Source organism: Thamnophis sirtalis, unplaced genomic scaffold, assembly GCF_051295495.1.
Source record: "Thamnophis sirtalis isolate CommonGarterSnake01/CBP01778 unplaced genomic scaffold, rThaSir2_p1.2 scaffold_3, whole genome shotgun sequence".
Classification (NCBI taxonomy): Eukaryota; Metazoa; Chordata; class Lepidosauria; order Squamata; family Natricidae; genus Thamnophis; species Thamnophis sirtalis.
This window is the reverse complement of record NW_028261383.1, coordinates 97245294-97483769: the sequence shown is the minus strand read 5'-3', so window position 1 is coordinate 97483769 and position 238476 is coordinate 97245294. Positions and strand designations below refer to the sequence as shown.

The window sequence follows — 238476 nt, the reverse complement described above, 5'->3', positions numbered from 1 at the left end:
CCTGGACCCGACCAGCCACAATTTCTTGGCTGACCGGATTCACAAGATCCCCCTTTTTGTTAGCACAAATGGGGTGGGCCAATCCCATTGGTGAGATATGGTTCCTCAGATATCCTGGACCTATGTCATAAAGGGCTTTAAAGGTGATAACCAACAGCTTGAATTGGCTCTGGAATCAAACTGGAAACCAGTGCAGTTTACACAACATAGTTGTTACACGGGCCATCTAAACTGTTCGCACTGCTTCGTTTTGTGCCAACTGAAGCTTCTGAATATTCTTCAAGAGTAGTCTCATGTAGAGCACGTTGCAGTACTCCAAGCGCGAGATGACCAGGGCATTAAAGTGACTGAACGCAGGACTCAAAATCCAGGAAGGGGTGCAAAACAAAGTTGAGTAAAGGCTCTCCTACCTATGACTGCCACCTGCTCTTTGAGCAGGAGTGGTGTGCCTAGAAGAACCCCCAGATTGTGCATAGGATGTGTCTGGGGAAGTATGACCCCATCTAGAACTAAAGTTGTTAAACTAGGTCTCAAGGCTCCATATACCCATATCCACTCAGTCCTTCCAGGGTTTAAGTGATGTCTATTGTCCCTCATAGCCTCCAGACACTGTGAAACGGAAATGACAGCAACACCTCTGTCACACAGGTTGGAGATATAAAATTGAGTATCAGCAGTGTACTAATGATACCTCATCTCACTGTGTTGGATGATCTCCAGACACTGTGAAACGGAAATGACAGCAACACCTCTGTCACACAGGTTGGAGATATAAAATTGAGTATCAGCAGTGTACTAATGATACCTCATCTCACTGTGTTGGATGATCTCACCTATTCTAGCAACAGCAATATCACTTAGACTTATATACCGCTTCGTAGTGCTTTTACAGCCCTCTCTAAGTGGTTTACAGAGTCAGCATCTTGTCCTCAACAATCTGGGTCCTCATTTTACCCACCTCGGAAGGATGGAAGGCTGAGTCAACCTTGAGCCAGTGAGATCTGACCTGCTGAACTGTCAGCTGAAGTAGCCTGCAGTACTGCACTCTTAACAACTGTGCCACCTTGGCTCTGTTATATTTTTATATGACTCTGTTACGTTTTATATATTCTGTTATATTTTCACCTCATTTATTTATTACATTTATTTGCCACTTATCTCACTGTAGGGCTATTCTAAGCAACTTGTAATAATAAAAAGGAAGAAAAATGAAAGGGGCATAAATAGAACAGGAGTACAATAGAATAAAGTAAACAATGACAAAGGAACACAACAAAAATAAATACATCAACAGGATAACCAAAAAGATGGATGGTTGGAGGGCAGAGAGCAAGGGGAGAGGAGGGGAGGTGGAGGCTGCCATCAATCTAGCAGCCACTTCCAATCTGGAACTCCCCTATTTGATCCCCAGACCAACCAGCAGAGTCAGGTCCTTAGGCTCTTTTGCGGAAGGACAGGAGGCTGGAGACAGCTTTTACCTTAGGCCAGTGTTTCTCAAGCTTGTCAACTTGAAGGTGTCTGGACTTCAACTCCCAGAATTCACCAGCCAGCATTCGCTGGCTGGGGAATTCTGGGAGTTGAAGTCCAGACATCTTCAAGTTGACAAGCTTGAGAAACACTGCCTTAGACAATAAAGTCTTCCAAAAGGCCAGGTGCAATTGATATCTCTGATATAATTTTATTTTCTGAATAATCAGAGAAATGTATGCAAGCTTTTGCGAGAAGCAAAAATAATAATAATCCATGCTGTCTACTAAGAGTCAAAGAAATATAGCACTTACTTTCTATTAAAAGAGGGAGGAATTTTTTTTCTGACTATGCTATAAATTTTCATGAATTGATCATTAATTATGCTCATATTAACATTTATTAAAATTAGCAAGGCTTCCCCTTCCTAAATCTGGTTTACTTGGAAATTATTTTATCTATCAAGGATATGTGTGAAAGCAGGTGAAAAATATAGGCCAGGAAAGAGGTGGGTGGGTCTGTCTGTCTCACAAATTATTAGTCTTGCCTAACTTTCTAATTTCCCTAAACTACTTACATATTTCATATGCTATTAATTCAAAAGTTCCTGCAAAAATATCCTTAGATTGTTAACTTAAGAGGCTTCAAAAGCTGGACACACCAACTCTTTGGAACAGTAGAACAGAGAGCCAAATGACCAAAGTCGTAAAGATAAAATGGCACAGAAAAAGGAACCATTTGGATCTGACTTGGGTCACAAATAGTATCCATTCACTGCTGCGACCCCACCCACTCACGCATGCACCCACCCACCCACGAAATACTTACTACAGGGATCCTCTAAGCTTTGTCGGTGTTAACAAAAACAATCGGGTACGTGCCACCAAACCATTTCCGACTTCTAGAGACCCCATATAGATAAATATTTTCTCCCGAGCAAAAAGAATAGCCGTGCGATAAAAGAGCGCCTTTGCTGGAAGAAACTTTGGAACCCACCCAATGAGGCGAGCTGCCTATTCGTGGTTTTTAAAAAGCAAGCGCGGAGCCTGTTGAAAAGGCCGAGGCATTTCCCTTGATATGAACAGGGCGAGCTCAAAGGCGTCCAAAGCGCAGGAGCACCTTCCAGTTCTCGCTATAGGGGTGCTAGCGATCGGCTGACGTCACAGAACCTCAAGAGCGGAAAGCAACAAGATCACCGCGATGCACAACGCGCTTCCAGCGCCGCCCTCCCCTTTGCCGACTCGGCTCCCCTTCCACTCCATCCCGCTTCTTTGCTATAACCCCCTACCCGCACCCTCGAATCCTTCCCCGCTGACCAGGACCCCCGCTACCGAGGCACTCCTCCTCCTCCTCCGCTTGCAAAGCCTGGTTTCCGCGACCAGTTCCGTCACGGATTGCGAGAGCTACGGGAGGGAAAAAAAACGCTAGGAAGGGAAAGCGAGGGCGGCGTTTTACTCTAGCGGGGTCATGTGTGTCCGCCGGTTTCCGGTTCGTTTTGCGAAGCTTTAGTGAGACGGTTCGGGGGAGCCGAGGAGTGGGGCCGCCAGTGGTCGCACGAGTGGAAGGGAAGGAGCGCTGTTTGCCAAAACCACGTTTGGTTCCCCTTAGGGATGGGTGGCGCTAGAATCGGTTGAGCTGAACTTTTCCTGGGTTTGCCTTTAGTTGCGATTTGAAAAAGAAGGCGCGGAAGAGCAGGCTTTAAGGAGCCACAACGTTTAACAGATTAACAGAGTTTGAAGGGACCTTGTAGGTCATCTAGTCCAACCCCACCCTGCCCAAGCAGGAGTCTGTACACCATTTCTGACAAATGGCAGCCCAGTCTCTTCTCGAAAGCCTCCAGTGACGAAGCTCCCACAACTTCTGTTCCATGGGTTGATTGTTCTGTCAGGAAATTTAGATGTTGCAACGGTCAGTCACTTTTTTCAGTGTCGTTGTAACTTTGAACTGTCACTAAACAAACTATTGTAAGAACAAGGACTAATGGTAGTGTAAAGATCACATCCTTTTGCTAGTTCTCACATTCCCACCTCCTAGGTTCCTAGAGCCACAGTGTCATTTCTCTTCCGCAGAGAAGCACAAGGTTTACATCATACGTTCTTCCATGCTTTCCTCATAGGTTCTTCGATGCTTTCCGTTTGCGACAAGCTAAATGACTGCCTTTGCAAACTGCCGCCTGAAATCATTTTGAGGCAAATAGACTCAATAAAGAACAAATTTACTTGGAAGGGCCTTGGAAGAGCTGCTTAATATGTGATTCTTGTGTTGCCTCTTTGTATCTTGACAATATGTGCTATTGCATTTAATATTTCTTAAGCTGCTATAGTTGTCAGAAAATTGATGTGCTCATTATCCCTTAGTCCCCAAATAATGTGTAATGGAACAATTATGTTAGATTAAATTATGTAAGGTTACTAGTGTTTGGCTGCAAAAAGATAATACTATGGAAGCAAAGAGAGATCTCTGCGCTCATAGGATTATCAATCTGCATTCCAAAATGTATCCGCTTTTTAATTGTCATGACAGACCAGTGACGTGCGGTGAAGCTCCGTAGCTCTGACCTTGAATAGCAAGGACTTGAATAAGACAGGTCTGATAAGCCGTGAAAAAGCGGGCCAATCAGGGGTCAGGCCCTCATTGTCCGATTAATTCCTGCTCCCCCAAATCCTCCTCGCTACGTATAGATTTTAATAGAAAAGGAGGATCCCGTAGGGGAGCTGGAGATGGCCTTGACTGGACCAAGGAAGCTCTAGCCCTACACTAGATCTCAGAATCTACTCCCTGGGAAATGGCAATGGAAATCAGATCCCTGATTTCCCTAGGGAGACATAAAAGTTGGCTGTTCTCCGAGCCCCACTGCCGTGTGAGTAAATGTAGCCTCGGGCATGGAATACCTGGCTTCTGACACAGGGCCGAAACTCAATGCATAAATACTGGGAGAAGAACTGGGTCTAGGCCTACATCCTCTGCAGACAGGCCCTGAAAGTAAACATTATCAGGACAAATCCCTGGACACCCCAAGGCCGGGGGAGAGACCTGGACTGAGAGGTAGGACAACACCTCCAAAGGCAACGTAGGAGGGGACCTGGTAGTTTCCACTTCTCTTGCATCCTTGGAGAATTACTTCTCCAAAGCTCTGCTTACACTTGGCATCTTTTTCAGCAGCAGCAGATTTGGACTTGGCCCGCAATCTGCTGCTAGTTCCCTTAGTAGTAGGCTACCCACTCTGGAGTTGATGCCGCTGTGGGTGGTAGGCTCCCAGGAGAAACCTCCGCTCTAACTACACTGGAACAAGCCCAATTAGCCATGGTATGAGTACTAGGGACAATCCCAGGGTCGAATCAGGCTCCCTGCAAGTCGGGAAACCAGTTGGCCAATAGTCACAAGACCGCCCACTCATTGTCGAGGCTCTGTGAACACAAGGTGTAACAAAAGGCTTCGATAGGAGGCATAGCACTGAATCACAAGTCCGAAATTTCTAACGAAGTCACAAAGTTGATGAAAGAACGGAGCTGGAGCCTAACGCTGTCTCCTTCGTAGCTGATAAGCTTGAGACTGCAATCCTGCCCAACAAAAATGGCTACTGATCAACAAATGGCTCTTACCGCGAAATTCAAACAGTATCCAGCAAACAGGCGTGAGAGCGGTGTACCAGCTCCCCCACACCAAATAACACCCCTGTGGCCAATTAAGCATCACGAAGATGGCGAGCCAGTCTTCCAAATGCCAGAAAAATACAAGCTGCAGATTTAGCAATCCGGAGGAAACTCTGAGATCAGTGCACCAATCTCCCAGTTCGTCAATTGAATGCCTATCAGCTGGGGGCTAGCCTAAGTGATCAGGCAATGATGGCCCAGCTGCGAATCAACGTGGTGGCAGTTCTAGCCAGCTGGCCGGGAAAACCAGCAGGCACACAAGCAGCCAACTAACAATTACAATTAGATCTAGCTGACCTAACTTGTATCCTGCAAAAAACTTCCAAACTGATAAATTTTCTTGCCAACTGAGCAAGAGAAATATTATGTGTCTCGTAGGCAGACTGAATTGAGTAACTGAGCTCCACCAAGTAGAGGGGGCGTGGTCAAGATTTCTTCTAATTCAGTCTCTAGGCAAGCAGACCAAAATTAACATATGCTTGGATTCTCCAAGTAGAATGAAAAGAAGGGCACATACGGTAACTAAAACAGAATACCAGCAAATAACCCAAATTTGCAAGGAGGGAATCAGGAAAGCGAAGGACGCTAATGAGCTAAGACTGGCAACTAATGCCAAATATAAGCGTCTTTCAATATGTAAGATGCAAGAAGTAGAAGAAATGATAGCTGCACTAATGGGAGCATATGGCAAAATGACAAGCAACAGAGAGAAGGCAAAACTGCTTAATTCTTTCTTTGCATCCGTTTTTACAAAAAAGGAATAGACGGACCTATCAAAAGTATCACCAAGGCAAATAGAACAGTGTACAAGTCAAATTAGGCAAGGGGAATATGAAGGCTAAATTCTATGATGAATGGTTGTGGGAGGTATGTCTAGCCTATTGAAGAGGATTAGGGATCAGAGTTATAGGTGGTGCATCGCAGGCAGTTTCAAGAACAGACCGGACAACCATTTAATTGGGATGTTTTAAGGCCTCCTGTCTTGAGCATGGGGTCAGGCTAGAAGACTTCCAAGTCTCTTCCAGCCCTATCTACATTCATTACAATCATCATCCTGTGGGGAAGGTTGGGTTGAGAGCCTGGTCCAAAGTCATCCAGGCAACTTTCATGCCTAAGGGAGGCTTAGCACTGTCCCCATCCAAGTATCCTTCCCTTCTTTACACACTATTCAATCTGACTTCTTGCCCTTATGAGAATTCTCAGTAAGAACCCATTATTTGTTTTTTTCAAAGAAATGTATATGGCTGTCACATAGTGTGGTTCCAGGCAGCATACAGCAATGAACAGTCAGTTTAAAATCTCAAACTTCTGCCCTCTTTAATTCTAAAGTTAAGAAAAAAAGCTGATGTATAGTTTAGTTTATCAAAATTTATATGCTGCTCACCTTGTGATGCAAGGCATTTAATATTAACACAGCACACAGCCTCGTCTTTAGCACTTTGTAGTTTTTCATCTTTCTTGAGTGCTATTTAAAGAAAAGCAGTGAATATTTTCAAAGAAATAAAAGCTTACGTGACAATGGGATATGTAAAAATAAAGGTTGTACTGTATGTCATCAGGTTTTCAACTGCCATGAATAGATCAAACATGCAGAAAATAGCAATAGTTGAAGATAAATTACTTTTAAATATTTTATATACACATTAATAATTTCTAAGTTCAAAGAAGAAAAATAAAAATACTATTGTATTTTTATAATACTATTGTATGTAAACATAATACTTTTATTTTTCTTCTTTGAAATTCTGGCACTGACAATGCTCTGAATTTCAAGTATGAACTAGGACACTGTTTAAAACTATATAAACCTCATGATTGTAAAACATGGCTTTCAAAGTCCAATATATTTTCAAGGAGTACTTTAACAGTTGGTTTTAAAGAGATGTACCAGTAATTCATGTTACTTATTTTCTAATCTTAAAGAGTTTCATGTAGTTTTCTTATAATCAACAGTTTAAAAAAAATCAGAATCCAGTGCATTTATTTCTTGTAATGTGTATGGAAGCTTTCATTTGATTTCAACACATACAAGTTAATGACAATTATCAATACTAGAAGAATAACACAGCCAAAGTGTAAATGAACACAAGAGTAAACTGCCAGATTCCTTCTTTAGCTGGAAGATAAAACAATCATTTTCAAGTGTAGGAAAACAACTACTATCTTCTATGTTAGCTTCTAATCAGAGTAACCAGAGGCAGCTAGCAGTACTCTCCCTTTTCCCCTACAACTAAGCTAGAGACAGAAATTTACACAGCATTTCTTATAGCTGGGGAGAAATTTATCATGAGGATACATATTGGATCTAATAGCATATTTTAGATAAATGCTATTCTGCATATCAGATAAACAATTTGATACAACACCTAGGACATAATGAATATTAATAGAGTGTGAACATGAACCAGGGAAAAACACTCCAGCTACTTCATTTCTTTACATTTAACCTGAATAAGTCATCTGAGCCATGTTGCCTTTTCTCACATAACCATAAAATGGTACAATAAAAATGTATTAAACTTGCAGATATAAAACATGCTATTATTGCTTCCATAATTCCAAAGGGATCACAATCTAATATCTTTATTATGCTCTTTTTCTGTTAGAACCAAAGCTTTAAATACTTCTGGTAATTTTCCATCAACTAATGTTGCTTCAATCCACAATAGTAATTTAATTGTAGATTAAAAACAAACTACCAAACTGTTCTAGTTGTTCTTACACACTTTAAATAATGGGATTCACAACATGAACAGGATTAAACTGAAAGAGCAGATGTGCAAATCTAATAGCTATCAAGAATTTCTGGCATCATATGGCAAGATTGAACTTATCCAGCTTAAGATTTAACTAACCTAGAGTTTGTCTCTCCCTACCAACTAATCCCATTCAAAAATGTACCGTGAGAAAATAACAGTTCTCAATTGGCTCCCATTTATATTCAGATCATAAAGTAGACAACATAAAGCTTTATTATAGTATGTAATATAAAGAACTGGAATTCAATCAATATCCATTTCTGGAAGTTTCTTTTCTGTAGATGTTGGAGCTGTTGAATCTGTATGCTGTTCAGCAGTCTGAGAAGACTTGGTGGCATCACCCTGGCCTTCTACTGGCCCATTCTGTTCTGCTGGTTTTTGATCCTCTTTTGGCAGTTCCACTTTGGGTTTGGGTTTGGTAACAATAGGATTACAGATGTTTATCAGTTCCTGAAATGAAAGAGTTGGAAGCACTGAAGCACTGAATGACAAATTATACCAAAGCTGCCTCCCAAAATGTATAAAAGTTAACACACAATTGCCAATGATATTCTTAATTGGGCTAAATGTCAACAATGTAAATAAGATATATTTAGTAATGTTGAAAGAATTTTCCTTGGCAACCACATTGAAACATTTATCTAGGTTCCTATCCATATGTCTCTCATTGTTCGTTCAATCCCAAATTGTTTTTTTTTCTTTGTAGTAAGATCTTTTACACCATAAAACATCCCTTTTAAGTTCTCAAGAAAATTTTTTTAAAAATCCTTTTTTGTTTGAAGGAGGATATCTAGCTAAATCTAAATTTAACTCCGCAGGTTTGTCAGAATAAATTTACTTGAAATCATAGTAGCCACTATAATGTTTGGTCTAATTATTGCTCTATTTGTTGTCTAATCTATCCTTGGAATAGATGCCGAATCTTTATAAAAATTGATATAATACCTTTTCTTTCCATCTAATAATTGTACTCTTTTAACTTGATACTAAAACCAAAGAAGACCATTGGGAAGACAACCACTATTTTTGTTTTAAAAAGTCCACTCACTGCTTTGTTAAAGCTTTCAAAACAAGTGGAACAATGCGAGCTCTGCTACTTTAAAGTATCAGAGTTAAAAGTATATAAGTATCAAGCTTTAAAGTATCAAAGTATGGTACTTCCTGTCTCGGTTTTCTAAGATGTGCATAAACACTTTTATTAATTCTTGGCTTAAAGGATTTAAATCAAATCATTTTTGTTTGTTCTTTTGCCAGCCTGAGATAATTTCATCTGTAGAATCTACAGAAAAAGTCTAAAACAAATCATACCACCAAGGCATTAAGTTTAAAAACTTATTTACTTTCGTTTTTGCTTCAATTTCCTTTGCTGTAATAACAGGGTCCAAAGTAAGACTTCGCTTATGCTGAAGATTAAGCTTATTGTTCATCCATTCCATTGCTTCATTTGCACTCTTCTCCACTTTCGCCATTTCGCCAGGGTCTAAGTGGTCGTACTGTTCATCCTAGTTGGGGGGAGGGGGGACATTCTTATAGTTTAGTGCTGAAAAAAGAATGGAGATTTTTGAAATCTATTTTGAAGGTTAAGAAAGATATAAAAAGACACCTTTTCTTTAAATGCATGAACAGCTTTCATATACTGTTGAACATGTTTTCCAAGCTCTTCAAAAGCTTTTGGTCTTTCTTCAGATTCTTGAAATCGTGCCTGAATGGGCTGTCCCACAGCCTGAATTAAGAGAAAAATTTATCAAGAAGTTAGTATCCTGTGAGATGAATTAAAAACTGCTTTAAATTCCTGAAAGTATTTCAAATTAAACATGCTATAACTTGTAGCCCTTTAAAATCTTGGGTATAGCCTCCAGACTCTCTCCAAAAGAAATGCAACTATAATGTGACATAATTGAACACTGTTACATAAACAAGCACTAATATTAACAAATGCCCTCTAGAATTAACTGTGACCTAAAAAACAAATGAAACACATAATTTAAATTAAACAAATCAAATATAATTTTGCTCCTAGCCTCATCTGTTTGTGAAGTGTGACTTCTAGCATACCTAAGGCCAAAGCTGAATAAACGTTAGCTTATTCCTAATGCATGAACCTGGCCAACATATTCAAATGTTTCCTAAGAATTACATGTAAAATTCTTTTTACAAAAAAAAAAAGCTCACTAAAGTACTTAGTTTAAAAGTGTCCAAACACTACTTGTTAAAGAATCCTAAAGGCAGAACATTACATATGGTGTTTTTATGAAAAAAGAAAAAGAAACATTATAGCTAAGTGCTATTAGGATCAAATGGATTACCATATTTTTCAGAGTATTAGATGCACCATTTTCCCTCAAAAGAGGCTGAAAATCTGGCTGCATCTTATACACTGAAGACAGCATTTTTGGCCTCCCGAAACCCTGTCCCCTTCACCAAAATGGCCGTGCATAGCTTTTAGGAGGTTTTTAGTGTTCCTGGGGGCTTGGGAGAGCAGACTTGAGCAAAAAAACTGGCCGTTTTTTGCTTGATTTTGCCGCCCCCGCGAGCACTCTATAAGCCACCTAAAGGCTATGCATGCCTTTTTTTTTATTTTTGGTAAAAAAACATATTTTCGCAAAAAATGGGCCATTTTTTTGCTCATTTTAGGGGGGACACCCCCCCCCCCGAGCATTCTACAAGCCTCCTAAAGACTATTTATGCCCTTTTGGGAGGGGGGAAACAGGCCCGTTTTCACAAAAAAATGAGCCATTTTTGGTAGGTCTGCAGAGTGCAAAAACTTTTTGTTTAAATTTGCCTCTTCAAAATCTTGGTGACTCTTATACTCTGATGCGTCTTATACTCCGAAAAATATGGTAGTTTAATTTCATTGTTTTTTTTTTTTGTTGCTAAATAAATAAAATATATATTATAGCCTAAGAAAATCTGGCAGTTTTCAGGTCCACTTACTTTCATTTCAACAAGTTTATCAATATAAACTTGTTTGGGTTGATCTTCACCCTCTTCATACAGCCAGTTCTCTGTGTCTTCCAACTTCAAAGTGAAGCTATTACGATCCTGGAAATAATTCAAATAAATTAAAGTGTTATTCTTCAGTGAAGAACTGAATTCCCAGCTTCCTAATTTTGAGAATCAAACATTGTACCAGGTTATAAAATGCACAGACAGTCCTCAATGACCATAACAGGACCAGAATTTGATTGCTAAGTGGCATGGTCTGAAGTGAAAAATCACAGGACCATGCTGACTTATGACAACAGTTTCATCAGTGGTGATCATATGACCGCAGAATTCTGGGACTACTGTACTGCAATTCTGCACCAGTTGCCAAATCCTGAATCGTGATCACATGATTGCAGCGACATTGCAATGGCTGCAACTTCAAGGACAGTCTGCAAGTCTCCTCATTCAGCATTGTTTTAACGTCAAACAGTTACTGAAAAAATGGTCACTAAGCAAGGACTATTTGTATTGTAAATATTTGTGGAATTAAAAAGAGATCAGTGGGTCAAAGATATCAAGAGATTTACAACTTAACAGTTAGAAAACAAATTCATAAAAAGGATGTGACAATGTAAATTCCACAGAAATTTACATTGCCTAAAATGTGCTACCTCATTACATTAAGCATTTCCGTGGAAATGCTTGAAAATTTAGTCACTGGACCCTAGCAACACTGATATTAGATTATTCTGAGCAGATCTGTTCCTATTTTTCCTAGTTGCACATCATTAAATACCTACCTCATCACTAACAAATTTTTCATACACGCCACAGAGTTTATCTCTCATTTCATAAACATATTCCTCTACTGCATTCTTGGCATCATTCCGCTCCTTCTCCAGTTTATCCTGCATAATCATTTTACCCTGCAGAAAACATAAAATGGTCACCTGAAGCATCTCCCATGGAAACAAGCTTGACTTCTGATAAATTCAGAGATCTCTATGCAGCGTTCTTGACAACTAATTGGATACTGCCTTCTTCCAAAGTGTCTTTCAATTTTCCAATTTAGCATGTGTCCTGATAATCTTTGTTAGTATCTCATGCAAATACTGCTTACCTTTCTAGCCCAAACAAGCCAGCCCACTGTTATCACTTCTAAGGTGAGCAATAAATATTAACCACTGATAGTTCATCACACCTTCCTTTACTGCAGGATGACAGAGTGAGATTACAAGGCTACATTGCACCTTTTGTTTTCAATTCTGGCCGAAATCCTGTGTTAAGTGTTTTAAACTAACTTACCTCATTCTCAATAAACAAGTTCAACATATCCTTTCCTATCTGCCACACCAAATGATTCTCAATTGGAAGATCAACTGTCGTTGTCTTTACTTTAGCTTTCTTAGCTTGAGGGGGCTGGTCCGTTTTCTTTTCTTTCGATCCGGCCTGAGATGTCTGCATTAAAACAGTATTTTAAAAGACTTCAGAACAGAAACATGCAACAGATTCTGGGTTTTAGGCTATTCAATTTCATGAATAAGTGTGCCCTAAATTGTTCCATTAACTGGGACGTATGTCTTTAAGAAACATGTACTGAAAAAAGTACCAAATTATTTTACAAATAGGCTGTCTAATAATTTTATCTTAGCTCATCCTTAGAGCAGAAAAGCAATCTGCCATTTTCTTTATATTATTCCACTAATTTTAAAGCATGTTTTATTTTCAGACATAGCTTTTACCTCCATTTCCTCAGACTCAGTCTTATTTTCAGCTTGTGTTTGCTGTTGTTGTTCCTCATTTTTCTGTTGCTCTTCCTGGTCTATTTGCATCTTCTGAAATTAGAAAGCAAAATGTTGGGTTACATGAAACTCCCATGTTATTGAATATGGGAAACTGAAAGTCCTCCTCTGAATTCAACACCCCATACCCACCCACTTGTAGTACTAATCACTGAAGGGATTGTTATAACCTTGAATTTCAGATACCAAAAAGAACTCAAATGTCTGGATCCCATCCCATTCCATCACTTTATTTTTTAGAGGGAAAGCACATTATGATGAATTGTTATTTAAGGCAGGTAACTGACAGTAGCCCACTTGCACTAATTGCTAAGCAACCCTTTGTTTTAATAACATATATGATACACTCCAGCTCTTATGTGTTTACTTTCATGAATCTAAGTTCTTTAACCACTTATTTAGAAGTAAACATTCTCCATAGAAGTGGATACTGTTAATGGTTAGCAAAATCAATGCACCCTGTGGATGCAGTTTTTATATAATCTTGTAACACTTAGGCTTGGATCTGCATAATCCTGTATTTGAAAGTTTAATGATAAAGAAAGCTGTTAGCAGAATTGACTTATTGTTAAATTAGCATAGCAACATTTACCAAAAAAATAATCCCCACCCATTACCTCTTCATCTTTTGCATGTTGATCTGTTTCCATGGGCTCTTCATTTTCCTCTGATTTATGAACCTCCACAAGGGATGCACTTGAAACACTGAAAATGCCATGGATGTTTACTCTGACTTTAACTTTCACTTTGGAACTGGATCCATCTTTTTGGGGTATTACTTTCTGAACTAAAAATTGAGCTAAATGGAAAATATAAAATATTTTCATTAATGTAAAAAATTAAATTGGAATTGCTAACAGAAAATAATTGAAATCTCTACTGCTTCCATTATTTTCTTTATTGTGTTTTAATAAATACAGTACAAAATTTGTTATTTTAAAAGATCATGGAATTTTCCAAATACATAAAACCAAAGATACTGTATAGCAGCAAATATTTCATTTTCCCTTATTGATCAAGTTAATTTACTAAACGTTTATCCTGCATTTTCACTATTTAAAACAACCAAAATGGCAATTTAAATTATTATAACCTGATTAATTAAATAGCGTATTGGTTAAAACAATTGCTAGACAGTATTTAATCATCATGTCTCTAAATTTCTAAAAGAGATGTAGACCGATTGTTTCAGTTTCTTGGAAGTACTACTCTGTTCAAAGGTAAACAGGTTCCTTCCCCAAGTATACATTCTTCTCTTGGGTATCTGGCAGTTCTAGATAACAGACAGTGAGGAGCAAATAAACAGAATGTTGAAGCGCTTCTATATCTATCTAGGATATTTGTTTAATTCAATGGTTAAGTGCCAATAAGGGTTCACTCAAATGAGGATAACATTTCCTCTGAAACGGAGTCATTTCGCTACATATTCCACAGCTCAAGGATAGTTGCAGACAGACCGATCGAAGTTCCCAACCCCTTAATATAAGTGAATTATTTTAAATTATGGGGACACTGCCATTTTAAAGACTTGGTTGCACAATCTGCTCTATGGATGTGAAAGTAGATCTCTCACTTGATTCTTTCATTTGGGAAAAGCATCTTAGGTTGCCTTGCATTGGGTAGAACCTGCCAACTTATTGCCACCTGCACTGTTAAAATATGTCATTTCCCTTGACACTCTTATCTTTAAAAAAAAAATTCTTTTTGTCTCCATCTCTTCAATTTTGGTCTAGTTTTCTTTACCCCTCTCTACCGATCTTGTTCTTTTTTCTACCTTAATCATTTTTCATCCCCAGTTCAGAGGTGGGTTGCTTCCGGTTCGGCCTGGATTGGCCGAACCAGTAGTGGTGGCAGTGGGAGGCTCCGACCACCTGTCCGGATGCTTCTGCGCATGCAGAGAAACGTTGCATGCACACAAACAATAAAACCAGTAGTAAAAATAATAGAAACCCACCACTGCCCCAGTTGCATCCTTTCTTCCTACCCGTGCTATGAATAGCTTCTATGCTATTCTTTCTAGCTTCTATGCAGCATGTACTGTTACCCAAAAAGGATTTATGATGGCCCCCAACAATCTCACACATAACCTATAAGAAAATACAGTATTTCCTACAATCTCACAAACTAGGCTTTGTCTTACATTTTAGCATAGATGTTAACACTAATGCAAGATCTCATGACAAAATAGCTTACAGGTATGTTCCTAGAGTGTGATACATATATTAAATACACAGAAACAAACAATATCTCTTATGCTACATACCTATTGCAGTGTTTGGATATGGCAATTCTTTAGGAGAACTGTAATAAGCTTCCAAAGTAAAGGGTTCCTTTCTGTAAAATGTAAGGACTTTGGAGAAAGGTGCAGCATGATTCTTTGGGAATACTTCACAATCACTATAAAAAGAATACATCCTTGTTCACTCAAATAAATAGTTTCTGAGAAGGCTTAACACTATAAAAATTATGTCAATAGTTCAAATATATGAAAAACTGTTAATGCTATGTTTATGTGCATATTCATTATATCATGATATATAAATCAGCTTTGTTAGGAGTTACCTTATCCCCTCTTCAGCCGGGGAGTTCCATTTTAAAGAAATGGGGTACGGCACCAAGTCTGTGATAGAAAATTCTCTCACTTTAAAAGCTGGTGATAGAATAGCACACTGTAAGGGGAAAAAAAGTTTGGTAGCATCAAATTATGTATAACATCAAATCATATACGTATCATCATGTATTAACACCAAAAGGCTGATAGGTTTCCATTTCAAAAACTCTTTGTTTATTCAATTAATGTATGATCATAGATCAAATTCTGATGTAAAGAGTACGAAACTGCAGTGGTTTATCATTTTGTCTGTCCTATCTCTTTGCATTTGTCAGACTTCATCCCATCATCTCAATTTAATTTTTAATAATTAAAGCTATGAAAATATAATTCAGTTATAGATGGAAAAGTTTATTTCTTTGCTGCCTCAATTGGTTGCCACGCACTTGCAGAATCTTGCACTTCCCTTTTGTTTTTTGCAGCCATTAAAAAAAATGACTATTTTCAATTGGAAACAAGCTACAATTCCCCATTAAGCTTTAGTCAAGAAGCCAGCTTTGTATATCTTTAATTAAATAGTATTTAGACAAATAATTAGGAATGAACAAATTATCCACACTTGTTTACTAAACATAACGGATAATGGTGGCCTCCCAGCTCCGGCGGTCCTTGGAGGAAACCGATTATCTAGACTCCTTTCAATCCGGATTCAGGCCTGGCTACAGCACGGAAACTGCTTTGGTCGCACTGACCGATGATCTCTGGAGAGCCAGGGACGGGGGCCACCCCTCCGTCCTAGTGCTCCTTGACTTCTCAGCGGCCTTCGATACCATCGACATGGTATCCTTCTGTGACGGTTGCGAGAGGTGGGGGTGGGAGGCACCGTTCTTCGGTGGTTCTCCTCCTACCTCTCGGACAGGTCGCAGTTGGTGTTGGTTGGAGGGCAGAGGTCGACCCCTAGGCCCCTTAATTATGGGGTGCCGCAGGGTTCGCTCCTGTCCCCCCTCCTGTTTAACATCTACATGAAGCCGCTGGATGAGATCATTCGACGACACGGGATAAAATACCACCAGTATGCGGACGATACTCAACTGTTGTCAGCCTCTGCTTTGCTGTTGCTTCGGCTGCCATGAAACGGGGAGGGAGGGCATGGTATTTGGGAGGGGTTACTAGTTGTGCTGGAGGAAGGTTCTGGAGCTCAGCTGCCTGTCGGACTACGCATGCGTAGGAGATTCCCGCCAGGACTAACGGCACCGACATTCCATCTTCGTGATGCCTTTTGAAGTTATCTCACACCTGACACTTGGGAGAATTATGATTGGACTGTAACTGTGATGCCAAGGGGTGGGGAATGGGTTATTCTATATATCAATCGCTTTCGCGCCTAAATAATCAGTCTTCGCTTCGCTATGCCTTTAATCATTTATAATTAGTAAAAGTACACTTGATTTCTACTCATGGAGTCTCGTGGTCTTCTTTCCTAATTATCTAATGGAGAGGTTCTGACAACTGTATCTGTCCGCCCCGTGCCCGCTCAGTGAAGCGGTTGACGTGATGTGTCAGTGCCTGGAGGATGTTAGGGTCTGGATGGGGGTAAACAAACTGGCTCTCAATCCTGACAAGACCGAGTGGCTGCTGTTTTTCCCTCCCAAAAATTGGCTATGTATTCCAACTCTCAGGCTGGGGGTGAAATTATACGCCCCTCAGACAGGGTTCGCAATTTGGGAATCCTCCTGGATCCGCAGCTGACTTTAGATCACCATTTGTCGGCTGTGACCAGGGGGGCATTTGCCCAGGTACACCTGGTGCACCAATTGCATCCCTACCTGAACTGGGAGGCTCTTACAACAGTCACTCATGCCCTTGTGACCTCAAGACTGCACTACTGCAATGCGCTCTACATGGGGCAGCCCTTGAAGAGTGTTCGGAGACTTCAGCTTGTCCAGAATGCAGCCGTGTGAGCGATTGTGGGTGCGCCTCGGTACACCCACGTTACATCTATCCTCCGCAAGCTGCACTGGCTGCCTATTGGTCTCCGGATACGCTTCAAGGTGCTAGTCGTCACTTATAAAGCCCTACATGGTATTGGACCTGGGTACTTGAGAGACCGCCTTCTGCCAATTACCTCCCATAGACCCATTAGATCCCACAGATTAGGCCTCCTCCGAATTCCATCTGCAGGCCAATGCCGGTTGTCGACCACCCGGAGGAGGGCCTTCTCTATGGCTGCTCCGGCCCTCTGGAACGATCTCCCCGTGGAGATTCGGACCCTCACCACCCTTCAGGCTTTCCGAAAAGCCGTTAAGACCTGGCTGTTCCAGCAGGCCTGGGGCTCCTGAGTTCCACCCCGACTCGAATTGTGCGTGTTGTGACTTTTTAAATTGTTTTGTATTGTTGTTCGTTTTTTTCTTTTTTACTTTTTTGTATTGTGTCCCTTCCCTTCTGGTTTGTCAGCCGCCCTGAGTCCCTCTGGGAATAGGGCGGCATACAAGTCGAATAAACCAAACAAAACCAAGCCAATTGCAAATATTTGAATATATGCTTATTTCTCTTTTTTCTGGAGTTGCTCACACATCTGAAAGGAAGACCCCAAAATGTGCTAGATATTTGGGCAGGAAGGGACTGCAGAGGAGGGGAAAGGAGAAAAATGTTACACTGTACATATCCTAGTTCGTGCAACTGTTTTTGGGTTTTGGACTATATAAATTTGCATTAAAAAACTCATTTGACTACTGCAGGAGCAAAATGCATTTCCTAACAAATACTCAATATTTCTTTCCAATTCAACCATAACATTTATTTCTAGCTCCTTTCAAACTAAAGGTTAACCAGTGTTTAATTAAAAACTACATTTGTAGCAGAAAACATTTTTTTCAGCATACCACTATTCTTACCTGTAATGCACAGCCTCGTGTGACAGCTTCATCCGCATTCAGAGTTGTACTGAGTTCTTTACCAAAAAATTTACTGATCCGCTCTTTCACAGCAGGTATTCTTGTAGACCCTCCTACTATTTCAACTGCACTGATATCCTCCTTCTTTAGTTCTGTGAAGAAAAAAATAGTAAGAGTCATTCTAAATCTAAATTCATCTGCATGAGTAGAATCCCACAGGTTTCAATATATGCTACAATGGCATTTTAAGCAATGCAAGCAACATTGGCACATCGGTCTGGGAATACACATACACATACAATAAATTCAAACTAAAAGAAATGTTTTTGAAGTATTCCATTTGGATTTGAATGAGGAAATATCTTGTAATTTTAAACAGTATCTATCTACTTTCTCAAGTATATTTTTCTCAAGTAGAAAAGGAAGTTTTTAAAACTGGTCAATCATCTGTCTGAAATGGTATAGGGCTGTAATGGCGAACCTATGGCATGTGTGCCAGAGATGGCATACAGAGCCCTCTGTGGGCACGCGCCCCATCGCCAGTTGCTTCTGAGTCCCGTCATGCACATACGCACTGGCCAGCTGCTCTCTTCCGGGTTCTTCGCACGAAGACTAGCTGGCTGGTGTGCATGCACACCGGACCAGCTGCTCTCTTCCGGGTTCTGGTGCTTGGTGCCGAAAAGGTTAACCACCACTGGTATAGGGTTTCCTGCCTGAGCAGGAGGTTGGAGTAAAAAACTTTCAAAGTCCCTTCCAACTCTGTTATTCTGCTAAATCTTCTCTGATGTAAAAATTATGGAATATACTGCCCTCAAAGCAATCCTTCAGGCCTGTCTACCAGATGTTTAGGAGAGCGTTTTTCTTTTTAAATATGTCTTTGATCTTGATTGGATGATACTGAATATTCATATATCTTGAAGGCCCGTTTATTGGGAAGGGAAATATTTGAGGGTTGGTATTACGTACATACAAAGAGTGTGTAACTGGGCAACATAATATGTGAGTAATAATGTGGCTAGTATTTTCTAGACATGAAAACAGAGCTAAATTTCCAGTCAAAGAACACAGTCCTTATAAATAACAGTATTTTTTTTCTACTTAAAGTCCAGGCTGTTTTATATTTAGCATTCTAAATATATGAAAACAAAAGTATTTGTATTCTGGAATCAATATAATGAATATGAATGAATGAATGAATGAATGAATGAATGAATGAATGAATGAATAATTAGCAATACAAACTTCAGAAGATACACTTGTGCTCTGATGGAGAATTGTGACACTTCCAAATAATATCTTTTGTTTTTTGGATTTCAATGCCATCTTTTGCCAAACATTCTTAATACTTTAAAATTTATTCTCAACCTTGTAAAGTTATTGGACTGAGTGATAGAAAGTAACCAAAGTCACCCAGATAACTTAATGGTTGATTGAGTGTTTGAATCTGAACCTTCCTAATCCTAACTTCTGCATCATTGACTATTAGTGATGCTCATTTTATTTAACCCAGAAGTAACTAAATATAAATTGCTCTATTATGCACTTCAGTGTTTCTGTAGTTATATTTATTAGTCCTGTACTGTACTACAAATAACAAAATGTATACTTACTAGCTTGATCTAAGACGCTGCGAAGAGGTGGCTCTATTCTGGCCAAAAGATCATCACACATCTCTAAGAATTTACCTCTATGGGTGGAAATGGAAAATTATTTTTTATGAAAAAAAGCCTAAAGATTAATAAAAGTCTCTTAAATAATCCCCCAAGTTGACAACATTCACAAAGCTGCATTTAGTAAGTTATATTTAGATAATAAACCAAAACTCAGACAGTTCAGTCTGCTGTATTCCTCAGGGTTTTTTTTTGTTTAGGTAAGATGCTTCTTTATTTCATTCCCACAATCCATAAAAACAAATTTCCACACAGCATGCCACACAGAAATTTAGTTTCTTCATATTAAGATATTAAGCATTCCTCTCTTTCTCATTCCAACTTACAGTAAAATTGTCACTTATGTTTTCAAGGTTATAGAGCACAAATCAAGGATTAAATACACAGCAGATATATATATATATATATAGATATATATAGACAGACACGCACATACATACATACATACATACATAGGCAGGCAGACACAGACATGGATAGATGGATAAATATAAATATATAGATACACACACACACACACCGGAATTATGGTCATAGGTTTTGAATTAATGATTAAAACATTTTGTATTAGTTTTGGATGTGCTATTGCCAATAGTACAGCATTTGCAGACTAATTTATTTAAAGAAATATACATTTATAAATACAATGACTATTTGTAATTGGGGTACATAACCTGCTTTCTCTGAGTTATACAGTCTCCCCCCCTCCATCCACCACCTATGCCAGAGAAAACAAGCTAAGCTGAACTTAATTAAACATTATGTATTATGCAATTATTCCTTATATATTTAATACTCTTCTCCCTTTTCCATGTTAAAACTGTAATTTGGCAGCAAATTGGAGATTACATCTACACCTACACATCACTCCAAGATGATAGAAACAGCATTCCTAATTAATTCACATTATCAAAACCTCAGATCCACCTCTGGGAGAATTGAGATAAAAAAAAACCATAGTAGAAACTGTTAGTAATTTTCCTAATTCTAATATATAATTGTCCACTTTTCCATTCCCTTTATTATAGGTAGTTTTCATTTACCAAACACTTATTCAACAATAGTTTGAACTTACAGTGATGCTGAACAAAGAGTAGTTATGACCAATCCTTGTACTTAGGACCGCCACACAATCATGATCTGTGACCTTCCCTGTTGGTTTTTGACAAGAAAAGTCAATGGGGAAGCTGGCAGGAAGTCACAAGAGGTGGTCAAGTGAGGTCCTTGCTTAACACACTCCTCACTTAAAAATGGCAACTGAAAACTGCTAGAACTGACGTGGTTAAATGGTGCAATCATGAGGTATTTTTCAACTAACAATTATGTCACTTAACAATGGAGTTTTCAGTCCCCAATTAGCATTCTTAAGCAAAACCTACCTATACCATTTAGCCAAACAATTAAAATAAAGATGTAAGCAAGGAAGTGTGCTCACATACTTAAAACGCTGATTTAAGAAAAAAAGTTTTTAGAACTTCATTACTGAGGTATATTAATCTGCAATACCTGTTCATAGTCCCAGAGACATCAATATCATTCATGAAGCATTCTATGTTCAGGGGCAGGTCAGAAGCATTTGCACTCATCAGTTTCTTCAGCTTCTCACATTCCTGAGATAATCTTAAAAGGGCCCGAATTTTGGACTTTATGTCTAGTTTGTATTTTTTCCCAAATTCTTCACAAAAATAATTTACTAATACTTCATCAAATTTCCTGCCACCGAGCATTGTGTCAAATGCTGTTGCAAGTACCTTCACAATAAAAAGAAAAAGTATATTATCTATTAAACAAATGGCAAGTTATTAATCAGCCGATTAATTCAATCACCAATAATGAATCCAGTTTAGGGTCATATAAAGTACTAATCTAACAAATTACAGCAGCCACATAGTATGCATGTTTATTCACTAACACACACACACACACACACCAATCCTACTTAAATATCAATAAAGAGACACTTCCAAGCTGAAAGAAGTTACCAGAATGTAGAAAACATTGTACCAGACTATGTCCTTAGCAACTGTCAATTACAGGATCATTTATGCAGAGAGAATGCTTTTTCATAATATACTGAGCCATGCTAGTTATACTTAGTAAATTATTCAGAGGCATATGGTTGTAGTATAACTAAACCACCTGGTACACTCAGAGCTTCCTGTATTATCTTAATGTAAATTAATGGCTACAGTACCATATAGTTAAGCAGCTATTAACCTGTCTGGAGAGTGTAGCGAATTTACTCCAATTTCATTTCCATTTACTACATTCTAATGAGCATATATAGCTTATTTAAATAAACTAACTGAGAGAAGGACTAGCCACTCCCATCCTGCACACAGATAGTACGTGCTACCATCAGCTCCTCTCAGTTTTTGTCACTTTGTCCATGCTTGTCACTTTTCCAGGGGGAATAAACAGTCACAGTCAATGCTAAACTTCTAATTTGTTGTCCCTTTGTTTCATATTGTTCATGAAATGAAACATTCATTAAATGAAATGTTACTTTGATTCTTTATTGGATCCCTGAAATGGGGCCACACATATTTAGAAATTAGAAAAGAACTGTGAACTTTATATTGTTCATGGTGTATGGGTTACAATGTTGGAGACTGTTTTTAATGTTCTAATTTTCAAATTTTGCAGTAAAGACACTCTACTCTGCAGTAATTGTCCTTTTTGCCACATCTATTTTCACTTCTGATCAATCTTTCACATCAACGCAAATTTAACTGCAAGTGTGATTTAATGGTAAATAATTTCAGGATGTTTGCCTATGTATAGATCATATTCTGCATGTCTTCTTTTCAAAAAGATAATTTGTTTTGTAATGTTGAAATCGCAAATGAAACCCACTCTTTCAATTAACCATCTGGAAATCTATGTTCTAGATGGGTACATACTCACTCAACAAACCACAAAACAGTGCTATTATTTATTTTAGTTCCAATACAGGCAATCAATATTTGTTTTTATTCAGGGTTAAAGTGAGCAATACAGGTAGTCCTCGACTTACGACCACAATTGAGCCCTAAATTTCTGTTGCTGAGTGAAATGGTTGTTAAGTGAGTTTTGCCCCATTTTACCACCATTCCTGCTACAGTTGTGAATTTGTCTTCCCCATTGATTTTGTTTGTCATAAGATTGCACTCACTGGAGAAGAGCCTAATGCTGGGAAAGATTGAGGGCAAAAGAAGAAGGGGACGATAGAGAATGAGGTGGCTGGATGGAGTCACTGAAGCAGTAGGCGTGAGCTTAAATGGACTCTAGAGGATGGTGAAAGACAGGAAGGCCTAGAGGAAAATTGTCCATGGGGTCACCATGAGTCAGACATGACTTCGCAACTAACAACAAGATTGCAAAAGGAGATCACATGATCCCAGAACACTGCAACCATCATAAATATGAATGTTGCTCAGCAACTGAATTTTAATAATGTGATCATGGAAATGATGTTAACAGTTGTAAGTATGAAAAATTATCATGTTACTTTTTCAGTGTCATTGTAACTTTAAACGGTCACTAAATGAACTGTTATAAGTCGAGGAATACATGTATATGAAATAAACAGCTGTGAGGAAACATAATCTGTAATGCAGCACGCAATAACATTTATGTACCTGGCAACCTGATCAAAATATAGCGCACAAAAAACACAGGGACAATTACATTATCGTACAACCTGTGCACTTAATTTCCTTATAGCAAATAAATAAAAAACAACTACTAGTCAGGCAATATTGCATATAACTGGTTCTCTCACACACGTCTGGCAGAGACAGAATGTGCACTTGCTGTTCAATATGTTTTATATCAGCCTAGGAGCCTTTTCTTTACTGTAATTGGGTTAAAACAGAAAGATTTCAAATATTTTTTCAAATCTCTATTGTTTTAAAATGGTTTTAGTATTTTAATTATATTCTTAAATTACTGTATAAGCTACCCAGAGCCACTGATTGAGACTGGCAGCTATAGAAATTGAATGAATGAATCGATCGATCTAGGAATATTTGGCATTACAAACACTAAAGAATATAATAGATGTTAAGTATTACCTCCTCTGCTACTTGATCCTCTCATAGTCACACATAAAGCAAACGCTGCAGTTTAGTTCATTATATTGCTTTTTATAAGGAGGCAGTTTCCAAGTTGATATATTACATTAAGTCATGGTTTGCTCAATTACTAATACTATACTGAATAATGCAAAACACTCAGCCATAAACACAAAAATGTTTAATGTGCCATAACATTAAACTACTATGCCATAACAATACAAATAACATTGTAAGTTATGGCAGTGGCTTACTGCAATGTGCAAACCCTGTTACTGTGATGTTTCTACTACAACTTTCCTTTAAATAAAATAATCTACAAGAAAGTTAATACCATTAGCTTTATGTCTCAAAGGTGTTTTTTTCAAAAGGCAACGGGACTGGGTTTTTTTTCTTTTCTTTTTTAAGAAGTTTCATCAGTTCTGGCAGGAAGGTCGGGGCGATGGAAGGATTAGATCTGAGAGCATTCGGAAGGTGGTGGTGGAAGGATCGTACTTCTTTGCGGTCATCTGATTAGCTTTATTTTTAATTGCTAGCTTTATTTATCAAATGCATCAACACATCCACATTTTTCAGCTATAATACTTAAAATGGTAGCAATAATATCATAATTAACATGAATAGACTTTATACTTGCCTTCAACTTCCCCTTGTTGAATGCACATACAGATACTTGATAAGCTGAATGCCCTATATCAACAAATACCACATTTCTTGGTTTTTCTTCTAATGCAGGCAGGTCTTGTTTATAGATCCCATAGGCTAGAGCAACTAGACAGAAACATACAAAAATTTCATGATCCTCTATTTAAGAATTCTTTTAATTTTTGGTTAAGAATGCCACTTAAAACATTTAGTGCACAATTGCAATCATCTATCAGAAAACAAATATTCTTAATATGGATTAAGGTCTACATGATAAATTACCTTTTTATTATAGACAGAACTTTCCTAACACTCTGTAAATCTCAAACTATAAAACAATTTATACAATAAATTGTACCAACTAAGTATATATGTAGAGAACATTTCTAGAAACATTGAAGCCATATAGAAAAGCCATTCTCCCTTTTCAGGATTTATCTCCAGAATACTTTGGCTGAAATCCAATTTTAATAATTTCTACAAGTTATTTACTGAAATGCTGTATCTCTAAGCTGCTTCCTGTTTAAAAAAAACCTAAACCTCAAAACAGTTTGTAATAATGGTTCTTTTCCCTCATCTTCTTCAATCTTTCTACTGCCAAAATATACTGTATTTTAAAATTTTCTGAGGATGTAGAGAGGCTATGTCCTATTTCAATTGCAACAAAAAGTTATTCCATTAGAGAAAAAGGGGAACTAACATTTTTTTTTTAATTTGTAGATTAATTTGCTTTGTGAATTTCTGTGCTTTCACATTTAAAAGTAATCAAAATGTGAAAATATTACTCTATCCATGTACAAATCTGAATGACTGTAACAGAAAAAAAGTTTAGTGAATTGAAATAAATCTTGAATTATTTCTCCTTTATTCAATGTAATGAAATTAAGACTAAAACAAAACTTAACTTGGGTGCAAGACTTGCAAATGTATACTTCAGTATTCTTTGCAGTTATCTACCTACCTGCGGTAGTTTCATTAATTAACTTCAAGCAGTTTAATCCAGCAATCTGCGTAGCATCCATGACAGATCTCCGCTCTGCATCTGTATAAAAGCAAGGAACCTACAAGACATTTAAAAGTTGATTTTTAAAAAGAATCCTTTCAAATAAAATATTTTTAATAATTGGATTTTTATCCATATTTATTAATTTTTCCACATACGTAGCATAGGGAAGTAAAAGTTAAATGATCTGGTTAGTAAAATTGTTAACAGATAATAGTTGACAAATGACACAGACACAATATTTACAAGCCAAAATACTATCTTTCCTTTAGTTTCTGTAAATAAAGAATAACAGTCTGGCCTGAGAGGCTTAGAATATGATAAACCATCATTAAGGAAGCTAGGCAACAAGCTGTAATCAATTTCATTCATTTTCATTCATAAGATTTAGAAAAGTTAAATTTAGAAAATATAAAAAAGATACAGATTTATTACTTACAGATACAACACAGTCAACTACAGGTTTTTTAAGAGCATTCTCTGAAGTTTCTTTGAGTTTAGAGAGAAGCATTCCTGTAATCTGCTCAACTGTGAAGTTTCGTTCTTCTTCCATATATTTAACCTTAGTTAGAAACAAAATGATATTTTAATTGTTAATTTTCCAGAGTAATTTTCTCAACTAAAACTTTAATAGCATGTTTAAAGTTTAAATAGATTTCTCCCTTCGTGTCACAAATAAGCACAAAAGAGCAATCAACAGTACGCTTTATTTTTCATATTTTTAAGGAAAAAAATTCTGATACTTATTTTATCTCACATAATGTATCTTAGTGAACCGCAAAAGATAACTTTACTAGGAACAGCTTGTATCCCATATTATTTAACTTTAATATTAATAAACAACATCTGCCTATCTCAAGTCCTTGGGAAGTATACAGAAATCCAGTCTAAACATCTGGCTGACTCCCTGACCAACAATAATTTATAAGCCATGTAACTCCCATCTCTTTAAGGAAGACAATTAAATTCTTAATATTTGAATAATATCTGTATTTCTCTGCTTTTATTTTTTTCTCTTTTTTCAAATAGCCAAACTATTCTAATTTTGTAAGCAAGCAATAAATAATATGTGCACATTCAAGGTCATACCTTAATGCCAACTGAGAGCGAGGGCAGCTGGACAAGCTCATAAGCAAGTTTAGCTTTTTCATCTTGAACAAAAGGATCCGAAAATGCACGACCATGAAATCTTTTAAAGCCTTGTACTGTATTCTTTGCATTTGAAATTACCTAGAAGAGAACAGAATTTAGCCTCATGTAACAGAACATTAATACTTTTGCAGTAAGCTGTAAAAACAATTTGAGGAAAAAGTACAATGCTTTTATAGAATTTCACATTTTTTTTCATGATATGATGTCAACTCTCTGTGTTGACGTTCCATGCAGAGCGTCATCAGCGGAGCCGGATCTCAGATTACAGTAGCTGGGTTGAGATGAATGAAACTATTGGATAACGTGATTTATTGACAAAGACTGAAGGGAGGGAAGAACAGGGCAAAGTTCAAAAGCAGATAAAGAAAGCAAAAAAGATGGCTGCGAATAAGAAATGCCTAAAGAAGAATGCCTAATGAATCTGTTAATAAATCACTGCTTTTTGTATTACAATATCGAGTTACTTATTATGAAGCAGGCATCGTTAGGGTACTTTACAGACAGCCATCTTTTGCTTTTAAATATCAGAGATGCCGAGGGGGGACTCAGAAGACCATGGCAAAAGGCCAGCTATCCGAACAGAGCTGGATAGCAGACATCAGACATCAAAGCCGAGATGAGCAAATTAAGAAGAGATAAGTAATCAACCCCTAAAAACAGTTAAAGCTGAGCTTCCCCCACCCACCCCTAAGCCCAGAAAAAGGGAAAGGCCCTAAGCGAGCTGGGAAGAGTGGAGGGGATGCTGGACTGGAATCAAGCCAGGCCCCCAAAGCCCCCAATGGAGCCCCTGGGAAGTTCAGGAGGAATTTGACTGGGTCACCCTCCGTGAAGAAAGGCCATTATGCGTGCCAAAAGAGAGGGAGGAAGCAGTGGAACCTCTTGAGGTGATGAGAAGCACATGGAAACACGTGGCGAGCCAAGGTGGCGCAGTGGTTAAATGCAGCACTGCAGGCTACTTCAGCTGACTGTAATTCTACAGTTCGGCTGTTCAAATCTCACCGGCTCAGGGTTGACTCAGCCTTCCATCCTTCCGAGGTGGGTAAAATGAGGACCCGGATTGTTGTTGGGGGCAATATGCTGACTCTGTAAACCGCTTAGAGAGGGCTGAAAGCCCTATGAAGCGGTATATAAGTCTAACTGCTAACTGCTAACACAGCCCCACTTCTCCACCCATTGGAAGGAAGATGAAGCCAGTGCCTCTCCCACGTAGCAGGCAGGCTGCTCAGGGCAGACAATCTCCACCCTCCCTCTGAACTAGAACTGAGGAGTATCTTCAGACATATCAAACACTATACAGAGGCCGAAAGGAGGAGGGAAGGGCACTGCTGATTGAACTACTCCAATTCAGAGGAAAGTTTGATGGGAACTCAGACCAGTTAGCCCTATTCCTTGATTCAGCTGAGGTCCACTTGGAATAGTATGGACACCTCTACTCATCCCCCAGAGCCATAGTGAATATTATCATAGAGGGATAGAGGGAGAAGCAAGGGAATGGCTAGCAGCCCTCCACAAGAGGAGAGCCCCCCAACTGCAAGGCGTATATAACTTCCTATGACTGCTAGAGGCCAGGTGTGAGGAGGTGGAGGAGGACCTGTATGCGGAAGATGAGCCCAGCGAACTAAAGCAAAGGGGGCTCCCTATTAAAGACCACATCCGCAAATTTAGGAGAGTCATTGGAAGGCTACCCCCTTTACCAGAGAGTCTGTTAGTGTATTTTTTCAGAACAAGTCTGGACCAGCAGATTGCCCAAGTAACTGCCTACCGTGACATTCCAAACAGACTCTCTGGGTGGTTCTGAGTAGCAATAAAAGTCGACAGTAGGCTGCATGCCAACGACATGAGGGAAAGCAACCGGACACAATGGTGATCACATGACCTCAGAATGCTGCTACCATTGTAAATATATGCCAGTTGCCAAGCATCTGAATTTTGATCACATGATCATTGGGATATTGTGATGTTGTAAGCATGAGGATCGGTCACAGGTCACATATTTTCAGAGCCATTATAACTTTAAATGGCCCCTAAACAAATGGTTAATAAGACAAGGACTACCCATATGTGCAAATGAGATTAGAAGAAATTCAGCCACTTAAATTGTGCAACAGTTTATTGCACAAGAAAATTAAGTAATAGGATTCCCTTCAACAATCCCAGCTCCATCTGAAAGTGGCACCCCAATTTTCTTGCTATAACTAATTCACTAACTCAACTACAAGCAATTTTTCAATGCATTCCTTTCTGGTAGGAGCGATGCAACCTTAATGAAATAAAAACAAGTGGTGGTATCTAATATTTCTTTGGTAAAGGCTTAATAATGCAAATACAGCAACATACTGTTACATCAGAATTTAAGGTGGAAGGATATTGTGGATGAATAAGATTATGACACAGAGTAAAGATCTTTATCTAGAAGATAAAAAAGTAATTACAATGTCCTTTATTAAGGCATATTTAAGGCATTGTAAAGATTAAACAATTTTTTGTTATGCTCTATTTGTTAGCAACCACTTGATCTGAGAGTTGCAAGTCAAGCCTCTCATCGATCACATATTATAATGCAGGCCATGTCATTATTTCCATTTTTAAAACATAATGACCCTAACACAGAAAATGAATCATAGCTGCATTAAGAATTTGCACATTTTCTGTTTTAACATATAATACCGGTATATGAAAATACAAAGATTTCCTCAAATTGAGCACAGCTCCAGGTACCTGGTATCCTTACCATTTTCTTGGCACTTTTATAAAAGTTATTTCCTACTACCTTTGTGGGGGGATAGTTTATTATGTAATTTTCCACTCTAGGTTTACATCCTTGGAATTTCCAATGATGTCCACTTAAATACTCATGGCAGCTGACCCTATTCAACAATAATTAGCTAAAGCACAATAGTCTTATAATTGTGTTTAAATATTAAAGCAAAAAATAGTTGTAATTGATAATCATAGGTAAATCATGCCTCTTCTAAATTTTTGCCAGAACTATAAAATAAAGAACATATAAGGGGGGTATCACAACCCACTTGTAATTTCATGTTGGAACAATTCAGCTCTGGATTTTCTCTTCATCCTCTATAGAATGGGCCAATAGAAATTTTACAGGTGTGGTTTGTATATTTCTGGAAGTCTTTGATTCAGAATCAGGAATGGATTCTTTGACGGTGGGGGTTTGGCCTTATTTTAACAACTAAATCCCTCCTTAAATTCAATTGCCGAGAAAAGTGAAACAGCAGAACAGGAAAGAAATACACAAGAGAGACGTATTGGCATTAGTTAACTTCTGTATAAAATTTCCTATTTGGATTCCAGAATGCACTTCAAATTATTCACCAAGTCAAGATACTTTTTATAAGATAAGCAAACATAGTATAGAAAACATAAATGTTTCAAGAATTCAACATCATTAAGCCTGAATATGAAATATTTAACACAACTGTTTTAACACACACACAAAATGATATTTCAATGTTTTCATTTTTCTAGCAATTATGTAATTATTAAAAAATTAAAATAAAATTCTCACCTGGCTCTTGGCTGCAGCTCCAATTGAACGGTTCTTGGGTCCAAATGATACACATGACCTAACATAAAATAAAAAAGTAGTTTTAAAAGTTAGATCACAGTAGTAGTTCAGTTTCAATATAGGTTTCAAAAATAAAACAATGAGTAAGCTTAAATGATATGAAACTTAATGAGGTGCCCTCAATGAATTTATTATAAAGATCATTTTTTTAATTAGAACACATTTCCTAATAGACTTGTGTCATCTTATTGTGGGGAAAATAGGAGGAGGAAAGGAATACTGTGTATGTTTCCTGTTTAAGTTACTTATAAAATATGAAAGGTGAGGCATAAATCTAATAAATAAATAAATCTTGGTAAATTAAAGTTGCTTCTATGGAGCACAAATCTTTTTTAGTTATCCATTCAACACAGTCCAACTAATTTTCTCCAAAAAGTTAGCTTTTTTGGTGGATGAACTTTTTATAGATAAATTTATAGGCAAATGATTTTAGGATTATTATTCATCATGTTACTGACTTGGATTCTCCTATTTTTAAGAAACAGATTTTCAAGAGAGCCTGAAGAGATACATATATAGTACTTTATCTTTTCAGAGTCATCTTCAGAGTTGCCTTGAACCAAGAGAAAGGCAGCACATAAAATTTGATGATAATAATAATCCTTGGGACAGACTTGATAGATGGACAAAAATGCCAAATCCAGTCTAAACATTTAGTTGACTATGCGACACTATAATATCAATACTTAAAAAACCTCTCTGTCTGATTAAGATGCTATTTCATCCCACAGAAGATATGTGCTATGAAATTCACTCAAAAACTGAAAACCACAAGTATGCTTCATGAAAAATGTGGTACACTGAAAAAGGTGCTTGTTTTATTGCTGCAGTCAATACGCATTAATTACAGATAGAACAATATACAGTACAGAATAACTAATTTTAAAGCAGTGTGCATGGCTGCCCAAACTCACATTGCCTAACACTGAAAAATAATTTATTTATCCTGCCTTTATAAGTAATTCAACATGATAAGCCGAGGTGGCGCAGTGGTTAGAGTGCAGTACTGCAGCCACTTCAGCTGATTGCTAAGCTGCAGTTCGGCGGTTCAAATCTCATCGGCTCAAGGTTGACTCAGCCTTCCAGCCTTCCGAGGTGGGTAAAATGACGACCCAGACTGTGGGGGCAATTGACTTTGTAAACCGCTTAGAGAGGGCTGAAAGCCCTATGAAGCGGTATATAAGTCTAACTGCTATTGCTATTCCTCAGAACAATAACTGTGTGAGGTGGGTTGGGTTGAATGTCCAGCCCAAAGTCACCCAGCTAGTTTTCATGCCTAAAAAGGGACTAGAATTGCACAGATCAAAATAATGACATAAAGGAAGGATGAAGGACATGCATGTCCATGATTAATAATCTGAAAAAAAAATCAGAAATGTAAATACTGTGCAGCTATAACAATTTATTTACAAAATGGAACATATGTAAATTCAGAATTTAAAATAAATCCAGAATGCAATATTACCTTTTCTAAAATGTAGGATTTAACAATGATTCTATTTCCAAGGTTTATAAAATATAAAATTTCTCAAACCAAAATTCTAGATCAGAGTTCTTTAATGTGGAGTTTAAAAAAGGGTTTCTAGTATCTTTAAGGAAAATAAAGCATCGAATGATAAGTTAACTAAGTGGATAGCTAGAGTATACTATGACTGTTTCCATTAACCTGTCAAGAGTTAATTTTCTTGATGTAATCAAAGCTTTTATGGCAGAATTCTGGCTTTCTGTATATTGCTAGACTACAATGTTTATCAATGTTGGGCTGATTAAGAATTAGGGGCACTAAAGTTTCCCCACTACTACACTGAGGGATATACTTGACTGTAGTGAACCTGATTTCAGAAACACTTAACTAGTTTCTCATTGAACAGTTAACCATGTGACAAATCACATTAAACTCAATTTATCTCCGTGAAGACAAATAACCTCTTCCCAAGAAAGTACAGATTTGCAAGAGGTAATTTACGTAAAATAATGGAATCCAACTTCATGTTCAGTGTAGAAAGAAACACATCCAGTAAAGGAAAAGCCCACCACCTCTTCTCATTGATTCTTCTGTCAACTATTCTTTTGTAAACTTAAAAATAACATTCAAGCACCAGCTTTTTTCTTGCAATTAATACAACAATGCTTTATCTGTCACTGCCTTTTTTTGTATGGTATTCTTTCAAATACAAGAGAATGGCTCTCACATCCCTCCTCAACTTTCTCTTCAAAAGTAAAGATACCACGTTCCCAGTCTCTGATTATTTTTGATGCACTTCTTTGGATCTCTTCCAATTTACATTCTTTGTTTAAATAAAATTAAACAGAATGGAGTTTTTCAATTCAATATTAAATATTAAAACTAGCGGAAGGGAAAGAGCAGCACTGGAAAGAAAATACAACTATTGGCAGAAGCATAGAAAAATTGTAAATTAGAATTGCATACAAATAATATCAAAGTACAATGAAGGATTGGAGGAAAAGAGAGATTTTGTTGATGCTAATATTAAACAATAAATACATTTTACAACATTACTGCAAATCACCCACTGATGATCCAAAGCCCAGTCCTATGCTAACCATATTTCTTCATCAGAGTATATGCATTGCTGCGTTGCACTGCACATATTTTACAAGTTGGCTTTACTTACCTACTATACAGGACGTTATCTTTAAAATAGCATTTCTTTAAAATAGTATTAAGTAGGATCTTTCTAGAACAGCATTGAAGTTACACTAGAGGCAAACTGATAACCTCATGAATTTCCCTTCAGACTGGATGAAACCTACACCCCCTCTCCTCCCAAGGACGCCTACTTTCAATTATGTGAACACTACGCCTTCTCCTTCTCTGCCCAACGGAATAAAAGATAAAAATACAAACTTAATAACCATATTGGTTTATGTAAACTGTAAAAGCTCCTGCGTGGATTAGCTTTTTTTTAAAAACAATTTCGGTTAGGATGATATTTCAAATCATAGCGGCCATCCCTTGAGGCATGCCGCAGTTTTAGGAAGGCAGCTTCAGAAACATTTAAACCGGGTTACTTCCCCCTTCCTCTGCCCAAGCAGTCGGCTCCTCCACTGGCCGGTTCCGAACCCATTCCCCTTCCCTTTTTTCAGGAACATCTCCATGTGGGGCGGAGGGCAGAGAGAGCAGGAGGAGGGAGGGAGGGGAAAAAAAGTATTCCTCCTAGGCGCAGCGGCACCTCGCATTACTCACGAATTATTAAGGGCGCCCTTTTTTCTCTCGTTCCCTCTGCTTTGAAAGCCCAAAGGTGTGGCCGCTCCGGGTGATAATCACCTCTTACCTCTTTCCAATTCTAGCGAGAAGGTAGAGCTTAAGTGAGGATGGCGGCGTTTTCTAGGCCACCGGCGCTCGGGGGTTACCGCACCTGACAAGTTTGCGGCGTTTCCTGTCCCCGTTGCGGCGTTTTCTCCGCCACCCCCCCCCCCCTTCCTCCATATCCCGGAGCTTTCGCCATAAATTGGATCCCCGGCTTCCCGCCGGAGGAGTTACTCACGGGGTGCAGCGGTCGCTGTACTCGTTGGCGATCGTTTCGATCCCCCCCGCGCGGGCCACGGCCACATAGCAGCTCTGGAAGCCCAGATCGATTCCCAGCACGGACATGGTGCCTTCGGGGACGAGGGAAAGAAATGCCCGAGAGAGGCCCGAGAGGCCTACTTCAAAAGAAGATCGCAAGGGGCCGGCTGGCCGGGCAGACGAAGAAACTAGAACCGAGCGGAGGAAGAGAAGAAGAACCCTGAGCGGCCGCCGCCTGAGGGGGAAGAAAGCAGTTCACCGCCGCGGGAGCCTTTTGCAGTTCACCCGGAGCAGCCGCTCCGACTGTTTAAATGGGTTGCCGCAGCACGCGACTCCGGCTGCCTCCTCGCGCTGGTGGGGGCGGGGGGAAAGGGACAGGCGAAGCGGCAGCGTAGAGAAATCTCGAAGAATCCTGACCCGTCTAAAGGAAGGGGTGGGGGGAAAGCGGGAAATTATCTCGCGAGATTCCGGGCCGCGATGCGGGCTCCCCCTCCCTTTCGCTCTGACGAACGAGCGAGCGAACGAACGAGAGCGCGCGCGCGCCCACTCACACTCGCGGATCTTGTTAAAATCTGGCTACGGTTATCCTCGCGCCTGGAATGCCGATGAGGAAATGAAGACGGCGAATCGGGATGGGAGATATGGGATTTTGCACTCAGGAAGGGCTCCAAAGCGCATGCTCGAGTCATTGCAATTTCACAGCTCGGGCTTTTCCACCGCTTTCTCCGATGCACGCCAAGAACGTGCCCGGGCAACTTTTTTTGCCGTGCCCTCATGACATTGTTTTGATCTCGTCTCCAAAAACATGTACTGTATGAAGCAGGCAACAACCCGCAGCAGTTTAGGCTTTTGTGCAATTTGACACATCCGTCAACCCCGGTATTAAGACTCAGGTAAAACCTCCCCCTTCCCAGGATAGAATCATCCCTGCCCTATTCATCACTTTAGGCTGGCGCAGGCGTACCCCCACCTTTCGTGTCTGTCAGCCTTGTTTTCCAGGGCCCTTCTGCTTTTGACAACAGGAGAGTCTCCTTCAAACCTGTCCTGGCTGCATCTTCCAAGTTCGGAGACCTGAATCAACCTGAAACAGCAGAGTGGGGATGGACTCCATACTGAAATAGGAGACGACCGTTTCTTTCTTTGCGGCTGCTTCATGATGCAACTTGCCTAGCTACTGTTGATGTTGTTGTTGTTCAGACTTTTTGAACGTGGATGTAGCGCTCACCTGAATGAAGTTAAACTAGTGTCAAAAAGGAATCTCATAGTTTTGCTACAAGAGTTCTGTTCTTTTGGACAGCAGCTTAATGCTATCCCAGAATCAGATTATCTTGGACAAACTGTCAGGATTAGTAGTGCAAGGCCCCTGGTCCAAAGGAGCCTGATCATCAGCTTTGAGCATGTCTAAGTATTCTGTGCCAAACCAGAGCGGGTTTTGATAAATGGGTAAGGTTGCTAGTCCAGCAATTTGTAAAAAAAAACTTATCCCAGATTCATCCCATTGCACCTCTGAGTACACCTCAGAGTATTTGGTATACATTTTCCTGCCAACTGATGACGTTTGGTGGAAAGGGAAGGAAACAAAGCCATGGGACCAGGCATGTCCTTAACATGCCCTGTATAAAGTACGCCTGCCATAAATGTAAATGGCACATAGCATCATGTCCGCAGCAGGGGGTGGTGGTGTCACAAGGGGCAGCATATTTTATTTTGTTGAGATTTTCTGCTGCCTCAAGGACTGATGGATGGCGCTATGCCATGAAGAAGAGCCCCGTGTATACAGATTAGTGTTAAGCACCCACTAGCAATAGCAGACTTACATATCACTTTACAGCCCTCTCTAAGTAGTTTACAGAGTCAGCATATTGCTCCAACAACTGGGTCATCATTTTACCAGAAGAAGGGAAGGCTGAGTCAACCTTGGGCCGGTGAGAATCAAACTGCTGGTAGCCGGCAGTCAGCAGAAATAGCCTGCAGTACTGCATATCACTTAAGGCCAGATTCTACCTCTTCTTTTTCTCTTCTGACTAGATTGCTTGTGAGAATGCAACTACACATAGTTGAAAAGAGGTTAGTGATATATTTTTCTGAAGAGATACACATACATATATGTGTGTGTGTATTTAATAAAGACACTATCAGTTATAGATGGCACTTTAGAAAATTTTTAAATAAACATGTTCTCTAATTATGAAATAAATATGCATTAACACATCTAAGGTAATGCTAAAGGCAATGGCAATTTACACTGCTGATTAACCCAATACATCTTGCAATACAGTATCTCTTTCCAGCTAAACCTTGTTTGAGTAAATTATTCTAATCTTCCAATACATTTGTACACGAAGGATTTTCTTTTTACCTTTTAATACAGACCGAAACTTCAGAAACCTTCCAAATTTGACTACTAAACTGTAAATTTAAGTCCCACAAAAAGCAAAATAAATAATAAAATGACAATAGTTTGCAGTTTATTGCAATTGGTTAAGCCAAATATTTGGTTTGAATGATGATCTTGGGGGGGGAAAAGCAATACTGTATTGTTTCTATATTTTCCAGTGCATGTTGTTGATGTCATCACTCATAAACTACCACAAGACGGTATCCAGTTCAACATATGGCCATGTAAATAATAAATTCTAGGAGCAACACAGAGGTCAAGTCAATGGTATAAAGGCCACATCATGAAGTTTGGCCGCATCGTGAAGTCTTTAAAAAACCTATTTTGTGGTAATTGGTTCAACTTTAATGTAATCCACGACTTACAACCATTTGAAATTATAATAGTGCTAAACAAAGTAACTTGTGGCCAGTCCTTGTATTTGCGACAGTACCCCAAGGTCATGTGATCAAAATTAGGGTACTTGGCAACTCGGATATAACAATTGCAGTGTCCCAGAGTCATGTGATTGACAAGCCAAATTTACATAATTCTGTAATTCACTTAACAACTGCAGTGTTTTGCTTAACAACCACAGTGTTTTGCTTAACAACCATAGCAAAAGTCATAAGATTGGGCATGACTCATTTTACAGCTTAACAGTAGAAATTATTCAATTGTGATCCAAACTCAAGGACTACCTACACTGAAAATAAGTAGTAGTTTTTTTTTATATCTAGCAATGGACAAGCTGCCAAAGTACTTTGTTTTGGTTATGTTACAATAAGCCAAGAAGTGATTGTTTTAAGAGAGAGAGAAGTTGTGAAGCAAGGCGAGGAGTGAGCTTCTGCCAATGGGAATATTATCTTCCTCTACACTGGAAGGTTTATGATTTTTGCTACAATACATCTGAAGGAAAAGCCAATTAATTCACACGCCCAAGTAATGACTATGTGGGAACAGGAACCCTCATTTACTATTGGCTGATGCAGCTGGAAATCAGCATTCTGAACTAGACAATTATAATTATGTTTGATGTGTAAAATTATAAGCTCAGAGTAATGTTAACTTCCTAACAGACAGGAAGCAGCATGTGAAACTAGGCAAAATCACACCAGATATTTGTACAATTAGCACAGGAGCCCCCCAGGGATGTGTGCTCTTTCCACTTTTCTATATAACATATTTTTCAGAGTATAAGACACACCCTTTTCCCTCAAAAAATAGGGTGATAATCTGGGTGCATCTTATACACTGAATGTAACATTTTTGCCTCCTGAAACCCCGCCCCCTTCACTAAAATGGCCATGCAAATGAAATGAGTGAAAAACAGGCCATTTTTTGCTCAATTCCCCACCACCACCACCAAGCCCTCGGGAGCACTCTATAAGCCTCCTAAAGGCTATTCGTGCCCTTTTTTTGACCAAAAACGGGCCTGTTTTCACAAAAACGGGACTGCGTCTAAAATGTTCCATCTGTTAAATTACTGAAGTTTGCAGATGACACAACAGTGATTGGTCTCATTTGAGACAATGATGAAACCGCATACAGATGGGAGGTGGAACAACTAGCCTCATGGTGTGACCGGAACAATCTGGAACTGAACACACTCAAAACCGTAGACTTTAGGAGAAACCTACCATACTACCACCTGTTACAATACTAGACAACACAGTATCAACAGTAGAGACTTTCAAATTTCTAGGTTCTATCATACGTATCTCAATATGTAAAATAGACTAACATCAAAAACCTCATCAAAAAAGCATAACAAAGAATGTTCTTTCTGTGCCAACTCAGGAAGCTCAAACTGCCCAAGGAGCTGCTGATTCAGTTCTACAGATGAATTATTGAGTCTGTCATCTGCACCTCTATAACTGTCTGGTTTGGTTCTACAACTCCACAAGACAGACACAGACTTCAGAGGATAATTAGAACTGCAGAAAAAACAATTACTACCAACCTGCCTTCCATTGATGACCTGAACACTGCACAAGTCAAAAAGAGGGCCTTGAAAATATTTACAGACACCTCGCATCCTGGACAAAAACTGTTTCAACTCCTACCCTTGAAACGGCGCTATAGAGCACTGCACACCAAAACAAGTCACAAGAACAGTTTTTCCCTGAATGCCATCACTCTGCTAAACAAATAATTCCCTCACCACTGTCAAACTATTCACTAAGGCTGCATTACTATTACTATTAGTCTTCTCATCGTTCCTATCACCCATCTCCTCCTACTTATGACTGGAGGACTATAATTTTGTTGCTTGTATCCTTAAGATTTATACTGATATTGATTATTTCCTGATTGCTTATTTGTACCCTATGACTATCATTAAGTGTTGTACCTTATGATTCTTGATGAATGTATCTTGTCTTATTAGGTACACTAAGAGGATATGCACCAAAGACAAATTCTTTGTGTCCAATCACACTTGGCCAATAAAGAATTCTTTTCTATTTCCTTCATTCACTTTGTTGTATGACACAAAATATTATAGAAATTTAAAAAATAGAAATATATATATACAGTATATGCCCTGCCTGTCCATTAAATCCCTTTCTATGTCTACATATTCTGCTTTGTTTATTGTGATCATAATAAAAGCTACAGCTAATACTAATCCCAAGCAATTCTGATGTCACTGTGCATAATCTAAACATGTCATGAAGCACATTGCTCATTCTCTATTCTGGGATCATCATGCACATATGGTACTCAGGAATATCATGTTTCTCAGATGCCAAATTCAAATTACACTGCAGATAATATTACATGGTTCTTAGAACTCAGTTGAATTAAAATTTATATTGAGCTATTATCTCACACAGTTACAATATTAAGACTTTTTCAGCTATTCCATTTCTTTTCCAGAAATGATTTCCATTTCTAGAAATTTATATTATAAATATAATGGTTATGTAATTTAGTTATTTTAACACCTTATTTTTTTTTACAGATATTAAATCCATGAAAGGAAGAACAGATTTGTCTCTGAATATGAATATTTTTATTTGTTCATACTTCATAATAGGAACTTGCATAATTGCTATGCTCAAATCCATTATATTATTAATCCTAAGAATACACTATTAAGGGTAGTGATGACGAATCTTTTGATCTCAACTTGTCAAAAAATTCAGAAAATGCCAAATCTGCTGGCATGTCATACATACTGCCCCCTGAACAAAAGTGAAACAATTCTTTACATATCCATTTATTTATTTGTTTATTTATTCCAATCGTGTGATTCCCAGGATTTGCCACATACCTTCAGGCAGTAATCTCTTTCTGCTGACAGGCCTCTGCAGCTACCCAAGATTGCTCTAGTTCATGTAAGACCATTCTTGAAGCAGCTTTGGGGAATATTCTTCAGCAGCTTCTGTGGCCTTCAAAAATCCATGTGAAAGCATGCCCCATTCTCATGCAATTTTCGGAAGCAGTAGAAGTTGCATGAATTGGGTATGTGTAGTTAGTGAAAACAAAGGCTACGGGTGACATGATAGTGTTCCAATATTTGAAGGGTTGCCACAAGGAAGAAGTCATCCTATTTTCCAAAACACCATAGCCAAGACAAGATACAATGGATGGAAACTAATTAAGGAGAGAAGCAATCTAGAACTAAGGAGAAATTGCCTAATGGTGAGAACAATTAGCCACATCTTACCTTCAGAAACTCTGGGTGCTCCATCACTTTTAAGAAGAGACTGGACAATCACTTTTCTTGATGGGGTGTCCTGCTTGATCAGGGGGTTGAACTAAAAGACTTTCAAGGTCCCTTCCAACTCTGTTCAAAACACTGTGCAATAGACTATACACATTGAGAATTCAAAGTGCATGCATGCAGAAACAGAAACATAATTCACTAATGACCTGAAAGAAGCTAAGCTAGAATAGGGTGTGATCTTGCACAACCTCTGGAGCCTCAAAGAGTTGCATGAGAGGCTAGTACTCCACAACACCCTACAAAAAATCTCATGAGAACAGGGTGTGCTTTCAAAAATAGTTGTTGGGTGTTGGGAAACTACAGTAATGCTGAGTCACCAAAACTTTGACATGCGTGTCATAGGTTCACCATCACCGTCCTAGCCTATATATTGTGTGAATTCAGTTCATGTAGTTAATTTATGCTTCAACATATCAGAGAAAAAGGAGTTAGTTGAACAAACAATGGTTCAGCTAATCATGAGTAAGCACATAATGCAAACTGGCATTTTCTCAGAAGATCACTTTAATGCCCTTTTAAATTCTATGGGAAACTTGTCCCTATAATGTTAGAGAAGTGCCTTAAGAAAGGTCATAGAGAAATACAACATTCTGTGAGAGATGGTGCCCATGAAGGGAGAGCTAGCATGATGGACTATAGGAAAGAGGGAGCACATTTCAGAAAGGGGAGGGAGACAAGAAGCAGCCCAGTTCAGAGCTGGATAGGAGACAGGAAGAAAATGACACGCACACTCTAGAATCTCCCAAGGAGATCCATTAGTGTGAAAGTAGTAAAGATTTAGTCTGGCAAGAACCTGTCTATAGGTACTGTTGATTTACAACAGTAATTGAACCCAGTCCTAAGTCCAGCTAGTCATTAAGCAGATCATCCCTGGAACCACACCCAATTTTACAATTTTTTTTTTGTGGCAGGTGTTAACTGATCATTAAGCAAGCCCATGGTTCACAGTGGGATTTTCTTTGCTGGAAGCCAAAAGTAAACACTGGTTTCTGGCAAAAAAATAAAAAGTTGTAAATCATGGTGATGTGACTCCAAAGTATTACAAAGTATTACAAATGGCTGTAAATATAGGCAGGCTGTAACTGAGTGCCCAAAATGTGATCTATCTTCACACAAGGGATTGGAGTAAGAATTGCACTCAGATTAATTTTGTTCTTCCAAGAGGATTTTTCAATACTCCTGCAGTGTTCTGGGAGGTTCGAATTCTGCTAGGACAACATGGATAGGCACTAGGTATAGATGACAAAAGATGAAATTGGAAAGATCAAAGCCTCTATATTTCCTCAGTGAATGCCAGATCTCAATTTTCTCCACTTATAGAAGGAATGTTCAGCTTAATATGTTTGGATAAAATTCTGTTTAGTTATGTTATATTTCTTTTCTATATTTATATAAATATCAATATAAATTCCTTTGTTACTTACAATACAGTACATGTCTATTATTTCAAAATTCAAAATCTCCATGGATGCCCCGGTCTCTCAAGTACCCAGGTCCAATACCATTAAGGGCTTTATAAGTAATGACTAGCGCCTTGAAGCGTATCCAGAGACCAATAGGCAGCCAGTGCAGCTCGCGGAGGATAGGTGTTACGTGGGTGAACCAAGGTACACCCACAATCGCTCATCCAGTCCCTAACAGCCTCGAGGCACTGGCACATCACGACAACCGCTTCATTGAGTTGGCACGGGGCGGACAGATACAGCTGTTAACTGTAATACAATTGTTAACTCTGAGATATTATGTTGCAGGTACCATATACACACACACTTTTATGCCTCACAATGGTATTGGACTTGGGTACTTGAGAGACCGCCTGCTGCCAATTACCTCCACTAGACCGATTAGATCCCACAGATTAGGCCTCCTCCGAATCCCATCCGCCGGCCAGTGTCGACTGGCGACTACCCGGAGGAGAGCCTTCTCTGTGGCTGCTCCGACCCTCTGGAACGAACTCCCCGTGGAGATTCGAACCCTCACCACCCTCCAGACCTTCTGCAAAGCCCTCAAAACCTGGTTGTTCCGACAGGCCTGGGGCTAAAGAGCTGTTGCCCCCGTCTCGAATGGTATGACTGTTGTGAGTTTTTAAATTATATATTGTTATGTTGTTGTTTTTAAATCTTTTGTCTGTATTCCCCTCCCCGGTTCGAGTTGTGAGCCGCCCTGAGTCCCCTTCGGGGGGAAAAGGGCGGCATATAAATTTAATAAATTGAATTGAATTGAATTGAATTGTCAATAAGAAAGACAAAAAAGTCTGGATAGTAGACTTGACAGTGCCTGGAAACAGCAAAAAAGAACTTGAGATAATCACAAAATACAAACACCTGAAAATAAAAGCACAATGACCATTTACCGTATTTTCACGACCAAAAGCCGCACCGCATTATAAGCCGCAGTATCAATTAACGTTAATTTTTCAAACTTTTTCCACATATAAAGCGCACCGGGTTATAAGCCGCACATTTCCCGACACTTCTGGACATCTGTTGCAGTCGCGAGGAGCGGCACGAGGGTTCTTGGCGCTCCGGGGGGCGCCGAGGGCGGCTGGGAGGGGCGCGCGGCTTGGTTTCTCCTCCCTGGACGTCGCAGCGGCGGCCCCGGGCGCACCGATCTCTGTGTTTTTCGCATCGGGGCATGCTCTTGCAGCGCGCCCCGATGCGAAAGGCACTGGGATCGGTGAGTTTGGGGCTGCTGCTGCGGCGTCCAGGGAGGGGAGGCCGGGCCGCGCGCTTCTCCCAGCTGCTTTCGGTGTTTCCTGGAGCGCCGGGAGCCTTCGTGCCGCTCCTCGCGACTGCAACAGATGTCCAGAAGCGGCTTTTGGGGCTGGTGGGGATTGGATTTCCGGCTCGGTGGCCCCTGTCGCTTCTGGACGTCTGTTGCGGTTGTGGGGAGCCGAGGAGAGTGTGGAGGGGAGCGCGCGACGGTTCTTGGCGCTCCGGGAGGCGGGAGAGGCGCGCGGTTTGATTTCTCCTCCCTGGACGTCGCGGCGGCGGCCCCGGGCGCACCGATCTCTGTGTTTTTCGCATCGGGGCGTGCTGCAAGAGCATGCCCCGATGCGAAGGGCGCGGGGATCGGTGCGCTTGGGGCTGCTGCTGCGGCGTCCAGGGAGGAGAGGCCGGGCCGCGCGCCTCTCCCGCTTCCCGGAGCGCCGGGGGCCGTTGCGCGCTCTTCTCCGCGCTCTCCTCGGCTCCTCACAGCTGCGGTGGACGTCCAGAGGCGACAGGGGCTGTCGAGCTGGGGGTCCGGTCCCCATTGGCCCCAGGGGCCGCTTCTGGACATCTGTTGCAGTCGCGAGGAGCAAAGCAGCTGGGAGATCTTTTTCCACATATAAAGCGCACCGGGTTATAAGCCGCACTGCCGATTTTGGATCAAATTTTAGGATTTTCAGTGCGGCTTATGGTCGTGAAAATACGGTACATCAAACATCCACAACTACCTATCCCAGGTTGACAATGTCTTGCTAGGTGGATAAAAATGCCAAATCTGGTGAACATCTGCCTGATTGTGTGATGAACTACAACACTTCCATGTATGTAAAAAATAACAAGGGAAGAGTGGTACAATATTATTTTTTTAAAAATTATGACTTCTTCCTCTTGAGTACAGAACATTCACAAACTGTAGCACATACAGTCCCAAGTAATAATCTATTTTTATCACCTATGGATTTTAGAACCTCATTATATGAAGTTATGACTGGCAGTGTTATCTGAAATTGCAGAAGGATATGTATACTTTTGATTTTTGAATGTTCTTCCTCAAAGAAATAAGGGGGGAGGGTGTTTCATATCAGAGACCAGCATCTCCCCCGCCTCCTTTTTATAGCTAATGATCTCTTTTAAGAAAGAATTTGCAGTTCGAAATGGTTTATTCCATTCTGGTTGGACATCAAAAGTACTTAAATAAACACCGCCCTATTTCGGTTGAACCCTCAAGAAAAAAGGGTTACTAATAGCTCGGGGAAAGGCTAAAGGAGGCGAGAGATGCTTGAAAGAAAAAGAGTACGGGCAAGAAAAAGAGAGCAAAGACGCCCACCTACGATGACCAATGGTACAGTCCGAGCCTTCCCTTCCCCGTTCTCTTCACGGGCTGCCGAAATACGTCATCCGATAGAACAGGAAAAGGGAGGGTGGAATTCCCGGCATGCCTCTTGAGTCCGTGCCCGGCCGATGGCTAAGATGGCGACTCCCATGCATCGTTTGATTGCTCGGAGACAAGCGTGAGTGTGTATGGAGGGCAGAGAAGGGCTTGGAGAAGAAAGCTAACACCCCGGACTTCTCGAGAGAGCGGGGTGTTAAGCGACCTGGAGGCAGTCCTGCGGGCGAAGCGCGGGGAATCCAAACCACTCGCTCCCCAGCTGTTAGGGAAGGACAGCAATAAGAGAGAAGAATTGGGAGGACCTTTTTAAAAGGCCGAGAAATAGTTGTATGTGTACAATTGGTCTTTTAAGGAGGCTGGATTCGCATATACGAGTCGAAGGGGCAGGTGCTGAAGTACCTTAAAACCCCGCTGCTTCTGCAGGGGTCAGGAACTAGAGAGGTGCGAAAGATGTCCTAGCCCCCCTGATAGTAACCTCGGGAGGTTTTGGTCCTCTTTTGGTCCATTGTGTGTTGCGGCGTGTTTTTTTTAGCATCGCTTACTGTGGAAAAACCTGCAGAATAAGCGGTTTAATGGGTATCTGGACAGTTACAGTCGTAACTTCTTCTTTATTTTGCTTTGCTTAGTGGGGTGCACCTGCAAGTACTCCATAACTATTTCACGAAATGTTATTTGTTCAAACATTGTTAGAAATAAAGTGTAATTATTTCCTGTACAGCATTGCTAAAATGTTACCTGCGATGTGATTCTAGAATAGAATAGAATAGAATCAGTGGCCAAAGGTGTACAGTACTGAGCTGAGATATGGTTTGTTTGGTGTGTTTTAGCGTACTGTGTGAACAGATCAAACTATGGTTTTATAAATTAATGATTAAATACATGCTTACACTTTAAAGACTTCAGTAATGCTGTTTAGATATATTACATCAAATGTAATGCATGTCTTCTAATTAGCTCTTAATTTTGTGTTAGACATATTATAGTGAGCTTTCATTAATAGTTCTGGCACTCGGTATTTCCTCTCTGTAAATCTAAATATTTTGCAATGCTGCAATTAGTTAAGAAGTTCTTAACTTCTTAGAATTAAATGAATATTATGAAAGAGTCCTAAATCTTCAACCCTGTCCCAATTATTATGTATACAATATTTTAATATCTTCAGAAAACCTGGTAAATATACAGTCACAACAGTAAATATAAATACTATATATTTTTATATAATATAATATGTAGTATTATATGGTATGAAAATGAATATATATAGTCTGATATATATATATATGTGTGTATGTATGTATGTATGTATATAATTTTCAGACTATGTCATCTAATGTCACAATTGCTGGTATTCTTGTTAGCAATAATCAGAATTTGAAAATATCAAGCAGACAATGGCAGCTGCTCTGGGACTGGATAACATTTATAGCTTTAAGGAAGCAATAAGCCATGGTTAAATGAGCCACGTAAAATGGGAGCCCAGAAGTTGTTTGTCTTAATTTTCTAAAATTGATCATGTTCTGTAAACATTGCTTAGATGTAAAATCAAGATGATAAGAGAATAATATCACAGGATATTAATTTGCAGTAAGATTTATGTGTTTTTGAGTAGACTGTTTTATGTATACACATTCTCTCTCTGACGCTTTGCTGCATTTCATCTGAACTGGTCTTCAGACAATCTGTTGCCATTTTCCACTACCTCATCAGGAGAAGCTTATTGCAAATATATGATGAAATGTCTGCATAAATGTTTGGATGGCCCATTCAGACATTATCTATGTTATAGCTGTATTTTAATTCTTCAATCCACACTTTTCAATCTACAGTTTAATTGTTTAGGGCTTTCTGGCTCTCTTACAGTTGCTGAAGAATAATTTTCAACATTCTTCACCATCAGCTAGTTGAGTTGTAGAGTTATTTTTCAGACGCCTAAAAATCACCCTGTCAAGAGAGATAATCTATTTAATTCTGTATACAATCTTATTCTAATCCACTTAATTGGAAAGATATGAATCTAAGAAGTGAACAGCCCAGCCCATATGTTATATGTCTTTATAGGATTGAAAAAAGCTGCTAAATTGCTTTAATGAATGTAGTATTAAATACTGACAACAAAATATTTTATTTAAAAACCTAGAATGTTATTAAAGAACAAATTTTCCATAACCATATACAAAACAGCAATGTTTAATATTATCAAATCAGTTCAGTTAGAAATAGAATTTAAAGGATTTTAAGCATTCAATCTTCATTTTTATCCTTTTCTACCATAATCTTTTCAGCAAAATCCTATCTTTGTTCTGAATTTTCAGTCCTGATCCTATATTATTTCAGTTCTATTTGTACTCTTTCAAGCAGCAAGTAATAATGGCAATTTCAGTTGCAGCAACTCTATACCTGAATATGACTGCATAAAGAAGATACTGAAAAGAAAAATGATAATGTATTCATAAAATGATGAAATACATTTAGCAACAACCAATTTTTTTTGGTAGTATCATGATATAATTTAAGAAACTATATGTTTCCAATTGCAATCTTTTTTGCAGTCTCCCAAACCCTAGTTTTGTATTATTTGGAATGGGAGTGGAGGGTGAATGGGAAAATAGGTTATTTAAGCCTTGCAAAAGTCTAAACACATTAATTTTATCCTTGAAATTTGGTGTGGAGCTAGTTGGCCCCCTACAGTGCATCCGGAATAAGCAGAGGAGCTCTAATAATACAAAATTTTCAGAACCTAAACTCTTAACTTTTTTTTTAACTTGCATCCTGATATCACATGAAAGTATCTAAGTGAAAAAAATTGTATCACAACACACCATAAATCTTCCTCTAAATTATGCTGTTAATTCTGAAAGAAATAGCTAATATTGAGATAAAAATGACTTTATGGACTAGAAAAAAAGTCCTTAGATAAAAATTCCAAGGAAGCAAACATTGTATTTGAATCAGTACAATGCATACTTTTGAATGAATATTGAGTTACATTGAGTTGGTTTGTATTAAAAAAATGATAAAATTCAAGTGTCTTAGGTCAAGTAATCTTTGTATCAATTATATAAATTCCAATTAGGTCAGTGATTCACAGCAATATTTTAGCAAAATTTGAATAGCAAAGTAACCAGTTATTGTGACTATTTATCTACCATACTAAGCCATGAGTTGTTAAATTTATAAATTGCTGCATTTGCAGAACTTCCTGAACCATTAACTGTGACTTATAAACTGCAGTGACTGAATTTGAATAGCATGCTGAACGCAACATAAATAAAGTATGTTTAGCTTGTTTTCGTGAACCCAGCCATTGTGGGCTCAGTCTAGCAGCTTTCTATACTTATCATATATTATTTATTAAATATGCTCTGAAGCTGGTTTTAAATGCTTTGAAACGATAGCATTCCAAACAATGAATTTCTGAATTGTACAGATGAATTACTGATAATCCTTAAAATACAGAGACAGCCATAAGTGGTTTTTAAAAAAATGAAATGAGTCAGCTATCGTGATATTTAAATATAAGGCATTTAATAATGACATCTTTTGAATTTGACTGCTGTTTAAATAACGTAAAATGTTCCTTGTTTATGAACATGCATTTAAAAAGTGACAGCTCGTAACAACCATCGACAGATTATAGGAGGGGAGCCATTTTAGGTCAGTTGATTGGTGTTCTAGCCACAACAATTCAAATCAGATGTTGGGGCCATTAGCACAACACAGTGATAAGGATGAAGGAAAAGGTGCTGTAGAATCTTGGCAAATGGTCTGGATATTCTGCTGGATATGGCTGCAACAGATTGTCTCTGATGGTAAGAGTTGATTGGCAGTAGAAGCAGGAATTGAAGGCTGGTGATGGGATCAACCAGCCTGGGCCTTATGATTGCTAAACAGCTTCTGGTTTGGTATGACAGCTATCTGGCCTTTGCCATGCAGGAATTGGATTATGGGAAATGGGCCTCACTCAGGGACTGTATTTCTGGTGTGCTGTACCATTGCTGTGTTTCAGCCTCCTGCTCTCTACCACACTTCTTAATCATTGAATATTCAGAGGCCCAGGCTTTTGGATGCTGCTTCTAAATGGCAGATCAATCCATAATAAAACCTTCATCACTTGTGATAAGGATGAGAGGGCTGCCTTAGCATGTATTATTATTGAAAGTTGAATGAGCATAGAAGATCTGCCTCTCTGGGTCTCAGCTGTAATATCAAGTTAAGGCCAGGAGATGGAAGCAGGAACTAGCTTTGCTAATGTAGGACGTTCTGGTGACATTCATAGGTGCTATTCCAAAAATGACTGGACATGAGCTTTTGTAAAGTCGGGCTTTAGGGATCATGTGAAATACAAATAAATATAATTATTGCTACGAAAGTGCCATGCAGTTTCTGTCTTGGTGTTTGGAGATTGCAGGGATCTGGAGGGGGGAAGAATAGATTCAACTCTAACAAAACTTGAGTGGCTGTGGGTGCTAGAACCCTCTAATGCCCATGATTTATCATACTTAATTCTGGATGGGCATATTTTATAGACAAAATCAATGTGCTATTTGGGGGTCCTTCTAGACTCATGGCTTCTGTTTGAGGAACAAGTGGCAACCATGGCTAGGAATAGCTTTATGTTGCGTGCTGGTTATGCCCTTTCCTGGACATCCACAGAAAACACTGTTCATGGTAACTTGTTCTGTGGTTATCTTCCATTGGGGTACTGAAATGGACTCTACTACATTGGCTGATTTGAAGGATATCAGGCAAATAGTTGTTGCAGAATCTGATAGGCATAGATAGAATTCTGGCTACATCTGATATGCCCATGTTAACCTTTGTTACTCAAGCCATCCTGGCTCTCAATAGGCTTCCGAGTGCAATTTAAGTTGTGAGTTATACCTATAAATCCTTCGAGTTACGGGGAACTGATTATTTGTGGGATCACATTTCTTTAGTTATCTTTATCTATTCTATCCCATTGTATCTATCAGGAGGATCATACTGAAGTTCTTTGATTAATGAAAACCATCTTGCAAGTCTCAGAAAATATGATTCTTCTATTGGAATACCTGCCCTCTGAAACACCATCCAAGCCCGCATTAGGTTATCCCCAACCTAGTTGGCTTTACAGAAAGCTCTTAAAACTTGGCAATTTTCTCAGATATGAAGCTGATTGCTGATTTCTTTGGTTTTTAAATTATCAACCCAGAGTCATTTGCAAGATAGATGGCAATATAAATTGATTAAATAAATGAAATTTATTGAACTGTGAGGATTTGAGTAATCATCAAGTTATAAATAATGCAACTACAGCAGGAGTTAATTTAAAACTGCAGCCTAATTTCAAGCAAAGTAGACCAACTTCTGTTCTATCTGACTTTTTAAATTAAAAAAACCAACTGATTTCAATCACATTTATGTATTTCCACAGGGAGGCAAATAAACAACATGTAAGGTGTCAGAAATGTTTGGAATTTGGACACTGGACATATGAATGTACAGGGAAAAGAAAATATCTCCATAGACCATCACGAACAGCAGAATTTAAAAAAGCACTTAAAGAAAAAGAGAACCAGCTACTACAACAAAGGTATGATTTACTATGTAAAAGATTACATGTCATTTATAGAAATACTTATATCTATAAGGAAAAGCTCAACATTAAGAAAACTAAGATCATAGCATCCTGACCTCTGAATTCCTGGCAAATAGATGGGGAAGAAATGGAGGTAATGACAGATCTTATTTTCCTGGGCTCCAAGATCACCGCAGATGGAGACTGTAGCCAAGAAATTAAAAGATGCTCACTCCTTGGGAGGAAAGCTGTGGCAAATCTAGACAGCATACTAAAAAGCAGAGACATCATCTTGCCAACAAAAGGGCCTATAGTCAAGGCTATGGTTTTCCCAGTTGCAATGTATGGCTGTGAAGGTTGGACCATAAGAAAGGCTGAACACCAAAGAATTGAGGCTTTTGAACTATGGTGCTAGTGAAGACTCCTGCAAATCCCTTGGACTGCAAGATGATCAAACCGGTCAGTCCTAGTGGAAATCAACCCTGACTGCTTTTCAGAAAGCCAGATCCTGAAGATGAAACTCAAATACTTTGGCCACCTAATGAGAAGGAAGGACTCGCTGGAGAAGAGTCTAATGCTGAAAAAGATTGAGGGCAAAAGAAGAAGGTGACAACAGAGAATGAGGTGGCTGGATAGAGTCACTGAAGCAGTAGGCATGAGCTTAAATGGACTCCAGAGGATGGTAGAGGAGAGGAAGGCCTGGAGGAATGTTGTCCATGGGTCGCAATGAGTCAGATACGAGTTCGCAACTAACAACAACAACAAGAAAAGACCCTGAAAAGCTTCTAACAAGTTCTGTACTATGTAACTGGCCATTGGAGAGGAATGAATCAGAATGTCATGTATAACACTATAACCTAAATAATCCTGAAAGCTAAGCTATAGAGGGTTCATTTTAGCTTGAGAGAACCCTGGGTGAGGTTATCAGGAGTTAAATGAACAGCCTCGTCAATAGAGGTATTGACAGTATTGACAAGGTCAATAAAACATTAATTCACTCTCTACTTCTAAAACAGAGATGAAATGTACTGGCAAAAATGCTGCTTTTCTTTTTTAACATCTATCTGGCAGGGTTACATGAAGGGCTAGAAAAGTTAGAAAATAGTGAAAGTGGGTAAGCTTCTTGTTAAGTCCCATGACACAAGCAAACTCAGGAAACAAGACCATTTGGATTTTTGAAAAGATCTTTATTGCTTTCAAGGTAACTACAGAATCTTGAAAACCCACTAACAGTAAAGCAGTTTTTCAGATCAAGTCTAATTAAGCAAAGTTCAGCCTCAGTGGAGGCAGAACTTACCAGAAGCATTCTGATATTGAAATGGGGCTGTTTACTGTGATACTGAAGCAGTCCATTTCAAATTTAAACCATCCAGGAGTTCATAAAGTCCTGTGACAAGGATAAAGAGTTAGTGTCTTGGGATCAAGTCTCATCTGAATAGGGCAAATCATAGAGAAGGATTGGAGGCGAACTTTTGTCCAGATGTAAAACCACTGGCTATGAGAAGCTGCTAGAACACAACAGGAGAGGGGAGGGGGGAAGTGAAATTAAATTTGCTCATCTTCTTCCAGGCACAGCTAGTTACTCTGAAACCTGAATTGTCTCTGCCCTCTAACATTTGGGGGGGGGAGGGATTCTAGGACCCTACAGATGCAATCTTGACATTGATATAGTTCCAATAGTGGTCACGTTAATGCTCATCATTAGTAACATCTTACACAATGTAAATTATAATTTGACAGAGATGCTAATGATTACACAAGAAGAATGGGGGGGGGAGATTCTGCCACATTTTTGGAATGGGTTCTAGCAAAGCTGATGTTTGAGAACAGAACTGCCTGTTTTGAAATTGAAATGCTTCAAATTGGAAATGTTTGACACACCTCATGAAGACTGAAAATTGTGCATGGGAAAAGAGAATATTATTTCACTGCCTCTTTTCTTTAATTACAGGGAAACCATTAAAATAGACATAAGTTTGTAAGGATGCTTGTTTGGACATAAATTAGAATATGCCAAGCAAGCCTTTGTCAACTTTACAAATCAGGATGTAAAACAATTGCAGTGGGGGCTCTTTTTAATATCTATCTGTCTATTATGATCAACAGAACTCTGGCAGTAGCCATTTAAGTCAGCAGTAAATACCTTCCTCCAGTTCAGTTTTGAATAATTTTCTTTCATGAAACTATTGTGTGGTCGCTTTTTTTTCTTCCTTGTTTGTTATCTTTATTCTGCTACTAGTTCAGTTCTCCCTTCACTCCATTTCTGTTTCTAGCGTTATTTTCCTGCCCACTCCCTCACTATTTACCCTCATAGTTAAAAGTATTTGTGTAATTTAGGCTTATGCATTATTAAATGGAGATGGAATGTTCTGTTTCCCTTCGGACTGTGCCAAATTCCAGGGAGGCAGTTTGGACCATGCTATTCTGGGTGGAGATTCAGCCTTTTCCAGAATTAAATTATTTGAATCAACAGTAGTCCAATGTGTTCTGGACGCAGTATTCCAGATGAAACAGTCAAATAGTCCCTGATATGATACACTATATTGCCAAAAGTATTCGCTCACCCATCCAAATAATCAGAATCAGGTGTTCCAATCCCTTCCATGGCCACAGGTGTATAAAATCAAGTACCTAGGCATACAGACTGTTTTTACAAACATTTGTGAAAGAATGGGTCGCTCTCAGGAGCTCAGTGAATTCTAGTGTGGAACTGTATAGGATACCATCTGTGCAACAAATCCAGTCGTGAAATTTCCTCGCTCCTAAATATTCCACAGTCAACTGTCAGCTGTATTATAAGAACGTGGAAGTGTTTGGGAACGACAGCAACTCAGCCACGAAGTGGTAGGCCACGTAAACTCGTCCAACATCAGTGTGTGACCTCACAAATACGCTTCTGGAAGAATGGTCAAAAATTCCCATAAACACACTCCTGAACCTTGTGGACAGCCTTCCCAGAAGAGTTGATGCTGTTATAGCTGCAAATGGTGGACCAACATCATATTGAACCCTATGGATTGGGAATGGGATGTCACTTACAGTAAGTTCATATGCGAGTAAAGGCAGGTGAGCGAATACTTTTGGCAATATAGTGTATATCTAGGAGTTCAGATGATCCAAAGAGAAATGCAGTTTTATAGAATTCTCTGAAATGATCCCTTTCTGCCTCAATGAACCTTGCTCATAATTTAATGAGATGTTATTCAAAGTGGACATATTATAAATGTATTTTTTTTTTGCTACCATGATTTTTATTTTAATTTTAAATAAGAGACTAATTTTTACTAACACTTGCATTTTGGTGACATTATAACTTCCCCCCACCCCTATATAATGCTCCTCAAGAGAACATTGCTGGACATTTCAGTCCAGCAAATAAGTCAGGGTTGTTGCTCTTTTTTAAAAATATGTTGAAGGGAATAATAGCTATTCTAGACTAACCAAAGAACTACTAAATCTGTATTCCTATTAATATGGCTAAGATCTTTTCTTCAAAATTTGAAAATTTTATTGGCCATTTAAATACCATAATTTATAGTTTATTCTGCATTCTGTTATTTTGTTGCTGCTAAAAATGTTTTAAATATTATCCTTTAATCTTAACTATTTTTTTTCTATAATCTTAGTTTAAACCTATCTGCCTACTACATGCATGAAGGTCAAAACCTATGCATTCTCAACTCTTAACAAATTAGTAGGCAGATAGATTTAAACTAAGATTATAGAAAAGAATTAGTTAAGATTAAGGATAATTCTTAAAACATCTTTCTTTTTTAAAAAAAAAGTTCAGTGTACTTGCTTTATGGTATCTGAAATATTACTCCAGTAGAGCTAATACTTTCTTAAGTTGGACTTAGTAAAAAAAAAAAAAAAACCAAAATATTTTGTTCATATAGAAATGATATTTATATGCTATTTGATTATGAAATTTTGTGGATGATTTATTAATAACTTTTATTTAAAGTTTAAATATGCAGTTCTATTTATTTAGTACTTTTTATTGTTTTGTTTATTTTTTATATCTTAGATTTTCAACTTTGCCTTTATGTTTTCTCATTTATTAAGAAACTGATTTTGATCTTAGTGCAGGTTTTCTGATTGAACTCTTAAAAAAAAGACATGTTAATTGAAGTAATTTCTTCCTTCCACCTGATTCCCTCCCCTTCCAATCAGCTCTGGCGAATGTACTACAGACAGGAAGAACAAGAAAAAAAGGTATGTGAGGAAATATTTTTTTTTAATTAAATAGATTTCATCGCATTAATAGTTTCATAGTATTATTATCTTATACTTGGACTCATACTGACATGCCCTCCACTTCCGATCCTTTCTTAACTTGAAAGAAGATATTCTTTTAAATATGATTATTCATTTTTGACTTCTATCCTTTCTTTCTGTTCTTAAAGAACTCAAGGAAACTAACAATAATAAAAATGCCAGTACAGAAATATAATAAAATGGTTTAAATGTCAAAACTTTTCCACATTGAAAAAGGCTGGCTAAAAAAGAACATGAGAATAACTTGATAAATCAGGCCTAAGCCCACACTAGCCCTGCATTCTGTTTCTCACATTGGCAAGCCAAATATTTCATAAACAGTGGTTGGAGACCGTATCTCTCCTGTCATTGTTGCTCTCTAACTGGTATTTGGAGGCACCCTTCCAACTCAAGAGAAACATTTGAGTCTTCAAGACTTAAGCTCTCAATCTTGATCCGCTACATACTCATTTAATCCTCTTTTAAAGATATATCTAGGTCATCACCACATTTGGTAACGAATTTCACATGCTAGTTACATTCTCTGTGAAGATTTTTTTTTTTAATGATTCTGAATTTCCTTTCAGCCATTTTCACTGGATGAAAATCTGATTCTATACTTTTGGGAAGGAAATGTACCTCAAGAATGTTTCCCTCCCCCATCCCCAATTGTCAGGTTTTATTCAGGCTCCCGGCAATTCTTGGCTCTTTGAATTTCTTGGCCCCCTTTTTTTCAGAAATTGGTCTACTTAGTAGACACAACTCAGCTTGGTTAGTCTTTTTTTACACCAGACAAGCATGAAGCCACATATACCTAGAAAATGTGTGCCCTGCACTATACATAAATCAAACCCCTTCTGTTTATGTTTCCAAGTCAGTAAATACCTGGATGTTCTAATGTATGCCTTGAAAGGCACCTGACCTGTGTTGACATAACAGTGCTCTCTAACCTGGTTCTACTGGTTTCCAACTCAACAATTTTCATTCCTTGCATTACTTTTTCTTAATGTCTCCTAGTTATATTAGTGACTGCTGTATTTGTCTCAGCTACCGTGTATTCTAATGTTTGTAGTTGTGATTGTACTTCTTTTACCTTTATTTTAAATATTGTTAGGCTGCCTTAGACGCATTTGGTGTGATTTCTTGTTGAGAGTAAATAAATAAAATGTGAAGAGGGAAAACTTTGAGTTCGTAAAATATTTTTGTCTTCAGTATCTTCAATAGTTTTCCATCTCTATGATATTCCCTCCCCCTCCATGTAACTGGCATACTGTTTACAGTATTATGGGTGTGGATATACTATAGATTTTTATAGGGCCATTATAATGATGACAATTTTATTTTTAGTCTATTTCCTAGCATGGATTTTCAAAGCTGCTGCACAACGACGCAGTACTTTCTCCAGCCTATCCCTGGGAACCCCCCAAGAGCCCAAGACCTTTCCTGGGTATTTAAAGCAAAAAAAAACCCCACAGATCAAACTCCATTTCTGATGCAGTACATTCTGTAGCTTGAGAAAAATATAGAAGGCCATTCTGTTTGGTGGCCAAACTGACCTTAAAATGTGAGAGCTTCTTTAAAAGGGCCTTACCTGCTGTACAAGCTCTATTGAGTTAAACCCAGTGGTGTAATGGAGTCAGCTTGCGAGAACCAATTGTTAAATGTTCTGGAATGTTGTGAGCCAGTTCAAACCAGAGCAGAGCTGAACTGCAACAGTTGACATGCCTGTCACCTATTTGGCAGTGCAGCAGTATAAATGGAACTGGCATAGCCAGTTGTTATATATTTATCAGCACACCCTTGCATAAAGGGTTGTGAGATAGCAAGGTTCTAAGCCGTTTAGGGTCTTAAGCACTGAAAAAGAACCTTAAACATTGCCTGGAACACCTTACAATCAATTCAAATAATTGAACATGGATGCATTCTTATATAATGCACTGTAGAAACCTTGCTGCAGAAAACCAGACTTTATTTAAATATCTGTAAACACTTCCTGCCTTATTATCATCAGAAAGAAGGAGGCCGAGGAAGACACATGAACTGTAAATCATTGACACAGTAGGAAATGATGTTCTAATAATTTCTTTATCATTTCATGGGCTGATATCTATGCCTTGAATCAATTAAATGGGTTGATTTAAAAAAACAAAGCTTTTTGTGATGTTTGTTGTTCTTTTATGATTGTCGATGACTACATGGTAAGTCTGTGCAAATCATTCGATACGTGTCCCTTCCCATTGTGTTCCTCCCCCAGGCAAGGATTTGCTTTTTGACATGCCAGTCTCAGGAGAACCTTGAAGCGGTTAACAGACTCTTCTGCTTTGAGAGACTGTATGCTGAGGCAAAATCTCACAGAATGGTTTGCATAGGCTTACTGCAAAGGAAAGTGAAATGTCAGCCCTTGAGTGAATGTCAGAATATTTGGGGAGAAGATGCAAGCTGTTGCCTAATACTTGGTTGTGCTTTTCCTACTAAAAATCTAAAATCTTGCAGTAAAATTGCTAAATAATTCTGCTGGTCTTTTTAAAACTTCTGTCCAGGTCTAAAAGTGTGACAAGTTCCAGCAGCAGCAGCAGCGTCACCTCCGCTAGTGAGTCTTCATCAGAGAGTGATGACTCCTCCTCCTCTTCTTCAGATGACAGTGATAGTGATGAAAGCACATCCAGTTCTTCATCTTCTCCATCATCCAGTAGTTCTTCTAGTTCTTCTGACTTTGAAACAGAGTCAAGTTCTTCCAGCAGCAGCAGCAGCAGCAGCACAGACAGCAGCACAGATGATGAACCACCAAAGAAAAAGAAGAAGAACAATTTAGTGCGATGCTAGGACTATGGTGGCATTAAACAATAGCTCACATCGGAAATGCATAATGGCCAAACTAAACTAACCGGTTGTCTGTTTTTACAGTTGTAAAACGGTATGTGTTTTTACATAGTAGTTGATAGGCCATAATCTGTTAAATGGCAAGTAATACTTACTGAAAGAGTATTTTTGTGGATTACTGTTTAATAGGGAATGCTACCTTTTTTCTTAATTTTTAAAGAAATCTAATATTTATATGAATTAAGGTCCAGTCATCCTGATGTTTACATGCCGGAAAGCAGAATATATTTTCTGAATCATCCTGTGTTATAGTCATACAGCAACCTTGTGTTTACATCAGTTTTATAGTCTAAGTAAGATGGAAAGAGAATATGAAGTTTGATTTCAGATGGCTAAGATACCCAAAGCCATATTTAATGTCTCTCCTCAGTTACAGATAAAACAACATTGCATTTTGTACAGGAAAAGCAAGCTTGTTTGAAAAAGTAAAAAAAAATAGTTCAATATTGTAGCCAATTAATAGTTTAGTATCAAATTTACATTAATTGGATTCTTTTGTGATCAGTATCCTATATACTGATCTTATTACCATCTCAGTCCAGTAGGATTGTTGAGCCTATTGAAACCAGACTCTCTGTCTCAATTGCCCTTCTAGACTTGCAAAAATGATGCCAGGTAGAGATCTTCACATTGTGCTGAGGAATATGTATCTTACTACAATTAAGCTGATTCTCTCTAAAGTCTTATAGCAAGCACTCCTGTAACATTAGGTTTTGATTGACCGCCATGTACAATTTCCTTTTGCTCTTTCATTAGAATAATTGCTGGCTAGTTCCTTCTACTTACACAGTACACAAATTTGTGGAAGAGGATATGATAGTGGGGGGAAGAGAAAGGTAAGATCTATTCCCTCATTCACTCTTCCAGGCAAAGAAAACTCCATTACAATATTGTGTTTCCAATAGAAATAGATATTAATACTATAAGCAAGGTGTCCAAAAGGAATAAAAATAGTTTATGCTATAGTTTCAAAATTAAAAATTAATTATTTCCAGTTTAGAGGAGGTTAGAGAAAGCAAGAGTTTGGGTACTTCCTGACTCCTTCTAGTCTTATAATTTAGTTTCATATTTTTCTTCCTTTCAGAGAAAGGGATGTGTTTAAATTTACTCTCGTGTAAAGCATTCGCTTGGCAACTGGTCAATAGATAAACATTTCAGCCCAGAAATTCTCTTTCAAGCTATGTTTTACATTTGGCAAAAGTTTAAAATATTGCCACCTAACCATAGGTTAGCAGTGTTTCTATTCTTTTAAGCCTCTGTTTTTAACTTTTGCCATTTATTAATTCTCTCTCCCCCCCCCCCAAAAAAAATCCTTGAGGAGTTATGGTTGTAATTTAGTGGAATGTAAGTCATTGATAATCAGAGTGAATACTTTTCCAGATCATTTTAAGTTGTCTTTTTAAATGCCTATTCCCTGTTTATGATGACATGTAATGATTTCAGAATAAATTCTTAATGTTATATTACAGGTTTAAAAAAGAGCATACTTCTGTTTGTTACAGATTGGAAAGGGAACACAATGAACACTGAAAAACAGAGTAAAGAAATATCCAAAAAGTAGCATTTTCTAAAATAGAAGGTTATAACATTTCACTCAAAAAGCAATTAATAATCTGGGCATTCCCTTGAAAAAAACATGTAAGCCAGAGATGAGAAACTTATTTCATTCAAGGCAACACTGATTTCAGTTGACGATGCTGCAAGTGAAAGGGGATAGGGCCATTTCACTTCAAGTTTGCTGCCTCCAAATTACTTTTCTGGAAGCAGATCAACACATCCTTTCCCCGCTGTAATAATTAAGGTTTTAAACTGACTTTGTTAATATCAAAACTGTTTTTAAATTGTGCACATTTTAAGTTAGTCTTATTTCTGATCAGTGCTTGGCAGAGGTGGATGTTTTTTCCCTGCTTCTTCCAGCTCTCTTGAAGGAGGGAGATCTTGGATTGAACCTGAAGGCCATGTTGGACCTTCATCCCTCTGAATATGGCTTGGATGGAGATTTTCTATGTTCAAATTTAAACACAGGATGAATAGCAAATTGCTCCTTAAATAAGAGGAAAATCTTGAGGGAGCAGCCTGCTGTATGAGAACATATGGCAGCAACAGTACTATTATTATTATTATTATTTTTAGCGACACTTGTTTCTGCACTTTTGTCATTCTTTAAATAGTGGCTTAACATTTCTTGTAACAGCGATTTTTCTTCTCATCCAAATCTAAGTGGTTTAGTGTACCCAATGGTTTATCTATAAGGCTAGGATACTCCTTTTTACATAGTTTGGAACAGAACTGTGATCCTCTGTCCACTGAAAGAGAAACAGCATTATCCAGTACTAACAAAGACCACCTTCAGTTTTGTAATAAAAATCCTTGCAGGCAGCTACATACATGTCTCTCTCTCTCCCCACCATGCATCAGAATCTTTGAAACAAGGCCAAATGCTTTGATCTTTTTAATCAGACCTGTTCAAGCTTAAAGACTTCCCTTTAAGCTGTTTTTGCACTGTGCATGGAGAGTAGTCTTCAGTGCTGCAACTGAAACGTTTCATCTTTGTGCCTTTCCCTAATATTAAATATGCCCTGAAAGCATTGTAAAATGGAAGAGTTTGAGGTGTTTGCTTTGTTGTCTGCACGCTATTTTGGGCACCTAGAAAAAAATATTATACAAATACTTACAATGAGAAAAATATTTATTTTCAGTGGAGCTGGATAAAAAAAAAAGATGTCTTTAAATATTCCTCCTTGTGATATTTTTGCATAAAAATTATTAGCCTATAACCTGCATTTGATTAATCTGGTCATATTCTAATTTAGTGTCACTTATTTTAAAATGTTTATCTTTTGCAAAGCACAAGTTATATATAGTGAATTTGAATGGAAAATGCATATTATGAAAGATTGCAGTGCATTTCTTGTAGGTTACAGAAAAGAAATAACAGGTTTATTGTGATGAATTATAGCTGTTGACAGTAATCATTAATTGATACAGTTTATTTTTAATTTCTTTTTTGATGGGAGTCTTTTTATGAGGAATATGTGGGAGGGGGCATCTTAAATATACTAGTCTAGTTAAAGTATGAATCAATGATTGAACTATTTTTTTATATTTTTATGAAAATGTGTGTAGACTTTTGAATACAAATGTTCTATTTAAATGTTTATGTAAGTTGTGCATTTTAGTCTGTAACCATTTCTATGTTTTGCAAAATTTAGACACTATAATTCTAAAATTACCAGAAAATTATTTGAATCATGCTATAGAATGTATAATTTAAGAAATTAATAAATTATTAAATGCAAATTAAGAATTTAAACTTTTTATTTTTACAGATTTGTAAATTTAGTTTGAATACTGTAGATTCTTTTCATGATGACTAATAACTACCATCAAAGATAATGAAGTAATTAAGCAGAATGGGAAGAACAAATACGGAGATTTAAGGCCACAAAGAAAAGGCAGTAAAAGTGATAATGACTCCTACAAATATGTAACAAGATTGCATGGCCCAGATATTGGAAAACATGGGTGATACCTAAACAAAGAAGAGAGTTACAGGACAAAGCAAATTATCACACTTTTGCACAAATTGCAATTGCAAATGAAATTTTGCTTTACATGTAAGAATAAAGTCATACATGAAAAAGGAAATGCCAAATGAGCAGACACATTTCAGAAAAGGCAGAAGACCCAAGATAAGACAGATAACGTTAATCAGATAAAGAGAAACAGCACTCCCCCCCCACAAGAATGAGGTTTATTTTTGCTTGATCAGATATAGCAGAGTCTTTTTGCAGATCATGCCCAAATGTGCAATATAGTAAGACTACCAAAGGTTGCTAGAATATCTGATCATTCTTCTGAAAAATCTTTTATAAGAACATATTGTAGGAACTGAGCTTGGAGATGTAGAATGGTTCAGAGTGAGACAAGGATGTATAAGATTCCCATTTTTTTGTGTATTGTCATAAAAATGATAAAGTTGGAAGAGATGACAACAGAAGTCAAAAACAGGAAGCTATACTTAACAAATTGAGATACATACCATTTTGTTTATTGAAAATGTAGAGTTAGTGGGCAAGAGGGAGTGATGCAAGGAAAGATGCAAAATATGTTCATTACCACATTTATGTATTTAACCATATTTAAGAACTGCCCATCCCCCTCACATATTCAAGATCTTGTGGTGCTACCTTGCTTTTCATACTCTTGCCAAAAGCAGCAAGAGATTGCAACACTCCCGCCTCATTATGAAAGCAAAAATGGATTACTCATGTTGAAACAGTGATATGACAAATAGAGTGTCAGCTTGCATGCCTATACTATATTATTGACTATACTATTGTTGACAAAGAAATGAAGGTGGCAAGTAGTTTTGATTTGCTCATTTGAAGAATAAAGCTGGATAGTGTGGTAGAGAAATAGAAAGGTCTGGTTTTAAGGAGGAAGATGGCAATAGAGAAAATTGTGAAAAATAAAAATATTTTTCTGGTAACAAAGATCAGAATAGTTCAAGCAAATGTTTTTCCCCAGAGGTAATATATGATAGATGCTTTTCAAGAAGCTTATGAAAGTTACTCTGGACTATAGAAAACCAATCAACTAACCCTAGGCCAAATGAAGCCTGTGTGTTCCCTTCAAGGGATGATGAATAAGCAAAACTTCATGTGATTTGGACATATGACATGAATGGATGATGAACTAAAAAAATATGCTTGGGAGGTTCAGAGAATAGGAAGGGAAGACACATGTTCAAATATGTAGATGGGTCAAACTGCAGGGCATTTGTCCTAATAGTTGAGACGGACAATGGTACCTAACTCACTGCTTTTGCAGAATATGGTGACCCACTTACAATTGTTAGATGGCTAGTAACTTGGAAACACTATGCCATTGCCTGGGTTCACACATTGGCATAGGGCAATTTGAGTTTAGGCTAATTTTGTGAGTTTGCTTATGTACAATATTCCATTTACTGAAATAATAACATATTAGCATTTACATTGTGTATCATCTAGCCATCTCCTCCCTTAAAACATTCAGAAAAGATTTAGATATTTTTCAAGTAAGGATACTGAGCAGGATGCAGAACATCTGCATTAGATGCCAAATGTACTTAGAATTATTCTGGCTCATGAAAATTGAGGCCAAGTCATTAAGGAATTGTTGATAATAATCTGATGTGCATCTCTTACAGCTTTTTTTGGCTTTCAAACCTAGGAGTGCAAAAATATTATGCAATGAGTTAAGATAATTAATTACAGACAGGACAAAGAGCGAGCTAAAATATCACAGAAAGAATGAGGGCAATGCTTAAGCTGAAATACTTATTTCTTGGTACTGGTATGTACAAAAACAACATAATGCAGTGTCTGTCTGTCTGTTTTTTGTTTAACAAATTTATATGGCTGCTCACATGAGTGACTGTGAGTGCCTTACAAAATTAAAAATCCAAAATATAGAAACCCATAACCTCCCTGACCATCTATAGCAGTATCAAACACAATCAAACTAATTACTTGATTGGCTCTGTGTCAACCTGGGGTCTCCCTGCCTGCTGTTGGAACCACATCTTCAGCGCCTTCCAGAAAAGTATCGAAGTAGGATTAATGTTATATTTAGGGAAACAATATTCCATAGGAAGGAAGCCACCATAGAGAGGACCCTTTTTCTTGGTCCCACTAGATGCGCTTCTCTGACAGATGGGACCCACAACATACTCTGCCTTCCAGTTCCGGTGGGCTGAGTATATGTAACTGGGGAGAGGTGGTCCTTCAAATATCCTGGCTCCAAGCCATGTAGGGCTTTAAAGGTAATTGTCAGCACCTAGAATTGAACTCAGAATAAACTGGCAACCAATGTCACTCCCACAAAAGTGGCGATGCATGTGCAAATCTAGACTTGTGTAAAACTTCAGGCTGCTGCAGTTTGAACCAACTGAAGCTTCTGGATATTCTTCAATATTCGTTCCATGTACAGCGCATTACAGTACTCCAAGTGGGAGGTATTAGGGCATTGGCGATTATGAGAAGGGCGTACAGGAATGGGGATAACTTATGCATAACTCGCAGTTGTACAAAAGCCTTCTGGCCACAACTGCCATCTGTTCCTCGAGCAGGAGTTGCAAGTCCAGGAGAATCCTCAGATTACATACCATGTATGGGGCAGTGCCAGCCCATCCACAACCATCAAAGATGTTAATTCTCCAAGAATCAAGAAGCCCCAAACCAAAAACCACTTCCTGTTGCTAGCGTTCAGTTTCATCTATTCCTTCCTATCCTGTGAAGGTCCAAAAACCAAGAAAAACATGCTGAGCTTCTTCTAAGCAGTTTCATTTATTGTTCCTTGTGCATAGACAAAAATCCTGCTTAACTAAAGTAAACTACTTACACCAGGAGTGAAATTCAGCAGGTTCTGACAATAGCAGGAGAACCAGTAGTGGAGAACCAGTAGCAGAAATTTTGAGTAGTTCGGAGAACTGGCAAATACCACCTCTGGCTGGCCCCAGAGTGTGGTGGGAATGGAGATTTTGCAATATCCTTCCCCCAGGAGTAGGGAGGGAATGGGGATTTTGCAGTATCCTTCCCCTGCCATGCCCACCAAGCCCACAGTAAAAAAAAATGAATTTCACCACTGACTTACACCATTAAACAATACTCTGAGAGCTCCCAGGGAGGAGCTATTCTGACTATCCTCCCACTAAAATTACTTAAACTCTGCTGTCTTTTGCTTCTCTGGAATGCACTTCCTCTCTTCTGGGAATCTGGACTACATTCCACTGCCTCTCCAGACCTCAACAGCCTCCAGGCACTAAGAAAGGGCAGTTATGGCATCACTTAACTCACCATAGGCAGAGATATAAAGTTGAGTATCATCGGCATACTGATGATACCTCACTCAACCTCACCTCCCCCCCCCCCGTGACAGATAATCTCCTCCAGGTCATTAAAGTTTCACCAAGTTAAACAAGACTGGAGAAAGCACCAGACCCTGCAAAATACTACAAAGCAGGGGCTGCAAGTTGGATCTCTTGTTCTCATTCAAGCCAACTCAAAATGGATTTTAGTGGAGAAAATGAACCAGGACAACACAGTTCCATCCCCACTTTCAAGCTCCAAAGTTGTCTCAGAATGATATATAGTTGATGATATCAAAAGCTACAGAGAATCAAGTTATGCAAGGACAGATTTACTACTGTGTTTCCCTGAAAATAAGACAGTTCAGGAGGCGACGAGCATGACCACCTCATGGCTGCTGCTGTGTTGCGCATTGCTGGGCCTGCCACTCTTTTTGCGGTGGCCATTAGCGTGACAGAAAGGGCACAGTGGCTACAGTTGCAGGAGTGGCTGTTAAGGGCATGTGGTATGTATGGGGCATGTTCCCCCCTGCCTTCCCCCTCCCTCTGACCTTGCCTCCTCACCTCGTGATGTTTGCACAGCAAGCAACCAGAGGGAATGGCGAGGACCAGATGTATATGCACTTAAATATTTTCAGGGAGGGCTTATCTTTTGGGGAGGGCTTATTTTAGTGCATGTGTTCAAAAGCCCAATTGGGCTTATTATCCTGGGAGGTCTTATTTTTGGGGAAACAGAGTAACCTCATTCCGTTCCTGCCAGAGGTCATCAAAAGTACAACCAATGTTTCCATTCTGTATCCAGACCAGAAATTTGACTGAATGGGATCCAGATTTTTTTTCATGCAGGATCCTATGGAGTTGCAGCAAACCATCTTCTCAACAATGTTCCCCAAAAAGGGAAGGTTTTAGTTAGGACAAAAATTGTCCATCATGGTGAGATCCACTGTTGGCTCCTTAAGAAGACAGCAAAACCATTATCTTCTTTAAAGTGCTGGAGCATCACTCCCTCATCCAAAGATGCATTGACTATACCCCCAGTACCCAACTGCATGTCGCCTCTTGGGAAGCTTTTGCCAAACAGAGGGAACATGGATCTAAAACATAAGCTGCCAAGCTCATGTTTCCTAAGATCTTGCCAACTTCCTCAAGAGCAACAGGATCAAACCATTCCTAGATAACTGGCTAAGAATCTACCTCAGGCTTCTCTACTGGACCAATATCCATGTCAATATCCAACTGGGAACAAATCTGAATTATGTGCCAGGAAATAATCAAATTCCTCAGCAGGCCCCTGGTCACTTTACGGAGGGCAGCTGGATGATTATCTACAGAAGCAATTGTTTGAACAAGTATTTCCATTTCACTTCTTGAATCGATGGTAGGCTTTAATTGCAGTTTTATCCATGTTTGATTGAGTTCATTCTATGTCTTCTATCAGCGGTGCTCTAGATCAGTGTTTTTCAACCACTGTGCCGCGGCACACTAGTGTGCCGTGACATAGTGTAAGGTGTGCCGTGGGAAAAACACTTTATATATAGTCAATATAGGCAGAGAGTTAAATTTTTTTAACATTTTCTAATGGTGGTGTGCCTCGTGATTTTTTTCATGAAAAAAGTGTGCCTTTGCACAAAAAAGGTTGAAAAACACTGCTCTAGATGTCTCTTGATCCATTTCATCCCTCTCAACCCCATTCACAACTACTTTTCAGGTATAACTGTCCAACCAACTTTGCATCCATCTTATAGCTGTGTCACCTAGCCTATATTTTGGCAACATCTGTTAAGATCTCATGGAGCCTCTGGTGTACTTAAATTATATTAAGGACACTGAATTCATATAATCGAGGGCATGATGGCTCAGCAATTAAAAAAAACTCAGCTTGTCAGCTGGAAAGCTGACATCCTAGGTTCAAGATTTGAATGTCACACAATGAGGTGAGCTCCATTACTTGCCCCAGCTCCTGACCACCTAGCAGTTGCAAAGCATGCAAAATGACAATAGATTAATAGCTACCACTTCAGTGGGGAGGTAACTGGGTTCTATTGACATACAGTATAGCCTTTGACATACAGTATAGCCATGCTGGCCAGATGACCATGGAAAATGTCTTTGGATAATGCTGGCTCTCTTGGCCAAGAAACGGAGATGAGCGCCACACCCTAGAGTCGGACACAACTGGACAAAGAAACTTTTACCTTTATTTTATTTCTATAATTAACAAAACGTATTACTCTACCAAAAAAGATCAATGCCTTATTCTTGATAAATCCATGCTGTCCCAATATGCAATCTTCTAAAGTTCCCAATTTTCTTAATTTGTTCGAGTTTTACCCAGTATCAATATAAAATTAATAATCTGTAGTTGGGTGGGTGGTCCTTGCTTCCCACTTGAAGGTAGGAATATTTGCCCTTCCTCAATCCTCTGGCTAAATTATGGTTATCATAATTTCTCAGAGGTCATAGAAATAGGTTTCCAATACAGCATTCACAAGACCTTTCATTATGGATGTAACAGGTCTCATCTTGGAGGCAAAACCATTCATAGTAGCCAGATGCTCCATAATAATCCTTTCCTTACCCTGTATCAATTATTCTGTTCAAATTCATTTCAACACAATTCCCACTGAAACAAAGTAGGAGTTGAGGAGTTTGGTAATTACCCCATCGTCTGTTAATATTCATCCATCTTCTCCAAAATGAGACAACCCCATCTTTTTTTTTTCTTTTACTATTGACACCATCAATGACTTTGTGGTCTACGCTTTTTATGTTGATTGGGCTGGATTCTTATACAACCTTATGAACAGAACTGCCCAGTAGTGTGTTTGTGCCATGAAAGATGCCTTGCACACAGGGCCGGATTTAGATGAAAAGAGGCCCTAGGCTATTCCACTTATGAGGCCCTTTCACCTCCCATTTTTAAGTTTGTAAATTACATGAGTGACAATAAAATACATCATTACTGTGATATATATCAATATATATCAATATATATAGCTGGCCTCCCGACGGAGGGCGGCTCTGCTCTGCGGCAAAGGCAGCGAGGCCAGCTGCCTCCCCTGCTGCGCTCAGCTGCCCGGCTAGGCCCCCTCGCCCTCACTTGCCTGGCCGCTGGTGTGCTCCATGTCAACGGGGTGGCTACTGGGAGTGGCCGCTCCTCTCGCCTGACCGCTGGTGCCGGGAACGTGGGCGGGCTCCCCAACTGCTGTGGCGCTGGAACAATCTTAACCAATACATTTTTATGTTTGTTTATTAGTCATATGCGTAGAATTTCTCCTTATTTTCGGTTCAGTGTTTTAGTGTTCACTGTTTTTAGAATAGTATAATTTTAATTTTGCTAACAATTTGAATGTAGGCACCTCTTGATCTTGAGGCCCTAGGCTGAAGCCTAGTTAGCCTATAGGAAAAGCCCTGCTTGCACATCAGTTACAAAAACATCTGATTGTGTCCTCAAACTCTTTTATTCAACAAGGTTAATGTTTCGGTGTTTTCTTTTCTATCCTTGCTCCTCCGTTCTAACATAACTCAAATGCTGACTCTGGTTCTAGCAGTGTGAATGAAAATGTGCAGAATATAGTTTGTGGTTCCACTGCTGATTTTTATTTTATTTTACCGAATTTGAGTTTACAGTTCTGATCAAATATCGCTTGTTACTTTTAATTATTATTTCCGCACCTGTTAATTAAGTACTTGAAAAGGCATCCCAATACTATATTATTCTTTTGGGATGAAACCAAAATCACTTTGATCAAGGTAAGCCAGGAGGGCAGAGTAACAATGGAAGATTTTCGCTGCAGCCGCCTGGCCAGGCTGATAGTTCCATCGACGACTGTCTTCGCTCGCAGGGCGTCCTCCCATCCGAGACCTCTCGGCCTAAGAAAGCGGGTCAAGGTGCCCGTTTGGGCGATCGCATCTGCCTAGTGACCTTTTCGCGAGTTCACAATCCCCAAACGAGGAAACCCGGCAAGCCTTCATCCCGAAAGAGGGACGGCGCTCGAGACTCGGCAAGGCCTTTCCGGGAGAGAATCACGTGGTCGCCTATTTGGTCCCGCCCCCCCTCAGTCGCCGGATGAGGCGCGGGGAGGAGGGGGAGGAGGCTGCCCGTTGACGCGGGGGTTGCTGGGAAGTCCTCTCCGGGGGAGGGAGAGGGAGGGGGAGGGGCAGAGACAGAGAGAGGGAGGGCGAGGAGGTGGAGGAAGAAGGAAGGAGAAAGCAGCAGGGACCGCCCGGGCCTTGACATCGCCGCCCACCCGCTTCGGTCCCGTCTCAGGCTCGCAGCTGTCGAAATGGAGTGGCGCCGGAGATGGTACTCTGCCGCCGTGCCTTCCTTTGGGCGGTGATCCGCCGTGGCCCGCCTTTCCCCTTCTCTCGTCAACGGCTCCTGCCGTTGCCGTTCCTGGGGGCCTTTCCGGCCTTTTGTGCCTCGCGCGGCAGCAGTCCCCCCCCCCCCCGAGAAATGTTCGGGGCGGTAGCGGAGTAGTCCGTGGAGGTGAGTGATGGGCGGCTCGGGAAGGTGGGCCCGTCGACAGGGCCTTTGGGCTGGGCGGGGCGGGGCGAGGTTAGGCGCAGTTAAGCAATTCAGAGCCAGATAGGCCCCGTGTCTCTTTCTCCCTCCCCCCCCCGGCTTGTGGGTGGGTGGGGGAGGCCCGGGGGCGGACCGCTCGCCCCATCCTCCGGGTAGCCCCAACCCCTCCTTGTCTAGCGAGATGCCTTTGTATTGCTTGTCCTCCATCGGCTGCTGCGGGAGGGGGTGCTCTGTACTCTTCCGATCCCAAGTTGGATTTGGCTTTCCTTCTCCCCCCACCCTTGTCCCACGCCCTGAATTTCCTATGACTTTGCTATCCGGTATCTTCTTTTCCCCGGATCCCACCTCCCTTATTCGTCCCACGCCGAGCTCGGTATATTTTGGGGAGGGTGGGGGAGACGTTGTCTTTGAAGGTTTGAGCGTGCCGAGATCTAGAGGCTCGTGTTACAAAATGGACAGACACGGGTTATATATATGAGTCATGTGTGTCTGAGTGTGTGTCCAGGTAATAAATGCATATATACATATATACACACCCCGGGCAAGTTTTAGGTGTTTTCTTCTGCCTTCCTTCCTTCCTTTCTTCCTTCCTTTCTTCCTTCCTTCCTTTCTTTCTTTCTTTCTTTTTCTTCCCTTTCCTTTTCGGAAGTGTCAGCAAAGTCGAGGCAGATGAAAGAGACAAGATAAGCTTTTGACGGAGGGCCCAGTCATCTCTTGCACAAGTTGGGTTTAATCAGAATCCGGCCTTTGACGTCATTGCTTTGTTCCTTCTACTTTTGCTATCTGTGTTTTAAAGCACTGGGCATCCGAAATCTATTTCAAATGTATTGTGCTTCCAACAACCCTCCATCCCCCTTCTCATAATAAAAGCACCCTCACGCTGTTTCAACACATCCAGTTGAGTCCGAAGCAAAATCAAAGAAATCTGTGCTGATAGGGTTGTTTATTACACAAAAATGCTTGGTGGAAAAGAAATGACTTCCCTTGGAGCTAAAGTAAAACAGTGGTGTCACCAGCCTCCTTTCCAAAGGAAAGGATGTTCTAACAAACTCAAGTTCCCTGGACTGATTAAGATTTATTGCAAGTTTGGTAGGTCCAGATCATTTATGCTGGGCTTTTCCAAATGACTGATTTTTCTAGCCGTGGCATAACGCCTGCTTGCGTCATTTTTGGGATGAGATTGTGGAGAAAGGATCCCAGAAACGTTTGTATTCAGGTTTTGGTTTTTGCCTCTGTCCTATAAACTGTGCCTTTTCCTCAGTCATCCACTACATGTCCTCAGTCACCAATAGGTTTTATGACGTTTCACTTTGCTGTTGGGGAAGGTCATCCCAGGACACCTTAATTTATCATCATACCATGAATTAATTACATTTGATTTATTCTCTGCTATTCTACTTTGCTGAATACTTGAAATAGTTAACAATTTTTTAAAAACCAACACAGAAAAGAGACTTTAAAGTTAAAAACATAAACTTCAATACTATTAACTGTTAAAATTTGGTAAAATCTGTAAAAAAAATTACAGATTTTCCAAAAACAAATGTTTAGGCGAATATATTTTTGTTATTGCCTTGCCAGTCCAAAGTGTATTATTTTTGTATATTTTCGCCACACCCTATTAGTCCTTGTCATATCATGCTTGGAGCAAGTGCTCAGGAAATCAACAGCTAGCAAACTTCCAAAGGACTTGTGTTTACAGAACTTGTGAAGGATGTGTATATAAGGGATTTCTTGTGAACTTCCAGACTTGCATATCTCAGAATAGAATGGGGATAGTCTCTACAGACAAACAACAAAAACAATTATTGACTGGTCTGCAAAAGGATTCACTGTCAGTTGCAATTGTGTGTACCATTGCATTATACAGGGATTGCGAGGACAAAATTCAAACATCCTAAAACTATTCCAGGTATATATAATTTCACATCTTTAAGGCAAAAGAATACAGGAATAGTTCAGAGCTATTTAGACCAGGGTTCTGCACATGATACCAGCACATTGAGTTGGGCTTGGTGCCAGATAATTAACCAACACTCTTCAAGGATCAATTTTATATGGCCTCATGTTGCCAAACCAGTTTCCACCCTCACAGCTGCATTTTGCGCAAGCTGCTCTCTCAATTCAATTTCAAGGCATCTCCATGTGAAAGTGTTTTGTTCTCTTTTTATAAAGCTATATAATATTACAACCAAGAAATTAGCAAAAAATCATGCTTGAAAGTATTGATAATTGAAATAATAGTTGGAATTGAAATAGGTGTTTTGTACTACTAAAAGTTTGGGCAACTCAAGTGACAAGTAAATTACACATGAATTATGATAAATTATATTTTGAACAAATTCATTTAGACTAAACTATTTTCTTGATTTATGGACTTGGACACTATCAATCTACAGTTCCTCTATTTTGCTTATTGATTGTCATCCAGTCTATTATTGATCAAGCATCTTCATTTGTAGTACAGGTAGTCCTTGACTTACAATAGTTCATTTAATGACTGTTTGAAGTTATAATGGCACTGAAAAAAGTGACTTATAACCATTTTTCACACTTACGACCATTGCAATATCAATCATGGTCACATTATTTACATTAAGATGCTTGACAACTGTTTCATATTCATGACGGTTTCAGTATCCTTGAGTTATGTGATCCCTTTTGCAACCTTCTGATCAGCAAAGTCAGTGGGGAAGCCAGATTCATTTACAAACCGTGTTACTTTACACCTGCAATGATTCATTTAACATGTGTGGCAAGAAAAGTAATAAAATGGGGCAAAATTCACTTAACAAATTTCTTACTTAGCAACATAAATTTTGGGCTAATTGTGATTGTAAGTTGAGGACAATCTGTATAGTCAATTCATAATTAGGAAACAAACACCAGTATAAAATATTGTTTAGTATACTAAATTCAGGTGTCAGAATTTACTTTTGATGCTGTGATTTGAAACAAACTTACAAATGTGAAGAACCAGAGGAACCAAAGTTGTTTAATTAAAAACTGATTAAAAAATAAATAAAATCTTAGTCTATATACATCTTTTGATTAATTGCTGTTCTTAGATTTGGGCTTAGTTAATCTGAGATGCATAACTAGCCTGGATTTCCTTTTTTCAGTTTATCACAGAAGTTGACTTAGAAAAACATTCATTGGCTGGATTCTATGAAATCATACATCAATCATAGGTTATATCAATGGCTAATGCTATTAATATAGCACTAATGGTTTGAATTATTGTTATGACTTGCATGAATTTTGGTGGTAGGCAATATTGTGGATTCCAGATGTTTTGAATTACAACTTTTATAAGTATCAGTTAGCATGAACAATACTTTCAAGTAGAATTCTTCTAATGTCAAACATCCAAGAATACTACATAATTCTGTTTGGCAATCTCACTAATTATCAAGTGCAATGATAACTTTCTAAGCTTTAAGATAAGATTACCTCCAATGCTAATGTGCTATACTTGAAATTTATTGTTGATCATGTATTTGTTTGCTTTTCTTCCAATTTTGGGGCCAAAGATGTGTTCTGTCTACACATTTATTTGTTATGGAAATGGATGGAATCACTAACTCCCAATCTATGTATTGGCAAGGTGGAGAGATTGTTAAGAGGTGAAATCATGACACACATAGCAACCCTTAAAAGTAACCTCCTTTGCAAATCAGGGGAGGATAAGAAAGTGTAGTTGAAATTGAAAAGAGTTACCTACATATGCTATAGCCTGTCTTTCAAAGAAAGATAATACTGGCTATATTCTGATAGCATATGGGTAGGTAGTCCTTGACTTAAAACCACATTTGAGCCTAAATTTTCTGTTCCTAAGCAAGAGAGTTGTTAAGTGAGTTTTGCCTCATTTTATGGCTTTTCTTCCCACGATTGTTAAGTTAAAAACATGGTGGTTAAGTAAATCTGACTTCCCCATTGATTTTGTAAAAGGGGGGGAGGAATCACATGACCCCCCTCTATTCTGAAACTGTCATAAATTCATGCCAATTGACAGACTGGATTTTGATCAGGTGATCTTCTACAATGGTTGTAATATTAAAAATGGTCACAAGTCACTTTTTTCAGTGCCATTGTAACTTCAAATGGTCACTAAATGAATGGTTGTAAATTGAGATTATCTGTATTTGACCACACTGGTCAAATACACATAATCTCGATTTACAATCATTCATAGCTCCGGAATAAAAATCAAAACTGATAGTTCTATATAAATCTTATTTGTTTATAATGCTTAGACAATAGACTAAAATTCTAATTTCTATTTCTTTAACTTTTAATGGGCTCTTATCCAATAAGCTTTTGATTTAATTTTAAAATGTAGATACATTAATTATCTTTTCTTAATGTACGCATTTATTTGCATTCTTTTCCCAATAAATATATTATCTGTTTATTTTCCTTGTATGGTGTGTTTAGAATTTGCCATCTCCAAATAAAGGTGTTTTTTTTTAAATTGTCAACTGCATTAAAATATTTGAGGAAGTATGATTTTTTATTACATAAGTATGCTCGTTCTCTAACCAGGAATTAGGAAGTGTGTTTGCTGGAAATTTTGTCCACGTGTTATAGATGCTCATAAAACACCTGCTTTATGATGCATGATGTTCTATGACTGGCATGATGCCAGTCAGGCATGATGCCAGTCATAGAACACTCACTTATCAGGAGTCAGCTGAAGGAAGTTAGCACCCACCCCTCTACTAGAAAAATGAAATATCCTAAGAAATATTAAAAAAGCAGAATATTATATTTCCCTGGACGAGAAATGGAGAAACATGTTTTTAGACAGGAAACAGACTCACTCTTAGTAGCCCTACCCCCACTACCTTTGTCAATGGGCCATTAAGGCCTGAGCCAATCTATTGTACATAACCCCTTCAGGCAGAGCCATTTCATTGCCCGTCATTGCACCACCCAACCAAATTTAGCACACAGATAACCTACAAATATAGCTATGACCTCTGACAGCAACCAATCAGGATACTCTTCCTGTGCCCCAGGAAGTTAAAAGCCCAGAGGGGGCATAAAACCCAGGGACTCTCAGCATCTCTTCCCTTTTCACCCAGGAGCTCCAAGGCATGTGATCTTGTCCACCATTAAACCATCTTTCCAAAGAGTTTCCATGTTTCCAGTGTTTTCCCCCACTTGGAACTGAACCCAGATAGACATTTCTTCCAATACACCTGTTGACATTGCTTCTATCCAGAGTGCTCATTTCACCCAACTTAACTTTTCTTTGTGAGTGGGTGGGAGTGTTTGTAGTAAGTATGTATTCTGCAATCCAAAGTGCTACATTGTACTAAAGCCAAAATCTTGCAGTGACATTACTTACAAGGTTTTGCAAAAGGAATTGTATTTCATAAGTATATATTGTTATTTTCTTACTCTACTATTAATTTGCACATAAAACTAAATCTTGGGTAATTTACAAACATTTTTCATGTAATGAAAGTCATTGCTAAAGACAATGACATTGCTATACAATAGTATTAATAACATTTTGATAAACCATACCAATAAATATTGAAGTAATCCCCATAAATAAAATGCATTTTAACAAGAACAAGTTAAGACATAAAAATGGATGTATAGAACTGAATAAGGATGTTGCCATATTTTTTTAAAACTGTAAACCACTTTTATAGCATTAAGAAAATTCAAATTCTCTTTTATGTGTGATAGCATGTGTACAAAAACACCAAATAAGAATAGCTAGTTTTAAATATATTGTACAAAATTCTGCATATTGTATTAATGTAGAATTTTCCTACCTCCAGATAAGTTTGCAGTGTTGTAAATAAAAAAGATCAACATAATGCTGAAGTGGAACGGTTTTCTTTTCCATACCTAAGACATACCTATGTAAGTTGTGCTTCTTTTTTTCTTTGACAATGTAATGATGTTTTTGTCAAGTTCATAATGCCTACCTAATTGCCAGTTTTGTTTTGCCTATAAACTGTTGCTGGAATGATAATTGATTAGATGTTCTCTGCTTGTATAATTGAATTTATGTAAGCCAGAAAAGTTTTCTTTAGCACAATTTTTAAATGCAATGCCTTCTGAATTATAGGCTTAGAAATATCCATGTTCTGTTGTTCATCCCTGAGTATATAAAAACATTGATGTGAAGGGTTGGAGAGGTGATATCCAGGGCAATGTGAGCATTTCTCCTCTCCTTATCTGGAGAGATATAAAAAGTCTATCTATCAGTCTCTTTTAGAGACATGCTAGTCCCTTCCCTCCTTCCCCACCCAGAAGTCTCCTCAGGGTAAGCATAGTTATGCAAATTATAGAAAAGGAACTAGTAAACCAACAAAATTAAAGGCATGACATTTTTAAAAAAGGAAACATGTAAAACTAGTTTATACCAACTCAATCACATACCTCTCGTTCTTTCAAAACACCTTAGCTACCATGAAACATACGTTTACCACTTTGGTTGTTGCTTTTCATTGTTTAAACTTCTCACTTAATTTCTCACCTCTGGTTTTGAGGATCTCGTCAACTCTATCCAACCACAGCTTTTCTCTCAACTCAGGCGTCCTTCCACATTCATTCAGCATCCATTTATTTATGGCTATCTCTTCTTGTTTTAAAATCCTCCATTCTCCAGTGCACTGCTTGGAGTGTCCAAGCAAGGGTTAAATTCTGTCCCACTGCCTAAGGACTGGATTGAAAATCTTTGGCCATGTCCTCTGGCTCCTTCCATCCTCAGTTTTTCAATTCAGTCCAAAGCCCATCGGATGTATTTAACAGCCTTAGCTGATAGAAATTCAATTGCTACCTTTCCTTAGCTTAGATTTTTATTGTTTTACCTTCCCTTTTCAGTTAGCTAGCCTTCCTTACTGTAGCAGTATCGTTTGCCTTGCCCTGAGAAGCCGGATTCGCTTGGATGGAGCGGTGCGCTTCTCAGCCTCCCGGGCGGCTCGTCACCTCTGCGGTGCAGCCGCCCAGCTGATCTTCACTGGCGGGACTGTCTGAAGCTTTGGCAGCCCGTCCGGCATTCGGGAGGCACTTCCATCGACTCCAGAGGCTGCACGACGAGGGATCGACCAGGAGCGGCCATTCTTCTGCCAGAGCCGCACCACATGTTCCCACTGGGCGTCGCCATCTTGGTGGCGGTGGCCATTTTGGAGGCGGTCTTTTTTCCACCGAAAAGCTGACTTGCCGCCCATTGCTGCCAGAGCTCCAGGACCCACCGGATGCATCTCCCTGCAGCAGTTTTGGGCAAGTGCTTGGGCATTCGGAGGCCTTGGCAGCTGCCATCCTCCATGGCCCTTTTCCCCTGCCAGTAGCAAGTTCCACCTGTGGCGCAACAGAGCCCTGCCCCTTCTCCTGACCACAGTGCCTCAGCCTGAGCAAGTGCATGGGTAGAATCACCATCTGCCTCCAGGCCCAAGTTTTCCTCAGGCTCAGCTGTGGATATCTCAGGCAGCATGGACACGGATCCCATTGTTGAAGCTCCTGAACAAGGGCCCTCCACCGGGATAGATAGGCTCTATAACAGAAGGGCAGCCAGGGGAGCCAGGGCCTTTCCCAACCTGCCCCTCCCCCATCCTGTGGGGGGGGGGAATCACAGGAGTTCTCCTCAGACCAATCTTATAGAGGCTCCAGGTCCCCTTCACCTTCTATTGGTGGGGGTGCAGATCTGTTTGACTGTGAGGTAGGAGAAGAAGAGGAGGATTCTCCCCCTTCCCCTCTTCTGTGCCCTGTAGGCCAGCCTCAAGTTCTACTTCCAGGACGGGCACCTGCCCAGTGGAGGACCGGGAACCGTCTCTCCCAGCTGAAATGATGTAGGTGATTGCTTCCGCGATACCCCAGGGTATTGCCTAGGGCCTTAGGGAACGTGCTGAAAAAATCAGGGCAGGGTCACAAGATCAAGTCTAAGACTCCCAGGTCTTCCTCGCCTCCACCCTCCGTGGTTAGTGCTGAATCAGTCTCGGAGGAGAGGATCTGGCTGAACCAGATCTATCTGAGGATGAGGGTTTGGTAACTGATAAGCCCGCTTTTACTGGCCTGCTCAAGCCTTCTTTATTTAAGTCTATATTATATAAGGTCATTACTCACCAGGAGGCGACATCCCCCCCCCACCGTTACTCAGGAGTCTACAGACCCTGCTGACCCCAGTGGGGGGGTTGCTTGATGAGACCATCCAAGCTTAGGACCTGGCGCCTAAGTAATTCAAGGACGTTGTGCAATGTCAGTGGGTTCAGCCAGGGACCTGGGCGACCCCGGGGGGGTAATGACAAACGGCTTTATGCCATAGAGTCTGGCATGGAAGATCTTCTTAAATTGCCGGAGGTCGATGCTCTGGTGGCAGCCCTAACTTCTAATTCTATTCTTCCCCCAGATCTCTTGGAAGGGCTCAAAGCGGAGGAGAATGGAAAGGGCCTATCATAAGATCCACCAGGCTGCGACATGGCCATTAGGGCTTCCACCTTGGCCTCTTTCTTTAGCAGGGCTTCAATTGCCTGGTTACGCCAACTGCTCACCCGTATTCCCCAGGGGGATACAGGCTCTGCTAAGATGTTAACAAAATAATGGCGGCAGCTGAATACATTGAAAATACATGTCCTAACACAGCAAAGTTTGCTTCCAGAGCCATGGCGGCTAACATCACCTCTCACTGGCTCTTATGGCTCTGCCATTGAAACACGGACATGAGATCTAAATGGAAGCTCGCGTCTGCTCCCTTCAAGGGTGGCAAGTTGTTTGGGGATGCCTTAGACTCTGTCCTTAATGAGAATAAGGACAGGTGGAAGGTTATGCCTTCCATTTCGCGTAAACTGGACCACAGAAACTCTTCCTTTCGGAAGCAGTCCTTTCTGGCCACTGACTTGCAACCTAATTCCTCCTCCACTTCCACCTCCTTCCAATGCCCTTATGCCCAGGGCTCTGAACGAAACCAGGACAGGCAGCCCATTAGGGACAGGACCTATCACCAGTCCTTCTCTAGATGCCCATTTCAAGACAGATCGGCTAACAAGATGTTCCGCCGTAAATGACCACCAGTCACATACTCTTATAGGGGGTCGGTTTCAACTGTTTGCAGAAAGTTGAGAAGCGACCATGTCAGATGCGTGGCAGTGAGGCTCGGCCTCACCCTAAAGTTCATTTCCATTCTCCCCGTCATTTCATTCATTGTCCCACACCCAGGTATGCCATCAAGAGGGGCTCATGGAGACAGAGATCCGTCATCTGACAGAAATAAGGGCCATAGAACTGGTTCCCCTGGGCAGGAGAGGAGGGGGTTCTACTTTATCCTCTTCCTGGTCCCAAAAAACTCAGGAGGGTGGAGGGCCATCTTGGACTTGAAGAAGCTCAACTATCATCTTGCCTACAAAAAGTTCAAGATGCAGCCCCTCCAGTCAATCCTGGGCAGCCTTCGATTAGGGAATCTGATGACTTCCATTGACTTACAGGAGGCCTACCTCCATGTTCCGATAAGACTGGCCCACAGGTGATTCCTGCAGTTTTATTATGCTGGCCGGCATTACCAGTATTGGGCCCTTCCCTTCGGCCTGTCATCGGCCCCAAGGGTCTTCACAAAGATACTGGCCGCAGTGGCGGCGGACGTCCAAAAGTGCCCCATTTGTCTGCAATGTTATCTGGATGACATTTTGATCCAGTTGTTGTCCCACATGCAAGTGCTGCAGGACCTGAAAGTCACCATGGACTCCCTGCAGTACCACGGGTTTTCCATCAACCACAAGAAGAGTCATCTCACTCACTCCATGAGAGTGGTACACTTGGGAGTGGTGATCGACACTTCGTCACGCCTTGTATCCCTGTCTCCAGATCGGATCCGCAGTCTCCAAGACCTGGTACAGCAGGTTCAATGGTCTCATTTTCCCATGGTCCTGCTGTCGCAATTGCTGGGCAAGATGATTTCCTGTCTGGCAATTGTTCCCTGGGCAAGGCTGTACACAAGAGACTTGCAATGGTTCCTCCTTCCATTGCAAAGAGCCAATGTTCCACTTGTACATAAGCAACTTCAGGGCCCGCGTTCGCCCATCGCCGAAAGTACTTCGCTCCCTCAGGTGGTGGCAAACACCAGCATTGATGAAGAGCTCGTTGTTCTGAGAACCCAAGCGTGTGATCCTCACGTTGGATGCCAGCCTCTTCGGGTGGGGAGCTCACCTTTGCAACAAGGTAGTGCAGGACAGGTGGTCCGCCAGCGAGCTCACCCACAACATCAACTGGCTAGAGTTGAGGGCGGTCAGTCTTGCTCTGTGCAAGTTCCAATCAGACATGCAGGGGCGTCACGTGCTTGTTCGCACGGACAATGTGGCGGCAAAAGTGCACATCAATCGCGAAGGCGGCACCAGATTTGGCGCATTGATGGTGGAGCAGATGCACTCTGATGATGGGCAGAGCGTCATGTAAGTTCCATAAGAGCAGAACACATGTCGGGGATAAACAATGTTCAGGTAGATTGGTTAAGCAGATCCATTCTGGACCAGTCAGAGTGGCACCTGCATCTGAACCTGTTTCGTCATCTGTGTCTCAGGTTCGGCACTCCTCTAGTTGATCTTTTCGCCACCCCAGAGAACGCCCAACTTCCCTGCTTTTACACCAGGTACAGCCGCCTCAGGCGGAAGGGGTAGACACGCTCAACTGCCCTTGGCCCAAGGGCCTGCTTTACGCCTTCCCGCCATTGCCTCTACTTCCTCGACTCATCAGGAAGATTCTGCTGGAACAAGTGGAAATGCTGCTGGTGGCCCCTTACTGGCCTCGAAGGATTTGGTTTGCCGACCTCACCAACCTCTCGGTCAGCCAGCCTTGGAGAATTCCCCAGGATTGGTCTCCCTCAGCCAGGGGGTCATAGAACACCCAGAGCCACAGTGGCTCAATCTTACCACCTGGCACTTGAGGGGGATCTCCTAGCTCAAGCCAACTTCTCGAGGCAGGTCATTCATACCATCCAGGCGCCCCTGCGTCCCTCCACCATCAGAATCTACAGGGCCCCGTGGTCTGCCTTCTTCACCTAGTGCGGCTCACATTACCTAGAGCCAATTTCTGCATCTCTTTCTCAAATACTGGACTTCCTCCACGAGGATTTCGATAAAGGACTAGCTCCAAACACCTTACGACACCAAGTCGCTGTATTGGCCACTGTAATATCTGTTGACTTTTCCCAACCGCTCAGCCATCACCCCAGTGTATGGGCCTTAAGGGCGCATCGAACCTGCGGCTGCAGGTGATCCATCAATACCTGTCCTGGGACCTTGCTGTTGTTCTCAGTGCTCTATCAGATCCACCCTTCGAACCTCTCCGCTCTTCTTCTATAAGGCACCTTGCCTTCAAAATGGCTTTCCTCATCACCATTACCTCGGCAATGAGAGTGTCTGAACTGGCAGCCCTGTCAGTCAGGGAGGATTTGTGCCTCATCCATAGAGGCAAGGTCATTCCCCGGCTGAACCCGTCGTTTATCCCGAAGATCAATCCCTACTTTCACAGGGCCGAGGAGCTCGTTTTCCCAAACTTTTGCCTGAGGCCCTCACATCCTAGGGAACGCCTTTGGCATACCCTCGACGTGCGGAGAGCATTGAAGCCGTACATTATGCGTACGTCCTCCCTCTGACGCTCAGAGGCCTTAGTTGTATCATTTCAACCGGTGGCCATGGGCCAGAAGGTTTCATCCGCCACCATCAGTCGCTGGGTTAAGGCTCATATTGCCCTCACCTATGAACACCAGACTGACAGCGCACTCAATCCGAAGCGCAGCGACTACCGCAGCCTGGGCTACCCAGGCCTCGATTGAGGAAATCTACAAATTGTTCTCGGTGCACTGCAGGAATCCAACCCCACCCTGGGGTATTATTTCCAGAATGTCCTGCTTTTCCTTGTGAGGATACTTTGCCTGACAGACATCCATCTCAGATGGACCATGCCTTCATTGAAAAACTGAGGATGGTAGGAGCCAGAGGGTGTGGCTAAAGATTTTCAGTCCAGTCCTTGGGCAGTGGGACAGAATTTAACCCTTGCTTGGACACTCCTGCAGTGCACCGACAACGACCCCTCAGGTAAGCCAATGGTCATTCCAACTGTATTTAGTTTTTGTTTTGCCTGATATACAGGTAATCCCCGAGTTACAAACATTCCCTTACAGAACGTTCACAGTTATGCTATAAGCATCCCTTGCGTTTACAAACAAATCCCAAAATTACGAATGTTGCAGCACCTCAGCAGTTGTTCGCCCTTGCAAACAACCACAGAGGCTCTGCAACATTCACTCTGTCTATTCCCTCACCTCACCAGGTCGTCACAGGCACTCTGTCTATAGAGGCTCACTTACCTTGTGAAACTCTCCTCTCTATCCTGGTTTCTTTGCCTGATTCATTGCTTCAGGCTTTTGGTGCATTTGCAGAGAACAGAAGCCTAACATACTGTGAGATCATGCAAGATCAGTAGCGTGAGATCTCGTGCTACTGTTCTCACATGATTTTGCATTTTGGGCCTCTATTCTCTGCGAATTGAGGCCTGGACATTTGCAAATGGAGGGAAGGCTTCATTCCTTCAGGCTTTCCCTCTGTTTGTCATTTCCTTGCTGAAGCCTACAGGGAGATTGTATCCCTGTAGGCTTCAGCAAAAAGCCTTTGCAAAAAGCCTTTGTCGGCCCTAGCAGAGCTTGGGAGAGGCGGCGCATCCCTCTGAAGCTCTGTTCCTACCAGCAAAGGCTTGTTGCAAAGGGCTGCTGAAGCCTATAGGGAAGCAATCCTCAAGCACTTCTGCGGCGAGAAAGGAGGCCCGGAAGGGTGCAGGCATTCCTCTGGGCTTCCTTTTTTGTCACTGAAGGCTTTATCAAGCGGTTTGGTTGCGAGAAAGGAAGCCTGGAGAAGCGCAGGCATCCCACTGCACCTCGTTTTTTGTCACCGAAACCCTTTGCGGATGAGAAAGGAGGGAGCAGGCAAAGAAACAGAGAGGCTGGAGAGGAGACAGATCTTCATAAAGTAAGTGACCCAGTGGGGCAGAATGGGGGAGAGCAATTGTGGGGACCCTAGTGGGGAAGGAGAGTTAGGTATCTCAGTGGGTCAGGGGAAGCCTTGGGAGGTCTGAAGTAGGTGCCCTGTTCCATTGCTAGTCCCACCCCATGACTCCCCCCCCCCCCCCCGAGATACCTCATGTGAACTTAACAAGCCACCCATTCAATTAGCAAATCTGGGGGTAAAAGGAGGAGTGATCAGATTCAAGTTACACAATTCACTCCTACGAATCCTTGGGCTACGAATGGAATGGGCAGGCTCCATTGCATTTGTAATTCGGGAAGTACCTGTACTTAATTTTCACTTCTGTATATAACAAGTAGGGCAGAAGCATGTTTTATATGCAGCCATTTTGTACTTTTTTTAAAATGAACATTCATTTCTTGCAATAGACCACAACCTTTGTACTATATTAGTATTTGCATGCCTTAAAATTTCTCCATCCATTTTTCCATTTTTTAATAAAAAAGGTAACAAAATGTCTTCAACATGTCTCACAGTTTATAATTTCTGTTTATTCAATGCACTCTCCATTTCAAACCCAACTACCTGTCCTTTGAAAGCTTGATTTTCAGATCCATAGTCATCAAATGAATACAATAGCAGAGTTGGAAGGGACCTTGGAGGTCTTCTAGTCCAACCCCCTGCCTAGGCAGGAAACCCTATACCGTTCCAGACAAATGGCTATCCAACATCTTCTTAAAGACTTCCAGTGTTGGGGCATTCACAACTTCTGGAGGCAAGCTGTTCCACTGATTAATTGTTCTAACTGTCAGGAAATTTCTCCTCAGTTCTAAGTTGCTTCTCTCCTTGATTAGTTTCCACCCATTGCTTCTTGTTCTACCCTCAGGTGCCTTGGAGAATAGTTTGATTCCCTCTTCTTTGTGGCAACCCCTGAGATATTGAAACACTGCTATCATGTCTCCCATAGTCCTTCTTTTCATTAAACTAGATATACCCAGTTCCTGCAACCGTTCTTCATATGTTTTAGTCTCCAGTCCCCTAATCATCTTTGTTGCTCTTCTCTGCACTCTTTCTAGAGTCTCCACATCTTTTTTACATTATGGCGACCAAAACTGAATGCAGTATTCCAAGTGTGGCCTTACCAAGGCATTATAAAGTGGTATTAACCCTTCACGTGATCTTGATTCTATCCTTCTGTTTATGTAGCCTAGAACTGTGTTGGCTTTGGCAGCTGCTGCACACTGCTGGCTCATATTTAAATGGTTGTCCACTAGGACTCCAAGATCCCTCCCACAGTTACTACTATTGAGCAAGGTACCACCTATACTGTATTTTGTTGCCTAAATGTAGAACCTTATTCTTTTCACCATTGAATTTCTTTTTATTAGATAGTGCCCAATGTTCAAGTTTGTCAAGATCCTTCTGTATCTTAAACCTGTCTTCTGGAGTGTTGGCTATTCTTGCCAACTTGGTGTCATCTGCAAATTTAATGAGTTCCCCATTTATTCCCTCATCCAAATCATTGATGAAGATGTTGAAGAGTACTGTGCCTTAAACAGAGCCTTGGGGTAGTCCACTGCATACTCCCCTCCATGTGAATGCAATTCCATTGAGGACTACATGTTGAGTGCGTTTGGTCAGCCAGTTACGAATCCATCTGGTGGTGATGCTGTCCAACCCACATTCTTCTACTTTATCTAGTAGTAGGTTATGTTCTACCTTATCAAATGCCTTACTGAAGTCCAAGTAAACTATATTGACAGAATTCCTCTGCTCCACTAATTTTGTCACTTTGTCAAAGAATGCAATAAAATTAGTCTGGCATGATCTGTTTTTGACAAACCCATGTTGGCTTTTGGCTATTAATTTGTTTACTTCTAGGTGTTTGCCAATTTATTGCTTGACTATCTTTTCCAGAATCTTTCCTGGTATTGAGGTCAGGCTGATAAGTCTATAGTTTCCTGGATCTATTATTTCCCCTTTTTTGAAGATGAGAACCACATCAGCTCTTTTCCAGTCCTCTGGCAGTTCCCCGATGCTCCAGGATCTCTGAAAGATATAGTTCAGTGGTTCTGAGATCTCATCTGCCTGTTCCTTCAGAACCCTGGGGTGTAATCCGTCCGGATCTGGTGATTTGAACTCGTCTAGGGTAGACATGTGCTCATTTTCCATTTTCTTCCCTATTTCAATTTGTGTTCCTAATCTGATTTTTGTGGTGCTGTTTTTGATAGGTTGGACTGTTTTATCCCTTTGTGTAAAGACAGATGCAAAAAATGAGTTAAATAGTTCTGCTTTCTCCCTGTTGCTTATCACCTTCTTGCCACTTTCTCCCAGCAATGGACCAATTGTTTAACTTTTTTCTTGTTTTTAACATGTTGGAAGAAGCTTTTTAAATTATTTTTTTTACTTTTGTGGCAAGCCTTTCTTCATTGTGAGCCTTAGTTTTCCTTACTTCATCTTTACAGACTCGGGCTATTTGCTGATATTCTGCCTTAGTAATGTCCCCCTCTTTCTACTTTTTATACTTAACTTTTTTGTCTTTCAATTTGTCAGAGAGTTCTTTATGCAGCCATGCTGGTTTCTTTTGGGAGCTGTTATTTTTCTTCTTCGTTGGTATTGTGCTAGACTGAGCTTTTTTAATCTCATTTTTCAAAATTTCCCAAGCTTCTTGAGTTGTTTTCCCTTTGAGGATTCTCATTCATGGAATTCTTCCCAAGCTCTCTCTAAGTTTATTGAAATTAGCTCTCTTAAAATCCAAGACTCTAGTTTGACTTTGTTTTACTACTTGTGTTTGCATAATGTTGAATTCCAATATTGCATGGTCACTTGCCCCCAGGGTTCCTATGGCTTCAACACCTTCTATCATTTCCTCTCTGTTAGTGAGAATTAAGTCTAATATGGCCAATCCCCTTGTTCCCTTCTCTACTTTTTGGGAAACAAAGTTATCTGCTAGGTTCGTTAGGAACCTGTTGGATCTTCCACTTGGTGCAGAGTTTGTTTCCCAGTTGATGTCAGGGTAGTTAAAATCCCCCATTACTATTGTGGTGTGCTTCCTACATACCTTAGCTCAGTGGTCCCCAACCTTTTTATCGCCGCGGACCAGTCAGCCTTTGATAATTTTACCGTGGCCCGCTGAGCGCGCGCAGGGGTGGGGAGGCGTTGTTCTGCAGCGATCATGGCCCCCAGCCATTAATGTCTAAACTGCTGCAAGATATACTTAAATATTGATAAAATGTGAGGGGGTGTACTCACTTCGGTGATATCTATCCATCCATGTCTGTCTCTGTCTCTGTCTCTCTCTGTGTATGTATGTGTGTATGCGTGTATGTGTATATATCCTCTATCTATCTATCTATCTATCATCTATCTATCTATTTATCTATTTATCCATCCATCCATCCCTCTCTATCTATCAATCACCTATCCACCATCTATCTATCTATTCTAGCTGGCTGGGCAATTTGGGGAGTTGAAGTCCAAAAGTGTTAAAGTTGCTGAGATTGAGAAATGAGGACGAAACAAAAGGGAAGAGAATGAAACAAGGTCGTAGAGAGAGATTGCAAAATGAAAGGGCAACTTCTCTTTTTATTTCCTTCCACCCCCACCACCCCCACCACCCCCACCGTGCCTCTCTGGCAATTGGCTGCCCAGGAGGTGGGGAGGGGAAGATGTTTCACAGACAGCTGCCACCCACCCATCTCTCTCTCTCTCTCTCTCTCTCTCCGCCTCCCCATCTGACCTCGGCTGCTCCACGGCGGAGACCCCAGAAGGCAAGCAAAAAAAAAAAAAAAGGGGCTCAGGAGTGGGGGAAGAAAACAAACCCCATCACGTTCCTATCTGTGAAAGCTCCCCGCTCCCTTCCTGGGCAGCCAATTGCCAGAGAGGCAGTGTGTGTACGTGTGTGTGTGGGGGGGGTGGCAGCCCACGGCGCACCTAGTCCGCTGTGGAACGCACTGCCACCCGCCCAGCGCTCGCTCTCTCGCTCTTTCGCTCTCTCTCCCCCCCCTCCAATCTCCCGCTTCTGCTTCGACCGGCCAGCAACTTGTCCCCGCTTGCCCGGGGACTGGCCTCTGATTGGCTGGCGGGGAGAAAGCCTCGCCAGGGAAGGAGGCGAGGACTCCGCGGTGACGTCATGGGGACGGCGCCCCCAGGTAGCGGCGAACCGAACGCGCTCCGTCTCCACGGGCTACCAAGGCGGCCGGGCGGGCAGCCGGGGTGGGAGTGGGGTTTGGACCGGAGAGGCGGCTCTCAGGTTCGAGTCCCGGGGTTGATCTCAGGCTGCGCGTGTGGGTGAAGAGGCAGCAGGGATCATGGCCCCCGGCCGCTGCAGCGATCATGGCCCCCGGCCGCTGCGCGGCCCGGTGCCAGGTACTCCACGGCCCGGCACCGGTCCGCGGACCGGGGGTTGGGGACCACTGCCTTAGCTGACTAGCAAAAAGTTCATCTACTTCCTCTGCTTGGTTGGGTGGCCTGTAGTATAGACCTATGGCAATGTCATTCCCCCCTCCCCAACCTTTAATATTGACCCAAATGCATTCAAAATGTTTCTCTTCTTTATTGTGCTCTATTTCTGTAGAGATGTAGTTATTTCTTGTATATAGTGCAACTCCACCTCCTCTTTTATTTGGTCTATTTCTTTTAAATAATTTAAATCCTTCTAGCTGTATGTTCCATTTGTGAGTTTCATCTCACCAAGTTTCTGTAATGGCAACAATATCGTATCTGCCCTCATTTACTTGAATTTCTAATTCGCCCTGTTTATTCCTCATACTCTGTGCATTGGTGTATAGAGTGTATATTTGAGTCCATTTTGATTGACCCTGTGTTTACTGTCTACATAACCTGTGTTGATTGCCTGCCCCTATTTTCTTGCCACTTGTATGATTCATGCACATGGTATGGCACTCATTATTAAATGGTTGGTTTTGCTTGACAGCAGGAGTGATAATCTTACCCGCACAAACATCTATGTTACATGCACTGATAACCCTATGAGTTTTAGATTGCTGGGGACAGAAATGTTCTGTATCAATTAATTTTCTGTCCCCGTTGTTCACTTTAAATGTTTATCCAGAAAATATGCAAATTTAATGCCAAGTAACTCAGTCCCTTTCTTGGATGGGTGCAAACCATCTCTTTTGTACAGTTTCATTGGACCAGCTGCAGGCATCATGACTAATAAAACCAAAGCGTTCTCTTTTACACCACTCCTTTAGCCACACATTAAACTCTGCTACACTCTGGCTCTTCCCTTTTTGTTCCTTATATACTGGTAAAACCTCTGAAAAGATAAGCCTACAACCTACACTACTAAGTTCATACCCCAAGCTCTGGAAATCATGCTTCACAGAAAGTACATCTTTTTGGGACAGATCATTTGTGTAGATGTATAATAGCATCAACGTCACAGTCCTTACTTGCATTCTTGACTATCTTAAGAATATGCCTCTTGTGTCTGCTGGCAGTAGCACCTGGCAGACACCTGATCTCTTTTAAAACCTCAATATCCTTTCCTAAATTTACATTCCTTACGATTGAATCACCAACCAGAAAGTGATTTCTCTTTTTACATACCTTGAACTTGAACTTCTTGTGCGACTGATGTATGATACCTGGGTCCCCTTTTCGCCTTTCCAAAGAAAGTTCTTCATTTTGGACCACGATCCCCTGCTTATTTGAGTTATCACAACTACCTTGACCTGTCTCTTTAGTGTCCCCATTAAGGTCAGCAAGGGCACTATATCTGTTATGCTGGGTCACAGCAAAAGCTTTGTGTTTATGGTTCACAGCTCTCACCCTGCCAGATCCCACGGTTGTCCAGACTACTCTTCTCCTGTGGGATCTTTGCGGTGGGGGGGCTGATAGCGTGGCATGGCCGAATTGGACACCTAATTTCTGCTTGGAGAGCACAGATTAGAGATTCTAGATAGGTAATCTGTCTATGTAGACTAGTAATTTGTTTACAAAGGGGACAATATCCAAATTTGAAAAGAATACTGTGAAAAACAGCTATTATATTGAACTAAGCCGGTCATTTTGAAATAAAATAAAATCACAATCTCAATGCATTATTGCTACTTTGGTTTATAGATATATGATTTGTGCACCATTAGGTGTTTGGGCTACTACCTAGTCCTCTTTGTCTCTCTGACTCTCCCCTTGTAGCCAGCAGCTCCAATCACCAGCCTCAGGGAAATTCAAATGAAATGGAGTTAAAGGGCCCCTACCTAGTCCTCTTTGTCTCTCTGACTCCCCCCTTGTAGAAAACAGCTCCAATCACCAGCCTCAGGGAAGTTCAAATGAAAGTTTAATCATGCAGCATACAGTCTAACATTCCCTGAAGTTCATTCAGATTCTCAGCCAACAGCATGGAGTCATCTGCGTAGAAAAATACACATACATTCAAATTCCCAGCCAACACATCTTGACCAAACATTTTGTATATTTATCCATAGTTACAATAAGCAATCAAAGAGACATAACACACTCTTGTCTTATACCTTGATCCTTGCTGAACCATTTGCTAAATAATAAATTTTCATACATTCTTTACATCCATCATACAGTATATTGCCATTGACAGCTAAACCAAAACATTCACATTTATTCAGTTTATCATACACTTTTCCTAAACAGATAACTTTGTTTCTCAGATTCTTTTATTTCATAAGAGTTGTGTTGTGAACAAAACTTGATATGTGTACCATCTCAAACTTTGCTGGTTTTGATTTCTTGTATCCTTTTGATCAGAATTCTGCCATACACTTTTCCAAAAACACCTAGCAAGCAAATGCCTTTTAATTTTTGTGTGCACTTTTGTTATTTTTTACATTAATGGGGATCAGTGCTAGTATTATTAGACACATGCATTACAGTAACTGCATAGTTCCTACTCAAACAACTGACATCTATATTTTAACATTTCTCCAGTTGCACTTATCTATGTTTTCAATCTTAGAATTTACAAGTTTTTTATGGGTAGCCCTTGACTTAACAACCACAATAGAGCCCCAAATTTCCTTTGTCAAGCAAGGCGGTTGTTGTGAGTTGTGTCCTATTTTATGACTTTTTTTGCAACAGTTGTTAAGTTGCAACTGCACTACAGTTAAGTGGATCATTGATAGTTAAGCAAATCTGACTTTTCCCATTGACTTTGCCATTGTCAGAAGCTGGCTAGGAAAGTCACAAAGAGGGATCACAAGATCCCAGGACAATGCAACTTTCATAAATACATGCCAGTTGCCAAGCACCTGAATTTTGATCATGTGACTAGGGGATGCTGCAGCAAACATCATAAGTTGAAAAACATACATAAGTCACTTTTTTTCAGTGCCATTGTAAGTTTGAACAGTCACTAAATGGTTTTAAACCAAGGACTACCTTATATAATTTTCAATTTCATTTTCACCCATTTTTTTCTTGGTTTATTTATACCATTCTTTTAAAATGCATTTATATATATATTACTGTCATTTTCATAGAAATCAATAAATACTTCTTTCCAGCTTTCTCTTTTAGTGGAAATCATTTCCCCATATTTATTTTTAGTTTACTTCACTCTGTTGGAGTTTCCTTTTTTTTTGCCATCTTGGCTCATTTTCAAAACAACTTTGTATTTCCTTTAAAATTATTCTGCATTTTCTTTGTATATTTGCTAACAGGAAACAGTAAGTAGCACACATAGTTTTTTCTGAATAGTAGTGCCTTGAGTAATGGTTTGTTTCTATCAGCATTCCTGCATGAATGGAGGAAGGGTCAAGCTAGTTAGTAATCGAAATAGGGAGCAAGTACTCTTAGAGATTGTAGTAGTGAAAGTATTATTAAGATTGCATTAAATCTATTCAGTGTTTACTTCTGCTCTTTCAGAGATCAGAAGTAAACAATTCTATGAGTTGTTATCTTTTCTATTAGAATGCCTTCAAATGGATAGTTGCGACCATTAGGCTTTACTCTGAACTGGCCAAATGTTGTTTTCTTGATTCTTACTACATAACAGTGATGACAGCCTCCTCCTTCTATAGGAATTTATTTGTGTACAGGATCTTAGCTGAGCCACTAAATGGTCTCACATTCATTCAGTACTTTACTCCAAGTGCTCTGCTAGAGAGATACAACTTTTTGTAAGGACTAGCCTCAATTTAGTTATTTTCAAGTAAGAAACTTGTGTGAATCTCAGAGACTATGATGAGAAAAAATTGTTGACATGCCTAGGCAGATATATTCCCTTAGTTTTCAGAGATTATGGGAAATAATTCGGATAATGTTATCCATGCTAATGTGCAGCTTTTATCAGTTTCAAGTTTATTTTTAAACTTATCCCTAGACATAAATTACATAGAAAATTTAAGAACCCTACTGCAGTGCACACATAGAGAATATTGTCCAAAATGCACCAGAACAATCCAACAGTCGCTTTATTATAATTATTACATTATTATTGCATTAGAGATGCATTGTTCAAATTTGCCTCAACTAAAAGTATTATCATTTGTTCAGAGCCGAAATGGAACTGTGAACTGTGTTCACATTTTAAAGAGGGTACAGTTAAACTCTTAAGGAACATATTTCAAGCCCCACAATGAGTTGCTAATGTAGTGTTGTGCCATGAGCTGAGCTTGAACAAAATTAAAACTCATATTTAATTTGCATATTCTCTTATTGGCTAAAGTTAGTTTTGTTCCACTGTGGAGTTAACACACTAATTTTAAGTAACAACTTTGTTTTATCTTGCGGTAAGGACATTACATTAGAAGTTGAAGAACTGCGGTTTAGTGCAATCCTGATAATGGGATATCAGTGGGTAGAGGCAATCTTTAAAACAGCAGGCCAAGAATTTGGATGATGTATCACACCCAGAGATACGTTTCTGGACAGTCATTCACTTTTTCTCCCAAGCTTCCCCAAGCCAAGTAATAATTCCCACAGTCAAAAGATCCCTATCGCAATTTTAATGTCCTCCAAACAGATGTTCATGGGGGGAAATTATGTGGTAGCACACTTGAATACAGAGTTTGCTCCTATAACGGAGTTCCTGAATATTAATGCATGTTCTGTATTGCTTCTATTACAAAGATGCCTGGTTGCAGCTACAGTAATAACATGCCATCAACTTGTATTTCCAAATCACCCAGATCTATTTTATTTATAATTGTTATTGCCAATGTGATTTTATTTCTCATAACATTGTTAAGGTTCTTGTGTCAAAGCTTGAGCACACCAGTTTTATAATTGGGTTTTACTGTTGTTTTTCTTGCTTCTCACAATTTTGTTTTTTGATTATTTTTGAGCTGGAGTTTGGCTGTGATAAAAGTATCTAATAAAATTACATTTTTATTTTTTTCATACTTTTGAGACATAATTTCTCAACATTATAGTACATGATTTATATGGTAGACATAAATACTTTATTGAATCTGTTCTAAAATCAGTAATTTGGGAGCTGGCCATCCTAAATGAATATGTTTAGATGGGTATACAAATAACTAGTTATTTATAGTAACACAGAAGCTTATTTATCTTTCATAACTAAATATTGGCAAGCAGGAGTAAAATTGTGTCATGTTTTGCTCACTGGCAACATCTGCTAAGAGCTATTTCTTCTTTGTATTTTTATGTTGCATAGAACACCCCAGTTAGTTAAAAGTTAGAAATAAAAATAATTGAAATTAACATTATTAATCTTTAAAAGTCTATCTAAAATTTTCTTAATTGTTTTCATCATATTAGAACTAGTAGGAGCTAAACATCTCCCGAACAGTTGCATTATTCTAAATTTTAAAATAAGCTATTTTTTTTCAGTGCAGGTAGTGTTTAGTGCAGGTAGTCCCAACATACGACCATAATTGAGCCTGGAATTGCAGTTATAAGAAATTGCGGTCATTAGGTGAGACATCACTTGACTGGATCCAATTTTTGACATTTCTTGCAGTGATCAGTAAGTGCATATGGTGGTTGATAAGTGAATGCTGCAGTTAAGCAAATTCATTTCCCCCAATGAGCATTTTTTGCCTGAAACCAAAAGTAAACACCAAAAACCATCAAGAAAGCTGAAAATCTCAATCAAACAGTTGTAAAGGTGAATAAATTGCCAAGTGCCCAAAATGTGATCACATGTGGGGATGCCGCTGTCATAATTTTGAAAACATCGTAATAGCTCTGGGGAGATCCATCATAACTTCAGCCAGTCAAGTGACCAGTTGCAAGTCAAGGACTACCTGTATTGTATTATTCTCTGAGCTTGGGTGACTGATATTGATTTAAAAAATGAATCTAACTTTATTTTTAACTTTTTAGAGAATGACCTCCTTTGATATTTATTCTTTTCTCTTGAAATATGTTTGATTATCCAAGGGAACTTTAATATTCTTCTTACATATTTTTGTTTCAATATTTGTTTTAGCTGAATATAGCTATTTTGTACCTACTGTAGCTATTAGCCTTTTGTCTACATGTTAATTGAAGTATTAAGTGAGCTTCATGCCTTCTAGTCACATTTTACGTGTTGTTTAATATGAACAGTGAAGTTTGAGTGATCTTATTTTGCAAATGCATAATCTTATCAATAAACACAGTACTACTTGGATTGTTTTGGATAAAATGCAGTTTCTGGTTGTTACAAACCAAAGAGGAACTAACATTTCAAACAGAATTTCTTACATTTTCCAAAGAAATACCTATATCATATAGTCACAGTAAAAATTATTTCATCAAAAGCTAGTTGACAGTACATACAATTGAATTCAAAACTAAAAGTATGGATTTAAAGTACAAACAAATCCTTTTTAGAAACATATAAAGAGTAGATTAGAGACATTAGAGGCATTTTCAATAGACTGACAGAGAAAGTTAGGGGGACTGCAGGTTTTGTATATAAGAATGAAGAAACATAGCACTTGCTGATAAGAATTTTGAGTAAAATACACGCAGTCTTTACAACAGCAAATGGGGCTGGAATTGCCATTACTAAGTAACACAGTTGTAGAGCACAATGTCATGTAACCATGCTGCTTAGCAACAGTTGTTTAGATAGTCCCAGTTGCCATCATTAAGAAAGGATCTTATGTGGCTTCTGACTTACTGATGGCTTCTCCATTGACTTTGCTTCTGGGAAGCCAGCAGGGAAAGTTGTAAATTATGATCATGGAGACACTGCAACAGCTGGAAATCTGAGGACTAGTCATAAGTACCACTGATCAGCATTGTCGCAAGTTTGAAAGGTCGCTGAATAAATGGATATAAGCCAGGGACTACCTGTACTTTATTCAAAAGTCCTCAATTATTTTTTTGAAAAACTGTTTAAATGTTAAATTAGACAATACATTTACTTATACAATAAAAATAATATTTAGAATTGATTGGATTCCATTATGTTTGCATAGAAAAGGGCTGTCAAAACCGGAATTTTGTTGGAAGTGTAATAAGGATAATGCTTCTTTAAAACACATGTTTTTACAATGATCTCATTTCCCAAGATTTGGGAGAAAGTATGATTGTGCAACAAAAGCTAAAATTCTCAGAGAGCATTATTGTCTTAAGCTGCACACCTAGTACGTGGAAGTTGATAACTGGACAAACAATGTAAATGGATTATCTCTTTACTATGGTCAAAACACTGATATTGCAGCATGGAAAATATAAATTTATGGCTCCCTTTCAATGAATTGAAGACTTGATTGCCCTTGTCACCTATGAGTGGATTGTCTATAGATGTAGACTCTGTAAGGACAAGCATAATGAAATACAGGACTCATTTATACAGAGTACTTTATGTTGTATAAATGTATTAGAAATATTTACATATTTGAATATTTGCATTAGACAAGTATATATATAATTGTTTATTGTTATAATGATATATGTGTCATATTTTTTCACTTTTTGTTTTATTGACTTATTTTGACAATATCGTTATCATTCTTATGTTTTGTTAATTTAAAAGCAATAAAAATTACAGTGGTATCTCAGTACTTGTCATTAATTGGTCCCGGGAGGTGAAACGAGTACTAAAAAATGAGTACCAAACAAACCACATGACTAATGCGTGACCCTTTGTTTCAGCTGAAAGGGTAGCAAGTCACGAGGCAATTGACATCAACAAGTTCTAGCTTGCGGGTCGAGTACCCAACAAACGACGAGTACCAGGACAAACTTTTTGCGTCACAATGCATCGATTACCAAATTCAATGAGTTTCAAAGCAGTCGAGTACCGAGGTAACACTGTAATTTTTAAAAAATTAAGACAATACATTTAATAGTTTATTTAAAGAATGCAGCATAATTTTTCTTATGAAAGTAAACGGCTAGGTTTTGTCAGTATGTATGCATAAGACAATTTCTGATGTTTAGGCACTTATAGATTTTTTAAAAATGTGCATTAGAATACTTTTTTGTAAAAAAAAAAAAAAAAGCAAAGCTGCAGATTGTCAAGGTGTAAAAAGCAGAATCACTTACTTTCATACCCTGTCATATAATTGCATTGTTTTTCTTTATAGCAACATGAACCGTGAAGATCGGAATGCGCTGCGTATTAAAGAAAAAGAGAGACGTAATCAAGAAATTCAACAGGGTGAAGAAGCCTTCCCACCTAATTCTCCTCTTTTTGCTGAACCATATAAAGTTGTAAGTTCATGAGGTTTGTTATTTTTCTTAATGATCACACCACAGATATTTTTTTCTGTAAATTCAGTACTGTGATGAACTTTCTAAGTAGATGTAGTGTATACCATAATATAATCAGTATTCTAGAAACATGAAAATAAGAATTTGAACCTTACACTCTAAATGCAAATACAGAGGGAAAAAAGATATTTTATAAACTTACATTATTATTTTTTAAAGTTTATGTTGATAGACCTATTAATGAAATATTAATATTGTTAGGAATAATACAAGCTCATTCATGTCAACATTCTTTTCTTAATGTCCCAGCACTGACAGGTCAAACCATTTGACCATCGAACTGTCTAAATATGAAATGGTAAATAGAAAGTACTTACAGAGATAATTGTTACAATGTACTCTTGCCTTGTAGCAAAAGAGTGATTCAAGACAGTAGCATTACTGAGATTGCGGAGAATGTTTTCTATAGATGAAAGGTAATTGTTAGGGCTTGATATTTCTAGTACCTGGCTGTTTGTACATAAGAGATTCACTTTGATGCTGCAAAATGTGTTTCTTTCATGCAGTTGAGTTATTTTCCTGATCATGACGGCATACATTATTTAAGCATAAACTGTTATTTTTATTTGTGCTTTCATTTTAAGACTAAAAGAGGGGAGTAGACAATGTGTTGTTGCTTTTCTTGTCCCCTTATTTAAAGGTACTATGTGTATTTCAATATTAAATAGTATTTAAATATTTTTTAAAAATAGAGAGAAATAATTAAGAAGAAGGGGGGAAAAGTTTTCCCACTTGTTTTTCAGTCATCTTTGATTTCAATAACATTCTCAATACAGGAAGGTAAATACGTGTGGTGAAAATTAAGAGTAGTTAACATCTGCATTAAACAGTCCAGTGAACTTTGTTTATTCAAATTTGTTATAGTTGGACAACTCCACTGACTAGATGGCATATGAAACAATAAAATAAAATAAAAACATATAAGAATAAACCAATCTTAAAAGTAACATAAATCAAACAGAATGAAGGCTGCCAAAGTACAATAAAAATAATAAATGAGGGAAATAAATAAAATAATCTACCGTGTTTTGTTTGACCCCCCCCCCAAATTTTGCTTGGACCTTATTATCGAGGGCGGGGGTTATTGGTTTGGGGTTGCCGGGTGGCTGCTATCTTGCAAACGGGCACCCGAAGAGCTGGGCACAGCCTCAGGGGCAAACGGCTGTGTTGCACTGTTGCAGCAGCGCAACAAAGCCGCCATGAGATGACCACGCTCATGAGCAGCTGCCCGGCAACGCCCTTTCCCAGCCGGGCAGAGTGCCACTCACCAACCCAGTAATATCCCAAAGGTGCTAAGCCATGTGGCACTCTGCCCGGCTGGAAAGAGAGGTTGTGCGAGCACTTGTTCTGCTTCCAGCTCGCGTGACTTCCTGCTTCACCATTGCCAACATTCCCTGCAGGGCTGGCCATGGCACCACTGCCACCCCGCTGCTGCCGCCACGCCATGCTCCGAGCATAACCGGCTTCTAAACTCTGGAGATCCGCTGCCAAGTCTTCCATAGAGCGTAGTCCCAGAGCAGCCGCTACCGGAAGACTTGGCAGCGGATCTCCGGAATTTGGAAGCCGGTTATGCTCAGAGAATGGCAGTGGCAGCGGGGCAGAGGCAGCTCCCTGGCCCATCCCTGCAGGGAGAATTGGGCATGGTGAGGCAGGGAGGCATGCGAGCTGGAGGCACCTTTGGGATATTACTGGGTCGGTGAGTGGCGCTTTGCCCGGCTGGAAAGGGGCGTTGCCAGGCAGCTGCTTGTGAGAGCAGCTGCCCGGCAACCTCCACTCCAGCTGGGCACACACCACTCATTGACCCAGTAATATCCCAAAGGCATCAAGCAATATGAGCGCCTTTGCCCCCCTTTCCCTGGCTCCTGCAGCTTTGTGCCTTTGGGATATTGCTAGGTTGGTGAATGGTGCTCTGCCTGGGTGGAGGGGAGGTTGTCCAGGGGGTTTATTATGGGGGGAAGGCATATATTTTTGCTCACAGGAAAAATATGGCATGGTCTTATTATTAGGACATGTCGTAATTTCAGGGAAACACGGTATTAACTCCAGGCCTGGGACCAAGCTAGAAGAGAGGATACACTCCTTATTTTTGGAGAGTGCGAGTGCTGTTCTAGGGGATGGGGCCACAACAGAGAAAGCAAAACTCCTCAATTCCACAAGATGGTAATATTTGATAGACGGGTGCTCATTACACTCCGCTGGAGTGTACTGAATAGAAAGGAACAATTTTAGACAATTGGCAATGCACATATAAATGTATTTGGGGTTGAATTTTTAGCGTAAAAAGCGTTATTTACTTGCTGGCTAGCTTTATTTGTTTATTTCGTAACTCTATGGGTGATGATTTAGTTTTAGAAATTTTTGTATTTCTGTCCTTTGAGAGAAGTTCTATTTCTTTATATATTTATTTTATTCAGTTAACTTATGCTGGTTCTTTAGTTTAATTACTTAAAAGTGTAGTTTATTTTTAAAGATTAAGTTCTGAATATGATTTTTAAAAATCTGTTTTCTTCTAACGTAAGCATTTATATCTTTCTATGCGAAATACAAAAATCATCATCTATGCAAAGATTGACAATTTGTTGTTTTTTTCCATTCTCTTTATTAGATCTATACCATTCTACGGGTATAGACTCTCCAATATTGCCTTACAAAATAGCCAGATTTTAGTGACACAGTTTACCTTTAATTTTTCCCCCTTCAAACAAAACAGTGGGAAGAATCATGGGAAGTGGACTTTTCTATTCTCATTTTTAAAAACCCCACATGATTGAAATTTTGCCACAAATTTATATTTTTAAAACTTTTTTGGCTTTCAGGATTGGAATGGGAATGCTGTGTATTCCCATTTCAACCATCTGTGTATAAACTCATCCAGAAACTTATGTCTGAAAGAATAGCGGTACTCAGAGGCCCATAGATTGTTGGCAAGTAACCCTTCCTTCATTATTGAGAACGTTATCCTCTCTTGCCTTATATGGTTTGTGCCATGCCTTGATTTTAAAAAAGGGAGATACAGATCTCTAGAAAAAGAAAGTCCCTCTTCTGCACTTTTGCTTAGTCAGTCAGTCAGTCATTCGACACTGTGAACAAAGCTCTTTATATGTTACAAGTGGCAATTCCACTATGAGGACAGGTTATCAGTTTCTTTAAAAATAGGGTTTCAGGTTCAAATTTATATTGCAAGATTGAAATGATTTTTTTTAAAGTTTCCTAAAGGAAAGGCATGTTTACAAAAAATGCATTTAAAAAAGCTAGAAAAGATGGTGTACTTTTGATATAAGAAATCAAAATGTTGAATATTTTTAATTACAGAAATAAAATTATTTTGAAACGCATACTCAGTTTGATGAAAAATATAGTTTCCAAATAATATGCATAGTTAAGAGAGATCTTTCTTTGCTGGTTTTCCAGGGCCTCTACATCCAGAAATCTTTTACTTTCAGTTTTACCTGCAATCTGTCTTTCAAATTTATACCTGTTCTTCCGATTAATCACAGAAAATACAAAACTCTGTTTGCAGCAAGTGTCATGGAAAAGCTAAAAGGCCCCTCCCCTAATACCTTTATATTAAGAAGCTAAAATTCAGATGCATATAGGCCTTGATACTTAGTAACCTGCTAGAATGGTCAAGAATGCTTGCAAAAGCAAGAATAATTGAGAATGATTGCTCAAATGAAACCCCAAACATATCATAGGACAAGCCAATGTCTTGGGAAAAGATGAACTAGGGGGAAATATACTAATTATGATATAATCAGAGGTGGTATTTAGCAGGTTCTGACCAGTTCTGGAGAACCGGTAGCGGATATTTTGAGTAGTTTGGAGAATTGGCAAATACCACCTCTGACTGCCCCTGCCCCCATCTATTCTCTGCCTCCCGAGTCCCAGCTGATTGGGAGGAAATGAGGATTTTGCAATAACCTTCCCCTGGAGTGGATTGGGTATGGAGATTTTACAGTATTCTTCTCCTGCCACGCCTACCAAGTCACACCCATAGAACCCGTAGTGAAAAATTTTGAATCCCACCACTAGGTATAATATGCTAATTGTCACTGGAAATTAGAGACAGAAGTGCTGATTGCTGCTAGATAATGCTGATTATGCTAGCCAAGTAATATTGGCTGAACACTGGATAAGATGACCTAAAAGGAACGGAGGTAAGGTGAGCTTTTAAAGAAATAACTATAAAAACTACTATTGATGGAGTGGCTTTTGCACAGACCTACAGAATGATGCCTCTCTGTCCTTTTTCTGTGCAGAATAAAGACTTTGCAATCTCTACCTCCATTTGTGTTTCACTAGGCATGGCACACCTGATACGAACCCAGCTTTTTCAGACAAGTATAATGTAAAAATCAAAGGAATTTTAGTGATATTTCTGGGTAATAATTATGTATTATTTTTCTGGGGAGTTGGATTGCTTTTCAAATAGCTGTGCTTTAAATATCAGATGCTTCAGATCGCTGCTAAAAAAAGATTACATGGATAATTTCCAAATGTGTATTACCATTTAATAATTCATCTGATATAAAATTTATATGATTACAATATATCTTAATACCGTAACATTATGTATTGTTTTTATTCATTTCATTCATTCTTCACACAGACCAGCAAAGAAGATAAATTGTCTAGCCGTATCCAAAGCATGCTTGGAAACTATGATGAAATGACGGATCTTATAGGTGACCAGTCTCTCCAGAAACTTGTTAGAATTCCCAAACCAACCGGTCCATCAGCAACAGACGACAAATCAAACCAAAGTTTCTTTGGTGATCAGAGACACAATACTGGCTCTCATCAGAGCAGCAAATGGACACCTGTAGGCCCAGCGCCTAGCACTTCTTCCCAGTCACAGAAACGGTCCTCAGGTTTACAGGGTGGACATAGTAGTCAACGCAATAGTGGCAACAGCACTAGCAATAGCGGACAAAGGCATGATCGTGACTCATATAGCAGTGGTGGAAGCAGCAGTAGCCGCAAAAAAACCCAGCATGGATCAGAACATTCAAAATCCCATTCTTCCAGTCCTGGAAAAACATCTGTTGTTTCTTCTCTGAACCCCAGCCATTCCAGATCTCATGGAAATGACCATCACGGTAAAGAACATCAGCGATCCAAATCTCCACGAGACTCAGATGCCAATTGGGACTCACCTTCCCGTGTACCGTCTTTTTCTAGTGGTAGCCAGTCGTTTCCTCCTTCGCTTATGTCAAAGTCAAGTACAATGTTGCAGAAGCCTACTGCTTATGTAAGACCTATGGATGGTCAGGAATCAATGGAACCAAAGTTACCTTCTGAACACTACAGTAGCCAGACTCATAGCAACAATATGAATGAACTGAAACCTAGTAGCAAAGTACATCTAACAAAGCTGAAAATTCCTTCTCAACCACTTGATGTAAGTTGTCTTTTTAAAATGATGGTTATAGTAGTCAGAACTATGATTATGTCTGATGTTTTGTAAATATAAATTAGCATTAAAAAAGTTACTAAGAATATATAGCATGCACATTTTCATATAAAGTCCATTAAATAAACTAAATAAAAAGTAAAAGAAATACATCACTGTTAAAATATTAATTTTGATTTTCAGTTCTGCATGCTATTATTAATTTAGCACTAAGACACTAGACAGCTGGTAGTACATAGCAGTATTTTTGTTATGTTGATATTTGGTTCCGATAATTCAAAATACAAACAGATAATTTTGGCAATCTCATAATATATTAAATGAGCTCATTTAATATAACGAGATTGCCAAAATTAGCTGTTTGTATTTTGAATTATCGGAACCAAATATCAACATAACAAAAATACTGCTATGTACTACCAGCTGTCTAGTGTCTTAATGCTAAATTAATAATTAAATTAAAGTTTAATACTAATTCATCAGTTGTTCTCTGTTTGGATTCACTCATGTTCTCTGAGTTTGAATCCACAAACTACTGAAGCAGATCCAAATTCCGTATCTACCGTCTATATTTAAAATAAAAACACTGTATCATATATGATGAATGATTAAAAATTGTAATTTATGTTTTTATTCCATCTCCTGTATAGAGTGATAATCCTCAGAAAAACTGGCATCATTACTTTTTAGTATGCTATGCATTTAGATTAAACTATTCTTATTTTCAACTACAAAATACAACATGCACATTTTTATATTAAAGAATATTTTTTTCAGTGATTCAGTATTTTCTTTACATTCTGGATCCAAGGACATCATTTAAAAAGGCAAGGTACAGGGATGACAAGAGAACTCTTCACTCATATACTTAACAATTTGCCTCTTACTTTTTATTAAGAATTATAGTTTGGTAAACAGCTGTAGATTTCTGTGGGCTTTATTCAGCCCATTGTGATTTTAGTGAGATTTCTAATGATTTTCTGGGTGGGGAGGGGGAGGGAGCATCACAGTTATTAGATGAAAGTACCTAATTGAGTTGAAGACCTAATTGCTTTGTAAAATTAGACATTTTGGATAGCGCTATAAGTTTTGGAGATGTTAACATGTTGACATGTAGTTTAGTTAAATTTTCAATATTTATTTATAGGCTTCAGCATCTGGTGATATGAATAGTGTGGATGAGATTCTAAAAGTAAGTTATATGTTTTTACATTGGCTATTATTGTTTACTTGCTTAATTAATTAAAATACTTAAAAGTTATTTTAAATTTCAAGTATAATTTTAAAAATTATGAAAGAAAAGCATATTCCTATATTAAGGTGAAAGTAGAGAGCAAAATTCGCAAGGAACATTTTGCTGGAACAGATATTAATGATGTTAATTCTTTATCTTGAGCATTTTGACAGCTGGTAAAGGAATAGTAACGTTGCATGTCTTCAGTGCTCTTATGACTAGAATTCATATTATCATTTATGAACCCACTGGTATTTTAGTGCCATTAAGTTATACCTAAAAATACTAATTCCAATTGAAAAAAACCATACAAGGCAAACACAATCTTCATTAAAATAGCTCAAAGGCAATTAACAGAATGCTTGATTATTTTAAAATTACTGAGTGAATAGTGCCAAGTAGTAATGTGCCAGGCAAGTTTTTGCAACTAAAATATTCAAAGAACAGGTGCCATTGTGAATGACCCCTTCACATATGCGTGCGTGTACAATTTTATCCAGAGAAAAGTTGCCCCTAAAGATCTTAGTATTGATATAGGAAGAAGTGATCTTTCGTGTATCTGTTTGCCAAACTAAGGATTTAAAGCAAACATAAGCATCTTGAAATGGTTGAGAATAGACAGGTGGTTTAGTCTTTAAAATATTATGTTGATTCCATCTAACTCTACCAGTTGTAGTTGCTGCATTCTGCATTAAGGTTTTGAGATCATCATCAAGGGACAATAACAAATAGAAACCCAGTAAGAAAACTGAACTCGATTGTCATTGTCAGATCATTCCTGAAACACTAGGAAACCAGCTGAAATGTATTAAAGGCATTCTGCTGACCTGAAGCCACTTGAGCCTTTAGTGAATTCTCGTAGAAGAATTCTCTCCCTTTACTTGTCTTTGCCATTATTTAACTTTTAAGTTTTATTGGCTTTATAGTAATTTCTTTCTTTGCTGTTGTGTGCTGCTCAGAGTTGTGGGGAATTAAACAGCATACAAATTTAATAACCTATTTTATGATAAGAATGTAGCCCTGTCTAGAATGAGCTGTACTTAATTTTCAAACATGGAAATAGCAATCCACAGTATCTCCATCTTATCAATTTGGCCTCAAATTTATTTATGCAATAAATCCAGTAGCTAGAGAGCTTCATTGACTCAGATGACAAACATTAGAATCAATTGGTAAATGGACCCAAGTGATTGAAATTTCCAATTATACTTTCCATTCAGTATTTTAGTTACTCTACTTTTAAATGCCCAGACTAGGTTCATCTCTACTTATAGCTCTGTAGTTGAGAAGTGAAAGGGGAGTTGGGTGATTATTATTGGGAAAGAGATTAAGGTGAATCTAGAACAGTGGTTTTCAACCTTTGCAAATTTACGACATGTGGACTTCAACTCCCAGAAATCCCCAGCCAGCCTGTGTCTAGAACATGATTGAGTGACACTGATGATATTCTGTAGATATATAGTTAAATTATATTGCATTGAAAGAGAATGTTTCAGTGTTGTTTTGGAATTTTTCACAACAGGAGATGACCCATATTTGGCCACCGCCACTTACTGCAATACACACACCTTGCAAAACTGAACCTTCAAAGTTTCCATTCCCAACAAAGGTAAATGAATAATGCTATAAAATAGCTGTTGTTAGAAATCAAATAATCCTGGGATGAGGAAACAATATTTTCTGAAGAATGATTTTCTGAATCTATTTCAACTCAACACTTTGCTTATTTTGTGGCCTTGAAAGTTCTCTTTCTTGTGTAATTGTTTTGATGTTAAAGTTATATTGCACTATTTTTTCACCTGTAGTTAAACATCTTTTAATATATTCTACACATTAAATCATACAATTATTCATAACCAAAATCCTGTCTGGAAGCTTGAGTTGGGGTGTTTTCTGACATGGCATTTCATTGCCGTCAAAGGATTTTATTAGTACTATAGGCAATCTAGTGTAAATGGTGCAGTGCTAGATTTCTAACAAACATGTACTGTTTGGTGACAGTTTATTCTAATGAAAAAATATCCAAAACTGACAATCTGTTAAGAAATCATTGTTGCACTGGGAAGAATCAGAGAATGTAATAGACTTGACAACTGGTTCACACTTTTGAGCAGTTGCAGCACTCTGCAATCATCTGATTTCCATTTGCAACCTTCCTTGCTGGCTTCCTCAGAAAGTCTATGGGGAAGCCAGCATGGAAGGTCACAAGTCACTAGGGTGAGTCTTCCCTACCAGTGCACCCACCCCTAGTCCTTTTGTGCTCATGTTGGCCACTTGTGCATTTTTCTTGACATTTATTGAATCCTCATATACCCTCCCCAAACTGCACACTTCCCATCCACATAAAAAACTTCCCAACATGTATTCCTGCACATCCTCCACAACTCATGATGTAGCTCTTACACACCTATCCTGATCCATACCAGGCCTCTCATGCATACCCTTGTGCATCATACCCCCACCTGCCAGCAGCCACTTACCTGCTTGCTGGTCTGGGACTTGCAACTTCCTATCAACTTTCCCACTGCATTTGGTTGTGGGAAGCGTTGCCTAACCACCTTGGGCTTTGGTTAATAATGGCAATATGGACTGCAAGGATTGGGTTTAGCATCAGTAGTTCTGGTCCTAAGTGCTATTGTAAGTTGAGGATTACCTGTACTTTTTTCATATATGAACTTTGCATTTATGATTACTTAAATTACACAATGGACTGGCAAATGTAAAAGCTGCATGGTAGCTTAAGCTTTTCCTCTTAATATGTACTGTTAATAACAACTTTTTCTGTTTTATACAGGAAACTCAGCAATCTAATTTTGGCTCTGGGGATCAAAGTAAGTACATGCTTAATCTCTCTATTGAATTATTCCTTTGTCTAATTTTGATGTTTTACATTCAGATTTTCTTTGGAATGCTTTTTAAAAAAATATAAATAAACATTTAATACTGATCTAATGGGACTTTCAGCAGAGGAAAGAACTGAATCACATTGCTCATGCATTCTTCCAATTATGGTTGTATACTTGCTTATTTAATAGGACATAAGGTTATAACATTTGGCATCTCATGATTAATTTTGCATTTCCTTACATTTGCTCTATAGCTAAATTTGAGGATTTTTTATGATATATTTTGAATATGATATATATTTAAAGCTAAATAAGTGATTCATGAATCCTATAATATCCATAAATAACAAAAATGAGCACCAGCAGAGCTGTCTTTACTTGCTTTTCTAATTGGGACAGAATTGTAAGCAGGCAATATCTGTGTCAGACCTTTGTGAGATAATTTTCCTGTTCTTTTATTTTCCTGACATTGGAGTGATTCCAATTTTAAAACAAATTTCTTTTAAAAACGATTGTTGTCAAAATTAATTATAACTAGAATTCTAACTAGTATAGCTGCATGCAATTTGAAATATCAAACTATTCTTCTATAACTTTGATGACTGATCTACTTCATGTATATAGTGTGCAATTGAGTGTCAGGGCTCACAAACATCTTGCCTTCTTTCTTTATTCCTTACCAGGTTCCCCTACATGCCATCTTTGCCCTATATCTAATATTTTTCTAATATAGTGAGCTTGAATGTACTGTATTTTGCTTACATTGAAATCCTGAACAAGTGATGGTTGTTGCACATTTTATACAAAAGTGTCCCTTTTTTCTCCCAGAAGCAGCACTCGTATTCCATGGTCTAAAATAAGCAGACCATCCATTTACAATTTTTTTTCTGAAATAATAAACTTGTCCAATCTTGCAATGTCAATCTGGGCCATTATAGTCTGTAAAGTGTATAATTTGGTTAGTGCACATGTTTTCAGAGTTCACTTTTAAGCCATTACATTCTCCTTTTCAGAAAGATACAATCCTTCAATGAAAACATCTAATGGCCACCAGTCTAAGTCGTAAGTATGGCTATAATTTTGAGTGAATATAAAATAATTAGCAATGGTCATATTTATATAAATATTGTTTCAAGATACCTGCGTTTACTACACCAAGGTATACTTATTTCTAAATAATTCACTTCCTGTCCTAAAGAACAGAAATTGAGTCTGTGCTGGAGAACAGGAAATGACTATGGACCTATGTTTCTATAATTTTATTTTATTTAATAAATAAATTTTTATTTATTGTAAAATTGTGTAAGGCTTGATGCATATTCAGTTTACTTGGCAGCAATATGGAAATGTTTGGAATAGGATATTTTTGATTTCAAGGCCGGCCTATTGCCCTGGTGTTTGCTGGGAGTCTATGACTTAAGTACTATCCAGGTCCATCTTTACTGACCCTAGTAGCTTTATTGAATTGCCTTTTAAGCCGCTCGATATCGCCTTATTCCTACTCCTCATCTTGCTCTGCATTTGTATGTACGATCAAAGACATTCTGGAGTTGAGGCCTCCCAATGGTTTGGCAATCCAAACAACTATAGAGTTGATATTTCCTATTTCTGCTCTAGACTTAGAACTGGATAGGCAGTTTGAATACTTTATGGTTCAACATTTAAACAGCAATCTCAGATTTCCTCTCCAGGGTTTCTATAGTTTAAAGTATTACAGTATTGCAATGCAGTTGCAGGGATGATTCCATTTTTCCCCAGCTTAAAGAGCCCTTACCACAGAAATATGGTAAGTAGGTTTCAGAGTCCTACTAAAAGCCTACTTGTTTGTAGAGACAGACATATCTTGATCATACCTAAAGTTATTTAGAAACATTATCTAATGCTGTTTCTGGTTATCCATGCCACATAGGAGAGTAAAGCCAGTAATTGGTGCCTTTTATTAAGAGCTTGAAACTGATATGTCTCATATGCAGTCTGCAGCAGTTGCAATCCATTTCTTTACCTTTTGTGTATTTTCTGCTGTATGTGTAGAAGTCAAGTGTAGAATGTAAATAAAATATCACTCAATCTAAGTTTAATCTTTATTTTGAAGTCTTTTAGCTTGAAAATGTTTAGCCCAATTTCTGCTTCTATTCCAGATGTGAATCAAGCCAGACCAAGTAAGATATTATGTTTGTTATTGTTTATCATTTAATGTAATGTCTTAATTTTTTGAAAAATACGAATATTTTGTTCAGATTTAATTATTTGTAAAGCATTCAAATCCCAGGACTTGAATTTTCAGAGTAAAGCATGAAAAAATGAAGTATGAGCTAATAACTTTTAATTCAGCTAAAAAGTTATAACGGTTTCTAAATTATAAATCTAAAATAGGTTTTATCTTACTATCGAGTACAATGGTTTTTAGTTTGGATCTTTTGTAAAATTATCTATAGCCTCAGTAATGTGAGTTACTTATAATTGTTGAAACAATAGTTATTACAGTCTCTGATCAATTTGTTCCTGATTTAATATTGACTGTTTTGTAAATTTTGGGTAGATGTGGTCTGTTGCAGCATCTAGACATGTTTGCAACATAGTTTGGATTTTATTTATGCTAGTTACCATGTTGTTTTCTGAGGTATGAAATTTTACAATTAATGCTTGCATTTTCAGAATAAGTATTGGGCTTTGATAGTATTGTAAGTCCTTACTATCATTCTTGGAGTACTATTTTAGTTTAATAATAAAGGAAAATCAAAAGTATCATGATATGGTGTATCTGATAATATTTTTAACAAATATTTTTTTCCATCTCTCTCCCTCTCCTCCCCCCCCCCCCAGTGTTCTGATAAATGATTTGAAACTTAGCAGCAGTGAAGACAGTGATGTTGAACAGGTTATTATTACTATTAATTTCTGTTCTGCCTTTTTATTCCCAAATTGAAGAGCCTTGTGACGTAACCAAATTTATGTAATATAAACACAAAAATGAAATTAATCCAAGGCAAAGACAAAAAAACAGTTTTAAATTGGAGCACAATTAAAATCTTTGTTCTAGAAAAACCTATTAAAAATAACTTCATTACTTTTTTTTTTTAAAGATAGTGAAGCTCAGGCTCACTTTCATGCCTCAGTTGAAAAAGCTGTCCATGTTCTTAGTGGCAAATCTTTGAAATGGAAGTACAGTCCCGGACAGCTCATATGATATGTTGGTATTCAGTTGTTGTTGGCAATCACATGTGAAATGCATTAGTGTAGGTAGTCCTTGACTTACAACTACAAGTGAGCCCAAATTTCCATTCCTAAACAAGTCAGTTGTTAAATAAGTTGTGCTCCATTTACAAACTCTTTTGCCACTATTTGAAAGAGAATTGAATAGTTGATAAGCAGATCTGGTTATCCCATTGACTTTGCTTGTTAGAAGCTCTCTCAGAAGGTTGCAAATGACAATTCCAGGACTCCGGGATGCTGCAAGCTAGGGGAAGATCACAAATCATGTCCACATGACTACAGGATGTTGCAAGTGTCATACAGCATATGTGAACCAGTTGCCAAGCACCCAGTGATCACATGATCACAAGAGTGGTGTGTCAGTTGTAAATTTGAGGACAGCTCATAAGTCACTTTCTTTATCATTATTATAACTTTGAACCATTGTTAAAACAATGCCCGAAGGCTACCTGTACTGTAAACTACATCTCTAGCTAAAGAAAGTTGTCCAGTACAGGTAGTCCTCAATTTACAACAGTTTGTTTAGCAACCATTTGAAGTTACAACACACTGAAAAAAGCAACTTACGACCATTGTTCATACTTATGGTTACTGCAGCATCCCCTTGGACACATGATCAAAATTCAGACGTTTGGCAACTGGCTCATATTTATGATGGTTGTAATGAACCAAGATCATGTGATCTTTTGCAACCTCTGACAAGCAAATTCAATGGAGAAATCTGATTCACTTAGCAACCATGTTACTAACTTAAAAAATGTAGTGAGTTGCTTAACAACTGTGCCAAGAAAAATCATAAAATGGGGTAAAACTCAATTAACAACTGTCTTGCTTAGCAGCAGAAATTTTGGACTCAATTGTAGTCGTAAATCGAAGATTACCTATACCCGTGATGGCGAACCTTTTATCCACCGAATGTCCAAACTGCACATGCATGCAGGCCCAAACTGAAAGGTGTTCTCGTGCAAACACGTGCATGTGCATGTGGACATGTGTTCATGCACAGACATGCTCAGCAGAGACCCAAAAACCAGCTGACTGGTGGGAGGCGGGGCATTCCAACACTGGCAGCGTGGCAAGAGGTAAGATCTTTTTCTTTCATGAGCTTCTATTTCGTTGTTTGCAGGGAAACAGAAGCTCATGAAAGAAATGCCACAGAGATCTGGATTGAGGAGACGGAGCGTGTGCCAGCAGAGAGGGCTCTGCGTGCCACTTCTGGCACGTGTGCCACAGGTTCGCCATCACAGACCTATTCCGATTAAAGCATTTATTAAAGATCTATCTTTCTTGAATTCAAGAATAAATTTGAAATAGTAAGGCTATGCAGTGCTTTAGGTTCTGTTGGAAAGGTGCTTCAGTGAGCATGGGAGCATCAATTCAATCCCTGTCCAATGCATTAAAGCAGCTTTGTCTTTATCCAGAAAGACTGATTTGCTGTAGGGAGACTTCCTGCCCAATCATATTAACAGATGTCTCTGCTTTAGTCAGTCCCAAATAGGAGCTGTGTTCCTACCCCTGTGATTTCCAAAGGACCTCTTTCTAATGGAATCAAAAGCATTGCACAGACCCGACAGGACACAAAAATGTAATAAACTATATCACTAGTGAAAAAATATCACAGTGGCCATTATAAAAAGCCTGGAGAAAATGTTTAATCAAGTGTTAAGAAAATAAAGACAGTGGGAGGTTTCATGGCAGATAAATTATCTCAACTGGAAACATTACTCTGTTTTCTGTCATTTACTTCATTTTAAGTAAAACTGCAAAAATTTAAAAAGCAACACTGGAATTGTACTCATAAGTGTATTTATTTCAAGTACCAGATACAGGAAGAAAAGCTGATATATAAATTTACACAAAATGTGTGGTAGTATTTAAACTATGAGTTGATAATCTAATTTCATATTGTTTTCCTTAGTTTTCATTTATACAGATAATCCATCTTTATCCATATCATAAAACACTAACAAAGCTATTATTACCATAATTTTAATCAGCGCTAATCTGCATTTTTTTCTTTACTTACAGGATTTTGATAAGACAGTACCAAGAGGCACACCCGGAAGGTATGTCTGGCAGTTATATTAAAGTAATATGCATGGTAGTTGCATATAATCTATTTTTGAGAATTAGGTTTGAAATAGTTTTACCTGCAAATGCAGCCCTTTCCATGGTTGTTTAGTTACTTGCTCTTCATATCCTGTGAATAAGATTTCAAGATTTTAAAACCTCTCAGCCTTTGTTCTTTATTCCCTTTTTCTCCTAGTAATTCTGAGCCTTCCCAGCATACAAGTGAAGGAGCAGATAATTCTAGGGATGACTCAAGCAGCCATAGTGGGTCTGAAAGCAGTTCGGGTTCAGACTCAGAAAGTGAAAGTAGTTCCAGCGATAGTGAGGCAAATGAGCCTTCTCAAAGTGCATCTCCTGAGGTAAGTTTTTTTCCCCTCTGCCTTTCAAATAGTGCTATGGCTGGCAACCATGACATTAATTGCCCTCAGGTACTTTAATAAACAGCAATATCTCTGTATGTTACAGCTTTGTGGAATCAATTAATTAGTTTATACAAATAATCTGTTTACAATCAAAACTTTCTAACAGCAAACATAGTCTGATGCCTGTTTAGCTTAAAACCAAAAAACTACTGATGATTTCTATTTACTCTCAGGATTTCCAAAATTTGCAGAAGTAAATGTGTTCAATTTGTTCTGATTACCGTTTAAATTTTGCCAAAACTTTGTTGTTAGTTGTGAAGTCATGTCCACCCCATCGAGACCCCATGGACAACGTTCCTCCAGGTCTTCCTGTCCTCTACCATCCTCTACAGTCCATTTAAGCTCACGCCTACTGCTTTGGTGACTCCATACAGCCACCTCATTCTCTGTTGTCCCATTCTTCTTTTGCCCCCAATCTTTCCCAGCATTAGGTTCTTCTCCAGTGAGTCCTTCCTTCTCATTAGGTGGCCAAAGTATTTGAGTTTCATCTTCAGGATCTGGCCTTCTAAAGAGCAGTCAGGGTTGATCTTCTCTAGGACTGACCAGTTTGATTGCCTTGCAGTCCAAGAGACTCGTAGGAGTCTTCTCCAGCACCATAGTTCAAAGGCCTCAATTCTTTGGCGCTTAGCCTTCCTTATGGTCCAACTTTCACAGCCATACATTGCAACTGGGAAAACCATAGCCTTGAGTATACACACTTTGGTTGGCAGGGTGTGGCTCTGCTTTTTCGAATGCTGTCTAGATTTGGCACAGCTTTCCTTCCTAGCAGCAAGTGTCTTTTAATTTCTTGGCTGCAGTCCCCATCTGCGGTGATCTTGGAGCCCAGCAAAATAAAATTTGTCACTATCTCCATTTCTTTCCCATCTGTTTGCCAGGAATTGAGAGGGCCAGATGCCATGTTCTTAGTTTTCAATGTTGAGTTTCAAGCCAACATTTGCACTCTCTTTCTTCACCCGCATCAAGAGGCTCTTTAGTTCCTCTTCACTTTCTGCCATTAGAGTGGTATCATCAGCATATCTGAGATTGTTGATATTTCTCCTGGCAATCTTAATTCCAACTTTTGATTCATCAATCTCCACCTTTCTCATGATGTGTTCTGCATTTAAGTTAAATAGGCGGGGCAACAGAATACATCTTTGGCGGACTCCTTTCCCAATTTTGAACCAATCAGTGGTTCCATATCTAGTTCTCACTGTTGCTTCTTGACCCGCATTTGTCAAGAGACAAATAAGATAGTCTGCTATCCCCATCTCTTTAAGAACTTGCCACAATTTGTTGTGATCCACATAATCAAAGGCTTTAGCATAGTCAATGAAGCACTAGTAGATGTTTTATGGAACTTCCTAGGTTTCTCCGTGATCTAGCGTATGGATGGAAGAATGCCAAATCTTACACACTGTAAATTAACATTTGTATGTTGAGAAAGCTAGAGGAACTCTTCTTGTTTCATAGAAATGGAATCACCAAACACCAAAGGCAGGAATTCTTGGGTGAATTAATTAACTCTACACTTAATATAAGTCCTTCACTTAAATAATGTGTTTAAAGTTACAACAGCTCTGAAAAATGTGACTTATGACTGCACTTATGATCATCACATTTCCATGGTCATGTGTTCAAAATTTGGGTGCTTGGCAACTTGAGTCCCCTTCGGGGAAAAGGGCGGCATATAAATGTAATAAATCACTCAATCAAAACTGGCATGTATTTATGACAATTGCAGCATCTTGGGGTCATATCACCATTTGTGACTTTCCCAGTTGGGGAAAGTCAATGAGGACACCTGATTTGTTTAACAGCCATGTGATTCACTTCACAACTGCAGTGATTTGTTTAACAAACGTGGCAGAAAAGGTCATAAAATCAAGCATGACTCACTTAACCATGTTGTTTAGCAGTGGAAAGTCTATTCCAATTGTGGTCATAAGTCACATACCACCAAAATGTCACTTTGATAATTATCAAGAAGGAAATAAGGTAGTGGGATATGGATGGCATTGATTTGATCAAACAACAGTCTATCCTCAGGAGGGAGAGTGGGTTAAAATGCATGCGCACAAACCTTGATGATTTAAAAATGATTTTAACTGATTTTAAAATGTCATCCTTGTAGAATTATGATACGGGGATATTCCAAAATGAAGGAAAGTAAAATGTTTTTCCTTTTCCATTCTTCAAAATGATTGTGTTCCGGCTTGTTTATTTGTTTAAAATGTGCTAACTGTTATATGCTATATCCAAGCTGCTGAAAATGTTATATTTTTTAAAATGTATTATAAGTAACAAATCAAATGTTAAAACAGTAAACAACAAATACAGGTAATCCTCAACTTATAACAGTTCATTTAATAACTGTTTAAAGTTGCACTGGCACTGAAAAAAGTGACTTATGACTGTTTTTCACACTTAACAACCATTGCAACATCCCCATTGTCATGTGATCAAAATCCAGGTGCTTGGCAAATGACTGGCATATTTACGATGGTTGCAGGGGTCATGTGATCCCTTTTTGTGAGCTTCTCACAAGCAGTCAATGGGGGAACCAAATTTACTTAAAACTGTGTTGCTAACTTAACAACTGCAGCGATTCACTTAACAGCTGTGGAAAGGAAAGTTGTAAAATGGGGCAAAACTCACAACATCTGTCTCGCTTAGCAACAGAAATGCTGGGCTCAATTGTGGTTGTAAGTCGAGGACTACCTGTAGTCAATGGTTTATACTGTCAAGAAACCAGATATCTGAATTGCACAATGAAGCTTCTGTACTGTGCTAGCTGAGCCCCTAGGGATAGCTCTCTTAGCAGAAAGGATTGCTACTGATTTGTGTCCGTTATTATTGTATCAGCCATTTTGGGTAACACTGAATCTGCTTGTTTGAAAAGAGCAGTGCTTCCTTCCAGGTTGATGGTATGAATTGTGAGCTGAATTCTGTCATTCTGATGCAGTTCTCTTGGTTGAGAAATCTAGCAAGCTATGGCAGCCCTCCTCTCATTTCTAGATGGTTCTCTTTTCAAATCTGGATGCGATCACAGCCTTTGGGCCATAGGAGAGAAGTGAGCAAAATAATCCCTGTTTTTCTCAGGCTGTATTCATGCAGAATTTTGTCATTTGGGTTTTCCTCTTTTCTTTCTTTAGCCTGAGCCACCTCCAACAAATAAGTGGCAGCTTGACAACTGGCTAAACAAGGTGAACCCACATAAAGTATCTCCAGCTTCTTCCGTTGACAGTAACATCCCATCAACCCAAGGTTACAAAAAAGAGGGGAGAGATCAGAGCACAGGGGGAGGATATGCAGACCAAAGTGGATCAAAGGATTCCATATCCTCCACGCCTGGGAGAGATTCAAAAGGTAGCCAGAAAGGATCGGAGAGCAATCGTGGTCGACAGAAGTCACCTGCTCAAAGTGATAATGCGATCCAAAGGAGGACTGTAGGCAAGAAACAGCCCAAAAAAGCAGAGAAGCCATCAGTAGAAGAGCCCAGAGGAGGCCTGAAGATAGAAAGTGAAACCCCTCTGGACATGGCAACAAATATACCCTCTAACAGACACAAAGCAGCCACAAAAGGCTCCAGAAAACCAAATATAAAAAAGGAGCCTAAACCGTCACCTCGGCCTATCACAGAGAAGAAGAAATGCAAGGTGGCAAACAAACCCACCCAGAAATCTAAGGAATTCATTGAAACAGATACCTCCTCCTCTGATTCTGACGAGAATGAGAGCCTTCCTCCTTCATCGCAAACCCCCAAATATTCGGACAGCAATAGGACTCCTGTTAAACCCTCCATAGAGGAGGATGACAATTTTTTACGGCAACGAATGTTCTCTCCTATGGAAGAGAAGGAACTCCTTTCACCGCTCAGTGATCCTGATGAAAGATATCCCCTTATTGTGAAGATTGACTTGAGCCTCCTAACCAGAATACCAGGGAAGCCTTACAAAGAGACAGACCTCTCCAAATCAGAGAGGAAAAACGTGTGCGAGAAACATCCAAGAGAACCCCAGAAAACGACTTCTGACAAAAGTTCCAGCAAGGGCAGAAAAAAGCATAAAATATGTCAGGTCAGTTTCCAGAATGAAGCTCCAAACTTGTGATCAGAACTGAACATTTAATAAAGTAGTTTTTAAAGTTGGTGGCCTTCATCCAGAGGTTATTTTGATCTTCGCCTAACATAATTCACAGGGTTGTTGTGGAGGAAAATAGGAGGAGAGAGTCCTGTGCCTGGAGTTCCTAAAAATGATGTACAAATCTAATAAATAAATGTTAAGTGTTCACAAATAAGTACTGTTCTCTACAGTATTGATTACAAGCTTGACGCAAAGCCTTGTTTAGACATAGATATATAGGTATAAGTGGAATGTAATAATAGATTATGATATAGTCCTTTATGAACGTAGGGTCTATAACCACGTTAATAAATGTGGGCAATTATGTTTCACTGTTAAAAGTAATTGCATTAATTTTATTAAACTTCAAGAATATTGAAAATATTTTTTTTAAATGCTTAGCAATAGTAAATAAATAACTAGGTGGTTTAGGATAGATAGGTAAGTTATTCTTTTTTCCTGTCCGCCATGCAGCTTGTCATTCCTGCAAGGTTTATTTTTAAACTGATTTTGTTTTATTATATAATAATATATGTGCATAGTTATATCGCTGTATAATTCTTATTTCATTTTAATGAGAAGATATTCTCACTGTTTGTAGATCCGATTTAATACATTATTAATGGTCACAGTACTGTTTTGGCTTTGATTGGAAAAGGTCTTTTGAATCATACTGGGCCAATGTAATGGCTGCAAAGGCCAGAGAAAAGATGCAGCTGCTTTAATGAGTTCCTCACATATGCCGCAGGAGCATCTCTTACTGCACTTTTTCCCGTTTGAAGCCAAAGCACTGCACAGCCCTATTAACTGAATAGCTTAATAACAAAAATATTCCTACGTATTTTTGGAAATAGTAAAGTAAATAGGACTAGAAATTTCCATTTTTAGAAAATGCTGTTGTCAACATAGCAAGAGTTGTAGCTGTTTTGACAGTCTGTTCAATAAAAAATAAGGTGTCACATTTGTTTACATTCATCAAATTAAGCAGTATTTCTTGTACTATGGCATCATAGATCATCAATGTATCATCCATGTATGTTATCTACTGAGGAGATGTGAGGAATATTATTTGTAATAGTTGTAAGGAATTATGGGTGGTAAAAAATGGAAGAAATAGCAATGACTAAGTTGGTTGACAGCTTCATAAAAGGCAACTTGGCCCAAATGGGGAGAAATATGGGGGGAAACACTGAAAGTTTTCAAAGATATTTTGCCTTAATATAACTGAAAATAAGACTGGGAAATATCTTAATATAATTTCTAAGAATGTATATTTATTGCTTCCTTAGTCTGGCCCAGCTACACAACTATTTAGGCAGCTGTTTTGCCAAGATTGTTATCACTCATCAGGGTCTAGGAGAACTTGCCACAGCCATGGCCAACTTGCTGCGGCTAACTTGCCATGGCCATCTCACTGAAACCAAATCACCGTGACACAACTCATCAAGGCCAACTCACCACGGGACAAGAGTTACACTAATATCAAGAAATGGTAGAATAGAATAATTAAAAAGTAATTCCAAAAGAGGGACAAAATGAAATAGGAATATGAAATATGATTATTTTAAATAATTAAATAGAATTGTTGAGTTGTCCTGCAGCAAGTTGGCCATGGTGAGTTGTTCCATGGTGAATTGGCCATGGCGAGTTGGCAGCAGTGAGTTGGCTGTGACAAATTACTATGGCAAGTTGTCCCATTCCGCACTCATATCATCCTAACGTCACTGGGTTCTTTGAGAATTGCGATGATTTATAAAAATCAGTGTAGTTGAGATTATTAAACTTTGTCTTGGTTATTAACTCTCAAATGTCCTGTCACAGAACTCAGAAGACAGCAGAGGCACCGAAAGCAAGAAAACTAAAGTGGAAGAAAAACCTTCTTCAGCACACAAGACTTCTAGTAATAGAGAGTGAGTAACTTTCCAAGCTACAGTACACAAGTACATGGTGTACTTCAGTTTCTTGTTTTCATTTCATCTAGGGATCAAGCAAATAATTTCTTTTTTAAAATTCAGTTGTATTGTATTATTTGAACAAGCACTGATGCCAAGTGTATTATCTTACACATTTAATATTTCCATTGCAGTTTTTAAATCTTTGGGATGTCATTTTTAAGACATACTATTCCAAATATTGGGCATCTCCATCTTTCTAGATTAAAAAAATACTTTATTTGGAGACTTCAAATAAAGTGCTTCTAGCTGCTGTGATGTCTCTGGAACTTTCTATACCTTTTATTTTATTTTTTTAATTTGTTTATTCTTATTTTTGAACTTCCCAATAGTCAAAGCTCTTGTGCAGTTTACAATATAACACATTAAAACAAAATCAATTTATGTAAAAATATCTGTACTACCTTTATATATTGATTATTACTTAATTAGATTTATAGGAGGAATTTTTTTAATGCTTTCTAACCCTCTGCTATTTTTCTTTTTCTTTTCTTCTGCTATTTTGCATTCCCTTGTTTTATTTGAAATAACCTGCTTCCATTTTGATTGTGACAGTTTTGATTAGATGAAAAGTATTGTAGGCGGATCTATATTTATTTATATCTTGAAGAATAAAGGATTAGGACAAGGATTAGGGAAGATAGAATCTTTTTGTGATTTTGGCATATTGTGGTTAGTTGCACAGTCAGCCAGATGTTTAGACTGGATTTGGCATTTTTATCTACCTATTGAATTCTTCCTAAGGACCTGGATAAGCAGATTTGTTAGTTGATGCTGTTAAAGGTATTGTGAACCATTGGAACAAGTAAACAAGTTGTAAACCGTTTCAAGTAAACTTCCTTTTACAAATTTATATGATCTTGGTGTATTCCAGCTATTCTTTTGCTCAATCTGAGATAACTGTCAAAAGTTTATTGCTTGGAAGCTGATTGTGCAAAAGCAAAAAATACCCTTTGCATATAATTAAATACATCATCTCTAATTCTGTTTCCTATTTTATTTGGGGAGGACAGGTCTTCAAAGCAAAGCACTGTTAAAGAGAAGGATCTTCTCCCATCTCCAGCTACAACCTCAGTTGTTGCAAAAGATCCAAAGCAAGAGCATGGATCTCGGAAAAGAACTATCAGTCAGTCTTCTTCCTTGAAATCAGGCAGTAATAGTAACAAGGATAATAGCAGCACTAAAAGTAGCTCATCTAAGCAAAAGAAGACGGAAGGAAAGGCTTCAAATAACACTAAAGAAACAAAGGTAAAAAAAACACCTTCAATTAGTGATTATAGCTTGTTTTTTTAAATCTTGTGTGAAATTTAGCATATATAAACTTTATTTTAAAAAACTGCACTAAAACTCAGGCCTGCCATTAATCCTCTTCCTAATACCAGAGACACTTATGTAGTTGCCTCTGTAAAACAGGTAGGTCCATGTGATTTGGAACATTGCTTCATTTGAGTCCCTAAATGGGTAAATGTCCAAAGACCTCTTTCTTCCTTGAAGATGTTTGAGTTGTTGGGGAACAGATCAGGTTTATGTAGATTATATTGAGAGCTTAGCTAATTGATGATCCAAATTAATGCTATATTCCTAAATAAGCTTATATTTTCACAGTAGGGAAATAGTTAAATATTTAATCCAAGGACATACAAATGTGGCCAAACATATTGGTAGCCATCCACTTCCCATGCCCTTCCCAACATGCCATTAAATAAATTTAAGCATGCCGAATATGATTTTGTCCATTTTGCAAATTCTCCTATTTTTGAGATGAAAAGCTCTGTTGGGGAAAAAAACAGTTAAATGGGATGAAGCCTATTTTTGTCAAATATTTGCTGCATAGCCTAGCTCAATGTAAGTTAGTATACCATTATAGAGACAACAAAGCTTTATAATTCAAATATTAATGATGCCAAATAATTACTGTATTAACAATCTTCATGCAAATTATAATAGCACAATTATTAAAATCTCACCTGCTTTCTGTTTTGAATTTATTATAATGGTTAACACATTTGTTTGTCAAATTAGATTTGTGGCAAGCCTGAACTTGGCAATTACAATGCCTGTTCTTCCAAATAGTGTTTTAATTAACTGTATTCCCCTTTTTTTTCCAAGGAAAAGGTTTTAAATAATTCTTCTAATTGTCCTCCTGACTCCACCACAAGTTCCAATAGTTCAAAGTCCCGAAGAGCAAAGCTAGTATTTGATGACAGGTGAGAACAAAGAAGAAAAACAAGTGCATGGTTTTGTTGCTAGAATGCATTCCTAAAATTATGGAAACATTTGGGTATATTTCATATTATTTTTTCCCCATAACTATACTGTAATTTGATAAAAGTTATAGGAGACTCTTTGCTAGCCAAAAACTTTTTAAGTTGAACATATTTTATAAGCATTCGTGAGTATTCATCTGTAGTAGAATGTCCTGAGAGGTTAAAATGCTCTGTTATGTTTTTTACGCTTGTTCTGAGTCCTATTGTCAGATTTGTTCCATGAATTTTTTTCATTAACAGATCTGGCCTGTTTGTGCTACAAAAAATGCAGAGGGACATTTGAGTTTTGCAGTGCTACATTTTGGGGATGCCAATATGCTATATTTTAAAAATTGCTGATGAATAAGATTGTTCCCAGAAGCTGAGCGGTATTTTGAACTCACTTTCCAGCCTATGATACATCTATGAAGATTCTCAGTCATCCAGGTCATGGTTGTCCCAAAGGTGCTTTTTCAACAGGCAACTGGACTTTCTGGTTTTCCTTTGAAGAGCTGAGCTGAAGAAAAACCAGAAAGTCCAGTTGCCTCTTTGGGACAACTATGATCTGTATGACTGAGAATCTCAATAGATATATCCTAAGATCCCAAAGTTGCTTTTTCTGACAAACTTGCAAAATTTGACCCAAATTCATTACTGTATATTCCGTCTGAACACATTAATGACATTGCAGGCAGTTGAGTCAAAGCTGAATCCAGTATATCTGTTATTCACAGAGATGTACAGATGTACATCTGCTGTACACAGGATCTCATGCTAAGCACCAATATAGGAACATCGTCCAGTATTCTAAAACAGCAGCCCCCAACCTTTTGGGCATCTGAGACCACTTCTGTGGAGAGAAGTTTTTCTGTGGACTGAACGGGGCGTGGTTTCATGTGCTGTCTGCATCCTGCAGTTGGGGTGGACCAGTTGGGAGACCGGTTTCTGGCATGCCACAGACCGGTTAGGGACCCCTGTTCTAAAAGCTCTGCATTGTATCAGTGCAGATGGAAAAACAGTGAACATTGCTAGACTGGAGTTATGTCTTGGAGAAGATAACAGGATTTGTGTTTGTTTGTTTGTTTGTTTGTTTTGAAGGCAGGAATTTTATCATGGTTTCTGGCAAAGTGTCCTAAATAGTATTAAAAGTGTTTATTACTCCTGGTATCAGTATATAATTGTGCAACCCAAGAAAAGTTCTTTCCCATGCCAAATTAGTGACAATTGAGGCAGGCTTCTCCATTTCATTCCATTTTTTAAAATTCTGTCTCAGTTACATGTGATATTTAGCCTATTTCTGGTCCCTTCTGTTAAACTTTGCCACTTCATGGGAATTAAAAAGTGTGACCTTTCTATGGCAGCCATTGTCCTATGGAAACTGTTTACCCTGACGTTCAGCAGGCTTCCACCTTCCTAGCCTTCCAAAAAGTGTTGAAAAGTTGAGCTTTTCCCATCATCTCCAAGATAGGATAAGATGACTGCATCTCAGAAGCTTCATTTAGTGCCAGGTTTTTGTTCTTAATGTTAATAGCTTTAATATGGTTTTTATGTTGTATTATGGATATTTTTTTATTTCATGGGAGCCACCCACAGTTCGTTGCAAGATGGCTAGCTATATGCAGGTTTTGAATAAATACTCTTTGCATTCCATCCTCAAATAGACACAAACAATGAAATAAGCAGAACAAAAAGATTAGACATATTGTAATTTTATCGTTTCATTTTATGTTGCAGAAGCTACTCAGCAGATCACTACTTGCAAGAAGCAAAGAAATTAAAGCATAATGCCGATGCATTGGTAAGAAAAATGTATTGTCTATTGATTGAATCCTTTTAAGGTGAATTCTTTGACTTGGTCATAAATCTCCATGTAAGACACTTTTTTTTTTTAGTCTGACAGGTTTGAAAAAGCTGTTTATTACCTTGATGCTGTAGTTTCATTTATTGAATGTGGGAATGCATTGGAGAAAAATGCTCAGGAATCCAAGTCCCCATTCCCTATGTATTCTGAAACTGTGGAGCTCATCAAGTAAGTTATATAGACAATCAATTAGTATAATTACCAGAATAGGGACACAATAGGGAATTGTACTCCTAATTGATATACTATATTAGTAGTTGGTTCTAGAGATGTTCTTCAGTTGCCACCATTTGTTTATAAGACTTATATGGCAGTTTGTTTTTTTTTGTACAATAAACCTGGATGGCTCACAGAAATAGTAATAAAAACATAAGGAGTCAAACAAATCAACATCAAAAACTCCCAACAGCCCAAAAATAATCCTCCATTCAGCAAAATTTACATTGACCAGATTAAAGCCTCATCCTAACTCAGTGCATGAAAGAATCAGTTCGGGAAAGCAAGGAGAATCGTGGCCTGCTTTCTAGGTCCCAGCAGATGGCAACATTTATGGCATCTGGAGCAAACATACCCAATTCTCTGATATGGTACACTTTGAATTGCACCTGGAACGAAACTGGAGAGCAGTGGAGAAGTACAGACAAACTACCCAAAGCTTTACATGTTGCTGCATTCCAAACCTGTTGTAACTTCCAGATTGTCTACAAGGGAAGCCATGTAAATCACATTGTGATCCAACTGGGAAATGATTAGAAAGTAAATGATTGTAAGAAAGGCCTTCCTGTCTAGGAATGGGTGCAGTTGCTGCACAAGATGAATCTCTCTTATTGTTGAATGAGATGAATCTGTCCAAAAGCTCCCCTAGTTTGCTCCTTGAGCCTGCACTGTAGTCCAGAATGCCCCCACACCAAATTGTGCACCAGCTCTATCCAAGGGAAAGCAGCCCTACTGAAAGTTAAACATGGCACCAGATCCAAAACCCAGTCCCACTGCACTTTCCTAGGTTAAGCTGGATTTGGTTCCTCCCATGCAGATTCTTATAGCCTTTAGGTACTGAGTCAATATCTGAATTCAATTGCCTTGCCAATTGTGCAATAGGAGTGGAGATGTATAACAGGATATATCATTGTTTAGTTTGTGGCAAAAGTAAGGTATTAAATCTTATCTAGAAATAGTTAATATTTTGCAAGTGCTTGCAAAACTAAATATCATTTTAAACACTTTCTTAACACTTAGCTTAGTACAGTGTACAAACTCTTAGCTTTGCTATACTTGACATGGTTTTAAGAAATGGAAAATGCTCCGTATTCAAGCTCTTAGGCGATTTTTTTTTTATAAAAGTGAAAAAGAGTTTTAAAATGTATTATTTGTCTTATTTTTTGGTTGAAGGTATACTATGAAGCTAAAGAATTGCTCAGCACCAGATGCAACTGCTGCAGACAAAAGGCTAGCAGTATTATGGTATGTATTCAGAACTAAATTAGCAAGATGGGAATAGCTAGAGGCAAAACGTATTTGGGTAGTCTTTCATTTTGTGTGTGGTCAGATAAAGCATATAGTTTAATATATGCTTAGACTGGAAGCAGCACAGTCACTATATAAAATAAATAATTATTTGCTTTATTATTAATTTTGGGTTTTAATACTTGCATTTCTTTCTAATCTTTATTGAAATTTAATTATTTTAATAAAAAAGCAATTTTTAAAAAGAATCTCAGTAGAAGTGTAATTTCTACTTTAAAATAAATTAAAGATCAGTGAGGATCTTTTATTAGCAAATTTCTAAAGTAGTAGCTTTCTTCTTTTTATTAGTCTCAGATGCCAGTCCCTCTTATATTTAAGACTTTTCAAGCTGAAGAAGGAAAGTGCGTTAAAATATTCCAAGACACTGACTGAACATTTGAAGGTAAAAATGTGTGTTTTTTAAAAAACGTATTAACTTGTAATTTGAAAGATTGTCTTTTTCTAAATATGTTATCATTGATATATAATTCATTCATCATGCTTTTGAAAAGTTTATTGTGTCACTTATTTAATTATGCATACATTTTTACACTTCATTTTAGTAATAATTATGCCTAGATTTGACTTCCATTCTTACTCAAATTCTTCCTAGTGTTATAACATTTATTAAATTGACTATTTCAAAGCACTTCATGGATTGATTGGTTTTTTTAGAAATTTGTTGTTGTAGAATATATAGTATTTAATTTGTATTCATTTTGAAATTTGTGGGTTTTTCCTAAACAGAATTCCTATAACAATTCTCAAGCCCCATCACCTGGTATGGGAAGGTAAGCATTTATGTAATGCATTTTTTTGTTTTTTGCATGAAGGCATGAATTAAACAGTGAAAACATGAAATGGATAGCTGAATTTCCAATCCAATTTTGAAGCATTATAAAAGCAGTTGTTCTATAAGGCTTTACGTTTTAATTAATTTGTGGGTAAATATTTCCTTTATATATGTTTTATATGACAGAACGTTTCTATTTTCGCCTGAAAGATTCAAACTTCTTTATGCAGACTTCTGTCAAATTTTCATAAATAAGGGGAAGGGGATTTTATTGCATAATTATATCATATACCAGAGCAATAGTAGTATCATTATAACACTAATATCATTGAACACTTATAAGCAGTTTGAATGGTTTAAATAAGTGATGAACCCCAATCATAATTCATTTTTCAGAATAAACATAAACACACACGTACGTGTTTGTGTGTTTGAAAAATTAGATGGGCAAAAATTATATGCTTCCTGTCTCAACTACCCTGGGCTGCACACAACAATCAAAGAAATTAATATTAAACTTTTTAAAAAAAATAAAAACAAGGAGTGCTTAGTACTCTTTACATTCAGTTACCTCCTTAGAAAGGGTGCTTAAAGGAGGTTTAATACTAGATACATGGGTAATACATGGGTTTAATACATAGGTTTCTGCTGCAGCTACCAGGGCACAAATATTGAAATTGTATTTCTGTAGTTAATAGCAGAATGCAGGTTTTGAATTATGTAACTTTATAGGAGTTTTGTAATTTTGCATGTGTTGGTAAAGTTTTCTGTTTTGCAAGTGTTAGTAAAAAAAGGTTCCCCTTTTAATTTTTAGCAAACCTGTCAGTATGCCATCTCCAGTTTCACCGAAATTGTCTCCAGGGAATTCAGGAAATTATTCGTCAGGGTCAACTAACCCTTCAGGGAGTGCTTCTTCAGTTACTATTCCACAGAGGATACATCAGATGGCAGCCAGCTACGTCCAGGTTACTTCCAACTTTCTATATGCCACTGAAATTTGGGACCAAGCAGATCAGCTTGCCAGAGAACAAAAGGGTAAGATTGTGTTATATATATATAAGCATTGTTGCTGCTGAGTCAATTAAAGCAATAAAGCTTTGATATATTTTCCAATCTCTTTTTGAATTATAGTTTTATAAAAACTAACAAGGCATGTGACTTTTATCAATTTGTTTTGGGAGATGTCATGGGAAACAGTCTTTTTCAATTTGTTTATTTTTCTTTTCTTTTTTTTCTGTAGAATTTTTTTCAGAACTGGACAAAGTTATGGGTCCTCTGATCTTTAATGCAAGTATTATGACAGATCTGGTACATTACACCCGACAGGGATTACATTGGTTGCGTTTGGATGCCAAGTGATAACTGGATTGAAGTAAGAGGTTTGCTGCCTCTGGTTTTTTTCAACACTGTGTCATAAAAAAAAATTAAGGAAGACTGCCATAATGAAAGCAAAGAAAGTGAAATCAAAGAGAAAGGAACACTTTCCTGTGTCTCCCAGCATCATGTGTGTAAGAACCTCCAAACATTGTGTTAATGAACTTTTTCAGCTGACCCCATTTTAAAAAATATATATTTAAAAATAGTTTAAACTCTGCGATGTTTTAATGTAAGATGGATTCACTGATTTGCAATTGGATTGGAATTCTAATAATGATGCCTAACAAATCTGTTTTAAGACTTATTTATTTTAATTTGTTTTTAAAAGCTGTGTTTTGGGGCTGGTTTAAAACTTAGCTGTTTTTCCTATGAATTTTACCTAATCAAGTACTTAGTGAAGATTAAATGTAGACACTTTATTTAAGTATTTTGTGAGCTTTGTTATTCTGTAATGTCTTGTGATGGTGGAGCTTGTAAGAGAAAGGTCAGGGTTGATAGATTTTAAAGTGTAGACACACACATTTCCCTGCATATTTATGTCAACCCTTAATGATGGCCACAGTTTTATTGATGTGCTAAGTTACAAGATTATAACTTCATCATCAATTAAATCATTTGAAGTCAAAATATTCAAGTATTTGAATGGAAAATCAGTTTTGAAACACATGTTTTAACACTAATAATCTCAGTATGTTACAAAATATTGCATTTAATGCAATATTCAGTGTGTTGTGAATCAAAATGGACTTCGGTTTCCGAGTATAAAATAGGAATGGTTTCAGATGGACAATCTCGTACTTTGGTGCAGCCTCTTTTATTTCCTAACTTGTAATTGTTAGACACCAAAGCTTCTAACATTAGTAATTCCTTAGGTGAAACTGATGTGCTTCATCAGAAAACGCCATGTGTGACAAACATCTGTCTTTGTCAGAATTATGTAATGGACAAGACGGGGTAGAGAATAGACCTGTAAATTACAGGGACATTTTAAACTGTTCAGTCCAATTAATTTGAAACTTTGCTTTTATGCCGTTCTGTGGCACATTCATTAATGTTAAATGTTTGTGATGGGAACAGATTATTTAGTTATAATGAAATAACTGTGATCAGCAAGAATCATGCATGGAAATCTGCTTTAAGCAAGGTACCTTTTCATAGAAGGTGCTTATCTGATTAAAAGAAAAATACTGCTTTAGCGTCCCTATCATGTCTGGTGTGCCTTATGCCTTTTTAGATGAAGATTTTAAATACTGTTTACAAGACGTTTTACACTTAGGACCTGGTATCCAGTCAGTCTCCAGCAGTAAAATTATACTTCTTTTTCCTAATTCTAGTGGCTGTCATTTGTTGACAATTCATGTTGCTTGTACTTTAGAGTCAGACTCTAAACCTTTTCGTTGTGGAATTGTGATATGCTGCTTTGCCTGCCCTTGTTCCTAAAACCCACCCAGATGTGAACATGCATGTTCAAGAAAACAATTGCACTAAAATTATGTCTAGCTGTATAGCTATGTGCCAAAATGATGGCGAGTTTTGAAAGAAGGATAGAATTTTACACCAATTAGTATTGCAGTATCTTTGGGACAGTGAAAGTTCAGTAGCTTCATAAATTATAACAACTAAAGAATAGTTTGTATATTCATGGAGATTTGTATCCTAATGGGATACTTGGTTTCTTTTATATCCTGATACTTCGGATCTGTTACGTTGAAGTTGCTAACCACTTGGTTTGTAATCAAAGTAATTAAAGCTTACTGTTGCACCCTGCAGCACAAGAATGAGTTGTGAGAGCAGAAGAAAAACATGTAGGCACAACCATACAGCATTTTTGTTTATACAAAAAAGTATATTGTGGTTTTGCCATTTAAGTGATTGAATTATCACTGTAAATTTACTATGTGCAAAAATCACTTTAGCTAATCAATAATGGGAAAACCCATCTGTTTATATGAAATTGCAACATACCAGTGTTCCACATACTTACGTTCCTTTCAGTCAGTGTGAGCAGCTGTCTTGGAGAAGATTTTTTAAATCACTCCCTTAGCAAACAATTTATCGTATTTACTCTTAACGCAGAGATTAAAGAGTTAAAGAAATATTTTTAGCGGGCTTTCAGTGTTTCATGTGAGCTGCTTGTGAAATTGTGAAAAGCAATTTTAAAATATATGCATTTTCATAAACTATAGAGTCAAGAGGAAGAGCACAGATTCCTGCTAGCATCAAATAATAGATAGCTAATTTTCCAAGACTAATTTTCCTGCTAATATCAAAAGTCAACATCTTTGACATTTGAAAGTGCCTGACACATTTATTATAGTAAAATCTTTACATTATCCCAGCGTGGATTATAGGCGCTCTTCTTATAAGGTGCTGCAATGATCATTTGACTAGCTTGCTTCCTTTTGTACCCATTTAACATAGACTAGCAGTAAGAAAATGTCTCTTTTTTATCTATTGTTTTTAAAACTAGAATAGTATATATCAGACTGATTTTTTATATATCTCCAGATACTTCCTAAGTGTTTGTCTCTTTATTAATTTAGCAAGGCTTCTCTAGGTTTAAATGTAGACTTAAACGCAATGAATTACCTGTTGCAATAGCTGTCTTGTGGAGGTCTTATTTGGATGTCCTAAATAAATCAATTGTTTATTCATAATAAGTTGTTTGTTTTCCAATTTAAGGATCAGTCAAATTTTCAAGCAATTGAAATCAAATTATCAACTTTTAAAATACCACCTAACTTAAGAATTCAATTGTCTCAGGAGTGCATGAGTAATTTGCCAAAGTTCATTGTCAAATGTAAGGACGTAATAAACTTAAAGTTCAAAGGCAAGTGACTTTCCTTAATTTGCCTTTTATTGAGTTGGACTTAATCTATTCTGAACCCATTGCATGTACATCTTGACGACTAACATATATTGTTCAATTATTTTTGTTTGAAAACTCTGGAATATTATATATTATCGAGTCCATGACTGAGTATTAACACATCAGTGTTTTCATATATCCCAGTGATGCGTCTTTATAAGATGGCCTAATACTTTACACCTCAGTGAGCAAAATGAATTGCTTCATCGCACATATAATTTCGATCCCCCCCCCCCCCAAAAAAAAAACCTTGCTGAGTTTTAGGAGAACAATTCACAAATGGTAGGATGAAATCCACTAGAGATCTTGAAATGCTTTGTCAGAGTGTTGGCAGTGAATTTTTCAGATTGTATTGGACTGAGAGGTTATAAAAGTTTTATTTTGGGCGTTAGGAATAGGTTATAAAACAATGGACATATACCATTCTAAAATGAAGTTCTGATGGCAAATTTAGTCTGGGATCCAGTGATTTTGTACATACGTGGCTACTTCCTTTTGGATCTTAAATGAACATTCAGGGTACTAGACTAAATGACCCCAACGTGTTCAAATGCAATTTAAGTCCCTCGTCTGTAAAGAAGAGCAAATGGTTGTAGACCTTTTGACGGCAGTATGCAATTTGTAATATACGTGTTTCTAATACTATATCTATATGCCGAAATAGATGAAATTAAGCCTGTTCAAAGTTTGTTATTATCTGTGTTAGATTATAGTACATCTAACTACATCACAATATCTATTGAGTGTTGAGCCATCCTCATTTTGATGGTGGTGATAAATTTCACATTTTATGCAGGAATGCTTTCAGTTTCTTTTAGATTGTTGAAGCTTCATTACTATGATTTTATACAAAACAACCCATGTAAGAGTGTTACGAAGCAAGTGCAGCCATATGGAGCCAATAGGTATATTTGCTTGCCGAAGGCAAGTAAGTCAAGCTGCAGCAGATAACTGTATAGTTTGCCAAATTTGGCAGTTTATAGGAAATACTAACTTTGCTATGTGTAATTCCTTGCCCTGTAATCAACCCTGCAGTATTTTTATTCAAATGGTTTAAATGGGCCTGAGCAAATCGAGCTGAATACATTTAACTAATGGAAGGAGAAAGGAACCTCCAAAACATAGGATAAGAGTCTTGAATAGCAAATATTTCATAAATATTTGGATCAAAGACATAATGATTTTAAATTGAGCAAAAAGCAGTATTGTGGGAAATTTTAGTTTCCAATGGTTCAATAGTATACTTTACTAGTCAACACTATTATGAACTTCATTTCCCCCCACACTGTAACTAACACAGCTTAGCTGTACAATACAAAGTGTGATGAACAGTTTTATTCTTTTAGATAAGTTCAATGTATTTATGGCATTTTATAATAGCATATGGGAGATAATTTACTAATCTCACTGGAGTGAGGCTATTCTGGAAATGCAAGCATTTTCACTAAATGCGTTCATGCCCTTCGCATTTACTGATTTACAGTAAATCCAAGTTCTGAACAAATTCAGTTCATTTGTACCACCGCTTCCACTAAAAAACCTGTTGACCTGTTGAAATGTTGGCTTTGCTTCTTGGTTCTATTTAAAAACCTTTTTGGCAAAGCATTTTGTTTCTGATAATGTGACTGCCAAAATAGAATTGATGTTGGCATATTGGATTCAAAACCATTTTCTCTTAGTGAGTAAATAACATCCAAACTGCAGCCACTGCCCCATGATGATTACATTCAGATGTCTGAAAATGTGGCTGCACAGCCCAGGCATAGTCTCTGCAAGCACATTTGTATCAAACTCCCCTTTTAAATGGTTTTAAGAAGTTTTGTATATGGAGGATAAAGTGCTTATATATTTATTAAAGATTCTTTATCTTATTTGAAATTATTTGGTAAGGAAGATTTTCTTTTAGTTTGGGCAATGGGGGGTGGGAGAGAGGTTATTTGTACCCTTTTATCTTTTTTTAAAAAAATCTTTCTTTTTAAAAAAAATAACCTTGAACATGCATCTTGGTACTGATTATGATCGGCAGTATGGCTGTCTGTTGTGTGCATTGTACATGCTGTGTCCATGACTTACATTTTTTACTTACTATTTAGTCATCTGTTCTCAACCAAAACTAAACATATAAAACTGTGATTTTTCTTCCTTTCCTTTCCTTTGCAATACATTTGAAATTTCAAGAGGGTACTTTGGGCTCCAAATTAGGATTTCTAAGTCAGTATATGTGCATTTCACGTATGTTAATGGTGAGCAAAGTATTATATACTAACCAGATTTTTCCCCATATCTGTATAGTATATTCTATGTATTTTGTGGTATTGAGATTATAGAAAGTTTAGTGTCTGAAATATGCGTTTAATGTGTATTTTTAAACAAATTTATGGCAATTAAATATTTGGAGAAAAGGGTATCGCATTTCAATTTGTAAAGATCTTTTTAACTACTGTGTCATTAAAATGCTTTGTATAATGCAGAACTGTAACTGGAGAAACTAAGTTTAATAAATATCAAATAGATTTTCTGTATTAAATTTTATAAGCACTGTGCTTGAATTAATCCTTTAGCATAAACCTTTCTGCCATGGCACTGCATATTAGATCAGAAAATCTTTTCGGTTTGGGAATGGGAGCAATTGTGATCTGTCCTCTCATTTCCTGAACACAGAATAGTGGGAAGGTGATAGGACTTCCTACGATTGTCATTGAAATATTTTCATTAAGCTGACTGCAGCATTACCCACTACGCAATGAAAGTTTGAAAGCCATAGGAAAAATTAAAAAGGGAAAAAACTTGGAAGAGTGTTGGAATTGGTGGTATTTAAATGCCTGTTGTTAATAATTTAATGTTCTTTAAGTGCTTCATTAAGACTGGAAACTGCTTGAAACTGTCTAGCACTATTAATGGTTAGATAGAGTCAAAATGTTATCACTTTTGCTCAGAAGAGTCATCTGTTGGAAAAGTCCATCTGTTCTCAGAATATTTTCGGTGTGTCTTAATTGTTCTTTCTCTTTTGAATGGTATGCAAGAAAAATATCAAGTTGTAGTTGCTCTTACAAGTATTTATTTATTTTGTTTTGCACACAAAAAAATACAAATAAAAGATAAAATCAGTTGAAGCTACCATAGCTTGGATAAAAGCACATATTGGAACAAGATGGAAAATATAAACTACATTAGCATATATTTCTGCCAAGTTGAAATTCTTTCATTTGTCCATACAACTGAAGCACCAATTGAAAAGCTTTAAATATATATGTATATATATGTATATACACTATATTGCCAAAAGTATTCACTCATCCATCCACATAATCAGAAGCAGTTGTGAGCAAATACGTTTGGCAATATAGTGTATATATATTAGGAGAGGTGACAATAAATAAAGGGGAGCATAATCCAAGGTAACAGGTTGTTCTTCTTAAGACATAATTACTCTTGCAATATTCTTAAAGAACATAGTTTGTTCCTGCAAAATAAAACAAAGAATCAGTCTGATTTACTGTTTTAGGCACATTAAGATTAATCCATTTGTAGGAAAGAATCTAGTATTTTTAACTTCTGTAATATTGAAGCAAACATTGCATTACTTTGTTTCAGAAAAGCAATAGTGCCACCAGTACTTATTTAGCTCATTTTTTAGAGTTGCACATCCAAATGGGAGGTTTTTGTTGTTGATGGTAATGATGTACAATTGCAAGGAATAAGAAATGTATCAATAAAGGTAAATCAGTTTTCATGTTAGATTGTCCTAGAATTGCCTGCATTACATTTTCCAAAATGTTTTTAATTTCAATCTGTACTGTACTATATGAAAAATTACTGTTTAATGTTTTCAGTTTTAACATTAAATAGAAAATATTTTGTAAATGAAGTCTAGGTTTGTAATTTCTTTTGTATTGATTTTTTTTTTTTGCTTCTGCTAATTTACAGAGAAACATTAATTTATTTTTATCTTTCTCCTATTCAAAATGATCTGATAATTGCAGTTATCCTAAGAGTAAAAAAAACACGCTGGAAGTAGCAGGAAACACTTTTCATTTTCAGGCATGAGAAGGAAATTACCTGCACACTCTTGTGAAGCATTCACTGTTATCTCTGCATGGTGCTCCAACTGGTCTTGAAAATCCCCTCCAGAAAGGTGTCGTTCTTTTTGGCCTCACAAGATGAGCATTTTCTGGATGCAGTGAAGCACAGTATACCTGAAACATAATTATAATCTGGCTATGATATGAAGCTGAAATCTGTTTGAACATCCAGCCCTAGAATTCTCTTCAGACTTGTTTCAAATCCTGTCATTTCTGCATGAAATTTATAACCGCTTACTCTTTCTGTACAAAAATTAATCAAGACAATTATAATTTCAAAACTTGCCTGTCTCACAGAAATTCACATAACTTACATCTTAATGTCACCAATTTTCCATACTAATTTATTGACGGTATTTGCAGATTAGCTCAATTTTGAAACTCTTGTACAAAAAGAAAAGGCAAAATCCAATATATGAAACAAAATCCAAACTGTTAAACAAATATACATATACAAAGCTACTTATCACAATAAATTTCCCTGGAGCATAAGATGTCTTGGTTGTCATCAGTCTCTTTCCCAGAAAAGCCAGGGTTTGTAGCTTATCAAATAAGCCAATGTGATAGAAATTTTGAGAAGAATGCCATTCCAAAAAATGGAAACCATAATGCAGAAGGTTTGTCCCCATGGTCTCTGAAGATGACATTAAGGGAAGAGACCTTGAGTAGCCCACCCTTCCTGAACTTACTGGGTAAGCAGAAGCCATTGGAAACGGATGTAATTCCTTCCATTGAGGAAGAAGTCCAATACTGAAATAGTAATAGGATATTCCTGGATTCTTGATAATGGCCCTTCTGATAACAGACATCTCTTAGGCATGATATATATATAGAAATACATTTGCCTTACAATTTTGAAATTCAAATGCCAATTACGTCCTTACCTGAAAAAGTAGGGCTGAACAAATTGAGAAGATTGCCAAAGCTTTCAAACCCTGAATCATCTTTGGATCCTTTTGGGCCCATCAATTTTTTTCACAAAAGGGAATGAGTACACTTGAACATCCTTGTTCACCTTTTATAGATACAAGTTCCCATTGCATCACTCTTCCAGCTTATTCAAGGGACAAAGATCACTTTAGAGACACAAAGATTTAATAAGTTAATGTCTACTAAAGTGATAGTCCAAGGTCTGTCCTATAAGCTAAATATATTTATTTTTCAAATACTTGTACCTTGATCAGTATATGAAACATGCCAGCTGTTCCTTTTTAAAGCCTAGAATTCACTCTATTTCGTGTACTTGTAAGTGGGTCAATGGTCAAAGCACAAGAAATAAAATTGATGCTGTTTTCTCATTGTGTTTTAGGCTTAACTACATAAGAAATAACTACCTATTGCATAGCAAGAAAAAGAAAACAGATTTTAAAAAATCTCTATAGTGAGTGGTGTTTATTCATTATCATCAAATAAATACATAATCATGCATGCATGTACCCACAATTGGAATTGGTAAATTGTAAGACTGATTTCTCTAAACGTTTTTGCTGAATAAAACGGATCAACTCTTAATTCTTCACAGTGTGTGGCAATAATATATTTTTAAACTTTTCTTCAGCAGATAATGGTGTTTAAGTTCAGAATTTGCCTCAATTGTTAATTCACTGGGAGTATCTAGGAAAACTTCAGCATCTCAGGCACAGATTGAACTTCATCAATTCTCTGACAACTAAAACGTCTGCAACAATTTAAAGTTTATTTAGTATTTTACATTTATTTTCCTTTTTAATAAATTCAGGCAACACTATAACCTACTGTACCTGTACAAAAACATGTCCACAGGAGGTTATGGCAAGGTCAATACTAGTTGTCTGCTTCCATGTGCATTTGGCTTAAATTTTCCCAGTCCAACATCAATAAGAAAATTAGCAATTATTGGACGAAAATTCATTTGCAGAAACGGAAATTATTGTACAATGCTATGTCCAGATTTTTTCTGTGTGCTACTATTTATAAGATATTCCAAAATACCGGTACTTTGTTTAAAGTGTAAAATGCTTGTTTTTAGAGATAAATACTTTAAAAAAGACTCTAAACCCATTGCCCCCTATATGTGTGCAAGAATTGCAGTATCCAAGATTCTCGGAATGGTTATAGACATGACACATCTGGAAGGCACCAAGTTGGTAGGTGAATAAGTCGTTCTATGCATCTAAATTGCTATTGCATGACTATTGCAAATAAAAACAAACATCAAGAACTTCTGGGATGCGGGTGGGATGTATTACATTTAGATAGATAGATAGATATTTTTTTACAAATTCACCATCAGTCAATTGCAAAAGGTAGCTTTACTCAGAACAGCTCACATCCTCCGACGATACCTCTTAACACCATCGCACATCAACATCTGTCTATCCAGGGTTCTTAGGAAGGACTGGATAGCTAGATTAAAATGCCAAATCCAGTCTGAACATCTGACTGACTATAAGACAAACCATTTAATAATTTTAATGATGGAAACACCATCAAAGCCATCAATACCTAGAGACAACAGCCTACACAGGTGGAATTAACCGGACACAAGCTGAACTGGACAGCTTGGATCGAAAAACAAGAAAATTCATGATTATTCACTATGCATTATCCCTGCAGTAATATTAATAGATTATACCTGGCCCATAGAAATGGAGGCAGAGATTTACTTCAAGTTGTTGTTAAAGAAAAGCAATCATTCGCTGATGTAAAGAATCTTCAAAATCAAGCACTGACGCAACTTAAAAATTGGAACTTACTGAATGTACAGGAGACAAAACATGAATATCAAAATGATATAATTAAAAATGATATAAAAAAACATGCATAGCATTACACGGCCAATCTCTGTAAAAGATCAAGGAAAAATGTATAAAGGTAAACCTGGAAATTCCTTACAATAGGAACATTGAAAAAAGAAGGCGAAGGCTTGATTTTGGTTGCTCTAATGCAAGTTATTGTTACTAGTGCAGCCCAACGCCAGAACTAAAAAAATCATCAAATGATTTAAAGTACAGATTTTGCAAAAAAGCAGAAGCAGCGATAAATCATATACTCAGTTTTGCAAGAAGATCACACAGCTGATTATTAATAACAACATAACACAGCTGCCAAAATGATTCACTGGAACATCTACACAAATTATCATGTGCTGCTAAGGAAAAATTGGTGGGAACAGATAGCTAAAAACCAGCAGTTTAAAATATTGTGGAATTTCTGAATACAAAATGATAAAAGACCCACCAAATTTAATTGTGTAGATAAAAAAAGAAAGTGTAGATAATTGACATGACAATACCAGATGATAGTATAAGAGAAGAGAAAGAAGTGAAGAAGATCACAAAGTATTAACACTTGAAAATAGAAATGGAAAAAATAAGTCATAAACCAGTTGTAGTGGTCCTAGGGTTATTGGCACACTGGATATAATACTAAGCAATCTTGGACAACACTTAATCTCTAAACACCAAATAAAAAACTGGCAGCTATGATTACACAGTGATGTGTGAAATAATAAATTATATAGACAGAAATAACTTGTTATTGAGTAAGCAGGGCCAGGACCATTCGAAGTAAAGTTACTTTCCCATCACAAATATACAATGACTGAAAGCAAAGGAATAATGATTCAAGCTATGAATCAAGTCCAATGAGAAGAGGCTATCTGAAAAGAATTCACCAGTTCTGGAAAGAACAACTTCCTGAATCAGAAGTAACAGAACAAAGGCTATTAATTAATAATGCAAAATAAAGCATTTGCAGAAGTAGAATTAGAAGAATTGCAAAGGTCTAATCAGGACAAAGAAATTGAAGCTATGCCAGAATAGTTCAGATAGTAGAGGCAAAACAAATGGAGTCAGTAGTAGAGGAAACTAGCATAGCTATTGAACCATTCTCATTTCTAAACCAGCAACCTCTGCTTTTCCCTCAGAAAGAACAAAGTCCTCTAACTAAAAAGAAGAGGAACAGAAACAAATAACTGATTATCTAAAACAACACAAGAATGTTGCCTGAATTGAAGCCTGTTACAAAACCCTAAGCTAGCACATATTAAAAGATGCCAATACTGTAATATTGAACATTAGTACCAGCTCACTGTAAGAAACAAACTAAGCTGTAATAATAACAAGATCTTGGATGCAAAATCAAATGTTGGTTGGTTGGTTCTAAAAATGGAAGATTGGAAAATAAGATCAGCATGTTATGTTCAGATGCAAGCAAGCTAAAACAAATGGAAGAAAAGAAACTAAGGAGGCCCAGTTTGGTCTAGTGGTTAAGATGCTAGGCTAGAAACCAGGAAACTGTGAGTCCCACCTGTGGCATGAAGGCCAGCTGGGTGACTTATGCCAGTTACCCTCTCTCTCAGGCCTAACCACAAGCAGGTTTCTGACTGTGAGAAAAATAGGAGGAAAGAGTATTAAGTATATTCACTGCCTTGAGTTATTTATAAAGTAATAAAGACAGGATAAAAAAAACTAATCTTAAATAAAAGTAAAAAATACTGATCACAAAATGTCATCTAGAAACAAGGAAGATCAAGCAAGCAATGGAAATATTAAAGCAACAACAATGGACAAGAAAATCGGTAGATACAAAATTCAAATTGCACACTATAGGCAAAATTTAAAATGAATCAGAAACATTTCTACCAATCTTTCAATAGAGTGACAGTAATGAATCAGTCAACACCTGAGAAAGTAGGAAGCGTGGTTCTGGGGAGATAACCCCTAGTAATACAACGAGAATGCCGTTTGGATAAAGTAGTGGATAAGAATAAAAGAAGAAGAAGCTAAAATGAAAGAATTTGTAATAATGTCAGGTGAGGAAAATCTAGAACTGATCAGTACCAGGAGAAGGTGAATTGCATGGTTTTTGATTGAAACATCTGACTGGTCTGCACTCAATCATTGCCAAGCAGTAACAGAGGCTACACCCAGCAACTACAGACCATTTGCCTGCTTACTAACAATGATCAAATTGCTAATTGGTATGGTAACTGATGCAGCCCAACTGAAAACAAGCTCTTTCTATCTGAGCAGAAACAAACTGCCCAAACAGCAGAGGGAAAAAATATCAGTTCCTAATTGACAAAATGATTTTGGAAAGCTATTAAGAGAAGGGGGACCAACTTGAATGTAGGTTGGATAGATTACAGGAAGACACTGAAGTCAAGAAGAAGGTTAGTAGTGATGCATTGAAGCTAGAACATCATGAAGGCTTAATTAATACCAAAGATACCAAATTGGCCTATAAGAAAGACCAAATGAAGAATGGAAAAGTAGAAACAGAAAAGAGACATGGCAAAGCATAATATTACATGACCACCACTTAATAAAGCTAGTAGGCAAAACAGAAAACCACAAGACCTGGCAATAGCTAAGAGTGAGAAAGGGGGCTAATCTGATTGCACAAGACAAAGCCTTAAGAACAAATGGCATACAAAGCCAGAATTGAAAAGACAACAACAGACAGTACAGTACATTATCTGTGCAAAGAAACTGAAGAAACAGTGAACCACTTAGTTAGCTGCTGCAAGAACACATTAACTGGTTACAACAACAGCATGATAAAAGCAGCAACAGCAGCACATTGGAATATCTGCAATAGATACTACTTGCCTGCAAACAAAAAAATTGGTGAGACTAAAAAATAGACAAAGTAATAGAAAATGAAGAAGCTAAAGTTCTGTGGTGTTAGAATTCAAAGAGACAAGCATCTGCTGCACAACACCCCAAACTAAGCAATTGTTGATAAAAAAGACAAAAAAGTCTGGATAATGGACATTGCAGTACCAGTGGAAACACAATAAATGAGAAATATTAGAGCACAAAGTAGAAAAATCTACATAGAGAAGTAGAAGAACTCTGGCAAAAGAAAGCCAAGATAGTGCCAATAATAATAGGTGCCTTGGATACAAATTCCAAGACACCACTTGAGTGGAGCATCACTTGAACACCATTGGCATTGACAAAATCACCATCAGTCAATTATAAAAAACAACTTTGCGAGGAACAGCTTACATCCTGCTGCAATATCTTTAATATTATTAAATAACAATGTCTGCCTATCACAGGTTCCTTATTTTTTATTTTATTTATTAAATGTTTATGCTGCCACCCTTATAAGGTGACTCTAGGGAAGAGTTTGGTAGGTGGATAATGCCAAATACAATCTAAAAATTTGCCTTATACAACAGCAACAACAACAGCAACAACAACAACAATAATAAATATAGCTATGTATTACACTCGAGTTCATGGCTGGGACTATGGGACTTCTGTAGTACTTAATCATCCTACAAAAACCAAATGCTTATTGATGAAATATACTAGCCCTACATTTTAATTAATCTCGTATGTTAAAAAATAATATTTCTTTCACCAACTCCACAAAAAGCCCAAACTTCTATAACATTTCACTTCATCTAAGCAAAAAGTGTTCATACAGTAGGGAAAAATTTCTCTGAATCTGGCACTGTGCTTGCTTTGTTTAATGTTTTCTGTTTGCATGTACAGTAAGTACTGTTTGTTCTAAGCAATTCACCAAATCTCTTAGAAGCTAATCTTAGCTTGTTTCAAAATACTTTTCACGGAAGAGGTAATTTGGCTTGTCAAACAGGACTTACAAGAGCAGAACTTGTCTAAAAGCTGCACACAGAGAGAGCACAGACCATTTACTTCATTTAGGTGCCCAATAAAATGTTCTCATGTGTCTCAGAAAAATAAGGGCCAATGTAGTCTTTGAAAGCAAATGTGGTGTAGCAATAAAAGAGACAGCTTAAGAAGCAGCCTCATGATTTTGCCAAAGTGCTTTGTCACTTTAGCATGAGATATTTCACTTAGCTAGGGATCGTTTGTAGAGCACCTTTTTTGAATTGTTGGCACAGCCCTAATGTGTACATTTCAGATTATATAAGATATTGACAAATTGCTTGGAGAACTGAAACTTAAAATCATCTGAGTTGTCCATGCTACTTTATCAGTTTGGACCATGAACGTTTATGTACTTTATCCTAGAACATGGCTGGCTATCCAATTAATTACTTCAAAGTGGGTGCTATTGAAAGAGAAAACTAAAATCTTGATGTGAAGAAAATTATGATATTACTTAACCAAGGTGTAACTGCTGGGATAGGAAGATTTTTTTTAAAATTTATAGCATCCTATAATATTGTGTATGCATATGCACATACACACACATGGCATTATTAAATATAGTGAATTGTCATGTTATAACAACAGAATGTGACTAATCTTGCCAACCTGCTAAGTTCCATGAAATACTTAAAATAAAATATGAAAATCACTCATGTCACGGATGAAGTAAAAATCATACGGTCAGAAAAAAATCTTCAAAGCTTTTTAGCTCAACCAACACTTAAATTAATTGATGTCCTGAAGTTAATTTTAGCACTTAGGAATTTAAATCTTCAATTTAAAATGCAAAAATGTCATCAGCTAATATCAACTTTCCTGACAGTATATAAAAGATTACTGCATTGAAGAGAGACTTTCTCGGTAATAATTCAGTTAATTTGAGTGATGAAATAACAAGAAGTAATAAATATTTACCTAAATAAAGTTCATAGGTAAACATTATGCATTTTTCTTTTGCCAAATGAAGACCTTTTTTTTTGGAACCAATGAACTATTAGGTAAACATGGAATCTCAGCCTACAGGGGCAAAAAGCATAGATCCCATGAAATCTGTCTTTCCCAGACTCAAAAATTAAAGTTCAAGTAAACAAAGCACAGTCAGTTACTAACTAAAACTAAACTGAGCTGCCATAATGGATTGTTCCAAATTTCTTCTGCTGTCTATTTACCATTCTGGAACTTAACATATAAATGTCTCTAACTTTACATATGAGTTTGCAGTTATCTGACTTAAAGGAAGAATCTCCAGACAACTAAAAGTACTGTATTGAATCAAATACGATTCCATGAAATAACCAGGTTCTATTTACTGACTTACACTCTGAACAGAAATATTCTCATACCTACTGTATGTACAATGCTATACTCACAGGTATTTATGTCATCTCACCTCCTTTTGTCAACCATATAATCCCATTTTTTAAGGTCACCTATTTTCCTTCTTCTGCATCCATATTTAGTTGTTTACTTCCTTACTACATATAGATCCACCTACTGAAGATGGCTCCTTTACATAAAAACATCTGAAGTTACAAACAAAATGCAATAATGAAAACATAATAGAAAAAAACGAAGTTAAAATTACTGGCCTACATGCCAGGCAATGCTTAACTTCAAACGTGTATTGAAACATCTATATACAGTAAATCTTTTAGTTTTCTTGAACATTAATCACATCAAGATCTTTAACATAGATCTGCTTCAGAGGAGCAGGTTGCCACCTCTCTGACTTCTTTCAAGGAGGAGATCGATTACATTCTCTCCTGCATAATGTGAACAGGATGGATAGATTCTTTACTGAGCAGATGGTCCCACAATTCTCCCAAATTCAAGCATTCATGTTATTATCAGTATTGTATCTTATTTTGACCAAGGTTTTGCTGCTAAAGGTAGGTCTCAACCCTCAATATGCATACATAATATGCACCAATGGTAGTTCCTGAATTTTGTATCTTGGAGCGAAGGGAAGGACGCGACAAGAGATAAGTGAAAGTGACTTTATTCAGCTCATGGTAAACTGCGATTCAACGTGGCGTGGTTCGCGCCAAACATTTATACCCCCGGGTTTGAACGAGGAGCCAATGGGGCGTCGAGTAGCTCGACCAATCAGGGCGAGGATTGAACCGGCTCCGCCCGGGAACCAATCAGGGAAGGAGTCCTTTATTCGCGCGCTTGTATTTCCCGCGCTAGTATTCAACACCCCTCCCCCCCAGTCAAAGAGTTCCTTTAGGAAGGGCAAACATAGTCCTGTAGGTAGGCGGGCCGGTGGCGTTCTCGTCCCGATCTTCGTGGCTCCCCGGCGGTTGTCGACGGGGGGGGAACCGCCGGTGGAGGAGTGTCCGTGGTGGGGCGGTGAACGTGCGGCGTGACCCCGAGAGGAGGCGCTGGCCCCGGGTCCCGTGCCCGATGTCCATCTGTCCGGGGTAGCGTCTCCGTGGCAACAGGAGTGTCCGGTAGCGGCCCCGCGCAGTCCAGTTGGGGTGTAGGTTCAGAGTCTCGATAAGGGCTCCGAGGAAAAGAGTAGCCGGTTGGGGCGCGCCTGTCCTGAAAGTTCGCATCGGCATGCCTCCCGTTCCCCGGGTGGAAACGGTCCGTTGGGGAAAAGGTCAACGAGGGTGGCTCCTGGTGTGAGCGGGTGTCTGAGGGGCTTGGGCCGTCTGTTTCTGCGGGAAGGCGACGCCTTAACTGGTCCACGTGGCGCCTCCATTGTGTTCCGTCGGCCAGGGCGACCCTGAAGGAACAGGGGCCGGTCAGAGCTGTAATGGTTGCGGGAACCCACCGTGGATCCCCAGAAAAGGAACGGGCCCATACAGGGTCCCCTAACTTAAACGCGTGGGAAGGAAGGGCCCCCAGGTTGCTTGGCGGATCCCCTGCGTATAGTGGATGGAGCCTGTCTAGGGGGGTCCGCAATCTCCTACCCATCAAGAGCTCCGCGGGACTTTTATTGGTCGTCGGACAGGGTATGGAGTGCTGGCTCAAGAGGTAGGCCGCTACTCTTTCTTGCCAGTCGCCCTGGTCCATGCGGCCCAAAGCTTCTTTCGCTGAGCGAACTGCTCGCTCCGCCCGGCCGTTACTAGCTGGGTGATAAGGGGCCGTGGCCGCGTGTCTGATTCCTTGTTCGGCCAGGAATTCTTGGAACGTGGTGGAGGTAAACTGGGGCCCGTTATCGGAAACTATCACATCCGGTAACCCATGGGTAGCGAACATCTTACGGAGGGCCCTCACTGTACTCTCCGCTGTGGTGGAGGTCATGATTACCAGCTCCACCCACTTGGAGTAAGCATCGACCACTATCATGAAGTTCCGGCCGTGGAAGGGGCCGGCGAAGTCGATGTGTATACGGGACCATGGGCCTCTAGGGATTTCCCACTCACGAGGGGCGGCTGTGGGGGGATTCGGCCTAGAGTTTTGGCAGACCCTGCATCGGCCAACGTAGTCTGCAATTTCCGAGTCTAACAAGGGCCACCACACGTAGCTACGGGCTAAGGCTTTCATTCGCGCTATGCCTGGGTGGTTTTTGTGGAGTGCGGGCAGGATTCGTGCCCGTAGGGCTTTGGGGATCACTACCCTATCCCCCCAGACAAGACAACCCCCGTGGAGGGCGAGTTCGGCTTGTCGCGCTTTAAATGGGCGGAATTCTTCCGCTACCTTTCCCGTGGGCCACCCCCTCAAAACCCATGAAGCAACCTGAGATAGGACGGGGTCAGCCTTTGTGCAGGCTGCAACGTCCGCGGCCGAGACGGGGAGGTCGGATTCGGCGATGGACAGAACAGAGAGTGCGGGCACGTGGGCTGTGTCCGTCTCTGGCAGAGGGCAACGGCTCAGGGCGTCTGCGTGCCCTAGCTGTTTGCCCGGACGGTATAACAGCGTATACGAATACGCCGTTAGGAACTCCGTCCACCGAGTCATGCGGGGGGACAAAATGGGGGGAGTTGGCTTGTCGCCCGCCAGTAGCCCCAGGAGGGGTTTGTGATCCGTGACTAGGGTGAAATTTCTACCATAAAGGTAGTCATGGAACCGCTTAATGCCGGACACTGCAGCCAGGGCTTCTTTATCGATTTGGCTGTAGTTCCGCTCCGTGGAGGAGAGTGTCCGGGAATAGAAAGCTATGGGGGCTTCTGAGCCGTTCGGGAGGACGTGGCTCAGGACCGCCCCTATGCCATAGGGGGAGGCGTCGCAAGTCAGAATTAGAGGCATCCTATCGCTGTACTGGATTAGGACTGCCGATGAAGTTAAAATGTCCTTTATAGCCGCGAACGCGTGCGCTTCACGGCTACCCCATTTCCAGGCCGCTGACCGGTCAAGTAGTCGGTGTAGCGGCTCAGCTAGTGACGCCTTGTGGGGGATAAAAGGGGCGTAGAAGTTTAAGAGCCCCAGGAACGCCTGTAATTCCGCCCTAGAGGTGGGCGCGGGTGCGTTTTTGATGGCGGCAACTTTGGAAGGAGTGGGGTGGATGCCTTGGGCATCAATGAGGAACCCCAAGAATTCAACTTTGGGAACAGCAATTTCGCATTTGCTGCGCTTTAATTTCAGTCCTGCCTCCCTGAAACGTGTGAGGACCTCCCGCAGTGTTTTCAGGAGTTCCGAGTGACTGGGGGCTGCGACCAGGACGTCGTCGAAGTAGGGAACGACACCTGGGAGCCCGTGGAGCAACCGCTCCATGAGGCTCTGGAAAATCCCAGGGGCAACCGAAACGCCGAATTGGAGACGGCGGCAACGGAAAGCCCCGCGGTGGGTGACGATGGTCTGGGCTGTAGCCGCATCGTCGTCTACGGGAAGCTGCTGGTAGGCCTGTGCCATGTCTAGCTTAGCGAAGATGCGGCCCTGTCCTAAGGAGTGGAGTAGGTGCTGCACTACGGGAACCGGATACGGGTTTGCCTGCAGGGCCAAATTGATGGTCGACTTGTAGTCGGCACATATTCTCACCGATCCGTCGGGTTTGACCGGGAGGACTATGGGGGTTTCCCAACGGGCGTGATCTACGGGCTCGAGTACCCCTTGCTCAATAAGCTTATCAAGTTCCGCGTCTACCTTTGCTCTCAATGCGAAAGGAACCCTGCGTGCCTTCAACCTAACGGGAGCGACCTGGGGATCGAGGCAGAGAGAAATGGGGGTACCCTTGTAACAACCCAATTTCCCATCGAACACATCTGCGAACTCGTCTAGGACGCTATCTACGGGGAGGGGAACTACCCTGTGTACCCCTTCTATGGTGAGGCCCAAGGCGGGGAACCATTCTAACCCCAGGAGAGCGGGCAGGTTGTTCCTAACGACTAAAACTGGTAGTTTCCCTTTAAAATTCCCATATTCCACCCGGATGTGGTATATCCCAGCTGTGGGAATCCCATTTCCCTGATAGTCTAGGAGGGAGACCCCGGCGGGGCGCAGCTTTCTCTGAGGGACCCCGGGGCAAAGGCGGGAGAACAAAGCCCAAGAAAGGAGAGAACGGGATGAACCGGAGTCCACCTCCATTTGGCACAGCTGACCTTCGAGCCGGACGGCGGTGCTTATTTTCCGGTTGCCAGCGGGAACGTGGGATGCCTGGTAGACCACGCAGTCGGCGCTGGGGGGCTGGTAGGTTGAGTGGCAGTCCTCGGAGCGCCTCGCGGGACGTGGCTGCTGGCGGCGTTGCGGTGCCTGGCGCTGGTCGCTGGGCTGCATAAACGACGGGGCTGGCAGGAGAGCCCGGCATACTCTGGCGAGGTGCCCTTCTCCTCGGCAGCGGCGGCAGACGGCAGAGCGGAACGGGCAGGCTGCGCGGCTGTGGCGGCCGCCGCATCCGCGGCAAGGTGCGTTTGAGGCTGGCTGAACGGGCGTCGGCGGTTGCTGGGGTGGCCTCCGCTTCGGCTGCATCCTCATTTGCCCTACGGTTTCCTCCTCCTCCTCCTCGTCTTCAGCAGGAGAGAGATCGTCGACGAGGTTCGCCTGGGTGGACGGCCCCGCGGCGGCTTGCGCGGGGGGGTTTAGCTGGAGGCGTTCCATGTCGGCCGTGGATTGCTCGGAGAGTTCGGCCGCTCGCGCTGTTTCCACGGCTTGCATCAGGGTAATCTTGTGATTCCGGAGCATTCGGCTGCGCAATTGCACGTCGCGGACCCCGCACACAAACTGCTCCGCGAGGTTCTCCTCCAGGTCTGCAAAATCACACTGGGCGGCCACTGTGCGCAAAGCCTCCAGGAACTGGCTGATGGACTCGTTGGGCTTTTGCACTCGGCGGCGGAAAGCGAAACGGCGTGCAAAGAGAGAGGGTGAGGGAGCGTAGTGGTTCCTCAGCCTGGACATCAGCTCGCTCCACCCGAGTTTGTAGGCTGGCCTCGGGGCGGCCAGGGCTCTCGCAGAGGCGAACATGGAAGGCTCACAGCAGGATAGGAAGAAGCTGCATTTCTCCTCGTCGGTCTGAGCCTGGTTCTTCGAGGCGATCAGGTAGCACTCGAAACGTTCCATGAAACTGTCCCATGATTCTCCGCTGGCTCCGCCGAATGGCGCGAAAGGCGGAAGCGAAGATGGCATCGAGGTGTGGAGCCGGAGGGGGAGAGAGGAAAGGCGGAGAAAAACTTCGCGTTCGCTGCCGGAATTCTCAGTCTGAAGTTAGCGTTCGAGCTGGTTCAGACGCGGTGGCAGCTGGCTTGCTCTTCTCCGTGGTCGCGGGAATCGGAATCCCACCTTCGTCGCCAGTTTTGTATCTTGGAGCGAAGGGAAGGACGCGACAAGAGATAAGTGAAAGTGACTTTATTCAGCTCATGGTAAACTGCGATTCAACGTGGCGTGGTTCGCGCCAAACATTTATACCCCCGGGTTTGAACGAGGAGCCAATGGGGCGTCGAGTAGCTCGACCAATCAGGGCGAGGATTGAACCGGCTCCGCCCGGGAACCAATCAGGGAAGGAGTCCTTTATTCGCGCGCTTGTATTTCCCGCGCTAGTATTCAACACTGAATAGTCCTCAGGGACAGACCTAAGAAAACATATTGCAGTACCCCAACTGCAAGATAATAAATATGTAAATTTCTAAGCCTGCCGTTCTAAAAAAGGCTGGTAATTTTCAGAACTATCAAAACTGGCTGAAGTTACCCTTGGCCATACTCTTAATCTGCTGCTCTAATTGTAAATTCAATTCCCAAACTGTAAACCTGTTACTTCAGGATAAATGCTATCCCAGAATTAGAATAAGAAGTGGCAGCATGCCAGATAATTTCTGCACAAACAGCCACTCTGCTGGAATTAAACCCCTTATTGCTCCCAGACATCAAGTAAGAACAGCCACAAGATCTCTTACTCAGCCCTGGGTGGAAATATATCAATAATCTCAACAGATACACTGCACTCTCAACATCGTTGTGCATCAATTTATGGGATGATTCTCATTTCCCTTTTCAGTGATTACTTAGTAAAATCCACCACTATGGCCTCTCCTCTTTCCCCACATTACTCGGTTCTGACAACCTTTGAGGTGATGTGGCAAATCTAGGGAACTACCTTTGCACTTTCTATTCAGGTTCTCCATGGCAGTAGCACAATTGTGGTTTTACCTGAAGCAGGTATGTCCTGCATGCTAGCCTAAGACTTGATTGTTTAGGGAACATTTTAAGGTAGACTTCTTAAGTCTAGACTGGTATGCCATCCTCTCCTGGTGTTTTACATCTTCTGAATCACTTCAACATACGTAGTCCCCCCTTCTCTTGCTTTGGTCGAGTCCTCTATCCCGAGCCACTGATACCACCGCTCATTTTCCAAAATCCAGCAATGAATCAAAAGGCCGTTCCTTCCTGCAATCTGCATTTCCCTAGACTGACCAAGTTCTGTTTTGCTTAGTATACATCATGCTTAGATTATCCTAGAATTCAAGTGTTGGAAATAACCCATTGCACCCATGTAAAAGTTATGTTGCTAAGGGAGTGGGGAGAAGAAGCCAGAATCACTGTCAGGAAATTTCTCTTTAGTTCTAGGTTGCTTCTCTTATTGATTAGTTTCCACCAATTGTTTCTTGTCCTGCCATCAGGTGCTTTGGAAAATAGCTTGACTCCCTCTTCTTTGTGGCAGCCCGTGAGATATCGGAACACTGCTATCAAGTCTCCCCTAGTCCTTCTTTTCACAAAACTAGACATATCCAGTTCCTGTAACCGTTCTTTATATGTTTTAGCCTCTAGTCCCCTAATCATCTTTGTTGTTCTTCTCTGCACTTTTTCTAGAATCTCAACATCTTTTTTATATTGTGGTGATCAAAACTGAATGTGATATTCCAAGTGTAGCCTTACCAAGGCATTATAAAGTGGTATTAACACTTCACATGATCTTGATTCTATCCCTCTGTTTATGCGGCCTAGAACTATGTTGCCTTTTTTTGGCAGCTGCTGCCCATTGCTAGCTCATATCTAAATGGTTGTCCACTAGGACTCTAAGATCCCTCTCACAGTTACTACTATTGAGCAAGGTACCACCTATACTGTACCTGTGCATTTTGTTTTTCTTGCCTAAATGTATTTTTTTCACCATTGAATTTCATTTTTTTAGATAGTGCCCAATGCTAATTTACATTTAGTTGGTCAGGACTTTGGATCAATAAGAAGTTCTATACCATCCCAGTTATCTGGTAAGAGCAGTCTCCAAATTTGACATCACAATAAATTCGTTCTCAATTTTCTGTCTTCACTTTACACAAAAACAAGGTATTATAAACTGCTATACTACTGATGCCATACTACTGATGCCTTTTGTTCCTCTGCACTTAGTTCCCTACATTAATATGGAATACTGTGATACTTACAGATTTACCCCAAGCCAAGATGCACCATTAAAATCTAGTATCATTGCTTCACTTCCATGTAACAAAATAGTATTTTATGATGTGTTCGTCTATATTTAAAGGAGGCACAGAAATCAGCCTGTGATTTCAAGATCAATTCTTCTAACAGGCAAAAATGCACGTGCCATTTCTAGCGCATGGCTTCTGATTCATGTTTAACTCAATCATGGTTTAATTTAGATGTCTGACTTTGCACTGAGCCATACTGGTCAGTTTCACTAAGATACCTAAGCCACCAATCAGCCAAGCACATTTGATTTAACATGTTCTACAAACCTAACCTAAAGATTTGGCTTAGATTCTTATCATTCTTCATTGTTTCTTGGCCTCAACAATTCTTTCTAAATTAAAACAAATGCCCTTGCTGCCAACCCAGTCATTGCCTTTGCTTTCCTATTGCAAAAAAACCTCAACCCAACCATTAAAATGCTGAAACTTTCTGCTCATCCTACAATAATATTAAACAAATAAAGCATCCAAACTATATCATTTTGATGCTTTCGGGTCAGAAAGAGCTTGTCCCTCGCAACATTTGGTTATTTAAATAGACTATTTCTTCCACGAGGAGAACAGATTTGTAGTTTAGGATATAAACCTGGCATAGTAACTATAGTCAATGGTATACCATAAATGATCATTGGCACCAATGCTAACTGTGCTTTGGTTTTAAAGTTGGTATTCAACATATTCAGGAAAAGAACAGCTGGTGGAAACTTAACTATGGGACTCAGAGGCCTTGTCGCCATAGACATGGGAGGAATAGTAGGGATATCTTAAATAACTGACCACCCATCTTTGGATTTCAAGCCTCAGTAGCCTCTTAAAACATGATTAATGAGATTGTGGGAGATGTAGCTGAAAACTTTGGAAATATTTGCCTCAGCAGCAATAAATCAACCAGATGACTGAAGGGATAGCTCCGCATTGACAAGGCAACTTGCTGAAGGACTCAGTGCATATTTTATGAGCCGAGGTAGCACAGTGGTTAAATGCAGCACTGCAGGCTACTTCAGCTAACTGCAGTTCTGCAGTTCGGCTGTTCAAATCTCACCAGCTCAGGGTTGACTCAGCCTTCCATCCTTCCGAGGTGGGTAAAATGAGGACCCGGATTGTTGTTGGGGGAAATATGCTGACTCTGTAAACCGCTTAGAGAGGGCTGAAAGCCCTATGAAGCAGTATATAAGTCTAACTGCTATTACTATTGCTATAGCCTAAAAAAATGTTTGATTGCGCTTTACTATACTAATCCACCTGTGATTTAAAACATGGTTTGATTCAGTCCATTGTCCAAATCAAACTCACTATTTTCTAAACTATACAGGGCACCCAAGATCCTGAAAATGTTGCTGACTATCCCACTGAACATTTTTAGTTTCAGCTTGGCAGCCAGTTTTGAAACTCAATGCATTGTAGCATTGGAGAAAATGCCACCTGTTCTTCTAATCCATGCTTACTTTCCAAGGCAATGAAATTCAAACATGCCAATTTCTAATCCCTTCCTGCAATATTCTTCTATTTTCATGCTAACAACCCAGACCCCATCTACCTTCAATCACAAATGTCTTGCTCATTACAGAGATATCTTCACATGATCCATTACAAAATCTCTCACAAACTTCAGATAGGAGCAGACTAGGTAAAATTGTAGTGTCTATTACAGGGTTGTTTTTCATATCAAGTTTACATATTTCAGCATACCTAGTTAGTTCCAGGGAAACAATTACTTTCATTTAGGCAGTACCTTTTTTCTTTAAACTGATCAAAGTATTTGACTACCAAAGATTGCTACAAAATATAGTTAATAAATGATTGGGATTAATGGAAAAATAAAAATCAAGTCAAATTACAAGTATTCAGGCTTATACACTTAAATGGGATTTCAGTTACAGATAGAACATTAAAATGCTTTAAGATATCTTCAGAACACCTACTTTTAAAAGTTCACTAATACCATGGACTATAGTGCAGATTTTTAATTTTAATTTATATTGAAGTGAATGATGTTTTCCATTGATAAATCAGAAAGCAAAACTGAAAGCATTTAAAACCTGAATGTCAGAGTTAATTAAAGTCATAAATCAGATAAAAGCCCATTATAAAAGGGATGTTTTTCAGCCTGCTGCAAAGTTCTTTCCACATTATTAAACCTGTAAAAGAAGGTACTTCTATACCGAACTCATGCTTATATTATTACCAATATTCATACTTAATGCAGTTTGTTGGTTATTGGAGAAGTATCTTCACATAACTATTGCAAAATCTCAAGTTATTTAGTAGGAGTGTATAGAGATATAACAAACTTAGTCTGCATTATTTTGCAACATGAACTTGCAAAAGTCAGAAAAAATGGTTATTGCTTTAGAATGAAATTTACATCTGGTAGTCACAATAGTCTCAACCAGCTTCAATCACTAAAAATATAAAAATTAAGCAATTGAGAAATCAGTAATAGTAAGACCCTTTGCTTGAACTAGTTTAAAAACTTTAACATGTCTAAAACCTGTCTTGTATGACTAGTTTAATATGCCTATTTTCATTAAACTAATATGTAGTTTAATGAAAAGAAGGACTAGCAGTGGTCAGATATCTCAGGTGTTACCACAAAGAAGAGGGAGTCAAGCTGTTCTCCAAAGCACCTGAGGGCAGGACAAAAAGCAATGGGTGGAAACTAATCAGGGAGAGAAGCAACTTAGAACTGAGGAGAAATTTCCTGACACTTAGAACAATTAATCAGTGGAAAAACTTGCCTCCAGAAGTTGTGAATGCGCCAACACTGGAAGTTTTTAGGAAGATGTTGAATAACAGTTTGTCTGAGGTGGTGTAGAGTTTCTTGCCTGAGCAGGGGTTTGGACAAGAAGACCTTCAAGGTCCCTTCCAACTCTGTTATTTTATTCTATTCTTACTCTAAAACAAAAACTATTGTAACATAACATGGTATTTACTTATTTAAATTTAGATAAATGTGCTTTTTGTCAAACCCCAAAACACCAACAATTCATGGATTTTTTTTTTACTTTGAAAACAAGAAAACCTCTTAATTTATTTTGCCAATCAGAAAAAGCTAAGAAAAACAAACACATTAGAATTATGCTTTTGCACTTCATACTTTATTTTTCAATTAATAATTCACAAGTAGGGAAAATATCAAACTACAAGGTCATTACATCACAATTAGTTTTAACGGCATGTACAACGTTTCGCTATCATGTTCTGATATTCTTTGTATACAATTGATCTATCAGCCTCCACCTTCAAAACACTCAAAGGACTGTAGTCAGCTGGAATGCAGGAAAGTTCAGGGATTGAAGAATCCAGTTTCTCCCGCATGATGTTCAAAATAACAGCATGAATTGGAGAGCCATAGCGATGGCCAACAATTCTTGGACAGTCACCTTTGCAATAGTGAGGATTGTATCTATGTGGTGCAATTATCCATTTGTCCCATTTTAATTGACTGAATTCCAACCAAAAGCTGTGAAGCTCACATTCATTTTGAGGAATGGAGAACTGTTTGTAATACTGACTTATGTTAAATATTGGAAGTGGAGTGTTTTTTATTTTCCCATCTTCTCTTCTGTGACGAGGTATTCTTCCCTGTTTAAGGCCTTTCCTGGCCTCTTCACTGGGAACTGTGAAAGGACTCTTTTTGAGACTAGACAATGTAAAATTCCATCTGTGATAAGTGTGCTCACTAGTGTCAACAGTATAGAGGAGAAGAAAAAGGGATCTCTGTGCCATGTTGAAGAACTCATATTCAGAGTTGGGATAATGTTCATTTTTCAAGCAGGTGAAATTCACAGCCAAATGGAGGTTTCTTTTCTTGTCAACTATCCAAGGGTGAAGAATAGTGGTCATATCAATCTCAATCCATTTGCGTCTATGTTCAAAATCCAGACTGAATACCATTGCATGTGGAACATCGATGCACACTTGGCTGGAGGCATCGCTTTCTTGAACAGCCACGTTGCAAACACAGGTAAGATTTGAAGCTGTAGGAACAGACTCATCCAGTGAGAACAGTAAGGCTGACTTGAGTAAGTGTTCTGAGGCAGTAACACCATCCAGGTTGAAAAACAGGTATATTGAATGAAGATCTCCTGCAAAGAGATTGAAGAAAAAAATGTTTAAACAAAGTAGTTCTGCCCTCCCCGGTTGCTCCTCTTAATCACTTTATACTTTAGTATATTTGCAAATGAAAGTAATTAATCTAAGACTTCAGGCATGCATTTTTTTTGAGCAAATGGCAAGGAAGACAGTCATTTTAGGGTGGCAGCCATCTTGAATATCCATTTTTTTTAACTGAAGCCTATCAGTATAAAGCTTTGGAGAAACAATATGGCCACTACTACTGACATTTTACAAAAAGGTTATTTTCCAACTACAGCAAAATATAAATATATATTTAGTTATTACACTATTAAAAGGGACTCCAAAGATGTATCCCATTCCATTGTACATGGAACAACAAGCAAGACCACCCATATTTTGACAAGGTACAAAAAAAATAGTTAACCCAAAAAAAGTTTTCACATACCATTAGCAGTGGGATGCTTGCATTCAGCATGTGGTGTGACAAGACGGACAGTGTTGTAGAGATGCCTTTTGTTGGCCTTAAGAATGCCTTCCTTGGTAGCAAACGTTTTATACAAATTTTTCATATACCGTAGGGCTCTAGAATCTGGGGGTGGTCTTGAGACATCACTTTCCAAGCCCTGGGCATCATAGTCAGACAGCAGCTTGAAAAGAGCAGCATGTGGGCCTTGGCCATTTTCTTTTGGAAGAACAAATGATGACAGAGATCTCTTGGACACCTGCAGCTCTGAGAGTGGTAATGGCTGAGAAGTCCCTTCATTTCTCAAACAAGGGGCACACAGGACCCCAGGAAAGAAGAACCTGTCCAAACAGAAACAAAGAAATAATCTTCCCAAAAGCTTCATGATGAGGATTAGTTGGGCAAGGTAACTATCTCCTCCATAACAGAGCAAGCCCTCCAAAAAACAAAAGAGCCAGCTCCTTCTAGCCTCTTAAATAAAGCTACACTAATTGGACACCAAGGAAAGCCGCACCTGATGGTGTCATCCTATTTACTTGGACTCCTCCCTTTCCACGTGAGGGTTCCTTTTCGCCTGAAGTTCAGTAAGGTTAAAACCAGATTTAACTAAAATAATTTGGAACATGTGGTGAAATGTATGCTGTAACTCTGTAACACTTTCCAGAAAGTAAGCCCATAGTTCAAACTAGGTCTTCCTTGTGGAAAGGGAGATTTAAGCTTGTCTCAAGATTAATTAGTCCTGATTCTAAAACTACAGCTGTGCTTAACTTTAGTGCCAGATAATAGAAACATTTAATTTGATAGTCCTGTGCATGTTGAAGACACATTCACAGTGTAGTGCTTGTTTGGGATGTGCTTTTCACTGCACTGGCCTTTCAAATGAAGACAAGCGTATAGAGAATAATGAATTCCTGGAGGGAGGTACTGTCCCCATTTATTTGTACCCATTTCCTGTGTTCTTATTCATGTTTATTCTTATTCCTGTTACCTTGTACACGAGTGACAAACTAAAAATAAATAAATATTATTACTATTGTCTAACTTGTTTTATTTTCTGTTCAGGTAAATAAAATGAGCAGGCTATTCTATATTTTTTTTAAAAAAAAAACCTCTACAGTTTTAAGGATGATAATAATGATCCAGTGTAAAACAACTTTTCCTGCTTAAGCCACAATGAATGCCATGATAATTTCATTAGAGAGTTTTCCGTGAATGGAATGAAAGAAAAAAAATGAATTGCAGATGTTGTTGCTTGCTTTTTTATTAAAAGAACTTACGATGGTTGAAAAAAGCAGGCAAGGAAATAGAATAAACAGCTTTCCAATCAGTTCCTCCAGCTGAATATTTTAAACTATTACTGAAGATTTCTAACTAGAGTCCTTGGGAAATCTAGCAAGCAAGCCTAACTCCTGAGTAACAGTTTCTACCAAGCACCAGTCTATAGTTAATGTAGAAGAGAAATCCAAAGACCTTCATAATGTTTCATTATGCAGCTTCATAATACAGTGATTGAATAGATAGACTGACTAGTTAGCTAGTGTGTTGTATACCAGTGTATGCCTTTTGTCTCTAAATTACATACTGCTTGGAAGAGTTCCTTCCAAGGAAAGGAGTTATCACAAAATTAAGACCAAAAAAATATTCTGCAACCACCCAAAACAGCATATGCAGTGCTTTGGAACTCGAGAATGGATTTCAAATCACAGTAAGGCCAAAAGTATTCCTTACTGTGAAGCTGTTAGCTTCAAAGATACTGGGATTTTTTTTTTTTACAGATCTAGAGTTTGATTTTCATACATTATAGTATTTTTCCATATTTATTTAGACATACCTCACAAGAGCATTATGTTGTACTCATTCAATAATGAGCATTTATCATGCGATTTTGAGTTTTTTAAAGCTCCGTATTCTGCAGTTTCTTAAAAAGATTTTTTTATTTCATTTACATAATGCCATACATTTGTATATTTGATTATTGTTTCTTTGGTATTTACACAAAAATGTACTGGTTAAAGGTTTATTCATGTTAAGTCAAACTTCTTATGACTATGGATTTATTAAATACATTTCTATCCTTCTGCAATTAAAAACTCTCTCCATACTACAGACATGTGGTAGAGGTATGCAGGTTTTTGGAAGTAATATAAAACTGGTTGCCATTGATTTCTTCCAGAATGTTTTTGTTTAAAATTCCAAACTAGTTTCAAGTTCTGAGTTTTCCTCAGGTGGGTGTGTAAATGGAATTCAGTTGTGGTTGGCAGAAATTCCTTAAATAATATCATAGTTGTGTATTCTTGAGTTTTTGTCTTTCTATTTAGAGGTAAGTCACACTTTGCTTGAAGGGTTTGTTCAGAGAATTATAGTCAGAGAATTAATCTCTAACCTTTAAAATGTTCTTTTGTGATATGGGGCTATTAAGAATATGAGCCCTTCTCCTCCAGCCTCTGTAAGTAGACCTCATGAGTTTATTACATTGTAGAGTCTGTTGTCTCTATGTATTCTTTATTTCTAAAATTCTCAGGATTTCCAGATAACTTAATTCCAGGCATTATCCATGACAGAGGTCTAGAGAGAGGGCTTAGTTAATGTTGAGGAGTCCATTTGCTTTCAGTGGAGAAGGGAAGCAAAACTAATTGTGGGTGATGACACCACCAAAGCAAGTGCATTTTTTCTTCCCTCTTCATCTTCATGTAGGCTGAACAGGTAGACAGGAGAACAACAGATTATTTTGTCAGAATCCGAAACTGGCGATTACAAAGATTTCAAAACTTAAGAACTGCATATCACTTTAGCCTCAAAAGAAAGCAGTGGAACTAGAAAAGTGTGTAATCTATTATAATAGATTAGGAGGACTCTACCATTCCTTTCATCTTCCATTAATTTTTAAGAGGTGTACATGATCAGAGAAGCTTGGCCCCCAACAGACTTTATTTAAAGAATATTTTACAGATACTTTTGTTGACAATCTCTACCAAACCAAAGGAAGGAAGTTTGTTCTGAACTAGCTCCTGGATCTCCTAAGACAGTGGGTCTCAACCTTCCTAATACTGCAACCCTTTAATACAGTTCCTCATGTTGTGATGACCCCCAATCATAAAATTATTTTATGTTTTCTATATTTTTTCGAAAACATGTATTTTCCAATTGTCTTAGGCGACCCCTGTGAAAGGGTTGTTCGACCCCCAAAGGGGTCCCGACCCACAGGTTGAGAACCACTGTCCTAAGAAATTAAATTCTTCTCAGGCTCTGTTTAAAAGAAGTGATCTAGAACATAGTCTTTCTGATCTGCAGATATTTCCATAGTTCATTTAATGGGTCTAGATTCAGTTATAAAAGTCTTTCTCTTCCATTCCTTATTTTGTTCCATTCTAGTTCTGGCAAAATTTCTTCTGCATTCTTTACTCTGGACCTCTGCTTGGTTTCTGCTGAAGTTCAGGCATGACATGGACTTCTTGTTGGACCCTTACATGAGTTCATAGCATTTTCTGATGAATTCATTATTTCCCTAAGGTATTTTCTTCTAGGTCTCAGTTTTGTTGCCAGTTCATCTTTTCCTCATATAACTCTCGCCAGTATTGCCATATTGATGCCACTTTGTGTGGACTCTGTTCTGTTTTGAAGGGGGCACTAGATTCCTTGTTTGTGCCCTGTTTGTAAGATTGGAAAGTCTCTGTCTCATAATAGTGATTTATTCCTTGTTTCCTAAATTCATTAAGAGATACCCAATGATTCAAATAAACTTTCTCTATTCTTAGTCTTAGTAAACAAATCATGGTTCTTTGTCTTGTTAATCTTTGTATTAAACTTAGTTTTGCAGCTGGTGTCTTTTGATGAATGAAGAATGCTAAACACAGATTTGGTCTTGTAGCATTTGCTCCCCCCCCCCACCAATAATTTTAATGGCTGCTTCTACTTTGTATTATACATTGTTAAGTATTTGGATCAAAATCCCATCCAACTTTGCTGTAAAAAATCTTTCCTTATTCTAATGTTCTGAATGCACTTTGTGCTTGAATTCTGCCAATTGTGGAATCATTATTCCTTCTTCCTAGAAATGGATGCAGTTCTGCATAGGTAGGTCACGTCATGCTGAAAAAATTGCTTAATTTTCTTCAGTTCATAGTCCTTTATTTCTTGCCACCTTGTAGTATAACAAATGTCAGATTCTAGGAAAAGTCATTTTTGTCTTATCGTTATAATTCTAGCAGATTTCCATGGATTGGATCAATGGATTCTATTTCAACTTCTACTGATCCCTCTAGTGAAAGGTCTGGTAAATTTCATCCTCATATGATTTCCTGTCACCTGTTGATCCCACATTCTATCTCTATTTAATGTGATTTTTTTTTTGGTACATTGTTAGTTGTCAGCTTGTGATACACAATTGTTCTCTTTAACGGTGACCAGATTCTTGTCAGATAGAACAACCTAAATCAATGTTTGTTAAAAAAAAAAATTCCCTCGGGACTTTTCTCACTTTTAAAAAATTATTGAAAACCACAAGAGATGTATGGGTTTGCATGGAGTATGTTTATTAATATTTACCATATTAAAAATTAAAATTAATGCATTTCATCCACTACTGGATCAAATTTATTTTTTTTACATAGGCTGGCAAATAAATTTGATTTTGTGGACCTATGAGAGAGTCTGGAGGGATGCCCGGTGGTCCTAGCATCACTTGGAGGAGATGTTTCTTGGAGGAAGTATGTATGCTTATTGGCACTATTAGGCAAATGATCGGGTTGTTGTATAGGTATGGCTTTATTAATTTAATCAATTAATTGATTAATTTACATGACTGCCCATTCCAAGTACATGACTCTGGACAGCCAACAATAAAAAAAACAGAAAGAGCTTTGTGGAAAGATCATGTTTACTTGTGGATTCATCTATGTTGGCATTTTGTTCAATCCCTGTGACATCAGGCTCAGTTATAAAGTACAAACTGCACACTCTAAATTATTCTCTTGACCTATTACCTGAACTGACAGCTGCTCACTTATTTAAAAAGGAGCAAATGTACACATCAAGAAAAATGTTTTGAGGTACACACAGCCATAAGTGATACCCGAGTGTATCAAAGTAACAGTAAAAAACCCGAAAAGAGCAATAGAACAATTAAAAGGACAGTGAGAAGCATTGTGGGAGGCAAAGGCTCCAATATGGTAGAACTACAATTTTTAAGGTAGAAAAGAAACTAGGTGGGGTTTAGATGGAACTCACCCACCACATGGAAAGAAGAACTTGAACAAAAGTGAGTACAGTCAAGGTGATGGCTTTCCCAGTTGCAATATGTGGCTGTGAAGGTTGGACCATAAGAAAGGCTGAATGCCAAAGAATTAAGAGCTTTGAACTATGGTGCTGGAGAAGACTCCTGCGAGTTCCTTGGACTGCAAGGCGATCAAACTGGTCAGTCCTAGAGATCAACTCTGACTGCTCTTTAGAAGGCCAGATCCTGAAGATGAAACTCTGACCACCTAATGAGAAGGAAGGACTCATTGGAGAAGAGCCTAATGCTGGGAAAGATTGAGGACAAAAGAAGAAGGGGATGATAGAGAATGAGGTGGCTGGATGGAGTCACTGAAGCAGTAGGCGTGAACTTAAATGGACTCCAGAGGATGGTAGAGGACAGGAAGGCCAGGAGGAGCATTGTCCATAGGGTCGCGATGGGTAGGACACAACTTCACAACTAACAACAACAACAAATATTGCACTCTCATCTGATCCTGGAAGAAAAAAAGCATAGAAAAGAAGATCCAGCACAACAAATAGACATGCATTAAGTAAAAGAGAGTAATGATTTACTGTAGAACAGCCTGCCAAAGCAAAGTTAGGTTCCAAAACTGATTCTGGCTGGTTTGATTGTTTGCTCATCTAAACTTTGTCTTCCCTCCTTTATATCTTTTCCAACATACAGGGGAGTACAGACAGCAGATGGGAAACTGATCAAGGGCCAAATTCCTAGTCAGCCATGGAAACTTACTGGTGTCTTTAGTCCAATTATTATTATTTCTCAGGCCAGACTTCTTCCTTTGGTGAGGAAAAGTAGAAGGGGTAAGGGGCATGGAAGGTACCATGATTGTTGTTGTTGTTAGTTGCAAAGTCATGTCTGGCTCATCATGACCCCATGGACAATGTTCTTCTCCAGAACCATAGTTCAAAGGCCTCAATTCTTTGGCACTCAGCCTTTCTTATGATCCACTTTCACAGCCGTACATTGCAACTGGAAAAACCATAGCCTTGACTATACACACTTTTGTTGGCAGAGTGATGGGCGATGCCATGATACCTGAATGTAAACAACATTTGTAGAATAGCTGGATAAAGGGAAAAAATGTGTTTCTGTAAAGTGTCACAGGGGGGCAGAAGTGCTATATGCAGTAGTGATGATAAAGCCCAATACGATATTCATCCAGTTTCTGATTAAGTCAAAGAATGACTTGATTTGAAACCTAGTCTTGAAAGGAGTAAACTGAAGGAGCCAGAGTAAATGGTCACTAACCACAATCCTTGATTATATTAGCCTTGTCTTAATTTTATGGAAAAATATTGTAACATTGGATATTTTCCTCAGAAGGAGTGGTATATTGGAAAAAGAAATAGATTCTTACACACAGGTAATATACAAATCAAATCTCCAAAGAAAACTAAACAATGAAAGGGGAAATTTTTCAGGGATATATGAAAATAACCAGCTGATTCTTTATATGGTCAATTTGTGTTTATTTTTTGGCAAAACATTTTTGTTAGCGATGGATAGGTGGGAAGACAGTACGTCATCTAGGTTCAGCAAACACAGGGCAAATAACAATATAAGTTATAATGACCCTTTCTTTTCTATTTAATGAAATTGCTAGAAGTATAACAATACATTTATTTTCAAAAATGGCAGATGATTGCAATTAAACCATTTCATCCACCTGCCAAGCACATATTTCCCTCCAATCAGAAGCTTTCAAAATTAAACATATTTTTAAAATGTTAAGAGGAGACTTGATATGTTGTAATTGGAGCATGATCAGTTACACAAAGAAGGCAATGAATGTAAAATATAATTTTAAAAATCCTTAGCAGATCTACTCATAGAAAAAATTTCTTCATGCTAATCTGTTTGTGCTGGCAGTGTCCTCCCAGCTTTAATGCAGTGTAATTCAAGATATATTAAAAACTCATTGGTCTCTTTGAGAGAAATGTGGCACTCGATCAGGTTTCTTGATAACTGGGATGATAACATTTGGGATGATAACATTTTGCCTTCATTTACACTATTGCAAACTATTAGTTTTGTTGGTCTTACTGGGTTATTCATTATTTGACCTGCTACCAAGAGAGCACCTTCACTTTCATTGATACTCTTTGAATTTACAGGTTGCAAGTCTTGATTATTTTGCTTTGATAGGCACCTGAATGCAAAATAATTGATCTCATTTGTAATCTTTCTTCTCATGAACTGCAGATGTTGACATACTTCTCTTCATATTGCTCACAGTTTACTGTATTGTTTAACTTCTGTTTAATGTTGGTTCTATCTTTCCTTTATGGACTCTCTGTACAGATGGCCCTTAACTTACGAATGCAACTGAGGCAGGGATGGCTTTCTGGTGGTTCACTCCGGAGCAGGCGAACTAGTAGTGGCGGCAGTGGTAGGCTCCGCCCACACACCCGAACCCTTCTGCACACATGCAGAAGCGTCGCACGTGCGCACAAGAGAACCAGTAGTATAATAAATTGAAACCCACCACTGAAATGAGCCCAAAATTTAAGTTGTTAAATGAGGTAAATGAGTTTTGCCCCATTTTAAGATGTTTCTTGCCACAGTTAAGTGAATCACAGCAGTTGTTGAGTTAGTAACATGGTTGTTAAATGAATGTGGTTTCTCCATTGACTTTGCTTGTCAGATAGTCACAAAGGGGGATCACATATGATGCCAGGACATTGAAACTGTCATAAATATGAGTCAATTGCCATCATCTGAATATTGATCATGTGATCATGGGGATGCTGCAATGGTCATAAGTGTGAAAAGCTGTCATAAGTCACTTTTTTCCAGAGCCATTGTAACTTCAAATGGTCACTAAATGAACTGTTGTAAGTCGAGGACAAGGGATTTTTGTCTGTTTTATCCAGACAAAAATGCTTGTTTCTCCAAAGTTTCTCTTTCCTATCTCAAAATGCCCTGGATTCTGCACAATGTGATGACATTGACTGTATTTCTCAGAATTCGAAGGCCGTAATTCTCTGCAAGTTTTAAAACTTTTAAAATAGCTCACCCTGTCACTTCAATCCCTTGTTAAAAAAGAACAAAGGAAAAAAACTGTATCTCTTCATGCCTGCAAAAATCAGGGGCATTTAATTTATTATTAAAGCTGTTTTATCATGTCCAGAATAATAGTTGCTCTCTGCTTTTTTTTTTTATCTTTTCCTTTCTGCTTTTCTCACCTTTCATTTAGAAAGTATAAAAACAGTTTCAGTTTTACATCTTTCTCTTTAAAATATATTCTGCAAAATTTATGACCTCAACTATTTCATGTCCAAACTCAGTTCCCAGATTAAATGTGGTTGGTGGTTTCAGAGTCTCCATTTATATTCTTTTTCACTGTTTGTTGTTCTTCTGGCTCACTTTCAGTCACGGCTGCCAAAATGTGTGTAACAAGTTAGGAATGCTTTGAGGTTTTCAGACTTGCTTCCAACGACAGGGAAGAAGCTGGTGTTGCTTTTAACTCGTTCTTTCCCGCCCAGAACTCCAGAACACGGAAACTGTATCTCACAGTTGTCGATGGAAATTCTCAGTCATCCAGGTCATGGCAGTCCCAAAGGTGCTTTTTCAAAAGGCAACTGGACTTTGTTTTCCCCTCATGTTCTTTCATATTACATGCCACCTGTCATGGTTCAGGATTTAACATCCTGAATACTTAATTGGAGAAAGAAAGAAAAATAGACGTATCCATTTGTCATTTTTATTTTTTTTGTTCTTTAGTCATTGACTAAATTGCAACTTTGGGAGAGATTGTAATATTCTGGAATGGAACAATATTGCCTGCTCAGATATATAGAGTAGACAGACAACATGGACAGGAGGGCAAAAGGCAGAAATAAAGTTGGCTCTGGATAGTTCTGACTTCTAGGATAAAACAAGTTTTACTATGGTGAAGATGAACGATAAAGCAATGGCAAGATATGCCCTGCTAGAACACAATTTAGTCACAAGTCACAAAAACTTTATTGCCACAAATGGCCAGGATAAAACAACACAATAGGCTTTAAGATTAGAGCCAGTTTGGTCTAGTGGCTAAGGCACCAGTCTCTAATTAGGAGACCATGAGTTCTAGTCCTGCCCTGGGCATGAAAATCAGTTTGGTGACCTTGGGTCAGTCACTCTTTCTCAGTCCAACTCAACTCACAGGGTGGTTGTTGTTGCAGGGAAAATAGAAGGAAGGAATATTAGATATGTTCATCGCTTTAAGTTACTTATAAAAACAAAAAGTGAAAATAATAAAATAAAATAAAATAAAATAAACAAATGCAAAAGCTGCAGTGCGGGAAAAACAGACCTAAGTAAGAATCAAAAATGGATATTTTTTACAAAAAAACCCTATATATAAATAAGAAAGGAAGTACAGTAAGTAAATAAATAAATATAAATGCCTAAATTTAATAGCCTCTTAACAATTTAAGAAACCCTTTGGAACCTGCTTACAATCCTAGACTTCAAATAGGGATGAAGCAGCCGTACATGCGTAATTGACTCCCTAATCTGAAGAAAGAGTATTTTGATGCAATTGTTTACCTGTGATATTTTCCTATGACAAATGAATGGAGTTTCTAAGGAGTGTCCTAGCTTTCTCACCACATATAATCTCCTGTACTAGCAAAGGATTTTTGATTCAGGTTTGTCCCATGTTGTCTGTGTTGTCCATCTATTACGTCTTTAACTACAGTATAATTTAACTTGGGAGAGATATATTTGTGAGTGGGACAGGTGATCATCTGGTATAGGGATCAGCAACCCACGGCTGTGGAGCTGCATGTGGCTCTTTCATCCCTCTGCTGCAGCTCCCTATCACCAATCAGCTGCATAATTGATAGGGCTTTCAGTTAAAACAGGTAGAGGGAAAAGGACGCCGTGCTATGAGAGACTCTATGGTGTGGGAACTGAACTTCCGGTTGGCTCCAGAATTGAATGGGGAGCTTCCAGTTAGGACCTTTGTGGCTCTTTGAATGTTTAAGGTTGCCGACCTCTGATCTGGTATATGTGTTGTTACTATTGAAGGCTGTCGTTATGCAGTAGCTGATTCTTGCATACCTATTTCAGGAATGTTTGCTCCTTTGTATGTTGAACCTAGTAGGCTTCTTAATCCTAGTATTTTGCTTCTTACTATGTTAACCTCTGAAAAGACATGGGGTCAGTTTTGGGCATTTTGTTGTTGAAAATCAGTTTTATTATTTATCTTTATTTAATCAATTTCCATAGTCGCTAAGTAGATCTGGGCAGCTTACAATTCTAAAATTATGAAACAATTAATATAAGCTAAAAAAAATTTACAATAATGTAAACATCCACAAAAAATTGGATTTTTTTTTGTTGTCCTTGGGTCAGTTTTGACTTGCTTGGAAAAGTATCTGAAGTTTTCTTAGCAAGATTTCAGAAGTGGTTTATCATTTCCTCCTTCTTGGGGCTGAGAAAAAGTGACTGGCCCAAAGTCACCCTTAGACATCTTTGAACCTAAGACAGGCCTGCAACTCATAGTCTCCACATCTACGCTGGTGCTCATCAAACTGGCTCACCATGTGAGATCCTATGATGCTAACATTTAAAGAATGCTGTTGGTTACCAAATTATTTAATTCCAATTGATAACTACCCAGAAAATCCATTGTAATTTTGGATTCAAATATCTGGAGGAACACATATTTCTATGGGCAACATATTAGAGAATAGGGTCACTTTTAGCCCCACGTTGGATAATGTGATTGGGCGATGCTTTTCCCAATATAAGTTGTCTATCTATAGGTGCCTCATTTAAAAGTGAATTGCTGGAATTCTTGTAAACTTCCTTAGAAAGGTTACCCAGATGCTGACAGAGCCTGGGAAGCAGGAGGCTACTGTACGTCTATGTATTTTGCATTCTTTAGCACTTAGCACCATAACAATAGCACTTAGAGTTATATACCACTTCATAGTGCTTTTACAGCCCTCTCTAAGTGGTTTACAGAATCAGCATATTGCGCCCAACAATTTGGGTCCTTATTTTACCCATCTTGGAAAGATTGAAGGCTGAGTCAGCCTTGAGCTGGTGAGATTTGAACTGCCGAACTGCAGCTAGCAGCCAGCTGAAGTAGCCTGCAGTACTGCACTCTAACCACTCTAGCCACCACCTCGACTCTTTACCAATTTCCTTTGTAGTTGCATCTATATAAATCCAAGAGTCCTTAATCTTAATATTTGCCATAGATATCTACAGACTCTAAGAGGGAGGGTGAAAATTTGGGGTATTGATTGTTTATAAAAGCCTTGTTGTTCCTAGCCTGTATGCTCAGAAGAGACTTCTGTACAAGGGAAGAGGTGCCTCTGAACCTGAGCTGTCTTAGGGTCAACATGGATCCTTTCTACCTCTTTTGCCTTAGCTTGAAAACAATCCTGATTTGGATGACTTGTTATATAGACACTCAAATTCCTTGCCTAAAACTTTTTGTTGTGGGGAAAAATTTGCTTGAGAGTAGAGGGAAAGGAATAAAGGTAGCCATTATTAATATATTGCCAGGATTGAGGGGGGGGGAGACAGGAAAATCTCCACGATTCTCTGGGGTCAAGGATGGGAAAAAATTAAGAAGTGGTTTGAGAGTTATTTCTCACACTGATAGAAAGTCTAGCAAAAGTTTCAAAAATAACAGCAACATATTGCATTTGTCAAACTTCGAATCTCCTTCATTATAAGAGCACAAGAAAAGTATGCTTCATAAGTAGTATATATAAAAGTGCTACACTTGACATAGAATTCACTTGAATTTTTGTGTTTTCACCTAGCAAATCATCATCATCATCATCATCATCATCATCATCATCATCATCATCATTCTCCTTCTGCTTCTTGTAGGGAATTGAGGGAGAGACAAACTTTTTGTTCTTGTTCTTCTGGCAGCGTTAACCATTGCCAATTGATGTTCAATCAATTAATCAATCAATTAGAACAGAGCTGGAAGGGATCTTGGAGTCTTCTAGTCCAACCCTCTGTTCAATTAGGAGACCCTATACTCGTGATAGCAATAGCAATAGCAGTTAGACTTATATACCGCTTCATAGGGCTTTCAGCCCTCTCTAAGCGGTTTACATAGTCAGCATATTGCCCCCAACAACAATCAGGGGCCTCATTTTACCCACCTCGGAAGGATGGAAGGCTGAGTCAACCCTGAGCCGGTGAGATTTGAACAGCCGAACTGCAGAACTGCAGTCAGCTGAAGTAGCCTGCAGTGCTGAATTTAACCACTGCGCCACCTCGGCTCTCCTAGTGAATCTACAACATGCGTGCCAGAAGTGGCATGCAGAGCTGTCTTTCTGGGCACGTGAGTCATTGCCTGTTGCTCTTCTGGGTTCTTGTGTTCCGGCCAGCTAGTCTTCACATGTGTGGGAGGGCCAAAAACCAGAAGAGCAGCCTCCCATTGCACATGAGCATGCGCCAGGAAGATGATATTTCGGTTTTCAGCACAGGCATGCACACCAGCCACTTAGTTTCACTCATGCATGCATGCCAGAAATCAGAAGACCAGGTGGCCAGTAAACATGCAGGCGCTGGAAACCGGAATATCATCTTCCTGGCGCATGCATGCTCACCAGGCAGCTGTTCTTCCATTTCCAGTGCACACATGCGCACTGGCCAGCTGGTCTTTGCATACACATGCTCACCAGAAACCAGAAGACCAGGTGGAAACTGGAAGATCATCTTCCCGGTGTGCGCATGTGCACCGGGTGCCTGCTCTTCTGGTTTCCGGCATGTGCACATGTGCACTCCTGTTTTGGCACTCGGTGCCAAAAAGGTTCCCCAACATTGCCTTATACCATTTCAGTTGTCCAGTCTTATGCGTTTTTGACGTTGTCTCTCCATCTTCTTTTAGGTCTGCCTTGTGTTCTTTGACTTTCTCCTTTTTTGTATATGCCTTGTATGATATGGACTACCACAATATCCTCTCCAGGTGAGCAAACCACTTCTTCTCTTATGATCTCATTTCTTGTTAGGAATATAATCTAACAGTTGGGTTGACAATATATAAATCATGTAACAATGTTATACCTGTTTTCTTTAAATCACACTGTAAAATGTGATTGGTTGCTGTTTTCCTCAATCGGTCATAAGAGGGAGCCAGAATGACTGTTAGCTTTCTGCTTGTTAGATGCTGGGCTGATCTGATTTGAGTGTTTTGGAAGCTGACTGTTAGAAAGTGCCGTCAGCTATTGTAAGTTTTGCAACTGCTAGCAAACTTTGAGTACCGGATTGTTTGTATGATTATGGACTATGTTATTTGGATTATCCCTTAACTGAAAGACGTTGATGACTGACTGTCTTGGACTGTTTGATGGACTCTGATACCTCTATTTCCACGAAAGTAAAAGCCTATTTAAACTGCAGTGTCTCTGTATGCTGGTTTGTGTGTTCTCAACACAACTCTCACAACGCTTCTCTGAACGCACTCGCTCTCCCAACAGGGAGCTTACCTAACATTTTATCTTTTCTGGTCACTCCAGAAGCTTTCCTCAAAGATCTCATTTCTGTGGTGACTAACTTTCATTTATGTTTTATTGTAAGTATCCGTGTTTGGTACTGGTAACAAAGTGGCAATGAATATGCTTTGTATGATATGCTTCTTTGTACTGATTGGCTTATGGCTTCTGCCTTATGCTGTAGGAATGGAGCCAGCTGTCCTAATACTTGGTTTGCCTTACCACGTCATATCATATGCTAATCTCTTTATCTCATTCATTTTAGCAAATGTTATTAATCTGAATTCTGATCCTTTTTCCTTGGAGAAACTGTTTCCTGTCTGGACTGCTAGGAGGGAAATTTGGCACCATTGATGTTACACAATGGATTTTGTGTCTAATAAGATGTTCTTTTGTCTTCAAAAGCCCTTAAGACCTTCCAAGCTGGAGCTAGAATGTTAGAAGACCCTATGAGTTAGTATTAGTGCTGGTAGTTGGGGGCTGCCAGTTTATTTATTTTTTTTGCATATTATTACTTTATGATTATATTGATGTTTTGATTCACTGTCTAAAGTTGCTTGTGTTGCTGTAGTTGCATTGAAGTGGGTTGAGTGATCAAGCAGAACCAGTACCAAGCAACTACCAAAGAGAAAATTATATCCCACCTCAACACCCCCAATTTAACCCCGAGCTACATATATTCCATTTCTTGTAAAATATTTCTTGGATATAAAAAAGTATGATTTTAACTCCCTGTTTAAGTAGTTACGAAAGTTTTCTTTTTCAAAGCTAATGTTTCCATATAGTAAAGATGGCTTTAACACACACACAAATAAGCTATGAACAAATGAAATAAAGTTTCTTGTCCTCTTCCAAAATTGATTGAACAAATTGTAATTCAGCAATCTTGTGCATTTGGAACATCTTTGTTTCACTCTCATGTTATCTTTGTTGAGTATGGCTTCCTGAGTATATTGCATATAGCTTCTAGTTGCTGGGATGTGGGTAGCAGAATGTTGGCTTGTAAGGGAATTCCCTAGGTTAGAGATCCTAGCTTGTATGGTATAGCATAAGCATACTTGGTGTAAAGCTGGACTTTTGTTGCACTTGTGGCATACTGGCCAAAATAGGGCAAAACCAACAGTTCTTGTTTTTATTTAAATAATGCTTTTATTTAATCTTATTTTATTTAAATTGTGTTTAAGGCACAGTTAAGAATAAGATGCCAAATTAATATTCCCATAACTTTTCAAAAATTGTTACGTGAAAGTACCAATTGATTGAAGCTATGAAGACTGAATAAGCCATGATTGGATGTAGTTGATGAGATTCTCAGAAGAAAAGCAGAAGGTACAGACATCAATGTTTGAAATAGTGGACACAATTTTGATACAGCAATATTTTCATGATGCTACTTGCTTTCATATTTTTAATCTTGGAGGTATCATTGCAGATATAGATCACTTCAATGAAATTTCAGCCTTAATTTTCCATGTCTCATATCTTTGATATCATCTTCATGAGTTCATAGCCAAATTTATTGGTGTCATTTTAATTTGACCAATTAGCACTCTTCCTATTGAGTACATTAGAGACTCTTTTTAGAATGCTTGTATTGGTGTGGTAATCTCATAACTCTGAGTTTTGCTACTTTTTTAATTTAGTACTTTATTGATTCCAAATAGTACTATTCCACTACCTATGGGTTATATCTCAAAGTAATTTAAAATAAAAAATATTTCATTGAACATCTCATCTCTGGGATTGTTTACTAATTAAAAATGATAAAAGAATTGTATAGTCCCATTTCTATTTTTCTTTAAAAATACACCACCTTTCTGTCCCTTAGGAAGGATGATTATTATTGTAACTTCCTTGCCCACATTGCTACTTATTCCCATAAATGTGCACAGAATGGAAACAGATCGAAGATTAAGCTTGCAACTTAATGTTAAGATCAGTTGTGCCATTAGAAGAATTCATCAACCTGGTCAGATGGCAGATGCCAAGAGTCTGCAGTTATCTAGCTGTCTTTCCTGAGCACCAGTTTCTCCTTCTGCTAGAAGACTTTTTTTTTGAGGGGGGGGCACTGAATAAATCTATACCCCTTAAAGTGATCTGCCACTTGACAGTAGAGTGGAAGATGTTAACTTACCTTAGTTTTACAATAATGTCAGTGATGTACATGGAGTGAAGGAAGTTCTCTTTATTGTCCTCCCATCAAAAAATTGGGTATCTTGTTGTGGCTCTGCACAAAGGGGAATAAGAATTTGGAATCTTTTAGGGTCTCCTTTATTTATGAATCAAATTTACATGATTGTCCATGTTACAAATGGGAGAACTAAAGCCAGCAAGGAAAACATTCTTCAAAAGCCCTTAAAACATAAATACAAACAAATTCATGAAAGAAGGCATCAGAATCTTACTCAGGGTTCCACCACAAAACCGCGGTAGACTAAAGCGCGTGTGACTAAAGCACGGCGACAAAACTGCACTGTCAAAACCGCGCAACAACACCGCGCCGATAACAGCGCGCTGACAGAAGCGCGCTGTAACATAACCCTAAAAATAACCCTAAACCTAACGCTAAACCTACCCTAAACCTACCCTAAACCTAACCCTAAACCTAACCCTAAGCCTAACCCTAAACCTAACCCTAAACCTTACCTTAAGTTAAATTGCGCTTCTGTCGGCGCGCTGTTGTGGGCGCGCTGTTGTGGGCGCGCTTTTGACATCGCGGTTTTAGCGCCGCGGTGTTGTCGGCACGCTTTTGACATTCGCGGTTATGTCGTGCCACGCTTACTCAGAACACAATCAAGGTTTGTGCTGTCTGTCTGGGAATCCCCAGGTCTATTTAAAAAAACTATGTTTTGAGAGAATTGAGTGATTTTGCCTTCAAAAAACATCCTCCCCCACCCCGCAATTGTCATTAATACTTCACGGTGCAAAATTCAAGTGAGATGGAGCAGCTGTGCCAGGTTTATGGATGTTCTACCTACAGTTTTCTATGAATAAAACTTTCCAGAGAGTATGCCTGATTACCTTCAGGAGAGTTTATGGTTCTCATGCCATCTCCTGGTCTTTAGGTGTTTGGCCACTCAACCTCAATGGAATCTTTCACGACCCAAGTCACAAAAGGAGAAGGAAGTTTTTATTTATATACCCAGTTATAATTTTTGGAAATCCTGCTAAGCGCTGTCTGCTTCAACTGAGAACTTTTTTAAAAAAATTACCTGAATAGATTTAATTGAAACTTTTGGAATTGTAGTAGAGGCTTCATTGCCTGGAACAATTATTCTGCTGTTGAAGGATAGTCTTTCCCAGCAGTTGTTAATGAATTATATATGGGATACATTCAGTCAATCCTAGATTTTAATATGCACCTGACATATGAGAAGTCGAAGTGTACATACTTTCCACACTATGATTTTCCTCATGCATATAATTTGCCAGCGTCTTTCTGGGAACCAAATATGTAATTAGAAAGTCAGAGAAAGAGCTGGAAGGGTTGCCAGAATATTCTGAAACCAAACTTCACTAAAGTCTGCAACATAACATATCAAAGAAAAGACAGGACAGCCTTACAATAATTTTCTTCAGAGACAAAGGAGACATTTGAAATCCTTACTTTAAATTAAGAGCCGGATAAACGTGTGTAGCCATTCTATGCAGTAGATCAATACCTTAAAAAAGTCTAGTTACAATCTGAACCTTGACACAAATTCTAAACTGAACATAAATCTTCCTATTTACCATTTGGTGTGCTGGTAGGCTTTTCTCTTGCATGAGAGGATCTGGGTCAAGCTGAAACACAGTTAGTCTGAAGCCAGCGTTTCAGGTTCATTATTTTAACCCCACCCACTTTCATGCGATTGGATGAGGAATTCTTCCAATTGCCTGTAAGATGTAAAAGTAGCTAGGGAACCAAAGAAAACTCAAAGAGCTGCTTCTACTGTGCTTAAGGAAACCGTACTCCTATATCCAACATAAAGGAATAGCAGCAACATCTTGCTAGAGACATCATGACTGGAAATGCATATCATCTACATTGGTCTCTTTAAAATAATGCTTCCAAGCTGCTACTTTGGAAAGTGCAATTAGACAGAGGCAGCATCAAATGATGACAAGCAGGTAATTATGATTTTATGATAATCCCCATATAGTCCTAGAGTACATTGAGAAATAGACAAATCCAGAAATGATAACATGATATCTACCTTAAGGTGACAAAGTCTATTGCCTGGGAATGTGGCAAAAAATTATGTATCTGACCGCAACATTATTATTATTTAAGATAAAGTAAATTGAGATTTCTAAATGAAGATGAGTTTGAAATTGGCGCGGATAGGAAAGTTTTCTTGTTGCTAGACTTTATAGTGTAGGGATATTTTAAGGAAGAAAACTATGTACTGTAAGCGATTTGAATCCAATTGGTGCATTTAACAACGACAAAAAGATAACTGTGCATGGAAAACCACTTATTTCTTTCAAGCAAGATTGAACTGGAGCAAAGGAGGAATTAAAAAATTGAGTTATATATATAATCATATGTATTATGTTTTTTCATTGTTTGCATTTGAACTATAGATGACTTGGCTTTTAATGTATTGATTTATAGCCATAAATTACTATAATATATACTATTTTCCATATGTGTGGGAAACCTTATAAGAATCTATGTGTAAAGTAGTACTTTGGGGGATTTTTAGTCCGCTTATTCTGGATTTGCAAACACTTTACAATTACATTATCTGGAGAGGTTTGTTTAATTCAGGAGAAGCAAGTTCTTTCAAGACCAAGCATAATGGAATTGCCTTATCTTCCCCAGGATGCTGAGGTTGTAAAGTACAGGAATATTATTCATTTTATTATTCACTTGTATGGTTTTAGTGAAGCCATCAGCTAAACAAGTGGCCTTTGATGGCTGAATCGTGCAAGGGTTGGTTTATATGATTTTCATTGCTTCCAGAGCAATATTTCAGGTCAAAGCAATAACCAGAAGCTATGTAAAAACGGTAACTCTTTCTCAACAAAAAGTTGAAAGGGGGGAAAAGGCAACAATGTTAACACAAATTAAATTCCATCAATATTTAGAAAGGCCATGTCCCTGTGTACTGCAATATCATCATAATATGTGTTCAAAAAAAAAACTTTGGATATATTTTCTGATTTTGTTTTAAACACAAAATGTAAAATTATATGCAGCTTTCAATCTGCAAACAATCAAATAAGGGAATAAATTTTTTTTGAATAAAAATGTTTTATAATTTCCTTTCATAAAAGCCTTATGAAACCTTACAAAACCTAGGAACAGTTCAGGGGATTTACCAAAGCTGTTCTACCTGAGTGGAATTAAAATTCTTTAAAATACAGCTGAAGATATATACACACCAAAATACATAATTTTGCGGCTACCACGTTTTGGCTGAAAAACTTCAAGCAACCAGCAGTGCAAACTAAAATTTAGAATCTCTGGTGCTATCTAGTGTCTGTCAGGAGTATTGCAGTCCAGATGTGTCACTGTGTGAAAAGCTACAGTATACAGTAGTGGTCCTTGATATGTTCCCAAGTTTTCTACTGATGAGAAACAAAGTTGAAGAAAAATTGTGGAAATGGCTACACGTCTGGAAAGAATGTCAAAAATGAAATGAACCTTCCCAACCAATCTAATAAAAATAAATTATGCCCCTTCACAACTCAATGAATGTTTAAAATGACCAATTACAGGTAGCTCTCGAATTACAATGGTTCATTTTAGAACATTTAACATTACAACATCACTGAAAAAAGTGACTTATGACTAGAACATCCCCAGGGTCATGTGATCAAAATTCAGGGTCTTGGCAACTGATTCATATTTATGATGGTTGCAGTGTCCCTGGTCATGTGATCATTTTTTGCAACCTTCTGTCAAGTAAAGTCAATGGGGAAGCCAGATTCACTTAACAGCCATGTCACTAGCTTAACAACTGCAGTGACTCACTTAACAAATGCCAAGATATGTCATAAAACGGGGCAAAATTCATTAACTGTTTCACTTAGCAACATAAATTTTGGTTGTAAGTCAAGGATTTCCTGTATGAGAAATATCATCATACTGCTACATCACTGAGGCAGAAATGGTAGCAACATTAATTTGCCAACATTAACATTGTGATTTCTGAATTTTAACTACATTAAGAGTTGTTACTTCATGGGAACTTTAGCTGTGATTTGGATATGTTTTATTCTGAACCATCCTGGAAAACATTAGATTCAAAGTCAGACAAAATATTTAAAATTAAAGGCATGCCCTCAACACAGAAGTAGCAATCATCAAACCACAAGAGATCCAGATGTTATGACTTTGTTTTCCATTCATTCTCTGTAGCTTAAAGTCGGAGTTGGGGGGATAATTAAGTTAATCTTCTCAGGGCCGACTGAGATCCATTTTGGTTTATCATCATTGAAAGCCACACCATGTCTGTGGTGAATTTGGCGAAAGACCATGAGGTAAAGCTTTCGTTTTTCTGATTTCAGACATTCTATTTGGCCTCCCTTTTTCCTTGCTTTTCACTACCTTTTAAACAGTAAATCAGGTGCTAATTGGGAAATAAAAGATAAAGTAGCAGCATCTGTAAGTGGCCCCTTCTCCTGTGATGGATGTTCTTTGGCTCCATAGGTCTCAAAAGTCCTTTAGGCAAGAAACACTTTGACATAGTTAATGCATCTTCTATACAGGGAAATGTAAATAAACTAGTTCTGGTGTTACATAAGTAATTCCACTATTTAAGGAATGCTGCATAGCTTAGAGAATGGTAATTGTGTGGGGCCACACGAGGTGAAATTACATCAATCTTAATAGTAACCCTTCCACCAGTATATCTGACATTTAGTGTTTTTTTCTTCTTAAAAGTGTTTGACTTAGCTTTTTACAGATGCTTTATCATTTAAGAAACTATTAAGACTTGGAACAAAATCAACTGGGAGACTGCTTTTAATGTTTCCACTTAAATCAGGTCAGCAGTGGAGGGATGCAGCATGTATTAGAGAATTGCCTATTGAATTATACACTTTTAAAAAGTAAAATGCTGTTACTTTAATATTCATGTAACAGCTATAATTCCATTTTTATAACCCCTTCAAAATTTTATGATCATATATTTGATACACATTGGAACATATGAATGGGATTTGTTGCAACATTGTCTTCTATGCAATAAACATTCTTGCAGTTTGAATGGAGACTAAATGTGTTGCTTTTAAATCCCATTTAAAACATGGTAAGTGTGTAAAATAACTCATGAATTATATTCCATTGATGGTACTAATAACCAAATGCAATCATGTAGGTTATATTCAGTGAATTATGATTATTTAATCATGTCTTGAGACTGCAGAAAACGTCACCAGTCAGGCACAAAATCTTTGTCTATCCTGAAGAAATCAAACAAAATAAAGGGGGGAAATCTCACGTATTATGTTAAAATTAAATATAATTTGGGAGGAAAAAAACAGTGCATGGGCAGTTGTCAAAACATTGTTAAGGACATTTATATATTTTAAAAAACCATTGCAGTACTTGAAGCTAAGCATTTAGAAAATATGTTCTAGTATGGATGGTACAAACTGTTTAACCAGCATGAAACAGGTTGTGCTATTGTGAGTAAAATGATTGTTCAGCCATTTGAGACTTGAATAGCACTGGCAATTCCAAGCTATGATTGCCAACCAAAAATTGGCTCAGCATCAGTGAACCTCCTCTACATGGCTCCTTTCTCTCCTTTTCACTGGAGGACGGTTGAATGCAACTTCTAACATAATCACAGTGTTTTGGAATGCTTTTGGGCAGAAGATACGTCTGAGCAGCCTGAAATTAAACTAATTTGAAAGAGGACTTTGCAGACCAACTTAAAGCCAATGACGAAAATGTACAGTTCTGTGTAACTGTATCCTTATGAGGGCAGAAAAATACGTAGGTATAAAATCTGCTGTCTCCTGTTCTGTTTGTTTTGACTCCATGCTGAATGGTGCAGCCCTGATTATGGATAAACAATATGCCAACAACAATGGGATTAGCTGCAGGATTCTCTTCATCCTCTCTAGGTTTCCTTCCTCCCTTCTCCTGTTCTATCATAGTCTGAATTGAATAACATCAGAAACAAACAAAAAACAATTGGGATTTCAAATCACAAGAATAACTTTTATTTAAGATTTTTTCTCTTGGGCCTCTCCTTTTTTTATTAGTTCAACAATGTGTGAGTCCAAGACTCTTCTATTTCTTATTCAGGAGTCATTGTGGAGGGGTTATGGCTTGCTATATTCCAGCTTCCAGCTATTCCACTGCTAAAGTGGCAGTGGAAACAAACTTGAAGCTTTTCCAATAAGACTGGCCCTGTTATGCAGTTTTAATAGATGTCTGGCACAGTCCTGCTGCATCCAGCTCTTTAGGAGACAAGAGCAGAGGAATGAAGGCAGACAAAACTGACCAGAAAGGAAGGCAAGGCACGAATCAGCCTGAAATGGTCAGAAGCAGCTGGGCCATTATTGGTTACTTGCTCACACCTCTGATATAACGGGTGGTGAATCATAATAGATAATACAGATCTTGCAGCTGAAATGGATGTTGTTAACTTAAGGGGGGAAAACACTATTTTAGCATGATTCAGCTATGAATAACTTAAGCTGTTTCAGCAATGGCTTGGGATGAGATGATGGTAATATCCTGGGGATGCAGCAAAAGAAAAGATACTGCTAGGTCATGTTTACCTGTTGATTAAGTTCAAATAGTGAAATGCCTAGTTTGTTTTATAGAATGAATATATGTATGTATGTATGTATGTATGTATGTATGTATGTATGTATGTACGTACGTACATACATACATACATATATATATTCATTCTGTCTGTCCGTCCGTCCGTCATCTGTCTGTTTATTTATCCCAAAGTTGCTTTTTCAAGAGACAACTGGAATTTCTGGTTTTCTTTGAAAACATTTTACTTCTCATCCAAGAAGCTTCTTAATCTGTCTGTCTGTCTGTCTGTCTGTCTGTCTGTCTGTCTGTCTGTCTGTCTGTCTATCTATCTATCTATCTATCTATCTATCTATCTATCTATCTATCTATCTAATCTATCATTATGTATTTATCATCTAACTCAGATGTTGTGAAACAGCACTTTGGATTCAAAGGCAAAAAGGTGCTTTAGCCACATTATTGTGCCCCAGGTTGGCATGGCAGTGAGCTACACAATTCTAACACAAGATGCAATTGCTTTTTCCGGGTGATCCCTGAGCAACTCTGCCTGCTCTAAATCATTTTGTGCCTTTGAATCAGAAATATGGCATAGCCCTAACATTAATGCTTACTGCTTTGAGGTTTGGACCACCAAGCTGCTTCAAAATGGAAAAGATAAACAAAGAGTTGCTTTGTGTTTTATGGAATAAGGAGTGACAGTCAGCTTATGGTAAAAATGACTGAGGTTGGAACTAACGTTGTGTTTTAACGTGGCTCAAAACACAATTGCCAACTCAAAAGGAGGAACGCTTGGCATATGGTTTTACATTGACCTGAGTTAGGATGGGTTCCGGCTTCTTCTACTGCCAGTTCGCTCATGGACATGCTTTGGGCCTGTGTGTGCTTCATGCATGCTACACCGCATGTGCAGTAGGTTAAAAAAATGCATTTGCTCTTATGTAGAAGCAAAAAACAAGATGGCGCTGCTTACGGCGCCACTGATAGACTCGGTTAGGGGGCATGGCCAGCCGAGTTATTACCTACTTGGCCAAACCGGTCCGAACCGCTAGGAACCCACCTTTGCTTTCAATATATAGATTCTTGCAATAGAAAGGATAGGGAGTTTTGCACCATGAGCAAAGAGGTTTCTGAAAGTCATAATCATCGGGGTTTGCTCATGTAAAGTCCTGCTGGGGAAGATGAACAATGGATTCGACAGGTCTCTTTTCAAGATGGTGACACTTGCAGTTAGTTGCACAATCCACAGCCTTTTTAATAGAATAGCATCTTTGTGAGAGCTGAAAATACAGATTGATAGAAATATACCTCTTGCCACTGATTGATATCTTGTTGCAGGTCAGGCTTTCTTTTCCATGGTTATATGATATGACACTCTCCCAATTCAATTTATTTATTTATCATCGCTCCCATTCTCTTCTAAATATCTTTCAGTTCTTTTGTTTATGTATGAATGTTGTTGTGTTTTAAATTGTTGTTTGTCTTATTTATCCCCTTTCCCCTTTCTATTGTAAGCCGCCCGGAGTCCTCCGGGAGTGGGCGGCATACAAGACTAATAAACTCAACTCAACTCAACTTTATCCAGATTTCCATTCTGACTTTTTCTCACCCATCCTTTCCTTTTCCCAAGGTATTCCAACCTATTACTTTATTTCAAGACCGTTTTACAATTTTCCTGGGATTTTTTTGTTTCTCCTCTTTCATTTGTTGATTCCTCCTGCAAATCATCTGTTATTCATTACTGGCGTGCTTGCATATTTGTCTGTGCAACTAATTGTAAGGACTAATTCACCCTGAGTGCCTGTTGTCTCTTTTTGTACTTATTACGCAACAACCACATTCATCTGCCTTAAGTATGCTTGATGAATTTGCACTTTTTTACAGCAGATTGAGAACTGAGAAGGATCAGGTTTCAGTCAAACTGTCCTGTAAAAATTATTAGAAGAGTGATGCTATAGTTAAAAGTATGCAATATAAAGTTATTTGGCACATGGACTGATTTCACTTTACCAGACATCTCATTCTGTTCGGGTAAAAAGCATATGTATGCTTGCATGTGTATCAGTGGTGGGATTCACTTACCTTCCCTACCGGTTTGCAAATGGGAACACACACTCGTGCATGCTCACATGTGCCACACATCTGCACATGTGCAGTGCTTGCGCATTACATTGGGGCAAGTGGGTGGAACCTCCTGCAGATGCCACTACCAGTTTGCCCGAACTGGAGCAAACCGGCTGAATACCACCTCTGATGTGAATGTAGTATTTGTATGCGCTGCAGTAACATGGATTGCAAATATGCCTCCCCCTTCCATTTAATGTTTATGAATTTTAACAGGCTTCATTCACCCTCTCCAAAGAAAATCCTGTGAATCAGGCAGCCTGCAAATAATTGTAATAAGCAATAGTATGTTGATATTACTGCAAATACTTGTTCTGTGATGATCAACAATACTTTTGTTTTTCACATGTTATTTAATGGGAGAGTCAAACTTGAGATTGGATGTAGGAAATGTATCCAAACTAGCTATGCTCCAAAAAGCAGGGGGTAGGAATGCTTGTTTTATGTAATTTAACCTGAAATCACCTTTCCTCTTGCCAGACATTTGCAAGTGTCATATGTCCTGCTTTACTGGTAGATTATAGGGAAATCCAGACAGAGCTACATATCTTGTGTAACCATTAGGAAAGCTAGGATAACTCGAAAGAAGGTATTTAATCTCTGTATACGTATTTTAATCAACTATGCTCCCTTTCTTTTGGGGGAAATTCTTAATTTCTTGTAATTCTCTAGCTTTAGGGAGAATATTGATGTAAAGTCTTTTAGTGTGCATCTTTGAGTCAGTGTTAACTCCTGATACCAAGAATCATTTAAAATCAGACTAGAGCTGGAAGGGACCTTGGAGGTCTTCTAGTTCAGCCTACTTCTGCTCAAGCAGGAGATTCTATACCATTTCAGACATTACCATTACCATTAAGTTCCTTCTTAAAAACCTCCAGTGATAAAGCAGCCACCATATCTGAAGGCAAGCTGTTCCATTGGTTAATTGTCCTCACTGTTAGGAAGTTTATCCTCAATTCCAGGTTGCTCGTCTCCTTCATTAGTTTCCATGCATGGATTCTTGTTCTGCCCTCTGGTAATTGCCTGGACTAGTCCCTGTAATTTTCTTGATAAGGATTTTTCAGATGAAATTTGCCCTTGCCACCTTCTTCCTAAGGCTGAGAGAGAGGGACTGGCCCAAGGTTACCCAACTGGCTTTTTACCTCAGGCAGGACTAAAACTCACAATCTTCTGGTTTCTAGCCTGCTGCCTTAATCACTACTTTATGTTGGTTCTCCCATAGATACAATGATGGAAACTGTGCCAGAGTGCCAGCTGAAGTAGCTGGCACCACATAAAGAAGCCACTTGATTAGATATAGTAATTATCTTTCCCATTTGAGGGATTAAATAAATATACATGATTTGTGTTCTATTGTTCAGACCACTACTCATGCATCTCTCTGACATCTGAAACTTTGCCAATAAAAATATCCCCATCCTTTAAATTTTTTTTTGCCTATTCTGAATAATTTCAATTTTATTGATGGGTTTTAAATTCAAATACAGAAGCCAAGAAGAAGATTTTACTTCTTCTTTCGTCTCAAAGAATTGAGAAAAGGAATATGTGTCTTTGTGTGTATGCATGTGTGTCTCATCAATGTATAGTGTGTGTATGTACATATGGTCTCATCCATGTACCAGTTTGTTCCAGTAGTCTATTGTCCCAAAGATGCTTTTTCAAAACAACAGATTTCCTTTGTTTTTTTCTTTGAAGATATTTAGCTTTTCATGCAAGAACCGTCTTCAAAACTTTGGAAAAAAACACCCTTGGGACAATCATGACCTGGATGATTGAGAATCTCCATAGACATCCAATAGCCCATTGTTCTTACAAATGAATGGATATGTAAAGCAAAGAATCTGAGGCCAAACCAGCTTTCCCCATTCTGATATCCCCTAATTATGCTGACAACAGCTTCCATAAACTCTTTGAGAAGATGGCTAAAAGCTATTATTTGTTGATTTAAATTTAAAAATCCAGCAAAAATGGAGATTCCCCACTTTTGAGGAGTCTTAGCCTAAATGTTTGGAGTCCTGAGCTGTTTTGTTTGTGAGGTTTGCAGAATGAAGGAAAAAAAAATAGCTTTTCTGTGGTCGAGAGTGTTATTATTTATTCAGTCCCTTGGTAATAAAGACACTATTGTTTCAAAACTTTGCCTCTGCCAAGTAACACTTAGCAACACAGTAGCTAAAGGCTTCCTGCTTCATTTATTCATTGGTTTCCCTACAAAAAGGGAATGAGGATACATATACCATTTTTACCCTTTGTGATAATTTGCAAGAGAGGCTATTATGCCTCTTAAGTGGGATTGTCCCTCTTTGTGGCTGTGACATAGAGGATTATTTCTTTATTTGGCTTTTTAAAATGGCTAGTCCAATCAAGAACTTGAGAAACAGGGAAGTGATCATTCAGACTATATAGCCTGATGTCATGATACTGATGTAAGCCAGATTAATAGGCCAGTGTGAAGTTTCCCCATGGATGATACACACTAGGATCAGATGTGTTATTCAGACTGTTCGGACCAATTCGGGCAAACCGGTAGTGGTGCCCACCCATCCCAGCTCTATGCCATACTATTTAGCCATGTTTTCTAAGCCACATGCATGCATGCAAGCCGCACGTGCAAGCAAAACACAGGCACGCAAGGCACGCATGCTCACAAAGTGAGTGGGCGCATGCACGGCGAATCGGTGGTAAACTTATGTAAACCCCACCTCTGAGTAGGATGAATATTGATGTAGTTTATGAAGCATGGGGGAACTCATACAAGGCACACTAAAGGCAAAATATACCAGAAAGTCAGCTTTAGAAATAGTTCTGAGCAAAAAGATGAAAGTCTGAAAAATAACATTTTTATGAAACAGCTAATAGGCAAAGAAAAATGGGCTTTTATTGTAAATATTCAATTTAGAATTACCTGGTTTATGGTTGATAACTTTTCGCATACATTTATTCATTCTATTCGTATATTAATATTGACTACTTGTCTCTCCTATGTAAACAAACACTACTGAAAGCTTGCTTACAGAATACTCACGAAGTTTCAGAAGTTATTATAGTCATCTGGCAGGGATCATTGCTTGTAGCTATAGTTTAAGCTGTGTACACTATCCAGACTCATTGTTGTGAGCTGGACAGCTATATAAATTATTTAAATCAATGACTTACCACAATTAGTAAAATGCAACAGCATTAATAAAGGCCTTCTTAAAATCAGTTGATTATTGTACGTAACAGATTTTTATCATGAATAGTCTAAGTTCATTTGCTCTTCCTGATTCAAACATGACTTAGTTGAAAATATGCAGAGTTGGAGAAGGTTGATACAGATGATACATTGTATAGCTATTGGAATAGAAGAATTTCCTAATTAAATAACTTATGCGGCTATTATTATTTTTACTTTTTTTGCATTTTCAGAGAACAATCATTTAACTATGCCACTGTATTCTAGTTAAGTTAAAATATATATTTTCCTTGATACTTGATCCTGGATAGCCTAAGTACAAAATTATACAGAAGGACTTCTTCCCCAAGTAATAATATGTTCTTTGCCATGTATTTAATTTTTTTTCAAGATCAGAGATGAATGTCAGCTGATCGTAATAAATGTAGTCGGTTTATATTTTATCTCACTGTTGTAACTGGAATCTCAGAGTAGCAAAGGATCTTCAGTGTATCCCTTTTGAATATATTTATTTATTTAGCTTACATTTATGATTGCTATCTACTAAAGGCATGCTGGGCAGTGATCAAAAATTAAACAAAACCAAATTCACAATTCATTATAACCTAGAGAATTACAGTTACTGATCTCAATTATTGGGATACATATATTTTTAACTCTGTGAAAGTGCGTTTCTGTATAGAATTTTAAATGTCACATCTTGGATATATATGCAACTAATGTTGAAAGTACTGTTGTTTTTTAAAAACTACAGATTTTTCATAAATCTGTAAACTATTGAAAACATAGGTATTTTTATGGTGATCTTGTTAAAGCATGATGAAAGTCTAACTAAACCTGCATCATAATCCTGATTAATTAATTCATATTTAATCTACCCAAAGCCCCCCTTCAGGCTAAATATGTGTATTTTATTAACTTCAAAGGAGCAGCAGATGTTATTAAAAATAATATGTAATCATGTGGGAAATATAGTTTTACACTCAGACCAGACCTGAAAATAGGTTTACTTAACAAAATTGTAATATGAAATTTACCTCATCTTTTGAAGTGAGTCAAAAAGTGGACTTTATGTTTAAAAGCCAAAGTCATGTACTTTGAACTGGACAGCTAATCAATCAAACAAACAAATCTGTGAAACATCTATTGATGTTGAATTGGATGTATGTAGAATTTTATTGGCTTAAGTTTTTTGAGCAGAAGAGATACAGAAGAGATCGTACTTCAACAATACGAGGATTCCTCCAAAATTACCCTGTTCAGGTTCAGGTTATCATGTCCCATTTCTTCACTTGCTAGTTAAGTGGTAAAGTGTTATCAGATCTTCTTTATCTCTTAGCCTCAGGCTCCAAATTGTCCAGAAAGACCGGTTATGACCCAATATCTCATTCTGGTTATGAAAGACCTGATCTGTGATATTTGCTGCAGGGCTCAGCTGGTAATATAACATCTGTGTCTGTTGCAAGAAAAGCCGAGTATTATACAGAGCCTCTTGATGCACTAATTATGTGTTCATAGGTTGGGAGCTAGACAGATTTTGCCAGAATATGTGACTACATGTGCTGGCTAGATGTTCTTCATTGATTTGGCATTAGATCAACACCCTATGACGTGAAGTGGTCATTGAATTAGGGTGCCATTGTATTCATAGAAAATATTTTGAATATGCACAAGTCCTGGCTTAGTTATGAAAGTCTTCCTTCTTCCATCTGCCTTCCCTATTTTTGATGTTTGCACATTTTTGATGCAACGTAGCTTTTATTTAAAAGAAAAACAGGATTTTGTGCTGGATGAGGCAAATCATAAGTAGGCATTATTTCTGGCTTGCTACAATCAATATTTTAAAAAAACAGATTTGCATGCAGAGGCACCTCGATATTTCCTTCGATTTTGATAGGAAATCATTTCCTTTTCAATGCAACATTAGGTCTGCAATAGTGTGTACAGCATGCTTAACAATAAGAGTATACTATAGTTTAACATTTTCGTTTTATCTCGGTTGCATGTCACTCTTTACTCTTATGGAGGTTGATATCAATATAAAAAACCGGTTCCACCACAAAACCGCGGTAGACAAAAGCGCGCTCGACGGAAGCGCATACGTGACGTCATCACAGCGCGACGAAAACATCGCGCTGTGATCGATAAATGTAAAAATAAAGCGAAAACCTTACCCTAACCCTAACCCTAAACCTAACCCTTAACCTAAGCCTAAATCTAACCCTAAACCTAGCCCTTAACCTAACGCTAAACCTAACGCTAACCCGTAACCTAACGCTAAACGTAACCCTAACGCTCTAAACCTAACCCTAACCCTTAACCTAACCCTAACCCTAACCCTAAACCTAACCCTTACCTTTATGTGAATCGGCTTGCTTTAATTTTATTTTTATTTCAATTTTTAAATTTTTTTGTCGCGCTGTGATGACGTCAAATGCGCGCTTTCGTCGAGCGCGCTTTTGTGGACCGCGGTTTTGATGGGTCACGAAAAAAAACATATATATTACAGTAAGCATATGTGGATTTAGGTGAGGGGGACAAATGTTCTACAGTCATGTTTCTCTAAAAGAAAGTACAACTTACAGTACAGGCAATGGAATTTTAAAAAATGTTAAATTATAGCATGTTTTTATTGTCAAACACCTTAAAGGCATCTTAAAAGCCATGGTGGCACAGTGATTAGAATGCAGTATTGCAGGCTAAATCTGCCGACTGCCAGCAGTTTGATTTCACTGGCTCAAGGTTGACTCAGCCTTCCATCTCTCCAAGATCGATAAAATATTGAAAGAACCCAGATAGTTGGGGGCAATATGCTGACTTTATAAACCACTTAGAGAGAGCTGTAAACCACTGTGAGGCGGTATATAAGTCTAAGTACTAATGCTATTACTGTATGAACTGTAAGAAAAGCAAAGTTTAGAAAAATTTTGAACTTCTCTGAAAGCCTAAGGAGTTCACTGCTGGATCTGCTGTGTTCACTTAACATGTGGTTCTCACATCAGCTAACCAGATTTGGACAGAAATGCAGTGGCGCCACACAAGATTTTGAGATATATTGTGATTGTTCTACTAGAGTTTTAGTCATCGGTGGTACCAGTGGTGGGATTCAGCCAGTTTGCACCACTTCGGGAGAACCAGTTGTTACGTTTCTGAGCAGTTTGGTGAACTGGTTGTTGGAAGAAATCATTAGGGCACAGAACCGGTTGTTAAATTATTTGAATCCCACCACTGGGTGGTACCCAGTGATAGCATTGTTCTTGCTGATTTTGTCAATTCTATTAAATGTTGTTCTTGTTACTGTTTATTACTACATTTCAGGATAGCATATTTCATACCTAGAACACTTTGTGAAGTCATTCCTTTCAACTGAATGAAACTGAACTATTAGAATGAAAGGAAAAAACCCGAGGAGTCCTTGGGGCTCTCTGAGCTGGCAGATGTTTCATTACCCAAACTAGGTAACATCATCAAAGCTGCTCCTCATTTCAACCCTGAGCTATAAATATTCTCCTTTATTGGAAAAAGTCTCCTCGCACTTCTATCATGCCTCCCTTTGCCCTGCTTTCTTCTCATCTAAAACATCCTAAACGTGGTAATTTTTCATCATTCAGAAGTTGCTATGGCCCTTTGATCATTGAGGTTTCCATTTTACAATTTGCATTTTCTACAAGGTACACTTTTCCCTACCGTTGACAAACAACATCTCACTCATCGTTATTGATCTTTTAGATCAGTGATGGCTAATCTTTTTGGGGCCGAGTGCCGAAAGTGCATGCACACAGCCAGAATACAATGCATCCGTGCCCCCTTACACACCCCGACCCTACGCGCGCACACACAACTCCCACGTGAGCACCCCGTCCCCATGCATGCGCATGCGCCTCCTGCATGTGGCCCACCCCACATGCATGCATGGCAGAGATCAGAAAATCAGCTGACCAACAGGAGGTGCGTGCGCATGCGCAATGGAGCTGCACTGGGGTGACTGCTCACATGCCTGCAGAGAGGGCTATGCATGCCACCTGTGGCACACATGCCATAGGTTCGCCATCACAGTTTTAGATGCTAATCAGAAGGTCAAGTTTCAATAATTAGATCTCTTCCTGAATGTCTACATTGTCCCTGATGGTGATGCTTTCACCCCAGAACTTTTGCTTCTAAATAAGAAAAAACCGTGGATGCCAGTGGCCACATGTTCTGAATGGAATTTTAGGAATGTAGTTAAATATTGATCTTAGCCATTTGTACCTTGATAAGCCGTGAGTACCAGATATAATTCCAGTGAACTAGTCATGATGTTTGCTTTACATTTCACAGTTTTTATTGATTGCATTCTTCTGAGAACGGCTGGATTTTTTTAAAAAATAAAATAAAAACTATTCATATAGTTTTTTTGTCTCATCATTTTCTATTAAGAAAGGGAACTCTTGTTTTGCTTCCCTCCCACCATTACTTGGTTAAAAGCAAATACATAAACCACAAATCAGTTCTTGACAGGGAGACCATAAATTAATGAGTGTTGATCATATCACTAAGCTATGAGCCTGTAAATCAATCCACGCATGTTCCAGGTAGATTTTAACGTCACAGGAGCAATACTCTTGCATGACCCAGAGTGTCTTCAGTAATTTTCACTTGATGAGGGGAAATGTAGTGAATGGGGTGCTGACCTTGAAAGAGATAAAAGAAAAAAAACCTGCATATTTTAATTCAAATAAATGGACAGGGATATCTAAATCCCACAAAAACCAAACTTCAAAGATCAGGCGTGAGAAGTGGTCCCTTTCAAGTCACCTTTAAAATGGGTTAGGGTTAGGATTATGGTCAACAAATATTAACAAAACACATTTGGTAGACAAAAGTGGCCCCATGCCAATTTTCCATGTTTAAATAGACTCCAGGCCTATGATGGCGCAGGTAGCACACAGGTGGCACACAGAGCTGTTTCTGATGGCATGTGAGCTGTTGCCCCAGCTCAGCTCCACCGCACATGTGTGCACGCCTCCTGGTGATCAGCTGGTTTTTGGGTCGCTGCCATGCATGCACGGGAGTGGGGCACATGTGGGAGATATGTGCACATGTGTGTGGGGGGGCTGGGGGGGACCACCACATGCACCGGGGGGGGGTGACATGAACATACATAGGGAGAATGGGGCAGAGCAGGCAGTGTGGGGCCCTCCGTGGCTCATTTTTGGTCCCAGGAGGCTGCAGGGAGGCCTACTATGCCCAAAACAGGGTGCAGAGTGGTCACACACATGCATGCATGTGGGCATGGGGGAGCACAGGAGTCACACATGCATGCACAGGTGCATGGGGCATGGGGGTGGTATTTTGCGTGCATTGCATTATGGGTGTGGGTGCGCACTTTCAGCACTCAATAACAAAAAGGTTAGCTATTACTGCTCTAGGCTCTGTTGTTGTATGTTATGTGCGTTGATGTGGCAGACTCCAAATATTCTTTTATTATTGTATCTATCTATCTATCTATCTATCTATCATCTATCTATCTATCTATCTATCTATCTATCTATCTATCTATCTATCTATCTCTATCTATCTCTATCTATCTATCTATCTATCTATCTATCTATCTATCATCTATCTATCTATCTATCATCTAGCTAGCTAGCTATTATCTATCTATCTATCATCTATCTATCTATCTATCTATCTATCTATCTATTTATCTATCATCTATCTATCTATCTATCTATCTATCTATCTATCTATCATCTAGCTAGCTAGCTATTATCTATCTATCTATCTATCTATCTATCATCTATCTATCTATCTATCTATCTATCTATCTATCTATCTATCTATCTATCTATCTATCATCTATTCATTACTTCTCTATGACAATAAATCAGTTTGCCTTCAGAGACTGCTGAGATTATGTGAACACAAAGGCCTGAGCATTCCAGATGGTTCAGAATGAGAATGGGAAAGCATCCAGATTTAGTTGTCCTTGGTCTCTGATCTCTTCGTGGTTTTTGGAAAAACAAAGCAGGAGAGCATGGTGCTTTTTCCTGTGATCCTTGGGCTCTCTTCTCTTCTCTGCACTGCCACCTCTTTATTTCCTGAACTGATTATTTCTTTTTTCATTGTATATTTACTTTTCCATCACCACTCCTACTAGATGTATTTGGTGTGTGCTTGTAACTAAGAATAGTACAATAAAAACATTATAATAAGGTAGCTGTAATGGACTATGATAATAACCTTGGGAGACAAGAGGAAAAGTTGTAGCCTATCAATGTTTTGATAAGAGAAAATCCAAAGGAACCAAGGGGAGGAGAAAGCTTCTTAGAATGGATCTTCCCTAATTCTCTCGAAAATAAAGTGATGGCAGGGAGTGCTTTCAAACAAACAAGTTTTAGTTATGGTAACACTACAATAAAGGTTATATTAGTACTCATAGTTTTAGTTTCCTTTCCAGCCTATCTTGAAAAGCTAATAGCTTTTATAATCCACTGCAAAACCACAATAAAGACATAGACATATAGATAGACATATAGACAGACAGACAGACAGACAGACATTAGTGGCTTTACTGCATAATATTAGTGGCTTTTTTTCAGAGACAGATTTACCCTTCTCCATTATGTGCCATTTCCACTGTCATGACTTTACTCTTCCTTAGGACTTGTCTTACTTGCAAGGTTGTCTCCATCATTAAGGCAAAGGACTTAGCCCTCATCATTCTGCACACAGCATGGGGAGGGCTGCATTCTGCTCGTCAAGCAGCACATCATTTTGGTTTATCCTTCCCCCTTCTTTAATCTGTCTTGTAGATCTACTTTATCAATTAACTATTCTCCGCTTCTACGTCTCACCCAGTTTGGCTGATTTCCCTAACCCTAAGCTCAAAATAAGTTTAGATATCAAAACTGTTCTTGAAAATATTTTGGAATGCTAAACTTTTTGCTGGAGAAGGTACCTCTCCAATGAACTTACCCACCTCCTTCCAACTGAAATCCAAAATGCATATACGTTCCATACGTTGTATGGAAAATGACATTTCTTTTTCATGAAAGTAAGTGGCAGCATCTTATTTATTTATTGGTTTGTCAAACATGTACAAGATAGCAGGTATAAATATAAACATAGATATGAATGAAAGAAATGAATACAAATAGTTGGGCACAGTAGGACAGGGACAATAGTCATGCTGGTGCACTTATGCACGCCCCCTTTACGGACCTCTAAGGAATGGGTTGGGGTCCACGGTAGATAGTTTAAGGTTGAGGCTGTAGGGGTTAGAGGATGTAACAACAGAGTCAGATAGAGCATCCCAGGCGTTGACCACTCTATTGCTGAAGTTGTATTTTCTGCAATTGAGTTTGGAATGGTTTACCTTGAGCTTGTATCTATTATTTGTCAGTGTATTATTGAGGCTGAAGCGGAAGTAGTCATTGACAGGTAGGATGTTGTAGCAGACAATTTTGTGTACTGCGCTTAGATCACACCGCAGGTGGCGCAGTTCCAGGTTGTCCAAACCCAAAATTTCAAGCCTGGTGGTGTAAGGAATTTTATTGTGAGTAGAGGAGTGGAGTACTCTTCTCGTGAAGTACCTCTGGATCCTCTCAATTGTATTAATGTCCAATATACAGTGTGGATTCTCCCATTCTTTCCCCCATTCTTCTGCCAGGAGATGCTGTGGGATGGAGCACTCAAGAACCTCTACAATTGTTCACATGAGCTTTGGAGGTGCTTGTTCTGCCATTAGGCAGGTGAACCATTTGCCTCGGGCACCTGATTCTGGGTATCCATAAAAGATAGAAGATTGTTTGTAACTGATTTAGAACTGGATGTAATTCATCAGTGTGTCAGAAGTTTGAAAAGTAATCTTTTGACCATCATATTGCTAAACATGTCTCTAATTGCTTCTAGGAACTTACAGAATCCATATTATGTCAAAACAAAAGCATATGATTCATAACATCACCACACAAATGGTAGAATTAGGTCATGATGGTTAATACATGTATTCAAGTTGAATCTTTTGTGTACTCACATTCCCAGCAATTATCTGTGTGCTTTCATAAATAGGCAACAAATGCCAGCTAAAGAGTCCCCTGTGCTTTATTAGTGAAACAATGGGGAAGATTGGTTTTTATTTACTACCACTTATTACATCTAAATGGCATGCTACTTCAAGCCCCAGTGAGTAGTTTCCTTTATGTTCCTCCATGTGCTGCTATAGCCATCTCTTTAAGGAGACAACAGCAGATAAATAGTGGCAGATAACAGTGATCAAGAACAAATGATGAATAAGGTAAAGGTTCCCCCGCACATGTGTGCTAGTTGTTTCTGGCTCTAGGGATGGTGCTCATCTCCGTTTCAAAGTCGAAGAGCCAGCACTGTCTGAAGATGTCTCTGTCATGTGGCTGGCATGACTAAATGCCGAAGGCACATGGAGTGCTGTTATCTTCGCACCAAAGTGGTCCCTATTTTTTTACTTGCATTTTTATATGCTTTTAAACTGCTAGGTTGGCAGAAGCTATGACAAGTAATGGGAGCTCACTCTATTTCGTGGTTCTAGGGATTCAAACCGCTGAATTGCCGACCTTCTGATCAAGAAACTCAGCGTCTTAGCCTCTAAGCCACAGCCTCCCTCTTAAATAATGAATAGAACCTGACAAAAAGATAACTACAGTAACTGTAGTTATGTACAGTAACCTGTAACATGAGCATTTTTAAGGACTAGAAACTAGAGAGGAGGACCATGCATACATCAACCAGAAATCACCCAGAAACATATTGGGATCTACCTTTTATAGGTTAGTTGATCACACTTCTGATGTAATGCAGCTTTCAGCCTATTGTCATTTTAATTGTCAGGACTTTGGAAAGAATTCACCATAACGTAAACCTTGTGAAACAGCAGTACAGGTCCCCAAGTGAATCGATTTGTTTTTAAGGCTAGGAAAGAGTAATCTCCTTATTGCCTGTGGATGATTTTTGAGGTATCAGGAAGATAAAACTTATCTACTTATTTATTAGGTATAAAAACTGTCAAGGCAGAGTTGGCAGCATTCTTTCTCCACACAACCACAACCCTGTGAGGTAGATTCGGCTAAGTCATCCGGTAGCCTTCCAGGACTGAAGATAGACCAGATCAACAGCAGTGATAAGTAGGTTACAAATAATTGTCCAGGATAACCAAAGAGAGAGAGTTTAAAAAGTTAAATTTTGTTTTTGTTTTATCACCCCATTTCTCCTTTTCCAGGACACTTTAAGAGTCAATGCTACAGTACCAGTAGCCTCATTTTTCCCCCAGTTTTGATAGTTTTATACTATATTGACTGTCATGGCATGTTTTGAAATGCAGAGCTCCATTGAGAGACAGCTTGTTTATTTATTTTTCTCAATGACCTCAGAATGTTTGCAGACAAATTGCTATTTTGGAGGCCAAAACTGTTTGCCTGTCATTAAGATGTATGATTCACAACTGTCAGACAACTTTATTTTAGGGAACAGGGATGTCCTAAGGTAGCTGATTTGAACTTTCTAACATGTTAACCAATATGCCCTTCACAAAAGCTATACCATCAGAGGGTTCCACCACAAAACTGCGCTCGACTAAACCGCGCCTGACTAAACCGTGTCGCTGACATCATCAACAGGGCGACAACAGCGTGGAGACAGAAGCACGCTGTAAACCCTAAACCTAAAATTAACCCCTAAACCTAAACCTAACCCCCCTAAACCTAACCCTAAACCTAACCCTAAACCTAACCCTAAACCTAACCCTAAACCTAACCCTAAACCTAACCCTTAACCTAACCCTAAACCTAACCCTAACCCTAAACCTAACCCTTAACCTAACCCTAAACCTAATCCAAACCTAACCCTTAACCTAACCCTAAACCTAATCCTAACCCTTAACCTAACCCTAAACCTAATCCTAACCCTAACCCTTAACCTAACCCTAACCCTAACCCTAACCCTAACCCTAACCCTAACCCTAACCCTTACCTTAAGTTGAATCGGCTTGCTTTTAAAGCGCTATTTAAAGCGCCCTTCTTTCTCCGCGCTGGCTGTTGTCGCCCTGTTGATGACGTCAGCAACGCGGTTTAATCAGGCGCGGTTTAGTCGAGTGCGGTTTTGACGGGTCACGCATCAGAGCCCCCAGAAATGTATACCCATTGACCTAGTAACCTTCTGTCCAAACCTGGGACAAATATACTAAAATATTAAAAGTATGTGTACCTTTCCAATGCACCCTCCTGGGGCTATGAAAGTAACTTGATTCTGGCAAAGATTAACAATAATCTTTGTGAGATCTGTAGACCATTTAAACAGTAAAGTCTGAATTCTTTAGCCTCATGATCATTAGGTGAATTTTGTACTATATTCCAGATACAATTTCTCCAAAAAAACATTGCGTCCAATAACTAACTCTCTACCCTCTTTGGTTATTTTTCATGCCTCGTTCCTTTTTCCGTACTGTCTTTGGAACAGGAATAATGAGTTGTGTTATACTTGGAGCAATCCCTGTTGTTTAGAAACCCCACGTGATCTGGTTGCCAGCATCTGCAAACTGGATGGAGCAATGCAATGAATAAATAAAATCTGACTGCTCTGCATCAGGTAGTTGTTTCTTTAGCCCTCCTTCAACAACTGAAGAAAGATGCTTAATTCTGGCACATTTCTCCCATGCTTTGCTTCTTTATTGCTACTGACTTGCTACTCAGTTGGTCGAAATGAAAACAAGATGGGGCAAAAGGTTTTACAATTGGCTGGTAAATGACATAGGTTTTAGTGATATGTGATTTGCTCTTGTATGGGCAAATATTCTAGCAACAGCCAGAGGGCAATTCCAAATTCAGGAAGGTATATTCTTTTTGCCTTTTTATATGTTGTTTACATGTCTGTATGTGAATGTGTGTTTGTGCCTTTGAGTCAATCTTGACTCATGTCAACGTTATGGACAGGATCATAGCAATAGCAGTTAGACTTATATACCGCTTCATAGAGCTTTCAGCCCTCTCTAAGCGATTTACAGAGTCAGCATATTGCCCCCACAGCCTGGGTCCTCATTTCACCCACCTCGGAAGGATGGAAGGCTGAATCATCTTTGAGCCGGGGAGATTTGAACCGCTGAACTGCAGATAGCAGGTCAGCTGAGTGGCCTGCAGTACTGCACTCTAACCACTGCGCCACCTTGGCTTTCATATAGTTTTCTTGACAGGAGTGACTTGACAGAACGTTCCTTCAAGACTTTTTCAGGCTAGGGCTTGGGGAGAGACTTCTATGCCTAATAGGTGATTGGAACTCAAAGCTTTAATGTTTGCAGTACTTTAACCACTGATCCAGAGGCAGTATTCAACAGGTTCTGACCAGTTCTGAGAACCAGCAGCAGAAATTTTGAGTAGTTCGGAGAACCGGTAAATACCACCTCTGACTGGCCCCGCCCCCATCTATTCTCTGCCTCCCAAGTCCCAGCTGATTGGGAGGAAATGGGGATTTTGCAGTACCTTCTCCTGGAGTGGGGAGGGAATTGAGATTTTACAGTATCTTTCTCCTGCCATGCCACACTATGTCCACCAAGCCACGCCCACAGAACCGGTAATAAAAATTTTGAATCCCACCACTGCACTGATCATTATAAAAGTCATGATTATTATAAAAATGTTCAGAATTATGGAAGAAAAAGTTATCACTCCAACAACATATGGCCATAAATGTGAATGAACAGAGATACATGGACCCCCAAATTAAATTTAATTAATTTTTGAAGGGCTCAGGTGTCACTTCCAAGATCATATGGGATTTTAATCTTTGCACCCCAAATGTGAGTTTTAAGCCATTTCCAACATATGCTCTTATATTTTTGTTTAATTTTGCAGTTCTCTGAGAATGTCAGGAGTGCAGCCATCTACTGTTCTGTGATTCAACAGAACTCTTGGGATTTCTGACATTTTATCTGGTTGCCTTTCCATAGTCCATGAAGGAAATTGCCAGATTTTTTTCCTCTTCCAGGTGGAGAAAATTAAGTGGCTCAAGTGCTTTACACATGTTGCCAATGAAGACATGCACTTAACTTTAGCTAACTCTTTGATGTGGCAGTGAAGACTGGAGAATGATTCATGATTCTTTAAATACGAGTCTTAGTTTATCTAACTGGATTAGAAACTATTTACTCAGCATGCATTGAGATCCTCCTGGGGTCTAAACCCAAACATAGGACAGGAAAATAAAAGTTCATTACTATCCTAACTGATCATGGAGCTTGAACCTGAGATAAAATCTTGCCTTCTACTGTGTAGCCTGATTTAGATTCGTAAAAATAGTATCTTTCCAATATTGTAATAGCTACATGTTGGCAGTGAATTCTGGTGTGGAAAGTCTTCATTCTCAATAAGGTCACAAAACCAGTGTGACTCTCTGGAGCCTTAGCAATGTGACTTATGTGGCATGATAATCAGAACTGTGGTGGTACTCAGGTGGTTTCTTTGCATTCTTTTTAAGCATATTTCTTATTTTGGCAGCAAAGAGACCTTAGCAATTCACTGCCAGGATTCCTTCAACGATTAAACAGAATCCAAACCGCCACGCTAGAAAATAACCTTGGATCAGACTAGGATAAACATACCATTATTCTTCTCTGAGGTAAAAGGCTATTTCAGTGGACTTGCTAAGCAGTATCAGCTATGCTGGCTTTAGTATCATTTAAAATAGTTAAACGCATGTGATGAGGATTGAATTCGAATGTCCCAGCACTGACAAGAATCCAAAGTATTTGAAATACAGCTGTAATTCCCCCCCCCCCCCTGATAATCTTTTCTTTGATTCATACATTTAGTAAGTTCTGCTGTTAGTTGCACGGCTTATTTCAGAAAAAGCTTCAAAAATTCATTGGTTATGTGCTGGGTGGTAGGTTTTTTTTAATTATTTAAGGTTTGATTTACATGCTAATTTTTTGTCTAAAAATTAAAGACCATGAGTTCACTTCTTTGGACTAATATAATTTTTTTAATGGTTTAAAGTTTCCTGCTGGTGCACAGGAATTATGAGGATAACCTTCCAAGGCATTTTCATATGCAAACTCTTTTCCTTTTTACTAAGTATTATGTAGTAATAAAGATCATTAGCTAAATTTAAAATATCTTCAAATTCATATAGTATTAGAAAAACTAAAGAGACAATCCTACTATTTAAGATATAACCACAGAAGGTTAATATCAGGGGTGAGCTGCTACGGGTTCGCCCAGGTTTGGGAGAACCCATAGCTAACATTATGGCCAATTCGGAGAACCTCCAAATCCCACCGCTGGCTGGCCCCACCCACCTCTCCCTTTCCAGGAGTCTCCCATTTTGGATGCAAGGTAAGTACAGGGCCTGCATGGAAGCTTGGGGAAGGGGGGGGAACGGGCATCCCGGAAGTTCTGGCAAGCTAGAAACGGGACTGTTTCTGGCCTCCGGAGGGCCTCTGGAGCCTGGGGGAAGCAGTTTGCACCTTCTCAGAGGCTCAAGGAAAGCTTCTGGAGCCTGGGGAAGGCGAAAATTGGGCCCCCGCTGTGGTGCAGGAGGCTGACTAGGCCACGCCCACCATGGCCATGCCCACCCAGCAACCGGGCAGAGAACCATTTGCTGAAAGTTTTGAAGCCCACCTCTGGTTAATATTTGCTATGGTGTCTTCAGAGCTGGAGGTCAAGTGGGATCCTTCATTTGCAGTTTCACCCTCAAATATGTCCAGAGACAGTAAAGACTTCTTGGCACAAGGACAACAAATGGAAAAAAAAATGAGGGAAGGTTCTGCTGAGAGAAGGTGGGAAGAAGAAAATTGCACAAGGGCTTGGCAGTTTCTAAGTGACCAAAGTCTGAACAAGAGTCAAATTCCAGAATGAGGAACCAGGAAATTAGAAAATTATCAATCAAACAGAAGCCTGTGAAAACAACCCAACCTTGTTTTTTCTCTGACCGAGAAGAGTTTCAGGGAGGAATTGTATTATTGACCAATAACATATGGCTGAAACAAAATCTGTTCACATTTTACACAGCAGTGGCAAAAGCAGATAAAAATATTCCCATGAAAATAATTTGAATTTTTTTTTAAAGGCTAACCGATGAAATGCTTCTGGATAAAAGTATAAGTGGGGGAGGAGTGAATAAATGTGACAACTTTTGCTGTGTCACAATCAGCCAGCTGTTGACCACTGGACAGATAATTTGTAAAGCAAATATATTCATGTAACAGAGGAGAAAAGTTAACATGATCTCCTCTTCTAACGTCAACGCACATGTAAATATAATTCATGAGACAATAGGATTCATAATTACAGCTTCAGTGCTATTACTCCTAATATTTGCTATCAGATATTTGGTTGTTGTATTGGTTAAAAAGTACAATATATGTGATGAAATCAGGGATGGATTTCAGCCGGCGTTACTGCCAGTTCGCTCGTGTTTTGCACATGTGCTGGCTGCGTGCTGCGTGCACATGCACAGTTCAATTGAAATTGTTCTGGGCATGTGCAGAACTAAAAAAAGAGATGGTGACAATGGTGGCAGTGACCGGGAAACAGTTCAGGGGCACAGCCAGCCTGGGTTGCTGCCAATTCTGCGACTCAGGCTAGCAAGCCACTACCGGTTCAGCTGAACCGGGCTGAACCGAAAGGAACCCACCTCTGGATAAAATATGCGTAATATGATTATTATAAAAACTATAATATTAATTACTGAAATTATGAAATTCCAATAAGTGATATCTATAAAATATACCAAAAAACAATACCACAATGATTTCACAAAGTATAAGTATAGAATATTAATAATTGTGCACCACTGATTCGCAGATATATTCAATCATAAGAGCAATTCTTTAAAATTATACTAAGAGAGATAGATTATTTTCTTTATAAGATTCGGTACTGGGTGTTTAAAACATTTTGGTTGATAAATATTTGCTGGGTTTATCATCTTAATGATTAGCTAGAAAAAACAAACATGTACTAGATGTGTTTTAATTCTCTCTTTTTTCTTTTCTAGCATCTATCTCCTCTTCTCATGAGAGGTGAAGCTGACGGGTGAAACTTTCTCCAAAGAAATATGTTCCAATATGTGCATTCCTGGCAATAAGACCAGAGATCTCTTCAGATTGCTTTTTTTCTGGAAGACCAGACTGATTCGTAATACAAAATGTCTTCCTCTGACAATGAAGTGACAAAATGGCCCCCTGGAGAAGTCAGAGAAATAGCTGAGCTCTTGTCACCGTTGGTCTCACCTAACACTGTTCACATTTTCTCACCAGAGACCCCTCTTCCTGGCACAGACCAATATATGCACATTTCTGGAAAAACAGATTCTGCATACAGTTCTTTCTCAGGGAGCTCAAATCTGCCAGACGCCCCTATGTCATTAGGCTCTGGGGAACATGATTTGCTTCCTCTAAAGCAAATGCCATATATGGATTCAGGATATATAGGAAATATTTGTAATCCCGGTGCAAGACATTTTGAAGATGGACAGATGTATGAAAACAAGATAGTGAGAAAAGCCAATTGCCCTAGGTTGGACAGTCCTACATATATCAAATCATATGGAAACAAGCCAACTCTTGAGATGTTATACCAAACTGCATCACCATTGACCAGGCTCTCACCTCTGTTTTCTCATCTGCCATCCCCAACAGCTCAAGTAGACCACTCTGAAACTAATCAAAATGTGGATGAAACTCATGCTGGAATTTGCTGTAGCCATAATGTTCAAGGAGAAGCCTTTGTGAAAGAGGGCAACCCAGGGCTTCCTTTGCACACCCTACCAAATTGCTGTAATGACTGTTGGCTCTCATTTTCTCAGAACAAAAGTCCAGTCGTGGAAAAGGACGTTGCTTGGTATTCTGCTAACCTGAATACTACAAAGAATAGTACTACCTCTTCCACCAAGCATTCTATCCTTCAAGAAAAATCAAAATCTGGCTTTTTGGCCAAGAAGAGCCAGGAGATGTTGACTGCTCAGAATGCAATTCATGCTCATAAATTTCCAGAAGCAACGAGGGATAAGCCTTCTCTTTCACTGCAGACCAAGTACAAACCTGTTAATGATCCACTGGAGAACAAACAGTATTGTGCCAGTGTATATAAGCCACACTTTGGAGAAGCAGATTTTACAGGGAGGGCAGCAGTACTCATGAAACAGGAGGGGCAGCTTTACGGACCTCTGGATTATTATTCAGGTTTCGATCACAGCATATGCAAGAGCAGTAAAAGTTTAAAACATGCTGACAACTCTGTTCCTAATGAAGTTACACCGAGAATAATTAATATCTCTGAAGATAAGGATTGCACTTTCTGTTCTGAGGAAGGGAACAGCGGAAGCATTTGGCAGCAGCCTTTAAAAATCCAGAACCTGCCATCTCAAGCTTTGGCTCCTACCGAAACAACTTACGGTAAGATTTATGAGACATCGCATTCAGGATCTTATTTCGACTATGCTACAGAGGAAGTTGTTTCTCAATCATTCAGCAGCCCTGGAAAAGCAGAGGAGGATACAACCAGTAGCACAAGCCTTTTAGCATATCCTAAAGAGGAGGAAATGCTCAAGCCTTTTGGTTTTCCCAAATTGCCATTTTCAAAGGCTGAAAGTCAACCCCAGAATGAGTCTGCCAATATCAAGATAAATAGAAAGACAACTCCTTTGCTTTATTATCTCTCTGGTGGGAGAAATTCCAGCCTTATGAATCATAAAAATCAGGATCAAGAACATGAAGAGTTTTTGATGAAATCTCCAAAGAACAATCAGTCAGGCTTGGCTGAACCAGGAATAAGGCCAAAAGACAGAAACAGCCACGTGGATGATGTTGCCAACAAGAATGAAGGTTCCTTGGATGAAAAGTTCAAGAATGACTACCGAGAAAAACTTAAATTTGCCCAACAGAAAGTCCTAAGGGAGACATCTTTTAAGAGGAAGGATTTACAGATGAGCTTACCTGTTCGGCTAAAAGAGAAGCCTTCTTCAAGGCCATCTATTCAACATCTAAGGTCATTTTCATTAACTAGTACAAATGAGGACTCCAAATCAATTCCTCCAACAAAGCCACAGGAAAATACTTATGCCGACTGGGAATTTAAAAAGCCACAGACTGTTCGAATTGGGGCCAGGAAAAGGGCAACCAAGGAACAAAAGAAGATGTCTTATTCTGAACCTGATAAACTCAACCAATTGGATGATCAGAAGGATCAAAACATATCATGGGGACAGAAAAAGGCAAGATCCCGGTCTGATGAAATTACCGGACAGGGAATAACAATAATCAGAAGTAAAGCTCTGGAAAATCAAGGCAGGGCCATTTCAAAAGCTGAACTGAAGCAATTGCAACATAATGCACTCCTAGAGTACATGGAACGAAAGATTGGGCAACAGCCTGCCATGGCAAAGAGCTGGTCACAGCAGACTTCCCAACTCAGAATTCTGAGTTCAAAGAGGCCTCCAGAAGACCACACTTCCAATCCTGGTACCATTAGGAAGTCACAGAATATGTTCTTTCCGTTCCCTGCTTCTGGGAAAATTCATGAACCACCTTCTACCTTCCCTACTTTAACCTGTACAACCACCACAACTGATAGATGTACGGTCAGATCACTAGAGACTGAGCTGTTGAATTTAAAAGCACAGCCTGCTATCAGTGAAGAAAGCTGTAACAGCAAATATGTACCTGCTCAAAGTTTTCTTCACTCAGATTCTGTTTCCAGCAGAGTTCGAGAGAGATCCCAATCAGTTCCTTCTCCTGTTCAGGTAGTTATGAAGCTATTAATACGTAATTTACTTCTGGTGATAATTTTCTCTTTCTTTTAGTATGCTATAATACACACGAGCCTGAATTTCATCTGTGTAAAGGCAATATATTGAAGAGATCACTGAATGAAAAAAATATCAGGGAGGAAAGCATGACTTATGCTTCATTGTCACATTTATTTCTAGCATGACCTTGAAGAATAAATTTCATAATCTGAAAAATTACCTCACTTGTACTGTAATTCCAATGATGTCAATTGAACTTCAGTGTGTTTGGGCATTAATAATTAAGCAGAAAGAAAGAGAAAATATCTGAACTAATTTCTCTCTCATTGAAATCACTGTGACTTAAACATTAACTTTCTATAATATTTTTATTCTTCCTTTCCCAATTCTGTAATGTCATAAAATAGTTAATAGATTACTGGTAGAGTTGTCATGATAGGTGGTTTTTTTTTAAAGAGCTGAATTTACAAAGAATGAGAGACTAAGTAATACCTTCCTCTTTATCTTAGACATAGAATTGTTTTGGCTAAGGTCTCCCATGTCACGTAAAATTGTGATTTCTTATGTTCTATTTATTTATTGTTTAAACAATGTATGTAATCATCCATTTCACAGCAATACGTTTTTGTGACAGACAGGATTAAAGAAAAAGAAAAAAAGGAAAAAAGGAAAGAAATCACAACACACAAAAATGTACACAGAATATTGTGTTTATAATAATATAACATAAACTAGATTATAAAAAGCGTTTCAGTTGATGAAGCATAAGAACAGACAAATGTCTGTGGAAACATCAGATTTTTAATGCCTTATAAAAGGCCAAGATATAAGGGCCATCTGGACCTTCAGGGTGAATGCTGTTCCATTGGGCAGGCACTATGATAGAGAAGATCTTACAGGATGACATAGAAGGAACCTGGACAATCTTACTCCATAAGTCCTTAAGGGCTGAGGAAAAATATCTTAAATGACATCCTTGGCTTCCAACTTCTTTTAACTCTGTTTCTTCCTCGCCTCCCCACCCCCCAAGGGAACAACCTGAATGAGGCAACACAATATTATTTTTGCTGTGAATTATATTGGGTGTTTTTGCTGGAAGCCATATTTTACATTTCATGCCAAATGATTTTTATGTGAAATTTATTGGTGATAAACTACTTTCAAAGTTTACCATTTTCTGTAGTGATTTTTGACTAAGAGGTTTTGTTTTGAGTTTAAAGGTGATCAAATACCATGTAATGTGCCACGATACAGATACTGAAGCTCAACTGATTTCTGCCTATAGAAGATATGATATTGTTCCATAGTTTGCCATGAAATCTGCTTCTTCTTTATGTTTCCCAACTTGATTTTGGACTTTAAAAAAACCCTACTGACCACGAACAATTCTCTGTCTTTATTAATAATTGAACCTTACTGTTTTTTAAATTACCTTTTAAATTTTTTTTTCATGTTCCATATTTATTTTGCCACACTAAACAAGAAATATATGTTTCTTAGTGTCGAAACTTCAATTACCTATTTCTTCAGCTCAAGAGATTTCAGTTACCTATTTCGCTGATAACAAACTTTCTATTATTATTTGTTTTAAATGTCTGTAGAGATTCTCAGTCATCCAGGTCATGGTTGTCTCTTCCTTCCATTCCCCACTATCCTGTCAGAGCTGAAGAAGCTTCTTGGATGAGAAGTGAAATGTCTTCAAAGAAAAAACAAGAAAGTCCAGTTGCTTCCTGAAAAAGCACCTGTGGGGCAATTATTTTTAAATGATTTAAAAAAAAACAAACCATAGCAGAGTATTCATATAGCAATATAATAAATAAAATGGGAGAAAAGGTTAATGGATCATTATACTTGATTCCTAGGGTTTCTGAATCATGGCTTAGAGATCCAGTCTATAATATACCCTTCTCAATGCCCTCCAGATATATCCATGAGGGACGACAATGATGAAACTTGTGATCCAATTAATTTGGAGGGCATGGATGGAGAAGACTACTTTACATTTTTAAATGGAATTTAAGGAGAGGGATAGTTCTCATATTACAGAGAATGAGAACTTTACATCTTTTCAGATGATAACTCTTGAACTATTTGTTTTAAAAGACTAGAGGGAAAAGAGGTCCCTGTTCTCTTGGTAAAATTATGTGGAGGTAAACAGAAAAATTGGATTTATGAATTTCATGAATGTTCCCTTATTTTTAAACTCTGCTGTCTATTTATTTTAATTTACAGTTAAATAATATTTTGAAATGCCTTAATAATTTGGCTTCATTGATTAAATATGATAACCAAAATGTTACGTCTACTGATTGCAACTGGACCAGTTAAAACCATGGCTATCTAGTATTTGAGCATATATAAGGTGACCAGATTTTCAGATTGGTAAAGAGGGACACCTTTGACACCTTTAATTTTTAATTAAAAATTTTATACGGAGCAACAAAAGTTTTCATATGCAAAAATAGTATTGTAATATTTTTTTTATTTCAACGTAACTACAATTTACAAATATAAATTGTAACTGTTGCCAAACATCAAAATTTTGATCACGTGACCATGAGGGTGCTGCAACGGTCGCTAAGTGTGAAAATGGTCGCTAAGTGTGAAAAATGGTCATCAGTCACTTTTTTCAATGCCATTGTAACTTTGGTCACTAAACCCATTATACCACCTTTCTTGCCACAGTTCTTAAGTGAATAACTGCAGCTGATAAGTTAGTAACATAAGTGAATCTGGTTTCCCCATTTGACTTTGTCAAAAGGTCATAAAAGACGATTACATGATTCCAGGACACTGAAACCATCATAAATATGAATCTGTTGCCAAACATCAAAATTTTGATCGCGTGACCATGAGGATGCTGCAATGGTCGCTAAGTGTGAAAATGGTCGCTAAGTGTGAAAATGGTCATCAGTCACTTTTTTCAATGCCATTGTAACTTTGGTCACTAAACCCATTATACCACCTTTCTTGCCACTGTTCTTAAGTGAATAACTGCAGCTGATAAGTTAGTAAAATAAGTGCATCTGTGTCAGCATCACTTCATTCAGTAATCAGGAAAGAAAACCACTGGACTCCATTTGTATTGAAATCAAGTGTACTTTTACTAATTATAAATGAACAGTTGCAAAGCTAAGCTGAGTCTGGTTAATTAGGCGCGAAAGCTAATAATATAATGTATAATTCATTCCCCTCTCCTTGGCATCCCCGTGCACAGTCCAATCATATTTCCCCCAAATGTCAGGTGTGAGATAACTTCAAAAGGCATCACCAGGATGGAATGCTGGACCGTTGGCCTTTGCGGGAAACACCCCTCCTCCACATGCACAGTAAGGTGGTCAATTCAGCGTATAGAAACTTCCTCCAGCACAGCAATGATTCCCCTCCCAAATACCATGCCCCCCCTCCCCGTTTCAATGGCAGCCGAAGCAGTAGCAAAGCGGAGGCTGACAATCTGGTTTCATCATTTGACTTTGTCAAAAGGTCACAAAAGGCAATTACATGACTCCAGGACACTGAAACATTCATAAATACAAATCTGTTGCCAAACATCAAAATTTTGATCACATGATCATGAGGATGCTGCAACGGTCGCTAAGTGTGAAAATGGTCGCTAAGTGTGAAAAATGGTCATCAGTCACTTTTTTCAATGCCATTGTAACTTTGGTCACTAAACCCATTATACCACTTTTCTTGCCACAGTTCTTAAGTGAATAACTGCAGCTGGTATTTTGTATTTTGGATAGAATCCACACAGAATAAATTGAAGCAAAACATTTCAAACTATTCCACACAGAATAAATTGAAGTAAAACATTTCAAACTATTCCACACAGAATAAATTGAAGTAAAACTATTTTAAAAAATCCTATGCAAAATAAATAAAATATTATTTTAAAATACATTAAAAAATAAAAGAAAAAAACCCGGCAGGCACTCCAAGTCAATCCAGAATGATGTAGATGTTAATACAAAGAACTAAGCAAATTAAAACGGTGAAATTAGTCCCAGGGAAATATTTTTCAAAGAAACCTTGCCACCATTTTTCCCACACGAGCCGACCTCCAACCTCCGTGCCCCTCCCCTCCGGGAAATCCAGGAAGGAACAGTAGCTACTTCTCTACCGAAAGTATTTCCTGGAGCTCTATGGTACTGGGTCATCTTTTCTTATAAAAGGAAGTAAAAGGAGCGGGGGGGGGGGTGTTTCCATTTTCTTGCTTTAACGTTTTAATATCTTCAATGAATGTACTGAGAGATAGAGAGGGGTTAGAGTTAGACAGGGTGTCTTTTGTTTTGTCCCGGTTAGGATTTCTTAAGTAAATCCACTGCACTTTCAACATGAAGCCAGAAAATCGGGACTTTTTAAAAACGCTGCGGGACATGGGACAAATTGTTAGAAATCGTGACTGTCCCGCAAAAATCAGGACGTCTGGTCACCTTAAGCATGTAGCAAGAAAATCAGAAAGCAAAGTAACACTTTGGGTGAATTATAACACAGAGTACAGGGAAGTTGTAGCTTCCCTTTGTAGCAGTGACTTTCCCACTTCCCCAAGTATATTTTTTCTTGCATGGTTATGAAAGGTGGAAAAAAATTCATTGGTCATGTGTGTGTGCATGCTTGCATGTGCATGTGTGTGTGCATATGTGTATGTGAGAAAAAGAAAGAGAGCTGTTGGTTGTAGCTGCACAACAACATATTTTATGGATGGAGAGGTGCTCAGACTGGAGCAAGAAGGAATCGGTTATGTAATATTCCAATTAGCTGTTTCTTAGAGAAACCACATCTTTTCTTGGCTCCTTTTTTAAGGATAACAGGCAGAGTGAGCCCATCCAAACCAGATCTGAGCACCTTTCCCTCTTTGGTTCTGAATACAGGCAGTCCTATTTAGCAACTATTTCTCTTGCTAGGCAAGATAGATGTTAGATGAGTTTTTCTCCACTTTACAACTTTTCTTGCGCCAAAGTAGTTAAGACTCACTGCAGTTGTTAAGTTAGTAACACAGTTGTCAAGTGAATTTGACTTCCACAATGACTTTGCTGATCAGGTCACAAAAGGTAATCACTGCCATTGTTATAAATACATGCCAGTTGCGAACTGTCCAAATTTTGATCCCATGTGACCATGGGAATGCTGCAATAGTTATAAATGTGTAAAACAGTCGTCGTCTTCTTCTTCTTCTTCTTCTTCTTCTTCTTCTTCTTCTTCTTCTTCTTCTTCTTCTTCTTCTTCTTCTTCTTCTTCTTCTTCATTGCAAAGTCATGTTCAACCCATCATGACCCCATGGACAACATTCCTCCAGGCCTTCCTGTCCTCTTCCATCCTCTGGAGTCCATTTAAGCTTACGTCTACTGCTTCAGTGACTTCATCCAGCCACCTCATTCTTTGTTGTCCCATTCTTCTTTTGCACTCAAACTTTCCCAGCATTAGGCTCTTCTCCAGCGAGTCCATCCTTCTCATTAGGTGGCCCAAGTATTTGAAAGCAGTCTTAAGTCACTTTTTTTCAGTGCCATTGTAACTTTGAATGGTCACTAAATGAATGGTTGTAAGATGAGGACTTACAACCTGTAGCGAAGTTGCATGATGCCATATGGTCACTATTTAGGCAATAAGTCAGTGGTTTCTCTGGTAAGCTCAGGGACTGAGCAAATGTTTAGTCTGCTTGGATTTTCTGTTTTTATTGTGTGAGATGAATTTCCAGTGCCACTTCCAATCCCCTTGTAGGGACCCCTTCAGTATAAGTCAGTCAGCCTTTTCCCCTGTTATCTTGCATTCTTATCAGTTGTAAAAATATTTTTTCTCAGCATTGCAGTTATTCATCAACACTGATGAATGGCAATTGTTTGGTAATGAGATATCTTCAAGGAAAACCCCAAAGCTAGAGAGTACCAAGAATCCCTCATTTCATCCCTTAGGTATAAATATTCTCATCCTCAAACTTTGATCAACATTTTCTATAAGATGTCTAATCTTTGAGGATGGGGATGCAGTGGCTCAGTGGCTAAGACACTGAGCTTGTTGATCAGAAAGGTGGGCAAGAATCCCTAGCACCACATAATGGAGTGACCATTACTTGTCCCAGCTTCTGCCAACCTAGCAGTTCGAAAGAATGTAAAAAATACAAGTAGAAAAATAGGAATCACCTTTGGTGGGAAGATAACAGCATTCCATGCGCCTTCGGCATTGAGTCATGCCAGCCACATGACCACGGAGACGTCTTTGGACAGTGCTGGCTTTTTGGCTTTGAAACAGAGATGAGCACCGCCCCTTAGAGTCGGGAACGACTAGTACATATGTGTGAGGGGAACCTTTAACTTTAATCTTTGAGGTCTTTCAATTGGCCCATTTAGGTGCAAGAGACCAGTGACTCAATGTAACTTGCTAAATTTAGAAATTATAAAACAATCTCTGGAATCCTTCTAGGGTTGGCATTTCTTGGGTGATTGTTGTATTAGTGGCCAGTTTGACTCATAATGAGGGGTAAAATACTTTGCAGAGTAGTGAAATACCATGCAGGGCAAAAGAGATCTATAGTTAAGCCTATCTTGGCAATCAGCTGGCCTGGTGTTCTCCTATTGGGTATGTCACTGGGTCTGGTAGGTATCAAAGTCTTTGTTTCTGCCTTTGAACCATGAAAACATGTCTATTTGGATTCTTAGTAATCTACATTCTTTAACCAGAGTCACTATGTACAATGCTTTGGCCCCAAACACCCTCACTTCCTGTTGCTAATGTGTTATTTTATATCAGCATGTTTAGATTAAAAGTTAAACAACAACAACATGAGTGCTTTGTAATGATGAAACTTTCTTATATAATTTTTATTTTTTAGGATTACTATAGATCTACAGCTTTTTCAACCTCATCATCTCAGGATCATGAACATGCACATCACAGGTAAATGGGATCATATAATAAATCTGGCCAATTGACTTCATTAGAATTTTCATATGCAGAGATGAACATAGTTTCCAACATGTGCATTTTATGCAAGGTGCAATATTTTTTTTTTTTGCATTTTCATATGCATTTCCCCTCGTTCTAATTTTTCGCTGTATCGTTCCACCAAAGTTCTTTTTCATACTTTTCATTAATGTACTGTAATTGCATATACTTCTGTGATTCTCTGAACATCATTTTTGCATTCTCTTCCAAAAGAATCTTCCGGATCCTTTTCCCTCTGCTATCATCTAATTTTTTTTTAAAAAAACTTTGTACTTTCCCATCCTGCAGCTGTTTCATTTTTAGTTACTTCTTTTATTTTTCTCCTTTTCTTACATTTCCTGTTTTCTCTCTCTCTCTCCAGTGTTGACTCTTGGCATGATCAAAAAGTGGTTTGTTCCACACGGAGAACCTCTTACCTTTCTTGTATGTTACCCTCTGTCTTTCCACATAAGGAATCAAAACAATCAGTGTTTTGCCAGACACGCTTAAACTGTGTATTTCAAAAAGGACATTTTCCAAATTGAGCCAATAGCAGAAAATGCCTTGAAAAAATTGTTAAATGTATAACTTGTCATTTCATAGAAAATGGTCAGGGCAATTAACTATAAAATATATTAAATGTGTGATAATATACATATTAGGCAATCACATGATAATGCAATATAACTATCAGGTAAAAGCTGATTAGTGTAGAGTTATTTTTCCAGTAGGGATCTATAGCGTTTTTTAGAGTAATCCAATCATTGTTATGCCAAAATAGCAGTAATGAAAACAGAAATTCTATCACTTCAGCAGGGCCTGGGTGAGATTATGAAGAGTGTGACAAGGCTGAGAAAAAAATGGGAGGAATTATAGACACGAACACTCAACAGGTGGCAGAGTTCATGAGTTACTTATAAATAGCAACTCAGCCTAGGTTACAGAACGCCTGAAAAGATTTAAAATTATCCAATAATATATAAATGAGGGCTGAAGTTTCCTATCACAATTTCCCCACATTCTGTACTTTAGCCCTAATGATAGTATTAAAAATCCTTCTTGCAATCTGGGTGCTTTTTGCTTCCTTGCTCATGAACTGCATTAACCTTGTCAAAGATGCTATAAGTCATTAGAGGTTAGTGGCTCATGAAGTTTCCAACTTACCTGAATCAAAAAGAGGAGCATAACTATTATACTAAACCATACCTATCATACTAAACCATACCTATCATACTAAACCATACCTATCATACTAAAACCTAAAAAGGACATCTATGTCCTTTTTTGCAACAGCCGCCCCATCCCCATACTTATTTATAAAGACAAATATTAGTAAAGTGACTGCAGCCCAAGCAATATTAGCCACTATTACTAAGCCTAAAGCTAAATCAGGAAATGTGTTTAAAATAATGAATGGGAACTAAAAGACTTTTGTTGAATGAGTTCTTCTAACTTCAGCATTTCAGCAGTTTTTGAATATAATGTTTAATATAATAAAGGAATTAAACATGTGAACTTGTTTACAAAATAAAGTAGTGTTTTGATAAGCCTATTTCGGCTGTGAAACTGTTAGTTGTCAGTAAATAGTAACAAGGCATTTGAGATACACAGGTCCCATCAAATACCTCCTATGCAGATTCTGCACTTCGATAATTGATGTAAAAGAGTTCTATTAAATTAATTCATACAAGTATATCTTTAGATGAATTTTTATAACTAACTTCTATTGTTGTTATTGTTTTTTGAGAAAAAATACTAATCTTAACAGGACGTGATTGAGACATGTGAAGCATTTATGGCACTTGATATTATGTTCCAATAGTGCTATTATACAGAATTTTTGCACCCTTCAAAAATGTATGGCATTAAGTTTGGGTGGATGGGAAATAGAAAACAAGAAAAAAGAAATATTCCAAAGAAATATTCAACACTGTTTCCAAATTAATAACATCTGGGGAAAGCTATTTAATTTCTTAAAGTTATTATTATAGTATAAAATGTATATACTACGGTAAGTGAGATTATAGTAGAATGCAACTCTAAAATGATTTTTTTTTTAAATTTGGAAAAATAACCTCTAAAGAAGCCTGGGGATGTAACCACAATATTTGGGTTTATACAATATCCTAAACCAAAATTAAACAAAGTATATTGTGGCTTACTGTCACATGTAAACACAGCCCGTGCATTGGCTCATAAGAGGTATCATTAAAAAAGGATTAAAAAAAAGAAGACTGTATAGAATTGTATAATTCTGTTTCTACTTTTTTGTTCTAGCTTCTCTGTGTCTGAGAAAGACGATTCTGCAGACAGTGAAGATGATAAGAAATCCTTAGAGAATTCGCATGGTCAAGAAGTTGAATTGTCTTTGTTCTCCAAAGAAAACAGTAAGAATTCTCAGCTGAAGCAAGAAATAAGTGAAAACTTGGAAGTGTTCAGTGATCCTGGGGAAACCCAGTGGCAGCACAGAGAGGAAGAAGATGCATCAGATCAATCAGAAGCGAGAACAGACAATTGCACAGTCCTGTTGGACAGTGAAGGACCTCAACATTTGAGTCAACAATTTGCAAATTTAAAAGTTCCGCAAAATGAACAGGAGCATCAGTTTTCATTTCAAGATACAGCTTTAACCATAGATCAGTCAAAATCTCAACAGGATCAAAAGCATTGCCATCTTGCAGTTGACGTTATTGTGGAAGACAGCTCTCTGGTTGATATCCTTATGCCTCATCCCTCGAGAAAGACTGTTTATGATCTCATGGAAGGCCTCTTTCCTGTGAACACTTCAGTGATAGGGAGGACTCACAGAAGGAATGGGGGAATTCAATCTGCCCAAGCAAATGAGTAAGTTTGGGAAGCACAGAACTTTAAATTGAATGTATGGCAGTGGTGGGTTTCTGTCGGTTCGCACCGGATCGGGAGAACCGGATGGTGAAATGGACCCAGAAGTAACTTCCGCCCTGTCGCTCCACGCTCACCCCGCCCGCTGGAGAGGTCCAGCGGCACAATCCACCAGTCAGCAGAGGCAAGCTCAGGAGTTTTCCCCCTTTCTACTGGATTCCCCTCTGTCTTGCCTCCTCCGATCTCCCTAATTTCAGCCCTTAATCCTCCAGTTGTCTATTTTGGGGAGGTTTTCCCCTCCCCCCTTTCATAGGAGATCCAAAAAAAATTGCCACATGGTTTGGGGGTGGTGGTCATGTGACTGAGTGTGCATGAGTGATGTCAAGTTGGCCATACCTGCCGGTCACATAACTGCCAAGCCATGCCCACAAAATAGGCCACACCCACAGAATAGGTTCTAAAAAAAATTGAAACCCACCACTGATGTATGGGTAGAGATAAATGTGTGCAGCACAATGGATGTTAACAACTCTGTGGATGGTTTGCAACTGAGAAAAATACATTGGTGCATGAATAGCATAGGCACAGTCGATGGAGAGCCACATTAATCTAATATAGGGGGGGGGGAATCAGGAGTCTGGAAGCATCTTTTCCTGCTAACAAATTTGACTGAAGCATTTGTGATTCTTCAGGAGTTTTGTTTTTGTTTTTACATGAACATCAGCGATACAGCATTTGTTAAAATATGTGACACTATCCTGAAGGAAGAACCGTAGTTCAGTAGTAGAGCACAGGCTTTGTGCGTGGAAGGCCTGAAATTCAGTCAAAGTAGAATATATTACGTAGATGAACAAATACTCTTATCTCGGATCAGATAGTTTGCAATGATGCTACAAGGAATTTTGGCAATTTTTTGACAGAAATGTCTGGTGTTTATATAATCAACTTTTTTTAAAAAAAATGTGCATGTAGGATCTAAGATCCATAGTGGCATAGTGGTTAGAATGCAGGCTACCTCTGCCCACTGTCAGGAGTTCGATCTTGACCAGCTCAAGATTGACTCATCCTTCCATCCTTCCGAGGTTGGTAAAACCCAGGTTGTTGGGGGAAATATGTGGACTGTACACTGCTTAGAGAATTCTGTAAAGCATTGTGACATGATATATGTCTAAGTGCTATTGCTATTGGCATCTGGTGGAACTGCATGGTACAGCAGGCAGCAAAATGATTGTTTCTTCCTTTATTGGATATCCTCTTCCTCTTTTGCTGATATTATCTTTTTCTATGATATTACCTCCAACTTTTAAAATGCAAACCTTATAGCACTGGCTTCAATCCCAAGATTGCAAGAAAATTATTATTTCAGAACTCTTCTCACTATAAATACAATATCCACTAATTGGGTGTCATAGTTGACTGGGTCCTTTTGGAACTGGAGATATATTTAAGTTTTCAATGATGGCAATCCTTTCCCAAAGACTAGGACTTCATCAAAGATTCCACACCTCCCTCCATAGCCAACCACCTCCCTCATTCTCCTGTTGAGTCTTGAGTGAAGAGACTCTCTCTGGGATTTTGCTTCTCTTCCTCCAGTAAATTTCATGTTAACTTTCCTTCTCCCCTTCTGACTCAGGAACCAACAACTTCTCTGCACAGCCACTTCAACTGAACTGTCCAATTGTTGCTTCTCTTCTACAAGAGTCTTTGTAATTCACATTTTCTCTCCTTGTTCTCCCCTCATTTCAAATTTTGGGTTACACCAGCAGAATGACCCCTAAAAGCTCTAGTCCCCAACACCTATTAACAAGGCTGGACCAATGGGACTGCTGTCTACATCTGCCCCACAACTATCCTGGACAGCAGCCAATTTAGCTTATCAATCAGTTTAACATCACCACAGATCATGGCTAGAACTAAATTTCTTTTCCCCTTTACTCCTTTTTTGCTGACTCATCCTAGCATAATAGCAGCCATACTAAGCCTCTAAAAACTATACACCACGTTAGGAAAGAAATATTGTTCAGTGGCTTAGCAGTCAAAACATACCTATGTTGCACTGGGAAATATTGAAACAAGCATAGACCATTCTATCTCTGATATGCATAAAAACTTTAGGTAGGATTGTGGATGTGCTTGGAAGAAAAATGGTCTAGAATAATCTAAACCACTTATTTGAATAATAACTTCTCTATTGGCTAATTAGGGATGCAGTGGCTTAGTGGCTAAGACTCTGAACTTGATCAAAAATGTCAGCAGTTCAGTGGTTCGAATCCCTAGCGCTGCGTAACAGAGTGAGCTTCCATTACTTGTCCCAGCTTCTGCCAACCTAGCAGTTCAAAAGCATGTAAAAATGCAAGTAAAAATCGGAACCACCTTTGGTGGGAAGGTAACAGCGTCCCCTATGCCTTCGGCATTTAGTCATGCTGGCCACATGACCACGGACACGTCTTCGGGACAGTGCTGGCTGTTCGGCTTTAAAACGGAGATGAACACTGCCCCCTAGAGTCGGGAATGACTAGCACATAAGTGCAAGGGGAACCTTTAACTTTACCTTATTGGATAATTGTTTGTCACATGGTTTGGATGATAATGTTGTGAGTGTTTAATTTTTGCAGCCAAAGAAGCAACGAGTGTGGAACAGATCCATATCATGGAACTGCAAATGAGTTTGGATACAGAGCAGAAGATGAGATGTTTCATATAAATCAAATAATGAATGAAAATAATGAAAAGAAAGAAAGTCTTCCTAATGTAGACAGAATCACAAGTAAGAAAGTAAGTAGTTGAATGGCACAACAACTTTTACATATCTATTCACAGGAAATTTCCCTTGAATTCAATAGAATTATTTTGTGGTAAATGCATATTGTGTTGCTGGGGGGGGGGGGAATGAACAAAATCCTGCTGAAAATGTATTTACTTAAAAACAAAAAATATATGAGATGGCAAGCCATCAGGTGAGGAATTATGGACACTATAGATCCACTTTTATAAGACCATTATGAATTTCCAATACTTCGCCTCCCCAAACTATAAAATACTTTTCCTGTAGCATTTTCTTTTCATCTTCTGCTCCCTTATGTGGATTGACACTCCCTTATTTGTCTAATCCACAGCTCTTCCCCTGTCTCCCAAGGTTATAATCAAATAGCCTGTTACAGATTCTCATATGTTTTTCTTCTCGCAGAAGCAGCTTATTTTGAGCATCCAGTCGAAATTGCAGACTCTTCAGGATGAGAGGGAACTTATCCAGTCTGAAGCTCAGGAACATGCTGCTCACGGGAAGGTGCTGGAATCCCTGGTGCAAGATCTATGTAAACCCAATGAGTTTGAGCGCTACCTGATGTTCATGGGTGATTTAGAGAAAGTTGTGAACTTGCTGCTGTGTCTCTCCACCCGCCTTGCCCGGATCCACAATGCTATGGGGAAAATGGATGAAAATACAGATGCTGAGGAAAAAGTGAGTGCCAGGAAAGAGACTGTAGAGTTTTATACTGTTGTACCTTTTAAATACACACTGGTACTTTTTTCCCAGTTGCCCAGAGAACTGAAGGGAAGTCTGTATCTATTGTTTTTTTTTAAAACAGAACTTTTTTATTTTTCTTTAAAAAAAACAAAAACACAAATATGTCATCATTTGTCAATCATTAAGACATTGAAGTACAATTTTTTTTGTTGTGTGTACCCCTCCCTCCCTCCACCCCCCACCCCCTTCCTCCTTCCCCCCCCCCCGACTTCCCAGAACCCGTACCCGGTATGGATTTTTAACTAACACAGTCTAAAATCTATTGAGAAAAAAGAAATAAAGAAATTAATGACATTCTAGATTGACCTTAGCTTCTTCTTACTGAACTGACTTTTAACAGTTTAAATCATTTCTGATCTTAAGCATAAGCTAACTGGAATTTCTTAGTCCCGTATTTATTTTGTATATAGTCAATCCATTTTTTCCAGTCTCGTTTATATCTCTCATTTGAATGATCTTTGAGATATGCCGATATTTTAGCCATTTCAGCTAAGTTTGTTACTTTCAATGTCCATTCTTGGATTGTAGGCAAGTCTTCCTTCTTCCAATATTGCGCCACCAACAGTCTTGCTGCAGTTATCAGGTGCAGAATCAAATTGGTCTCTACCACTGTAAAGTCAGTACATATACCTAGTAAAAATAACTGAGGACTAAACTTTATCCTTCTTTTAAAAACATTTTGCATGACCCACCATATTTTTATCCAAAATGCCTTAACCTTTTGGCAGGTCCACCATATATGATAATATGTAGCATCGAGAGAACCACATCTCCAACATTTAGGCTGTACATTCGGATACATAGAAGCCAACTTTTTAGGATCTAAATGCCATCTATAGAACATCTTGTAAAATTTTTCTCTCAGATTTTGAGCTTGTGTAAATTTCACATTTCTTACCCAAATTCTTTCCCATGTATCCAACATTATTGGTTCCTCAATATTTTGAGCCCATTTTATCATACAATCTTTAACTAATTCTGTTTCCGAATCCATCTGTATTAATACATTATATATCCTCTTTATATGCATTAAGCTTTGATCTCTTATTTGTTTAAACAGATTATCCTCAACTTGAATAAAACCAATTTTTTGATCTATTTTCCACCTAGCCTGTAATTGCCCATACTGGAACCATGTTTAAACTACCTTCTCCTCTTTTAATACCTCTAAAGATTTTAATTGTAATACCCCCCTTTCCGAGGTAAGAAGCTGTCTGTAGGTAATTCTGTCCTGTTTTTGTGCTGTATTCATATTTTCAATTGCGTGTCTAGGAATTGCCCACATGGGTATCTTGCCATTTAATTTATATTGGTATTTCTTCCAGACCCGCAATAAAGCATTTCTTAAAATATGACTTTTAAGGTTCTTATCCAATTTTTTGTTGAATAACAGGTAAGCATGCCAACCAAATAGCAGATCGTGTCCCTCAATGTTCAATATTCTATCATTGGTTAAGTGAATCCAATCACTAATTACAGATAATGCCACTGCATCATAATATAGTTTTAAATTAGGTAGTTTCAATCCTCCTCTCTCATGTACATCTTGCATTATTTTCATCTTTACCCTCGGCTTCTTTCCTGCCCACACAAATTTGTTGATACCCTTCTGCCATTCTAAAAGGTTCGCATCTTTTTTTAGTATAGGTAACATTTGGAAGAGAAATAAAAATTTTGGTAGAATGTTCATTTTCACTGCCGCTATCCTACCCAGCAAAGATAGGTGCAATTTCTCCCATTTTTTCATCTCTGTCTGTATGCTATGCCAAAGTGGTTCATAATTATGCTTATATAATTTCCCATTTGAAGTTAAAATGTTAACTCCAAGATATTTGACTTTTTTAACTACCTCACATCCTAGCATCACTCCTAATTCTTCCTTTTGTTTAATATTCATATTTATAGCTAATATTTTGGTTTTTCCTAAGTTTATTTTAAAGCCCGACACTTGACCATATTGATTAATCATATTCATTAAAACCATACTGGATTCCTGCAGTTGTTCCAATATTATGACCAAATCATCCGCAAAAGCGCGGACTCTATATTCTTGCTGCCTAATCTTGATCCCTTTTAAACCATCCAAGCCCCGTATTTTATTCAACAATACTTCCAAAGTTATAATAAACAATAATGGGGACAAAGGACAGCCCTGTCTTGTACCTTTTCCAATTTGAAAAGAGTCTGTTAGACTTCCATTGACTATGATTTGTGCTGTTTGCTGTTGGTATATTGCTTTAATTGACTGTAAAAAATTATCTCCTATCTGCATTTTTTGCAGTATCTTCAACAGAAATTGCCAGTTAACTCGATCAAAGGCCTTCTCAGCATCCAAAAATATAAACGCAGCAGGGATCTGGTTGTTCTTTCCCAAATATTCTAATGCATTAATAATTAATCTAACATTACTTTTCATCTGTCTCCCTTGTATAAAACCTGTTTGGTCCGTATGTATCAATTGTTGAGTGACCAACATTAACCTATTTGCTAATATTTTAGTAAAAATTTTATAATCTACATTCAATAATGAAATAGGTCTATAATTTTTGGGTTGAGTAGTATCTTGATCTTTGGGTATCAAAGATATAAACGCTGTCTTCCAAGATGGAGGGACTTTACCTTCCGTTTGAATCATATTAAATAATTCTCTAAGAGGTTCTACCATTTCTAACTGTAAGTTTTTATAGTAAACCGCTGTCAAGCCATTTGTACCTGGTGCTTTCCCTGACTTTAATTGCTTAATTACCTGCAGGATTTCCCCCGAGGTTATTGGTTGATTCAATTTTTGCCTGTGTTCTTCTCTAACTGAAGGTATTTTCTCTTTGTCTAAATATTTGTCTATGTCTAAACCATTAATTTTATCCCCTTTATACAGTTCTGTAAAAAATTCCCAGAAAGCCTTTTGAATCTCTTCCTGTTGAAACACCTCCTTCCCTCTGTAAATCAGTTTAGATATATTTCGAGTTTTCCTTTTTTTCCTAATCTGATAAGCTAACCATCTGCCAGGTTTGTTTGCATTACAAAAAGTATTGTGTTTTGCATATAATAGATTAGTAGCCACCTGGTCAGAGATCAACATGTCAAATTGAGATTTTAATATGTTAATAGCTTCCTTAACCTTTGTATCGTCTGGGTTCATTGTTAACTCCAGCTCTTTTCTCTTAATTTCCTCTTCCAGCTCTGTTCGTTTTAACCCTTGCTTATTTCTATGTGTTTTATTTATATTCATCAAAACTCCTCTCATATACGCTTTGCTTGCGTCCCATACAAATTCCATAGATGTACCCTTATTCATATTCAAAACAAAATATTCAGATAGTAATTTTTTACAATCATTAATATACTTTTCATATCTAAATAAGTTTTCATTCAATCTCCAAGACCTTCTTGCCTGCACTACCCTTCCCAACTCCATCCAAACTGGGTTATGGTCCGAAAGGATCCTAGCTGCAATCTTTGTTTTCTTGACCCTAGAAAGCAAATCATTAGTGGTTAGAATAAAATCAATCCTTGAGAGGGATTGATGCCTGTCCGAGAAGAAAGTGAAGTCACATTCCTCTGCATTTCTTTCTCGCCAAATATCTCTCAATTCAAAATCATCCATAATGTCAAAGAAAGATTTGGGTAACTTTGCTCGCATCTTGGTATTTAGGCGGGAAATCTTCTTATCTTTCTTAGTGTCTATCACTCCATTCCAGTCACCCAATAGTATACAGGAACTATAGTCCCATTGTACTAATTTAGCATGAAGATTTCTATAGAATCTATCTTGCTGTTGATTGGGAGCATAAATTCCCAAAAGTAATGTCTTTTTCCCTTCTAAGATTAAGTCTAAAGCAATATATCTTCCGAAGGGATCTGCTTCTATTAATTCAGCTTTCATGTCTTTTCTTAAGTATACAACTATACCATTCTTCTTTTCCATAGCAGAAGCTACAAAATGTTGACCAAGTTTTGAGTTGATCAAATATTTTTGATCAGTTGACTTGATATGAGTTTCTTGCAAACAAATTACATCGTTCTTAAACTGTTTGAGATAATGAAATATTTTCTTCCTCTTCTGTGGAGAGTTCAGTCCGTTAACATTCCATGTTAAAATCTTAGTTGTCATCTTTGGTTGGTTGAAGCATTTTTAGAGCTTCCTGCACGGCCTGTTTAACCTTAGGTCTAGCTCCTCCCATTGCTTCCAGATTTGTTGTTGTAGATCCTTGATCGATGGCCGATGATTGTTGATGCTGTTGCTTTTTAGCTTGTTTCTCCATACGTCTAGTAGTCATGCGGCTAGGTCTTGGTTCCATAGCACCTTGCACTTCTAGAGAAGAGAGATGCTCCATCTTGTCTGGTGGTTGTGTAGTTTGCTGTCTATCCTGTCCTTCTTGTGGTCTTTCTCTAGGTCCAGATGGTGCAGGGTGTCCGGCCTTCAATATATTATAATAAAAATCTCGGGCTTTCCATACAGAGTTGAGGCGGTATCTTTGCTTATCAAATGTAAATATGATGCCAAATGGTGCATCCCATCTATACTGTATCTGACGATTTCTGAGTTCTTCGACCAAAAAAAGCGTAGTCTCTCCTGGCTCTTAACATTTGAGGTGGTATCTCTTTCAAAACAGCCAGGTCTTGACCGCCAATTTGAAGCTTAGTGTTATAAGATGCTTGCAGTACCATATTTCTAAACTCTCTTGTAGTAAAATATATAACGATGTCTCGAGGAAGCTGCTTCTGCTTTGCCAGCCAGGAGTTAACGCGGTAAGCTTTGTCAATTCGCCAGTCTTGATTGGTCCCTGGTCTTCCCATCAGGCGGTCAAAAGCTTCCGATAGGGTCTGTTTCAGGTTCTCCTGTTTCTCCTCACGCAGCCCCCTTACTCTTAATGCGAACTCCATTTGTCGGTACTGTATCATAATAATTTCTTTTTCAGCATTTTCCACTTTTTGTTCCACCACCTCTGTTTTCAATGTCAAGTTAGCATTGGCATCATTAAGAACCTCTAGAGTATCTTCCACTCCAGAAATATGTTCTGTTAATACAGTTACAAGACTCAGCATGTCGTCTCTAATTTTATCAACCTTAGCCTCAAATTTCTCATACAGCTCCTGTTTAAGTCCTTTTATTTCACTTTTAATTTCTTCTTTCATTTCTTTTATTTCCTCTTTTCTCTCCTCTCTATTATCTCTAAATTTATCTTCCATTTTAATTGTCTGTGCATTAAGAGCCTCGCTTAGATTACTCAGGAAAAATTCTTTCGTTAACACATCCCCAGCAGGGGGCGTAGGAAGCGGAGGCTGCAGCTTTGTGCCAGGCACTGAGGATGTGCCCCTGGAAGTAGAGGGTGACGACTTCAAGTTAATATTTGGTTTTGAGGCCATTTCAAAATTTATCTGCCTGCAGTTAATAAAACTCTATTGCCTGAATATGCAGCTTTAAGTAAAGAGGCTTTTATTTTGAAGTTTAAGGCTTGGCAAAACTTTCAGTGAGTAAACATTGTAACAAGACCATTCAGCAGATTCATCACCATTTAACTTCCAAATAAGCAAGGTTAATGAAGGAGTAAAATTCTTCTATTGTGAAGCCAAAACAAGTGATAAGCAATCTCTTTTGTTTTGAATTCTTGTGAGGATTAGCAAAAAGTGTTCGTTATTACCGGAGAAACCAGCCTGCTCGGCGCCATTTTAGAAGCCTCTGAGTAAATAATTTTTCGGAGGAGAAAAAGAAAAGAAGCTAAAATGTTGATAAGCAATTATTGTCCACAGTAAACGGATCCAGCTCGTGATAAGAATAAATCAAACAAAACTTTGAGCAGAGTGGGAGATACCTACTTTGTCCTGCACAAGGCAGTTTGAAGTTCCCAGCACGGACAGCCGTTCTGCCTTGGGCTAGCCCCCCTTTCCTTGCAAGCACAAAAGCTGCAAAAATCGAAGAGCATTTGCCAGCAAAACAGTTTCTTCTTTCCTTCTTGCCTGAAGGATAAGAAAACCTGATAAGACGTCAGATGGAAGATCCTCTAAACAGGTACGTAGCCAGGAATTCGGAGGCAGCTGATTTTTTGCTGCCCCCACCAGTAGGCTCCTCCCAGGAAGCCGGAAGTCTGTATCTATTGTTGATAGGCTGGGGACCCAAAGAAACTTTACATAGGGTTGGGGTAGAAGATGGAACATGATGGGACATGAGTAGATGCTTTCTTCTTTTGTCGTTATTCCCTTTAAAATTACCTCTTCTTCCATTTTTAAAATCCTTAATGGAAAAAATGAATAGAAAAAGAACTGGAATGAAAGAAAAAGAACTAAAAACACAACTGTAAAAACAACATATTTTTTAAACTTTAAGTGGCAACTGTCCACAACTGCTTTTCAGTATGGTGAAACATCTAATTGGATCCCTCATATGCTTGGATTCAGTCAAGCAAGAAAACGAGATTCTAGTTACTTTTATCTGCTACGCATGGTGCCACTTATCATAAGATACAAGGGATCTGCAGAGACATCCCAGAAAGAATCAGTAATTATTAATTTCACATTACATTTTACCTATTAACCTTGGTTTGGTCATGTTTGCCTTCAGGAATCCTTAAATGAGCGGCATCGACTTTTATCCAGACAGCGGGAAGATGCAAAGGACTTGAAGGAGAACTTGGATCGCAGAGAAAGGGTGGTGTCAGGCATCCTTGCCAAATACATGACTGAGAATCAGCTCCAGGACTACAAACACTTTATTCAGGAGAAGATAACTCTACTGATTGAACAAAAGGACCTTGAGGAATATGTTAAATTTCTCGAAGAGCAACTGGAGAGACTAGAGAAGAGTATTCTTCCTTAAAAACCCTATTATTTGCTCTCGCTTTCCTAAATATCTATTAACAAAGCATCATTTAAGATGTGAGCAATGGCACCTTTTGATTATTTCTAGCAAGCCATCACAAGATCCCATTGACAAAGGCTGAATTGGCTCAGGCATACAGTATATTCTTAGAATGAAAAGAGAAATCCTTCACTGCAGATAGCACTTTTTAAAAACAACAACAACAAAATCTTGAAATGACTGGTACAATGTGCATTGTCTTTTCGTAAGGAATTAATGTGATCCTTTCTTCTTTGTTGACTACAGTCTGCTTTTTTCAGGCTGATTATAATAATAATAATTCCATAAATATATTTTATTCTATATTGAATGTTCATCATTGTCCATTCTTAATTTTTTAATCCCAAACATCAATATCTCTTCCATTGTTATTTATAGTTACTGCCAGGTATTATTTTAAAATCATGCGTTTTGCTCTTGAGGCCCTTTCAATAAAAAATATTCCTTGGTTATGGAAACGCTAATCTAATTTACACTCTTACTGTCAGGTAGACAGTGTTTTAAGAGTGTAGCATGGTCTGTAGAAGAAGAAAGGGCTGGTTCCCAAGTCATGCTAGCCATTGCTGGCTTCATCATTCTTTATGGAGTAAGCTACCATTAGCCCCAAATCCTCAGGCTTGACTATAGTTACAATAACCATATGCCTTTATTATAAAAGACAGCCCTTTATTTCAGAAAGCTTTTTCACTAGATTTATGTAATTGATTTATTCTTGCTGCTTTTCTCTTGAATTTTCCTTGGTAAATCAAAATTACAAATGTGATTTTTTAAAAATGAACCTCTTTCAGATCTGGCTCTTCTCTAGCCTTGTCCTTTATTTTTTTTCCAAGAAACTATGGTCACTGTAACTATAGTTCAATTCACACCAAATTAGGGATTGGAATCTGTGAACACAGGTCATCTCTTGTTTATCCTGTATTATTTAACAGCATCAAAGATACCAAAAGTATAGAAAAACTATGAACCAGGAAGAGTTCAGTAGCAATAACCATAGCACTTAGACTTATATACCATTTCACAGTGCTTTACAGCCCTCTCTAAGCAATTTACAGAGTCAGCCTATTGCCCCCAACAATCTGGGTCCTCATTTTACTCACCTTGGAAGGATAGAAGACTGAGTCAACCTTGAACCTAGTGAAACTTAAACTACCAAACTGCAGGCAACTGGAAGTCAGCAGAAGTAGCCTGCAGTTCTGAATTCTAACCACTGCATCGCCATGGCTCTCAAGTAAATGATTTCTAGAGGTTTATAATGATATTTATTTTGTCAGGAGCCCTTGGGTGGGTGGGACTTGCCCTTAGCAGTCCTTATGTTAATACAGAAGTTCCCTTTTCCTCTAATACTGTTCAAGGTCAGCCTCAGGATGGAGTAAAACCTATGATGTTGTGCCCCTCATTTCTTTGAGGAAAGTCAGGTGTCTGCATTGCCTGAGAATAGAGGCTACGGAGGCAGGAGAGGGTTAGGATTTGGATAATGTGGATAGCAAATTCCATACCAGTCTAGTTTTCTGGACATTTTCTCATGAATCATTTAAAATGCTATCTGCCGAGCCTGGCGATGCCACCCACATCAGCTAGCACCAAAATTGGAACGAAAAAGCAAACAAATATTTTTCAGTGCTACTTAAATGCATTATGCCTTGAAAATCCTGGTTTTTTTTCCACTATATAGTTGCAAAAGAATGCACTTCCAAGCTACCATATGGTCAGTCATTAACTGTTTTGCCACATCCTACTTTCAAACACCCACTATCATTTACACATTAAGTGGCTTTGTTTTAACTGAAGGACAAGTAAAGGGTGCTAGGTATGTAAAGCATGGATTGGATCTAAATTGATTGGTCAGAGGTGAGCAGTAAAAGTACACATGTTTATTTAAAACTAAGTGCCACATTGTTCACCAAGTTATAGGCCAGATCTGTACCTTCTGACTGACCTGAGTTAAGTCTCTAGGCCATTCAAGAACAGACATCAAGGTACCCAATCTCTCCTCGCCCCATGCATATACACCTGGGCCAGATTTTGGAAGTTGGAAGTTGGTTCAAAAATACTACTTTCCCTCCCTCCTGAGCTACCATAAGTACCCCAACAGTTGGTGTACAACTAGAATCATTCCGATTCTGATGGAAAGTGCATCTCAAAAAGGAGAATGTGTGTATGCAGTGGTGGGATTTTTTTTACTACTGGTTCTGTGGGTGTGGCTTGGTGGGCGTGGCTTGGTGGGCGTGGCAGGGGAAGGATACTGTAAAATCTCCATTCTCATCCATTCCAGGGAAAGGTTACTGCAAAATTCCCATTTCCTCCAATCAGCTGGGACTCGGGAGGCAGAGAATAGATGGGGGTGAGGCCAGTCAGAGGTGGTATTTACTGGTTCTCTGAATTACTCAAAATTTCCATTACCAGTTCTACAGAACTAGACAGAACCTGCTGAATACCACCTCTGTGTGTATGTGTGGATGTTGGCAGGAGCATTGCATTTTCCCAGAGTAGTATTGCATTTCAGAGAATTCAGAGAAACATTTCAGAGAAAGAAGCCCAAAATAAGGGACTGCACAGTCCTGAACTGGATCTGGGCAGGAGGAAAAGTAGCCACAGCCTAGAATTTCTTAGTTTTTAACTATTGGGTTAGAAGGTTATACCTTTAGTCTGGCAAGATTTTCTCCATTATTTAATTTATTTTTCACATGTTTGAACCACCCACGTCCCTCAGAGATTAGATGTACCCTGATGAAGAATTGGACTTGACCACCATTCACCATGTTATATTTGGGCTTGGGTTTGATATCAATCTAACAACATCCCCATTCCACCTGACTAAAGCATTCATCTCTCCAATGGGTGGTTGCTGTCCCACATGGCCATTTGCTCCTAGCCTGCAGGGCTGCTGTGTTCTCAACTGGTCAGTAGCTTCCATTTCTTCCAATTGATCCAACAGTAGCCCATAAGGAACATGGTATCTAGTAATCCCCTTACCACCATATTGTCCCCACCTTTTCTGTTAGCACACTTCTGTCTTCTGCTTCATCCTTTCATTTCCCAGTGGGGGTGAAACAATGGTGGGATTCAAATAATTTAACAATTGGTTCTCTGCCCTAATGACCAGCTGGGTAGGTGGGGCTTGGTGGTCATGTGACTGGGTGGGCGTGGCCCACTCAACGTCACTCACGTCGATGGGCGGTTCACCTTAGCTGTTACAATATAATAAGGGTTAACCAGAGAGGCTGTTTCTGTAAGCAGGGCAATAAAGATTAAGTGAGAAACAACACCAGAATGTTTCCTTCCTGCCTTCCTTATAGGATTAGCCCTGTAAAGTGGAAAAAAAACAAAATAAGATTTCTTCCAACAACTGGTTCTCTGAACTGCTTGGAAAGTTAACAACCAGTTCTCCCAAATAGGTGCAAACTAGCTAAATCCCACCACTGGGGTGAAACAGACTGTACTGTATTTTCTTCTTTTTCTACTCTGTGCTCATCATACTGCAACGGTTCCCTTCCCTTTTTAAAAAATTCTTTATATTGAAACATAGTCACACTGGAACAAAATTAAGAAGCTTTGACAAATGCAACTTCTGTGAAATGAAATCTTCACTGCCCAATCATTTTTATGGACCTACAATTGAATGAGGGAACATGTTTTCGATCTTTTAATAACCATTTTATCAAAACAAAAATGGTGTAATGGGGCGGAATAGAAAAGTCTTGAGTTACAGAGAATATGGGAAGGAGCATAGGAAGACATTCATGTTTGAAAACGCCTAGAAAAGCAAAGAGAAAGAACAAGGCCAGTGAGAGATGAACAACCTGTAAAAGAAAACAGAAGACATTAATGCACCTGAATTGACACAGGCTGGCCAGCAAGGGCTTGTGGTCCAGTTTGAGTACCAACCCTGGCTCCATTATCAAAGTATCCAGCCCCAATTGTAATTTGTTAAGTCCACTTTGGAACAGCCTAAAGGACTAGCTACTTGAGGGGCCTTGCGACTATAAAGCACACTAATAGTAATAGGGGAGAGGGTACAGAAAAGCCTGCTTCCTTCCTTCTACTGGATGATTAGAATTTTGTCCCCAAATCTGATAACCCTAATTTAGAGATTCTATAGAATGTTGACACTTTCAGTTATTTGAAAGCCAAGAACTTCTTCAGAGACATTAACTCTGCTTGAGCCTGGGGCCCTGGATCTGTAAGGCAGCCTTATTATCTACCAGAGTCAGGCCTCTGCAGTTTTAAACTCATCTGATCTCTTTTATTTTTTCCCCACATTTAAGCATTTTAAACACTTTGAAACATTTCCTGCAAGGTGAAAGAGCACCTTCTAGTGGCCAAAATCATCCCTTGCTTCTTATTCCATCCGGTCTTCTAGCTGAGAATCAAGCAACTTTCCTTATCTTTTTTGGTAAGTGCAGACAAGAAGAGTGCAGAAAAGTGCAACTACAGCTTATATGCAAAGAGGGAGAAAACCAACAACTCCAGATAAAATCTCCGTAGCAGTCCAATCCTATAAATACCTACAGTATTTCCAGGTAAGTAGGTTAAAGGTGGTGGGGCAAATATATTAGGAGGCACAAAATTGGAGCTGCAGAAATCTGAGTGACCTCTAAATACAGGTAGTCCTTGACTTAAGACTACAATTGAACCCCCCCCAGATATCTGTTGCTAAACAAGACAGTTGTTAAGTGAACTTTGCCCCATTTTATGACCTTTCTTGCCAGTCACAGTTAAGTGACTCACTGTACTTAAGTTAGTTTCACACGGTTATGTAAATCTCACTTCCGCATTGACATTGCTTGTCAGAAGGCCGCAAAAGGTAATCATGTGACCTCAGGACAATTCAACCCTTATAAATACATATCAATTGCCAGGTATCCGAATTTTGTTCACGTGACCACTGCAATTGTTGTAAGTGAAAAATGGTCATAAGCACTTTTTTCATTGCCATTGTAACTTCAAACAGTTCCTAAAATAATGGTTGTAAGTTGAGGACTACCTGGAGTAGCAAAGAATCACATATTCCTTTATGTTTCTGTGGCCATTTAGTGACATCCAGACTTCTGGCAACCTTGTATAACACAACATATCAACCTTGCAGTCTTTCTCATCTCTACATCACAATTTTGCTTGCCTATAAACAAGTCCTATGCTATTTGATTAGTCCTCAACAGAGCATTTATACCGCAAACACCTGACTCCTGGTCTCCCTTTGGGAGGGAGAGCAATTGCTGTTGTTTTTATTATCATTCCATCTCAAGCCTTATGTTACCATCTCTGGATTCCTATTCTTTTCCAAACTGAACTCAGAGTTTCGAAGAGAATAGGAATAACTGCACTAACAGGCAGCAGGCAGGCCAAAACCTGTCCAGTCCAGGCAAACATAGCAAGATTGAAAACATTCTGACCTTTTGTGCTATAAAAAATCTGCACAAAAATATTTTTATGTTTATAAGATAAGTTTTAATCCACTTAGGTAAACATTTTTATATTATACAGCCCTAATGAACTTTCCATATTGAGGTTTTATTATTGTTGTCACACATTTTCTCTTTAGACATTATTTCTGTTTTATTTGAGGCCATTTTTTTAAAGAAAACATAACTCTAGAAGCGTATATCAAACATAAAATGACAATAAAATTGTACAGCAAAGCCTGAAACAATTAGCAGGTGTGAAGGAGATACTGGATGATTTTTACAAGCCATGGCTACTGTTAAAAATTTGGCCATCATTTTGGAAATAGCTGAACTTTGATCTCATAGGAAGAAAACAATATATGCCAAGGCCTATGGAACACTGTTCCCTTCCCACCGAAATGATACCTATTTATCTACTCACATTTGCATGCTTTTGAACTGCTAGGTGAGCAGGAGATGGGGCATGTAAGGGGAGCTCACTCTCATTGCTTGATGCTTGGCTCTTGAACCTGGACTGTCAGATTTGCAACTGACAAACTTGGTGTCTTTACCTGCTAAGCCATTGTGTCCTTCCCTCATTTCGGTTCTATGCAGCATTATTACATTTGTATCTTGCTCTCTCCTTCGAGTTTTTCAATGAGGTGGATTGGGCTGGGATGAGAGAGAATATGTGGCTCAAAATCATTCAGTGGGCTTTCATGCCTAAGAACTCAAAATGCCCTGGTTTCTTGTTCAGCACTTTAATCAGCACACCAAATTGGTACTGTTTGGATTTGCACAGAAGGAAAGACAACAGAAAAGCAAAAATATTGACTCAGTCAGGGAACAGGAAAATCTAGCTCAGACTAAAGGCCTGTTTAGCCCAGCAAAGATGTATGCAAAAAACTGGGTTATATTAGCAGTAGGGAACTTATAGCTCATCAGCTATTCGATTCAGCATTGATCAGCTCACGTTAGCTGCCCTACTGAAACAGTGAAGATGGTTACTGCTGTTTCTGATATGAGCTTAGCTGTGTAAGACTTTTGAAAAGTCATTGAATACATCCAAGGTATCAAAGTCCATCTATGGAAATGATGCAGTTACCTTTCCTCAACCTCACCCCTTATTATATTTGGAATGATCATGGTTGTATGCAAATATGAACTTTGCACCCATGAGTCATAATTAAGGCAGTAGTTGTGAATTGCTAAATTTGTATTCCCTCCCTTTCAGCTAAAATAGAGATTTGGGGGCTAAATCAGTATTAGATTAAGCCAGCAAGTCCCTTTAAATCTTATCATCCTGATTTTGTTTACAAAGATTTGCAAATGTGTGCTCAAGCTACTATCTCAGCCATTACATTTTGAAAAAAATAATAATATCGAATCACTGCATTATATCTACTTTCATTTCACAGGATCTGCAAATAAACTCGGAACAGTCAGTTATTATTTCTCATATATCTTTATTTCCACTGATAACTTGGAGTTAAACATTAATTATCCAATGAAAGAGCCTTTCTTATTAAAAAATATTGCGATTTCTACACAACTATTGGAAAAAGTGCTTTAGATCTCATGTGAACACAGAACATCTCTGCTATTAATGAAAGAAATTTCCTTTTTTCAGGCTTCTGCGTGAACCTTAAAAATGTAGTTAGTTGAAGGAAAGATTTCAGTGCAGCAGCTTTTAAAGCAAAGACTTTTTTTTAATTAGGCTGCAAAAATGTGACTATTCATCTCTGCACACGAGACAAAGCAGCTTCTTCTGAATCATTTCCAAAGCATACACAATTTGCACAGTAGGAAGTACCTTTATCCTACATACTTTTACATAAGGTGTGGAGGGGGGGGGGAATACAGAAACAAATTTAAGGCATAGTTGGAAACTATATTTAATTTCCCAAATAGTGTTATTTATATATAAAAAAGCAGTCAATTTAATTTCATATTTTAAACCAATGAGCTTTTGAAATAGAAATTCATTGCGATAAGAATCAAGATGGAAAGATATATGCTTGGCATCCCAAGACAAGCTAGAAAGACCTGCACATGGATTAGAGAGCAAATGAAAATATACAATGCCATCAAGAGAGTAAAAGAAGGGAAATGGCCTAGTCACATATCAAGAACTGATGGCAGGTGGACTAAGGCAGTCATAGAATGGATTGCACTTGATAAAAAAACATCCACAAAAGAGATCTAAAATAAGGTGGAGCAAAAACATCAGCAAGTATTGCAGGCCCAACTGGTAAGGGAAAGCCAAGACTGTATTGATTGGAAATCAATGCGGAAGAGGTCTTCATCCTGCAATGAGTATCCAATGGCTAGAAGAGGATGAGGATGAAGAATCAAGAGCCCAAACTCTAAAAATCCCTAGTTCTTTTTAGCAACAGTGCCTTGTATTTAGACAGACCAGGGATTTATCAAGAATAGAATAGAACAGAATAGAATAGAACAGAGTAGTGTAGAGTAGTGTAGAGTAGTGTAGAGTAGAGTAGAATAGTGTAGAGTGTAGAGTAGAGCAGAGTAGAATAGAAGGCAATTTTCTTCAAATTTCATTGTTTTGCCCCTGGAGAAAATCTGTCTGTCCACCCATCTCAACTGAAGCAAAGACAGAGAGTCCCTCTCTCCTGAAAAACAAATTGGTGTTGGTACCTGGCCTGATGCTTTTATTATATTGTTTGTATCTAAACAAATCGCAAATATAAAGGGTGTGTCATGAATACATTCAGTGACATACTTTGTTGTAGTTACTACCAGTTCAAAATATCCACTGCTAGCAAATTGCCTACTTTGATTCACATTCAAATAAAGCAACACCAAGGGAATGTAGGTCAGGCAACTTAAATACACAAAGCCATAGAGAAACATAAAGTTCTCCATGAAATGATGTTTTTTTTCACAGAATAAGCATATAGCAGTGATGTTTCTATCTCATGATTTGGAGGATCCAAGCTGAATCTAGGTCAATGGTCTTAGATAGCTTAATTTCTATGTTCAAAAAGGTTCGGATTGTGGCCTGATTTCAGATAAAGCATCTTTACAACAATGCCAGGAAAAGCTGAAAGAAATGGCTAACTGCCATCATTTCCCCACAAAAATTTATAAGATTTTCAGGCAGCGTATGCTATGTCATTGACCCCAATAGAACTCACTTTTAAGTACACACACACACACACACACAAACACACACACACACAAACTTCTATGCTTCCTTAAGAACAAGTAGTGCTGAATCTAAAGAGCATTAGTCACAGCAACTAGAAATAAAATATTGAATAATTATTTAAGAATTGTACTGATGAGTAATCATGCAGTAAATTGCTGCATTGGCATCTATAATTTTCCAAAAACAAAATTGTTCTGTAGCTCCTGGCCAAATAATGTTTCATAATGACATGAAAACTAACTGTCTATGCTATTTGGCTGGCAAATAACTATGCTACTTGATGGAAGCCACCCCCCCCCCCAAACAAGTAATAAGTCACCCCAGAGTTCTCATTCGTGGCACATAGAGACAGGTCCAAATTATCCTACTTTGGACACTATTATGCAAAGATCCAGCGCTCTTGAGAAGGCTCTGATGCTGGAAAAGGTGGATGGAAAGACAAAAAGAGGTTAAACAGTAGCCAAATGAATGGACTTGGTTACAATGGCAATGAATGTACCGCTGGGAGGCCTGAAGGTACAGGTTAGATATAGACTGTCTCGGAGAAAGTCACTATGAGTTAAAAATGACTCGATGGCATATAATCATGCAATCAATCAACCAGTTTATTTATTTATTTGTTTGTTTGTTTGTTTATTTATTTGTTTTATTAATAAAATTTATATGCCGCCCAATCCCGAAGGATTCCGGATGGCTTACAAAAAGAAAAGGAAAAAAGAAATAATAAAAAAAAGACAGATTTAAAATCACAACATATGCATTCATTCTAATCGGGGCTGGACCTCAACAATGAGGTCAACAGCTCCAGGCCTGCCGGAATAGCGAGGTTTTAACAGCTTTCCTGAAGGCCATGAGAGTGGGTAAGGTCCGGATCTCTGGGGGTAGCTCATTCCAAAGGGTCAGAGCAGCCACAGAGAAGGCTCTCCTCCGGGGAGCTGCCAGCCGACATTGTCTGGCTGACAGCATCTGAAGGAGGCCCAATCTGTGGGATCTCACCGGCCGCTGGGAGGTATGTGGCAGTAGGCGGTCTCACGTACCTAAGCCATGTAGGGCTTTAAAGGTAATAACCAACACCTTGAATTGCATCCGGAGACCAATTGGTAGCCAGTGCAGCTCGCGGAGGACAGGTGTAACGTGGGTGTACCTTAGTACACCCAGTATCGCTCGCGCAGCCGCATTCTGGACTAGCTGCAGTCTCCAAACGCTTTTCAAGTTTAGTAGGAATTGTGAGAATTTTACATCACATTCTTAATCTCTTAAGGAAGAAAGATTTCCTCACTTCTCTAGACATTTCTTCCCATTGTCTCTCACATCTTTCTTCTTCCACCCTCTCTTGCGTTGTAATCTGTTAGTTATTGTTCCCTGGGAACAAGGAACAAGAATTTCTGTTTGAATCCTTCAGATTCATCATTGTTAAGAAGAAGAAGCAAGAAAGCATCATCTGCATGCAAGCTTTATCTTGAAGGTCCTTTGGTTCTAATCAATTTCTTCTCTATCACCCTTTGCGGCAAGCAACCAACTGCATAAAGATTGCTTTCTTGTAAGTGTTTACAGCTTTCTAAGTGCAAGATTGACATGTGAGACATAAACATCTCCACCCTTTTTGCTTGGGTTTGAGTCACTAGATTGTCTAACTATGTCTAACTCAGAGGTAGTCTGCCTATTACTCTCTGAGCGGTAATATTAGATGTTAACTATCCACTTTATCTTTTAAATAGTGGATAACTAATCCAATTCTCATTATAGGAGAAGTATTTGCTCTGCAGAAGCAAATCATATTACTGTATTGGGAAATGAAAAATAACGCTTTATGGAAAAATTCCAATTGTTTTGTTTCAAGAGTTTTAAAGGTGCATAATATATTCCCTCCTAAGAAAGGAAAGTGCATTATTAGTTTTAGATGGCACATGTTTGAAGGTAGTGAAAATTGTACCTCATGGGTGCCATGTTTTTGAAATAGAGTTCTTCCCTGTTTTCTGACAGGAATTCATACTTATAAATCACATTGTGAAAAATAGCCCAGTGTTAGCAGTACTAATTAGCAGTACTAATTATCAATATTAATTGGAGTATTTTTTTGGAGTTCAAGATGGGATACCTGGCCTTTCTTATTTGTTTTTTTCCACAACAACCCTGTGACATGATCTAGGCTGAGAGAATGCTCTAAATCATCTACCACTCCTGCATATATATATGTAAATACAGTCAAAAGTATTGGATTCATTAATTGCGTATCACCAAGTTGTTGTCAATTGTTAGTGCCCATGTAGATTAGTATTGTAGAAGTATTGATATCCCTCCCCTTTGTCTCAAAGAATCCCAATTCACCATGAAATATATTGAAATTGATACTGTAAATGGCACCCACCATTCTTTAGTCCATAATCTACAAAGCAGACTTAACAAACATCAGAGTGGAGGGTACCAATATTTTTGGATGCATCTATATCAGTGGTGGGTTCCGACAAGTTTGCCTGAACTGGTAGTGGTTTGGTGACCTGGGTTGCTGGAACTGACAGTGACCCAGCTCTCCCACGCCCCCAAAGCGGTTTTCTGGGCGGTGCTGTAGGCACCACCATCTTGTTTTTTGCTTCTGTGCATGCACTGTACAATTTTTATTGCACTGTGCATGTGCGCATCAAGCGTGCGCAGTATGCCCACGAGCAAACCAGCAGTAGTGACTGCCGGAACCCATCCCTGATCTGAATATGTTGGAAAGATTTATTTAAACATATCTGATTCTTCCTCTCATTTTCCCCCCGTGAGAACAGAATGGATTGTTCTTCCTCTATTATCACTGTCTTGTGTTCCTCCCATTCTAGAACTATGAGAGAGGCTTTTTAAAAACAATCACCTGTAGCTTTTTTAATGTTCTCAAGATTTAGTATCAGAAATGAGCACTTCTGAAAGAAATATAATTAGGGCAAAATGTTGCACAGTTAAATGGCCGAGAGAAAAATGCTACTCATCTATCCCTAATTCTCCTAAACTGGGAACTACATTTCATTTCCTTAATGAAACTGGCTGATCCTAAAATCTATGATAATATGTCACATGTTAAGTGTACATTACCCAAATTCTGTCCTTTATTTTCAAAGAATGTGAACAGTAAATATTTCATATCTCCTCCCTATTAAAGCACATTTACTGCCATATTTGTAGAGTTTGATATATTATCCCATGCACACATGAACACACATATACAAAAATAAGAAGCACTGTCTTTATTAATGCAAGGACATAACAGAAACATTCTGAAAACCACTGACCTTGAAAAGAGTTTCATAGTGCAATGAAATGCCACAGTTGAAAATTGAAACTACTAATGCGGATTAAACAACCAAACTATTGTAAACATGCTGTTTGTCCATTTTGTTATAGCAGAACAATGGCACTCAAGACAGCTTTAAAGAAAACTACATCAGAGAAAGAGATGTTTCTTTAAAGCTGTTGACCTTGCTATATTCCCAACCAAACTACATGGATTTTTCAGGCATGCTTGTATTCCAGTCAAGGTGCATTTGCTAAATTTGTCAGATTTACATGTTTACAAATATATATTAGTTTATATTTTGCCATTCAGCATTAGAAGTGTGGAGTTAAAAAATCATTTGGCTTTTAAGCATGCCCCTATGGAATTATGCTTTAGTTTATATATATTCATTTTCTAAAGTATTTAAATGTCTTCCATGAAATATGTGTCATATATCTGTGAATGCATTTTGAAAGTCAAATCAGATATTTAGTTAAGGAAGTCTTTGCTTACCAAAGATGATAGTACCAACAGGAATAATTATATTTCTGTTTGTAGCTGAATTATTAACTGCAGTTACTACAGTGAGTGGTTTTCTTAGCTCTAGACTGTACTGTCACGTTTGTTACTTCATGTTCTCAGTTAATGCAAATTTTTCAGATTTAAATTGGCTTTGGCTTAGAAACATAAAAATAAATTCCATCGTGATAACAGCACTTGTACATTGTACAAGCAGCATTAGAAAGGCACAAAATTTACTTGGGATGTTCTTTCCTGTAAACTCATATTAGTTTCAGAGTCCTTATATAATTCCACGGAGTAATTAACTGTATTAAATCAATATACACAAAATGACTATGCATCAATTTGTAAAGTAGGATCTTGCCATCTCATTTATACAAGGCTTTCAAAGCATTTTCAAATCTAGAAGGACTTGATGTTGAGAATTTGACAATAAATTTAAGATCCTATACTGAATGAATTTTAAGGCTGAACCTGTAAACAGATTTACTTTGAATGTTTATACGATTAATAATATAAAAATAACTCCCTTAAGTTGTTACATTTTGATTCTTTCTTGTGTAAAAATAAATTTCCTAAATAGAATTTTTCTTACTATATTTTCATATGTTTCAGGACAGAATACTATAACTGTCAATGTATTATCAACTAAAGGTAATAATTGTGCAATTAGGATAGTAATGCTTTTTCTAAATAAAAAGTCTTAACTAGTTATGTAACTATTGCAGTGAGGTAGAAGTATTAAGCTTCTTTTTTGTTTTAAAGTTGGCATGAGCCAAATTTATAATTCATTACATATTCTACACATAGTAAATGCATAAACATATTCAATAGAAGCTTTTAATTTTTTATAAAATAAATTAACCTTCAGCTGGCTACCAAAAGCCATGTATGTTCCTTTTTCCAATTTATTTTTAAAAAGTTAGTGGAAAAGTATCAGTCTGAAGTTTGAGATTGTAAACAAAAATATAGTTTTACTACAGTTGCTTTCTTTTCAACTGCATAAATCAGATCAGCTGAAAAATAGATAGATATAAAATGGGGCCTTGTTCAATTATTGTACAAAAAACATTTTCCAAACCTAATAAATGGCACATCATTAGGAGAGGGCAGCTACTACAAATGAATTTGTTACATCTACTTTAATGGAATATGATAGGATGCCAAGAAATGATAAAAAATATTTTTGTTCCCACAATAGGACATTTAAGAGGCTTTTGAAAACAGCATGCATGGATCAAATATATTTTTGTTTCAAAATAAAATGATCTTATATATAATGTCAATTCTTAATTCTATCAGTGCTTACTCAGAAGTTTGTCCACTGATTTCAGTAGGATTTTTTTTCTCAAGTATTGCAGGACTGTTGCCTTACTAAACTTTTCATAGAAATTTGCACCTAAATCTTACCTTTCATTGGAAAAACAACAACTCCCACCTAATAGATAAAATTCAGATGAAACTTCAACAATTCACATTTAATAAATGAAGATTTGGTTGAAAAAAATATGTCTTATCAAATGCTGGAAAGCAGCAACTATCAAGTTAAATCATCATCCTATAATTCTTTTTCCTCCTTAGATTAGGCTTAAATTGAAACGCATTCAAAACTACAAAGCAAAATGTTTTCCTGCAAATGCGAGATCTACCCAAGTCTTAATTAAATGTTGATATTACTTGATGTCAGTGAGGTAAGTGACCAAAGAATAAATCTGAAAGTGGCCTGTGTTTTGATGCAGTTTCATTCTGTTCCTCCTCCAGGGCCTGAGACAAGGAAGAAAAAGAAGAAGAAAAAGCCCTTCGGGACTTCAACTTCCTCCTAGGGGCTGTGGCTATGTTAAGAAATTTATTGACAGGAGCAGGTTTCTTCAAGCCTTTGGTCAATTCATAGAAGGCAATATCGTCAGATAAAAGCCCCAGGACGGTGCTGGTGGAACTCAAGATAGAAGCAGCCACTTTTATGTTCTTCTTGGTGGAAGGGTTCTGTCCAGTGTTGGTGTGAAGACCAGGGTCATTTAAGAGATGCCTGACTGCAAAAGAACCTCCTTTTAGGTACTGGAATGGTTTCTTCCCACTATAGTCCCTTAAATTGACTTTGGCACTGTAAACTTTGACCAGCTGGGCAATAACTTCTTCCTGCCCGTGGATAGCAGCAATATGGAGCGGAGTATAACCCCCGAAGGACTTAGCATTTACATCAATGTGAACACCTCCTTTCTCAGCCATTTCTATGACTTTGCTCAGTGTTTGGCAATTTCCACTTTTAGCTGCCCAGTGGAGAACCGTGAAGCCGCTCATGAAATCTCTTTTGCTCGCCAGATTCAAGTCAGTGAGCAGCAAGCCGTGAAGTTGCTGGGACCACTGGCCGGCTGTGGCATTCACCACCCACTGGTGCTCAGCAGGTTCCAAGGGCACACTAGCCGTGCTGTCAGCTTCCTCACCCACCTTTAGTGGTTTTGTACCCCTTCTAAGGGAAGAGGATTTGGGCCCCATTTCATTTACCTGCGGCCTCTTAGTAGGAGGGGAGGTAGACGGGAGGGTGGCAGAGAGATCCACTTGGAGAGCCTCTTGGACTGGGATCCTGTTTTGCTCAGGGCTCAACTCCTCAGATCTCTTAGCGTTGCTAGAAGGGGGCACCGAGCGGACCGGCAGCATGCAGGGCTTTGGGGAGGCACCTTTGGGGGCCAAATGGTCTTTGACCCTGGGAACTTTGAGGGTTTCCGAGCCTCCCCTTTGAAAGAGGGTCTTCAACTGGTTCACAGGGATAGTCCGATGCGCTTCAGAGTCCTCCTCCCCAGGCGAGCTCAGAGGCGCCACGAAGCTGGCAGGGCAAGCGGGCTCTCCAGAATCGGCGCCTTCTGTTTCCTCGTCGGACAGATCCCCGAAGGCGATCGATGTCGGTTCCGCATCGGAGGAATCCGGGACCAACTGGTGCCTTTTCTTGAGCACGACCAACTTGATCCCCTGCGAGACCTGCACGACCGCCACGCTGTTGACCAAGCGGACGAAGCGCTGGCGGACAGCCGCTCGGTCCTCCGGCGCGGCGTTGGGCACGTCCATCAGCGGCTTGAAGTGGCCGAGCAGCAGCGAGTTGGGCACCTTGCCGCCGTGTTCCCGAAGGAAGCCCACCAGGGCGGCTTGGTTCAAGAATTCACCCATGACAGCTACGGCCAGGAAGGACGACGGGCGTGAGAGCCACGGAGTGTGTGTGTGAGAGAGAGACGGTGACCGTTCCCCGGGAGGCTCCCGTCACCTGCCGCCGCTTCCTCGGCTGTGGAGGAATCTCTCTCTGGCGCCCTCCTGTCCAACTGGCCGAGAACGCACGAGGTAAATTGCGGGGCAAAAACCTCCCGCCGCGGAGCCGGCTGGGATTTGTAGTGAGCGACACACCTGAGTTCGAACGCCGCGTTTTTTTCTGAAACCGGAGGCGGCTCCCCAGGCGCAGCCGCAGATCGTCCTGCCTCCGCTTTGCCTACCCGAGCAACAGGCGTCTCCCGCCTTCCGTCCCGCCACGTGCGTCAAAACTAAGACGAAGAGCGCCCCCCTCCCCACTCATGATTTGGGAAATATAAATGGACCAAAAAAAATCGGGGGATTATTTCAGTGCTTTTGGTTTTTCTTCACTACTACCATCATCCCATCCCTCACCACCACCATCATCCCAGGGCGCGGAGCCCTCTTGGTACGGTCCAGGTAAATTGACCGCTCAGGGGAGCAAAGTGACTGTTAGCGAGTTATTTTGAAGCACTCCCCGGCTCTCTTTTATGCCTTTTAATATATGGCACTGCGTGGGCTTGACAAGAAGAATAGTTCTGTTGACATAGAAATATGCTCTGGAAGATAGTGTTGGTCTGCAGCTCTCTGCAGTGTCGGAAATGCTAGCCTCCTAGAAAAGAGCATATATGTGTGAATATAATATAGAAACATCCTTTCTGCTGGCGCCACACATTCCTCCCTTCCTCCTATCACTTTGACTCTGTCTGAACCAAGAATGGCCCATGACAGCTACGGCCTACGTAGCTTGGTGCTCTCTCCAACTCATGCTGTCTAATAGAAGAGAATATGTATGTGGCTCAGGGTTGAACTGTTCTCAGTGCTTCCTTGCTTGCTTGAAGACATTTCATTACCTAACTAGGTAACATCATTAGTGCTAGTGAATGTGGGATTTGCTCCCTGTATACAGTATACGGTCACTTGCCCTGCCAGTGTTGGTGGGGGCATGGTCGTCTTCGTAGTTCTTGAGCCATGGTGGCACAGTGGTTAGGGAGCAGTACTGCGGACTCCTCCTGCTGACTGCTGGTTGCCTGCAATTTGGCAGTTCGAATCTCATCAGGCTCAAGGTTGACTCAGCTTTCCATTCTTCCAAGGTGGGTAAAAGGAGGACCCAGATTGTTGGGGAAAATGTGCTGATTCTGTAAACTTCTTAGAGAGGGCTGTAAAGCACTTTGAAGTGGTATATAAGCCTAAGTGCTATTGCTATTAGGATATTATTTTCTGGTTCTTTGGCATTCATCCCTGCTTATCTGGCTGTAGAGGGTGTGTTGTGGGATTTTTGTTTCCTTTTTAGCTTTCTTATTGTTTTGAATCATTTGTAAATGTGGTTTATCTCTATGTGTCTATTGATGGCTGATTTGTCTGAGTGCCAAGTTTCCAGAAACTCCCTCGTGTTTATGGATTTGTCTTTGTCTAGTATACCGAGTTTCCCAGTTGAAACTATGATTGAGTCTGTCCCCATATTGTGGAATTAAGAAGTTTTCATTGTATCTTCTGACTGCTAGTTGATATTCATGGATATGTGCTGTTAGTCTTCTGCCTGCCTGTCCTACATAGGTAGTGGCTATTAACAGTGTGTTGTAGATGACTCATGCTTCCCCCTGGCCCTTTGGGCCACTGAGTCTTTTGGTTTACTTAAGTTTTGGAGGGTTTTAGTTGAATTGTGTGCTATGGTGATGCTACATGGTTGTAATAGTAGGTGCTTATTTCTGAGATGTTTTTTATGTATGTCAATATTATCCTTCTTCATAGCTTGAATTGGTTGTGCTGTAATGGGTTGAGTGGTTTTGAGACAACTTTTGATAAAGTTGTCTGGATATTCATTTTGTGGAAGATGTTGGTCTGTTCCCTTTTCTGGTGTTCTGGATTGCTGTAGTGCGTTTGTGCTCATCTGAGTAATGTTCTTACATAACTCTTCTTGGTTGTTACTTTGACAGTGGAGTGTTTGGATAGCGTGGGTGGTTTTTTGATAGAACTGTATTTTTAATGTGCTACCATTTCTTATGCTACTGAGAATATCCAAGAAAGACAGTGTGTCACTATTGCCTAATTCCCTAATGGATTTTACTCTTTTGAAGATGTTGCAGATTGTTTCATGTGTCTTCTCTTGTTCCTTTTTTATTATGACGAAGGTGTCATCCACATACTGTATCCACATTTTTGGTTCCATGTAGGTGTCAGCACCTCTCCATTAATTAATTAGGAAAGAAAGACCACAAGACTCCATGTATGGAAATCAAGTGTACTTTTACTAATTAAGAATGATTAAAGGCATAGCGAAGCGAAGTCTGATTATTTAGGCGCAAAAGCAATTGATATATAGAATAGCCCATTCCCCACCCCTTGGCATCACAGTTCCAGTCCAATCATAATTCTTCCAAGTGTCAGGTGTGAGATAACTTCAAAAGGCATCACAAAGATGGAATGTCGGTGCCGTTAGTCCTGGCGGGAAACACCCACGCATGCGTAGTCCGATCAGCCGGTGAACTCCAGAACCTTCCTCCAGCACAATGAGTAACCCCTCCCAAATACCATGCCCTCCCTCCCCGTTTCATGGCAGCCGAAGCGATAGCAGAGCAGAGGCTGACAGTAGGGCAGTACTATGGTGTACTTGACCAACAACGGAAGCAGTATGCTCCATCTCATAATTGGATAAACCAGGTTGCCCTGATAGACCGGTCCCACTGGAGGAAAAAAACACACTTATGTATGGCAGTGCTATATTTCTAGATGCTGCATTAGAGTCTCTGCTATGAGTCCTGTGAGTGGTGATCCCATGGGTGTTCCTTTAATTTATTGGTATATTTGACCATCAAACTGAAAGTAGATAGAGAGGCAGAAGTTGAAGAGATCCATGATTCTGGGTGTTTTGGTCTTAGTGTATTTAGTAAGGTAAGATGTGTTATGTAGTACTGCTGCTATGGATTCTTTCACTAGTTATGAGTTTATGGATTTAAACTGTGTTGTGACATCAAATGAAATTATAATCTCACCTTCTATTATTGAGTCTTTGATTTTCTGGGCCATCATAATGGGAAGTTGTTAGAATATTTGCTCCCCTCTGTGAGATGTACAAGCTTTTTTGCAATTTCTTTAGCTATGTTGTATGTTGGGGTTCCTGGTAATGATGTAACTGGAAAAAGAGATATGTTGGACTTTTGTATTTTGGGGCATCCATAGAAGCATGGGAGGATGGGACCACTGCTTTTCATCTCCTCTTTTCTTCTTTTCTGATTGACCTTTCTTGGGTAGATTGTTAACAGGCTTGATCAGGTTATCTACTTTATGTATTAGGTTGTGTTACTGGGATGTAGGTTTCTTTGTCTTCCAGTAATTCTTTGGATTTTTGTATATATATAGTGATTTGTCCATGATTATTGTGGTACATTCTTTATCTGCTGTGTGATGATGGTTTGATCTTTCTATACATTTTTGTGGGCTGTGCTGTTATCTGAGTTGGTTCTGATTCTTTGTTTTTCTGGTCTGTGGTATGATTGTCTGTGTTATGTTTTCTTGGGATTCTGTGGCAAGTCTAGTGATTTCAAATGCTGCTTCTAAGGCTGCAAAGAATTCTAACTAATTAGAATCATGTAATTAAAGTATAGTATAGTTTCTGGAGGATATTGCATTCCGGGGGAAATTCTTTTTGAATTTTCTTTTTGAAGAATTTTGGGAATATTGTGACTGCTGTCTTCAAGAAATAGTTACGTAGAAAGATAATATGTTACAAAGCAATGTAGCGGATATATCTGGAGCTCATCAAAGTCCAGCATGGCAGAAAATACCTGAAAGAGCTATGGCACGTCTAGGCGGCCATTTTGGGAATAGGAAAAAAAACTCCCGTGACAGACTTTTGGTGACTCCATCTGTCATATGGTCTTAAAAATTCCAAATGTGCCCACTGATGAATCTCTAAAGAAAAAGTGCAAGGCAATGAAACAAGATTATGCAGAGGCCAATTATATTGCCTCATAGTAAGCATACCTTTGTGCCATTGCAAGGGTGTGAGGAAGAGTTAAGGATCATATGGGTGTGAATGTTCCCATCAATAAGCAAATCTCAAATGACCGATGTCTTTAGAGATAAACAGAACCTTTAAAAAAAAAGGTATAAGTGTTATTGATCCATTTTCAAACCAATTTACATTAAATCCCAGATTTGCACATTCTATTGAATTATAGTTTGACTAATGAGTTCTAATGCTGCCTTAGGCATGAGTGACTTTGGGCCAGCCATTCTTTCTCAGCCCAATTCACCCCACAGCGTGGAGGTTGTGGGGAAAATAGGAAGAAAAAGGAGTATTTGGTATGTTCACCACCTTGAATTACTTGTACAGTAATAAAGGTGGGTTTTAAGATCTAATAAATACATATACTAACCACCTGGAATTTAACGTGTTCAAAACAGAGAGATGAACTAGCAAATCCTCAACATAAATTCAGAACTCACAATGGCTGTTCTAAGAGAGTTGCACTGATTTTATTTCTGTTCACCTGTCTCTTATGGAAGATGTTAAAGATTACCATCTGAAGGTGGTAACGGATGAGGAGAAACAAATTAAAATGTAATCCAGCTTTAAAAAAATGGTGCTCAAAAAGCAAATACCAAATGAGCAAAGTTTAAAACATTTAAAAACTTAAAACTTAAATCACTTAAAAACATGCCCAATAAAATTGAGGCCTCTGCCTTTGTTCTGATGTGTTTATGGAGCCAATGTTTATTAGCTTCAGTAGGGGAAAAATTATCACAGTATCAACAAATGTGTTCTTTAACTTCTAAAGGCAAGGCAGCACATAATATTTATGGCAAAACTGGCTTGGCTGGTAAAGTGTTTGCTTGATTTATTTCTGTCAGGATTTCCTTAAGTAATTAATTATTTTTGCTCCCAGTTATTATGCCAAAACCACAGCTTTCAGAATAATTCCCGAAGCTTAGAAAATGAAGTTCCTTTTGTCCTTAAGGTGTATAATACAATAATACCATAATACAATAGCAGAATTGGAAGGGACCTTGGAGGCCCTCTAGTCCAACCCACTGCCTAAACAGGAAACCCTATACCAGTGATGGCAAACCTATGGCATGCGTGCCACAGGTGGCACACGGAGCCATTTGTCAGCTGAGTTCACCCTTTTTTAAAGCCATTTTTCGCCCTCCCCAGGCTCCAGAGGCTTTATAGGAGCCTGGAGAGGGCGAAAAGAGCCTTCCCCCCTGGAGGCCCTCTGGAGGCTTCATGAGCTTCCGTGAAGCCTCCGGAGTGCAAAAAACCGGCTCTACGGGCAAACCGGAAGTTTGGGAATGGACTTCTGGTTTGCTTGGAGGGTCGTTTTGACTTCTCCAGAGGCTTCAGGGAGAAGCCTCTGGAAGGTCCCTGAAGCCTCCAGAGGGTGTCTGGGGGGGAGCGGGGAAGGCTGTTTTCACCCTCCCCAGTCTCCTATAAAGCCTCTGTAACCTGGGCAAGGCGAAAAAAGCATGCAAAAAATGGGGGGGGGGAGTGCCTGTAGTGCATGCGCACTGGGGGGATGTCATAATGCCATTGCATTATGCGTGCGGCACGCCCGCACACAATCCCCCTGCGTTCCCTCCACTTATGGCACGTGAGCCAAAAAAGGTTCACCATCGCTGCCCTATACCATTTCATACAAATGGCTATCCAACATCTTCTTAAAGACTTCCAGTGTTGGGGCTTTCACAACTTCTGGAGGCAAGCTGTTCCACTGATTAATTGTTCTGTCAGGAAAGTTCTCCTCAGTTCTAAGTTGCTTCTCTCCTTGACTAGTTTCCACCCATTGCTTCTTGTTCTGCCCTCAGGTGCCTTGGAGAATAGTTTGACTCTCTCTTCTTTGTGGCAACCCCTGAGATATTGGAACACTGCTACCATGTCTCCCCTAGTCCTTCTTTCTTTTAAACTAGGCATACCCAGTTCCTGCAACTGTTCTTCATATGTTTTAGTTTCCAGTCCCCTAATCATCTTTGTTGCTCTTCTCTGCACTCTTTCTAGAGTCTCCACATCTTTTCTACATCGTGGTGACCAAAACTGAATGCAGTGTCCTTAAGATGTATCTGCTTAAGCTGCAGTTTTAGCCTGCTCTGTTTATTTGGAAAAACATCTGTACAGGAATCTGTACCCTTTGAGGTTGGAGGGCACATTTCGAATTTTGGGAGCATTTTATGGGCACAAAATTGCTCCCACAGTAAACATGACTAGTCATCTATGGACAGTCTCAGTCATCCTGGTCATGGTTGTCCCAAAGGAGTTTTTTCAAGAAGCAACTGGACTTTCTGTTTTACTTTGAAGATATTTTGCGTCTCATCCAAAAAGCTTCTTTAGAGCTGAAGAAGCTTCTTGGATGAGAAGCATAATGTCTTCAAAGAAAAACCAGAGAGTCCAGTTGCCTCTTGAAAAAAGCACCTTTGGGACAATGTGACTAGTCACAAATCTCCTACCTAACAAGAAGCAAGTTGATGAACTTGGATCCCTACTATAGTTTCTAGACTGAGGGGTGTTCCTTGGTATTCCCTGAACTTGGTTATTTTCTCGCAGATGTTTCATTATCCAAATTAGGTAACATTGTTAGTACTAGTCAATGATTGGGTAACAAAACATCTGCAAGGAAACTATGCTCAGAGAGCACCAGGAAGCCTTCATTTCAACCCTGAGCTACAAATATTCTCTTTCGTTTTCTGGACTCTCGGGACAAGTTTCTGCAACAACTCTGGAAAGCTTTTCATAGTTTTATCTTTTTCCTGCATTGAACTTAGTTATAACTGTATGTTAAATAAAAAAAAACTGCTGCCATTAATTTATAGGTCTGATAGGAATTGCTTGGTTCAGATATTCTCAGTTACTGTAGTCTCAGTATTTGTACTAGTAATAGGACAGGTATTAGAACTCGTACTTATAAAATGCCATTATAAGAAGTGCAGTTACCAACCTTCTTAGAACCTCCCAAAAGGTTCTAAGATGATCTTAACTCTTGATGAAAGAAATGTCCTTCTGGGTTCAGCGCCAAGTGGGGAAAAAGACTTTGGAGACATGGAGGCTGCTTGGAAAGATGGTTTATTGTTGGACAGGGCTACATGGCTTGAGCCCTGAACAGAAAAGGTGATTACATGCTTCAATGTTGGTGGAGAAGAAGTGAAGGGCTGAAGGAGGGGCTTGCTAGGCTTTTTATAACCTGTTCAGTCCCACCTCTCTGTTTCCTGTTCCTGTGTAAGAAATGTATTCTGATTGGTTGTCAGACTCCCATAGGGCCATGCAGGGGCAACTCTCTGGGCTGTGTTTTAGTTCTCAAATGCCATGTGATCAGTTGAGTAAAGGGCCAATTTATCATGCTTTTACTCCCATCCCCCCTGGAGCTGCAGTGGAGAAGTCTTTATTATGTAAAATGGACTAGCTTGGCTTCTTAATAGCCCATTAACAGTGGGGATGGGCAGGAAGCTACAGGCAACTATTCTGTCTTTTAAAACATGTTTCTTTCTTTTCATATCCAGAGAAATATTCTGCCTTTTCAATATTTCCTAGGATATTTCATTTTCCTGGGAGAGGGCTGGATGATAACTTCCCACACTCTTTTTACTGCAAGTGGAGAAAAAGACAGAAGTTCATTCCAAATAACCCCGATCAACCTTCAATGAGGGTAAGCTCATTAATGGAAGGGTGGGG

The 238476-nt window shown here is 38.8% G+C and overlaps 7 protein-coding genes across 14 annotated transcripts; 3 read left to right on the top strand and 4 right to left on the bottom strand.

Moving 5' to 3' along the window:
* Positions 1-7084: 7084 nt before the first annotated feature.
* HSPA4 (heat shock protein family A (Hsp70) member 4) lies at positions 7085-34098 on the bottom strand. The gene is made up of 19 exons (XM_014059662.2): positions 33678-34098; positions 30109-30166; positions 26517-26657; positions 25867-25989; positions 25386-25485; positions 24417-24550; positions 21231-21475; positions 19665-19741; positions 18055-18206; positions 15172-15278; positions 14873-15006; positions 13227-13408; positions 12550-12642; positions 12113-12265; positions 11608-11733; positions 10814-10921; positions 9483-9602; positions 9220-9381; positions 7085-8329 (listed from the first exon to the last, which is right to left on the bottom strand). The coding sequence occupies exons 1-19, from the start codon at positions 33782-33784 to the stop codon at positions 8123-8125; spliced, it is 2529 nt and encodes an 842-aa protein (XP_013915137.1). The 5' UTR covers positions 33785-34098; the 3' UTR covers positions 7085-8122.
* A 9811-nt stretch (positions 34099-43909) lies between these two features.
* Positions 43910-59899, top strand: ZCCHC10 (zinc finger CCHC-type containing 10). Its single transcript, XM_014059670.2, has 4 exons — positions 43910-44026; positions 49319-49477; positions 53636-53677; positions 56260-59899. Exons 1-4 carry the CDS (start codon positions 43977-43979, stop codon positions 56540-56542), a joined length of 534 nt encoding a protein of 177 aa, XP_013915145.1. The 5' UTR covers positions 43910-43976; the 3' UTR covers positions 56543-59899.
* A 7733-nt stretch (positions 59900-67632) lies between these two features.
* On the top strand, positions 67633-129392 carry AFF4 (ALF transcription elongation factor 4). 7 transcript variants are annotated; one of them, XM_087709571.1, is made up of 24 exons: positions 67634-67941; positions 73776-73860; positions 93006-93158; positions 93440-93566; positions 98236-99027; positions 100187-100231; positions 101796-101882; positions 103068-103104; positions 104133-104181; positions 105258-105278; positions 105943-105997; positions 108361-108398; positions 108599-108761; positions 111959-112882; positions 114749-114837; positions 115893-116127; positions 116989-117086; positions 118860-118923; positions 119018-119154; positions 120376-120447; positions 120799-120892; positions 121237-121280; positions 122097-122317; positions 122523-129392. In XM_087709571.1, the coding sequence occupies exons 4-24, from the start codon at positions 93444-93446 to the stop codon at positions 122639-122641; spliced, it is 3507 nt and encodes a 1168-aa protein (XP_087565697.1). In that variant the 5' UTR covers positions 67634-67941; positions 73776-73860; positions 93006-93158; positions 93440-93443; the 3' UTR covers positions 122642-129392. The 7 variants fall into 7 exon arrangements, 6 of the variants coding, with proteins under 6 accessions (XP_087565700.1, XP_087565697.1, XP_013915134.2 ...); XM_087709574.1 differs by lacking the exon at positions 111959-112882 and having other exon boundaries at positions 67633-67941; XM_014059659.2 differs by lacking the exon at positions 73776-73860.
* A 102-nt stretch (positions 129393-129494) lies between these two features.
* Positions 129495-130620, bottom strand: LEAP2 (liver enriched antimicrobial peptide 2). The gene is made up of 2 exons (XM_087709577.1): positions 130495-130620; positions 129495-129724 (listed from the first exon to the last, which is right to left on the bottom strand). The coding sequence occupies exons 1-2, from the start codon at positions 130552-130554 to the stop codon at positions 129584-129586; spliced, it is 201 nt and encodes a 66-aa protein (XP_087565703.1). The 5' UTR covers positions 130555-130620; the 3' UTR covers positions 129495-129583.
* A 17505-nt stretch (positions 130621-148125) lies between these two features.
* GDF9 (growth differentiation factor 9) lies at positions 148126-167108 on the bottom strand. 2 transcript variants are annotated; one of them, XM_087709576.1, is made up of 4 exons: positions 167041-167108; positions 165443-165535; positions 149575-149933; positions 148126-149137 (listed from the first exon to the last, which is right to left on the bottom strand). In XM_087709576.1, exons 2-4 carry the CDS (start codon positions 165472-165474, stop codon positions 148218-148220), a joined length of 1311 nt encoding a protein of 436 aa, XP_087565702.1. In that variant the 5' UTR covers positions 165475-165535; positions 167041-167108; the 3' UTR covers positions 148126-148217. The 2 variants fall into 2 exon arrangements, with proteins under 2 accessions (XP_087565702.1, XP_013915132.2); XM_014059657.2 differs by lacking the exons at positions 165443-165535; positions 167041-167108 and having other exon boundaries at positions 149575-149977.
* Positions 167109-167279: 171 nt separating this feature from the next.
* On the top strand, positions 167280-215514 carry SHROOM1 (shroom family member 1). The gene is made up of 7 exons (XM_087709570.1): positions 167280-167418; positions 192315-195059; positions 201895-201959; positions 204264-204830; positions 207443-207602; positions 208015-208287; positions 214913-215514. The coding sequence occupies exons 2-7, from the start codon at positions 192465-192467 to the stop codon at positions 215165-215167; spliced, it is 3915 nt and encodes a 1304-aa protein (XP_087565696.1). The 5' UTR covers positions 167280-167418; positions 192315-192464; the 3' UTR covers positions 215168-215514.
* Positions 215515-226974: 11460 nt separating this feature from the next.
* SOWAHA (sosondowah ankyrin repeat domain family member A) lies at positions 226975-230879 on the bottom strand. The gene has a single exon (XM_014059674.2). The coding sequence runs from the start codon at positions 230697-230699 to the stop codon at positions 229224-229226; it is 1476 nt and encodes a 491-aa protein (XP_013915149.2). The 5' UTR covers positions 230700-230879; the 3' UTR covers positions 226975-229223.
* Between the last annotated feature and the right edge of the window lie 7597 nt (positions 230880-238476).

Bases quoted from the DNA above. Each gene is read 5' to 3' on its own strand.
- SHROOM1 (XM_087709570.1), top strand. From the start codon at position 192,465: ATGTCTTCCTCTGACAATGAAGTGACAAAATGGCCCCCTGGAGAAGTC. The intron at 195,060-201,894 runs GTAGTTATGAAG...TTTATTTTTTAG, and splicing joins CAGTTCCTTCTCCTGTTCAG to GATTACTATAGATCTACAGC. The intron at 204,831-207,442 runs GTAAGTTTGGGA...TAATTTTTGCAG, and splicing joins CAATCTGCCCAAGCAAATGA to CCAAAGAAGCAACGAGTGTG.
- AFF4 (XM_087709573.1), top strand. From the start codon at position 93,444: ATGAACCGTGAAGATCGGAATGCGCTGCGTATTAAAGAAAAAGAGAGA. The intron at 93,567-98,235 runs GTAAGTTCATGA...TTCTTCACACAG, and splicing joins TTGCTGAACCATATAAAGTT to ACCAGCAAAGAAGATAAATT. The intron at 118,924-119,017 runs GTAAGAAAAATG...TTTTTTTTTTAG, and splicing joins AGCATAATGCCGATGCATTG to TCTGACAGGTTTGAAAAAGC.
- LEAP2 (XM_087709577.1), bottom strand. From the start codon at position 130,554: ATGATTCAGGGTTTGAAAGCTTTGGCAATCTTCTCAATTTGTTCAGCC. The intron at 129,725-130,494 runs GTAAGGACGTAA...ATTATGTTTCAG, and splicing joins GTTCAGCCCTACTTTTTCAG to GTATACTGTGCTTCACTGCA.
- ZCCHC10 (XM_014059670.2), top strand. From the start codon at position 43,977: ATGGCTAAGATGGCGACTCCCATGCATCGTTTGATTGCTCGGAGACAA. The intron at 44,027-49,318 runs GTGAGTGTGTAT...GTATTTCCACAG, and splicing joins TTGATTGCTCGGAGACAAGC to GGAGGCAAATAAACAACATG. The intron at 53,678-56,259 runs GTATGTGAGGAA...ACTTCTGTCCAG, and splicing joins AGGAAGAACAAGAAAAAAAG to GTCTAAAAGTGTGACAAGTT.
- SOWAHA (XM_014059674.2), bottom strand. From the start codon at position 230,699: ATGGGTGAATTCTTGAACCAAGCCGCCCTGGTGGGCTTCCTTCGGGAA.
- HSPA4 (XM_014059662.2), bottom strand. From the start codon at position 33,784: ATGTCCGTGCTGGGAATCGATCTGGGCTTCCAGAGCTGCTATGTGGCC. The intron at 30,167-33,677 runs GTGAGTAACTCC...ATTTTATGTTAG, and splicing joins TACAGCGACCGCTGCACCCC to GTCATGTGTATCATTTGGAC. The intron at 13,409-14,872 runs GTATGTAGCATA...TTTTCCATTTAG, and splicing joins ATATCCAAACACTGCAATAG to CTCAATTTTTAGTTCAGAAA.
- GDF9 (XM_014059657.2), bottom strand. From the start codon at position 149,977: ATGAAGCTTTTGGGAAGATTATTTCTTTGTTTCTGTTTGGACAGGTTC. The intron at 149,138-149,574 runs GTATGTGAAAAC...ATCTCTTTGCAG, and splicing joins CAAGCATCCCACTGCTAATG to GAGATCTTCATTCAATATAC.